Source organism: Balaenoptera borealis (assembly GCF_965194805.1).
Source record: "Balaenoptera borealis genome assembly, chromosome: 5".
In the NCBI taxonomy this organism is placed as follows: domain Eukaryota; kingdom Metazoa; phylum Chordata; class Mammalia; order Artiodactyla; family Balaenopteridae; genus Balaenoptera; species Balaenoptera borealis.
The window spans coordinates 76727696-76955791 of NC_138862.1; the positions used below are offsets into that span (position 1 = coordinate 76727696).

Sequence of the window (228096 nt, forward strand, 5' to 3'; positions counted from 1 at the left end):
TCCAACATAGTAATACGGTCTGCTGTGGATTCCATACTACATAACAACACGCCGAATGTCTCAATCCACCTTATGAACTCCTTTAAATCTTCCCAGAAAGATCCTCTTTTCTTGATGTGCTGTGTAACCTAGCAGGACCCTATGGGGCCTTCCTGGGAAAGACCCCATATCCTCTGGTTTAGCTCCTCTCTGTAGTACCCAGATAGTAGTATCTCATGCATATTTCCTGAGTTTTTCAGATGCTAAAACCACCACCAAATGGAAGAAATTAACTACTTGATGATCCCGAGCACACAGCTCCCGAACCATTGGTGCCTAAGGACTGATAATGTTAATCGCCCTGTTACCTCAGCATTAACCAATCAGAGAACTGTGCACGAGCTGATCACATACCCTAGGACACCCCTCCCTCATCTGGCCTTTAAAATGCTTTGCTGAAACCCTTCAGGGAGTTTGGGGTTTTGGAGGGGTGTGAGGCCTCCTTTATCCTTGCTTGGCCCTGCAATAAACCTTTCTCTGCTCCAAACTCTGACATTTCGGTATTGTTTGGCCTCACTGTGCTGTAACAGCTGGAGTTAATAAGAAAGAAAGAATGTAACTCTCTTGCATATTGCTGACCACTGTTATTTGAGATTTTATAGTGTTGCTTCAAAATTAGTTACAAATGAAACAGAAAGCCAAGCAGTCACTGCTTCAGAAATCAAGAAATAAAGAGAGAATACTACTACTAATAAAAACAAAAACAGTAACAGTTTTTACTTTATAGTGTCCTAACCATACATATAAATTCAAAATAAAAATTCATGAGATAAAAATAAAAAATATTATACTCATTATCCAAACGAAAAAAGTGAAACTAAGAGAACAGAGAGGCATTTAAATCATAAAAGTATAGTAACCTGGAGCTGGAAGTAGCATTACTGTTCCTCTAGTTGAGCCCCACTTTAAAGATGAAGAAAAAAAACTTGAAAGAAATAATAAATATTACCATATTATAGAAGTTATTAAAACTCTGTCTTTGCTAAAGAAACGCTAACAATGATTTCACTTGTAAGAGAGACAGGCTAAACTATCAATAGTTCCATGGGAGAGGTTAACCTGAGTTATACTCGTTTGGGGGATTTTTTTTAAACCCTTGTAGTTGCTGTGTCCTCTTCCTAGAAATATCCTTTTTTAGATACTTACATGACTCAACACCTTACCTCATTCATGTCCTTGCCCAACAAATGTGGGCCTTCCTTGACCACCCATTCTAAAATAGCAACCTCTGTCACTTTCTATCCCTTTATTTTATTTTGCTTTCTTTAAAATGCTTATCAAATCCTAACACCATAGTTTTGTCTGCCTGTGTATTTTCTATCTCCCCCCTAGAATGTAAGTTCATGACTTTGTCTTACTCACGACTGTATCCCTGGTGGCTTACGACATTGCCTGACACAGATTCAGCCCTCAGTAATTATATGCTGATTTACTAAATAGATGAGTTTTCTGAGCAGCTCATAAAGGCCACTAATAGTGCACTATACCACTATCTCCATATCCCCTTATGCTTCAAGCACACAGCACCCACACTAACAAGCACACTGGCACTCATATACAAGAATTTTGTCTTTATCAAATTCAGCGAACACTAAGTAGCAAGATTTCTACTAGCTTCTGTTCATTTGGGTACAGTATGTTGTGGAAGGGAAATGGGCTCAAGACAAGGTCTTCGCCTTCAGAGAATGCATTGCCTGGATATGTTGAAGGAGGAAAAAACTTCCTCTAATTGTTGACTATTTAACTCTATGGTGTTTGAAGACACAGAAATATAAACTATTATATAGATAATAACATATTGCCTTATGTTATCTTGAAAGGAGATCTGGAAAGGTTTCCACACAAAGTTCTGGAAGAGGTAAATGAACAACATTTCAATCAGTAGAGAAAGATGGAGAAAGACATTCCAGGTAAACTATACAACAAATGACATAAGGGATGGGGATATAAGGCACGTGCAGAAATCATGTCGAAGTTCCTAAAGGACTGAATATGTGGAGGCAAGTCCTCTGAACTAAACGTTGGCATCAACCTTTGGCAATATTTGAATGCTGTTTGTAGACGTTTGGAATTTATTTTCTTAGTAATAGGAAGCCATTGATGGTTTTGCCTAGTGGAGAAACATTACACAATTTTGTAGTGTTTTTTTAATATCAGGCATCATTCTCAGACATTAGATATACATAATCTTGTTTAATACTGTCAGTAAGTCTGAGAATAAGGCTGCGGAGTTGAGGAAACAGATTCTCAGAAAACATACATAACCTGAAAGGGTAGAACAGCTTGTAAATGCAAGGAGTAGTTTTAAAACAGGTCTCCTGACTTGAGGTTCACGGTTTGTTCCATTCTACATACCCTGATTAAATCTCCAGTTTAAAACATTACTTTGGAGACGTTATTTAAGATAGACTATGGTGAGAAAAAACAGTCTAGGTTTGGAGTTCATTTAGGAATCGTTTGCAAATAAAAGAAAAAAAAGAAATAATGAGAGCTTGAACTAGAATAGGGGAATGGAAATGAAAAGACAGATGGGATAGGTAGTGTGAGGTTATTACACAGACCACAGGACAACTGGGTATTTTCCCTCTGTGGGAGTTCAATTTTGAAGAAGGAAATAAAAGTAAATTGCACTTCATTATTATTTATTTATTTGGTCAACTACCTTAGGGGAAGAAAAGTGAAAATAGCAGTAGAATGTATAAGCAGGTGCCAAGAAAGACTTTTAAAAGAAATGGGCACTGTAATTTCTTTCCTTCTCTATCCTTCTTAAAAAAGACATAAAAGCTTTCAGTGTTTGTAGGTTTCCACATCCACCCACTTAACACCTGTTCAGAAACATCTGTTTTTTTGTATAATGGAAACTGCAACAAATAAAAAGGCAGCTAATAATAACATGGTGAAGAGGAAAACTTTTTGTTAGCTTATTTAGTTTTATTTGGTTTTTTCTAGGCTTAAAAGGGTAATTTTAAAAATAAAGTGTTTTTAGAACTAAACTGTGCATTATTGGTTAGACCTAGGCATGGATTTGGATTCCTAGTATTTCCTTATTTCTTAATGTAGTTAGTGCATTTATTATTTTCATATGGTTCAATAAACATGTATTTTGGGTATTTTATGTCATTGTTTAATTTATTAAGATTTGAATTATACATATATGTAGAAAGAGAGAGAACAAATTCCATTATGGCAGATTATAGTCAAAACTGCTAACATCTTTTATTTTAGAGCTGCAAAGATTCTAGCAGCTCTAAATAAATTGAAATCTAGCACAACAATGAATCTTAACAAGGAAATTTCTGGCTAAGAAAATGATCTGTTGTACCTAAGAAATAAGTGAAGGAGACAGCCATACAAAAAACAAGAGAGAGAACATTCCAGACAAAGTTAATAATGAGGGTAAAGATTCTGAAACCAGAATAAGCCTGAAATTTTCAATGGATAAAGTCCAGTGTGAATGAGGTGAAAGAAGCAGTGAGTGGGGACGTTGAAAAGGTCAAAAGGAACAAGATGATGCTTGCCTTGGGGGCCATGGAGGAAATTTTTTTTCTATTTACTGAAGAAATTCATTGAAATGTTTTATCCTAGTGAGTAACCAGTCCAATTTATGTTTTTTTCTTTTTTTTAACATCTTTATTGGAGTATAATTGCTTTACAATGGTGTGTTAGTTTCTGCTTTATAACAAAGTGAATCAGTTATACAGATACATATATCCCCATATCTCCTCCCCCAATTTATGTTTTTGAAAGTTTACTATGATGACTCTGGGGATAATGAATGTAAGAAGGTAGGAGCAGAAGCAAGGACACCAGTTAAAAGGCTTTTACAATAGTCCAGGTAGGAAATGACTGAAGTCTTGGACTGGAGCAATGGAGATGATGTCCAGTGCTCACATTTGGGATTTACAGTGGAGGAATGAGTATATCTGATAATAAATTAGCATGGAGTTTATGTCCCTAAATTCATATTCAATTGGTCTACGTTGCACAAAATTTCCTTTATTTTAAAGAAGCAAAAACTATTCTGTGATGGTTTAAATAATGATTAAATAATGATGTATTAAAATATAGTTTAAAAACTAGAATACCATACACAATTATTTATAGTACCGAAATTTCCCTTAGATATTAACAAAGTCATTTTACCCAAAAAGGAACATTGACAATATAACACTTATACCAAACACAACTGCTCATTTACTGTTTATGTGATTTATTCCTTATAAAATCTTCTCACTGTCTTATTATGTCATATATCTGCTTTTAACTCAGTGAACTGCTATGTTATTTTAGCAGAGTTTTTTTTTTTTAAGGAATGTGTCCTATGTATGAATTTCAACAAAATTGGGTCATTATAAACACAGAAGTGTTTAAGAGTTAATTTATTTCCCATGTACATGAAACTTTTGTTATGGGTTTCTCTGTGCATGAGTAAAACATAACTGAGCCATTTGATAGTAAACATGGCTAATGCTTTTAAATGAAAGCCTATTCTCAATCTGGAGAAATGCCTATTTAGTTGGAATTATGTTTATATTTTCTGCTAAAGTATGTTCAAATTCAAGTAGTGCTTGTGTAATGAGATAGTCTACATTAAGCTCTAATAATGGTTTGCTGCATGATCATCACAATGATAATGTGTGTAATTTATCACACCTGCCATTGAAGGAGCTCTAAGAATTTCACAGACAGCCCCTCATTAATCTATTCATTTAGCTTCTTTCTTCTTGAAAGTTTCTAAAGCTGTTTAAGAAGTTATGCAGCAACTATGGGAAAGGAAAAGGTTTTAAAGTAGTCAGTAAAAAAAAAAATTGAGTGAGGTACAGGGTCACAAAGACGACAAATTCTGAGTGAAACTCTCTGGAGAACTGTCACAATCACATGTGTGATAGATTCCTGTTTTGTTAAATTGGGAAATACCCTAAAATATTCAGATCAAAATATTCATTTTAGAAGCTGTGCACCCCTGTTGACTTACTTACTCATCTGCCCTCCCTGGAGGTCTGAAGCACACCGAAGACCCAGAGGGCTTTCACTCTCAAACAAATCCTTGTGTTTCTCCAGTGTTGTATAATTATATACTCAAAGATTGTTTCCCATGTAACTAAAATGGATGCTATGTTTATGCATAATATACTGGGTATTCTAAAATATTTTGAAATTATTTATATTGTTTAATAATAAAGAATAAAGTGTATTCTGAATATATTAGTTAAGGTATATGTTCTTGGTTGGCATAAAATGTTAGGCTAGCTAGAATATTAACAGACAACAAGCAATTGTTTTTAACTTTATGATCTATTCATATATATATTTATATCAGATTACTGATTTTTAAGCACTTACAGAACACTTTCATTTGACAGATGTTATATAATTTTACCAAAACTCTAACCCTAAATCAAAGATTTCTTCAAGGATAATAAATACCTTGCAAAAAATATTTCCAGGGATTGGATCAGGGAGGGATGAATAGGCAGAGCACAGAGGATTTACAGGGCAGTGAAAATACTCTGCATGATACCATAATGATGGATACATACATGTCATTATACATGTGTCCAATCCACAGAACGTATAACACCAAGAGTGAACCATATTATAAACTACATATTTGAAGTGATTACGATATGTCAATGTAAGTTCATCAATTGTTATATATGTACCACTCTGGTGTGGGATATTGATCATGGGGGAGATTATGCCTGTGTCGGGGCAGCGTGCATATGGGAAATCTCTGTACCTTCCTCTCAGTTTTGCTGTGAACTTTAAATTGCTCTAAAAAATAAAGTGTTAGGTGGCTGGGCCTTTGGAACCATTGGGCATGTGCCAGAGGTTCATCGCCAAGGAGAGTCCTCAGGGAAGTGGCCAGGTCATAGTCGAGGTGACGGAGCACCTGCAGCATCTAGCACTTATGGACTTGGGCAGCCAAGAAGCCTACGGCACAACTGGAGAAAGCCATTGCCTTTGTGGACCAGCTCCACCACGGATAACGGACAGAGTGGAGCCCATGGTGTCAGTACTGGACAGATGTCTACACTTGGGGTCCAACAATGTGGTGGAATGTACTGAAGAACTACTACAAATCTCCACATCGAGTTATGGAGGAGTATTCTGTGCCTCCCTCCCCATCCCAACCCTCCACCCCCGCAGGTAATATTTCTTTACCGAAGATGGATGAATAAGAGCCGATTTCATCCGGCTTAGTAGCTGTACTAGGAAGGGGTCTCCTGTTCACAAGTGGAACACGTGAACAGGTGAAACAGGTGGAAGCCCAAGGATAGTATTTTGATATTCTGAACACTAATGGTCCCAATTTCTTCAGTCACTTGAAAAAAAATGGATGGTTAAGTATTTTTTTAGTAATTAACTCTTCTGAAGACAGAATTGGGAAAGATATAGCCAAAATAAGGCAAAGAATTCCAGATGCTAATGGAATAAAGGATATTGCCAGTTTCCAAAGAAATAGATCGAGTATTTACTCTCAGGCTATTCAGTATGTAAGATGTTATCCCCATTATCTCATCCCCAAAAGACTGTCTACCAAACTGCACGTAAGTGAATTTTTCTATTTATGTAACTGTTAGACTTTGCATTTGATCCCTATGTGACAACCTGAGTTGTCCTTTTTAGTTGCTCTTTCTGTCCACCTAAGCAGCCATTTATCTTTAACAAACACACTTGAATTTGTTCCTGGGTACCCATTTTGTTCCCAGCAGAGGGAACCTTCTGCTAAGGTCTGAAGAGTGTTTAAAGTAGACTAAAGCTTGGAAACTCCCAACCTAGAACCATCCACCATCTCACAAAGTGATTATATGCAAAAAGGATACTAGCCACACATATAGTTTCTTTTTCTGAAAAGAATTTATCATCAAAATAGCCCCAGGATAGCTAACAATACTCTACTGTATATTAAAAATTTGCTAAGAGGGTAGCTCTTAGGTTAAGTGTTCTTACCAGATAAAAACAATAAAAAAGTAGGGGGGGGAAACTTTGGGAGGTGATAGATATGTTCATAGCCTTGATGGCAGTCATGGTTTCATGGGGGTATACTTAACCTCAAATTCATTCAGTTGTAAACATTAGATAAATACATATTTTTACATATCAATTATACTTTAATAGTGTTCTTTAAAATAAAGTTGAAAAACGAATTTTCAAATATATGAGGATAAAAATAAATTAAAATTCACCTTGATTTAAGAAAACAAATTTCAAAAACAGATATAGTTTATATTTGCAAAAATAATTCTCATAACGAAAAGATATTTTACTCTGCAAAAACATTCAATATAGAATTTGTATAGACATCACTTCAGATATCCCTGTTTAAACCGCATAGTTTGTGTAGAAATATTATTTAAAGCTCATATGATAGGAACTAGTTTATACTGGGAAAATATTCAGATTCTTCTCTACAAGTAATATGTTTGACTGGAGTTGAGAAGCTGCAAAGCTTTGTGAGAAAGGAGTAGCAAGCAGATGTAGCCAATTAATTATGTAAATGTCAAATCAAGCATCCATCTATAGGTGGAATAGCTCAGGCAGAATAAAATGTCCTCTTAATTAGATAGAAAAGGACAGTCCCATTTGGAAGTGGCATATGTAGATACAGCTGTCTTTCTGAATGAATGGAATCAGAGCACCTAGCTGAGTTTAAAAATGATGTTTTTTACACCTGTCTCAGGTTTAATACAAAGCATACCCTTCTCATTTTCTGTGGATATCAGAATCAACTGCAGAAGAAAGTGTACAAAATAACTCAAAACTTAAATAATTGTTGGGAGTGTCTACAAGCCTGAGGATATTTGATCCCAAAGAATATTAATTGTGAAGAAAATATTTAACATATATTTCTGCAGACATCACTTTGTATGTTAAAATTTAGCCACTTTATCATGAGCTTATCAAAAAATAATTTTTACTATGAAACATTACATTACAGGTAGGATTGAGTCCACCAGGTACTCCTTGCATCCCATTGCCCTCCTTTACAAAAGGTCTTAAATAGGCTTTATGTTGCATGTGTCAGTACCATTCACAGTCACATACATTTACCTCCTATATTTTGCTTTCACTGAGAATAAATTGTATTACTTTGTATGCTTTAAGCTTTATATAAATGCTATCATGCTATGCACATTTTTTGCAACTTGTTTCTTTGCCATGATCTTATGTTCTTTGAACTTCACCTTTGTTGATATATGTAAATAGAGTTCATTTATTTAAATTGCCCTGTAGTATATCACATTATGGATATATTATAATTTATTCATCCATTCACCTGTTGATGAACATTCAGATGATTTTCTAGCATGATACAACAACGTTCTCTTCTGTTTCTGTCTTTTTAATCACATGCATATTTCTCTGGAAATGTTTTCAGGTCTCTAACTTTACTAGAAATTGTTAAATTTATCTAAATGTATTTACCAGTATATGCTCCATCAAAGGAATTATCATTTGTTTAGTTTCACTCTTAACTGAATATATTACTGTTAGGTTTTATATGTATGCATGATATAGCTAAAATGTTATCTTGATAAGTATAAATTATTCTAGGAAGCATGAGCATCTTTCCATATTACTTGACCAATTAGTTATTCTCTGAAATGAACTTTAACCATACTTTCTTAGATTGTCTTCTTCTTTCTTTTAGATTTCTAATAAGTAAATGTACTCTTGGTAAAACGTAGAGTGGCAAAAAAAGCTAACAGATTTGCAGGAATAGTACACAGAAGTTTGCAAATCTTTAGTGATGAATGTGATAAAACCTTTTAAAAATACAACTAATAAAACCAAAATATATGGAAAGATATTTATACATACTATATGAAAGACTAAGCATCATAAAAGTGACAATTTTCCACAGAAAAATCTATCAATTTAATGTAATTCCAATCAAAATCAAAATAGTACTTTTTGATAATCTGATTCTGACATTCATATTAAATATAAAGAATCAAAAAGAGCAAGGAACATTTTGCAGAAGAAAAACAAGCTGGAAGGTATATCAGCCACACGTGAGCATCACTCTAGATCCCCTGTGCCTCCCGGGCTTTTGTCTCATCCAGCTCTGAGGCATCTGCATCTCACCACGTATGTGCTCCAACCTGACCATGCCTCAGCTCATGCATTTGCTACATCCTTTTTGCCTCCTGCCTCAGAGTTTCCCTGTTCACACCAAGTCACAGGACTCTGCTCAGCCTCAAAACACAGGCAACATGAACGGTCATGAGAATAAGTGACTCATGAATAAATCAAGTCTCTTTCCCCCGCTGCATGGACTGTCTGAGATTCAATGCATACGGCTTATTTGAAGACAGTCCAGCAATCAGTTACACTAAAGAGCTCACCCTCCTAGCCTTCCCTCACTCCACTTGTCCCTCATTTCTCCTCCCAGGAATGCACTCCCTAATAAAGTTATAGTACATAAGCTTTCTATCTTAGGCTCTGCTTCTTGGGAAATGCAGAATAAGACAGAGAAATTTACCTATAAGATAGCCAGGGTTACCATAAAGCTGTGGTTATTAAGACAATTTGACATTGGTACAGGGGATGACCAAAGGGACAGACTAGAGTGACTCATAACAAATTCACACATACAAAGAAACAATAAATGACATAGGGACATTATAAATTACTGGGGAAAAGATATACAACCCAACAAATTGTGATAAAGCAATTGTTTACTATTATTGACCTAAAATGAAAAGACTGCTAGTCATTTCTTCTTCAAAAATGAGCTTAGGACTTCCCTGGTGGTGCAGTGGTTAAGAATCCGCCTGCCAATGCAGGGGACATGGGTTCGAGCCCTGGTCCAGGAAGATCCACATGCCGCAGAGCAACTAAGCCCATGTGCCACAACTACTGAGCCTGTGCTCTAGAGCCCGTGAGCCACAACTACCGAGTCCACGTGCCACAACTATTGAAGCCCGCGCGCTTAGCTTAGAGCCCGTGCTCCGCAACAAAGAGAAGCCACCGCAACGAGAAGCTCGCACACTACAATGAAGACTCAGTGCAGCCAAAAGTTAATTAATTAACGAATTTTTTTTAAAAAAGGTTATTCGGAATCAGCAAAGAATTGCAATTCAGGCTCTGCAACCATGGTGAGCCATGTACAAAACAGAGAGGAGAATTATTTTACTGAGGGGAAAAAGAAGTTAGGAGGGCTATAGTAAACAAAGACTCCATGGCTTTTAATTGGCTGAGTTGGGCCTGTCTCTCATTGGTTAGGTCTTGCCAAGCAAGAAGAGGGAGTATTTTTCTCCTTGTTGGGCTCTGCTATCACGGTAGGGTATGAGAGCTTTCCTTTCTGCCTCTAGGCTCTATTGATATGCATCATCTCAACTAATCCTCAAAACAATCTTATTTAAGGGTAATGCAGATGAGCAAACCGTGATTCAGTAATTTTTCAATAGTTATGATGCTAATAAACTAGAATTCAAACATAAGTCTGTTGTATCCAAGGCCAAATATAATAGGAGACCACCCCTCGCTATCCATCATGTGGTAGTTTATTTGAAATATAAGAGAAAATATAGAGCATCACAAAACTGCCTGACTATACCTGTAAACCTATAAAGTGGTGGCAAATGTTTTTTCTTTTAAATTAATATGCTTATTAAGTATATTTACAGCATCATTCAAGTCTTACATATCTATTTTTATCAAAACTTTTTAGAAACATGGGTATTATTTTTGTGTACAAAATATGCATAGCCAGTATGGTAACAAGAACCAGACTGCTGGCCAGACATTTGCCTAATCTCTGTTCATTGACAAGAGTAACTTTTCCATTTCTACACTATGTGCTCTGGCCAGGACCTTGTGAGTTTACCCTATGAAGTAAGGGGGCTAGACTAGATAACTTATGTTATCACTCTTAACCTACAGGCAGACAGCAACGTATAAAGGAGAGAGATAGTATAACAAATCAGACAGAAGGAACTGGCAATCAAAACCTGATTCTCAGTCAACTGGCTCTACGTATGTAAAAACTATTTCCTATATTACACTGTACACAACATATGTTCCAGAGTAAAACCTTGAAAAGTAAGCCTTAATATTTTAGAAAAAGAATATTTTCTATTATCTCAGTATAGGAAGGAATTTTTGAAATCGGGAATTGGAAAGTATAAAACATAAAGAAAAAGGTAGCTTTGGCTAAATTAAAATTAAATATGTAAATATATGAATATATTAAATGCCACTTAGAAAACATTAAAGTATCAATATATTAAAATACATATGTATGAATATATAAATTTATTAATATTCATAACATGTTATGGATATCTATTTGTAGTAGATATTAATATTTTACACACACAAATTGGAAAAAATGTCAGAGATTGGGAGATTATACTAATATCAGTAAGTAAAAGGCACAAAAAGCCAATGTAGAAGGGGAGATATTTTTCATAGACTTTAAAAAACAACTAGAAATTTCCACATAAGATTTTCTTCTTAATAAAAGATAATAAACAATTACTCTGCTTAATAGGTATGAGGTTTCCTTTTGGAGGCAATAAAATGTTTTTGAAGTAGAGATAGTTTTTGCCCAACATTGTGAATGTGCTAAATGCCATTGAATTGTTCAATTTAATATGGTTAATTTTATGTTACATAAAGTTTTTTCGACCAGAAAATTCAAAGGTATTAGATGAAGAAAATCTTGTTAATTTGATCACTGAAACTATTATTCTCTTAAATTAAATTCTACCTTAAGAACAGAGAATAATTTGATTGTAAGTTTAAATATAGGATATAATCATTTTAATGTACTAAATATGGAAAGAAAATTGATGATTCTAAAATCCTGACAAGATCAAGGACAGAAAAAGTTAGAACAGGGTGTCTTTTGCCAGATGTCTGGCACACTAAGCCAGACTGTTGATTGAGAAAATATTCTGTACTCTGTAGGAAATGTTTGATTTCCACTGAGACAAGGTTAGATGACTACACAAATGGCTTATTCATTCCCTTGTGGCTGCATGTTCACTGTCTAAAAGTTGTTACCATTTTCTCCTCTTCTACTTCTTTTGCTTTCCTTTTATCACCAATTCACCCTACTCTCTAAACCACAGTTAAGCACACAGATAATCCCATTATCTCATTTCCCCCTCCTCTAGCCCACTAACTGATGCAGAAGGAAATCAGATCAGATCGTTCAGAAGGATTGGACTGGACATCCCATAACACGATGGTTAGTGCAGGTGCTTGGGTGCTCAACTCCTGGGCTTCCAGTGGTAGCTGGTGAGAGACTGATGTGGGCTCCCCACTTCGATTATATAACATTGGAGATGTAACTTAAACATCGTACAACTCAGTTGCCTGATTTGTATAATGAGAGTGATGATAGTAATAGTACCTACTTCCAAGGTTATTGATATAGTGTAAAAAAAAAAAAAGGTTACTATAAAGCACTTGGAACAGTTTTGTCACATGGTAAGGTGACAAAACAATAATTTTAGTTATTGTAATGTCATTATTAATACAGCCTCAAAGCAAAGCACCTTTGCCTATTAGGGCACCAAATTCTGCTCATATTAAGTCTAATACTTTCTGAATTATTGAATCAATACAGTTTCAAAAGAAGAAACTGCACCACCAGGAATCACACACATACACACACACACACACACACAAAATAACTGATTGTAACTTTCTGAGTGTTTCATAGTATGTAGTTGTGGGAGTTGGTTAAAGGTATAAGTAAGGCTGCTATCTTTGTGTCTGGTGCTGGAGACTGAAGTGGTAGAGGGAAGCGAAGCAAGTCATACATTTGTTACACTGGGAAGGGTGCTGCAGGGGCACCAGGCACTGTGCAGCTCACTCACACTGTTGCTCAGGGCTGGCTCACCTTGTTAGGGTGGGGCAACAGCTAGGCAACCGTTACTGCAGTTTCCACCAAATCCTCCTTCAGTTTCTCTGATATCTGTCTCAGGGGCTGTTTACCAACCTGACAAAGAACAACCACATAACTCAAGTTGTATGCTTGACGGTGGTTAGAGACCAGTGCAGGTCTCGGTCCATTGTGGATCCAGTTACTGCTCACGGACTTAACCTCACTCTCACTATTACACATCCATCTTCCATCTCTATCTTACGCAAAACATCTTTTGTGGCCTCCACTAACTTGGAACTCTTCAGTAAAGGGAATTCTTGAAAATGCAGTCCCAGTTTAGTTAAAATGAGAGAATACAAATCCACCACAGTCCACCCCTTGTCAAGCTGGCATCCATTTGCACCTCATTTAGCCATACTGAACTTAATTTCCAAATAAAGACAAGAGCAAAACCATGTTTGCACCTAACACAATGCAACTATCCTTCACAAAACCAAAAACATGAGAATCCTCTCCCCCAAAGAGTCTACGAATTCCTTAATCTATTTTGAGGTGATATTTATTCCTCTTCTAGCTGAGTCACTTTCCCCCTTTCATATTCTGAAATGTAAATGCTGAGATATAAAGGTAACTACTATAAATACATTTTATCACAGATAGTACGGAAATGGGAGAGGTGAAGAGAAAAAATTGTTAATATATACATAAATCTATTCATATCAAAGTAAAGTAGAAATACGCACGACTAATATAGTTCACATTTCTGCAACTGGCCACATAGTCATAACTGGTATTTATAGCTACCTTTTCCCACTATCTGTTCTATGTTCCTGTTATCCTCAGCAAGCACCTCATCTGGTCATGATTACTTTCTGGATAGGTTGTCCCACACCTTCATTCCTGAAGGGTCTGGACCATTGGCACACCTGCCTATATTGGGCCATTAAAGCTTTTCCATTGACTTTAATCACAGGATATGCAATTATGGAAAGGCATCCCAGGGGATATCCCTGGGTTATTACAGACATATTCCTCTTTATCTACCTCGTGTAGTAGCAACATATAAAATTTTAAACACACACATGGCCATATATATAATTTTGTATTATACATATTATATACATATATGTATATATGTATGTACATATACAATCAAACAAAGGATTTAGTGTAGGAATTTGATCTAATGCCATTGTGGGAGTTGGTTAAACAGTCAGTGTAAGATTGTTGTGATTCAGCCAGAATTCCACAGGGCAGGCAGTATGGAAGGGAAGATGGGTATGAAGTTGATGAGAACACGGACAAGTTGGAACCCACGGATACAAGCTGGAACCCATAAGGACAAAGGTCTTGATCTCATATCAGCCTCTCACCATCTCCAAACATCCAACTTCGGTGCTGTAGTTATTCCGCAGGACATGCTGATGCCCTTCAACCTGGAGATAAACATTCACCATGGCCTAGAAGTCAAAGAAGACAAAGGATGATCCAGGTGAACTACACTAACTAAGGATTAGGCATAGAAAGGAATTCTGAAAAACATAGTTACAGCCCACTTAAATTGGTACAATACAAATCCATCATGCATTCCAAGGCAGGCAAAAAAAAAAAATCATTCTGCATTAGAATGTAAGAGATTTCTAATCTTTTAGAATTCATTCCTAGTTTTTTTTTTTTTTTTCTTCCAAAATCAGAGATGTACTGCCTATTCTAAATGTGGAGAATGCTTTTCTAGAAGTCAAAGTTCTGCATTCCAGAATCAGTTTTGCAGCTTGGAAACTGTGATATATGTTAATTTATTTAACAACTGTAAGGCTCTGCTTGCCCCCTTGTAATTAGGACAAGTAGATCCAGCCTCTCCTCATTCACTGATTTGTTGATATAAGTAAATGAGATAATGGATGTCGCTATATTCTCTAAGAAAGAGTAATGTACACACCAGTAATAGAATTATTAAATCTGTTTTCATTTTTGTGAACCACAAAAACAGATGATGTCACAGAACTACAGAGATTATAATTGATATTACGTGGCCTCAGCCCAGGTCCTTATGACATTTTTCCAGCATTTCAACGAGCTGCCTGATTTACTTGTGAGGAATTTTCTTTCCATGTGGCCAGCAGCAGTAAATGAAATCCATTATAGCCCGACGTAGGTGGTTAATTTGTTTGAACTGTCATTTAGCTGGGCCTTCGATATCTTCCTAATGATCTCCCTGGTGCAATGCAGTGCAGCTCTTACATGTTACCTGTCACCAAAACATCTGTTTTCAAAGATGCTATTTGCTTTTATTTTATGAATTGGTATCTTTCCACACTTTAATGAAAAACACACAATATACATAAAAATTCTAGAAGAAAATGTAGGGGGTAAGCGCCTTCACATCAGTCTTGGCAATGACTTTTTGGATTTGACACCAAAAACAAAGGCACAAAAGCAAAAATAAACAAGTGGGACTACATCAAACTAAAAGGCTTCTGCAAACAAAGAAACTTCTCAGCAAAATGAAAAGGCAACCCATGGAATGAGAGAAAATATTGGCAAATAATATATCTGATAAGGAGTTAATATCCAAAATGTATAAAAGCTACACACAACTAAATAGCAAAAAAAAAAAAAAAAAATCTAATTAAAATGGACAGAGAGGGACTTCCCTGGCGGTCCAGTGGTTGGGACTTCACTTTCCAATGTGGGGAGGTTGGGGTGCAGGCTCCATCCCTGATTGGGGGGCTGGGGTCTCACGTGCCTTGCAGCCAAAAGACCAAAAAAAAAAAAAAAAAAAAAATGGAGCAGGGGCAATATTGTGGCAAATTGAATAAAGACTTTAAAAAAAAATGGTCCACATCAAAAAAAATCTTTAAAAAGATGGACAGAGGAACCAAATAGACATTTTTCCAAAGATGACATACAAATGGCCAACAGGTACATGAAAAGGTGACCAACATCACTAAAGATCAGGGAAATGCAAATCAAAACCACCATGAGTATCACCTCACACCTGCTATGATCAAAAAAACAGAGATAAACAAGTGCTGGCCATAATGTGGAAAAAGGGAACCCTTGTGCAGTATTGGTGGGTATGTAAATTGGTGCAGCTACCATGGAAAATAGTATGAAGGTTCCTCAAAAAATTAAAAATAGACTACCATATCATCCAGCAATTCCACTTCTAGATATATATCCAAAGGAAATTAAAATAGGCTATTAAAGAGATATCTGTATTCCCGTGTTCATTGCAGCATTATTTGCAATAGCCAAGATATGGAAACAACTTAATTGTCTGTCAACAGATGAGTGGATAAAGTTGTATATATATATATATATATATATATATATATATATATATATATATGACTATATATATGAAATATACACATATACACATATTTAATATATAATACATAGATTTTATATATACATAATGGAATATCATTCATACACGAGAAAGAAGGAAATACTACCATTCGAGACAACATGGATGCACCTTGACAGCATTATACTAAATGAAATAAGCCAGACAGAAAAAGACAAATACTGCATTGTGTCACTGATATGTGGACTCTAAAAAAAAAAAAAGGCAAACTCAGAAGCAGAGAATAGAAAAGTGGGTCCCCAGGGGCTGGAGAGTAGAGGAAATAGGGAGAGTTTGGTAAAAAGTACATCAGCTATAAGATGAATAAGGTCTGAGAATCTAATGTATAACATGGTGACTGTAATTGATAACACTGTATTGTGTAATTGAAATTTTCTAAGAGAATAGAACTTAAACATTCTCACCAAAAAAAAAAAAAAAACAGATAAATATGTGATGGAGGTGTTAACTGACTAGACGAGGGGAATTCTTTCACAAATTAAAAAAAAAGTGTGTACATGCACACACACACACACAAACACACACAACATATAGGGCACTAGGCTAAGCACTGTGGATGAAGTTTAGGGTGGGGGTGATGGTTGAAATGAGACGATACAAAGAGGGGAAAATAATTTTCTGCCTATAAAATCTCAGAGTCTAGTAAAAAAAAAAAGTACACAATACCACAAATGAGATAAGAGAAATAAATTGCTATTGGAATCAAAAGAATGGAGGTTTTGGTTCAAGGGCCATTAGGACAAATGACATCACGAAGAAAGATACATTTGAACTGGACCTAGAAGAATGCTCAGAATTTCGTTCTGTAGAGATGGGGTATGTGTGTGTTGGAGATATGACATAGGGCAAAGGGGAGAGAAAAGGCTACATGTGGAAGAAAAGCTTGTCCTAAGCATGGTGAGTATGGACAAGGATAACTTAAGTACATGGTTTGTGTATGTCGCAGATAGTGGAGGACTGCAAATGCCCATCTACTCAGCTAGAACTCTCCAATGAGCAAAAGTGAGTCATGTGAACAGGGCTAGTGATACAATCAGAGCAGCGCTTAGAGGATTGTGTTGTTAGCCATGGGGTGAGAAACCAAAGTAAGGGGAACTACTTGGCTTGTAATAGTGCCTGTACAGGGGAAAAGGCTCACCAAGGGTGAAGATCGTGGTTGAAAAAAAGAATGGGTGTGAGCTGCAGGCAACAGAGAATAAAATTAAAAACATTGTATTGCATCAGATCTCTGTCCTTTTTAAATCATTACCTGCTCCTGTCTGAAATGAGATATATTTCCTTGAGGAAAAATAGTACGGTGCCATAATTATTCCATGCAGCAGCATCTTTTTGAAATATTACTGCTGAAAAAAATATTTAAAGCAACCATGAAATAATTACGATTCTGTAAATCCCCATGATCCTTTTCCCCATCATTTTAAGCTCTGAAGGATTTGCATTTGGAGGATCACTTCATGATACAGAGGTAATAGGTGAATGCAGCTCTATTCTGGAAATGGCTTCAGGTTATTTTATCCACAGGTGATCTGGAACAACAGCTCACCTCTCTGGCTAAGAGTAAACATTATGTCATATTTGAAAGTTGAATGATTCACAATATCTTCTCCCAAAAACACAGTTAAGCCACCATCCAAAACTGTGTCCACTGTCATGCACCATCACCTATGTTTTTCTGTCTGACACCAACCTAATACAGCACAAGAACTGTCCAGAGGCCAGCTTTCCATCTTAACCACCATCACTTGTTTTCCCATTTCATCTTTATCCTTATAATTTCCCAGACGTCTCATGCTGTTTTAATTATGCATGCGTCCATAATTTTACACATTCCACGTACTTTTCTCCTTGCCTAGAGTACTGTATCCCCCCACTCAATCTGCCTGAACAATTATTATTCTTCCTCAGGAACTCAAGGTAAATACCGTTTATTCTAGGACATCTCTGACTCAATCAAAATCTCCTGAGACATATTTAGAGTGTTATTCACTCCCTTATCTGTTAAAACTGTATCACGTGCATACTTCCAGTGTTACACTTAGCGACACATTGACTTATTATCAATTCATAGATACCCCTCAGAAGTATATACTATTCCATAGTCTGCATTTTATGCAAAAACCTATCTCTAGCCATATTTTATTGCCCTACCCTTGTTTATCCTTCACCTTATCTTTTTTACCTGCTTATAACTCATAATGCTTTATAGTGTGTAAACTTTTGTAGGTTACATTAAATCATTTTTGGTGCAAGAAGAGCTATATATTAATGAATAAATGTGTGAATAAACAAAGAAATCATCTTTCTTACTGTTCTGTGCAATCCTTTCGGCAGCCACTGTCTTTTGGTGACCTTTGATGTCCCAGAAGTAGCAGAATAGATGGTATACGGCAAGTGCTCGATCAATTTGAGTCAAAAATCAAAGTGTAACTTTTCTTTCAGAGCTACTTTTGAACACTTTGAAATAAACTAGCATTTACATCTTAGTGTATGTGTTACAGAAGCAAGCACAGCATTTACATCTTAAATGATACATTTGTTGAAAGAAAATGTACATGCTTTTAAATGTGAATAAAATGTTCTGGTTATGTAGATAAGATTTTTCAAGTGTTCTTAGTGGCATCAAATATACCAACTTAGATATTCTGTATAATAAGTATATTATAGATCCTCATGTAGAAAAAAGGGTGAAAAATATGAGTGGTATTTTTTGCTAATGTAAACTGATCACCTCCTACCTTAAAATCACTTGCCTGTGTTCTGTTGATCTCGTGTCTCCATTCCTTTGCCATGAAAAGGAGGAAAAATACTTTAATTTTTTAAAAAGATACATATGTATGTATTTGAAATAAGCAGAACACTGAAGTCAGATAAAGGGTGTTATTTGTTTGGATTTTTGTTTTGTTTTTAATTGACTGCTTGGCTTAAATAAGTTGTATTGATTTTTTTAATAACTGGTTATTTGTGCAAATATATCTGATGAACTAAAGAGTGCATACCAATACAAATGTGTACTGGAACTTTAAGGTAGGTGGTAGATTGGATATTCATTATGATGGTATAATTACCTCATGCATAGTTTTAAATAAAATAATTATTCTTAAGGGACCCGTATTTTGTTAATTAATTCAACAAATAATTATTGAGAACCTGCTCTGTACCAGGCCCCTGTCTTAGGCTCTGAGGATAGAGCAGTGAACAAAACAGGTGAAATCCCTGCTCTCATTAAACTCATATTCTAGTGAAGTAGATAATCTACAAGTAAATGCAAAATGCACTGTGAGTAAAAATGATATGAAAAACAAAGCACTACAAGGAAACTGTCGTGCTCAAGTCAGCTGGCAAAAAAAAAAAAAAAAAAAAAAATTATCTGAAGATGTAACAAAAGATCAGAGCAAAGGAACGTCTGGGGGAAGAGCTTTCCTGACACAGGAAACAGCACTTGCAAAGATTTTCATATTGTTTTACTATAGGTTCTTTACAAACTCTCTCAACTCACTTATATGATAAAAATTATCGAAAGAGTTGGTGCACACAGACAACATCCTCAATTTTACTCAGAATCTTAATGTTCTGAAGAACATAGAAGAAGCCACTGCTTTTTACTAGTTTTTTGTTTGTTTGTTTTCTCTTGTTTTGCTGTGTTTTTGTTTGTTTTATTGTTGTTCTGAAAGTTCCCAATGAGATAACTATTAATACCAATAATATTGTATTGTTAACAAGAACTTTGAAAATAATAAATGCTTCCCTTTTGGCATCTTGCTCACTTATGGTTAGTTGCCATCATCTTGAACAATATAACAACCTAAAGTCAAAGTGTAGATAGAATGAAATAACAAAGTATAAAAGAATTGAATGTGATATGATGAAAGAGTTAGTGTTGTCTCAGAATCCTGGTTATTTGAAAGTCCTAAATGAGCAAGTATTTTCTTAAATGAAAGGTGAAATCAGTTAGCAGAAGTCAGACCATAAGCTGTATACCAAGATAAGCCTCCTGCCTCCAAACTCTAGTAAGCCTCATCTTTAATTATTGATTTTAAGGCCGAATAGGGTTTCATTATTTATAATGATGATTATCACAATGTTAAAACAATGGAGAAATTGAAAGTTGCTTCTTTGGTGGAAAAATATGCAGGATTGAAACAAGCAAACAAACAAACAAAAAAACCTGTCACAGTATTAGGACAAACTGGAAACAGAATCGTTTCCGAGATTGATGACATGTCATGACAGGCTTGAAATATCTGTCTTATTCCTTTAAATTTATATTTTGATGATCCACTTAAGCAAGTGACATATTAAACTCTATTAACCTCAATTATTTTGTCCTCTAAGTAACCTTGGATAGTTCAAGAACAACTTTAAAATTGAATGGATTTCTTTCTGTATTATGAGATATGATATTTGAACTTTTATGTCTTTTACAGAAATGCTTAATTATTCTAAAGTGGTTTGATATGCTATTATATCAGTCATAAAATATTTCTTCCTGTAACATCCCTTTTGTCCTTTCTTTCATCATTAGCGTATATTTTATACTTTTCATTCAATGCCTGAGATCATTTCCATGGAGAGACATTCCTAGATCATTTGTGAAACTGAAATACTATACCCAGGACAAACACATTGATAAGGAAAACATTTAAAGGCTTGAAACATCTTTTTATATATCTTCCCTAGGTTAGAGATACAGACATAAATGATGTGGGAGATAGAAAGGGAAAGGTATTAGGGGCAGAGAGAAAACCTTGCTGAAGACCTATTGACTCCAGAGGACAGTGAGAAGAGAGGCATGTTCGGGCAGGCACAGATCAGCTGCAGGACAGTGTAAGAAGCCAGGGGCCAAAGTGGGCAAGGGACAGCACAGGCAGATGTGAACCTTCTCTCTATGTCTCACCAACTTAATAATGGTTATGACTCCACCTTAGCTTGAAAAGTTATTTTAAATGTTTGCTTTACAAGGAAGTAAGAAACTATTCCTACCTCCTCTGTTGCTACACTAGCAGCTACTTCTGGAAGCAGGAGATCAAGTTATAATCCTTGAAAGCTAGCTATCATATGTTATAAGAGGCAAGAAAATCAGTTTCCTAATTAGTATTACAAGGAACAAATGCAGATGGTTTAAATTAAGGCAAAGGGGAAGAAAAAAGTAAGACTGAAAAATCCTGTGTATGTACAGACAAAAGCTGTAGAACAAGGATCAGAAACTCAAGGTTTAACTGGGAACAGTAAAGTCACATTATCATGAGATTGATTGGCCAGGTGAATGGAAGAGCACATACTGAAAGCTTCAGGTGATACTTCATTGCAGAGACGGAAGAAGTAAAACTGTCACTCTCTGCAGATGACATGATACTATATATAGAAAACCCTAAAGTCTACACCCTCTCCCCAAAAATTATTAGAGTTAATAAACAAATTCAATAAAGTTGTGGGAGACAAGACTAATATACAGAAATCTGTTGCTTTTTCTGTACACTAATAGTGAACTACCAGAAAGAGAAATTAAAGAAACAATTTCATTTACAATTACATCAAAAAATAAAATACCTAGGAATAAACTTAATCAAGGAGGTGATAGACCAATACTTGGAAAACTATAAAACTATAAAACATTAATGAAATCATACAAAGAAATGGAAAGATACATGGTGTTCTTGGATTGGGAGAATTAACATTGTTAAAATGTCCATACTACCCAAAGCAATCTATAGATTTAATGAAATCCCTATGACACTTTTTCACAGAACTAGAACAAATAATCCTAAAATTTATATGGGGCCACAAAGACCTTGAATTCTCAAAGCAATCTTGAGAAAAAAGAACAAGTCAGGAGATATCATGCTTCTTGACTTCAGACTATACTACAAAGTTAGAGTAATCAAAACAGCATGGTACTGCCACAAAAACAGACACATAGATCAATGGAACAGAATATAAAGCCCAGAAATAAACCCATGCACTTATGGTCAATTAATCTATGACCAAAGAGGCAAGAATATATAATGAAGAAAAGACAATCTCTTCAATAAATGGTGCCGGGGAAACTGGACAGCCTCATGCACAAGAATGAGATAAGAACATTTCCTCTCACCATATACAAAAATAAGCTCAAAATGGGTTAAAGACTTAAATTTAAGACAGGAAAACTAGAAGAGAACATAAGCAGAACACTCTTTGACATAAATTGTAGCAATATATTTTTGGATCTGTCTCCTATATATTTTTGGATATGTCTCCTAATGCAAAAGAAATAAAAGCAAAAATAAACAAATGGGACATAATTAAACTAAAAAGCTTTTGCACAGCAAAGGAAACCATCAACAAAATGAAGAGAACCTACTGAATGGGAGAAAAATTTGCAAATGATATGACTGATAAGGGATTAATATCCAAAGTATAAAAAGAGCTCATACAGCACAATATTAAAAAATTTTAAAATGGGCAGAAGACCTGAATAGACATTTTTTCCAAAGAAGATATATACATGGTCAACAGGTACATGAAAAGATGTTAAACATCACGAATTACCAGAGAAATGCAAATCAAAACCACAATGAGATATCATGTCACTCCTGTCAGAATGGCTATCATCAAAAAGTCTACAAATAACAAATTTTGGTGAAGATGTGGAGAAAATGGAACCCGAGTACACTGTTGGTGGAATTTTAAGCTGATGCAGTCACCACAGAAAACAGTATGGAGGTTTTTCAAAAAGCTAAAAATAGAGCTGTCATATGATCCAGCAGTTCCACTGCGGGGTATATATCCAAAGAAGATGAAAACATTAATCTGAAAAGATACATGCACCCCAATGTTCATAGCAGCATTATTTACAATAGCCAAGATATGGAAGCAATCTAACTGCCTATCAACAGATGAATGGATAAAGATGTGGTGTGTGTGTGTGTGTGTGTGTGTGTGTATACATATATATATAAATAATATGCAATGGAATATTAGCCATAAAAAAGAATGAAATTCTGCCATTTGCAACAATGTGGCTGGATGTATTATGCTTAGTAAAATCATATAATCACTATTATGCTTAGTAAAAAGACAAATATGCTATGTTATCACTTATATGTGGAATCTAAAAAAATAAGACAGACAAACGTATGTAACAAAACAAAAACAGACTCAGAGATACAGAGAACAAACTAGTTGTTACCTGTGAGGAGATGGAAGAGGGGAGGGGTGAGACTGAGGTATGGGATTAAAAGACACAAACTACTATGTATAAAATAAATAAGCAACAAGAATATATTGTACAGCACAGGGAAATATAGCCATTATTTTGTAATAATTTTAAATGGAGTATAATCTGTAAAAACATTGAATCACTATGTTGTACACCTGAAATTAATATAATATTGTAAATCAATTACACTTCAATTAAAAAATTATATCTTTTTAATGTATACTTTTTGTTGTTTTTGTTTTTTATTGACGTATAGTTGCCGTATAATATTATACAAATTACAGGTGTGCAATATAGTGATTCACAATATTTAAAGGTTATACTCCATTTACAGTTATTATAAAATATTGGCTATATTCCCCATGTTGTACAATATATCCTTGTAACTTATTTAATGTATACACTTTTGATGAGTTTGGACACATGCATATATCTGTGATACCATCACCACAATCAAGGTAATAAACATATCAGTCATCTCCAAAATATTTGTGTCCCCTTGCTGCTGTTACTTCTTCTTTTTTGGTAAGAACAGTTAACATAAGATCTACCCTCTTAACAAGTTTTTAAGTGCATAACACCATATTGTTAACCATAGGCAAAATGTACAGCAGATATCTTGAACTTATTTATTTTGTATAACTGTAGCTTTATACCCATTGAAAAACTCCCCATTTCTTTCTTCCCCTCATCCACTGGCAACCACCATTCTATTTTCTGCTTCTATGAATTTGACTGTTTTAGATACCTCATATAAGTGGAATCATGCAGTATTTGTCCTTCTGTAACAGACTTTTCCCTTAGCATAATTTCTTCTGTATCTATCCTTGTTGTTGCAAATGATAGGATTTCCTTCCTTTTTAAGGCTAAACAACATTCCATTGTATGTATATACCACATTTTCTTTATCTATTCATCTGTTGATAGACCTCTGTTTCCATATACTTAGCTATTGTGAAAAACACTACAATGAATATGAAATAGCAAGTGTTGGCAAGGATGTGGACAAATTGGAAACTTTGTCATTGTTGAGGGAATGTAAAATGGAGCAGCCACTATGGAAAAACACTATGGAGTTTCCTCAAAAAATTAAAAATGAACTACCTTATGATCTAGCAATCCCACTCTTGCATATATGTCCAAAAGACTTGAAATCAGGATCTTGAAGGAATATCTGCACACACATGTTCAAGAACTCCAATTTTTTTAACTACTGACATTTAATTCAAATCAGTTTAATGTGTTAGGTAACTAAAATAAAATGCATTTGATGGTCACATATGATGATGTTTATGACTTCTGAATTAGAGCCATGTGAAAGCAACCTAATTGCAATGCTCTATGTAAATGCAAACTGACTGCTGACCTAAGCTGTGCAAGATAAACATAAAGATAACTTAAGAAAGCACTTAGAAAATGTTCCAATATTTGGACTGACTGGCAGCTAAAATAGTTTCTGTTACACATGGGTGCACTAGATTTATTCAATTCAGAATGCTTGTTTTGAAAAGCAGCTATTTTTATATATGGGCAGATTTTGCATGCTGGATATATATATATATATATATATATAAATGAAATTCTACCATTTATATGTGAATATAGCCTTAATAATATATAGTACTAATATAATAATAATACTATATAATAATGGAATTAAGTCGTGTGTGTGTGTGTTTGAAGCATTGAATTTGAACTTAGGATGCCTGGGATAGAGTCAAAGTGAATGCTTCACAGCTATGAAACCTTAGGCAAGTTACTTCATATGTTTCATCCTGAATGTACTCCTTGATGAACAGAACAATAATACCTATTATTGCCTAGCAGGATTACTATAATGATCAAATTACATTAGAGGTAAGAGTGTTTTGTCAAATGCCATAATGTTTTAAATAGTCCTCAACATTTGGTAAATTCATTCTTGCATTTTTTTCAGACAATTTACTCTTAAAACAAAGAGGAAAGTATGACTGGTGATGGCATAACTTATCAGTCATAGCTACAAACCACAGCAAGTAGGGCAATGCACTATAACTTAACCCTACCAAATTATCAGTGTGAAAGTTAGCTGGCTGTGTTTGCCAACAAAATCTATTTGCTTACTGAAATGAATAAACTAGCAGGAGAATTCACTGGTGGGGCTTAGAATACCTTTGTCTAATGTGATTCAGAAATAACATCCTACAAATCAGCCATCCTTTATGTAGGATTCTTAAACATAAAATACAGCCTGCAGTGACACAATATTACACAATTATCTTAGTTGAGTAACCTCTTTCCAAAGGAAGAAACTCAGCATGAGGTTTATAAAATACTCATTATTCAAGGGCATCAACATGGTCAGCCAAATCCAGAACAGTCATAGCAACAGAGAAGAAGCTCTGCTAGCCTTGGGCATCATGGGCATTTGACTTTCTATCCCTCACAGCTCATTGAGTGTGACACCATAATAATACTTAGAACTTTATCCAAGGATGTATAAATAGTCTTTATTGATATGAGATCAGACCTCAATATGAAGTAAGTCAGTATTTGCAAATTTCATCTTTTCACATTAGCAAGGATTAAGATGGAATTACCAGTTGCGGAAAGGTCATGAAAACTGTATATTTAATCCCAGTTAAACTACGTTTAAACTGTTCTGTGACCTTAGACAATTTAACTGCCATTTCCTCACTTTAGTGTCCTTTTCTATAATATTAAAGGGTTGGACTAGGTAACCTCTAAAGTCTCATAAAGTTCCAATATTCTGTTTATATGAGCTCACCAGGTATTTCACTTTGGAGTTGGAGAACAAAAAGTTGATAGCAAGTATGCACCAGAGCCAGGAACATAGTCAGTAATGAATAAATATCTATTATTATTATTCCACTTTGTCTCATTGTTTTCTTTCTCTCAGACATTCTGAAATAATCACTGCTTAAAATGTTTCTATATCATTTCTCTTAGGTAAGATGTTGTTAAGCTTAAAATTAAGCTTAGTCACTTTTCTGAATTAGAAAGTGGAAAAACAGTGTATATAATTTATTTGTTTCATTTAGCCTTGGGTATATCTTGCATATAAATTTCAGGGAGAAAAATATGTTCAAAACCTTCAATGCACGTGTGAAAGTGTATCTCTGTAGAACTATTTAAAGAAATGTTCAGATGGCAAAGACCCTTACAAAGCATCAAGCCCATACCCTGGTCTTTGTAGAAATAACTCAACAATATCCAAGACTGCAGAGTCAGGTAGTAACTTATGACATAATCAGCAGGAGTGGTGTGATTTCTGATTTAAACTGGAATTTATCTTAAACAATGTTCTGCAGGAGGACATAGTTTGAAAATAACAAATGCCTTATTGATTTATGTATCTAGTTCCCTATGTGGGGGAATTGACAGCTTGTCAAAAATAGTACGCTGTTACTCTAAAGAACTAAAATGTACACGGCTACCTTGTCCTGCACCTTTCAAAAATACTTAAGAATTTAGGTTTAAAATTCTACCTAATGTATGGTTAAATTGCTTATCAATCATAATTATTTACTGAATATATTTTACTTTTTTAAAACGGTCTGGTAGTCGGAGGGGTCAAGTCCTGTCCATAATGGGTAAGGGGCATCAGCCAATAAATGATATGGAGTTGGGAGTACGGGAACAATCCATTAAAGATAACATATAGCAATGCCATAAAGGATAGACTAACTCTGCAAAAAAGCCAGAGGCTAGGAGACCAGTTAGGAGGCTCTTACAGAAATTTCAGTACAAAGTGAAGGTGGTCCAAAATGAGACTAGAAAAAATTGACAAAACATAGTATTTTTCAGAGAAACACTTTTGGCATTTAATTGTAGAACTGCTGCAAAGGGTAGAGAAGACCTTCAAAAGTTTATTCCAAGGGAAAAAAAATTAAGAGGAACCAAATTGGGATAGGTGTTGGGATAGTAGCGATGAAAGGGTTAGGGGTGTGGAGTTTGAATCTTAATGTGGCAGATATAAAAATAGAATATAGGAGAGAATTTGAATATGATGAATATATTTGGGAACTATCACCATGAAATCATACAAATAGACATATTCTACATGAAAATAAGTATGGTGTGGTTTGTAATATTTTCTTAAGGTTACAGATATTTGGAGAATGTAATTAACAGTATAGATCTTCTTCCCAGGTAAAAGAAATATTATAATACTAAAATATACATAATTTTGCACATAATTTCAGGACGTACTCAGACTCTGAATACAGCAAAGACAGTTGGGGAATTATAGACAATGAACAGAATGAGGGGGCCAGTGGATAAAAAAATTACTAAGAATAATTTGATTAGATATCAGAGGTAGAAGGATTCTTGATAAAGGCAGGCAAAAGTGATCAGATACCAAGGATAGGGGTATTCTCAATATACTGGCTTAGCAGATTCTTTGCTAAAACTGGGCCCAGGAAGCTAAGGGTAGGGCCCAAGGCCAAAAAGAGAGGGCTCAGAGGAACCTGACTAAAGTTTGGTCAAGGAGGGAGTCTCTGTCAGTCTCTTCACTTTGCATTCATCTCTTCATTTGAAAATATTTATTGAATTCTAAGTATATGATAGGCACTGTATTTAGATCAATGAGAGGTCTGTCCTTGCCCTTATAGAACTTGGATAATTGCTACTCCTCCTTTATGTCTCAGCTCAGAGATTTACTCCTCTATAAGATTTTCCTGACTCCACTTCACCTGGATCTACATCCTTCATCATAGATTTACCTCTCTGGATATAACCTCCTGCTTAATGGTCTATGAATCCTATTAGACTGTAAGCTCTAGAGGATATAGGTTATATTAACCTGGTTCACTCATCCCGAGTAACAAGCACTAAACCTGGCCAAGGAGTAACTCAGTAAATAGTTAACAAAGTTTGCAAAATATAGGCAATAAAAACCAGGAACAGACAAGTGATGCCAAACACTAACCAAGAAAGATGTGGAGGATATGTTGTTTCCCAGATACAAGGGCTATAGAAAAAGTCAAAAGAACGAGAAATTTAAAAGACACTATCAAAAGTAGAAGTCCCGGGCTTCCCTGGTGGCGCAGTAGTTAAGAATCCGCCTGCCAATGCAGGGGACGCGGGTTCGAGCGCTGGTCTGGGAGGATCCCACATGCCTCGGAGCAACTAAGCCCGCGAGCCACAGCTGCTGAGTCCGCGTGCAGCAACTACTGAAGCCCATGTGCCTAGAGCCTGTGCTCCGCAACAGGAGAAGCCACCGCAATGGGAAGCCCGTGCACCGCGGCGAGGAGTGGCCCCCGCTTGCTGCAACTGGAGAAAGCCGCGCAGCAACGAAGATCCAACGCAGCCAAAAATAAATAAATTAATTAATTAAAAAAAAAAAAAAAAGTAGAAGTCCCAAGACCTTTTATATTACTGAAGTCTGAAGTTCTCAGAGGACCAAACAGCAAAGGGGTTGGGATTTCAGATACAATTTATTAGAACACAGAATATGGACTTGATCCCGAAGCAAATGACTCTTGACCCTTGATCCTTGGAGCAGCTATAACACTTTTATCTAAAAGAAGCTCCCAGCACTCAGTTTAATTCGTGGTTTTGTAAATTTCTTTCTCTGGACCTCACTTTCCTCATTAATAAAATGTGAATCCGGGACAGAGGAAGGGCTGGCAGTGAAATACATGAATATATAGTGTAATACATATGAGCAATAATATTAAGAGTCTATGATTTCTTGGCCTACCTGTGTGATTTGAGGCAGTAGAGGGTTATCAAAGGAGTTAATATTTTTAAAAAAATGGTGACAAGGGGGTTGTTGTGGATAGTGAGGTCTAATTAATCACAAATCATATTTATCTTTGTACAGGCAATTTCCAGTACAATTACCATCTTTTGCTTTCTAACTGAAAATCAAATTATAAAAGAGCTTTGAATGAGGTAAGAACGATAGTTTCTTTAGTGAAAACATGTGGACTCAGAAGACCAACTCCCTGGGGTGGAGTCCTAGCTCTGTTATCTGTTAGCTATGTGACCATAAGCAAATACTTAAACTCTCCGTACTTTCATTTCCTCATGAGCTAAATGGGAATGATTATACCTTCCTCATGAGGTTTGTATAAATATCACACAAACCAATACCTGTGAAGGGCTGAAAACATTTCCTGGCACATAATAAGAGGTCCAAAAATGCTTCACTTATTACCATCATGGAAGAATGCCAAAATAACAAGTGTCAAGCACAATGCTAGATATTTTTACATAAATTATATCATTTGATTTCAGCTATAAAAAGTTGTAGATCAGAAATCTAACATTCAAGACTTTACTCATATCCCTATATCTGGGCATCTCAATGATTCCAGCCATCTACCGTATGTATGGGTCTGTACTGGGTGTCACTCCATTTCTGAGTATTATTGATACTTGAATCTTATAATTAGCAGTAAGGAAAACTATTGGATTAAAAAACAGAAAGAAATTAAGAAAACTCTCATGTTTTCTTTTGTTTTTCTGTAAATTCAATATCTTGACTAACTTTCCGGTATCTGACTAATCTAGTTGCAATGACAACTCTGTACATAATCATATTTTATGGATAATACAAGTACATACATTTAATCCCTTAGCTCTGAGAACCTAGGATGATATTTCAAGGTTAGATGCTTCTAATGTCTGTTAAATGAGTCCAGATGTATTTCATATGCAGTCTATGTCTAAGTTCGTAAACAACTTAGGATTTATGTTTTTACTTATCTATTCAGCACAAATAATACAAATTTGCTCTTGTTAATCCATGTCTGAATAATGATTTCAACTTTTTATTATTAATGACACAGTAAACATCCCTAAAAATAATACCATCTCGGGTTGTATAAAAAATAAAGTAAGGTTGGATCAGGACAGGAATATTTTTTTCAACTTTTCTCCTGTCTCTGATTTTCTCCCAAATGATTAAACCCTAAACAAATATTGAGAAATCTGAGTGCCAGTATCCAGCACCTGTATGCTTGTGAGCAATGATTACAGAAAATAAAGAATTGGACAACATGAATGTCATTTATCATCACTCCTGAGGTTCTGGATATAATTTGCCTTTAATGATTGACATTTACATTGTACATTTCAGTTTACTGCAAAATAGTCATGTGTATTACCTCCTTATAACAACCATATAAATAGGTGTCAGTTTTTTTTCCAGTTGACAAACCATGAAACTGAGAGGCCCATAAATGAGTCAGTAATAGAGCCAGGGCCAAACTCTCTGCGTCCCATGGCATACGTGACTGCACTGGTTCCTCCCTGCCCAGTCCTGTCCTGCTAATTCAAACACCACTTTCTTTTCTCTATTCTACAGTAATTTTACATGTATCATCTCAGTGAGACTATCTGTGGCCATGTGTTTACAATGCAGACCTGTAAGAGACCACTGAACCCTTAACAAAATAACGGACTCAACCCTTCGTTGGTCTATTTATTCCTCAACATTTTTTATGTTAGAAAAATTTCAGTTTTGTTTCTTCACCCCCAAACCAAAACCCCTAGACAACTGGTCTCTTCATTAATGAACTACACACAGGCTGTTCAATTTTGATAGATTTGACAATAGAATATCATATTCACCTTGTTCTATAAACAGCTGTAGAGGCCCAAGTATCTGGCCAGGGATAGAAGAGAGAGAAATTCCTAAATCCTTCCAGGTCAGTGCTTCTAACTTTGCTGAACATTAGAATAACCTGGGGAGATTTGAAAAATACTGATGCCCAGGCCCTTGCCCCAGAGAGTCACGTTTAATTGGTCTGGCATGCTGCCTAGGCACTGGGAGTTTTAAAACCTCCCTGAGTGATTCTAATATCAGCCAGGGTTGAGAAACACTAACTTAAGACATAATCCAGAGCAGTTCTCCTCAATATTGGCCACACATTAGAATTTCCTGCGGGACTTTTAAAAATACTGTTGCCAAGACTCCATCCAAGATCCAATTAAATCAGATGCTCTGTAAGTAAGGTCCAGGCATTGGTAGTTTTTCAAGCTCCACAGATGATATTGCTGTGTTATCAAGTTTCGGGCTAATTGCTCTAAAATCCTTATCATTCAATATGTGGTCTATAGCAAAAATGAAAGATCAAAAACAAAACAAAACCAAACAGACCCCAGCACCTGGAAGCTTGCCAGAACTGAAGAATTTCAGGCTTCACCGTCACACCAAATCAAAATCTGTATCTTAACAAGACCACATGTAAAATTACCATGCACGTTAAAGTATGAGCCGCTCTGTTCTGGATTGCTTTTCTAAACACCCGAGGGCAGTGTCGGCTTTGCCCACGTCTCCCATTTCTTCTCGTTTGACTCTCTTCTCAAGTTCCATGTGAAAATGTACTACTGACTAGGGTCACTGAGGTAAATTGCTTGCCATGTATGCCTTATTGCCATAGTACAAAAATGATCACTTATACCTTATTATCATCAAATTGTTTTCTACTAAACAACTCCTGAGCTTGAAATTCAGGAACCTTCATAATCTAAACTGATTTAATCACTTTCTTTCCAACCTTTCACCACCTATTCCCGCCCTCCCCTCTACCCAAATATAGACTGCTGTGTTCTACCAAGTACGAGCCACACCTTCTAGCTTCCTACCTGTGTATCCATCTCTACTTAATATGCTTTCCTTCCATGTTCAAATATATCCTTTAAAGGTCAGTTAATGCCATTGCTCCATGAAGATTTCTCTGATTCTGCCCCATTCCCAGGTAGTAATAATCTCTTAGCACAAAATAGTCATAACATACTACCTGTACCTCTCCTGTGGCTCATTTTATATTCCTCATGTCAGTTTTCCAGACTTTTTAATATTCTCTATTAGATGATAAGTTATGTTAGGAAAGGATCCATGCATAATTCACTTCTATAAAATTCACACTCCCTTTCTCAGAGCCATATATATAGTAGGTAATTTTTGTCTTTCTTCATACAACTTTTTAATGCTTAACTAGTTCAAGCCAAGCTTCTTAGTAGAGTGTCATTTGCCTTTCCTTTTGAACTTAAAAAGCGTTCAATTCTCTCTGCTCATCAACTCTGCCCTGAATAGATCAGCATTTTACAAACTGTGGTCTTTGCAGAATGTGAATTATAAATCTCTAAAAAAGATACTGTATGGGGCAGTTAGAAACTTTATTCAGCAAAACACCTTTTTTAAAGATTTATTTTTATGTTTTTATTTTTGGCCACACCATGCAGCCTGTGGGATCTTAGTTCCCTGACCAGGGATTGAACCCAGGCCCTCGGCAGTGAAAGCCCGGAGTCCTAACCACTGGACCGCCAGGGAATTCCCAAAGCACCTCTTTTTAAGGAACTTCTCACAGGAGTTATTTGCACTGCATGACACACTTTGGGATATTTTTAATAATCGTGAGTGATAAGTTATCCAAGATAAATGTAGGACTATTCGGGCTCTCAAAGCTTACCTAGATATTTTGTCAACATTTCTTCCTTTCCAATGAGAACATGAGAGTCCTGACCAAAAGAAACAGAATTCAACAGCACGATTCTCATGCTGAATGGGTGAAAATTCTGGACAAGACATCATCATAGGAAGAAAACAAGAAAATAACAAAAGCAGTATGTTATTGCTAAGGAAACTCCCGAGTTACATACAAGTGGATTGAATAAGGACCCTTAGCATATAGTCCGTTATGTCTGAGAAATAAGGATGTACGTATTGAGTTCAAACTATCTTAGGAGAAACTTGTACTAGTGATGGTCTTAGATGTAATGTGTTCTACTCTACTTCTTTGAAAATACGAAATAAAAGCAGGAAGAGGGAGCAAGTAGAAGAATACTTTTATCACCTCCAAAAATCTTAGAAGCTTCTAGGATTTTGGGAAGCAAAAACAAAGAAAGCCACAGAACCAGTTGTAACAGATGGTACTAATTAGTATCTTAGAATTCATTAGAAACTATGTCAAAGTTGACTTGCTATTTGCAAAAATATTTCTGATCAGTTCTTCTAAAGTACTTTCATAAATGTAATGCAATATTCCACAGCATTTTATCAATGTTGAAAAATTCAAAAGAAAAGGCACAGTGATGTAGACACTATTTAGTTATTATTTCCCAGTAATGACAGTTCCTTGGCAAAGCTAATAATAAAGCATCTTTCCAGTTCCCATTAGATGGCTTTAGAATGGAGGGATAAATGGATTGGAGGGGATAATAGCTTAGTCCCTACAGCTAAAGGCTAAGAAAAAGAGGTCAGATATATTTATTTTATGTCTGATATCTATATTTATCTCTGTTGACTCTGATTCTGGACAATCCTGATGACTACAACCTTTGTTCCTGCTTCTGCAAAAGGATAAAAAGATATTTCTTGAGTCTTTTTATTGGTGATTCCAGAAGCACATGGACTAAAATGATAAGAGTATTGGTAGAGAAATGTTTCATGCTGAATTACTTGGTGTCTTTTCAAATTGTTTTAAAATAAAGCCCCATTAGCTCTGTATCATTGGTTATAGTGACACTGAAAAATTTCACCACCACACAGCTTTCCCCAGCCATAAGCTTTTATGTTTAAATTGTTTTAGTCACTCATAAATATCTCTGCCAATAGAATTCCCAGAGGATTTAATGGCATTTTTGCTGTCATTTAGACTTGGTGGCTCCTAAACTTAGATACACACTGAAATTACCTGTGTGCTTATAAAAATATTGATGCCTGGGCCATACCTTCAGAATGTGTATATAATTATTCCTGTATGCATGGCCTGGGGAATCAGTATTTTTTAAATCTTCCTATGTCATTCAAAGATGCAGACAAGGTTGAAAAATAAGAGTTTAGACCAAACTTTTCAACAATGGATTTCAATATCCCTTTTAACCCTCAGTGTACTAATGGGCATGAATCCTAATCTCTACTTCACCATTTTATTTCAGACTTTTTATTGGATACTCTCAAAGTTCAGGAAATTTTTCTGAACATCTGACTCCAAATCTGAAGAGAGATGACCTACTTATCAGGGTATTGATAACTAATAGTAAGTGTCCTATAAGAATTCTTTCCAGGAAGGGAAGGAAAAAGAAATGAACAGTTACCACCATCTAAAGATGCTACCTCCATTGCCTCTTTAGCTTTTTGTTCCCAGCTACCGTGAATATACTCCTGATAGCCACTTTTTCTCTCCACTAATTTCAGAGCTACTACTTGTCCTATAACATACTAAGAATGAATTCACATTGCCTTCTTGTATTTCCATGGAAGACTTAATAATAAATGACTTCAAATAACTGAGTTATGACCAATGTCAGTATGAACTTCTGAATCAAAAAACCTGTTTAGAAGTCTTATAAATAAAAACAAATATATAAAAACATAAACTAATGCCAAAATTATTTGTTCACTGTGACATCCATGTAGCTTCTCCTTCTGGACTCCACGTTCTCTCCAGTGAAACACTGGCAATATTATATGCCAAATGGAAAATATCCAAGGTGGATGGCCTTATAAGAAATAGTTATATCTGTCAGGAAATAACTCTTCAACTGTTGAAAAACAGCCCAAAAAGTGAGAAAAGTCATTAATCATATATAGGCTCAATACCAAAATGGAAACATAATTATGAACTATAGTATTCACTGGTACCAACATGTATTCTCCACTCCCATGCTTAATTATCCTTGATATCAAACTTGCTTTTTATGATCTGTTACCTGCCAAGTCCAGGGTCCTTTGGCAGGTAGCAGTAGTTCAGAAGAATTTTGAGTTTGGTAAACCCTCCCCAACAAGCTTGCTACTAACTTATCAAGAGAGCAGTTCTCACAAAAATTTTGCGTAAATGGAAACATGAATTAATTAAACATCTATTATCAAGTTAGTGCAAGATAAATTATGCAATATCTTCTGGACCTTAAAAAAGTCCAGTCTTCTTGTTCTTTCAGATATCAAAATACCACCTTACAAGAAAAATTCACTGGAGATAGTCAAGATTCCAGAGGCAGGATTCTGTTTTCTTTAAAATTGCCACCCTTATAGTTTTTGCTGGGCAAGCAGAAGTCAAATTTATGGCTAGATATAAATTTTGGGGGATTTCACTGATGAAGGGCAGAGGCCTTGTGGACTTTTAGACACTGTTCATGCAAGTATATGAAGTGTCTCAGATATTTTTGACAATCTACCTCTTGGAAAGCTTTAATATCACCAGAAAAGAACCATTTCTAGGATTCATCCATTCATTGTACTAACAGGACACTAAGTTCACCACTAAATACCCATTTCTGGCACTCAGGATGAAAACTAGCAAAAGGTTTGATTACAGCTGCGGAAATACAGATGTTGTAGCTGCCTCTGTACGTTTACTGAGTAGAAGTTTTTGAGGTCCAAAGTGTGTGTCCCTGAGTAGAATTCCAACTGCCCCTGGGATTTGCTTAACAACAATTATAGTTATTGTTTACATATATAATACATATGTATATACATACATATATATATTGCTTATATATGTATAGATACATAATATGTATGTTGTTTATATATGTAATCGTATTGTCTACACTGAAGAATTTAAAATAGCCATATCAATGCTATTTCTGCTTCTGTCTTATAAGTTGTTTCCCTCTTGTTCCATAAGAATTTTTTACCTACACTGCCTCCATTACAGAATTAAAAGCTTCTTGAGGCCAGAAATACATTGTTTATTTCTGATCCCTCAACATTTAACATAATACTTCACAAACAAATATGCTTAATACATATTTTTAATAATAAACTATTTTCTAGAAATTCTAATTCTTATTATGTTTAACATTTTGGCTTTCAACTTCTTTGAAATTCATCTTTGAAATTGTCTCAATATTCTTATCTTAAAAAAAGGGAGAATCTAGGCAGAATTGGTCATTAAGTGCTCAATGGCCATTAGACTTCAGAAATTAAATTATCAGTCTTTGTCACTTTTTTAAGAAAAAAGACTGCAAGTGAACTTGCCTGGCTCAACAACCCAGTACAGAACACATTTTTCAAAACATGACCATCCACTTGCCACCACTAACAAACAGCCCCACGGTAATCTCAAATTCCAGCCACTTATTCTGTGAGAGAGAAGATAAATTGGAAAGATGCAATCATCATTACTCATTTACCTTGTCAGGATTTCCATCTTCTTTGCTCCAGTTTCCTCCTCATGGGCATGTTGGAAGATAGATGTGAGATGGTTTGCCAGATTAATTTTGAGAAATCACTGATTGGGAGATTAAAACTGACATTTATTTTTTTCTTCTGCAAAGACTGAATCCTGAAATACCTAATGATTAAAGTATTTTAAAAACAAATAACCCTTAAAAGTCCCTGAAAATTTATGAAGCTAAATATACCCCCTACAGGTTTATTCATCATCTGAACTGGGTAGATTTTTCTCTCATCAAACAGCCTATTCCTCAGGAACAATATAAACAGACACAGACCATAGATCATCCAATTCCTCTGCTTGGTTATCAGAGTTTCTCCTTGGGTGGGGTTATTAGGCAACAGATGAGGGCTTGGCTTTCTGATGCTGTGGTTTCTGCAGTCTCTAGATACACTCACTGTTTGAGCAATTTTTTCAGAGTTGGATTTCAAAGTCACCTTCTCAGGGAATGCTCATTGTTTAGTCTCACCTGAAGAGGAACGCGCCAAAAAGAGTAAGACATTATTTTCTGGCTCGGTTCTTGTATTGGTCTATGTCTCCAACACCTTGGGATTAAGGTTACCAGATCTGGCCTTGAAAGAAGAATGAGCAAGAGTGTCCATTGTGACTGAGTAAATAGGCAACTTAAGGGCTAGAGAAGTTAACAAAATGATGAAACCTTTCCAATTTGTGAAATTCTTAATTTTTCTGGAGTTTTGAAACATTCTTCTGCACTAAATAGAAAGACCTCATCTGAGTTATGTATAAGGAACAAAATATATGACTGGATATGAATCTCTGGTGAATTATCTCACTGATTGATTTACCTTCCAGGACAATCTTCCATAGATTGACTTTTGATTACTATAAAATAAAGGGTACTGTTTAAGAGATTATGTGAGAAAAAATGATAAACTAAATAGGTCCTTCTGATAGGCAGAATAAACATTAAATAGAGTGGACTGATTTAAGCAATTGCAATGACATGTGGAAAACACAAAAAATTTTAAATATGTATTTTTTTAAAGTTCAGAATTAACCCAAGTGTGTTAACTATACAGGAAAAATCCTCTAATATGATTATAAGAATTAGAAGGAAAAAGGATGTTATTGGATAATCAAAGTAATTATTAGAAAGCGCTAAAAGAATAATAGAGAAAAGTGAAGAACTGAAAATCACTTGCATTAAAAAAAAAAAAAAGCTGACCTCTGAAAAACAGTAACCATTAAAGCTGCTTTCAACTACTGAGTCATGGCACATGTTCCTGAGTTTTGATCAGTTGTGAAGTATATTACAGATAAAATAATAGCTAAAGTATGAGTCGTGTTTAATGGTGTGCCTTTTTTAATATAAATTGAAAAGATAGAAAGTTTTCCTTTTAATAACTTCAGTCATACTTCCTTGCCTTTCTGTGTGTTATCTTGTGTGGGAGACAAAGTTAGAGTTACTTCCTCCAAGTTCCACAGCCTCATCTATCAGATGTACCAGAGCAAAATGCAGGAAGCAAATAAGCCAGTGAACCAACAGAGAAGGTCAAGAACTCCTCCATGATCAATACTCACTGAAGACAGAGAGATTAGGAGTAGTAGAGGGTACTTAACAAGGGCTCTATATAATATGTGTTCATAGTTCTTTTAGTTCAGGAACGTTCTCCTACAGAAACCATGTTAGTATTCTCCTTATTTCTCTGATTTTATAATGCAGAAAAAGATTAACCTTAAAGAGTTAACTCTCAAGAAGCTGAAATTTAGTAAAAGAGATGAGGAAAGTATATGTTAGCTACAGTTTACTAAGCATTTACTCATTTTCAGATCTGTGCTAAACGCATTACATATATTGTCTCACGTAATCCTCAGGAAAACTCATGAGTCCAATATAATATCTCTGGATGAGAAATATTCAGATTTGAGAATTTAAGAAAGCTTACCTAATGTCACATGAAAACTGATCAGAGAATTGGGGTTTCATGTGAAATCTATCATCAAATTTGATGATGTTCTCTGTATTGCCTCATATAACAGTAATGGAAGTTAAAACATGATATGTGCCATAAGGAAATGGTAAATTAAAAACTTTTACATTGAGAGAAGAGAGAGACCTCTCTGAGAGGGAATCATAGAAAAGTCTTTCTAGAAAGTTAGTATATAAGGATATGAACCAAACTAGCATAAAGGTGTCATAGAGTCTCTGTGTCTTAGGGGGTTTTTCTCAATCCCGTTGGCCTCTCTCTTGTTACCAAATGAATTACGAGTTTGGCACTGCCCTCCAGACCTACACACATTTACTAAGATAAGAACTTAATGTGGGAATTACCATCTTCTCATTTTCTCCAAGAACTGTAAAAATTTGAAGATTCTATCTGAAACTAGGGAAATAATTTATAGTGTGTTATTTTCTTACTCTTGGGCTGGAGGGAACACTGTATTTACATTATTGATTGAAATGTAATTTAAATTGCCTTTGTGCTAAAGTGGCTTGTGAGGTGAGAATCATTTTTTAAGACTGACTTGAAAAAACAAAACAAAACTTCCAGGTCTCATTAGCATCATCAAATAACAAGACATTTCATGTGTTCTTTGCCCATCCTCAGGCCATACTCTAGTCTTCTGTGGGTTAGAGGGATAGAGGCAGATGGAAGTCCCCAATCCGTGTGCTTCGTCAGAGCACATCAGGGTAGCTTCAGACCCACACCATGAATCTCAGAGAATCTCCAAATCCGGAGCAATTCTAAAATTCTTACTTTTTAATAGTTTTCTTTTATACAGAGATTATCACTTATTTAATAATCAAAGTAAAATTTAATCCTTTTTTCCTTATAGTCTTAGTTGCCAGAAGGGCAAATCTAAAGTTTATTTATTATATAAACTAATAATTACATAAATTAAGAAAAACCTATCACAATTTTATTCCCTCAATTTAGAAATTCCTATTTTTTGCTTTTTTCTTGGTGTTCTATATCTTGTCCTAACAAAGATAATTTTAACTTAGTTATATTTAGAGTATAAATACTATTTTGTAATGTGCTTTTGTCAATCAGAGCAGAAGCATTTTCCAAGTTGCTCCACAGTCTTCATAATTAATGTTTTAATGACTAGGAAATCACTATTTATTAATATAATTTATTATACATGAAGACTGTTTTTAAATTTTAGTCAAAATAAATATAATATTTAATTTTAAAACCCTCATATCCCAGGTTTGGAGAGTATTTATTATTTACTTTATTACTCTGCATGACTTCTGAAACCTCTATCGATATCTACACCTATTTCTTATTGGTATGTGCTATTTTAAGTATTCTCAAATTATTCCTTGAAGTATGAGTGATGTATATAATTAAATGAGATAAACAAACAAATGAACATATCCTAAAGATCACATGCTTGGATTTTGTTTTCAGTGAGGAACAAGGGAGGTGACAGGCAGAGATAGAGAGGGGAATCATTGTTCTTTTCATTCTGTAGCCTTTATCTCATTGGTGGTGCATCTCATTGTTCTCTCTTACTCTTATTTGAATCTGGTGACATGCTTTGCTCTCAAAATGTAGTACAAAGTGTAATAGCTTTTTAAAGAGTTACTTTCTTAATGGTAAAATTTCCAATAGCATATTTTGTGGGGAAATATTTTTAAGAGGACTCTCTTCAACCACTGAAATTTGGCTGAAACTTTGTCCTTGTTACCTGGCAGGGATACTGGAGTGGGTCAGAAAGGTTTTTATAGTCACTAGGTCTTCTGGTCCTTTCTCAAAACATGAGTCTCTGGTCTACTCTGCTCTGGTTCCTACCATATTTGGGGGTCTATATCCACCATAAAAAGAAGTACATATTGATTTTATTTAGTTCTAGAATTTCCACTTTTTTTAAATAGATTTTATTTCTCCACTGAGATATCTTATCTTTTTATTTATTATAAGTGTTTCTCATTAAGCATAGTTTATTAATTGCCTGAAGTAATTATCTGCTTATTCTAACATTTGGGTCATCTCAGATTTGGTCTCCATTGGCATTTTTTGGCTTTGTTTTTGTTTTTAGAATGGACCACATTTATTCTTCCCAACAATGATGACATTTTTGTTTAGTAGGCAGTTATTTGGTTAAATGTAAGCTGCAACCTTTGTCTCCTAGGCAATAGGTCAAATCTCAGCCCAGTTTTTCTGGTTGTCGTTTTTGTTTTGTTATGTCCTGCCTCAGTGGGGTTGCTTAGAGTCTGCCCACACATGCATGGTTCAGGGGTCAGCCAGAGATCTGAGCAAAGTTTATATACAGATTTGGGGTCCTCCTCTCTGGTTCTATATGTCCTGGGGTTCTACACTTACTATTCAGAAGCAGTAATTACCCTAAACTCTGTCATCTGATTCTTCATGCCAGAAAACCTACATTTTATTGGTGTTTTATTCCTTATTCATGACATTAAAGGTCACCTGCCCTCAGGCTAAAACAGCAGGAAATGCACCATGTGCATGCCCTTTCTTCCATGTTTTGATTCTCCTCATTCATTCTCCAGATCCTTTAGGTAGTTACTTTTTTGTAATTTTCAGAGTCTATAATTGCTATCTATGGGAAAGTATGTTTGTTATGAGCTCAACTGATCATCACAGAAGCAGAGTCTAGACTAATAAACTTCTTTAAAACCAACAGCAGGAACAAATTAAAATACCTGGAAAGTGTCATAACTAAACCAATCACATGAAGTTTCCTGGATTTATGCCCAGTTTGGGCTTGAGGAAACTCATTGTAAAGAAAGAGCAAATTTATTGAGGGTAGCTCAAGATGTTTCAGGAGTCAGCCACCCATAGCCTGACCATACCAATGGTTCTTCTAGAACAGCTCTAATACAGATCTCACTGACACAAATCTGGACTTCAGCAATGGCTTTCCAGATCACTTCCATTACAGCTTCTCTCTTCTAATCTTGCCTGAACATTAGTTTTGAGCATCTGTGGCCTCAAAAAATTTAATGTCTCATTGTCAAATTAATTCCAAATTTCTAACTTTTGTTTTTCACTTTTCGTCTCATAAGCGGTAAATAGAAAACACTGAACATGGACTGTGAAAATCAGTGCTCACTTTATGTTTAGTAGTTGTGTAACTTTGAATAAGTTTTTTAACCTCCCTGTATCTCAGTTCCCTACTAGTAAAGTGGGGTTAATATAGTACTATCCTCATAGGGTTGTTTTACAGATTAAATGAGGGAACACCGGAAGGCATCTTAGAACTGTGGGCTCATGATGCCCCAGGAAGTATTAGCTACTATTATCATTATCTGCCCCTTGGTTCCATTCTCTGTGAAATGGGGGACATAATTCTATTTGAAAGATGACGTTTTCACATGCAACAAATGTTAAAAAACAACAACAACAACAACAACAAAAAACCCCCCAAAAACAGAAACCTCTGTTCAAATTTGAAGACAAAAGAACTCAGCTTCAGCTAAATAGAACTATTTGCCATTCCTTGCTCTATACATTATGCAATTTGTACCTTCCCATGTCAAAAATGACTTTTATATATGTGAAATGACCCTCTCTTTTCTTCCATTTCATGTGTTAAAATTCTTCCCATCCCTTAAGGATAAGCAAATAAAATATCAACCCACCCTGAAACCATGCCTGAGCTCACCCAACTAATCATCTCTTCTTCCTCTAATCTTCCAACAAGGCACTTCTTGCATTTCTTATGCAATTTTTCCATTCATGTCATAATATTTCCCATAGACTGTGGGCTGCTTACAATAGTAACTGCAATTTATCTATCATTTTATCCTTAGCAGTTTTTCAAGCAATACCTATACATACTAAGATGTCTATAAATATCTAGTGAATTGAATTAAAACATAGTACTCAATAATTACATTAGCAAATAAGAAAAATTTTACAAGTATCCATATTTATACCAGGAAAATTAAAATGTTATATAAATTGTCATTTTTCTTAAGTGATAACCCAAATTGATGCTACCATCATTAAAAGGAGAAAAATCTCTCCCTGGATCATATTTTAGGACTTTGGTTAACATTCAATTGAATTTCATGGTGTAAGTAATAATGTGATTTCACATTCCAAAGTCCAGCCACATGGCCCCTTTGGCTCAACACAATTCACAGCTAGCAAAACCTGCTTAGTTCTGGATTTCACACCTGGTCTCCTGGGATGGAGTGGAGAAGCAGTAAATAGTACTGAGAAAGATCATATAGATGGCTGAGAGCCATCTGGGCACAGTGTTATAAATGACAAACCAAAGCATTTCATCTGTCACCCCCAAAGTTAACCTCCTACCTAGGGGACTAAGACAAAAACAGAGGCAGAATTTTGTTCTGCTTGGCTGGCAGAAGCTTTGTCTCCCATCTGACCGAAAGCAAATGCAGAGAGTGCAGGCAAATAAAGCCTGTCCCATTATCAAGTGCTTGTTCCTGCGGCAGCAGCGTGATTCCGTAAGACTGCCCTTTCAAGCTGTTTCCCAGAGATCCATCTGGAATTGTTTACAGAGTGCAAATCTTATTTGTTTACTTCTGGACATCACTTCTTGTCCTCTAACTAGTCTAAAGGCTGCTTTTCTAGATAGTAAAAGGAGATTGCTTTGGTGGGCTAGAGGAAAGTCAAATACAGTTTGTTTGTACTCTTTAAAACTCCTCAAATGTTAAATTAGAGGTGCTCTAAGGGACTGTATATCTCTATCTCTTTGTTTTGCAATTGTGGAAATAAAGCTTCTGTGCTACAATAATGACAAAAGTTCAAAGCAATGTGGAATGCATAGCCTGGCTCTCCCATTCATCAGCTGGTGATTGGTGGCTTTACATCTCCAGGTCCTGGTTTTGTTAACTATTAAACAAGCAGATTGTTACAAGTTTTTAAAGCCCCTTCTAGCTCTAATTCCTGAAGTCCAATCATCTATGATGGTTTCAAGATTATACAGGTTGTTGGCAGAATTCATTTCTTTGGGGTTTTAGGGCTAGTTGCTGGCTAAGGACAGCTTGCAGCTCCTAGAAGCTGCCCCTCTCTATCCACAGAGAGTTCACAACGTGTGTCTTTGCATTCTTCCAGACCAGCCACAGTGAGATTCTCTAACTTTCTCCGTCAGCTGCTAGCTAGAGAAAACTTAATGGGGCTCATGGGATTAGGTCAGGCCCACTGAGATAAGAGCCACTGTGCCCTCTGAGCTAATCTAATCACGGGAGTAAAATCCATAATTTTCATGGTCTGGGTGGGCATGTATCCTGGAGTAGGAAAATATTGGGGAACCTATTACAATCCTGACTACCACATGCAGGGGTCAAGCGTTCCATTACTATTTGCTTGTAAATCCAGACCACAACATTTATCACGGTTCTTCTACTGATAACCACTTTGCATATCTCTCTGTCTCTGATCCACTGAGATAGTTATGTCGTTTTTATTACTCTGGCTATGTCTTATTTGCTTTCTTCTCTCTGTCTCTCTGTCCCTCCGTCTCTCTCTCTATTCTATTTTCTCATCTGTATCTATCTATCCATCTGGTATAAAGAATTTTATTGCTAAATGTTTGGAACCAAGGAGGTTTGAATTATAAATTACTATACCATTGACCCAAAGACTCGATTTCTTACAATCCAGAAATTACTAGAAGGTATTTTTATTATTTTTTTGTTTGTTAACTTTTGGTTACTTTGTTACCAAAGTTACTGGTAAGGATTTGTTTTTGTTTTACTCCATTTAGTTTTTATTTTGACAACTACATTTATCACTCCTAGGATTTCTATTGGGTTTGTCCACAGATTTATTTAAGTCTATTCTGTCTTTGAAATCTTGTATTTGGTTCATGAATTCTCTTCCTTCTTCTTTAATATTTCAACGTTTAAGCATATTTAATTAAAGTTCCTGTCAGATCAGTCCATATTCTCTGGTCCATTGGGTATCAATTTACCTATCTGTTAAATTCACTGACCGCTTCTTATTCCTGTGTATGGTCTCCTATGTAGTGAAATGCGTGCCTATAACATAATTTTTAGTGGGCATTCTCTTTTACCCTGAAGGGTAGTTTTGCAATTGTATTTACTTATCCTTACTGGGCTCACTGGTTCCACAACATTTTTTAAGTTTTCAATTTTCACTTTTCTGCTGTTCTCAGCATTGAATGGCTAGTGGAATTCCTGCCCTGTATCTTCATTCAGTACAAGCTTGAGGTTCCGAATGTCCCTCAAATAATTATTTTGATTTAAAAAGACAGGGCTGGGGCTTCCCTGGTGGCGCAGTGGTTGAGAATCTGCCTGCCAATGCAGGGGACACGGGTACGAGCCCTGGTCTGGGAGGATCCCACGTGCCGCGGAGCAACTGGGCCCGTGAGCCACAACTACTGAGCCTGCGCGTCTGGAGCCTGTGCTCCGCAACGGGAGAGGCCGCGACAGTGAGAGGCCCGCGCACCGCGATGAGGAGTGGCCCCCCACTTGCCGCAACTGGAGAGAGCCCTCGCACAGAAACGAAGACCCAACACAGCCAAAAATAAATAAATAAATAAAAAGACAGGGCAAGTAACTCTATCCTTAGCCTGTTTGTCTAAGTTTTTCTAGTACCGGTAGATGATGATGATGATGATGGTGATGATGACAATAATAATAATAGGCATATTTTGCAGATTCCTGATTTATGAAGGGAGCCCAGCTTGAAACTCCCTAGTCGGCATGATCCTGGTCTTACGTGGACTTTAAAATGCTCATAACCCTGACAGCTTTGATACTGTCTGCTATGTGAAACGAGGTTACTACTCCCACTCACTTTAGAGCTATATATTCAATCTTCATCTTGACATCTGAAAATTTCCCTTTCTTGCTTGGTTCACAGTATCATTTTGAACAGAAGCACAACATTTTATTTTTGTTGCTTCTAAGTATGTGAAGATGGGAAAGAGGTGAATAAGTAAAAGATAACTTTATACCATATAAAGTTGTCTCATAGTGAAACTGCTCTAGAAAAGTAGTGAGTTCCCCTATACTGTATGTGACAAATAATAGGAGAGATGGCTATCTACCAAAGGTGTCTGAAGCAATTTCTTTTTCTGTAAGAATTTAGGTGAGGTTACTTGAATTCTTAAGTTTAATGATCTAAAGGTGTAGATGTTACATTAAGGCATTTAAAAAAGCTAAAGTTGGTGTCCTCAGTGCCTTAGCTCTCCCACCTAAAATCTTAATGACTTTGGACAAGTCACTTTCCTTCTAAGGGTCATAGTTTCATTTATCTGTAATATGAGATATAGATAAAATGATCTTTAAGCTTTAAAATTCCCATGATTCTATAACTATCACTTTCCTTCAGATTGCTTTATGTAAGGAAAATTTTTAACAGAAGTTTGACTCTTAAACTGCTGACTGAAACAATTTTATGACTCTTCATGCCCATAAAGTACATTAAAATGCCGGGAGATATGGCTTCCTCTGACCATGGGATTATATGTTACATTTGGTGCTAATATAAATTCAGAATCTACACATAGCTCCTTAGTTTGAAAGTTTAGATTGCTGTTAAGCTGTTGGGCAGAAAAGCAGATATTTTCCCGATCCTAATGATCAGCTTACATTGGCAAGCATACATGCAGCTGGTAACTAAAAGATGCTCTTGTCAGAAAACCACTTAAGCGAAACCTTTATCACAATGCATTCTAATCATCTGTTTTCCTCTCAGTGCTCTCAACTAGACTGCAAGATGCTTGAGGACAGTAGTTGCTATATACACACCAATATACCCCTAGTATCTGATACAATTAAAAATAATAGTAATGTGGCATGATGCTGATCTGCTTAGATGAATTATCTTATTTAAGATACCATTTTCAATATTATCAGGATTATCTAACAACCACCTTTGGAGAGAGGTACAAGTGTTATCCCAATTTCACAGATGAGAAAATTAAGGAAAAAAGAGAATGGATAATTTATTCAAGTAATTTAAGTGGCAGAGGCAAGGGTTTTATTTTATTTTACCTGACTCCAAAGCCTGAGCTCCTAGTAACCATACAACGCTATCTTTAATGGTCAGTAGCATATATTTACTTATATTACTCAACCTGTTAAATGAACCATCATTTAATATGAAAATGGGAGTAGATTTAATTAGAATTTCATTCAGCCTAATAGAAAAAAAATATTTTGAGCACCTGCCAGGAGCCAGGAACTCTGCTAGACAATTAGGAAGATACAGAGAAAAGAAGACAGTTTCTGCAAATAGATTTCAAGGTCCAAAAGAATGGATAAAGCTGAACATAAGTGACTTTAATTCAAGTCAGAGAGATTAGAGGGTATACGGAAAGCACCAAGTGCTTTAGAGCCTCAGATGAAAGGAGATTGGATCCCAATCAGAAAATACTTTAAAAGGAGATGGCATTTAAGAAAAGACTTGAAGATAGATAAGATTTTGACAAGAAATTGATGATTTTCATAAGAATAAATATTGTAGGGGTGAAGAATAAAGATGGCATAAATCATAGCCAGGAAAAGTGGATAAGTAATAGCTTGGCTCAAGCACAGGGTGTCTGTACAAAAGTGGACAGTAAACCTTTAAAAAGGTAGCTTTTTATTTTTCTCCTCTTCACCCAACTCAGAGCTTTATTGGTGACATCACTGTTTAGGCAGGAATATCAAACAATGTCAGCTGAAGTTCTATTCTAGCTGTAGCGTCTCCAGGATTGGGATGTGGTCTTTGTTGACCAAGAAAGTATTTTATGTCACAACCATTGACAAAGAATGTTGTCAAGAGATTTATATTGTTTTTTTTGAAAGATCCTCTTTCCTGAAGATTTGGCAAGGGAAAAAATTCTGATTCTACCCACATTCTAGTATTCTATTAGCTCTTAGACTTACAGAATTATAGCAATGGAGGTGTCCTCAAGATATCATAGGCATTCAAGGTTGAAAGGTTTTTTGAATGTCCTCTAGCCAGTTTTATTTCCCCATCTTCCAGGGATTTTTCTGTTTCTAAACTAAATGGCTGCCTAGTCTTTTCTTACAGCTCCCTAGAGGAAAAATGTCTCTAAGGCATCTCTAGGTTATATGTTCCTTCATTTTCAAGTATGGCGATGGTCCTATTGCTCTGATTTAGAGTCACGCATTAATGCTTCTCTCTACCAAGAAGGGTCAAATAACACCAAGGGTGTCAAGAAGGATGGATTGGAACCTTGTGATTTTGTGACAAATAGATCATGTTATTTAGAATGGCAGAAGATGTGAAGAGTGAATGAGAACTTGAGACCTATATCTCAAGAACTTTTCTACTCTTCATTAATGATAGGGCCAAGTTATTCAATTTGTTAATGCCTGAATTTCCCAGTCCCCAAAATGGAAAGACTAATTCCATATTATAAAATTCTTTGAGATCCTTCCATAACTGAAGGCAAAAACAAAAATGAAAATTATATAGCAATAAAATATAAATTATACACATAGAATTCCACTATTTTATGTGGATCACAGTTTATGAGTTTAGTCCTTACTCTTATTTGCTTCTTTTCATTACCCAACTAGGACATAAGTTCTATGAGACGGAATCCATACTTCATGGAAGTCTATTTCTTCTCAGCTTCCAGCACAAGCTCTAGCCCCCTCCAAAAACATTTTAAACTAAATGGAATTTTTTTGCATTTTTATCTTGCCAGAATTGCCATTTAGAAATGCTTTATTAAATTTGTGGTTACTTTATTTGATTTTCCTTCTTTATTATGTAAGTCACAATGATTGTAACTCACTTGGCTGTAAGAATCATGATTTAATTAGAGAATAAATGTCAGAAATTTTGTCTACCTGCAAATAATTAAAAAACAAAAAGTTTTATCCCCAAGATTATTTAGAAATTCACTGGAAGCTAAAGTGAAAAGAATTGTACTAGGACTCTACACACATAGACACACACACACACACACAATTTATTTCTTAAAATTAAATATCTCCTTGAATACAGAGTGTATAATAAACCAGTAAAAGGCAATGTGTGAAATATCACAAGAGTAGCAAAGAAAATTGATTTGTAATGTTTAAGCCACATGCATTTTCTAGGATGCCAAAGGATTTTGGCATTTTGAAACCAGCACTTTCTTTACCCTTTGTACTTGCTTAAGAGATTTCACACATTTTCATTAAATGATTCTCTAAGGTACAAAAAGAAAATTAAAGAACACAATAAATTCTTCTCATCTGTATGTTCTAAAACTTCCTCCTTAGTGACACAATGCCACTGAATATAAACAATGAGCCCACGTTTAGCACTCAGACACTCAAGTCAGATCCCAGAAAATTGCCATTCACTGCACAGCTAAGAACTGATGCTATCCTGCGCTTCTTTGATTCTTAACAGCTCCCTTATTGATCTAAGTCAGAAGAGTGAACCCAAAGTGTTTAAAGCTACTCATCATGTTACTGGAAAAGGTGGTCTGTTTTTTAAATAGAAGTCTTCTTTTGGATTTACTCCCACTACTGCCATGTTACTGGCAGCAATGGAATCACTGCTTACATAATAGAAAGCCACACTCATCAGGAATTCTAGAGAACTTTATGATTTTAAGTATAAGACATTAATTTAGGCAGTGTCACCAGTTCTGATGTACTAACTCCCACCTGCCTCTATCCTAAGCAATGGTTGGAGGTAGGCCAGATACACAGGAAGCTTCCATCTGTCTAGTGGTAAGCACTTCTTTGAAGAATGCCCATTTCAATCTATATATTATCAGCAGGCCAAAGGAGCAAGACATACACTAGTGTTGTGCTAGGTAATAGGAAGTAAGCCTTCAAATAGCAGCCCTTTATTTTACAGGGCCCCAAATATTCTGAGGCAACCCCATCCCTGGACGTATGGTAACAGTCAATGAAAGGAACTTTAAACACTGAATTATAGAGCTGCTGAAATGCATAGCAGGATCTCTTCAAGCAATTTGATGTGCTATTGAACAACAGTGCAACTCAGTATTGTTAACAGTGATTATCTCTGGGTGATAGGACTGAGGATGAACTTTGTTTTTTGTATATTTTTTATTCTTTAAAAGTTCTCCAGCAAAAAATAAAAGATAAAATAGCTCTTTTGAGAGAGAGCACGGTATACCCTGGAGCCAGCAGTGGAGCCAGACCACGTGGTTCAAATCCTAGTTTAAGCTCTTACCAGATGTGTGACCTTAAGCAAGGAACTTATCCTCCGTGGCCAGAGTTTTCTCATTTGCAAAGTAGGAATGATGATAATAATAGCAATTACCATAAGATTATAGTGAGGATTCAAAAAATTGAAAGAGATATAGCAATTGAAATAATGCTGGCATAACGTAAGCACTTTATAACAGATTATGATTATTTTTAAAAGACATATCTTCCACAGTGATTCTACTTATCCACAGCATGGCTTGGTAATGTCTTTCCTATGATGACCTTTAGCCCTTGTATCCTAAACAAACCTCTCCAGTTTTGATGACTGATCAAATCATGTCTTTAATCCTCCTTACTGACTTATTTCTAAGGAAAGGGCAATGTAAGCACTAGACATAGCACACGAATAGAAGTTTGAGACTACTTCAGGGGAATACGGTCGCATAGATCAAAGAACATTAAAACAGGGATGAGGACACCTCATTTTTAGTGTCAGTTCTATTACTAATTGTGTGTGTGACCTCAGGCAAGTTACTTGATGTCCCTGGGCCTTCTCAGCTTCTTTATCAGCAGTACTGTCTATTCCATTTCCTTCCCAGTCACCATCTCTGCTCCTCTATCCATAAAATGGGGAGAAAAGTATTGGCTTGCTGAATAAACAATAGCAGTTAAGATATTTAAAACAACAGTATTTCCATGCAAAATATTTTAGAGTCTTGCACTATAAAAGCTGATCCTCAAAACATTTCTGGGATGGGAGTGATACCTCCTCCCTACCTTAGAAGTTAAATAAATGAGTCATTGGAAGTTGAAATTTAGACACCATGTAACTCTCATCAAAGTCAAGTACAAAGGAGAGCAACTGAGCATCTGTTAAGTGGATATGAAAGTGTGCTGCCTTCCCTCCATGAGGGAATTTAAATGACTCATTGTCTTTGCCCAGTAGTCTACCACTATATATGCCCACTCTTTATTACTCCTCTCTTTTCTAGGTAAGGGGGATATCTAATAAATCAACAAGAAGAGGTTCCTGCACCAAATTAGTTATCTTTCATTATTAAATACATACTAGGAAAAGAGGGACATTCAGAGATAATCCCGCCCTTGAGGAACTTGGAGTCCAGTAAGAAGGGTAGGTGAGTACACCAAAGACCAAATGACAAAAGTCAAACATGGCAAGTGCCATATGATATTCCAGGCTCTGGGAAGACTAAAAGACTTTAATAAGAGGAAATGACTTCTGCTTCAATTTACATGAACTTAAAATGACTTTGGTTCATTGTTATCATCTAGAAGAGTGCTTCTCAGTGGGTCTATAGTGAAGCCACCATTTTTTAGTTTCTCATGAATCAAAGACTGATACTTTTGTAAAATAAAATACAAATGAATTCCCATAAAATGAAAGGAAGAAAAACAAAGACAATTTAGAAACAGTCTGTGTTTCCAGACTCTATGGCCATGCTATAGAATGCCAGAGATTTAAGTAATCTTGAAATCTTCCTTTCCAACCAAGTCATTTCATGGCAGAATCAGAAATGTAAAGGGACTTTATTCAAGGTCACATAACACAACTTGAAGAGAACAGGAACAAAAACTCAGGTGTTCACACTTCTACATAAGTGATTTGGAGATTTCTGTTATATCCCTTACATAGCTGCTTTTGTTCTGTATGCAGTCACTCTTCCTTTCAGAGAGGTTCATGATAAAAAATTAGTCTTGACTGAGTTTCCTGTTATAAAAATTTTCTACTTCAGATAAAATCAATTTCCTAACTTAATGACAAAATACTTTTTTTTCCCCAAGTTGCCTATCTTAACTTTCATAGTAGTCACTTTGCTAGTGTTGGTTCATCTTCCTTTCTACTTTCAAATGACTTCTAAAGTGGAATGAAGGAGGGAAAAAAAGAAGAAAGATTATTTTAATGCTGTAAATTACAGCCATTTCTTATCTATTACTCCTTAAATTATTCACATAAGTCAATATCTACATCCACAGTAATTCTATATATAGGAAAATAAAATTGCAATGACATGACTGTACCCTCAGAAGAAAAGCCCAATCTCTGAACTATACTACTATTCTATCATGATTGTTTGTTTGGTTTTCCTTTTGATATTCAGATCTTAACTTTAATTTAGAAAATAGATGAGCAACAATCCTTTCATGCCATAAGACCAAGGGCATGTCATCTCATCACTGAAACTGGTATGGTCATTATAACCTGACAACTCCAGTTGATCTAAAATGCAGAATGCTTGTAATATTTATAACACTTAAGCTAGATTGGGGGATCTATTTTAATCTCAGAGATTCTATTAACTCTTGATGACTCTCTGGTCTATTCATCACTACAATATTCTTAAAATGATAAGAACTCCAAATGAAATTATATTCCTTTAATATAAAAATTACACTGCTTCTTAACTGTTACCCCAGCACACATTTTTAAAACTTACTAAACAATATGTTCAACTTGGAAGGACAATAGTAAATCTAATCCTTTGTATTCTTCAATTCTTTATATCAAGAATTCTCAAAATTTTTGAGGAAATAAATGTATTTCTATAAATTTATGGGCATGTCTATGAGGAAAGCAGGAAATACCCCCTGCTATCAGTATTTTCCCCTATTCCTCTGGGAATCCTGGAAGACCAGGAGCGAAGAAAGGAGAATCATAGTAGCGATAACACAGGGACTATACACTAGTTAAGTCTTATAGATCAAGCAATGGAGAACATTCCAAAATTGTTTATTTTTAAAAAATCCTTGTATGTGTTAGAGAAATCAATACTTGACTGTTTGGCACACACTGGGTCCCTAGCGTGGAATTAGAACCCTAATAAGTTTCCAACAGACCGCACTTATTTATGGTCACTAACTGCCATATCCAACACAAAACCTCTCACTTAAATTCCAAGCTTTAGAAATAAATGGAGTAAATGTGTTGATTGTTCTTTCCTTTTCTGAACATTAGCCATCATATTTTTTTTAGTTGTAGCATGTTTTTTAGCTACAGTTCAGTTCTCTATATTGCATCTTCAATTAACTTCAATTTAACCTACATTAACAATCTTTGAACTAACCAGGCAGAAATACACTGAACTATAGCCCCAGAAATAGGTGAAATGAAATCAGTTACTAAATTTGCATGTAGTAATTATAGATGGAAAAATTCCATCGTTGCCATGACAATGGCTTTGATTTTTTTTCACAGAATAACAAAATGTGCATTTACTAGGGATGTTTAATTGTCTTTCACTCTGGTTTTTGCTCACCAACATAGCAACATGCTTTTTGCTCAGCATCACAGTATTGAAGTTGCTCTGCCTCCAACTGCCATTAACATATTTTGTATTCATGCTTTGTATAAATGCTGGAAAATGTTTTCAGTTTAGCTTCCCAACTACGCAGTTAATTTATATTTAATGAGACAGGAGAATGTTAAGTAAGTGTGTATTGATTAACTTAAATATATGTATTGGTGTTTATTAACCTAACAGTGGGTAATTTCATTGACTATCTCCTGAAGTTGTTAAAACCTAATACCTAAACAAATTTTCAAGTTGAAGTTTAAAGGTAAATTTAAGCACAGACAGATTAAGATGATACGGGGACTGGCCCTTTCCTGTTATTAAAGTCTTGTGACTCACCCAATTTCTTCAAGCAACTCATGAAAAGGTCCTTAGAAGTCTATTAGTCCTTCTTCTACTAAATATAAAACTTTCTTTTACAGCCAAACCAGAAATGGTTATGCTTAGCCACTTTGACAAAATATGAGTCTTCATTCAGTCAAGCCATAATTTGTTAGATGTAAATCTTACTATTAGTCTTAAATTGTGGCACTCATGTGATAAAGCTCTAAGTATTATACAAAACTCTCAGGTCTCTCATAAAACTATTCTTTTATTAACAAATCAGCCCCAGGTTCTTGGATAATACTCATATAAACAAGCACCTATCTACCCAGCTGACTCCACACATCAGTTTCTTCCTTAAGTAACAAACCTGGTGTCCATAAATGGCAGGAGCAAACTATAATTCAGTGATAGCTTTGCACCACATTCCAGACCTTCCAACCCACATACTCTTCTCAAATTCTGACAGGGACTATGATGAAGTCTTTTGTCATTTTGGTAAATGTTCTACAAAACCATCAGCCTGATTAACTTTGATTTATTTTAGGTGCATGGATTAGGCAATGCTTTCTAACATGGCTGCCTTTTGGTGGAACTAATTATCAGCTATAAGGCTGCTCTAAGGAAAATAATCTTATGGCAAGATCATCTTGGCATTTCAAGAACATATCTTCTTGAGACAGAATTCAGAAAAAAAAACCAATCCACATGCATATGAGCCTGGCTAAGATAAAATATTCTACTGAAAGTGTATGGTACTTACAACTGAGGATTGCCAAATATGTTGTGAAGTAAATGGGAAAAGACTTCATATGTAGTGAACTCCTCTTAAAAGCTTTGGCTCATACACATATTTCCTTTAATTTTCTCATGGTCATACCATACCTGAGTAGCAGATCCAAGCTTCAAACTCAGGTTCATGTCTTTAAAGCCTATGGTCTTTTTACTATACCCAGTGTCAATTGAAAAAAAAAAAAAAAAAAAAGCACAACCTAAAAGTTGAGAATTGTGTTTCATTTGGTAGACTTTTTGAGGACTTAAGCCCAGGAGAGAGCCCCTCAGATGGCTCTGAGGGACTGTTCCAAAGAGGTGAGGGAGGAGCCGGGATGTATAGGAGTTTTTGATACAAACAAACAAACAAACAAAACCCGGGTAGTTGGACCATCAGAAGATTACTGTTAACCAGCCATCTCTAGGTAATGAATTTCGTGCTTTTCTATGGGAAGGTACAAAAGTCTGGGCTCATTGAAATCATTCTTTTGATAATTACCTTATCTGATAATAACTATCTAGGGTCAGTATCCTGTTTTTTCTCCGTACTGAATCCCCTCAGGGTACACAGTTGGGGGTGGCTGCAGTGGCTGATAGCCTGATGGTGTTGACATTCTTTGTTTACTTATGTGGCAGGCAACCTTTTTTGTCCATACCAGCTTTATTAATACTGAGGCCTGCCTAAAGGGTAGAGCAGACAATGACCTACACCACAAGCCAAGAAGTTTTCTCACTATATTTACCGTATGAGTTACAGTATGAACTAATTCTGCACCTTGGGGCATGAGAACATATCCTAAAAACCGGTCAAGGTCCATCTAAATTACTCACTCAGCAGAGAGCGCCTCAAGACAGGATGGGACACCAGCAAGTGACCAGGGGTCTTTTTGTTTTTTGTGGACCTACCATTTTACCCTCATATTAACACCTTCTCATGATTTCTCCATTTCTGCGGATGATAGCATCCCCTCCACTCTCTAAATACCATAAATTGAGCAACCTGGATATATGGTCTCCCAATGATGATGGGTCCACGTGACCCCCTCCCCTTCACATGCCTAATCCAGCGCTAAAGTACCATGCAAGTAAAACACCCCATATGGTTTCCCTGTCTTTGTTCTGGCTGCTCCATTTCTAGGGTAGCCTACACGGTTTACTAAATTTATTTAGAATTACCTCCAAACCTGTCAACTACTGACTCAAAAGCTCTTGGATTCCCCATTACCTATAAGATAGTAATTTCCTTGTCATTTTAAAGAATTCCACAATAATAAGTCTCATTTCTATCTTTCCAATCTCATTTCACATTACCCTGAACTGATTCCATACATTCCAGCCAAATTGCCCTATTTAATTTTCTGAACATGCACCAGTTTCTCATCTTTAGGCCATTACCTTAAAGCTAAAATGAGTTTCTTAACCCAGGGTTGTCCTATTTAACTTCAGTTGATCATTCAAGACCCAGCTCAAATGAATCTGCTCTCTTGAAGCTGATTTTTGTTTTGTAAACACCACCATATTGAGATCTTAACCTCCTTTAAATTCCTCATAGGAGGTTACTTCAAACACTGTTATTATTTTATGTAATACACACACACACACACACACACACACACACACACACACCCCTGCATCTCCCTTCTAGATTCAATTACTCATCTCTACATCCCTCATAGCTTGGGGTCTTAATAATAAGTACCAAAGTCCCAGTAAGTGTTGCCTGAAATAAATTAAAGTAACATAAAGCACTCTCTGTAAAATCTTGAAAAGATGCCCCAGTGTATTCATACCAAAATGCTTAGGAGTGAACACTACAGTGCTTTTCTACAGTAATAAAACTGCCTGAGTTCATTAATGCAAGGTCAGAAATACGGTCCAGCTTGGTACAATAACTACATTCACACTACCCTCACTCGCACCCCACCATACACCTAGGGACACTTTTTTTACCAAGTCACAGATGGCATAAGAGAGAAAATGGAAGAACAGCTGGTAGTTGCACAAAGGTACCTTGGGCTTTCTCAGAAGCTCAGTTCAAACTGCCCCCATAGCCAGAACAAAGCAGTGAAAGAAGCAAAACTGGCAATAAAGCACTTTAATTCACTTGAATTGCCTGAATAATAGCTTCTACCCTCTGTTTAGCTTTAACTTAGGTGACCTGGCAGGTACAATTGCAGTGTGTGGGCTTCTTCAGTAACACTAACAAAGGCATCTTCCCAGAAAGCTGCCAGCAGTGATAGCCTCTAGGTGTCGCTGGCCAGCCTGAGCGTAGGTAAGGAGGAAAAAAATAGAGAAATGAAAGGAAGAAGGGGAGTCAGGAAGATGGGAGAAGGCAAGTCAGGTAGAGCAGAGCATCCAGCCCTACTCCTCGGCAAAACAGTCTTACTTGTGAAATCAGCAGCAAACTCCTTGAAAGACTTAGTTGATGTCCTATTTGAATAGACAGTTTAGTTTATTACATCTCAAGCAGAAGAAAGAAAGGCAATGAGAAACCTAAATGGAAAATGTATTTTATATTTATGTAGCATATTTACCAGAAAAAGAGATCTCTGTCCCAGATTTGGGGATTGGATAAATAATTCCCTAAGTATATGTAATTCTAGATTCAAAATACAAACAGAGCTTTCTCTTCTTGGAAGCCTCCCAGGCTGCAGCTTCATTCTTCAAAATGTCACCTCCTAATTGAAACTTTCACCCAACACTCCTAGGAAAATGTATGTATTTATAGAGTAAATATCAAGTGCTTAATATGTGCCAGGCAATACTTTAAACCCTGGGGATACCATTGTCATACAAGATGCATTGTCTTCAGTTCTCATGGAGCTTGTATTTTAGTAGAGGAAGCAGGAACCGGTGGGTGTGGTGCAGGGAGGAGAGGGATGAAGAAAACAGATAACTTTAGAGTATGTCAAGAGGACTTACAAAAATAAAGTGGTGTGATAGCAGGTTTGGAGAGTATTGTAATTGAGGTCATTGGGGAAGAATTCTCTGAAAAGGGGATATTTGAGTTGTGACCTGAATAATAAAAATAAATAGATGAGAGAGCAAGTGAGAGAGTGAACACAATTGGGCAAAAAAAATATGAACCCAGAGCATTCCAAGTAAATGGTCCAGAATATTTCTGGCAGAGAGGCCCTAAGATGGAAATTAGTTGGAATAAGCTTGTTATACTTGACATGTGCAAAGAACGCCAATGTGGCTGGAACACAGTGAATAGAGTAGAAGATGCTAATATGGAAAGTTTCAGTAATAGAGGTCAGATATTATAGGGTATTGTGGGTCCTAGAAGGGGGGTTGAATTTGATTCTAAGTTCAGTATTGGGAAGCCTTTTGAGGATTTTAAATAGAGGACTGGCACAGTCTAATTTGCATTTTAAAGGATGGTTCCAACTTCTGTGAGGAAAATGGACAGTGAAGAGCCACAGTAAGAGGAGAAAGAAGAATGAAAGGATGATAGCTCAGGTGAAAGCTGTCATTGGCCTGCATCAGAACGGAAGCAGCGCTGCTTCCGTTAGTGCTGACCCCGCAGTTAAGGCAGTCCCACTAGACCGCCTCCACTTCAGATACCAGTCACAAATGGGGTCCCCAGGCTACTTGCACTTCAGCTCAGCTAACTATAAATTCAGAGGGGTTCCCACAATGCACCCATCAGTGTCAAAAATTTGCTAGAATGACTCACAAAACTCAGGAAAGTACTATACTTGCAGTTTTATTACAACTCAGGAAGCGCCAAATGTTAGAAATGCACAGGGCAAGATATTGGAGGAGTGGGAGTATGCAGAGTTTCCAAGCCCTTTCCAGGTACACCACCCTTCCAGCACATCAGTGTGTTCTCCTGGAAGTCCCCTTAGCCTTGTTTCAGAGTTTTTATCAAAGTTTCATTACACAGACATGATTGATTAAATCATTGGCCATTGATGATTAAACTCAATCTTCAGCCCCTCTCTCCTCCAGGAGGTTGGGAAGGGGGTGGGGCTAAAAGTTCTAACCCTCTAATCAGGGGGATTGTTTTCCTTCTGGCACCTAGTCCCATTCTAAAGCTACCTAGGAGCCCTGGAAGAGTCACCTCATTAGCAAAAACTCAGATGTAGTCAAAGTGGCTCCTTATGAAAAACAAGACACTCTGATTACTCAGGAAATTCCTGGGGTTTTAGGAGCTCTGTGCCAGAACCAGGGACAAAGTCCAAATATATATATATATATATATATATATACACACATATATATATATTTATTATATCATAAACAGTAATCAACTAGATTATTTCTAAGTCCTCTTCCAGTTCTAAACATTCTGTTTTTATTGTTTTATTTATACTCCAGTTTCTGAAGTCAAGTTCTGTACTAATAAACACAGAACCACTTGGGTATAGATGTATGAGGACTATATGAATCTTAGCACAAAAGTGGAATGAAAATGGTTAGTTCTACATTCTTTATACCATAACAAAAAGAAAAGATTCTCAATATTAATGAAATTTCCCAAGATTCAGTAGAAAGAAAGAGAAATGGAAACAAAAATAACAATTTAGGGAGTGGGAGAAGAAAGCATGTTAATGCAATAAATCCCATGAATTCTGACTTCTTTGTAGATTTCACTATATTTTAAATTGCAAATAATAGCAAATGTTTTTCCCATGGACAATTCAAAAAATAGAATACACATTTTCTGAGAGGACTACTTGAAATGTATGTCAGATAATTAAATTAAGCAATCAAATATATACACATTCATGAACAAAAAAATATAAATAACGGTATATTATTCCCAATTTAACTAGTCTTCAAAACACAAATTCCCAAAGCACCACGTTAATCTAGATTTTTATAAATCTAATGTAATATTAGCCTAATTCCTAATTATAAAAAGAAAAACAAAGAAAGAAGAAACGGACCTTAGTCTTGATGAATTAAACACAGTGAGAATTTTCTCTTCTCATGTTTTTGCCACACTATTGTGTTTTGGGGAATTCTAACTAGAGATTTGTCACTTTGGGATACACAGGCAACTAGAGTAAGGATTTCCTCCCTGCCTTGAGAGCAAAGTAGATGTTATATTTTTCTCCAGATCATTTCCTGTACATTCTTTCATTGCCAGTAACAAGTGATCATAAAGTCACTGACAAACACTTTACTGTTAACTGGCAAGTAATCATAAAACAGAGGGTTTGAGGGCAAAACATGCAGTTACTCCAGACTGTACCAAAGGCATCTTTTATCTCAGTCAGTAAAGGAAAGTCACATTTATAGCACCACCTTGTGAAAAAATAAGGAAGTGACTTGTCAAAATAGCAAGCAAAAAGCAAGCCTTGCCAAGCTCCTTAAACGAAATTGTTTTAAAAATTAGTTTATTTTTAGTTGTCTATTTGTTCTTTCACAATATATATGCATGTTTACAGGCAACTCAATTTGGAAAAATTTTCCACTCATTTTCAATATTTTTCTCTAAGCACAATTAAATCATTTTGATATCAATCATTGGAATCACATGGGCTAAAACTCTACGTGTTGTCCTGAAGCAAATATGAGTTTATATTTAGGCGAAACATTTGTCATCTTCCTTTTCTGTCTCTCAGTATTCCCTTCTTTTTTTTCCCCTCCCTCCCTCCAGTATTCCCTTCTTTTAACCTCATCCCTTGTTCCTCCATAAGTACAAGGACACTCAGTTTTAAAAGGAATGGAAAAAATAGAGATCAGGGAATTCATTTCTAATAGTTCCACATCACAGGGAATAAATCAGATCAGCATAAACTGTGTGTCTATTTTCCAGTATTCCAACTGATACTTGTTCTACAATTTAACAGTAGAAAATTTATGGATGTTATGTTGCTTGCTATGAAGTTGGTTTCCTGAATTTTAGGAATAAGACTCACCAATGCTTTACTCATTAAATTTTGTAAAATGTCACTTATTTTTCTAATTATTTGCAATGTGTACAATTACTTAGTCTAGTGTTTTTTCAGACATTAGTGTACATAAGAAACATTTAGAGTATTTGTTAATTAACAACAAGATATCTATCCCTATTCCCAGGGGCTGATTCCAGGGAACTGAAGCTGGAACCCTATGACCTGCATTTCAACCAGCCCACAGTAATTCTAAGGTAATTGATCTATGGGCCACTTTCTGAGGAACACTTCACTGACTCTATACCATCTCATTTTACCACTTGAATCTGTTGGATCTCCTTACCCCCATTTACTCAGTTTATTTTCCTCTTCTATCATATTTTTCCATGTAATATCTTGGGCCTGTATTTACTGTTCTTCTATCCTTATATTGCTCAATCTTTTGAATTCCTCAGAGTAAAATATTATCTAATGTCTGACTTTGGATAAGAAGACATTCTGTTAATGTCCAGAACAAAGGGAACACTTAAAGGCTCAACAATTAAGAATATCCAGACAAGATTTTGAGTTCCTGAGGAATTGTATGTCCTTTTCACTACAGTGTTCCCCTGACCTAGCATAACACCCACCACTAATAGATGGTCAATAAATAGTTACTAAATAAGGACTAAATGAATAAACACACATTGAAAAAAATTTAGCTTGAAATAACTACTACAGAATTAGTCAGTTACTGACATTGGCCCTTAAAATTATCTATACCAACTTCCTCATTTTACAGATAGGTACAAGAGGCCCTCCTGAGGCATGTGCCTTGAGCAAGCCAATTACAGAAACACAACCCGTCTTCTGACTCCCAGTGACATGCTACCCACCCCCATTACTATAGCAGATTATCCAGTTGTTTTCTCACGAAATAACCTTATGGCAATTTAGTTATTGTTTTAAAATAATGTTCAATTCTTTTTTTCCCTTAATTTCCTTGTTATAATGTTCACTTCTAACCAGACTGCTTTTCCTAAAACACTTAAAATTTCTGAGGACTGATATCTCTCCACTCCTGTTCTCTGACCTTCAACCTCCCAAATCTAATTATCTCCAACTTCAAAATCTGCCTGGGTAAAATCCTTAACCAGAAAGAACAGGCACAGCTGTACTGTAAGCACAGCTCTATTTACTACAATCACTTTAACTTTTCTATTGAAGTTCCTATAGTCAGGCATTTATAGAGTATGTGCAGTAACTGAGTTTTCATCACATTCAAGGTAGATCATTAATCCCCTCAGTTTGTAGAATAATTGGGCAAGGGAAAATAAGTGTGTGGACACATACACACATATGATGTATGCACACACTGTTAATACATTATAAATGTGTGTAAACACACATATAAATAATGAAAAGGAAGCCATTTGGGGTGCTAAAGAGAACTCTATAGTGGTTATTGGGCAACATGAATCTGAGCTTTGGTTCTGCCACTAGCTTTTACAATATTTCCTTCCTTCTCTGGGCTCTGTCCCCATCTTCCAAATCAGAGATTTGAATTTGGTGGTCTAGGGAGGTCTAAGATTCCTTCCAGATGCAGTGTCTTAGGAATCTTAAGGTCACAGAGTGGGCAAATTGCTCACATTCTAAATGATCCAATTGGCACAGTCTTAAAAGTTAGAACGTGAGTTGTACCTAAGGAAAGATTAGACCGTAATGCTACTGTCAGCCCCTTTCTAGTCCACATTGACAGTTTCCATTCTGGTAAAGGAAAATTAGAACTAAAGCAGTTGCCTCTGTCAAGGGCCCATTAGCTAAGTCTCTCCCTCCCATCCCCCATACACCTCATTCTCAGACTGAGTTAGGATATCACTGAGGGTTGTTTGTATGTTTGCAAAGCCCATCTGGTTCACAAACATTAGTCTCTTCTCTTGGTTTCATCGAAGTCACCACTCTCACTCTATTCCTAACAGAAAGATCCATTCTTTCCCTTTCAAGAACCTAACTAGGAACCTTTTACAGAAGCTTATTCTTTCATCCCGGAACTGAACTTTACAAGGTTCATGAGATGGATTAAAAAAAAAAAAAATACAGCTGGATGAAGACTCCTATCTCTGCTACTTACCATCTCTGAGAACTTGAACAAGCTCCATAACTGTGTCGAGCCTCTATAAATGAAGATTATAACTCTCACCTCACAAAATTGGTGTTGTCATCAAAGATGATGACGTGCAAAGAATCTATCTCCGAGCATGGCCCATCACAAGTGGCTAAAACTTGTTAAAATGCCCGAAAGGCCCTTTCCATTCCTCACATTTCAAAGAGATGTGTGAGAGATAAATCCCATTTTACATGAAGTCTGTAAAAGTATAATGTTATTATCATTCTTTGAGAAAGTTCAGTGCTGTGCAAAGAACACATAGGAAGCTGCCCACACACATCCTGCCACTGTCATTTAGGAAGCAGTTTTAATTTCACAAAATGATGCAAAAAGATGAAGCTATGCAGCTGGACCTGATTTCCACCTGATTTCTGACTTGATATGTGGCTAAATCGCTTGACCTCTCTGGGTGTCCGGGACCCCATAGGTGTAGGGCGCGGATGGAGCTGGACGACCTCTAACTGTCCTTCCTGTTCGGAGACTGCAGCGGTGCAACCAGCTGGAGGCTCTGCCACTTAAGCCCTGCGCCCCGCTGGCCGGCCGGGGCGCCAGAACTACTCCCTCCTCCCGCGGGAAGGGCTTCCCTTGTCGACCCAGGAGTCTGCAGGCAGGAGCGGGGGCGGCTCTCCCGCGCATCTCCGGAGAGGCGGCGAGGCGAGCGCTGTCTACCCGCCATTAATAATGCGGTCTTTTGTCAGCAATAAATTCCCTCCAAAATTAATGAAACAGTCCTTTTAAATTCTCCTGTCACTGCCTCATCCAGCAGGAGCTGGGTTAGGCCTCCTGCTCTCTAAATGAATATAAAAGCCACATAAATTGTCTGGAGGCGATATCTAGCTTGCGGGGCACAATCTAATCTCCTCGACCGCCTACAGAAACAACGAGAAAGATGGAAACCCAGGATCAATGTTTGCTCCCCATTGCAGAAGGCACGCACTCCATCACGCACCGGGAGCCCACACACGGGGCAGTGCTCTGCTGGCATCCATCGCCCAGGTCACTGCCACTCTGCAGCGGTCTGCAGTGTGACCTAGAGGATACCATTAAGGAATATTAAGGTGGAGGGATAACCTCTTCCTTTTACAGGTGAAGACACCAAAGGCCAGAGGAAGCAACAAAGGACCACAGTCTACCCTCTACTGTCTTAGTGTTCTAAATCTGAGCTTTTCAAATTTTAATGTGCATGCAGTAGTTTGGGGTGGGTGGAGGTAGGGTTGTGCATTTCTGGAAAGTTCCCACGTGCTGCTTCTGATGCTAGTGGTGGTACCGCATGCATTTCTGGCAGCACAGGTGGGGAAGACCATGAGCTCCAGTGGGGCAGAGCTAGAAGTATTTTTTTACTGTGTTTCCAGCACCTGACACAACATCAATGCAGTAGGCTTTTAATAAAGGTTTGTCGAGTAATTAATTGCTGCATAAAAAAGGCAGTATTGTATAGTGATTAGAAATTTGTACTCTGGAGCCATCCTACCTAGGCTCACATCCCCCCAACACCACTAACAAGCTGTGTGCCTTGGGCAAGTTATTTAACCTTTCTGTACCTCAGTTTCCTCAACTGTAAAATTGTATTACTAACAATATGTGCCATACAGACTTGTTGAGATGAAGGGAAATGAGCTAATATACACAAAGTCCTTAGAACAGTATCTGGAAAGTGGTATAATACAAAAAATGTGACTTGCTTCAGGTCACACAGCTACTTAGAACATCTGGGCCATCACTCATATCTCTGACATTTTAGTTCAGTGCTGGCAAGCAATATCTGGCAGAAGAAGAACATTCTATCTCTTTAGTTACAAAAGATGACATGTCCACCCAACAAACCCTTAGAGTTATGAAATGTGAATGCAAATCACATGAAAAGATGAAGATGGCTGAAGATGGCAAACAGTTGAACACGCACACACTACAAGCCCAAGCCTTGTAGCGACACAGATCTGAATTCAAATCCAGATCATCCACATCCAAACAGTGAAAAGGTTAGCCACTTATCCTCTCGAAAGGACAACTGGCACATGAATAAAATGGAAAAACATTTATCTAGCTTAGAGAGTTGATATGCAGAATATAGGAGGTAATGTGCTTCCGGCATATAATGCTGCTATACACAGAGCAAGAGCTCAAGAAATAATAGCTTGTAATAGTGGTAATAGTAAAGCCATAAAACATTTACAACAGGTACAAATTGAAAAAAGCAACTGACTTTCCAACTGGTGTCCCTAAAGGAGAGGACCCTTAAGTCTCCCAAAGGAATGTGGGCTGGAAGAATGTTCAGGTTTTCTCCAGCTCCGACAGAACATAATGCAGAGTTTGACTCCAACACATTAGAAAGTTGTAGCTTGGAGCAGGGGCTGGAGGTTGTTTCAGGCCATCTAGTGAGGGACCAGAACAGGGCCTAGGTAGACCTGAAAGTTCTGCACGCAACCAGACACTATAGAGAAATGGTGGATTGTCATATGGCCTTGAATTCTAAAAGGAGAATTTTGAACCTTAAGATTTAACATTTAAGTCATAGGGCCCTTCAAGATCATGTACTGAAACTCATTTTCACTTGGGGAAACTGAGATACAGTTTTCCCTCTGAGAAAAAATTAAGCATGAATGGATCAGTAACCTGAATCATCAGTATAACCCAAAGCCCATGCCCACTGCCAAACAGTCACTCTATTAGTCCATGCTCAAAAGTTCAAACAAATATATATATGACGGAGAACTTCTGGAATCAATTCTCACATATAAAGTGCTTAGAAGTTGTCAACAACAACAAAAAAACTGGACAAACTGAAATCAATGACTTTTCTTGAATTTACCAGATAACTGAGATCATAGGGAAAACTGCTACACCCAAAATCCGGAGAAATAGGCAAATCCAGAGAGATACAGCAACCAAGATCTACTTAATTGGAGCCAAAACCACCGGCCCCTAAGCTGGTAGGAACATTTAAATGATTATTTTGATGCATTACTGGAGGCTGACTATGGACTAGTATAAGAGTGAAGAAATCTTGGGGACTGCAGTCTCATGGGGGCTCCACATTTTTATGGGCTTTCCCTCCAGAAACCCTAGCAGGTTCTCACTGTGAGGATCCCAGAAAAATCTCATCATGGGCTCTGGCAGGGAGAGGCAAAGAAGCACCATTGTGAACTACACCCAGAGTTTTCTCCATAGCAAAGACCTATACTCCAGGGAAAAATTCATATTGCCTGAAAACAATTCTGACACCATATCCAAGCTGGGGAAATGGAATTCATCTTCACTCCAGTCCCCTCCAGAAATCTTGTCTAACCTAAGCGAAAAAAAATTCATAGTCAATAGGGACAGCGCTTCAAGGAAATAATCGGAAACTACAACCAGGAAAGGGAATGGGGTCAGGGGAGGAAAAAAACTATGTGACTGAAAAAAATCACTTTAGGTCTCAGCCAGGTACACAGGCTTACTGAAAAACTAAATTGGATTTTTATAGAACACTTCCCTTCCCCATCCCCATACCTTACCACTACACCAACAAGACTCTAGTATAATAACCACGGGTTAGAGCAGAAAGGCCTATGAATAGACTCCCTCTGAGGAGAAGTATATTACATGGGGAAACCACAAAGTGAGGAGGGGAGACAAATACAAAGACACAAGTGGCATTTGAAGCCATTGGTACCAAAAACAAACACTAAACACAGCTCAACTCCTATCCAGTTTAAAATAAATTCTCATACTAATCTGTGAGCTAATGCAATACCAGTCAAAGTCCCAGTAAATCATTTTAAGGATATTGACAAACTGATTCTAAAGGTTATATGAAGAGGTAAAGACCCAGAATAGTCAACACAATATTGAAGAAGAACAAAGCTGTAGAATCGACACTTTAAGACTTACTATAAAGCTGCAGTAATAAGAACAGTATTGGTAAAAGAATAGACAAATAGATCAATGGAATAGAATAGAAAGCTCAGAAACACACCCACATAAATATAGTCAACTGATCTTTGACAAAGGAACAACAAATGGTGTTGAAACAATTGGACATCCACAACCAAAAGTAAATCTAGACACAGACCTTACACCCTTCACAAAAATTAACTGAAAGTGGATCACAGACACAAATGTAAAACAAAAAACGATACAATTCCTAGAAAATAACATAGGAGAAAACTTAGATGACCTTGGGTTTGGCAATGACTTTTAAAATATAACACCAAAGGCACAATCCATGAAAGAAACAATCGATAAGCTGGACCTCATTAAAGTTAAAACTTCTGCTCTGTGAAAGACAATGTCAAGGAAATGAGAAGACACACCAAAGAGTGAGGAAAATATTTGTAAAAGACAGCTCTGATAAAGGGCTATTAACCAAAATGCACAAAGAACTCTTAAAACTCAACAATAAGATAACAAAAAAAATTTTTAATGGGCAAAAGTTTGAGCAGATGCCTCACCAAAGAAGATATACACATGGCAAATAAGCATATGAAGGGCTGCACAAATAACCGTCCTCAGGAAAATGCAAATTAAAACAACAGAGAAACCACTGCAATCCTATTAAAATTGCTAATACTTTAAAAAAAAAAAAAATGACAATTCCAATGGCCGGCACAGATGCAACGCAACAGAAACTCTTATTTATTGCTAATAGGAATGGAAAATGGTACAGCCACTTTGTAAGACAATTTGGCAGTTTCTTACAAAGCTAAATATAGTCTTGACATATTATTCAGCAATTTCACACTTAAGCATTAACCCAACTGATTTGAAAACTTATAACAACACAAGGATCTGCACGCAAATGTTTATAGTAGCTTTATTTATAATCACCAAGATATCTTTCAAAAGGTGAACCGGTAACCAAGCTGTGGTACATTCATACAATGGAATATTATTCAGTGATAAAAAGAAATGACCTATCAAAACCTACATTCTGTATGATTCTAATTATACGACATTCTGGAAGAAACAAAATTATGGAGATGGTAAAAAGATCAGTGCTCGACAGGGGTTTGGAGAGTGGTGAGATAAAGAAGATTGAAGAGGTGAAGCAGAAGGAATTCTTTTTTAAGGTGGTGATAAAAATATTCTGTATGATACTGTAATGGTGGTTACATAGCATTGTGCATTTGTCAAAACTCACAGAAATTTAATACAAAGAGTAGACCTTCAAAGAAAACTCATTAATGAGATTGGGGAATACCAGGATAGAGCGCAGACTGTGACTAAAATCCAACTGTACCACAATGTATGAATAACTTCACTGAAAGGGATGGGGGGAAACGTGCTTATCTAAGTAACTTTGTAAATGAGTAGAATCTTTAAGACTGAAGTCAAAAGGAAATGTATGTACATCGTACTGTACTCTACTTCAAAAGTCATTTCCCGCATGGATTGGTTTAGGAATTTTGAAACCACTATGCATATATACTGTAATTTAAACATAAAATAAATGGATGACAGATGGTGGGAGCCAAGTATCTCTCTGTCATAGTGGGAAATTATAGATAACTAAGATTAGGAGGCTAGAATGATCCATGTGATAATGGATTAGAGTTGGAGACAAGAGTGTGAGCTCATATTTAGCTTGATATTGACAGAGATGATTACATAGAGTAATATATATCAGTAAGTGAATACACACAGTTAGTATACACATATATATTTTTCCTTGCTCTGTCTGGTGATATGGGTAGTAACAGTGAACACAACTAGCACCCAAATCTTGGTTTTAAATACCAAGTTTTAGGGGTTTCCCTGGTGGCGCAGTGGTTGAGAATCTGCCTGCCAATGCAGGGGACACGGGTTCGATCCCTGGTCTGGGAAGATCCCACATGCCGCGGAGCAACTAGGCCCGTGAGCCACGATTACTGAGCCTGCGCGTCTGGAGCCTGTGCTCCGCAACAAGAGAGGCCGCGATAATAAGAGGCCCGCGCACCGTGATGAAGAGTGGCCCCCACTTGCCGCAACTAGAAAAAGCCCTCGCACAGAAACGAAGACCCAACACAGCCATAAATAAATTAAAAAAATTAAAAAAAAATACCAAGTTTTAAATAGATTAAATTGTTTTAAATATTATTTAAATGGTAAATTTAAATGATTTAAAACAGTATTTTAAAATACCAATTTCCAATAAAGGATACCAGGGCTCCTTCAAGAAATGGTTGATTCTAGGGCTGTGGACTGAATTATACAAGATGAGCTTGGAGCTGTATTGCCAGAAAATAACAAATTGCTCAAAATAATCTATCATAGACAAAACCAATAGAAAAAGAAAACTCATTTATAGCAACTTAATCTTAAATTTTTATTACACTTTCCTGATAGTACCAATATTTGATGTTTGTACATTGAGAGTCATTGTGATTAATGAGGGGAATGCTTTGCAACTTTGACTGTTACAGCCATAATAGATCTTGGAGATCGTCAATTAAACCATCATATTTTGCAGTTGAGAAGCCTGAAACATGAGAGACATAAAGTAACGAACCTAAAGTCACAGGGGAAATTTATGCCAGGGCCAAAACAAAATCTCACATCATGAGAGTCCTACTTCAGTGTTGCTTTACCCATAGAAAAATACACAGAACTAGGCAAGAATATTCAGGAATTTTGTGAGCCAGAGGTTAACAAGCGGCAACTTGAAATTGACAATGATGGGTGGATTTACACCATGTGGCTTTTTTTTTTCTTTCTTTCTTTTCAGGGAGTTGGTTAAACAACACACCCCTGGCCCTAGTCCTCAAGTTGCGATTAGATAGTAGTTAGTGGTTTCACAAAAAATAAGCTTGATACTAAAGACTAGAAATGTTGATTTTTTAAGGCCATACTTAGCATTTCTAAGTAATGGTGTATCCTACTCATGCAGGAAAAGCTTAGAAATAGAATTCTGTAGTTTTAAAGAGTTACAATTGGACATATGTGAAATTTTATAACCACATTTGATAGAGAATGTCAATCCATAGTACAGAGAACTGAGGATTTCAATTTTAGTTGTGCTTCTCTTGTATTAATTTCTTACCAGATTAGAAATAGATATATCTATTTTACAAAAGCAGGATTACTTTTATGGTGATCTTATCAAGATATGGTGATTAGTTAACTTAGCCAAAAAGACAGTGGGCATAACCTGGAGAAGAGCATGAGTGGCTCCTGGGAAGCACTGAGCAGCCAAGGAAAGAACAAAATACGGCATAGGGAATAGATTCCCAAGGGCAGAGGAATGTGATCAAGGAAGTAAAAGGCTCACAGGCCAGCTGCTTTGAATCCTTCCTCCCCAATTTGTTGCTGTGACTTGGTGAAAAAATGCTGATGCAATTCTCACTTCGAGGACCTAACTTCATTATAGAAACTGTAATAGTTAATAAATAAATATTACCAAGGCTTAACTAACTGAACTGTCAGACATTCTTTGAAGTTTGGGAAATGGAAAAGTGATGTATTCCATTTTTATTAAGTAGAATTTGAGGCATTTATGAGACCCTCAAATGAAGAAGGCCAATTGGCAGTTTGACATATGGTTCTATAGCGAGGTTTTTCAATCTCAGCACAATTGACTGCTTGGACTGGATCATTCTTTTTTTTTTTTTTTAATTTATTTATTTAATTTATTTATTTTTGGCTGCACTGGGTCTTCGTTGCTGTGCGCGGGCTTTCTCTAATTGCAGGCGAGCAGGGGCTGCTCTTTGTTGCGGTGGGTGGGCTTCTCATTGCGGTGGCTTTTCTTGCTGTGGAGCATGCATGGGCTCTAGGCGCGCGGGCTTCAGTAGTTGTGGCACGCGGGCTCAGTAGTTGTGGCTCACGGGCTCTAGAGCACAGGCTCAGTAGCTGTGGTGCACGGGCTTAGTTGCTCCGCGGCATGTGGGATCCTCCCGGACCAGGGCTCGAACCCGTGTGCCCTGCATTGGCAGGCGGATTCTTAACCACTGCGCCACCAGGGAAGCCCCTGGATCATTCTTTGTTGGGAGTTCAGGGGAAGGGGAGTAAGTAACCTGTGCCTTGAAGGATGCTTGGCAGCACCCCCTAGCCTAAACCCACTAGATGGCAATAGCAAACTCCTCCCCTGCCCATCAAAAATGTCTTTAGACATTGCCCATTGTCCCCTGGAGGACACATCTGCTCCCAGTTGAGAACCATAGGTCTATAGTGTAGAAATAAAGTATGCAGTCAAGAAGTAGATTTGGAAATCACCTTTTAGGTAATCGTTAAATCTTAAATAATGGTGGAAATTTTGCAGAAGCATGTTTAAAGTAAAAATAAATAAATAAATAAGAAGCCAAAGTCCATGGATAAGTTAGAGCACTTTCTGTTATGTTTCCTAACTCGAATTAAAGACATAAAGAAATCTGCTGGACTTCTAGCAATGAGATCCTGTTAAAACCAGCATTTAAGGAGCCAGAATAATGTGCTCATGAAGGAAATGAAAGAACAGGCAATGATGTAAAAAGAAACCCAGAAAAAAATGGTATTAAAAAACCCAGGAGATTCATTATCTTCCCTAGTCAGCTCTTACACTGAGTCTCCCTGTCCTTTGAGGCTGAGTTCAACTTTCATGTCTTCATTGAAGTTATTGCTAGTTCTTCACTCATTACTGTCATTCCTGTCTCTGAATCCTTTTCTTAGTGACTATGCCAAATAAGCTTGCAATTAAGTGGGTTCCTTTCAGCAGTATTTGTTGCTGCTTTCTAAATTCTATTCTTCTCCTTCCAACTAGATTTCTATTTCCTGAAGGATAAAAACCTGTCATGCTGTAGTAGCTCTCCAGAGCCTTTGACTGGGCTCAATGTAGTTAGGAAGTCAATAGATATTTCAGTATTAACTGTTTTTTGGGTTTTTTAAAAAGTTTTAATTATTATTTATTTATTTATTTTTGGCTGTGTTGGGTCTTCGTTTCTGTGCGAGGGCTTCCTCTAGCTGTGGCAAGCGGGGGCCACTCTTCATCGCGGTGCGCGGGCTTCTCACTATCGTGGCCTCTCTTGTTGCGGAGCACAGGCTCCAGATGCGCAGGCTCAGTAGTTGTGGCTCACGGGCCCAGTTGCTCCGCGGCATGTGGGATCTTCCCAGACCAGGGCTCGAACCCGTGTCCCCTGCATTGGCAGGCAGATTCTCAACCACTGCGCCACCGGGGAAACTCCCCAGGGAAACCCCCAGTATTAACTGTTGATTGGTTCCATCTATTGCTATTTTAGAGGAGCATCGTTTCAGTAAACATTCATGAGTAATCTTCATGTGCCATGCTTTGTTCTAGGCACAAAAAGAAAAAATAAAGATACCACACGTGGTCAGAGCAATATTAGCCTAACATCACTCTCCAGTTGTGCTCCCTCTTTATACCATCTAGTAACATGCTAACTACTACCCATCTCAAAGAGAGGTAAATCTGGTTTCATTTTTCTCCCCAAAATCAAACTTAGTTTCCCATTTAAACATTCTAGACACGCCTATAATTGTTTTCCTTGAACCCAATCTGTGTTTCTCACAAGAATGTGGTATGTTAAAAAAAAAAAAAAAGAATGTGGTATGTTGTTTAGAAATAGTACTAAATGAGGAATAGGAAGACTTATTTCCATTCTTACATTACCACTAACTTTTACTATGAAATTTCAAGAAAGTATTGCCCTTTCTGGTCCTCGGTTTCCCACTTTGTAAAGTAAGGTAGTTTGATAAATGATTCCTAAGTGCCCTTCTAATTTTGACATAGGATTTAGTGATTTAGTCAAGTAAGTCATTCTGCTTGATGTTTGACTGCAGCATCTGTGAAGTCTTATGCATTGTAGAAGACAGAAATACACAGATATATATTTTGATGATTGGAAAAAGTAATTTAGTAAAAGCATCAAATGAGTATGCAGCTTTATAATAAGTCATGCCAACTGGCAACATCTCCTTTTTTGTGGCAAACAGATCTAGTTCATCTTGGCAATAAGATAGACGTGGATAGACCTATAAGTACTATTGCAACTAATTCTGCTTCCAGCTACCTTGAGAGAATGCTAAGGTTAGCAAGACAGGGAGGTGGGCAATGAATTGCTTTTCATATAGATGGATATATTTTACTTTCTGTCACAAGACTGGCTAATGAGTGAGTCCCTTGAGCACAAGTTGGCTTCTATGAAATGTTATTTAATCCTTGCATTTCATCACTTTAATTTAAATAATACCCCATATTTTACTTTATCTACAGATAGCCAAGCTTTGTCATCACAGTGTTGTGCTGAAAAATCAGCCCTTCCTATCCGATGGGTACCTATTCGATGAGTCTTTTGCTGTGGGCAGGGACACCCTGCACATATACTTTATGCCTCCTGTCAAATGCTAATAATTATGAGAAATAAAAAGAGAATTTGTGACTCTCTTTGTTTTGCAGGGTTCCTAGAAGTTAAAGAGTATGCACAATGACCATCGAGTTTAATATGCAAGTTACTTGTATTTTAAGCTATGTATATGCATTGCAAACCCTCATATTTGCAAAACATAACCATCCACAAACTACTTCCATGCATTTCCAAATATTGCACACATAATAATAATCAAAAAAGGAAAAAGAATTAACTGGAATGCTTCCACCCTAATATCTCCTATTTATAAATTTTGTTGTGGTTGGTATTTCCTTCCAGCCTTTGCTCATGTGCAGACCTAATTTACATTTGGCTTTTTTACATTGCATAATAGGAAACATTTCTCATTCTGCCTCACAGTCATTATAATGTAAAATGGCTGCTTAACATTCAATTTCTTATGCTCAAACAAAGCCAAATGATACTTATTTCACCATTTCTTATACCCAGGCCATGATTTTTGGCCTCAGAACCTTTGCATGTGCTATTCCTGTGGCTTAAAATGTAGGCCCATCTTTGCATGTTCAAATTCTATACATTCTTAAAAGTTGAGTTCTAAGAGTATGATTTCAGTGAAAGTTTTCCTGATCACCTTTTCTCCTACCCTCCCCAGATAGGGTTTACTTCCCCCTTTCTCTGTATTTCCAGCTAGCTTTCATTTGCTATCTTGGAGTTTTCCCCCTTAAATCACAGGTATGCATAAGATGCACTCTTCTGCTTAACTACAAGATCCCTGGGGAGAAAACCCGTGTCTGACCCTTCATTGTGTCTTCTACAGTAACCAGTACATACTGGAGACAAATAAATGCTAATAAAATAAGTGATCTGTATGCTGTACTAATTTTCTATAGCTGTCTTATCAAATTACTGAAAATTTGGTAGCATAAAACAACAAAAAATTTTTATCTTACTAGTTGTATAGATTAGAAATATAACCCAGGTCTCACTGGGCTAAAATCAAGGTATCAGCAGAGTTATCTTCCTTTCTATAGGATTTTCTAGATGAGGATATATTTCCTTGCCTGTGCTTTTCTTCTGTAATTACAACTTCTTCTTCTTACCCTGACTCAGCTGGGAAAGGGGCTCTGATTTTAAGGACTCATGGGATTAGATTTGATCCATCTAGATAATCCCAAATATCCCTATCTCAAAATCTTTAATCATATCTGTAAAGTTACTTTTGCTATATAAGGTACAGATTCATAGACTACAGGGATTAAGACCTTAATATCTTTGGGACACGATTATTCTGCCTACCACAGATGCTCACATTAGGGTTAAAATAGAATGGAGCTGAGAAGTATTCAAAAATGATTGGGAGTATCCCTTCCTTAAACAGAGAAGAAAACATATTCAGAAAGGACAAATTTCTTGCCCCAAACCCCAAATATAACAAACAGAAATTTAATATCTTGACTCACTGGGTAGTAATCTTCCCATTTAATTATATCTGTTCCCCACATCACAGCTCCTTATTGGAAACAGAAAATAATTTACTTGAAAAGATGTATAAGGCTCAGAGAGATAAAGATATTTGCTCAAAATTACACAGATGGAAAGAGAAAGAACCAGGCTTGAGTTCCCCATCTTTATGAATTCTATTCCAGTGCTTTTCCTTGTACACCACTCTGGTCACCATCCCCACAGAAGTCCAATAAACAAATATTGAAAAAATCCAAATAAAGACTGTAACAAAAATGAGTATCTTTTTAATATTCTCAACAATAGCAAAAGGTTTGTTAACAAATCTAAGTTGTCTAGACTCCCTTGGGCGTTGAAACTGGGGGAGTTGAATTGTCACCGCAGGAGAAAATTCTGCCCATGACAGTCTGGACAATAAGGTAATATATTCCTTTCTAAGGACCGTAAAGTATATGCTCTTTGAGTGCCCTTGGGAGAAATCAAAATACTGAAGCTACTTTAGCCTCAAGGCAGGCCAAGACAGCTGAGTGAGGATTCTAATTACCATCACTGCTCCACTGAGCAAGGGATAAGAAGGCTTGCCTGAGCCCCAAGTGTTTGGGAAGCATTTAAAGGAAAGAATTTCTGAAATTATTCTACAGAGTGAAGTCTAACAGTCTTATAACCCATTAGAGTTTACATATGACTTTCACATCTCTCCAGTTAATTCTTACAATACCTGTGAGGAAGGAGTTTTACTTATCCCTAATTGACAGGTTGGAAAATTAGTTTCTGATTGTCTTAAAGGGACTTGCCCAAGATTGTCTCAAACATAGTTTCTCAGACCAAAATTTTCCCATGATGTCATGTTGCTATAGAGAAATGTCTTCATGTAACTACAAATTAAAATGTTCACAACATTTATCAAGGGGCTAAATAAAAAGCAACAAATGAATGTAACTGATTTTTTTTGATGAAGATAAATAATATTTATTCCAAATAATTTCCCAATTCTCCAATTACTTATGGACCACTTGATTTTAAACAGTGTGTGCTGAGCTGAGTAGAAAAGAAGTAAAAAGTTATTATGACTGGAAGTTATAGTTAGGATTTGTTAATAATTTCATCTGGATGAGAAGTAAATTATAAAATATATGGCACATTCCCTTCCAAAGTATTAATAACTTGTTTTACAGTAGCAGCAATCCATTATATACAAAGAACCAAAAGAAATAGTATACAAGTTGGAAAGAACATGGGCTTTGAATTCCGTCATGTCTATGTTCAAAACCCCAAATCCTGTTTCACTTCTTATTGGGAATGTGACCTTGGCCAAGTTACTTGAGAGCCTCTTCATCTTTGAATTAGTGATAATAGACACATCTAACAGCATTCTGAAGAGGAGCGCAAACGTTAGATTATCTCAGTTTGAAAGCAAGTTTTGGGCAAGGGAGAGATCCAAACAACAATCACGACATGTCCAAATTCACATTGTCATGGGTCACAGCATTACAGGGGTTTACACTTATTTTCTATTGGTTCAACAATTAGGCAAAAAGAGGTGAGATCTGAAAATCTCAGCAGTAAAAATTGAAACAATAAATTAAAATTAAGAGAAGGGGGTGAAGAGGCTCAAATTCTGGCTCTCCCACTTACCACTTGGGGAAATTATTTAACCAGACTGTGCCCTAGTGCCTTCATCTATAAAATGAAAAGAACAGTAGTAGCTGTCTTCTTGTGGTTTATAACATATAGTAGCAAACAGGCATAATTTACTAATTTTTTTTCTTGGCAAAATAGGAAAAATCATTGATTATACTGTGAGTTTACAGGACTTTAGTCTTTTTTTTTTTTTTAACATCTTTATTGGAGTATAATTGCTTTACAATGGTGTGTTAGTTTCTGTTATATAACAAAGTGATTCAGCTATATGTATACATATATCTCCATATACCCGTCCTCTTGCATCTCCCTCCCACCCTTCCTAATCCCACCCCTCTAGGTGGTCACAAAGCACCGAGCTGATCTCCTTGTGTTACATAGCTGCTTCCCACTAGCTATCTATTTTACACTGGGTACTGTATATATGTCAATGCCACTCTCTGACTTCATCCCAGCTTACCCTTCCCCTTCCCCATGTCCTGAAGCCCATTATCTATGCCTGAGCCTTTATTCCTGTCCTGCCCCTGGGTTCATCAGAACCATTTTTTTTTTTTTTAGAATCCATATCTATGTGTAGGCATACGGTATTTGTTTTTCCCTTTCTGACTTACTTCAATCTGTATGGCAGACTCTAAGTCCATCCACCTCACTACAAATAACTCAATTTCATTTCTTTTTATGGCTGAGTAGTATTCCATTGTGTATATGTACTACATCTACTTTATCCATTCATTTGTTGATGGACACTTAGGTTGCTTCCATGTCCTCACTATTGTAAATAGAGCTGCAATGAACATTGTGACATGACGGTTTTTGAATTATGGTTTTCTCAGGGTATATGCCCAGTAGTGGGATAGCTGGGTCGTATGGTAGTTCTATTTGTAGTTTTTTAAGGAACCTCCATACTGTTCTCCATAGTGGCTGTATCAATTTACATTCCCACCAACAGTGCAAGAGGGTTCCCTTTTCTCCACACGCTTTCCAGCATTTATTGTTTATAGATTTTTTGATGATAGCCATTCTGACTGGTGTGAGGAGATACCTCATTGTAGTTTTGACTTGTATTTCTCTAATGAGTAGTGATGTTGAGCATCCTTTCATGTGTTTGTTGGCAATCTGTATATCTTCTTTGGACAAATGTCTATTTAGATTTTCTGCCCATTTTTGGATTATGTTGTTTGTTTTTTTGATATTGAGCTGCATTGCATGGGCTGTTTGTATATATCGGAGATTAATCCTTTGTCAGTTGCTTCGTTTGCAAATATTTTCTCCCATTCCGAGGGTTGTCTTTTCATCTTGTTTATGGTTTCCTTTGCAGTGCAAAAACTTTTATGTTTCATTAGGTTCCATTTGTTTATTTTTATTTTTATTTTCATTTCTCTAGGGGAGGGTCAAAAAGGATCTTGCTGTGATTTATGTCAAAGAGGGTTCTTCCTATGTTTTCCTCTAAGAGTTTTATAGTGTCTGAACTTACATTTAGATCTTTAATCCATTCTGTGTTTATTTTTGTATATGGTGTTAGGGAGTGTTCTAATTTCATTCTTTTACCTGTAGATGTCCAGTTTTCCCATCACCACTTATTGAAGAAGCTGCCTTTTCTCCATTGTATATTCTTGTCTCCTTTATCAAAAATAAGGTAACCATATGCACGTGGGTTTATCTCGGGGCTTCCTATTCTGTTCCATTGATCTATATTTCTGTTTTTGTGCCAGTACCATACTGTCTTGATTACTGTAGCTTTGTAGTATAGTCTGAAGTCAGGGAGCCTGATTCCTCCAGCTCCATTTTTCGTTCTCAAGATTGCTTTGGCTATTTGGGGTCTTTTGTGTTTCCATACAAATTGTGAAATATTTTGTTCTAGTTCTGTGAAAAATGCCATTGGTAGTCGGATAGCAATTGCATTGAATCTGTAGATTGCTTTGGGTAGTATAGTTATTTTCACAATGTTGATTCTTCCAATCCAAGAACATGGTATATCTCTCCATCTGTTTGTATCTTCTTTAATTTCTTTCATCACTGTCTTATAGATTTCTGCATATAGGTCTTTTGTCTCCTTAGGTAGTTTTATTCCTAGGTATTTAATTCTTTTTGCTGCAATGGTAAATGGGAGTGTTTCCTTAATTTCTGTTTTGGATTTTTCATCTTTAGTGTATAGGAATGCAAGAGATTTCTGTGCATTACTTTTGTATCCTGCTAGTTTATCAAATTCATTGATTAGTTCTAGTAGTTTTCTGGTATCATCTTTAGGATTCTCTAGGTATAGTATCATGTCATCTGCAAACAGTGACAGTTTTACTTCTTCTTTTACAATTTGGATTCATTTTATTTCTTTTCTTTTCTGATTGCTGTGGCTAAAACTTCCAAAACTATGTTAAACAATAGTGGTGAGAGTGGGCATCCTTGTCTTGTTCCTGATTTTGGAGGAAATGGTTTCATTTTTTCACCATTGAGAATGATGTTGTCTGAGGGTTTGTCATATATGGTCTTTATTATGTTGAGGTAAGTTCCCTCTATGCCTACTTTCTGGAGAGTTTTTATCATAAATGGGTGTTGAATTTAGTTGAAAGCTTTTTCTGCATCTATCGAGATTATCATATGGTTTTTATACTTTAATTTGTTAATATGGTGTATCACATTGATTGATTTGTGTATATTGAAGAATCCTTGCATTACTAGGATAAACCCCACATGATCATGGTGTATGAAACCTTTTAATATGCTGTTGGATTCTGTTTGCTGAGTATTTCTGCATCTATGTTCATCAGTGATATTGGTCTGTAATTTTCTTTTTTAGGAACATCTTCATCTAGTTTTGGTGTCAGGGTGATGGTGGCCTCATAGAATGAGTTTGGGAGTGTTCCTCCCTCTGCTATATTTTGGAAGAGTTTGAGAAGGATAGGTGATAACTCTTCTCTAAGTGTTTGATAGAATTCACCTGTGAAGCCATCTGGTCCTGGGCTTTTGTTTGTTGGAAGATTTTTAATCACAGTTTCAATTTCAGTGCTTATGATTGGTCTGTTTATATTTTCTATTTCCTCCTGGTACAGTCTTGGAAAGTTGTGTTTTTCTAAGAATTTGTCCATTTTATTGGCTTAGAGTTGCTTGTAGTAGTCTCTTAGGATGCTTTGTATTTCTGCAGTGTCGGTTGTTACTTCTTTTTCATTTCTAATTCTGTTGATTTCAGTCTTCTCCCTGGCAGTGTCGGGCTGCACAGGCTCCCAGTGGGGGTGGGTGAGGGGCCATGTGGACAGTGACCTGGGCTTGCACACAGGATTCTTGGTGGCTGCAGCAGCAGCGTTAGTGTTTCATGCCCATCTCTGTGGTCTGAGCTGATAGGCTCAGCTTGCACCTGTCTCTGGAGCTCGTTTAGGCAAGGCTCTGCGTTCTGTGGGCAGATGGGGAAGGAATCCCCTCTCCTCGCACACCCCAATACAATGGTCTCTTGCCTCTTAAGCAGCTCCAGACTTTTTCCCAGACTCCCTCCAGGCTAGCTGTGGTGCACTAGCCCCTTCAGGCTGTTTTCACACAGCCAACCCCAGTCCTCTCCCTGGGATCCGACCAAAGCCTGAACCTCAGCTCCCAGCCCCCACCCACCCCCACGAGTGAGCCGACAAACCTCTCAGGCTGGTGAGTGCTGGTCGGCACTGATCCTCTGTGCGGGAATCTCTCCACTTTGCCCTCTGCACCCCTGTGGCTGTGCTCTCCTCCGTGGCTCTGAAGCTTCCCCCCTGCTGCCCCCCACCCCGTCTCTGCCAGTGAAGGGTCTTCCTAGTGTGTGGAAACTTTTCCTCCTTCACAGCTCCCTCCCCTAGGTGCAGGTACCGTCCCTATTCTTTTGTCTCTGTTTTTCCTTTTTTCTTTTGCCCAACCCAGGTACGTGGGGAGTTTCTTGCCTTTTGGGAAGTCTGAGGTCTTCTGTCAGCCTTCAGTGTTCTATAGGATTTGTTCCACATGTAGATGTATTTTTAATGTATCTGTGGCGAGGAAGGTGATCTCCATGTCTTACTCCTCCGCCATCTTGAAGGTCAGTATAACTGATTTTTCACTAGCCTTTTTTTGACTGATTTTTTTCCCCTTACCTCCTCATACCTAACTATGTCCTCAGGGAGCTCTCATGTACAAACTGTTCATCTTCCATATAAAATCCACCATTTTTTCCATCTTCTAAACTAATTTTCCTTTGCTGGGGACTATTGTATCTGTTGGGTACAAACATTTCCAGTGAGTGCTGCCATTTCTCCCAGACATGAATTGCTTTCTGTAGATGCTTACAAGCTCTTTCTGGGTACCACCACCTTTCCTGGGTCTACATCTGCTTCTTCTTGGTACCTCCATGTCCGTTGTATAAAGTACCTGTTTCCACTAGATTCTGCCATGTTTCAGTTACCCTTATGTATGCTGTTATGTCTACCAAACTCCACAATTTCCATTAGACCCTATTGCCAAAATCATTAAGTGTCATTAATTTCCTTGAGATTTCACTTTGGGGCAAAGTTCTATAAATAGTCTTTTTATTATTTTTGTATTTTATTCAGTTATCAGCATAACAAATTATCAAAGCAATGATTCCCTGGACCCTAACTGCCTTAGATTAAACTTATACACGTCCTCTCTAGGAGCCAGACACAAGTCTATGGAAGACCTCTTCACTCTGACAATTAAAACCTTGCTCAAACAGTCCTGACATATTCTCTCTTCTTCTAGATTCTCACCAAAAGGCTCCTTAGCCACCCAGGAAGATTTCTAAAAGGCTTATTTCCTTATGGTCCAGGCATGAATTGATCTATAATACAGCATTACTTTCACCAGTTAATGAATTGTAGAAAAAGAGAATTCATTTGGACTTGACTTGCAGAAAATTCTCTATAGAGAGACTCATTTAATGATTTAGGGTTACATTTCCTTTTCTCTACAGATCCAATTACACAGCTTGTTTCTGCAGTGAATGATGTTTACATCTTAATAATGTAAACACTGTTGGGCTTTGTTTCTCACAATTTTGTAAACAAAGTGTAGAATTCTCAAGTCTATGAACCATGGAAATGTTAAAATTATGCTAAAATTCTTAGAAACTGGGAGACAGAAGAAGGGAAAAAGAGAGAGAGGAGTTTATACCCGAGCAAACTGCATCTTTTGTTTTTGGAATAAACTGCTACTGCTAAAAATTGATGAATCAAGAAATGGAGTTGTTATGTTTATATCTTAAACTCATGGGTGGTAAAGTAGGGAGTACCAGATAACCACGAGAAAAATGTAAATCAAAGAAAAGTAAAAGAGACTGCCTCTTGTAGTAAACCTGCAGTAAGCAGGTGGGGTGTGAAACTTTTACTTTTTATTGTTTGCTCTGCCATAGTAAGAGAATATTTGGGGGATCAAGCTCTTATGTTTACTTGAATAAATTTCTTCTCAACGTGCACGTGGAATTCACCTATCCTAAGTAATATACATGAACCCCTGGTTGGAGAATACCAGCCTATTATATCACAGAGTAAGTATCCCCAGTTTTCTCTTACTCTCTTCCAGGCAAGAAAGGCCAGTTACTTGCCACCAGCAGAGGCCCTAAAGATCAGGGAAACAAATCCTTTTCTGACCCTGACTTCTCTGCTACTATAGTCTTCTGCAGCCTTAAGCCATGCTGTAGGCCAGAGCCCAAGACCAGATCCATGAAGAAGGCCTGTTGTAATTTCTCAATTATTTATAAACATGCTATCATGAAATGAAGGACAAATCCCATGCTATCCACAAAAGAAAAATCTGTAATTCAAGTAAGTATATACACAACATAAGCATGATGAGGAAACATGGAAACATCACATATGAAGAAAGAGTGCTGCCTTCACCCATCTCTGGTGACTGGCTTTCATTCTTGCATTGCCTGATCCCTGCTTATGAACTGCCTGTCACTTAAAAGAATGATGTGCACCAGACCAGCCTTTGGAAGAGTCGTGCACATGTTAATAAAAATTATTAAAAAAAAACTTGCTCTGTTCCAAAATCATAAGGCAAATGTTTGTTAACCAACAGTAGCTGTAAAATTTTTATATCATAACATCTAGGACACCCTAAAAAACATTTATTGAAAGTAGAAATTATAAATACACCATTAAAAATGGTAAATTGCTTCACCATAAAGATTTTTTCCCTAAGATCACACAAGATGAGAGTGGGAAAAGAAGCTGTGAATCCAATTGCCCATCAGACTCCTATCATCCACTTTGGATGGAATGTAGAAAATATTGTTTCTATATCCAAATTACAATCCACATGTGACACCTACTAGGAAATAGGACATTTTGTATATAATAAATAAATAGTCATAAATCTTTTTTTTCAGTATGTAATTGAATGTTATTTTTCCCTGCTGGAAGAATTTTCAAAATTATCTGGACCTTCTAAAGCTTATAAAGCAGTGAACTGTCTTTTTCCTTGTTTCTTTCATTCTGTGGAATAATTCTCTCAGCGGTTAGGAAGCATTTGGGTACACTGCTGATTTGTAGACTGCAATGATTTTTTTTATATATATATAGCCATAAACACGAATTTTGGATGTTAGTGTTGGATGGCCCATCCAAACACTAACATCCAAACTTTGGATGGCCCATCTTTGGATGGCCCATCTAGTGCATGATACTGATTCTAAAATAGCAAGGGATTAAGTGAATTTCAAAACTGCAACTCACCAGAAGAGGCCCAGAGATTATATCGACCCATATATATTTAAACTGCAGAGTCGTTCAAGAAAAAATTGCTACTAACGCTCCAAATCTGGAAGTGATCCCTGATCATCTTTGACATTTTCAAAAACAGAAAATTATTTGCCTTCATTTTAAACGTCACTCCTCTGCAGGTGAAGAATTTTCATTTCGGAGAGTGCAGTATGGAACAAACCATGCTGATGCATACTGGCTACAGAAAGTTTAACAGAATTGACTACATTCTTGTGAAATAGTATTTGAGTATTTGCTGAATCATGTGGATGCAATGATCAAAAGAAAAGCTCTTACTTCATCTTCAGAAGCAGTAGGGTTTGGAGGGAAGTTTCCTGGTCTAAGAGTCATAATGCAGGATTTGAGTCCCAGCTTCAGCAATTACTAGCTCTAAGTCTTTAGGCAAGTCAACCACCTCCCTAGGTCTCTGCTTCCACATCTGTAACAGCAAAGTTGGTACTACTAGCTCTTTGGTCTATTCAGAAGTCTTTGCTTTCTCATTTTATATCTCATCCTCAGTCTCCTCATATGAAAAACAGGGATAAAATTCCAGGCCCTGATAATTTCAGAAGTTATGAGAATTGAGAATTGAGATGTGAATTGAGAAATGAGAATTGAGAATATGGATGTGAATCCACTTTGAAACCATAAAAAAATAAGGTATTTGTTTTATTAATTTATATAGCTGCAAAATAATAATATATTGAAAAAAGCTATTGTCTTTATTTGTCTAAAATATATTTTTAATTCTAAGTATTAAAATTTATTAAAATTTACTAAGTATTAAAAGTATTTAATTCTAAGTATTAAAAGTATTAAAATTTGTGTTATGGCTATAACCTAATTTGTTTGAATTGATTGGCTATTTCTAATTTCTTAACTCATATGGACATGTTATCTCTTAAGAACAGATATGGAACTTTCTTTCTAGACAAGAATATGAATAGTTGAGCATTTGGACCAGCCATCCTCTAAGTTTGTATCAAAAGCCTGCAGCATAGTTACTGAAATAAAGGGAAAGTGGCGAGATGAAATTATAGTCACCGGGGTCAGCACCTTTTCTCTTTTTTTTGGAGCAGTGTCACACTAGTGTCATTTAAGAAATGCAGTGGTATTTTCTCTTGAGAGGAAAGAAAGCTCACAGCCATTCTGAAGCAGCTTCATGCTTTCTTATGTGGGACTCTTCACTGTTCTGCCCCTCTGCCATTCTTTGTAGTTATAAATTTGGCATCACCTGAAAGAATTTCTATGATGAACATTCTTTGTAAAAACATCTCTCCTGACATTTCTTTAGCCATTTAAAACCCTTCCCTACAGTCTCTACTGCTACCCCCAATCAAACTGAGTTTCTCACTCTCCACTGTATATTGCCCCTTACTTTCCAACTTCTGCTCATGCTGTTTCTTCACTTGGGATTCTTTCTCTCAATGGTTTCATGGTGAAATCTTCTCCATCTTTCAAAGTCCATTTGAAATTCCAACCACTGGATGAAGGCTTCTGTGATGATCCTGAAGGTTTGAAATGTCTCCATCCTCTGGAATTCCATAGCCTTTTAGCCACATCTTATCACTTTTGCTTTTGTTGCTTACTTACCTCTCTTTTCTGTCCTTTTTAAAAACCGTTTAAAGAGAACAACATCCTTTATTCGGCCCCAGTAATGCAATACGTGCATCCCTAGGGTCTCTTTAATTCATTCCAACGCTGACATGTTCACCTGCGCGCCCCCCTAGTGATGGTACTGTCTGAACTGGAGTCCACAATAGCCGCACGTCCCAGTCTTTGTTTCTTTGTTGAAGTTCATGTATACTTTCAGGCGGCCAAGGGCCCCTCCACCGCCGTCGCACTGTATCACTACTCTCGACTTCGCTCACAGGCTGCTTGGCTCTCCGATCAATGGCAAAGTTTTCGTTCACCTCTTTCTGATGACCTACAGATTGAAACTTCCTGTCATCTTTATCGTCATAAACCTGGCCGATGTGCATGACCTTCTACCCAGTAGGTGAGGTCCGCACCCTAAAGCATCTGGTGCCCAGGGGCTGTCTCCGCGCTGTGCGCCACCCCATCACAGCAGCCGAAGGAAGGTCACCACCGCCGCCGTCTTGCAGGCTCACCCTTGACCCGGCGCGCTGATGCACTGAGCGCTAACGCATGCGCACGGCTCCTTGTCGGCATATTTAAATCCAAGTGCCTTGGGGACAAGATGTGGTCATTATAGTATTTCCCAAAGGACTTGGCACATAACAGTTAATATGTGCTAAATGAATGGGTATAGATTATTAAATTTAAATGTTACCAATTATCTGAGTTTTCACCAGGCTACTAGTAAAACTAAGGTCTCAGTATATGAATAACTGAATCTTATTAGTTCTGAGTCTCCAATACCTACAGGAAATTCAGTCTCCTGCAGAAAGAGTCCTTTTCACCTCTATTTCTGAGAGTCACCCAAGAGGTCTGCTCATGTTTTGCTTAGGGACGTTTGAAATGTGCTGTAACCCTTATTCAGATGATGATACCTCATGATGCCTTCAGTGAAAGTACAATTGTTCCAGCTAAAGTACCTTTCCACTCACTTCCTAGGAGTTTACCAGAATGTCATTGTCACTGAAAACATCCTTGACTGTCATCCCTGTGTTTTCATGCACACTCTTCTCTCTATGGTTCTCATGCCTCCCTTCTCTGCATGTCAAAATCTTATGTATCCTTAAAAAGCTAGATCAACTGCCTCTTAGGATACCATCCCTGATTTCTTTACAGGATTTGATTCTAACTTTCTTTGAAATTTGATTAGCACTTTGTATCAACTTACTTCCCCTAGAAATAGAGTTAACCTTATCTCTACTACTACCATTAACTCTTCTTCCCTCTGCCACACTTCTACCTCCTTCGACCCTCCACACACACAATACTTAGTCTCTTTGAGGTCAAAGACCAAGTGTGTTTCATCTCTGTAGTTCTCACATTACCTGAGGCATTACCAAGTACATATCTGTGGGTCAGTAAACATTGATAAATCTAAAGTACATAAATTGCAGAGGACAAACTCAATGGAATTTCAGCACTTACCTTCCAATTGCTCTATCACAATTGTGCAAACAGTCCAGTAGCATTAGACAGAAGTAGAGTACAAAGGCTAAGAGCTCCAGAATCCTAACCCAGGACCTTACTAGAACTGTGGCTCTATGCATGCCTCAATATTCTAAACTGAAAATGTAAATAACAGGGCTGGCACATAATCTGGAAGGCTGGTGGAAAATGCAAATGCAGAGCCCCCAGGCGTGAAGGAGGGACTGGTCAGTGTCCTCTTCCCATGGGCTTGCCTCCTGACCTATAGTGAATGGATCACCTCCAAAGGAATTGAAATTTTCATACTGGAATGAGTTTAATACCTAGATTGGAGATAGGTGAGAAGTCTTTGCCAAATTGCCTGTCCAATGGTCTATGGCCAGAGAGCAATGGTGAAACACAGCGCCCCAAGCAACCTGGTCAACTCCTTGGGCAAAGAGCAGCAGTTTGTCACAGGGAAGAAGGAAGCCGGCAAGAACTTGTCCCAGGGAGGTGGAGAGGCGGTGGGAGACAGGACAGTGCATGTGCCCAGGTCCCAAACCCACTGCATATGCTCCATTGTCCCATCAGACTTAGCTTACAAAACATAAACATCAAATTATTAAGAATTTCAAGATGGTAACCAACCACAGAACATTAAACATTAAGTGCAGGGCCCCGTACAGCTGCACTAGTTACAGGCTCATGAAGCCACACTAAAATTAGTAATAAATCTCTAGACTTGATGTAAAGGCTACATTTTCATGCGCTGAATAGTGAAAAGACATTTAAAACTTCAAGATTTAATTTGCTGTTTATACTGAAGCATTGGACATCACACTATGAATATGGATCTAGCTTTAGTCTGAATATTCTTCCCTTTTCATCCTGAATCTCTATCAAGAAAGAGGAAGGAAGGGAGGAAGGGAGGAAAGGAGGGAGGGAGGAAAAAAAGGAAGGAAGGGAAAGAAAGGGAGGGAGGAAGGAAGCAAGCAAATTCCATTTTCATTTTAACTAGGATGCAGAAAAAAAATCCACAAATTCAAAAATATAGTCTAAAGCAGCAGAAACTTGCCCTTAACCCCTTGGGATGCAGTGACATAGGGAGCAGTGGTGCATTGCAGAGAAATCAAGTTTCCAGGGGGGCTGAAAAGCAGCAGAAAGAGCCAGAAAAAAAATGTGTTTCTTGGAGGTCAGGAGCCCATTGGAAAGAAATTTGGAGAAGTAAGTATTTTGAGCAGGGATAAGATGAACTAGACTAAGATCAGATTGAGCCAGCATATGGGGTAAAATGGAGTGATAAAATGGAACAAATGTCAAAGGATGAGAGTTAAGCCTTTATAAATTCAGAAAGATCCATAAAAACACAGCTTCTGATAGTAAGAGGCTCAGCCATGTCCCTTGGACAAGAACCATGTTCCTTGGTTGTATTAACCAACAAGGGAGGTGGGGAGCCCAGGACAGGAAGAAACCCTCCTATGCTCGGTTTGGTTGAGGGATGTGGAGTAGGTACATCCTCACAGCAAAACTCACAGTGCGGATCTATTTGAAGAAAACAGTTGGTATCATTTGCAGCAGAGGACAAATCCTGGGAGACCATAGTATCCCTTGTCCTCTTTTTCCCCTTCCCAAACCTTTGAAGAGCTACTCCAGGAAAATTCAATTCTTTCAACCATATACCATAAAGGAGGATCTAACACAGCCTTGATAAAAGATACTATAAAAAAAAAAGGTGAAAGAAACAAAACTTACTGTCAGAAAAAAGAAGACACACAGAATATATTGCCATATAATGTATGAAAATTATAACCATAAATCTATCATTAAATTCATAAGTTTAATAAAGCAATCATGGCCCAAAGGAAGATGGCAAAATGAAAATACAAGAATTGAGGAAAGAGGGGAGATAAGAGGAGGAAGTGAAATATAAGTGGCCAAATTGGAAGAAGCACAAGAAAGAGTGGACATTGTGGAAAACACAGTAAGGAAAACTGAGAATAGAAATAAACAAATTAAATTTAAAAATGGAATTGAAGTACATAATTAGTGGAAAATGATAGATATGAAATGGGGTGAAAATGGAATAAAACAATGGATGAAATAGAGTAAAAATAACAGATATAGAAGACTGGCAAAGCAGAGCAAATATGGACATAACATGGTCTCTGAAGAAAAAAACCAAGATAATAAGACGGAACAAATATTTAAAAATATAACTGAAGGAAATTTTTCTGGCATAAAAAAAAGGCTTAACTTTGCATATTAAAAGAGTAAATCATGTACCAGGGAAAAGTGACTCAGACCTGTCAACATTGAGCTATTTCCTACAGAAGTTATTTGACTTTAGACAAAGAATTATTTGGGCAGCTAAGCAAACACTTCATATCACTAGTAAAGTGAAAATATTGTATTGGTCTTAGATTATCCCATAGCAGCTTTCAAAGGCAGAAGACAATAAAGAAATATCTCTTATTCTAGGAAATAAAATGTAATCCAAGGAATTTCCATCAAACCAAGCTGAGTTTCAAGTAGAAAGGAAATAGTCTGACAGCTGTCTTTCTAGGGAAAAAAGAAAAACAAAAACAGAAGCAGAGTGTATTTCCTTTCTTTTTTTTTTGGCCTCTGCTCAGTTTGCAGTTCCCTGACCAAGGATCCAGCCTTAGCCCCTGGAGGGAAAACTTGAGCCAACCAAGAGATGACTAGAGAAATGCAAAAGGAGTGGCAGTGAAAATAGAAGATATTTGATTGCAAAAAAAAGACACTTTTAAAATGTTAGGAGTAAGTGGCAGGATAGAATTTAATTATAAGAGCTGATGATGTAGGGAAAATGTAATTAAAATAACTTGAGAGGCGGAAGGTGAGAAAGAGAGTAGAAGTTGAATAAAGCTAGGAGATGCCTCTCCAGTAGTAACTGGGACTCAAAAGATAACATCTAGAGTGACAAGAAAAGCAACACAATAATAGACATCTTTTACCATATAAAGGTAAAGAAAGTTAATAGTGTTGACTAAAATTGGGTGAGGGGAGAAAGATTATAAACTATAACAGATACTTTGTAGAGGCTTACAGAACTATGGGTATTACACAGTGGTACAGTTATAAATTAAATATGAGAAAAATAATAACAATCATCTTAAATATCAGAAGAACTGCAAATAAACACAGAAAAGAATTCAGAATATTTAAAAATATGTAACAGAAAACATAATATAAAATTATTGCAGACAAAAAACAAATATATCTGCAATACCAATAAATGTAAATAAGCTTATTCACTTATTCAAAGAAAAGATTTCACATTGAAGCACGAAGTAGTAATCTGAGCACATGCACATAAAAAGTGACACCTGGGGCTTCCCTGGTGGCGCAGTGGTTGAGAATCTGCCTGCCAATGCAGGGGACACGGGTTCGAGCCCTGGTCTGGGAAGATCCCACGTGCCGCGGAGCAGCTGGGCCCGTGAGCCACAACTACTGAGCCTGCGCGTCTGGAGCCTGTGCTCCGAAACAAGAGAGGCCACGACAGTGAGAGGCCCGCGCACCGCGATGAAGAGTGGCCCCCGCTTGCCACAGCTAGAGAAAGCCCTCGAACAGAAGCGAAGACCCAACACAGCCATAAATAAATAAATAAACAAATACTTAAAAAAAAAAGTGACACCTTAAAAAAAATGATTCAGAAACGTTTAAATTAAAGGGTGTGCAAAGGTATATTAAACAAATGTCAAAACAAGAAAAACATGGGTTATAATCTACATAATCAGACAGAGGTGACTTTAGGTCAAAGAGTAGGGGAGACTTTTATTAAAAATTCACAGAAGCAGGCTCCAAATGGCCACATTCCACAGCATTTTGTTCTTCAGACCACTTTATTGTTTTTCTCTTTTTGGCCATCTTAGAAATACTCTTTAGGCATCTGTCCACTTTGATGATAGCATGGGCACCTTATCGTCATTCATATCCTCGGTAATGCTGCAAAACAACCTGTCTAGGTAATAGGGAGAGTGTCTAAGTTATTGATTACTAAATTAGAGATAAAAGCTATAGAGAACAAGACTTCCTGAAGGCAAGTAAATTTTAGCACTTTCTACAGATATTTCTTAATACGTTAGCCCTGGCTGCTTCTCAAAATGTATGAAGTGGGCATAATTTTTCATTATATAGTCTCTCCCTGTGAATCTTTTCTCCCGCCCACTCTCAGTCCCTGAGGTTCAAAGATTGTTGACTGCACCAGCTACAGGATTAGGCATGTGATCCAGATGTGGCCCAACAGAGGACCCCATCCTCCTGACGACAGTGATTAGATCATGCATAGGCACATAACTCAGCCTGGACCAATGAGAACATACGGAACTTTGCTGGCCCTGTCCCAAAAGGCCTTCCCTTTCTCTTGGGGTTGCTAAACTGAAAGAACACAAGTCTAGAGATTCCAGTAAAGAGCCCAGAAGCAACTCAACATAGAGAAATCAGAATCTGAAAGACTCCTGATGACAGTACTTAAAGTACCTGAATCCAGCTATGCCTTAAAATTTTTCCTTGAACTTCCCAGTTCTATGAAAAGGGAAAAATTAGATTCCTTTTTTTGGTGGTTATTTAGGCTAGGTTTGACTATCTGTCTCTTGCAGCTCAAAAATCCTAACAGAAAAGTTTTCTTATTTAATTATAAGATATAGATACATTTTTAAGGTCTTAATCCTCTCCAGAGTATAAGTATATTATTTATTCTTTCCAATAAAATCCCCATGAAAATGGAAAGATTATATTTAAGAAAGCAGATATTCAACATATATTCCTTACTTTAATCTCAAATTCTTTGGAGCAGTTAGAAATTTTTCAATAGAAAAACAACATACTGGAGAGAAAAAAAAACAAAACAAAACACTAGGAATAATTTTTATAATCCTTATTACAAGTTATAAAGTACCATCATATGCTAACAATTTCATTCTCCTACCCCCATAACAAGTCTTTAAGGGGGACGGCGTGTTAACTGTTTTGAAAATGACCAAAAGCCAAGTTTCAAAAGTCCTAACTTATCCAAATCACAGAGCTAAGGAAGGGAACAGGAGTTGAACACAAGTATCCCAACTTGTTCTTCGTATGTCCATTCCACCACATTGACTCAGATCAGGACAAACAATATCTGACTGTTCAACTGAAGGATTTATTCTCAATTGCAACTGTTCATTTTCACTTGGGTTCTGGAAATCAAATGGATTTCCTCTTTTACGTTTGCAAATCAGTAAATCTTTCTGGTCAGTTTTTCCTCTACTGGTCCTGTTCAGAAAATCTGTGTTCACATTATACAGAGATATTGATTTTGCTCACCAAGGAATTATTTTTTAAGTATTATTTATGAAGAGTGTAGGGGAAAGCCTCTTTCGTTCATTACAGGAAAGTAAACAGTTCCTACAGAGCTGCCTGGGGCTGCCTTAAGATAATTTAATTTGACACAAAAACAATTTACAGAGTTGATGCATTTGTAAACCCTGTGAAATGGTGCTAGTTGTGATGGTGGATAAAGATGAGGAAAATGATCAAGAGGAATAAGACACGGCTCCTGTGCTGGGGAGACAATGAGTGCAGCATAGTGGGTAAGGGGACAGGGTGTGTTTCTCGGGCTTTAGAGTTGCAAACCACAAAATTCCTCCCATTTTCAGGGGAAAAAGAGTCTGCTTTGCATGTTAGGTGTCTTAAAATATACCTGAGGTGGAGACAGAGTCAGAGCTGGTTGTGTGCAAGCAAGAACAGAGTCCGGGGACTGCTTTTGCAGACCCCATTCTTAGTACCAATGGGGACACACACAGCACACAGCAGCTGTTCAGAGGCCAGACACCTTGGCCACCAGGCTTTCCTGCAAATGGCTCCCATGGGGCTAATGCTCCCTCAGGTAGCTCTCTTGTGAGGGTGTTTCTGTTTGAGAGGGTCTAGGTCACCTGCCTGTGTCCCTGCTGCAAGGAAGACAAGGAGGGCAAATATCTGGATTCTGAATTGAGAATAGGGTCACACATTTAATTGAGGGAAATTTCTCAAACATAGAAAGGATATTAAAGGGCTCCTTATATTTTCTAAGCATATACATGTGTACAAGATAGATTGGAGGAAATACAAAGGGCAGTTTCTAGCATCTTACATCTTATATCTTACATCTTCTGATGGAAGACATGGCAGAGAGACTTGGAGGTAATGATTTTGAGAAAGACTGTACTTGAAACAGAGCTTAGGCAGCAAAGGTGGACTCCTAGCGCCCTAATTATTCTAATCCTTTCACAAAATGCTTTGCTCTTCACTCCTTGGATATCTCAGATAAAGTCACTGTGCACTAAAGATTGTTTTGAAGCTTTCAAGGTGCCTTTATAGAGACAATAATACTAAAATGTAAACTGTCCCCCCCATGGTCTCAAACATCAAACTCACAGATGTCAAACTCTAAAACTGAATCCAAGTATACTGAAATAATTTGGCAAATGAATAAAACAAAACTCCAGAATGGAAGATTAACATCTCAAACTCTAATGATGAGGCAAGCAAAGCAGTTCACATTCAACTTTTTGAAGTGATCCCCAAAGAGCTGATTTATGATAGCCCTGAGCTAACATAAAGCTGGTTCTAAAGAAATCTTTCATCCTTGCTTTAAATGTATGACAAGCAGAGCATTAGAGAAACAGGCCAGACTCTACCAAAGGAGAGGCAGGTTTCATAATTATAGTGTCCTCCAGGGCATTGTATATGATACCAGGTCACAGGACAAAATCCCTGAGCAATCCTCACTAACACTCTAGCCTGTGCCTTCCCCCCAAAATGACTAACTTCCAGGTGGACTGTTCACCCAGCCAGCTCCTAGTGCATTTAAACATTTTTATATTGGGGGTTCAAAGAGACAGTAGGAAAACAGACCATACCCTTGCTTTCCGAATGTCTAACATACATCATTTACATGATAGTTTTATTATTTTTTGAAATTCACTCAGTCAAAAAGAATATTAGTTATTCTAAATGGAATACTATGTAATGATTACAATTATCTCTGTGGAAAAATGCAGGGTACTAAATATTTTCAATATATTAGTTATATTTTTGAACGCACAGAAAAAAACCAGCAAGGATATGCCAAATTTTGGCAATGATTGCATTTCAGTGTTTGAATTTTGTGGGGCATTTTTAATTTGAATTTTACTCTTTCTTTCTTTATACCTTCTTACCATCCTGGATGTTCCAAATCATCTATAAAACATACATATTACGTTAATAATCAGAAGAATAATAGCAAAGGCTTAGTTTAGGATGTCAAGGTCATGATTATTTGAGTACAATGTAAAATACATGACAATTTATTAATGTTTTGAATATATGTTATCCCCAGAAACTTGTTTTTGAAATAAAATAATTTTAATTAACTGTTTGGGAAGTTTAACTTTCTAAACTGGACTGCTTCCCTATTGAAAAAGAAACAGCAAGCATAAGAAACACTAGTTAACTTTTTTTCAAGGCCTCAAATCAACTGATACTATCATGGACATTGACTAATACTAAGAAGGGGCCTGATTTTTTTTTTTTTTTTTTGCTGCTCCACATGGCTTGTGAGATTTTAGTTCCCCCACGAGGGATTGAACCCAGGCCTTCGGCAGTGAAAGTGCCAAGTCCTAACCACTGGATCGCCAGGGAAATTCGGGCCTAATATTTTTTACTGCAACACTTAGCATCTCTAAACTACTCTATTTCTGAGCTCTTTTATTTATATATTGTCCTCTGGTCTGCATTTCTGTGGGGCTGTGTAGCTGTGGTCATTGCCCCCCTAAAGCCAGCATTGCTTTCTCTTGCCCTCACTCTCTCCTCCCTGGTAGAAGAGTGGGTGGAAAGAGCATGCATGTTGGCACCATGCAGGTTGCATTTGAATTCACATTTGAGCATTTACTAGTGTTCATGATCTAACCATTTAATCATCTGTAAAGTGGGCATGCAAACAAATAATAGTCCACAACAACCCAAATAGTAACCCAACAATAATAGTACCTAGCAAGCATTTAATGTGTTGGAAAATTGAATTAGTTGGGACACATGAAAGCAGCTTTCAAATTATAAAGCAATATGCCAATGATTTTATTCTTTTCAATTCTATATCTGTTGCTTTTAATAATAAGCTATGGCTTTAAAAACCAGATTAAACATACTAAGTATAATGAAGAGTAAAATGAAATCTAGTAAATGAGCTTTAAGTGTTGCCTGAATTAAACTAAACATACCAAGTTTCATCTGTTCTAAGACATACAGATTGTTCCACAGTTTCAATATTTCTAAAATTGGGATGTGTCCTGAACCGATGGTGTCTTGTAATTGCTGCTGCCAGATGGCATTGGGGATGTGGTCATTACCTGCCCAAGGACAAGCATCAAAAGCACCACCCTCAACCCTTGCAAAATGGTGTCTGCAGCTTGGAAAAAAGTCCAAAGTAAAGGGTGAAGCACTCTTTGAAGAAATTCTGCAACATCAGTTTTCCTAGTGGTACAGAGGATGATACTGGAAGAAATGACATGGATGTGGGTGGCAGTGAGGCCAAACAAGATCCAAAAGAGTCAGACTCTGAGTGTGGAGAAGAGTCAGGAAAATTTAATGAATTTTTTTTATGTTTTCATTTTTTAGGTATGTACAAAGAGATGTATAATTATGCAAACTTTCACAAATGACTTAAAAAGCTCTATCAATAAAAAATAAAATGCAAAGTGGTATGAAAGCATGTAGTATTATTTTTATTGACAGCATTTCTCTCTCTTAGTTGTTAAACAACAGTGGTACATCTTACAGTCAATGAATAGAATTAAATAGGGTAAATGTCCACTTGTTCATTTTTGTTTTTGTTTTTGTCCTGTTACCCTAATACTTCAGCATGCTCTCTTAGGAATAAGGACATTCTCTTATAAAATTGTGGTACTCTTATTACATCTCAGAAAATGGACAATAATTCCATAATGTCATCTAACATCCACTCTGTATTCAGCTTCTCCAAATGTCCAAAAATGTCTTTTATAGTTTTTTTTTAAACCAGCATTCAATCAAGTTTCATGCATTGCATTTGACTAAAATTTTTATTATTATTAGCACTGTGTACCAACTACTCAGTAGGGACAATTTATTTTGTTTTAAACCTGCCCCCCTTTATCTTTTAAGGCATTGGTGTTCATTTTGTTTCATCCTGTTTTTATCTTGTGGAACTTTTTTAAGGTAGGAAATAATTAGCAACCTTATCAAAAGATTTGCCCACCTGGAATCTATATTAATTTTTTTTACTCAGTTTCTTATCTTTCAGATGTAAGAATAAATAGAGGGTCATTTCTTTTTTTTTTTTTACATCCTTATTGGAGTATAATTGCTTTACAATGATGTGTTAGTTTCTGCTGTATCACAAAGTAAATCAGCTGTACGTATACATATATACCCATATCCCTGCCCTCTTGCCTCTCCCTCCCATCCTCCCTATCCCACCCCTAATAGAAGGTCATTTCTAAATTTAACTTTTGAATTGCAACAGAACTAAATTGCTCTCTGGAGAAATACATATGTACACCAGAAGTTCCAGATATCTGGAGAAGCACTGCCTTTTGAAAGTTCAATGTCATGTCCCCTGAGTGTTTTGGGTTTGGCTAATTGTGAATAACTTCCTTATTTTGATGAAATATTCTAATCTTCCTGCTGCTACTTTAAAAATAGTTCCTTTCATATTTTCTTTAGAGAGGAGTTGGTGCTTTGAATATGATGTTCACATCTTGGAAAGAATAGCATTTCTCAATGAATTAAAATATTCTTTTTCAACAAAGAACTTGCTGTACCGTTATTGTATAAAATGGTTTATTACTGGTATGGGAAAAGAAATGTACAGACTTGAGAGAAGTGTATAGACTAAAGAACAAAAAAAAAATTGAATGTTCAAAATAGTAAGACGGGAACACTGCATATTTCTTATTATGCTTTTCATTTATGTTGAAGCAACAAAATGAGATTTTGGGGAAAAATTGGATATTAAAAGCCACACGATACCCAATATAGAGTACAACGGAGATTATCAAATTTACCATGTTATTTATTTTTGACTAAACAGTTTTCTATCAAGTATCCCAGAATATTTAATTGAAATTGTCTGGCAACTCTAGTGCTGAAAGTATGTTGTATATTCCTATTTTAAGTTGTTCAGAATGAATATTTTGCCTACTTCTAGGTTTCAATAGGATTTTCCATAAGTAAGACATCTAGACAGTAGAATTCTGTATGGGTAGAGTTTTTCTGCTTATATAAACTATTCCTTGTTCAGTTGATAGTAAACAATAAGCTAACCCAGAAATGTGCAACATTGGTTTAGCATAACCTCTATTAAATTATTACATAGATTTACTATGCTAACCAGATTCAGAATGGATTAGTCTTAATTTCCAATCAGCTGATACATTAGTAAATAAGTGGACAGACTCTGTCAACAAACATTCCCTTTTCTTCTGTTTCTCCTATCCTCCCAAATTAATAATTTTTAAAAACCCAAATATATGATCTTGGGATGGAAGTTTCCTCAGTTATGCTTCTAAGACCCGTCATTACCATCTGAGCACCAGGGCATCTCAGTGGGCAAGTAAAGTCAAGGCCATTTCTATTTTTTGAGGTTCCCAGTTGCAGAATAAAGAAATGCCAAAATAAGGCTATGAAACTGATGTACGTTAAAGGTTTACATTTAACAAATTAATTATGCTTATGCTCTAGAAAATTCAGTTACTGTGTATGTGACATCTTAGAGATAACATCAAAAATATATTTTTAAGGCTCAACATTATGAGAGACCATGGACTCCACCGTCACTCTGCAACTTCTGGTCTCTCTTAAGTCCTGCCAATCACACATTCACTTTGTGAAATACGTAAACTTTTGATTCCCCTATCATCTTCAACTCCCATAAACTATTTTCAATGGGTCACTGTGGCTTTTTTGTCATATTTGTAATTAAAAATGTGCCACAATAAAGTACCAAACATTGACATCCACAGCAATAAAAAAAAATGATTGAAAAATATTTATCAATATCTTGTTCCACACAACATTTTTTAGGACAAATCATTTTATATTTTTTAGCATACCATTTCAATTTCATGGAGACCATCAGAATTCCTACGAAAACATCCACAGAAATATTGCCATTTTATTTTATTTTTTATCACAGAGGAGATTTCTCTTACTTCCCAAGATATAGGTCATCATTCAATTTCCTGCTTTACCTCATCCCTGTCCATCAATAAATAGCTGTATCTCCACTGGCTCTTATCATCTCTCTCCAGTTTCACAAGTAAGTTGATCTTATATCAAGTCAAACATAATCCTTCAAGCTGTGCCCTAAATCACATTTTCTTCCTTAGGGACCTCACAATATCTTCCTTCTTTTCTGTACTCTCAGCAACTCTCTCTACTGCTTCCTTTCTCTTCATACATAGGTACATATGAATCTCTCTCCCATTATTAAGAATTAAATGTTCAGTCTGATTTCCAGGGTCTTCTGGCCATCCTTTAATCTCCTTGATTTCCTCTGTAACCAACTACTTTAAAAGTAGTCTACATTTTCTCCTTTCCATTCTGCCCTCACCCTACTACTATGTGATTTCTATCCCTATCTCTCCAGGGAAATTTTTCTCACAAGGGTGATCAGTTATCCCATTTTTCCTAATAAAATAAACACATTTCAGCCTTGATCTTACTTAATTCCTCTGAAATATATAGAAGTCTGGACCAAACCTCTTGAAATATTCTCCTGGAAGACTTCCATGATGCAATTCTCACCTATTTTTCCATCTACATCTCTAGCCACTTAACCTCCTGCATGAATTCATTTTCTCTCAGCTGCCCCTTAAAAGACAGTGTTTCTCAGAGTTCCATCTTTGTCCTTCTTTTCCTCTTACTGTATTTGATCTCCCTGGGTGGCCCCATCTACTCTTTGGATTTCAATTAACACTGGGTTGCTAAAGCACAGATCTATTCTTCCAACCTAGGTGTTTCTCCAAAGAACCTGGCCCCAACAAATGCCTTTTGCACTTCTCTATCTACTTTTTTCAGGGGTCATCTTAGTCCCCACGGGATCACTCAGTACTTTTCATCATCTCTCCAAACCGCTTCCCTTTTCAGTCAGTGGGACCACCACCTTGCCTACTTGAGAATCCAGGAATTATGCTTGGTCCTTCCCTCTCCCCTACTCCTCACATATAATTGGTCCTCAAGCCTCTTGAGTCTACCCACAAAGGTCTCTTGGTTCTGTCAGATGCTTTTCCCTTGCACAGTTCCTGATGTTTAAAACCTTGCCATTTACATTACCTGCCTCCCTCTTCTCCCTGCCCTCAGTTTAATGACCTTCAGTATTTCTACCACAATCCTACCAGGATGATCTTTGTAAAATGAAGAACTGATCAAGCTACTTCTCATTTCCAACACTACTTAAAACCGCTCGTTGGATTCCTACAGCCTTCAAAATAAAATATCAACCCCTGAGCGTGGCCCTCCACGGTCTGGCACTGCCAATCTCTGCAGCCTCCTCACTTAACCACATTTGCTTTGCAGACTACATTTTAGTTATACTGAAATGTGTATACCAAATACTGACATTTCAATCATATTGAAATACATGCTTTGAACGAATCCCTGATAAAACATGCTCTTTCAAGCATCCACACCTCTGCACGTCATCCTTTCTTGACTCAGCTGGAGCATCACCCGGGAAACTTTGTTTGCTCTCTCCCAAGGGACTGGAGAAATTCTGCTGCTGTGTATTCTCATAGCTCATTGAACTAATCTCAGCTACAAGACTGTCTTGTTTTATGATAGTCAATGTATTTACGTGTATATTCTCTAGGCTGCAGATTCCATGTTCCTTGAGGGCGTGGATCCTATCTTCTTCATGTCTCCATTGTTCTTCTCAATGACTGGCACACACTATGTACTCCATCAATGTCAAATGAATGAATATAAGCGCTACTTACCAATACTCCTTTGTGGTTAGTCATATGATAAAATCATATGGTCTCAGTTAAACTTATAAGCATTTTACTGTATACAGATGTATAGATAGATGTATAAAACAAAAATAAATCAGGAATCTGTAAACTGATCTTTCCTACTGTAGACGTTAATATCCTCATCCATAATTTTACATGTGTGCTCACACACAAACATACATGCACAAAAGCTTCTCACTCTGCAGAAATACAAATTATTATTTTAGGGATCACTGGTAAAGAAAATGATTAACAATGCTTCTGTGAATGGGAAAGACTTATTGTAATTAGTTACATGTAACTAGAACAGGCAGATGAAAAAAGTCTAATGCAAGTAAAAAATATTCCATTGGCATTTTTGAGATTATAATTCTCTTTTTTTTTTTTTTTTAAAACATGATGATCCATTTATTTATTTATTTATTTATCGCTGTGTTGGGTCTTCATTTCTGTGCAAGGGCTTCCTCTAGTTGTGGCAAGCGGGGGCCACTCTTCATCGCGGTGCGCGGGCCTCTCACTATCGCGGCCTCTCTTGTTGCGGAGCACAGACTCCAGATGCACAGGCTCAGTAATTGTGGCTCACGGGCGCATTTGCTCTGCGGCATGTGGGATCTTCCCGGATCAGGGCTCGAACCCGTGTCCCCTGCATTGGCAGGCAGATTCTCAACCACTGCACCACCAGGGAAGCCCCCCTATGATTCTCTTTTATATAATATTCTTCTAAAGAGAAACATTACATATGGCTATCTTTAAAATATTATTTTAAATAATCAACTGCATCTCTGAGACTTCAAAGAATATTAAAAATAACAGTAAGACTCAGGGGAAAATATCTTGCATAAAAGCATATAGCTTGTAAATGAAAAAGTCATGAAATGTTGGCATTTTAAAAATTAAGTATATCTCATTCCTTTATTGGAAATGATTGGTTTAATTGAAAATATTGTAGCCTCTAGGGTCTCTTCTGTAATTTTAAAGTCTCATTTAGAGTCTTAAGACAAAAATGAAAAGAATAGTGATTCTATGTGGTACCCACTCATGATGGGACTCTTTTATGTAAGTGTGATGGTACTACAGGGACATCTGCTTCCACCATTAAACTTCTGACAAGCAGAATCTCAGGGAATACAATTTATGTGTCATTAAATCATCAGGGTCCCTGATCAGTGGAGAAATCTAAAGTTAGATAATGCCAGCCGTGGCTTAACCATTCTGAGGAGAAGGAAACTATCAGGTCACAAGAAAAAGTCCCCAGAAAAGCAAAGCTTCCCCTTTCATATCCAGCCCCACTACTAAAGGGGCTCTTTACCCTACCAGCCTGGTTATACCACATCTGCCACGCAGACGTGAGGGTAAGAGACGTTAAGAGGAGGACACAGATGTGTCTGAGGTAAGACCACTGCCATTCTCACTACGCTATAGTTCCTTTCACTGGTATTAATTCAGTGCATAGGATGCAAATGAGTTTTAGATCTCACATTTAGTTTTCTTAAAAATTAGCTATACAATGAGCAATACATGAGGCATTTTAGATAAAGTAGTATTCTTCTTTATTTCCCTGAAATGTTTCATATCCCAAGAGCAACTTGATGCTTATGTTTAAATGTGATTTTATTTAAGTATTCTTATTCATTCATGACAAGAAAAACAACTTCTACAACTTAGCTAATGTAATACACAGTTCACACATGTTTTCATTTGTGTTTCATCTGATCTCTACAGTCATGTAAGTATTTTTATTTTTTACTTTACAGAGTTGTAGTAGGCTTGGGGATATAACATTAATTTGGAAGTTCACATACATACTAACTGGTGGATCATAAAATTGATCCCACATCTTTAGACATGAAGTCCAATGTTCTTTTCACTACTTAATTCTATAATGTCCTTAAAGACATAATATTAGAGTGTAATATAGCTTTTCTTCAACAAAGTTTTTCAGAGTAAGTATATTGGGTTATAAGTATATAAGGTTTCAACTGTACTTGCTTTGTTGAGATATGCTTCCTCTCTAAGAAAAAAATTACCCAAACATTTGATTCTCTAAATAAAAAGTAGAAACCACTATTCTGTAAAGATGAAAGAAAGAAAGAAAGAAAGAAAGAAAGAAAGAAAGAAAGAAAGAAAGAAAGAAAGAAAGAAAGAAGGAAGGAAGGAGGGAAGGGAAAGAAAAGAAAAGAAAAAAAAAGGAAGGAAGGAAGGAAAGAAAGAAGAAGAGGGAGGGAGGGAGGAGGGAAGGAAGTGTAAAGGGAGGAAGGGAGGGAAAGGAAAGGGAAGGAAAAGAAACATCAGATACTTCATTTTAAAGAAAAAAAGGTACTTTAGGAGTCTAAAAGATTCCACCTTTTAAATCTTTAGCTCTTTTAACAAACTCTATATACAGCTCTTTGTATACAAATGTGTATGACTTTCTGGAGAAAAGAGTGTAAGTCTTTCATGCCTAGTAGTCTGTTGTAGTATTATCAGAGGAGTGTATCTCCTAAAATAAGGAACTGTTTGTGTAGGAGACAGAAAATAATACGGCAGAAAGTTCTAAGCGTAAGGAAGAGGCAACTGAATGAAGCAAAGGGAATCTTGGAGGGGCTTATTGACACTCATGGAATCTGAAAGATAGGTTGAATTTCCACAGGAAGGGCAAAAGAGGAGAGGACATTTCTTGCTAAGAGAAAAGTAGGAGCAAAGATATGGAAGAAAAATGTATGTTTGGGAAAATGCAGATGATTGTAACATAACAAGAACTTAGATCGTGTTTAGGGGTCTGGTGGGCTGGAGTGCTTCAGGAAGGGCAACAAGTTTATTTTCTTGTTTTGAAAGCAGTTTATGTTAGCTTCAGTAAGAATAATAACGCCAGAGTCTCTGACCTGAAAAAGATAGTTTGTTTTCCCTTCTTTAATTTACAGAGGAGAAACGTGAGCCCTAAACCTGGTTTCCAGCTCTGCACTTTCTCTTAGTTCTTATTTATAAAGGACAAGCCTCAGATCTACTCCATTATAGAAAGGCTCAGTTAGTGCTTGTTACACTATGTATGCTTCCTGCCTCACTCTCATAAACCACTTGGCAATTTTTCCCACCAAAGAAATCAAATATTTTCCCCTAGGTATATAGACAGAGCAGACCTCAAAGCATATTTGCCTTTTGGATAGTGTAGATCCTAATTATAACTCTTTGGAATGAGCTAACATCCCAATCTAGCCCATGCGCATTTCTTTTTGAGTTCCTTTTTCTCATCCATCCACTTAAAACATTTCCAGTTCATACAATTCAAGAAAACTGGGTTAATTGAAGTCACATGTGTTGAGAGTAAATTTATTTCAGCTTTTTCATTACTATCTCAGTCCAGCACTAAAATCTTTAAGAAAGAATTGACTATCGTGTGGAACTAATTTTAGAAACTTAAGGTTCATCAGTTAGATGAGCTCTAAAGTCCTTTTCTAAAAATGCTATTATTTTATGTTCTCAAATTCTTTTTCTTTAGAGGAAATAAACTTTCATATACTTCAGTTATTTTTAAATTGCTTTAACATGTTTGAAATTGTCCTAGGTTATTAGATACCGTGAAGTTGCACCATATATAGGGATTAATTAAGTTCTCAGATCAGCACAGAAGGTGAAAATCCCATATTCCAAATTACCCTATATGAGTATATATGTATGTATAAATATGTATGTGTAAAATATACTATGGTAATTTAAAATACTGCTTATCAACGATACAGAGAGACAGACAGAAATCCATGAATTACAGAATGACAAACATATAGAGTTGAAAATTAGAAATCTAAAATGCTATTTGATGAAAACTTCCTTATATATTTAAGTACAGGACCCTGAAGTGATGGTAGTATATTAATAAGGAAAAAGTATGCTAAGAAATTACTCTCTTTGTATTAAAAATTACTGTGACTATGTTGATTAGTTATCAGTTTGCTCACGCCTCCACATTCATTCTATACTCTGAGATGCTGGGGCTCAAAATACACCAACTCTGTTTCCCAGATTCCCATGCTGGTTGGCTGTCTGTGACCTCCCACCAACAGGCAGCACTCTGAGAGCAAACCTGGAAAGTAGGAGGAGGGGACAAAGAATTTCCTTTCAGCCTAGGCCCCTACCACTGTAGCTGCTGTAGCAATGACACTTGACCAAGCCTGCAGCTTCTTTCTGCTTCTCCAAACCAGCCACAATGTGTCCCTTATCTTCACTGTTTCCTCTTTATCCCAGGCTCTTCCTATAGCTATTACTGTAGGCCACAGTGTTTCCTTTTTGCTCTTTCAACTCTTTAACTACTGTGTAGTGATATCCCAAATCAAATCTATTTTATTTTCAATGACTAATGCAGTTTTCATTTTCCCATCAGGATTCCAACTGATGCTATAAAGGATTTCCAATTGAATGCCAGTCTGTCAACGCTTTACCATCTCCTACAATGACCATAGATGGGTATGATGAGAAGATTGGCCAAAAATGGAAAAAAGAAAAAAAACAGTCAATGACAGCATACTGCCCTTGGGAGCCGAACAGAAACAAACATGTGCTGAATCCAGTGAGCAAAAGATGTATTCTCCTCCGAAGTTACCCCAGTCAAAACAAAATTCCCTACATATCAATCACTGAGAAAAGAGGAAGTAAAAGGAGAACTGTTTTGTAAGAGAGCTTTCCACTAGAAACTGGGTCACAAAAGGGAGGGGAGGTGGTTTGAGGAACATTTTTATCTTCACTTCAAGAGTTTCAGCATTATTTTATGCTTTTCAGATTCAAAAATGGCCTCATTCATAAAAGTTTTATGAGTAATTTAGGTATTTTCTGCAAAGCAATACAGAATATACAATGAGTTTTTGAGTTCAGGGGTTTTCTCTGTTAGCAACTAATTTCTGATTCCTCTCAAAAGGCACCCCAGAAATTTTGTTGTCTTTCAGCTATCACACTCTCATTTAGTGAAGAATTAAATGAAACCTGAAACCATCATTTTAATGTAATCTTGGGGGTAAAGGTAATGTTATTTTAAATGTTAAATATTTTAGTTCAAGAAAACAGCACAGCACTTAAATGTCTTTTAGAATGAAGACAATAAATAGCGCTAGTAGGCCACCCATTAAGATATACTTGAGACATAATTTTATGGCTACAGCCAAATTATATGTGAATCATGGTAGAGCTGTTCTAAGGATTTCAGTAAGTTACATTGATACCCCACTGACTGCTGTCAGCAGAAATAACATATAACCTATTGAAAGTAACCAAGGACCTTCAAGACCTCTGAAATAGAGAGACATGTGTGGCCCACAGGTGTTAAGAGCCAGCTGGGCTTTCCTACTCATCTGTGACTATTCCGGCAGAACAGTTAGTTCATTATATTGATGTTTCTAGAGACAGACTATCCTAGCAAGATAGTTTTGTCCTTGGTCATTTCTGTCTTTTAAAATTAAAAGAGTGCCATTTCATATTTTTAGAATGTACAAATTCTTTCATATCTCTTAACTAATCTGATCCTCGCCGAAGTATCACTCTGACTTGACAAATGAAAAACATGAATGTTCCTGGAGGGGGGGGCCTTAGGCCTGATCACACAATGTGGAGTCGGGAGCCAAGACTAAGAGTCATAATCATCACAGAGCTGGGGAACGTGGTTCTCAGTACTCTCAAACAGAGAGGATATACTCGGGGTTTAACTTTCATTTTTTTCAAAGGAAAAAATAAATGTTTCATTTCAGACCTGTTTCAGAGGTATCGGAGGATGAATTATTTCACCCAGACCCAAGCAAGATTTTATCCTGTATTCACAAGGAAATAAAAACAAATTATGGAGTGACAAAGCATTCCGTTGGAGCTAAAGTCTTTCTTTCATAAAGGAAAGTCCAAAGAATAAAAACTTTGGTCTAACACAACCTAGAACTGTCCTTGAATGACTCTTGTGCATAACAATATAAAAGATGTTGATGGCACTCTACAAGCTAGAAAGCACCTATATGCGTCTAAGGAATAAACTATAGCAGATGAGAGTTTCCAAAACCTCAGCATAGTCTAGAGCAATGGTTCTCTGTGGTCCCTGGACCAGTAACATCAACATCACTGGGGAATTTGTGAGAAGAGCAAATTCTTGGGCCCCACTGAATCATAAACTCTGGTGATGGAACCCAGAAATCTGCCTTTTACAAATGCCTCCAGATAATTCTGATGCATGCTGAAGTTTCAGAACTTTAGGTCTAATGGAATAATTAAATTTAAGGTCAAATTTGAACTTGTAAGTGTCCACTGTGTCATCTAGGGTAAATAATCCAATTTTTCATGGCCTAAATTTATTCTCTGGCAAAATGAAAAAAAACACCTTCTTACTGTATTATTTTAGAATTTGAAATAATCATAATAGCCAGTGCTCTCATGCTGAAAACTCAGCCCAGAAATATCCTAATAAAGAAGAGAATCAAATAACCATTCCACAAGGAAGTTACTAGTAAAATAAAATTCCATGGACACCTGCTTCACCTTGAGCAATGCTTGGGCCATAAAAATTTAAAAACCACAGAGGTTGCCAAAAGACTCCACACGGCAAAGACCATTCTGCAAGAATGCTGAGCATGGTGTGTGCACTGAGGCAGAACTCATTTCTCATCCATATTGCATTACTCCTTTGAAAAGTGGATGTACAAGATTTCAGACCATAAATAATTTACCTAAATACCCACAGATCTTCTGAGTATTAGGGCTGTCCTTTTAAATAGGCCAAAAACTGTGAAAATTTGCCAGAGAAAGACAGCTTATCCCCAGCAGCAAAATCTGTTCTTTAGTGAGAGCCAGGGCCAGTAATGGAATGGCTGGCATACCAGGACTAATCTTATCCCTGGAGATGGGAGATTTTCTCATTCTCTTCCCACTGAATCTGGAGGGCCTCAGAACCTCACTGTGGGTCTTCCCAATTGCTTCCAGAACAGATTGAGTCTAGCTAGTGTCTAGCTTCAGAAATCTAACTTCCTAGAACCTCATGCACACAATTCCAATGGGTCTCCCTGATCACACAGGGTTGAGCTGGGCCCTGGGAACCTCCAGGAATCTTTTTCCTGATGCTCTCATGAGGCAATCCCCCCCACCCCCTCCCCAGGGAGAACATGGCCCTAAAGGCCACTGGGAGTATTGGAATCCAAGATGAAGATCTCGAAGATTCTCCCCCGTCTTCTGGAGCAAGCAGGGACTGTCACTTGACCTCTCAGCTCAGAGCAAATGCCAGCCGTCATTAGCCAGCATTCCTATCGAGGTTCTCGATGATGCTTATTGGAAATCTATCAGAGCTGACTGTGAAGGTCTCAAAGTCACACCAGGAGCCACAAGTCAACTCTGGTGGAGTTGATGCCATCAAGAACTTGGCTTAAACCTGCAATTAGAGATTGCGTTCTGACGACATCCAGAGAACCTCAGTTCTGAGACCTCTGGAAACTTATCCTAGGCTTGGACAGTTAATATTACTGGACTAGAGAAGCTTCTACGTGAACTTGACCAGATTCTTGGGGAATGTTGGCTTTATGTGAAGAGACACGATATGACTGAATATCTCAGCCTCAGGAGCCAGGTGTTAGAGGTTTTTACTACCAAAAACAAAACAAAATAACAAAAACAACAAAATAAACACAGGCTAATCCAAGTGTTTAGGGGCCCAGCTGCCAGGGAAGTCTGACAGTTACTAAAAAACCTCATTCTCCTTGCAGTGGGACACCCATGCAAGAAACATCTCTGCAAGTCACAGAAACTCCTTAATAGTAGGAATGGCCTTCACTTAGTAAGACCCAAATGTCCTCTAAGAATCAGGGACTCTGGTAAGCCATTCTGTAGTCCATTTCACAGGTTATTACATTGGGGTCAGATTTAGCATTAGCTGATAGTGTTATTTCCTTAACAAATGTCCCTGAAGCCAACTATTTCTTAAATAAAACTCATGAGTAATATATGTTTGCTATAGTAATTTAAAAGAAAATATAGTCATTTATAGAATAAAATTTTCTTCCTTTCTTCCATTCTTTCTGCAACAATCTGGTATATATTTATTCATACTCTTTCATATATATATATATATATATATATATATATATATATAATACATACATACATGGACATATGTATTTGACTGTTGGTTAAATCTTTCTTGTGACACTAACACTAGAACTATACCCATAGCCTATCCAAGATAAATGGTAAGCAGCCTGAGGTGTATGTACTTGGCCAAGCACCTGCACATTATCATCAAGACGCTTTTTCAAGTAAAAAATAAATGATATTGATGAGATACTGCAGTACCAGACAGTGGTACAATTAGCAAGGTATTCAAATCCAGGGCTGATGGCTTCCAAGAGCTCAGCTCTGTCTCTGTGATCACACATGTCCTGAGCGTGTAGTGATTTGGGGATACTGCAAGCTCTGCCTAATAGTCAGAAGACCCCACTCTGTTGGTGTCGTGCATGATTTGTTGTTGCTTTTCATTTATCCTGTCATAGAGTGAAATAAACTTGGTGCTGAGTAAAGCCTATTCCTGCTCTCATATCAGTTCAAACCTAAGATCAACACCACTGATCAGGCAGAGTGGGCACTGCAGTCTTAATTTGCATCTCTCTGATTACCATTAAGTTCCCGTCCGCATTTCTTCTCCAGACTATCTGTTGGTATTTTTAAAACTTTTTCTATGGGTTGTTGTGTTTTTCTAATTAAGTTGTTAGGAAACTTTTTTATATTAGGTGTGGTAACCCTTTCTCAATAAGTGTTAGATTGTTTCTCCCAGATGATTGTTTGTTTTGTGACTTTGTTTTAAACAGGGCCTTTGTTTTTGTTTTAAAGAGGGCCTTTGGCCGTGCATAAGTTTTTATTTGTATGTGATTAAATCTGTCCTCTTGTTGTTATTTGGGGCTTCTGGATTCCTAAGATTTACACAAATAGTATCCTTTATTTTCTTCTCACAGTTGCGTTTTATTTTCTTCTCACAGCCGTGTTTTAAATTTATTACATAATTTATTTGATCTTTTTAAATTTAGACTACAATGCACCATGTACCACCGTATACTGTATACCAATCTCGATTTCCTTCAAAGGAAAGTCAGTTGTCCCATTACCATTTATTAAATGATCTACCTTGTTTTTCCCCTTGAATTGAAATGCAGCCTACTCAGATACTAAGAAAATATATATTTACATTTATACTTAATTCTGTTTCTACTCTCTATGCTGATGTACTGATGTATTTGCCTATTCCTGTTTTTCTTCTTAAATCATACCAGCATTATAGTAAGTTTTAAATCTGATATGTAGGTCTTCATTATTATTTGTCAAAGCCTTCTTCAGTTTCTGCTGAGTATAAGATAGGCTACAGGAATGTATTGGGCAACATGGAAATATAGCCAATATTTTGTAATAACTGTAAATGGAGTGTAACGTTTAAAAATTGCATAATTTTTTTAATTGAAAAATAATGCAAAGTATCTTCTTTAGTGTCTATTAGCTAATGATAAAGCTCTTACACGGGGTTTGCAATAATGTAATTTTGAGCAAGTCATGGTCCTACACAAATGTAATTTTGAGTAGGTCACAGTCCTTCTCTGGAACACATTTAGGAAATTAGGTGAGTAGTTCTCAGTGTGTCCCATGGCAGTTCATGTACTTACTCTCCAGTTTTCTGTTCTTTTTCCTTGGTGTTCCTGAAGATTTCTTACTTCAAGCTCAGTTGTGTGCTTTCAGTAGGATATCAATTACTTCTCATCCGGCATCCCAGGTAGTTGTGTGTGTGTGTGTGTGTGTGTGTGTGTGTGTTGTGGAGGTGGGGCTCTGGTCGTATAGTCTGCCATACAGGTAAATAAAACAGAAGTCCTCACATCTCTATGTCTCAAGGAATTTGTCTCTGAAATAAGGGAGTTGAACCAGATTTTGCTCCTCAATGTGCTCCCTAGAGCAGAAGCCTGGACACTCCTGGGGACAATACTAGAAAGGCAGAACATAAGTCCTCACCTCAGACCTGCATTTTTAATTGGAGTCATAGGGCTGGTTTGCATATTTGAGTCTGAGAAGCACTGAACTAAGTGTTCTCTTATATCCCTGCAACTCTAGCCATACAGAAGTCAGTAATTAAACTATAATCCTGGTTTCCCTGATTTTTTCCTACATGTCAGACTGAATTAAGTCTGGGAACCTGCTCCAAATTTTAAGACCTTCTCTAAAGAGTTAGTAACAGGGAGGGAGAAAGCAGTAATCAGGTTTACTTGGAATTTTCCCAGTTCGTGGTGAATAGAGCTGTCATTGTCCTGGTAGCTTGAATGAGTACATGTCCTCTTTGATTTCTTCAGTGATCTCTTGGTTATTAAATAGTGTATTATTTAGCCTCCATGTATTTGTATTTTTTACAGTTTTTTTTCCTATAATTGATATCTAGTCTCATAGTGTTGCAGTCAGAAAAGATGCTTGATATGATTTCAATTTTCTTAAATTTACCAAGGTTTGGTTTGTGACCCAAGATATGATCTATCCTGGAGAATGTTCCATGAGCACTTGAGAAGAAAGTGTGATCTGCTGTTTTTGGATGGAATGTCCCATAAATGTCAATTAAGTCCATCTTGTTTAATGTATCATTTAAAGCTTGTGTTTCTTTATTTATTTTCATTTTGGATGATCTGTCCATTGGTGAAAGTGGGGTGTTAAAGTTCCCTAATATTATTGTGTTACTGTTGATTTCCCATTTTATGGCTGTCAGCATTTGCCTTATGTTTTGAGGTTCTCCTATGTTGGGTGTATAAATATTTACAATTGTTATATCTTCTTCTTGGATTGATCCCTTAATCATTATGTAGTGTACTTCTTTGTCTGTTGTAATAGTCTTTATTTTAAAGTCTATTTTGTCTGATATGAGAATTGCTATTCCAGCTTTCTTTTGATTTCCATTTGCATGGAATAACTTTTTCCATCCCCTCACTTTCAGTCTGTATGTGTCCCTAGGTCTGATGTGGTTCTCTTGTAGACAGCGTATATACGGGTCTTGTTTTTGTATCCATTCAGCCAGTCTATGTCTTTTGGTTGCAGCACTTAATCCATTTACATTTAAGGTAATTATCAATATGTGTGTTCCTCTTACCATTTTCTTAATTGTTTTGGATTTGTTTTTGTAGGTCTTGTCCTTCTCTTGTGTTTCCTGCCTAGAGAAGTTCCGTTAGCATTTGTTGTAAAGTTGGTTTGATAGTGCTGAATTCTCTTAATGTTTGCTTGTCTATAAAGGTTTTAATTTCTCCATTGAATCTGAATGAGATCCTTGCTGGGGAGAGTAATCTTGGTTATAGGGTTTTCCCTTTCATCACTTTAAATATATCCTGCCACTCCCTTCTGGCTTACAGAGTTTCTGCTGAAAGCTCAGTTGTTAACCTTATGGGGTTTCCCTTGTATGTTAATTGTTGCTTTTCCCTTGCTGCTTTTAATATTTTTTCTTTGTATTTAATTTTTGATAGTTTGATTAATATGTGTCTTGGTGTGTTTCTCCTTGGATTTATCCTGTATGGGACTCTCTGTGCTTCCGGGACTTGACTGACTATTTGCTTTCCCATGTTAGGGAAGTTTTCAACTATCATGTCTTCAAATATTTTCTCAGTCCCTTTCTTTTGCTCTTCTTCTTCTGGGACCCCTATAATTCGATGGTTGGTGCATTTAATGTTGTCCCAGAGGTCTCTGAGACTGTCCTCAATTCTTTTCATTCTTTTTACTTTATTCTGCTCTGTGGTAGCTGTTTCCACTATTTCATCTTCCAGGTCACTTATCCATTCTTCTGCCTCAGTTATTCTGCTATTGATTCCTTCTAGGGAATTTTTAATTTCATTTATTGTGGTGTTCATCATTGTTTGTTTGCTCTTTAGTTCTTCTAGGTCCTTGTGAAACATCTCTTGTTTTCTCCATTCTATTTCCAAGATTTTGGATCATCTTTACTATCATTGCTCTGAATTCTTTTTCAGGTAGACTGCCTATTTCCTCTTCATTTGTTTGGTATGGTGGGTTTTACCTTGCTCCTTCTTCTGCTATGTATTTCTCTGTCTCCTCATTTTGCTTAACTTACTGTGTTTGGGATCTCTGGTTCGCACTCTGCAGGTTTGTAGTTCCCAATGTTTTTGGTGTCTGCTCCCAGTGGGTAAGGTTGGTTCAGTGGTTTGTGTAGGCTTCCTGGTGGAGGGGACTGGTGCCTGTGTTCTGATGAATGAGGCTGGATCTTGTCTTTCTTGTGGGCAGGACTGCATTGGGTGGTGTGTTTTGGGGTGCCTGTGAACTTATTATGATTTTAGGCAGCCTCTCTGCTAATGGGTGGGTTTGTGTTCCTGTCTTGCTTGTTGTTTGACATAGGGTGTCCAGCACTGTAGCTTGCTGGTCATTGAGTGGAGCTGGGTCTTAGCGTTGAGATGGGGATCTCAGGGAGAGCTTTCGCCATTTGCTATTATGTGGGGCCGGGAGGTCTCTGTTGGACCAATGTCCTAAACATGGCTCTCACACCTCAGAGACTTAGGCCTGACACCTGTCCAGAGCACCAAGACCCTGTCAGCCACACAGCTCAGAAGAAAAGGGAGAAAAAAAAAGAAAGAAAGAAAGAAAGAAAGAAAGAAAGAAAGAAAGAAAGAAAATAATAATAAATAAAATAAAATAAAGTTATTAAAATATAAAAAAAATTATTAAAAATTAAAAATAGAAAAGTAATAAAACAATAGAGAAAGAAAGAAGAGAGCAACCAAACCAAAAAACAAATCCACCAATGATAACAAGTGCTAAAAACTATACTAAAAAAAAATAAAAACAGACAGTCCGAACCCTAGGAGAAACGGCAAAAGCAAAGCTATACAGACAAAATCACATAAAGAAGTATACACATACACACTCATAAGAAGAGAAAAAAGAAAAAAAAAATATATATATATAAAATAAAAAAAGGAAGAGAGCAACCAAATCAATAAACAAATCTACCAATGATAATAAGCTCTAAATACTAAACTAAGATAAACATAAAACCAGAAACAAATTAGATGCAGAAAGCAATCCCCAAGTCTACAGTTGCTCCCAAAGTCCACCACCTCAATTTTGGGGTGATTCGTTGTCTATTCAGGTATTCCACAGATGCAGGGTACATCAAGTTGATTGTGGAGATTTAATCCACTGTTTCTGAGGCTGCTGGGAGAAATTTCCCTTTCTCTTCTTTGTTCATATAGCTCCTGGGGTTCAGCTTTGGATTTGGCCCTGCCTCTGTGTGCAGGTCGCCTGAGGGTGTCTTTTGGGAAGTCTGAGGTCTTCTGCCAGCATTCAGTAGGTGTTCTGTAGGAGTTGTTCCACGTGTAGATGTAGTTTTGATGTATTTGTGGGGAGGAAGGTGATCTCCACGTCTTACTCTTCTGCCATCTTGAAGGTGTCTCCTCAATAATTTAATTAAATTTTAAATGTTTTTCTACTAACTGATTGACAGTTATTTTCTGGAAGAGATGAGAAATTACTGCTAAGCTTGCTGCTGAACAATATGGCAGAAGTTTTCTATGGCATTTGAAGGCTTTAGACGCCTTCTCTCTCAACTTCGAAAATGTAAAGTCAGCTGGAAGAAGACAAGGTGGCTCCGAGCCATAGAAGCAGAGGTGGGCAGGAGGAGAAATCTTGCTGCCCTGATTGTTCATTAAATAAAAATGTAACTAAACTTATCCCTTCAATAGAAACAGTATCTAGGGCCTTTGTTTCTTTAGATTTTCTCCTGTGCCTGCCTTGGCACTTTTTAGCGCCTTTGCCAAGTGGGTTCAAGACAAGTGTACATATACTTATCCAAATGACTCAGTTTGTCCTTGTTTAGTTTGTCCTTGTTTCCGTTAAAATTCAAGTGTTAAAATAGGTGAAAACTATTGGTTAAAGTATGAGAAAGAACAAGAGATGTTTTCGATTTTTTTCCATGTCAACAAGTAAGAAAAACCAAATACAATGGAAACCATTGTATTTCTGATTTCAGCAAGGTTAAAACAGGCACTAATGTTTTGCAAATTAAGATGCAAAATAAATTTGTTACTTGTAATCTTAATTCCTAAACAAGATGGAATAAAATCTAATGAAGAATTTGCAAGTATAATAATTCTATTGTTTTCTCATTTTAACAAATAAAACAGCCATTTGAATAAATTAAGAAAAAATAGACAAGCAAAAGGAAAAATATATTAAAATCACCCATAAATCTCACTGCTAAGGAATGACTATCCTTCACATTTATAAGCTTATTGTTTCAGTCTGTTTTCTATTCTAAAATATATGTGTACGCATAGCTTATATAACTTTGATCATAGTATGCCTATTGTTTTATAAGCCTTCATTTCATTAAAAAATAAATCATGAAAATATTTTACAGATTAAGCTTTTATAATGTAAATGTAATAGCAACAGGATGATCTACATGACCATCTGTCCAATTTTTTCTTTTTTTCATTTTGAAATTTTAGACTCACAGAATAGTTGCAATAATAGTACTGTACAAAGAAATCCTAAAATCCTTTCACCTAATTTCCCTAAATATTATTTTACTCCACTTGTTTATCTGTGTGTATGTCTCTCTCACTCTTTCTGTGTGTGTGTATGTGTGTGTATGTTTGTGAATTATACTCTTTTTTCTGAACCATTTAAGAGTAAGCTGCAGACAGGGTGATACCCCTTTACCTCTGAGCACTAGGGTGTAACTTTCTAAAATGAAGGACATTATCTTACATAAACAGAGTACCATGATTAAAAGCAGGAAATTAACACTGATATGATACTTCTGATATACAGACTTTATTCAAATTTCTCCAGTTGTCCCTTAAAATCTTTTATAGAATAGGAATTTTCTTTTTCTTATCTGGGACCAATCAAGGATCCCATATTGTGTTAGTGAATTGGGTAAGAACCAGATCAGGGTGAACATTAAGATGTAGGCCTATTCAGAGAAAGACAAATATCCTATGATATCACTTATATGTGGAATCTTAAAAAAAATGATACAAATGAACTTATTTACAAAATAGAAACAGACTTACAGACACAGAAAACAGACTTATGGTTACAAAAGGGGTAAGGGGTGGGGGAGGGATAAACTGAGAATTTAGGATTAACAGATACACACTGCTGTATATAAAACAGATAAACAACAAGGACCTACTGTATAGCACAGGGAACTATACTCAATATCTTGTAATAACATGTAATGGAAAAGAAACTGAAAAAGACACATACATATATACACATATATATACACATACATATGTGTGTGTGTATGACTGAATCACTTTTCTGTACACCTGAAACATTGTAAACCAACTCTATTTCAATTAAAAAAATAAATAAATAAATATTTTTCAAAAAGATGAAGATCTATTAAGAAGTTTTTACTTAATCTTATAAAAATTGGGGGTTTTAAGGAGGAGGGAAGATTCTGAGATTGTTTCGTTTTGTTTTTTAAAAGGCATTTCTGTTGGTGAAATATTACAGAAAATGGTTTTACAGAAAAAGGCACTTTAATAAATTCCTGGAATCATGAGAGGAAAGAGGACAAGGTGGAGACTGTATGGATGAAGAGGAGGAAAAATAAGAGATGGACCAAAATCCAGTGTGCAAAGGTAAGCGCCACTCCTACACTCCACAATAGGAATAAAACAGTTTAAGTTTGTGATGCCAGACCTTCTCTTATCACTGGTATGAAAATTCACACATAAGAAACAGGACAAGAAATGTTCCCTGCTTTTAACCTATGCTTGCAAAGGATGTTTTAAGATCGAGTCTGCAATGAACATTGTAGCACATGACTCTTTTTGAATTATGGTTTTCTCAGCTGCATCGCATGGGGAGATCAGCTCGGTGCTTTGTGACCACCTAGAGGGGTGGGATAGGGATGGTGGGAGGGAGATGCAAGAGGGAGGGGATATGGGGATATATGTATACATATAGGTGATTCACTTTGTTATACAGCAGAAATTAACACAACACTGTAAAGCAATTATACTTCAATAAAGATGTTAAAAAAAAAAAAAAAAGAACGAGTTTGTAATGGGTGGCTTATTTCTTAGTGGAAGGAGATAGCCCAGTTTCCCATTTTATTTCTAAAAGTTTTTTTATACTATCACAGTCTCTATTATTATACACCAAATTAAGACAGGCCCTAAATGCTTTACTTTATCCCATAGTCAGAGTAATATTAGAGATCATCCCTAGATTTGTACTTGATTTTAAGTAATCATCTCTTTAGTTATCTATAATGCTAAACTTTTTTTTATAATGCTAAACTTTTGTCATGTAACAAGCTAAATTAAAGAATAAGCAACAGCCTTATTAGTTGAAATGAAAACATATGCTCATATATTGTTTTCCAGTCCTGTAAAGCCTGAGAGGCTACCCTAACCAAATAGATCCATCAATTAAATGTGAAAGTCCAACCTGAGAGCTTAGCACATCACAGATTTCAATGTGCACATGACTCTTCCAAGAATTGAGTTAAAATGCAGATTCTGATTCCATGGGTTTGGGCTGGATTTTGCATTTGAACATTCTGCCAGTGGTGGGGGATCCATGGTGCTGGTTCCCAGATCACATTTTGAATAAGAACGTAGAAATCGATTGCTTACCGCTGGATAATAGATTTTTCTCCTTGAAAATGGATGTGGAACAGCAGGTGGGAAAGGACACAAGGGTGGGGTCAGGATAAGAAATCTAAGACTTGTCTGCCATCAACGAGCTAGGTAACATGGATAGATCCTTTAATCATTTGGGGCCTCGGTTTCCGCAATGTAGAAATCTGCATTAGAAGAGTGAATTGTTTTCTAGGACATAAGGTATGTTTTCAATAAAAATTTATCAAACTTCAAGGCTTCAGGATGAACAAGCTAAAGTTGATTTAATTGCAGTAAACATATTTATTTAAAAATGGTAAATGTTTTCCTGCTGAGAGTACGATCTCAAATAGTTACCATGTGATTATAAAGAAAATGAAAAACTAAATTACCTCCATGAGAAACTGACCCTTTCTTTTTACGAAGTCACAGGCTGAATGAAACAGTAAACAAAGAACGTGGCCAAAAAAACCATGATCCAGGAGATTAAAATATAGAAATGGATACACTACTTTTCTGCCTCAGGCATGGCTGTCAGCAATATATACACGTTGAATTTGGAATGAAGCAGATTTTCCTTTATTTCATTTCAACATCTGGCTCGGAACTGATGGGAGGTAAGGAAAAATCAGGTGTCAGGTCTCTTGCTTGAAGAAGTGTTCAGATGAGTATTGGCAGAGCTCCCCGAGGAATGAAACTGGAACACTGAAAGTCCAAAATTACAGACATTGTACAAAACATTATTTCCTAATAATCTGCAAGTGGTCAAATAACAAGGATGGAGTTTTTAAACTCAGAGACAGACAGAGAGATCGTTTAACTTGGTCGAGGCTTATCCGGGCACATTCATTCACTTGCTCACAATCCTCAGGATCATCAGTGCTCTTGAAGCAGACGATTATCTGGGGTCACCTTTTGCCAGTTGCCTGAGTCCTGTTGCTTTTGATCACTTTCTCCGGCAGATGTGATGTGATTCTTTCTGCCAGCTCATTCCCCTGCGTCTGCAAACTTGGGGCACCCTGCTCCCATCTCACTAGCAGTGCTGCCTCTGGGTGAAAAGCACTTAGTCCTGCCACAGGCCGCTGTCATCTCCCGACAGCCCAGACTCCCACGGCACCTCTCCGTCTCGTTCGGGGTCAGATTCAAAGCCCTGACCAGCTTCCGCTGGCAGAAGCTGCCTCTTAATTGCTATAGATCAAAAAGTACTGAACATGTCAATTAAAATAGAGTGGAAGAGGGCAGAAAAGATCTGGCATTTATGAGGACAACTCATTTCCTGCTGGGCTGATGGCTTTCCTTATGCCTCATGGTCCTGCTTGATTAATGGGCAGGTCATTTCCCACCAACACTACGAATACAGCAACTGATGGCAGCATCTGTCTCCTTTGCCCTGCTCTAGCAGACTTTTCCCTCTCCTATAATTTGTTCTGTTCTTTAGCAAAAGGGTTTGTCCCTAGAACTACCTACATATTTCCAGGAGAGGAGAGCTCCCCAAACTACACACACAGATATCAGAAAAGAAAAAGCCCTATTTCTTTTCATTCACCTATTTGTCCTTTGTTCTTTCCTATTAACGTTCTATTGACATGGCTAAAACCTTGATTTTTAGAGCTGCAAGGGGACTTCACTACATAGAGTCTAAAGGATGAGTGGACAGAGGCCCCGAGAGCTGAACTGACTTGCGCCAGGCTACACAGACACTCTCCTTCCTACCTGGCTTTCTAGGTGATGCACACTTTCATTGCACAGCTCCGTTCCCAGGCTCTCCGTGTCTCAAGAACCAGGTCTAAGACCTAGAGAGGCAATCACATGAGGGGCTGAAAGCCAAGCCTACTATGCCTCATTGGTCCTGCCACTTACTAGTTTCCTCCTCTGTAAGCTGGGAAGTTACAGCAGTAAGACAGTCAGTGTTGACAAAGCTCTCTGGTCTGAACACACAGTGAGTTCTACTTACAGACTCTTTCTTACGTGGAAATTAGTTTTCAGAGGAGGTTGATGGGTTCAGGACAAACCACAAAATATGGCACCTGGGCGTATTGAATATCTGAGGCTGAAGGAGTTCGAGAAAAGAGCAGAATTAGAAAATTCTCCCCACCTTCCCCCATTGCCCTTCTTCCCTGAAACAGGTCATAAAACTCTCATGTGAAGGTTCCCTCCCTGTATCAGGAGGAAAGGAGATATTCTTATCCCTAGAGATGGGGAGTTTGGAGCTGAGAAATCTGTATAAACAAACCTTGTTAAACTCGCCCTTATCTTCCCAGTTACTTCTTCACCATTTAGTACTTCAGGCCCAAACACCTTCTTCTTGTCAATTTTTCACGGATTTATTGTTTCTTTGTCTAAAAGGTATAAAAGCTTTTGGCTCTGGTCATTTCTTCAGATCTTCATTCTCTTGTGAACGCTCTCTTGGACATGTGAAAATTCAATGAAACGTGTATGCTTTTCTCCTGTTAAATCTATCTTTGTCAGATTAATCTTCAGACCCTGCTAGAGACCTTAAGAGGGTAGAGGAAAAGTTTTCCCTTCCTTACAAAGTAAATTTATTGTTCACTCAATGTATTTAATGTATCTAAATAAGTTAGAGACCAACGCTCTCAAATTTGGTAGATCAACAGATTGCCAAATTTTTTTCTCCCAGTAAGCAGATTAAAAAATACATCCACTTATTAGCACATCTATCTTGCAAACTAAAGAATGCTTAAATTCAAAGTAGTAGAAAGGGTACAATTTGAAACGTAAAAACAATCCTTCTCATAAAGGAACAATACTTTTGCTTCTGATGAGAAAAACATTGTCAGGGTCAGTGTTACAACAAACCCTGGAGCTCGCATGCCCCTCTTCTCCAGCTCATCTTCTCTAAGGAGGAAGCTCGTTGCTGTCTATAGCCCCCTTCCCTCCCACCTTCCCACTGCAAGCCTCAGGGGCTCTGACTGTGAAGTCAGCTTCCAGGCTTCTAAATGATGCAGCTGCCAATCACCTGAGCCTTAGCCAGTGTTCTTCAAATCTGCACATACGCTCAATTTGCCAGAATCAGGATCCCCAAAATCATCAAAGGTAAATGATAGGCAAATCTACAAAATGAAACATAACCTGGAAAAAGAGCAAACCCTGCCCTCTGTTGTAAAATCCATCTGCACTTCTGGGGAAGCCCATAAAAATGGTGCATGAGAAACAAACGGAAAGCTTAATAAAAGATCAATGCGGGTTTTAACTGCGTGAACTGCGTCCATACTTCAGATGGTTCATACTACTCAGTTTTGTGGAACTCAGACCATGCCTGGAGGTGAGGTGCCCATAGGAACAAAGACAGACTAAGACTGGCAAAGAGGTGATTGGAAGTGCCAAGGCCCTGGGCTGTGTCGTAAAAGGACACTGAAGACCCAGGGACGACTATGTAGGAGAAATGGACCATCAGGGAGATAGTCACTGTCTCCAAATGTCTGAAGAGCCGTCAAGAGAAGAGAAAGCAAAACTGCTAGAGGGCATAAGAAGGTCAAATGATTGTAAATAAGGAAACCAGATTTATGCTGCATAAAGAGAAAACTGTTAACCCTTAAACCTGTCAAGAGAAAAGGAAAAGAGAAGAGAAGAGAAGAAAGGAGGGGAGGGGAAGGGAAGGAAAGGGGAGGACGCTACAGGTTCTAGCAAGGAGTTAGAGATCCTGATAATCCTGCAGTTTGATCTGGAACATCTCCTGGCTTCTTTCTGTTTTTCTTTGCCCATAATTGAAGTTGTTATTGTTGATGAACTCAGAACATCCTTCCGGTCTGAATATGTTCTGCCTTTTATCAATAAACATGTCTGAGTTTGTTTTTTGTTTTCTCCCCTTAGTTTTGACTATGACAACTATCATTTATCGAATATTTTCTATGAAAAAGGTACTGTAAATTTTTGAAATAGATTATATTATTATGCCCATTTTACAGATAGGGAAACTAAGTTTCAGAGTTGATATGTAATTTGTTCAAGCCACACAGCTAGCAAGAGAGTCAAAAACTTATTTCTAACCCAAATCTATCTGATGCACTTAAATCCCAGGGTGCGAGGCCTGAAAACAGTTCATATTTATTACCTTGAAAGAATACTTTTTCTCATTTTGCTCTAGGAGACTTTGTTGCATTACCAAATTCTATGCCTAGAAATTGACACAAATTCCTGGTTACTCAAGGATTCCTTTGAGATTAGCATCATAAGATCTTTGCCCTTCCCAGATCTGTTTTCTTTGCTATTAATGTAAACCTCCACAACAACGCCTTCGGTCATGTTCTGGGACTCAAGGCCCACGTAAGTGACACTTTAGACCACCAAGTGTTCAATGTCCTTGACCCTAAAAAGAAAGTCATCTTTCTTTGCACTGCACTTCTCATCTGCTCCTTGGGCTTAAGTCCTTTTCCATATATAAAATATCCTCCTTCTGACCAAAAACTTTTATTCTTTACACTCACTCCCTCATTTCCTGATCACTATGATCTCTTGGAAAACTTTTCCCTCTTCTTCAGGAATGTTACTCCTTTACCCCTGGGCCTCATCCCAAGATGTCATGGTACCTCACTTATTCTCTTTCTTTCTTTCTGGCCCTTTGACTCTGCTACACATGCCCATCTAAACTCCAACAATGGATCACTTCCAACCACTCAGATCTTCTGCCTCTACATATGGGTTGCTGATGCAGCTGCTGAGAAGCAAGCATTCGTGAAGATTGATGCCACCTTAAATGTAGAGAATCCAATCCCAGCTGCTCTCTCGATCCACAGTACTCAGCAGTTCCTAGTCAGTCCCCTTCATCATTTCCCTTGGCCACTTTTCCAAACTGTCACCATTCTCCACTGGCTTCTAAATCCCACTTTTTTGTTGTAGAATAGAACTTTGCTTCTTATTTCACACTCCTCAGACTTCCAACCTTACCCCCTCATTCTCAGCACAGGAAATTCTCTCCTACTACACAGAAGGAAAAAAAAAAAGAAAGAAAGGAAGGAAGGAAGGAAGGAAGAAATGAAAGATAGAAATTCCATCCACTTCCTACCACCAAATCTATGTCATCTACACTCCGTTTTCTTTGGCCTTCATATTATATATAACCTATTATATAATGTGATCTCCAAGGCCAAATACAAACATATATATGTATATGTGTGTGTGTGTATATGTTATACACATAGAATGCATATGACTATGTCTCTGGCTCCTCACTTTATCAGAAATTTTATTCTATCAGTAGTGGAATTTCTTTATTAATAGTGCAAGTTCTTCAAACTTTTTTCACCCTGGTTGATCAATCTCACTAGCTTTGAAACATGCTCAAATCTCTCTGAACCCTACATTCTCCTTAATGTGACTACAATTACATGGAATTAAATCCTATGTACAGAAAAGGGCCTGGAACAGAATGTAGTAAAAAGTGTTTGTCATTGTGTTTTCGTAGGACTATGGGTGATGCATTAATTGATCTAAATTCTACTTATTACAATTCTAAAAAATTCTATAATTAGCATTTAATACTTTCATAAGGTATTGCTTTTGTAAAGAGTATGACTTTTCCTAACTAAAGCAGTGCATTGGTTTTTATATCCAGCCAATCCAGTTGATGAGTGCCAAGTCTCTAGTACTTCAAGGTTTAAGCCGTCTTGCCAGCTCCGAGCGCCCTCTGCTGGTGAAATGTGGGTACAACAGTCAAATAAGCTGAATTTACAGTTTGGTGAAGGTTAGAAAACACCAATTCGTATTGATCAATCATTTTGTTGTCACTTGCATTATTGTATAAGAGCTAGTTAACATGTTAAAATGGGACTCCCCCCTGTCTCCGTTTGAACTGAGGTATGTAATAGATCTGTGCTGTCTGTTAAGAGGAGCCACTAGCCACGTGTGACTCCTGAGCACTTGAAATATACCTAGTTTGAACTGACAGGCCTTGTGAGTGTAAAATACACACCTTCTTTCAGAAGTTATTGTGGGAAAAAATTAAGCTTAAAAAAATTAAGGTTTGGGAGGTTCTCAGCTACTTTTTCGTGAAATAAACTCTCTGCTCTCTTCTCCTTCTGTGATACCCATTACCCTAATGTTGCCCTTTCTAAAAGAGTCAAGATTGTTTTTAGAGAATTTCCTCATGTTTTTAGATCTTAATTATCTTTTCCCTTCTACCTGTCTCATTTCTAGATTTCTATTTCAAGCTCACTATTTCTCTCTTCCATATGCCCTGCTTTATTTCCAATGCTTTTTAATGCATTCTTCATCTCATTTATTGAGTTCTTTAGCTCCAGAATATCTGTTTGGTTCTTTTTTAGAATTTCAATTTCTTTGGTAAAGTATTACTCCTGTTCACTAATTTTATTCCTGAGCTCATGAAATTGCCTCTCTTAGTTTTCTTGTAGTTTGTCAAGTTTCTTCATGACAGCTATTTTGAATTCTTTAACAGATTCAAAAAGTCAGATATTCCATGACTTTAAGTTTGGATTCTGAAGAATTGTCATTTTCTTTTAGTGATACAGTGTTATTGCGGTGCTTCATGGTGTTTGACGAGTTGTTCCTTTGCTGGTGCCTTTAAAGTAGTGAACATGTTTCTACTTTAGATAAAGCTTTTTTTCTAACTTGAATCTCAAGATTCAACAGATTAGAAATTAGAGGCCTTTCTTTTATTTCTCAGTAAGTGGCACTATAGCATAACATTTTGGTTTCCCTTATCTGAGCTGTCTCTGGTTGTATTTGAAAGCCCGCACTTTCCAACCCTCCGCCACCTCTGTCAGAGGTTTCACCAAGTGCTCTTATTATCACTGCTTTTGTGCCCCTGGGGTTGTTGGTGCCTTGCTGCGGCTGGTGTTGCTGGCATTGCTGCCTGGGGCACTAGGATGGTGGGCATTTCTGCAGCATTCAAGATCTTCTGAGTTGCAGGCTCTGCTGCCACAGAGAGAGAGAAATGGGGAGAGGGGAAGCGAGGGTCATGGGTGCCTCTGCCTTGTCCGGTGTTATTGGGTTCCTGGATGCCACCACTGCAGGCAACCGTCATGGGGCTGGAGTTGTGTGCACCGCCTTTCCTGCTGATCACGGGTTCTCTGGGGCTTCAGGCTCAGCTGCCATGGCCAGGGGACCAGGATTGCAGGCACAGCCTCCACTGTTCCCCTGGTTTTATCTCCTCTATCTGTTCCACCCATCTTTAAATGTACAGATATGTGGAATTCTCTGGCATCCTGGTGTGTTGGACAGAGGCGCCTTTGTTGAGTTGTGGATGTTTTACTGGCTGTAGATTGAAAGGGAGGGACAAGGGAAACATCTCACTCTACCATGATGCTGACTTTGCTCTCCCTTGTTCTTTTATTCTTTATCCTATAAAAGCTTCCTGCCTTCCACCCCATTCTGCAGTTCTCTGAAAGAAGACTCCACTTCATAGTTTGTCCACCACTTCATAGTTTGTCCACTTAGTTTGTTAGTATCACCTAAATTGTCTTCTTTAATCATTTTTTAACACTCTGCATAGTAAATGGGGATCCCAAGAATGTCAAGGTTGGAGAGGGCTTTAGGAGCCCTCTTTTCTTTCCATCCATCAATTTATTCAACATAGAAACTTCTACATTGAGCTCCTACTATCTGTCAGGCACTATGCTAGGCAAGAATAAGATGTAGTCCTAACCAGGGTTATATGTGGTTAGAAATCACTATTTCCCAGTGTAGCCCACTTCACCTTGAAAAATATTTCATATTAGAAAGATTCTGTTTACATCTAAATAGAATTACAAAGGAACCTGTATGTTTGGAGAAAGTGAGTTTATAGTGGTTGGAGCATAGTTTAATGAATAACTTGCTACTTCCTGAGGCAGCTTAACAGCTTTAACTGTTAGAAAAATTCACTTGTCCACTTTGTCAAAATCATCCTGGTAAGATGAAGTTTGCAAGTTTATAAAATGTTCCTCTTTTTCGCTAGTAATATTTTTACTAAAGTTTGAGTTTTCTGGTATTTATCACAGCTTTATTTTGGTTAGTGTTTTCATGGAACACTTTTGTCTTTTGTGGGTTTTTTTTACTTTCAACATTTCTGTATCATGTATTTTAAATATTTCTTATAAGCATCATATAATTGGGTTTTCTCAGTCTGACAATCTATGTCTTTTAATTGGAACATTTAGTCCACAAACACTTAATATAACTACTGAAATGTTTAGGTTTGAATTTACCATCTAACTACTGGCTTTCTACTTGTTTCACTTTTTCTACGTTCCTTTTAGATTGATTATATTTTATTATTCCCTTTCTCTCACTATTATCTATTTAGTAGTTTTACATTATTTTACCACTCTTTTTGTTGTTATAATAAAAATTACAGCAAGCATATTTGACATACCAAAGTCTAATAAAAGTTAGTATTTTTACCTCTTCCTTTACCTTGCTACTCAGTGTGTTGTTAGACCAGCCGCATAAAAATCACCTGGGAGCTTGTTAAAATTTAAAATCTCCAGCCCCACTCCAGACCTTTTGGTCAAAATCTACAATTTAACAAGATCCCTAGATGACTCATATATTAAAAATTTGAGAACTACTGCTTTATGGCACTTTAACTCCATTTACTTTTTCATAATTCATATACCATTTTGGTGTATTTTATTTATGTTTTAAACCCACAAGATACCTAATCATTGTTTTAGACAGTCAATATTCATTTATATTTACCAACAAATATATTCTTTTCATTTATGTTTATTCCTTTCTGTATTTCAGACCTTTCATCCAAGATCTTTTAGCTTTTGCCTGAAGTACACATACATCTTTAGTGTGGCTTTTCATAGTTTTTGTTTGAAAATTTATTTCCCTGTCATTTTAAAAACTTTATGATGGACATTTTCAAACATATAAAAGTAGAGAGAATAGCATAATAAATCTGATTTACCCATCCCCAGTTATTGATATATGGCCTATCTTTTCTTTTTTATACTCATTTATGTCCTACTCCCTGACACTGTATCATTTCATCTATAAATATTTCAGTGTGTACCTCTGAAATATAAGAAATTTTTGTTTACAACACAACCCCAATTTCATTATCAGACCTAAAAAATTAACACTAAATTCTTAATATCAACAAATACCCAATCAGTGTTCACATTTCACCTAATCACCTTATAGATTTCAGTCTGTTTTCAACTAGTTAAAAGTATTGCTTGTATCTTATACTGTTCCCTTTCTCCATTTTCTTTACAAATATATTTTATTTTGAAGACTTTTTGTTGTTTGTTTTATAAAGTTTCTCAGAGTCTGGATTTTGCAGATTGCAATCTTATGTTGCTATTTAAAATTGTCCTTAATGCCCTATACTTCCTATATATTAGTCGATAAATCTAGAAACTTGGTAATTTTGTTGATAATATTGTTACTTTCATTTGGAGGGACAGAATATCTAATTCTCTCTCTTTTTATGATACCAACTGTTGGTGATCATTGGGTAGATCTATTAATTCTCTGAGGGTTGCAAAATGATTCTATCATTCTATCATTTTTTAAATTTGACTATTAACTAAAATATTCTATAAAGGGAAATTTATCATAATCAACTATTCATTTATTCATCAGTAAGGTAGAGATCTTATTAAAAAAACAAAACAAAACAACAGGCAGGATAAATGCTTGATTATTCCCCATTCTCACCAGTTTTCAAAATAATGAGCTGGTCCATGGCATCTGACACAGGTGATCAGTGAGGGTTATTTTAAGGGGATAAAGATCATTTTAAATACATGCGTTTAAACATATTTGATGTCTTTCTATCCATTTCAGTTATTATCCCTATTGATGCACAAATTATCCTGTCTTTGGCTGACTGGGGATATTCTGACAAAACCTTTTTTTCTTTGATAGCTTCTTTGCTATCTGGTAGTACAAGATATTGCAGTTTCATCTTGCAAATTTAAATCTATATCTAAAATTAGCCATTTCTCTATGAAAATCTGATTTTTTTTTTTTTTTTGGTAGAAAAAAAGACCACAATCTGTGCATGAAGGATGTTAATCGCTACCAGGGTGCTCTTTGTTTCTAGGTTTATTTGCTTTATTTTACTTTCACTTTTATAGTTTTCCTTTTACTTGTAAAATTTTATTTCATAGTGATTTAAAATAAGTATCTGGTTATAACATCAAATCTACAAGATAAGGTATATACCATTATGTCTAGCTTCTACATATCCCCTACACATGTATTTCTTCCCTCCCTATAGCTAACTTTTAAAATTTTTATAAACATTCCATTTTTTCTTATTATAAGGAAATATGCATACATAGGAGCATCACTTCCCCACCCACCCCCTTTTCCAGATACACGATGCAAAACCTTCATGCTTTCACCACCTTGCTTTTCTCATTTAAAAATATATCCTGGAAATGACCCCATGGCTGAGATTTCCCTCGTTCCTTTTGACAGCTAAATTGTACTCCATTGTTTATTACTCCTCTTGTTACTCATGAAAAGCATAGTAAGATAAATTTTCCAACATTAACCTATAAAATGACTCAAATTTGCTTTTTAAGAAAGTGCCCAGAGTGATGGCAGCAAAGTGACTATGTAGGCACCTCCAAGCTCCGAATTCTGCCACAGAAATATCAAGAAATAAGCAGAAACTTTGTCAGAACTCTGGAAGATAGTCATAGGTTTACATTAACCAAGTGAACATAGAATCCAGAAAAAATTAACTTAAAAACAGTAGAAAAGTTTCTAGGCATTTTACTCGCCATCGCCCCGCCCCCCTCTCTGGCTCAGCCACAGTTGGAGACAGCAGCCTCCATTCCCACTTGGGGGACCCTAGTCCCTGGTTCCAAAGGAAGCAGAGCAGAATTTATTTGCAAATTATTGTGTAAATCTTTATAACTTGACTGGGGGGCTACCTGAAGGAGTGATGCAAAATGCTCATCTCTGTTTTGCCTAAATTGGAAGTCACTGAGGCTAGAAAAGCAGTGGGCATCATTTGAAAACACTGCAAAGTAGATAAACAATTCACAGGCAACTGGGGCAAGAGATTACAGTTGAGACAACAGATAGCCTTTCTTAGGAGAAAAAACCGGGGAGAGAGTTTCTTTGTGAAACTGGAGCAATCAAAAGCACCCATATTTATGGAGAAATTTAGAAAACCATACACATGCCCAGGGCAAGATGCATGCTCAGAAAAGACCTCAGAAGAACTTAAGCTTTGACCTTGGGTAGATCTTAGACTCAGTGAAAGTCTGGCTAAGTGTTAAAGGAGGGCTTCAGAACAGAGTCAATCTGCAAAGACTAGGAGAGATTTTTTCCTTTTCTTTTTTTTTCACCTCTGATGTTCAAGAAAATCTCCATCAAACACAAGAAATATACATAACATAAAATATGCCATTTTAACAATAAAAGAAAACACCAACAAAATAAATAAATCAATGAAATGATGAAAAAAAAAAGAAAAAGAAAATTGCCAAAGTGATCTTAAGTTTCCCCTGGAGTAATAAATATGAAAGAATAGCCATAGACATATTTTGAAAGAGTAATCAAGGGGAAATGCCTCACTAGATGTTAATTTCATGATTTAAAATGTAGTACTAGACTAGGAACTAAGACAAAATTTTTTTTAAATGAGGAAATACAGAATTTGAATCATTACAATAGTGGCATCTCAAATCCACAGGACATGAGTGTGTTGTTTAATAAATGACATAGAAAGAAAGGACCAACAAAGTGAGAAAATAAAATAAAGCTAAATTATATCAAAACAAACTCCAGGTGAACTAAACATCAAAACCTAAACAAAGTATAAAAATGCTAGATTAATATATAAGTAAATAGTGGAGTTTTCCACTTGTAGGAAGATGAAATAAACATACCTCTCCCTATTCTTCCCATTAAATGCAAGAAAAAACAAACAAACAAAAAAACCTTTAACGTTATATAGAAAACAAACACAAGAAGACTTAAAATGGCAGAGAAAAAAGAAGATGAGGGATTTGGGGACCCCAGGAACAACACAGTTTTGAGTTCCTTGGGTTTTCTTTTTGCCTTGTATATATCAGACTTGGATCTGAAGAAGCCAGGAACCTGGAAACACCAAGAGGCCCAGAAAACAAAAGGCACCAACCAAGGGCCTGCTATCTCTAGCCAGAGAACTGGGAAAGGGACAATCTGGCAAGACAGGTATGTTTAGACAACAGTTCTACTCCAGCCAAACACCGCAGAGAAGAGGCATGTCTCCATGACTACCCTTGCCAGCAAAGGCCTGGTGGGAAGCTTAGACCTTCAGCCTTGTTAGGCTGTAGGGAGGACCCTCGACCCCCTATCATACTAGGGTGGCGTCAGAGAAGGCAGACTAGGGAGAGGGGACTTACATCCCCAAGGTGATGAGCCATCCACCACGCCCTCTCCCTGACCACACACATACACAGTGTCAGTGGGGACCACGTGAGGAGTCTGGACCTCCTCCACACCAGGCAGCAACAAGGCATCCCTCCCCTTTCTTGTTAGAATGACATAAAAGGAGGCCTAATCTCCGTTAGTCACGACTTTCAATAAACCTTGACCTAAACATCACACTTTATGTAAAAATTAACTCAAAAGGGATCAAAGATTTAAATATAAAACTTAAAACTACAAACTTGTAGAAAGAAATACAAAAGAAAATCTTCAGTATGTAGGACTAGGCAGAGTTCTTAAGACTTGACACCAAAAGCATGATCCATAAGAGGAAAAATTGAGATATATCACTTGGTACCCACCTCTCCAGGCCAGAAAAGTCCACTGTCATTTACACACACATCTGCCAATGGCAGATATACCTGCAGACACACACACTCACACACACACCCTGCCCCCAGCTCTGTGTCTGAGAGCCCCCAAGGCCTGGTCAGGGATTTGAGGGCAGGTGCTTGGTGGGTCAGCTGGAAAATCTTCCTCAAAGTCAGGCAGACACTGAGAGCACTGTTCGTGAGGGCACAGATCAGGAAAGGAATGACACAAAATCATCAAGTGTGGCAGATGCACATCACAATTCACATGACCAAAGCCTCAGGAATTGGTCAGAAATATATGTTTCGGGAGTATGAAAAGTAAGGTATACTAGCAGGAGGTTCAAGAGTTCACAAGAATATCTAAAGACCTTTCAATGAAAGAGGCTCATATTTGAAGCTTGGGGATAGAAAGAGACAGATTTGGTTACAGGAACACATGTTAAGTTGAGGGCAATGTGCTGGGTGCGGAGCTAGGAGCAGCAGAACAATGCAGTCAGGAACACAAGATCAGCAAAGGGAACAAACACTCCGTTATAAATTCTGGAGACTAATGTACAACATGGTGACTGCAGTTAATAGTAATGCGGTATATACTTGAGATTTGCTAAGCGAGTAGGTCCCAAGTGTTCTCACCACACACACCTGCGCACACAGGTAACTATGAGAGGCGATGGGTATGCGGCTTTGATTGTGGTAATCATTTCAGGGTATACATACATCAAGACATCATATTGTACACCTTAAATATATACAATTTTTTTCAAAAATAAACAAAAAAAAAATTTTAAAGGACACAAGGTCAGGAATGAGGCCTTTCAAACGAATGCCTAGAAAGAGTTTGTGATTTTCCAGGCTCCCAGTATTGCATGAGGCTCTTCTCTTTTTGGGGTATCTTAAAGGAACCCAGCACATCTTGACAGCCAGGATCCTAGAATATTAGACCTGAAGGAGTACTTACAGATTGCCAACTCTCACTGCAATGAGCTTATTAGTAGAAAGGATAACAGGTGCCCCAAGGTCCTGAACCAAGTTCACAGCAAAGCCAGGACTAGGACTCAGACCTCCTTATTCCTGTCGATTTCCTTAGTCATTGGCTCTACTGCAGTGTTTAGTTCATGTTTGTTTAAGCACGTAACTCAGATATAATGGGGAGGAAACACGTGATCTTTCTGCCCCTTGATATGTGGGTGAAGTTTCTTCAAATCCCTACCCTGTGACATGTAGTAGTCCAAAGCCCTCTGAGATTTCTCCCAATTTCCAAGGAGTAGAAGGCAGCTAACGCTCTCCCGGCTGTCTTTGAGGAGCTTTCTAGTGTGCTACCTCTCCACACCACATGGCCACAGCCTGACACTCTGACCCAGCCATACCCACAAAACCCACCCAAGCATATTGGGTACCTCCTGCCACAGATTAAGAGGAGCTGCCTTAATTACACATTTAATTTTTTAATTGACTTCTAGGTATGCAAACTTTTATCCCTGGCAACTTTCACCCATTCTTTAGAAACTGAAGGCTGAAATCGACACATCAAATTTCTTCAACTAAAAAATACTGTAACGTCTGCATATCACCGGTGCTCCTTAGGTGTCTGGTAGTGATACACAGTGTAAACCTTAAACAGAGCAAAGAGCAATTTTCCTTAAGCAAAAATTAGTTTATATGGGAAAAGCAAAGGACTTGCAATTTGGGACAAGCAAACTATGTTGAACCATAAGCAAGTCTGGAGAACAAACGGGAGGGGTTGTTTTGAACAAAAGTTCATTGGAGGAGAATGGTATTTTGAAGTGGTGGCGGCTTCTCATTGGCTGAAGACTAGGGCAGCTTACTGTTGCCAGGTGAGAGAGGAAATCTTCCTTCTTCCTGCTGAACTATACAAGCTGCAATGCGTGGCACGTGCGAGAGCCCTCCCTTCATGGCTTCCCAACTCCAATTTTGGATTAGGTTTCCTTAACACGTTTTCACAACAGTATAGTTATATAACAGAGATCACTTAGATTCCCTGTAATATTTGCCAGAGAAGGAAGTGAGGTCTTGAGTCTGGCCGAGAGAAACTAAATATTGGGTTGGCAAAAAAGTTCATTCAGGTTTTTCCGTAACGTCATGAAAAACCCGAACGAACTTTGTGGCCAATCCAAATAGTTACGTCTTTAAAAAACAGTTTAACAGTCATTGAAAATAGTATCTTATTTTTAAGTAACCTGCTAAATTTCTGCAGAATCAGTTTCCACATCATGGCTAGTCTAGTAAAGAAAATTAGATAAAGAAACACCTCATAAAGGTAAAATGTTAAATGGTAGTTGTTATTAATGTCTATTTTTAACATCCATGGAGTCCATGTGTGGTGCAGACTTGGTTTTTGGCCTCATGGAGCCTTTAATCATTCGGATTATTGTGTGAACAACCACTTACCTGTTTTTCTTTCAAATACATCAACCAAGCCACCAATCACCACACACAAAACAAAGCCACTTCTCTAACGGATTTTTTTTTTTTTTTTTTTCCTAACGGATTTAGACTTGGTAGTACTTGTTGAGAATTTTAATGTACTAGGCAGTATAGCGTTATACATGGTTACAGTAACCAGAATAGGATAAAAAGCTACTGTTATTAAACAAAGATACATTAGGGTTAACTCTGTAAAGAAGAAAAAACAAATGAATATTCCCAGATCTTCCCAAGTCCTTGAATGTGGTAAAGAAAACATGAGACAGAGACCATTAACGTAACAAATGGATGACTGTATTAAGAGAAAAGGACAAGATTGGTGTTTGCCTCCATCCATTCAGGAAAACAAGCACACGGACTTATACAATACTTTGGTTTAAAAATGATTCATAATATCAATGTTAAACCTGATATTGAAAGAATCCAATGGGTCACAAGGTGTAAAAACCGAACCACTGAAACACAAGCTTGCATAGATGAATGAATGAAGACGTGTAACCGGCACTGAAGGGGGGCTTGAGCACTGGAGTCCGAATGACGTTAGCACCTCGGCCGCCCAAGACACAAGAACGTCTCCAGCACCACGGTTCTCACTTTCCCCAATGAGGTCATGAGCAGAAACCTGTGCTGTATGAAGGTGGATTGAAACAGACTGTTTCCATCAGCCTCTTCCAGAAGCGTGCACACATACCCACGGGTACCCAACATCAGTCACCTTAAGGCATCCAGTGTCCCTCACAGTTTCACTTAATCTCTAGATAGGCATGTGATTTGAAGTGGCCTCCTTGTTTCCTGTCCGCAGACTGGCAACTCTATTCCATTAAGGTTCTGTTCAGTTCCATGAAGTGACTATTTCAAAGCTGCCTTTCCTTCTGGGGCTTGGCTACAAACTGATGAGCACTTGGGATAACATGTCACTTGTTTTTTAAACATCTACTTTCCAAATGTCAAAGGGCTTCTTACCAAAGCATCCAAAACCTCTGGGCACTGTGCAGTTACCTCTCTCAAGAGGATACTTTTCCAAATCTTGAGACAAATGACAGCACCACCTCAAATTTCCTGAGCAACTTGATTTATATGAACAAACTCCTGTACTTTATAATTCGGCACCTTTCAAAATACAATAGTGTGTTGGGATGGATTCTTCTTAAGGAAAACCGCATTACAGAGAATTCTCATTTTGGAACATCATTTTTATATGCTATCACAATACTTCATGAACTAAATATTGGGTTGCCTTTAAGAGGCAGGTGAAAAATATAGCTATATCCGAGAAAGGGCATTTGGCTTTCAGTTTATGGCAAACCTGAAGGTATAGCCTACGGGGATTTCAGAGGCTAATTCAGTAAGAAATTTTAGAAATTCTGATATCAAAAACCCTCTCACTAAATTTAACAGTTAGAAACTCTTTTAGCAATTATGGTCTGAAACTCAGTGAAACAAAAACTTATCCTAAGTATATGATGTGTAATAGTATATTCTCTCAACTGTCTTCTCTTTGCTGTCCTTGATCCTTGCTCTTTTGTGAAGGAAATGTCACTTGACCCCTGTCTTTCAATTCTTCCATTCTTTCTATATGAAACTCAGCAATGAATCATGGGGCACTAAGTTACACAATTAATTCTGTTCTTATCTGAAATGGCTTATGCTATGAAAAAGTTACTCAAGATGAGAGAAAAATTTTCTAGTTTGCTGAGAATACACAAAAACATTTAAGTCTATTAGGAACATATATCTAGGCAGTGTTCACACATATTTAAGGGCAAAGAGAATGATTTTTAGGACCAGACATTTCCACAAATCAACATGATTACTGAGATGACTGTGTTAGTCTGTAGCATCAAATACAACCCTAAAAAACACTCTGGTGTCTCCCCTACCATAGCAAAAGTTTCTGATTGATTTTCTCTTAAAAGTAATAAAATAGAAACACTCTTCATATCAACAAATCTCCCATTTGAGTAAATGTCTCTGTTTTGTTTGGTTTTCTTTTTTTTTAATGTATGCATTTTAATACATAAGAGTGTTGGTGAAATTCTTACAAAACAATAATGACTGACTTCACCCTGCATAAGAGAACCTTTGGAAATATCTTCTACAGAGTCGCCATAGAAAAGGAGGACAGTCAACTCTCAATTATTTAGGAAGTGATCACCTGAAGAATCCGGTCAGGAAATTCTCTCTCTCCTACTACCAGCCTTCTTGGTCATGCCACTGCTCATTCATAGATTGAGAGGCGATTTGAAATGGAATGACATACCTATCAGTGTGGACGTCACTCACATCTTGGTGTGAGGACGTCCAAAGCTTCTGATGATGAGGATGTCTGGGGCTCACCTGTGAATTTTATATCTCAATGGAGAGTTGACAGTCGTTCACATATAGGAAATACAGCACACTGACCTTGGTCAGAATCAAACTAATTTAAGGCAATCCTGTTCCTCACAGACGTTGCTGGCATAAAGTGCAGGTCTCATAAGAAAAGTGACTCTGTAGAAGTGAGGATTTCCTACTTTACCCTTTCCTTCTTGATTTCTCTAGAAATAAATTCAGCATCTCTAATGAGAGTTAAATGGCAGGAGTGACAACAGCCTCAACTCTTCCCTTTAACAGTCTTATGTATCCTCAGGGATAAAAGAGACTCTTCCCGGAGAACTCTGGGTGACACTGTGCCCCGTGCAGCATTATCAGGCCAGTCTCCAGGTTGCTTCTCCCTGCCCAGATGACCTACTATGGACTAGGGAGAAAAAAGGATCCTATCACCAGTAAGATAAGGAGTTATGGCTTTAAGACTCACAGGCACCACAAGATAGGAGGAAAAATGGGATCATTTTATCTAACTTTTCTCTGACTCTGAGCAGTAAGCAATGGACAAAGTACTCTAAAAATCTGTTTTTGTCTTTGTTTCTTTTTCTTTTCGCTCAAAGAGCAGGTTTTGATTTTTGTATGCTTGTTTCTAAAAAGCCAGTATTATCAGAATATGGCACACTATGTAACAGTGAAATCGACCTGAAGGGTTCCCTTTCCTGTATTAACGTCCCCAACACAAATAGTGCTTTCCCAAAAGGGAAAAAAGCCTTTGAGTTCAAGTTCTATTTTGTTCTCAGTCCTTCAGAAAGCTGCTTACACAGGGGTCTTACGCCTTTATTTGGCTGAGGATATTACAGCCAATCACCACAGTTATCTTTCAAGAAAATCATCACTGAATAAATGAATAATCTTGGTACTCCCCAACGTAATTTTTATATAAAGACGACACTCATTAAAAATCAAGGCCCTAGAGTGTTAACCACTTACGTGGTAAACTGAACGCACCATATTATACCAGGTGTTTCCAAAGAGCAATTTGGCACAAGACAAAATTCAGAGAACATTTGACAGTATTAAAGAAAAATAATAATCAGTTAAAAGTTAATTAGTTTTATACTGAAAAGTCCCAAGTTTGTGCGAAAGGTACGGACAAAGTCAGCAACGGATTAATTCACGGTCCAGTCCCGCTGTGGGCCACAGTAGAGAAGAAAAGGGGAAAACAGGTCTGGTTCCTAATTTCCTCGTGAGTTGAGTGGAACACAAGGCCCAAGTTCACACATTTTGGAATACGTTGATCTAGATCCAAGTGGCCACTGCCATTCTAAAAAGGTTTTCCTCCTGGGAGCATCTATCCGTATCTTTTCTAATTTAGATGTTTCTCTATGATCAAAAACCATATAGTCTTTTCTGCAGTTCATTAGTCTGTTGCTGGTTGTTGTAAAGTCACTTGGGAAATAGTAAGTCCAAGACTTTGTATGCAAAGTCACCTTCTAAAAATCGCAGTGTTACTTTAAAGCATGTGTAGCAACCGTCCGGTCTCCCAATAAAATTATGTCTAACAATGGTTAGACAGTTAGAGTCACATTATTTTCAACTCAGAACACTTAATCTTACCCTTATCTAACCTTGCTTCCAGGCGATGACTTACAAAAAGTTAGGCTGGGGCAATGGGGTGTGCATGTCCAGTAGCCTTATGATAAGGCTTCACAACACACTGTGCTTATTCAGTGACACTGATGTTAATGAGGCCTGGTATCCACAGAACAGAGGTATGTTTGGCAACAGAGAGATTTTCCAAGGCCAGAAGTATTAGTTTACATCACAACATTAAAGCATAATACATTGTGGGCCTAAAAATTAAATTGTGTGTGTTCCAGCAGTAGGAACAGAAACAAAATAAATGCTTCCATATTTATATAAAAATGACAAAGTGAAAAGCAGAGAACACAGTGAAGAATGTCTGGCAGTTCCTTAAAATACAATTGTTAGTTGCTTCTATAGTCTCAGAGATAACAATTACACTATTTGAATGAGAGTAAGAGGAATTCAACTGGTTGAATTTGATCTGTCTCCTTACTCACAGGGAAAGAATTATTCTGATACTCCTTAAAGTGTTTGCTTTACAAAAAAAATAAAATTAAATTAAAATATTTTAAAATTCTAGTCTTTTAAAAACCTTAAAAAAAACAACACATTTTCAATACAGATGCTGAATTTGCGTGTCACGAGGGAAATACCACCTTTGGTCACTCACTAAGACAGCTGAAACGCTAACATCCTGGTCACGTGTTAACTGACCTGACATTTTTTGAGTAAAATATATCCAGTTAGCATTTTACAATAATAAATATGACTGGATGAAGTAATACATGAGAGGCAAGAGAAATGGAGAATTTGAAAAGAAGAACTGATCATTGTATGAGATAGAAAAATAAACATTTATAAAATAAAAATATGGCAAATGTTGTTGCCCATTTGCCTGATTTTCAAATAAAAATATACTGTATTTTTTTCTTTAAAGCTACCATAAAAAACTTTAAAACATGAAGCAAAATCACAGGGCAGACAAAGAAAAATATAGCATTACTGTAAATCAATAATACCTAAACTTTGGATATTGAAACCACCCTCTGGAATTTGATTTAAGGCTAAGATCTCCATTTGGTCTGCCCTTGTCTATTTAAATAAAGACTTTTTCTCATTCATTTCATTCTGGACATTCAAAGTCCTGTTATTCTTCCTTTCCCCAATTTTCCGAAATGACTACATTCGTAAGGGTTTTGTTTCTTTCTAGATTATCATTTTCCCAAAACTTAATTCTTAGATATCTTTTACTTAAGTTCATACAGTCCAAAAACTTTATGAAACTAAAGATCTTTCTCAAAATGAAAAACCCAAATCTGCTCTGAGAAACTAGTCTAAAAAGCTTCCTGAATATTGCCCAACTTTAAAGACTATCTCAAAAGATAAGGCAAACAGAAGCCAGAAAAGAATGGATTAACAATTTTTCTCAAGTCACCCACAGATTTCTTTCCTAAACAAACATCACACTAAAATGCCAAAAACGTCAGATTCATACAATGAAAAATAACAGGAAGTCAGGCTGAAAAGATATTATTTATATATATATAGCATGACTGATATTTATGTTAACTAACTAGTATGGGAAAAGAGGCATTTCCATGAGGTTAGAAGATGGAAAAAAATTCCATATTTCTTGAAGAGGGGTTTAAAGGTCTGGCACAAAAGGAATCCAATGCCCATGTGTCATTAACAAATGTGTAGAACCAAATAGTTGGATGAAGAACCCCTTTATCAACTTCATGCCAATTAATCTACTTATTGACAGATATACAAAATAATTTTGAGAGGTTGCCAACAAATGCTGCTATGATCAATCTTACAGCTAGAGAAAATGATGGCAGCATCACGTATATAAACATCTTTCCATTTCCATTCCCCTCGGCTTTATAAGTAAATGTAAATAAGAGAAGGGATACAAAATTTTTCATTTTCAGTTTTCCGATTTTCAGTTGATTTTGCACAGACTTTAGTTAAAACTTCACAGAATTAAATTTTTGCCAGTAAATACTAACAAATGGTCCAATGCCCAGAGGCTTCAGAAAGCCTTGCTATTGAGGAGGCAATGGCAGCGACGGTGTTAGTGAACGACATCTAGGCCAATCTTCCCACAAGGGCGTGTAAGGATACGTAAAACCTCTACAGTGCTGGTAGTCTGTTACATATTTCAACTGTTCGAGGTTTTTTTTTTTTTTTATATTTTATGGTTGTGATTTTTTTTTCTTTCCTTGAGTAGTAAAAAAAAAAAAAGCAAACGTCTCTGTCTTTTAATATATCATACACTAATGAACCAAAAAAAAGCTATTTCTTATATTCTTTTATTCTGCATTGCATCCAAACATTGTGTTACTTTGATCATTATCTCCACGAAATTCTAATTGCTAAATAAAGCCTATTCCCTAGATATCAATACTCCATACCTAACGAAAATGGCATTTTATAGAGCTCTTAGATACTATATCCCAGAAAGCATATGCAGCATAAAGGTGGCCAATATTCAGAAGCTAGATTTTCTTGTACTGCCCAAGTGATCAGGAATAACCAAAACATTTTAAATGAATGAAAATTATTTATGGTCTAAAAAACACTTGAGGATAAATCTGAGGAATACAAAATACAGGAGAAAAAAATAAGCATGGAATGCATTCTGTATCATCCAGTAATTTTGCTACAGTGAGTCCGTTTTCAAGGCAGATTCCTAGGTTTTTATGGCTTATAATGGAAACCTGAAGAGAGAAGGAAAAAAGAAGAAAAACGATGAAGGAAAAATCTCTGAGACACTGTTTTTCTCCCTGCTCAGGTAAAATAATTTACCTATATATATATATTTTTTAACATCTTTATTGGAGTATAATTGTTTTACAATGGTGTGTTAGTTTCTGCTTTATAACAAAGTGAATCAGTTATACATATACATATGTTCCCATATCTCTTCCCTCTTGCGTCTCCCTCCCTATCCCACCCCTCTAGGTGGTCACAAAGCACCGAGCTGATTTCCCTGTGCTATGCGACTGCTTCCCATTAGCTATCTATTTTATATTTAGTAGTGTATATATGTCCATGGCACTCTCTCACCCTGTCAGATCTTACCCTTCCCCCTCCCCATATCCCCAAGTCCATTCCCTAGTAGGTCTGTGTCTTTATTCCCGTCTTGCCACTAGGTTCTTCATGACTTTTTTTTTTTTTCCTTAGATTCCATATATATGTGTTAGCATACTGTATTTGTTTTTCTCTTTCTGACTTACTTCACTCTGTATGACAGACTCTAACTCCATCCACCTCACTACAAACACCTCCATTTCGTTTCTTTTTATGGCTGAGTAATATTCCATTGTATATATGTGCCACATCTTCTTTATCCATTCATCTGTTGATGGACACTTAAGTTGCTTCCATGTCCTGGCTATTGTAAATAGAGCTGCAGTGAACATTTTGGTACACGACTCTTTTTGAATTATGGTTTTCTCAGGGTATATGCCCAGTAGTGGGATTGCTGGGTCGTATGGTAGTTCTATTTTTAGTTTTTTAAGGAACCTCCATACTGTTCTCCATAGTGGCTGTATCAATTTACATTCCCACCAACAGTGCAAGAGTGTTCCCTTTTCTCCACACCCTCTCCAGCATTTATTGTTTCTAGATTTTTTGATGATGGCCATTCTGACTGGTGTGAGGTGATACCTCATTGTAGTTTTGATTTGCATTTCTCTAATGATTAGTGATGTTGAGCATTCTTTCATGTGTCTGTAGGCCATCTGTATATCTTCTTTGGAGAAATGTCTGTTTAGGTCTTCTGCCCATTTTTGGATTGGGTTGTTCGTTTTTTTGTTATTGAGCTGCATGAGCTGCTTGTAAATCTTGGAGATTAATCCTTTGTCAGTTGCTTCATTTGCAAATATTTTTTTTGCAAATATTTTAAATATTTTAATATTTTGCAAATATTTTAAATACCTATATTTATATGCATTTCAAGTGGTTCATATTTTGTTTGTTTTTGCTTGTAAGAATACAATTGGCTCTCCATATCTGCAGGTTCCCCATCCACCATGGACTGAAAATATTCAGAAAAAAAATTTCCAGAAAGTTCCAAAAAGCAGAACTTGAATTTGCCATATGTTTGCAAGTATTTACAGAGCATTTATACTGTATTACATATTGTAAGTAATCTAGAGATGATTTACAGTTTAGGGGAGGACGCATGGCAAATGCTATGCCATTTTATACAAGGGTCTTGAGTATCCGAGGATTCTGAGATCCTCAGGGGTCCTGGAGCCAATCTCCTGCAGATACCCAGGTTGTATTTACATTCAGAATCAATGTGTTATTTTAATATTATGTATCAAATGTATGTCAAGGACAGGAAGGCACCTCCTAAAAGTGATGCATGTATATAATTTGAGAAAGAACATTATGAACTTCCTCCAGTTAAACAAGGGATGGTAAAAAGGCCACCAATTGATGAAAATTGTAGTGTATGGGTTGTTTTGATAATATTCAACTAATCTCATCTTTTAAATAATGTTTTTTGTCTTAATGTCAACATTGGATGAATGACAGAATGATAGGGAAGCAGGAGAAGGAGAGCTTTTTAAAAAATACAGATGCCTGGCAAAACCCGCCCCCAGAAATTCTAATTTAATTAGTCTAGAGTGGCACCTGTGCAATGGTATCTTGTAATCACCGCAGAAAAGAAAATTTAAGTAAGTCTGGGAAGGCAATCATTAGATTTGGGAAAGGATAATGAAAACATCACCTAATAAATCTTCAAAAACTGTAAAAAAACCCAAACATCAATTGATAAGGCCTAATCTTTGCAAAGTCTGTTGCAATCTGCTTTCATATATTTTACTCATGTAATCCTGACAATGCTGATACCATTAAAATCACCTCCATTTTTAGATGAGCAAATTAATATGAGAAACTACATTTTCATCACTCATTTTATGACTGTCATAAAAATACATATAAGTGAATGAATATGGTTAGTAGAGGAACTAGACCCGATTATTCCTTTCATTTTAAAGATCTGGTCCAACTTACATCTCATATTTTTTCTTCATTTTCTTTGTCCCATTTTTCTTCCATGTGATGTGTTTTGTGTGATGTGTGTATGTATGTGCGTATTTTAATCTAATTAAGAGAATCATAGGCAGATGAGAAACAAGAGCCAAGACAGGAAAAGCCCAGTAGATCTAAGTGGGGGACAGAGTCACCCTTTAAGAATCTGATAAAAGCTATGAACGAACTCTCTCTGGACCCTTGAACAATGTGGGGTTTAGGGGTGCTGATTCTCTGCAGTTGAAAATCCATGTATAATTTATAGTTGGCCCTCTGTATACACATCTGCAGACTCAGCCAATATGGATGGTGTAGTACTGAAAGATTTATTACCGAAAAAAATCCATGTATAAATGAACCCCTGTGCAGTTCAAACCTGTGTTGTTCAAGGGTCAACTAACTGTACATAGAAAGTCCTATATTCAGCTTAAGGTGTTTGCTTTCTGTTTTTTAATCATTTTTGTTTGTTTTCCAATAAACGAAGACTACTATAATGATCTGCCAAGAGGAAGAATAACATATTTTTCCACTCTATTGATCTATAAGACAGCATCTGGCTTTTCCACCACAGCATGAGGATTATTAAAACGGACCTTAAACCTGACCATATATACTTTTCTTACCTTTATGAGAAGACTCTGACTTTGAGAAATGACGTGTGGAATTATGCTGGTTTGTAAAATGAGTGTAATCCAAATCTTCAGCCTCTGTCATGGTAGGTGGTAGTGGCCTGAAAAAAAGTTAGAATTTAAAGAGATACTCTAAGGCGTAATGACAACAATTCCACCTCTCACCGGATCACTTGGCAAAAACATTTTCAGTAGAAATACAAAGCCAGAATATTTTAGAATCCTCATGTTAGTTCCTGGCCAGTTACATGAACTTGGATAAATTATTTAATCTTACTGTTCCTTTGTTCTGATGCACATAATTCAATAAAAACAAATATTTTCTGAATGCCTAATATGTGTGAGGCATTGTGCTAAGGGCTAGAGAAACAAAGATTAATGTTATCACTGCCATTAATGAGAAGTATACTTTGTTTTGGTAGGTATTACGAAGAAAAAGAGAAAGAAAGGAAAGGATAGAAGGGAAGAAAGTAATTAAGGGAGAGAGGGTGGCAGGTAAGAAGGGAGGAAAGAGAGGGGACGCTTGCCAACATAGAAAATTTAGAGCAAAGTTCCTTAAACCACTAGGTGGCAGAGTAGAACTTAGAGAAGGAAAGGGCAGTAATATCAATACGTGTGCAACTTTTCATGTCAAAACAAGACAAACAGTAAAAAAAAATTGGGAAATTTTTAATACTTCAAACTTTGTATTATTTTACTTATATAACAGATTTTTGCAAACATTTGGCACTGATTAAGATAGAACAAAATCTCTCCCCTTTTTTGGTTGTTGTTTCCTAAAGGTGTGCTCAACGTTTGCGTTAAAGCATGGAACCAGATGACATTAAGACCTGCCAAATATACAGCCATGTTGTAGGATGCTTCGTGTAATTATATATGCAATATGGAAAACATAAATATTTTGAAGTTTGGAAAGTTATGGTCGGTTTGGGTATAATGGGTTCTGTCATATAAGAATAAGGACAAGTAAGTGTTCAAATTTCTCACCCTGACCCAAGCGGTAGGTATCTCCCTGGGTAGTCAGTGTCTGGAAGAGGTCAGCATCGGATGTAAATTTGTGTATACATTGAGGACTATGCTATGGGCTCTACAGAGACGATCTCAACTTTCAGGATGAGTTTGCATGGTAGCTCTCATCTACATATTTTAGAGTTAGATTAGGTTAGATCAGGTAAGTGATCTAAGTTCACACAGTTGTTTAGTGGTAGAGCCAGGGCTCAAACTCAACTGGACTTTGAAACCAGTGCTCTTAACTACTATACTATGCTCTGCTACATAGGTGTGTATTTTTATCATCAGCATTATCTACATTCAAGATTATACAAACACACACACACATACACACAAGCACACATACTCCTTATACTTTCAAATGGTATGTGGCATATGTTTTTATACTTTCATACATTTTTATACACATATGATAAATATGAGCATAACAAATAACGTGGCATTTTTCTTGTTTTTCTTTTTGAACCATTTGTTTACAAATATTAGAAATTAAATAAGTGCTTTCCTTTCATTATTCATGGATATTTATAACATTCGTCTTTAAAAAGTAACATAAGACTTGGCACGAACAGTTGAGACAAAGCAATCTGACTCCAGAATTAAGAAAGTTAACTAAAGAAGTAACTTAGGCTCAAGGAAACAGGATTGGTAATCAGGGTGGCAGGGTCTATTTTTTACTCTTTTTAACACCCTCATTAGGTGACTGGAAACTGGAGAAATACAAGCCAACTGGTACTGTCAAAAAAACTCTATGTTTATTGCCTCACCATCAACTCATCATCAAGGAAAGGGATGCTAAAGAGTGAAACAAAGTATAGGACACCAACGAATTCTCTAGGATCCCCCCTATAAGGATACACAAATCAATCTAGAATGCCCTCAGTTCTCTTGGTGTGCTGTTTTGTTCAATTTTTGATTACACGGAGAACAAATCTTGGCTTACTGCTTCCAGGGGTCCTACCAAATTATTTGTTGCACTGGAGACAGTTATTTCAGTTAAGGGTATTCATATCCAAAGTTGGAAAAATCCTGTTAATGAATAGTTTGTTTTACAGTTTTTGATGTATTAGGATTACTTGTTTCCAACTGCTCTTATGAAATGATGTGTATCTTTAAGCTAGTGATAAAGCCAAATATGCTTCAGAATTCACTCAAAATTCATTTCTTCAAGAAGCCCTCCTAGACACCTAGACTAGTTTAAGTGTCTCCTTATGCTCTGCTAACAACCTGTATTTTTCATCCTTAGCATTTAACACAATCATAACAGTTATTTGTATAATTATCTGTTTAGATTATAAATTTCGTAAGAGCAGGAAACAACTTTTTTTGACTGCTGCTTACTTTAGTTCTGGACAATTTATTAGGGTGCTCAATAAATACCTGATAAATGAGTAAAGGGAGACAAATATATTTCATTTTCATAAGAATACTGTAGGAACTAAATGAGATTTATAAAATCCTTAAGTTTTTCTAAGCGAAAAAGGCAAAAATAAAATACCATGTAGTATTATTAATATACAATCCTATAGTTAAAACAATTTGGAACTTGGGTTGAAACTTTTTCCAATTACAAAGAATTGGAATCAACTCAGATTGCCAACTGGTTCTCTATTTTTTTAGACTAGAAATCTTATAATAGAAAATGAAAATGACTTTTAACCATGACTGTTACACTGAAGTAAACGTCTTGAACGAGTAAGCTCCATGTTTCTCAATCCTTGAAACCATGTCTTTCTGTACAAATGGTTAACTCAACTTCCACCATGATTAAATGTGAAAGAGGAAACCACAGACTCTAACCAGAAAGCATACATTCTGATATTAATTGTGTAAGATACCTATAATAAGATAATAGGCTTTAAGTTTTAACTATGAAAATATAGGTTTCATAAAATTCTTACTCATTTTTGTTTTGCCATATATATAATCTTTCTGCAAAAGCTATTTAAAGACAAATATTCCTCTTAATTCAAAAAAGACTTCAGTTCTACTAGTCATAGGCCACTTTTCACTCATTTACAATAGCCATTTTTAACACAGGATCATTTGATTATTCATAATCAAATATATCAAATATTTTAAAGAGTACCTATAACATTCCAGAAACTTGTTTTCAACTTTAATAAATCCTTTAAATAGACATTCCAGACTGTTCTATCATATGCTGTCAAAGTTACTGGTGTTCTAAAAAGCCCACGGACTTCGAAGACTGCAAAATAACTAACTCTAAAGGTGATTTTAATTCCCTTTATTAAAAAAAGCATAATATGCCACACCTATTTACCTACTGAGAACAGTTTAGTTACTTCTTATTTTACTTGGCTGTTGCAGGGATGTAAATAAAGCTGAAGTATGTAGTTCTAAAATTTGCTTTAAAAGGCATTTGGCATGTGCATAACTAAAAGCTGGAAGAGGAACCAATTTTATACAATTAGACAAACTACACTACTGTTGCCCTAAAAGCTTTACAACCTGATATAATTTTCTGAAAGGTATTTATCTTCTGAAAGCCCACGGATTTAAAAGTAGAGTATGGCATTTTAAGGACACTATATTCTCTTTAAGGAAACAAGTCTGGTAGTTTAAGTGTGAGCAATGAGTGGCAACAACAGTGTATATTTTTCAGTGTGATAAAACTTATGTTTTAATAATTAATAAATATATTATTAATAATCAGGACCAAAATACACAGTTTCAATAATTTAGAGTTTTCAAAATATTAGATTTAGTGTTACTTTTGTCTTTTTCTATTTAATGTTCTCTCTTCCTCTTCCAATCAATTTCCCTTTGAAAAGCAGCAGAAAGAAATAAAGAAAAAATAAAGGTTGCTTCCCCAGAGACTTAAATGTTGAGAATCTGCAGTGGAAAAACAGCAGACCCTCCATAACCATGACCCAAGACTGCTTGAGAGAAGTCAGAAAGTATACATAGCATAGCCACAGCTATTTGATCTAGTGGGATTTAGAACAATCTGCAATGACTCAAATGAGTGTTTGCCTAGGACATTGAGACTCACACAGAAATGAATTTAGGTGTATGTAAATGTCATGCATACACTAATGTGACCATGAAACTCAGTAAAAATTTAAAACCTGAGATTTTACTTAGGAAAATGGTTAATCTCTTCCCTTCCTAGCTGAGGGCAGTCAATTCAGTGACTCCAGAGACAAGAACTTGGTCCTAACCAAAAGTACATCTTTCCTTCTATACCTCAGCTTCTGTAAAATTCTCCGTCTTCCTGATCTGACTTGTTCAACCCAATTAAAAACTGAAAACAAAGCTTGAAAATAACCCTGCAAGACTTGATACCACCTTACAACTGCAGATTTCTGGATCTCCTCTCCAAGGAACAAATGCTCTTTTCAGGCAGCCAACATCTCCTTACTCACCCCAAGGTCAAGTTCCTCACTCCCCTTTTCAGGTGTCATCTTACCGTGCTGGCCTGTCATTCTTAGAATGGTGAGGTTCATCACTCTCTTTTGACTTTGAGTATGCTGATTTCGCTGTCTTGGGCTATGGGGGAAAAACAAGAAAAGAAAAACACACACACATATGGAAAACAGCAAACAAACAGAGAAAGATTAGATTTATTAATTATCTAAATGATGTGAAACTCTCCTTTAGTAATTTCAGGTTACTTTCATCCAGTTGAGCAACTTAAAATATTTTTAAATACAGCCACTCGGAGACAAAAAAAAAATATCATCATGAAAGTGTGTTGCAGGTTTTCAGTACAGCCAGATGAGTGGGCTAAACACACACAAACACGATCCCCCATAGAGATGCGCTTGGCCACCCATTATTAACAAAACAGCTGCACAGCAGCTGACGAGAACTGTAACTGATCAGGACCCTATCGGGCCTTCCAGGGACAGACGCCCTCCCCCATATTCTCTGCCTTAGCTCCTCTCTGAAGTACCTAGGTAATAGTATCTGGTGCATATTTCCTGAGTGGTCTTACAGATGTGAAAACCCCCGCCAAATGGAAGATGTTAACTTCTTGATGACCATGAGCACACAGCCCCCAGGCCTTCTAAAAATGCTTTCCTGAAACCCACCGGGGAGTTAGGGCTTCTTGAGTACTAGCAGTCCCAGACTACTAGTATGAAGCCTTACAGTAAACGCTGCACTTTCCTTCCCCACAACCCGATGTCAGTAGAGTGGCTTTACTGCACATGGGTGAGCGGACCCAAGTTTGGTTCAGTAACAGAACTGGCGGACTCCCAGAGTCTGTGGAATCTAGCTTCATGCTCTTAAGCTTATTTCTGAACATCTGACTTAGGGATGCTAATTTTCAAGCTCAGAAACTAAGGCATATTCATGCCAACTTTTCCAGGAGAGAAACAATTCCAGCACCAGTTACAGAATCTAGAAATGACAGAAGTCCTGATACTGCTAGAAATGTGGTCTACCCCTTCTTCCTTTCCTGATTTGCAATCTTTAAAAATACCTACTCCCTCATAGTTAACAAAGAACCTGAGTAACTCCTGGTCAACTACTTATGGCTTAATTTACGTAACAGAAGCATTTGGGAACCCTTCCACCAAAATGAAATACGTCTGTTAGGAAAAATCCTGAATTACTAAGAGTGTACAGGAGGGAGATAAATTAAATAATTAACATGCAAATAATATTTTCATCTGCTTTCAGACTCACAACTAGGTAGCTGAGCAACAGGCAATAGTAGAGCGATACTGTTATCATGCTTTCTCTGTCTTTGTTTTCCTCAAAACATGCTGAGACTGTGGCAGGATCAGAGACCCAAGGGAGGATTTTGTTTGAGAGAGGGAGGGAAGGGGGGAGGGGAAGAACAGTGCTAAACATCAACCATATCATGGACACACACCCTGGCTGCATCCTTCCAGCCTAGTACAAACTCCCTCCCTAAAAGCCTTTACTATATGAATTCTCACCCCCGCTCCTCTTTTGCATTTTTCGGCCAGCTTGACCGTGTATTTGTTAGCTGTCTATAGTTTGTCTTCCTCTCTACATTACACATTATTCTGGGGAAAATCTATCTTTGTCTTTCCCTGTAAGTCCAGAGTGGTCCTTTGCACACAGTAGCTAATGAGTAAGATCTGTTCAACTAAACTTGCAATCACCATATACAACAATTAGATTACAGGAGAATGAACAGCAGTCGCTGACTATTTTGTCTACTATTTCTGATTAACGAGGAGATGCTTACAGTTCAAGCTCATGCTAGAGGGTTTCATAAGCAATGATTGCTGGTGATAAGAATGGCCGTCAGTCTGCCATGGGTCAAGCGATGTCAGAGGAAACAAGAGACAGCTGGCACATGATCAAGGAGGAAGGACAATATACGCAAACAGGGAAAGTTGAGAGAAGAAGAGAAGGGTACTGTGGAAATTTAAGAGCAAGTGAAAACACTACATTCTCCTGTAAGGCAAGCATAGTAAAACTAAGATTGCTCATGGCCAGAGGCACCTACCTGCATCTCAGTTGGTCTTAAAATGAAGGAAATGAGTTTTTCAACCTTAGCAGTAACTTTTTACATAGTTACTTTCAAGAATTCAATATGATTTTTCATGGTGAATCAACTTTTACAAGTCAGATTCACATATGCGATACAGATAATTTGTATACCCTAAATATATTTGTGAGCTTACCCTAAAAGAGGACTCCCCATTTCAGTTCTAATTGTATTTCTAATTAAAAACAAACAGACAGACCCTACCTTCCACTCGGGGTCATGCTTTCTTTTGTCCACAGAGGATTTCTCCCGTTCCCTGGCTTTCTTGTAAGCTTTCTTTTCTTCAGCCATTAGAAGTCTAGCGATTTCCTAAACAAAATCCAGTCAATATCATTGATTGCAAAGTTGCAGGTAGAAAATTGGGATAAATTGCAATAAAAACTGGGATATTTCCAAAGAATATCGGCTAAACAAATTAACTAACACGAACTCACCTCATCCTGAGCTACCTGAGCTGCTCTCATGTCCACCTGGGTAGCCTATGGTATAGAAAATACAAAAAAGTATAATTTAATTGGAATCTATGTTGTCCATTTAAAAAAAAAATCTTACATAAAAATAAATTGGTATTTGAAACTAGTGGTGATTAACACCCCTGAAGATGATAATCAGTTGGTATACTTTTGTTAGCCAGAGCAGGGTCTATTTTTATCAAATTCTACAGTGGATTCTTAGAGAATTATCAGAACTCAATAAAGGAGAGACAGGGATATGGAATTCTGTTGCTAATGCTTACGCAGTGAGTACAACTGGACACGTTATTCCTATTGTCTTGATTTTCCCACCCATAAAAAAGGTATCAGTTTCTTGACAGAGAGAGGACTATAATGTCCGTTATATAATATCAAGATTGATTCAATTCACAAAAACCCACTAATTCATCTAAAATTCTGTATTAAAGTTTGCTCACCAAAATTTCTTCTTCTTGCAGTTTTCTGGCAATTTCAGCATCATACCATTCCTGATTCCTGTTGGTCACTCGTGATGGAGTAGAGACCGCTTCTTTCATCACTCTGGGCTTCGTTCCTAGAAAAAACTCAGTGCAGTAAGGCTACTGAGTGTGTTTTCTGAAAAGTTGCAAAATTTATGATAAAGAAATTCTTCTTCAGTATCTAACAGTGACAATACTGCCTCCACTCTAAAATTCAACGTAGGGTGTGCTGGAAATAATTGTTTCCCCTAGGCATGCAAGAGGTGATACAGGTAATCCACACATTTAAAACAAAGTTACCCACCCAAACCTGCTTGGTAAAAACTGCCCTCTCACATAGCTTCTCCAGCAGTAGAAAATCATACAAGGAACTATAAGTGAGACTTTTGCAAAACAGGAAGTGAAAAAAGATTAAGTCCCTGAAATAAAAAGAATTTAGAGAAAAGCAAGTTATTAGGAGTTTTAAAGAGACTAAACTGTCAAGGCTGGAGGAGGTGAGAGGCTTTCCATCTTTCTACCTTGGCCCTGCACACCTTACTTCAGAGGGAACAGAAACAGCGTCACCTGGGAGTTATGTGACAGTCCCTATTAACCAATCTGTGGCCCTGCCGTGGCTTCTGCTCTTATGGCCTCCAAACCCACTTGCTTTAGAGCTTTCCCATAGCTCTGATCAGCTTAATGTTGCTAAATTTTAGGGAAGATGTAACATAAGTGAAATGTCAGAGGGCACAATGACCTTAGAGTTCTATTGTTCTGAGGAGAAAGGAACACGGGGACTGGTAGAGAATTTTGGCTTTTTACTTTGAAATTTTATAAGCAGCATATATTCCTTTTATAACTTTCAATTAAGTGGTAAATGCTAATGGTTATTCTAAAATTGTGGGTACTTCCTTCTTTGTATCCTTTATAAATTACAATTATTCAAAAATGTGACTGTATTACATTCAAAAATAATAAAAAATTTTAATGCAGTGAATAAGATTAACCATCTGGAATAGTGACTCTCAGTAAATGGATTACTAAAGGGAGAAAGAAACTTTACTCCTAGTTGCCTATTTCTTTACATTAGAGGTTCTCAATCATGTCTATATATTAGAATCACTTGGAGTACTTTACATACACATGAAAATTTTTGATCCAAACCCCTGAGATTCTAATATAAGTAGCCTGGGTGAGATCTGGCCTTTGTTAGTTTATTTTAAATCTTACCAGTTGATTCTTAATTGCAATTACCATTAGAACTACTAGTTTGGTGTATTATGTCCATCAAATTAACTGTACATGAAAATAATTTTTATCAAAATGCCTCAGCACATGATTCACTTCCTTTAAACAAAAGAGGAAAAAGGAAAGAAAAAAATACAACTAAATTCTGGGCAAATGAAGAGTTTAAATTATCTGGTGAAGCCTCTTTTTGAACTTTAAACCTAGCTTTGTGGTAAATCCAAAAGCCACAAACTCATCTGCCTTTCCACAAATAAAGACTATTAAACCTGGCTTTCTTACCTTCAGGTCTATTAGCACCTGATTACCCAGAATACAGAATCTACTTCAACTTCACATTATCTCTAGAGCTACTGAATCTTATGCTAAGCTGGGCTGGTTTTAACGCAGGTTTCTGAGTGGTCTGGGACAGTCAGGAAACAGTGGTATACTCACTCCCAAGAGTAGATAAACTCCTTGAGTTATGATTAGCTTAGTCATAACTAGAAGGGAAGATTTCAGGGAAAAATAAGTAAAATTAGATAGGGAGGTTGGCATTGGGAAAAGTCAGTGGACAAGATAGGTTGCTATACCATATGCCCTTCTACAGAAACGGCACTTCCACGAGCAACCCAAAGCCTAGCTGAGGACGACAGGGGAGATCACACTTATGCCCTGCTCTTTCAATTTTGCCATCTGGGAAAAGAAGTACAATGGAAATGTGCTCAGATTTGGAGAACTAAACTTTCTCCACTACTATGCCTCCTACTCTACACCACAAAATTAACTGAGAAAATATTTTGTTTTAATACCAATCAAAGATGCGTGGAAGACATTCAAATGAAATAGTCAAACAAAGAGTCTTATTTGGTTTGAAAGGTGTTAAGATTGTGACTTCTTGGCAGTTAAAAAGAGAATTACACATGGGAATTCCCTGGCGGTGCACTGGTTAGGACTCCGCACTTTCACTGCCAAGGGCTCGGGTTCAATCCCTGGTCAGGGAACTAAGATCCCGCAAGCCACGCGGCATGGCCAAGATAAAAAAAAAAAAAGAGAGAGAGAGAATGACATATAGATCGATGGAACAAAACAGAGAGCCCAGAAATAAGCCCATGCGTATATGTTCAATTAATTTATGGCAAAGAAGACAAGAATACACAATGGAGAAAGGACAGTCTCTTCAGTAAATAGTGCTGGGAAAACTGGACAGCCACATGCAAAACAGTGAAATTTGACCACCAACCTATACCATACACAAAAATTAATTCAAAATGGTTTAAAGACTTGAACATAAGACCCAAAACAACAAAGCTCCTAGAAGAAAACATTGGCAGTAAGCTTCCTGACGCTGGTTTTGGAGATGATTTTTTGGATTTGACACCAAAAGCAAACTCAACAAAAACAAAAATAAGCAAGTGGGACTACAACAAACTAAAAAACTTCTTCACAGCAAAGGAAACCATCAACAAAATAAAAAGGCAACCTACAGAATGGGAGAAAATATTCACTAATCACATATCTGATAAGGAGCTAACATCCAAAATATATAAAGAACTCATACAATTCAACAGCAAAAACACAATCTGATTAAAAAAATGGGCAGAGGATCTGAATAGACATTTTTCCAAAGAAGACATACAGATGGCCAACACATACAAAAAGGTGCTGAACATCACAAATCATTAGGGAAATGCAAATCAAAACCACAGTGAGGTATCACACCTCACTCTGGCTAGAATAACTATTATCAAAAAGACAAGAAATAACAAGTGTTGGCAAGGATGTGAAGAAAAGGAAACCCCTGTGCACTGCTGGTGGGAATGTAAATTGGTACAGCCACTATGAAAAACAGTACAAAAGTCCCTCAAAAAATTTTAAAAAGTTAGAACTACCATACAATCCAGTAATTTCACTTCTGGGAATTTATCTGAAGGAAATGAAAACACAAACTTGAAAAGACATATGCACCCTGTGCTTACTGAATTATTATTATTTACAATAGCCAAGACATGGAAACAATCTAAGTGTCCATTGATGGATGAATGGATAAAGAAAATGTTAGATACACACACACACACACACACACACACACACACACACACACACACACAGAGGAATATTATTCAGCCATAAAAAAGAATTAAATCTTGCCATTTATGACAACACGGGTGGACCCTGAGGGCATCACGGTAGGTGAAATAAGTCGGAAAGAGAAAGGCAAATACTGTACGATTTCACTTGTATGTGGAATCTAAAACAAAACAAAAAATCCTGAGCTCAGAGATACAAAGAATAGAATTGTGGTTGCCAGAGGGGGGGTGGGCAAAATGGGTGATGAGAGTCATAAGACACAAACTTCCAGTTATAAAATAAATAAGTCAAGGGGATGCAATGTACAGCATGGAGACTATAAGTACTGCATTGCATATCTGAAAGATGCTAAGAGGATAGATCCTAAAAGTTCTCATCACAAGAAAAAAAATTTGTAATTATGTATGGTGACGGATGTTAACTAGACTTATTGTGGTGATCATTTTGCAATATATACAAATATACACTTGAAAGTAATATAATGTTATATGTCAACTATACCCCAATAAAAGCAAACAGCTATATTTTGATGCAATATCTCTCTAGGTCAAATATTTAGAGGGAAAAAGAAGAGTTTATTTGAACTCTTGATATATCTTTGGAACTTGCATGCCTCATAAGTAGACAATTTCTACAGCCTGGAATACTAGATTTCTGGACTGACAGGACTGCCCATTAAATGCAGTATACTCCGTACCAAAGGTGAAAAGAGCTTTTGTAAGTATGTAATGAGGAACTTCAGATAGTACAGTGTAAGGCTGTCATTACAGAAAACAAAGATGCTCTAAAATCTTATTAAACATAGTTAATTCAAAGAAATTACCAAAATGGCTGCCTTCATTGTGGAAACCTAAACATAATTTGGAAACTAGCTTTCAAAACACCAGGTGAACCATACTTTCAAGAGTTCCACGTTCATTTCTTAATCAAATTCTTGCTTATCTTTTTCTGTTCATCATTCTCCAGTCTGAGGACACAAGAACCTCCCTCAATGAACACAAACAAAGCTTACCTTTCAAGACATTCTGATAAAATAAAACTGTTAAAAGTACTGGTACTCAAGATAAACTTATCCCAAACTATGGAATATGGTAATATGATGACACATGGATCCTGATACCATTCAAGAGTATTTTGTAATAAGCCATTCTGACACTTGGGGAATATCATAGCAGAATGGTGTTTAATGGCTCTGAGAGGTTTGAAGTTGACCGGCAGAAAATTAATAAGCTGTTGTAATTTAATAGCTCAATAGAGATGTTTACCCTCAAAGGTGGTATGGATTTACTGCCCTTTAGAAAATTAACCAATCTTATATTTAATTTAGCAATTTTATTCTGTGTTCCATTTTCAACTGATTATAAAACCATGTCCTGCAGATCAATGCTCTTAGAACTGGCTCTCTGTTGTCCTGCCAGTTTCTTTATTATTAAGTTAAATAAAACTTTGGTCTACGCTAACAACTTTAAGAACTGTGCTTTCACAACAGCAAGAATAGATACCAGTATCTAATAATTATACTTTAATGTATCTTCTGACCTATTCTGGGTAGGTGGGGGGGAGGGGCATCGCAAATTCAGCCGCCTACAGGGCCCACGTAGGTAAAGTTTGCAAAGTAAGTTGAATATAAAATGACAGATGCTAGCAGCTATGTTGTAGCCATTTTAGTAGCTGCCTAGTCACACTGTTTTTAAACCCTTATGCTATTAAAATAAAAGAAACAAAACATTTGCCTACAACTCCAGTACTAGGGCCTGTGAGTCAGTGTTTGTTTAATATTAGTTCCACCCTTTCTAAGCCTGTTTAAGATGCCCTCAAGTATACTAAAAGCCATAAAGATTTAACCAGCCCTCAGAGCACACTTAGAAGGTTGGAGTCACAGAATCAGAAATGTGGAGGTCGATGTAATCACCATTCCTCCCCGGTATCTTTTGGACTCCAACATGTCTTTCTAAATCTGGATCCAGTGTAACTTACTCATAAAGCCTCCTCCAGGTAGATTTTATCACTTCCTCCTCTACTGCCCCACAGCTCTTTGTTAAGAGTATATCAAATTTGCAATTGTTTGTCTATATATCCATCTTTTTGGCTTGACTCATGAAACTTCTGTGGCTCAGATCCAAGCATCCATCCCCAAACATAAAGCCTGAGGCAAGAATATTTGTGGCAGACACTCATCTGGCTTGCTGAACTGAATTTTCATTTTCTTTATCACCAAGTCCTTTAAAAACTTAAAGGACTAACGTGATAGGAAGAGATAACATGAAAGGAAGAACCAAAAGAATCAACCTGAACCTGCAATCTAGAAACCACTTTCCAGACCAGGAGTAGAGGTTGGCTGGGCAACAGTAATGGTTACAAGTAAGAACAGTCATCTCCTTGGTACTTTTTTCCCAATAATCCTCGCATCTCTGTAAAACTTCCATAAGAGCAAAACAGAACTAGGGAGATGAGTGTGGTCTAATTAAAACACCAGACAGGGCAGTACTATGACTTGCAGTGGTACAGCCATAGGGAAAACATCACAGCGGCAGTTTCCAGACAAGAATAGAGAGAACCGTTACTACGTCACTGACGGACTTCAGAGTTAGGCCTCATGGATGCCAGAAATTTGAGGCTTAAGACTAATGTTCACCTCGTTCTTATGTAAGTACCAAGAGCTTACCTCATATTGGCACTTCAGAACACCAACTGTAGAGTTAGAGTTGAAGATGGTTAAAGCACAGGAAGGAACTCAAGGCAATTGTTTTCAAACTTTAAGTACATAAGAATCACCTCCTGGTCTAAAACAAACCCGAATTGCCATGCTGCGCTCCAGAGATGATAACATATGTAAGACCCAGAAATCTGAATTTTTAGGAAATAGCCCAGCTGATTCTGATGAAAACAAACTTGAGGCTCACTATTTGAAAAACGCTATCTTAAGAGATTGCCTATCCCATCTCTCACTTTACAGCTGGGAAAGATGAGGTCAAGAAAATCCAGTACTTCCAGCCCCGCAGGTCTTCTAGTTAGGCAAATACTATGAAGGTGGTGTTACTAAACCTTCTGGGTTCACTGAATCAAAACCAGAAACTCAAGAGCATTGATTTGGTATCAGAATCTCTGATATATGGTCTTGGCAAATTAAAAATTGTATCTGGGATGGGTACCTCCACTGCAATCCGGAGCTGGAAGAATGTTGTAAGGAATGAGTGTATTCTCTTAGAAGGCAGAGATCTGAGATTAAGTAAATACCTTTTTGTAATATTTGGCCCAGGATTTATTTCCAAGCCAGGAGCACGAACCAGAGAGAAAGGACAGGTTGTTTACGATGCTTATTAAATACATTTGTTTGTATGTATATACATGATACCAGAACTTCCAACGAGGCTGCCCTTTATTACCTGCGTCACGGAGTTGGTGCCGTTCCTCGCTCTCTGAGAAGGGAGGAGCCCTGGGCCTGTGCTTCCTCTCTCTGTGCTCACCTTGCCCATGGTCGCTTCTATATACAGCTTCCTTGCAGTGAAGCCCCGCTTTCTGTGAGGCCTCGGGAGAAAGCTGGTCTTGGTGCCTGGACTGTTTTTCCCAATTCCGAGTTCGATGGCTGTGCTTAGCCTCCCAGTCTTCCGATTCAGTGCTCAGAAACACCTCACCACTGATCTTGGGGAGAGGAGGTCTTCGGGGCCTCTCGTGACCAGATCGTTTCCTTTCAGGCTGCTCAGTGCTAATTTGGGGATCGTCCCTCACTTTACCCAAGCTAGAGGATGAAAGAGGTTTCTCTGATGAACAATGCTCTTCCAGTTCTTCCAAGTTCTCCTGTGGATGTTTCGATTCCTCCTTTCTCTGCTTCACAGTCTTTTCCTCACTTTGGAGTCTATAAGACTTTGAGAATCCAGAACCCAACTCCCTTGCCCTCCTTGACCGTGGCTGGTCTGAGCGGAGGTGGAGGAATGTGAAAAATAGAAATGCAAGTTAACTTAATGAGAGTATGAACTCACTACAGGACAGAGGCAGGGCCCAAGTTTAACATATTTTAAAATGAAGAAGATGACTTTTTCAATTTAACAAACTGAAATGAAGGGATGAGCATTTGCTGGAATGGTCCATGCCTACATGAAGGATTCTGGGTACATAGCCAGAAAGGTAAAAAACTAAAATGAAAGTAAGTGAAAAAAAGTAAATCTGAAAGAAGAGCTTGATCATGATTAGCGAAGAGTTAACACATACTTTAATATTTGCCAATAACAAAAATTCTAGTCATTAAATGTTTAATTCTATTTATAAAACCAATTTGGAACTAGTATATGGGGGAAAAGTGAGAGTTGAGGGAGTCTTATAAAACAGAAAAAGAACTAACTTTGTGATTCCAGTCAGAGACTTTCAAATATTCTTATTGGAAATAACAATAAATCTATGTCAGAATATTGCTAACTTCTACTTAGGCCACTAGAGTGATGATCCACAGATTTTCGTGTTCCTCTGTCCTCTCCCCATAGGTGGCCAAAGCCAACACTCCCAGCCATGTTACAGTTCAGTGTGGAAGAAGAGGGAGTAAAGGAAAATTTTAAGTGAGTAAATGCCCGTATTATCTTCGGAAAACTCTGTTCCTAATCTTACTTGAAATTCTTCAGAGGGAAAAAAGTTAAAAAGAGATGTCATAACAGAATACATAAAAAGGAGTCACTTCCTAAATACATTTCAAAAAACTTTATGATATTGTTTTCTGGCTATAAAAATACAATATGTGCTAAATATACAAGTGCCTAAGTTTAACACAAACTGCAGAAACAGCACACAGATGGGTGCTTTTTTGTCAGGTCTCATTTAAGAACAAGCAAACTGTGAAAACAAAGGAAGTAAATTAACAATGCACATTGCAAGAGCATATTTATTTTAACATTTTCTAAGACTTTTACTTTAATTGGGAAGTAACAAAAAGAAATCCTAATTCCGTGGAAGATTGCTAAAATAGCCAAGATTCCCTGTTGGAATTAGTCACTTGCTGAACTGCTTTTGAAACAGCTACCGTAATTGGGTGGGATGCAGAAAAAATAAACGACCATAAATTTCCTTAGTTATTAGGGGTTTTGTTTGCTTGTTTTGGGTTTTTTGTTTTGGTTAAAGTGTGTTATTGTTATCTAATGAAGGAACAGAGGTAGGGGAGATGTGTTAAATGTATCTCTTATGCCATAAGCTTCCACTAAAAACTCCAAATTGTTTCCTCTTGAGCTTTCCAGAAGAAAAGAACATTTGCCTCAGAGATGACATCTAAATTAAAATCTGTCTTCTAAAAAGTCTGTAGGGGTATTTATCTTCATAATTTGTGGTAAAATTTATTTTTTACAAAAGCAGAAGTGAAACAGAACAATTACTCTCTGTAATAAAGTATCTACTCTTTTAACCAAACTGTTATTTTAGGAGTATCTTGACAGCTGAGAAAGAATCAATTCACTACTGCCGTGAATTAACATAATACTGACCAGCTACATAAATGGTGACCACAACTAGGAGACAATGGTTTAGTGTTAATACCTATGTTCCCACAGAAAATTGCAGGAGTGAAGCCTGCCTTTAAGCCCAAAAAGAGACAAGAAAGGTTTTGTTTTCAACATGGATGTGTCAAGTCATGACTGTTTTGTTTTTTATTTTTACTTCTTTCTAAAAAGTTAACAAATATTAGTAGTTTTACTTTAGGGAAGTGTGTTGCAAGAATTAGAACAGAGCTGTCACTACGTTTTCACAGAGTTGACAGGAAAAAATATTTATTGTGATCACTTGTGATATCTTTAAACCTGGGAAAGAAAAAAAAAAAAAAGACAGGTGTGGAGGAATCTGTCTGAATCTTTTAAAACCCAGTCCAGTTAAGGACTGAGACTTTTATGTTTCTTGAGACCAAGTTATTTGGCAAATATAATTAATTTCCTTATAGCCAATACATACATGCATATATATGTATATACGTATACATATATATACACCCACACATATGTTTGCATATATATATATGTTTGCATATATATGTATGCAAACATTTAATTTGTGTGCTTCCATGTTTGTCTTTCAAAATAAAATGATTTTTGTTTAAATAGACAAAATACTATGTAGTACACACATTACATTAATATATATATAAATAATAGTACTTTAGAGTTTATAAGTCTTCAGAAAAATTACATTGTTTAATCTTCTCAACATCCATGTGAAGGATTTATTTTTAGAATCTCCATTTTAGAGATGAGAAAAAGGCTTACAGTGATTACAGTAGACAACTTCCTTAACATTACAATTTTTCTAAGGAATGGATGAAACGTGAATCAAGGTCTAATGACTCCAAAGACCATGACTTAAAGTCTCTAATATGCTTGCAATACAGGTAAGTGGCTTTGAAAAAAAAACATGGATTCATAAATGAATAAGATATACCATTTCAGTCGATATAAATCTGACAGATGTTTTGGATAATTTAAGATTTGTAGAAAATCTATAAATGATTATTCTTAAAAGGTTAATTTATTAAAGTTTAAGTAAAATGAAAGCTAAAACGACCACTTCTGTAATGATTTGCTGTGATTATTATAAGACAGACAAAAATCATATTGCACGCAAAGAAGTACAATGAAAGAATATCCCTTATGTGTTGGGAAAGGACCACTGCAAAGAACACAAGGCTGCTTTGTAAATATGAGCTGGACTGCAATATGGTTTCTGTGGAACTCAACTTAGTCTAACTCAAAGGCATATAAATGAAGATCACGTGTTCAGCGATACATCGTCTCCCGACAACAACACAACTGAAGAGAAATTCCAACAGTACTTTACAGGCACATTCTCAGAAGGTCACTGTTTTCTCTAACCAATCCCCCCCAGCTCCAAAAAAGTAGCATATATGCCATTCTCCATAACTTTACAAAAGCAGTTAAATAGAGGTTTGTAAAAATTTTAGGTGTCCCTGAAAATCCACTGAATTCTTAACACAGTCTAGAGAGATGAATCAGTATGTCAGCACTCTGGTCAAAACCACCAGGTTTGAGTCCCAATTCAAGTTAGTATAAGGTTTTAATAGAGGAATGCTAAAATTAGTACTTTAGTGTACTTAATTTACTTACCACCCTAATGTTTTATGCCAGACCACATTTCTAAGATTTTAATTAAAGCTGACGAGTAACTCTTTACCTTCTGACCTCTAGTACAGAAAAATACGGCAATAATTTTTCTTTTTAAATGATGTATCACATTTGATTAGAAAAACCAGCATAAGAAAAATGGCTATCAAAAAAGAGCTGAGCATTTTACATATGGAAGAACAGCACACCAAGCAATAAGTAGAGAATCAACCTGCTTACTGATTGTGTTATAGAGCTGAGCTCTACTGATTAGGATAGATTTAGAACAATGTGACTGCAAGACTCAAACTATAATAATCCTATCACCTACATATATGTATCTTTCATTCTACTCATCAAAGACAAATACCTACTTACCTTTTATAATGAAATTATAGAAAAGCAATTGACAATTAATTTTCAAGGAACTTGGGGATTACTGACCTTAAAATCTTTACTCTCTAGAAGCTGCTTTTAGATTTTATTTAGCTGGTATCCTAAGTATGGTCTCCAAGCTGAACTACAATAAATACTGACACTAAAAACTATAGGAAATGTCTTTCCTTTGACAGATCTTTAAAAAGGACTGAACAATATTTGCCAATACTCATTTCCCAACACACTTTTAAGATAAAGAATCACCACCACCACAAGTGCCACCACCACACCATCACCACCACCACCACATTGCAAAAGCAAGCACTAGAGAAGGGATCTCTCTATCTCAGAAATTTTTCTATATGGTAATCAAATAGCAAAGAAAGCATCAAGAGCAAAAAATGAACAGAGAATCTTAAATTCAATTTTGTCATCAGCAGGCTAACCCATTGGCCTAGGTTTAAAAGATAAGAAGCATGGAAAAAAAGCTTTGGTATCCAGTAACTGATAAATCGTGTACCTCCTTTATTATTTGTGCCACTTTGCTGCTTCAAACAGTACTGCCCAGATTTCCTTGAGAAAGATCAAGCCCAGAGACTCATATACCACTTTTCCACACCCCAGTTTATGTGTTTAGAATGTAATACAACATTCCAAGTAGCAACAGTGCAAAAGAATGCATGCCAAATTTTCCTAAACTATATTCAAGTGTTAACAGCCATAAAAATGGCTCTGGTCATCCAACTAAAGAACAGATGAATTTATTAGATAAGATAAAATTCCACCACAAATCTAAAGGGGCCCTAGGGTCACTTTACAGACAAATTTAAAGGGGTGTCTTGCAACTGAGTCTAAGGATAGAGTAGGTCATGATGTAAGAACTTACCTCCATCTTCATAATAGTAACTATCACCATAAGCATTGGCTCCAGGGGACTCTGGAAAGTGTTTTTTTCGCTTTTTCTCTTCCTGTAACTCTTTTTCTTGCAAGAGTCGAGCTATGTCCTGCAAATACAAAGAAAAGGGAAATAAATATTACCAGAGAATGAACAAACTCCATACAGTGACCCTACAGGTCAATGGTCTGACATTCCACTGCCAGGCTTTTGTGGCTCTGCCTCCAGCTAGGCTCTCTAGACGTTCTGCTGTTAAGCTCATTCTGTCCAAATGCCACAGATGATTGCTCAATAGGAAGGGCACAAGATCCAGATGAGAGGGAAAGGTTTTTTTAATTGAGTTTAAATCTAACTCAACTTGAAGACATTCAAATGTAATGTTCTTAAAGCTGGTTATAGAACAGAATTTTTTAAATACATATTTATGGGCCCTTTTTCCAAGATGATGATTCACTAAGTCTGAATGAGGAAGAGTACCATAATCTCTAAACTTTTATAAACTGTATTTACAATGTAATTTAAAAACGTTTTTAAAAGAATTTTTCAGTTGATTCTGATTTAGCTTTGCATTAGAGGACCACTGTCTTAACTATCAATAAAAAAGAGAAAACAGTCTTCCTCCTGTCTCCCCTCTGCTCTATCTCCAGGCAAGTTTTTAGCAGTTACTGAGTGATGAATAATAACATTCTGACTGCGTCCCCTAAACGATTACCGCCCCCCATGAAAACAAAGGTATATACAAATAACTGCAATACAACTAAATTATAAATGCCTCAAAAAAGAGGGTAAAATGTCTATGGGAGCACAAAAGAGGGAATATTATTTCTACTCAAACGGATTAGTTCAAGGCTTTGCATTAATGTTAGGTTTTGAACAAAGAACTGGATTCCAACAGGCAAGGGAAGAACAGAGAACAACATCAGCAAAGTTATAAATATTTTAATGGGCGTCAATCTAGGGAACAACCAATAGTCCAATTAGAACTATGGATGTGGGGTGTTACAGAGAAAAGTGAGGCTAAAAAACCTCACCTGGATCATAGGCGCCCTTTACAGACAATCTTAAGAAGTCTGGCGTCTGTAATGTAAGGGATGAGGGGTTCCTAAAGGTTTTGAGCTAGAAAGTGACAATGTTCTGAATTTAAAGATTATTTCTATGAAAGGCCCAATAAAATAGCACATAGACTTTGTTCACGTACACTTTTTTGGAAAGAAGATCCCTAGCCATCATCAGATTCTTAAAGATCTTACAAATACGGCAACAATACTCACCGATGCAAACGGTAATAACAGCCATAGGTAGTTTGAGGGGCTAACTTCCTTATATGTACAATGAGGAATATAAGATGTGCTCAGATGTAAATGGTGCAAATTTTGAGGCAAGAATTAATCACTATTCTTCTTTTTGCAATTTTCTGAATAAGTCAAAGTGAAGAATATACTAAGACTGCAAGGCAAATAAAATTCATCTGAATGACTCAATTTCTCTTATATCAGTGTAGAAATAAGTTGGATACTAAGGCTAGGTAAATTAGCAAATGTTATCCATATACTAGGCTTTTAATGTTCACAAAAAAAAAGCCTTACAAATCTGACTTTATGTTAAGTACATGCCTAAATTCAAACTTATAAATATACTATTAACATATATCCTTTAACTGATTTCTATGCTGGAAATTTCTCATAAGTCTGTAAAATATATACATATATATTGATAAGTAAACCATGTAAAAGCACTCACAAAATACTGCAGCTCAGAATGAAAGGTAAAGAACACAATCCCACTTAAAACACAAGTATAATTTTCATGCAAAGAAATCTGAATATCTAATACTTTGATGGAAAAAATTCCCCTAAACCTAAAGAATATGATGATTTTCTTTTTCCCTTCCAGTTCAAGTCAGAGATGCTTTAGAGACACTGGGAGAGAAACATTAACTACTAAAATGGATTTCTTTGGGCCTGAATTCTTTATCTGTAAAATAAAAGGTCTGAACTACTCAACCTTAAAGTCAAATGTCTTGACACCCTAATGCACCATTTTAATAAATCTGGGAGTGTTACCAGGTGCCATTCCCTGTGCCAGGTTCATTGTATTTGATGTCTTGCAAAGCAATATACCAGTCAGTTAGGAAAAGAGAGAGGCGTGACAAGATAATTTATTCTCCCCAAAGTAACATCTGTTACAGAGTTTCCCAAATCCCTATTTATTTTACTGTAAAAGTAGGAAGAAAAATGTAAACACTTCCCTGAGTTGTCATGTTTACTAAGCACCCAACACTCATTTTCCTAAGTGGTTTGTTTTACTGAAAACAAAAAGTTTCCCTTGATATAACTGAATAAAAATATAAAGGAAAATTACCAGGTCCAACTGCCAGTAGAAATTATTCAACTGTACTCCAGGGACTTCATAATTGCTTTGCTGCTATTGAATTTAGTCCTAATGAATACATAGTAATAAGCCTTCTCAATGTGAAGAGCCAAAGATGAACCATAGAGAAACAAAGGTGATGCCCCTTTTGTACAATGCGTTAGCTAGTCAAAAGGAGGGCTCTTAACCAAGTAGAATAATAATAATCATAATGTGTCATGCACCTTAGCACCCAAACCTTTTGCTCTTCTAACCTCTCAGCTCTTTTCTGAGTAAGCTTCTTCTGTCTGAGAAGAACAAGAACAGCTAGCTAGACTTGAGGAGGGAAAGGATAAAGGAGGGAAAGGAAAATTGCTGCTGTATTATAAACCGTGGTTTAGCCCAAGTCAGTTTTCTTCCCTGCTTTCCAACATTACTGCACAATGGGTTTAGTTAGGTGATTTCAATATAAAAAAATTCCCCTGAAACAAGCTGAAGATGGCAATTATTAGTCACAATGCTTGGATGCAGCTTAGTCACCCCTGACATAAACAACCTCCTTAGTCTTCAGCTTCCTTCCTGTTAAAGGTTAGTCTAGAACAGCATTTCCCAAGCTCTGTTTCTGAGAACACTGGTATCAAAAGTTTCTCCAAAAAAACCAGAAAGCATTCAATAGAAAACATGTATTATATCTAACTCTTTAAACACATTAGCTCATTTTGACACTTGGATAAAAGAAAAGTAACCTGTTATCTTCCTGTAACCCAGGAATTTCCAAATTTATTTTGTGACGGATGCCTTTTTGTTACATAAAAAAATATAAACCTTATGAAACTAGTGTTCAATAAAACATAACTTGGGGGATAAAAATCTAAAAGAACTCATAAGCCCTTTTGAAGTCACACTCAATTATTTTTTAATTAATCAGGTAGACTTACTTTGGGTTAATATGTAGAAACAACTCTGTTGCATAGAAGACTTTCTAGTAAATACATTTATTGAAATAACACTCAACTCTGGAAAACTGGAAGCTGTGAGCATAAGTAAGGGCACAGGTAAGGATCCCTGGAATGCTAGAGGAAAGTTATTTTAAGAGAAACATAGATTTACTGATTCCCTTCAATGGGTCACACATTCTGCTAGAGACCTCCTATAGGGAAACAAGATACGTGGTCAATATCGTTAATGTTCCTATCTATTAAGTGCTAGAAGAAAAATGATTAACCTAATGTAAGACACGCAAAGATGAGTGCTCTAAGAGAAGCATTCATACAAACAAGGTGCAATGGAACCCAGAGGAACCCCGGGCATCTTTCTCAAGTAGAAGACAAATTACTGAACTGTGGTGCTGGATCCCTTAGGGTATTTTTATGGTTTATTTGATTTTATATCAGGGTTACTTCCCCCTTAAAGTTTTCACCTCTATCATACAATAGTACTGGGATTCAAAATGAGAAAATCTTGGGTATAAAGACAATCTAAAGGAGATCTGAAAATGTGATTGTCAAATGACTGTCAGAAGAACAAAAAAAAGGAAGCCATTCCATTAGATTGCTAAATTTCTTTTATTAACTAGCAATTAATATATTAACATCTAACTCAGTAGGGAACTCAAAGCAGGAATAAACCCAAAGGGTTACTCTATAAGACCAGAATAAGAGGGTAACACCAATTCCATTGTTATAAAAACATCAATATAACTAGGATAAAAAGAGAGAAGAATTTTCTCAACCAGAAGCCACCCACTCACTCCCCCTGTCTGGCTATATATGTATAAACCTATTTCTAAAGTGCCAAAACATAGGAAAAAATTTCAATTGCTAAAATTATTATTATCTGAGCTATTCTCTAGATATTACCACTTATATAAATATTTTTTTAGAACACAAATTTCTAATGACCTTAAGAATGCTTTGAAAAAGTACCATGGCTCACACTAGATTAATTTTTAATGTAAATTGGTTACTAAGTTTATCCCTGAACAGTTCACATTATAAATGGCTCCAAATTGTTGGACTAGTGCCACAGACTTTTCATAACATGGTTGGCCATGCTACTGTTTATTTACGCAAAAAACAAAAAAAAAAGGTTTTCGCTAAAATAGTTTCACATTCACATATATTTGGACCTAGGTTCAAAGACACACATATGTATACATTCACGCACAATTAGTTAAGAGTTTTATTTAAGAATAACTGAGTTAAATCAACCAAACACACATTTCTTGGCTTCATTAAACAACACTGACAAATGCTAAAGCTGTGACCAAAGAGAAAGATCCCAATAAAATTAATCCCCCCATATTAATCACAAACTCATACAGTCCAGTATTACCAAAGGCTACAAGCCCCTTCAACAAGGCACCAAGAGGAAGGAAGGAAGGAAGGAAGAGGGAAAGAGAGAAAAGAGGGAGGGAAAGGAAGGAGGGAGAGGCCACAATGCTGGTAAGAATACAAAAGACCTTTTTTAAACTTTTCTACATCTGTCTCCCCAGTGGAAATGCTACCTTCCTTACATCTGTGCTCTGTTAAAAAACACAATAAAATTATACCATAACAAAGCTAGACATGCTAATTCACCCACACAAAGTCATATAACTCTACTCATGAACAATGTTGTTCAGAAAAAAATCTGTCCCAAGAGGAAAGGGGCCTTGGATTCTACATCTGGTTGTTTTGGGGGACTATGAACTACCCAAGAGAGTTGACCCCAAAAATCTCTAAAAGAGATTTGGGTGAAAATCCAGAGAGGAATTTTCCACAGCCTTGCCGTTCAGTAAGAACTCATTAGCTAAGCAGACTCTACAAGGAAGCAGAAGAGCACGGGGCGGGGTGAGGAGGGGGAGAATTCAGATAGTTGATGAGTAACAGGCAATGCAAAGTTGGCCAGAAAAATTAGCACAGTTGTCTTAGTCTCCCCTATTAGGCACCCTGGACTAAAATAAATAAGCATTATCATACATCCTTCAACATCAAACTTTACTAATGCAGATTTTGTTTATTTAATATAACAACATACTAGTCAGCTGGAAGTCACATTTTTCTACAACAGAAGAACATCTTGGCAGGACAGCCATCTAATCTAAGGCATCAGTGAAAAGTCAAAAAAGTCTGAAAGCAGTTTTTTAAAGGCTAGTCTCACTAAACATCCACAACTGGATTTCTCATCTCTCATTCCACCTCACTGGGGAAGGGGGAACATTTCAGTAGGTCAAACAGTAGTGGAAGGCAATGTAGTAGGAGGGCAGTAAAGGCATAAACTCCTGAAGATCCCTCAGATCAGACCATACTAGAACACACCTAAGCCTGTGTATTGTTTCCCCTTTCTAATTTCACGCTTATCTCCCTATAAGAGAAATCAGAGTTATTGTAAGGGGCAGAATGGTGGGGAAAACACCTGGCAAGAAAGCAAAAAGGAAAGAGCAGCTATTAATTTAATATGTGGCAGAGACTTTATATACATAATTTTATTTAAACTTCACAACAGCCCTTTGGGGTAAGTATGGAGTTATCATGGACTTCTTCAATTTGGAACCTGAGGTTCTACATGGTTAAGTGAGATGCTGAAAGTCTCAGCTAAAAGTTAAATGGGTAAGATTCAAACCCAGGATAGTCTAACTCCAAAGTCTCTGTGTTCTATGTTGTGTCACAGTATATCCAGGTCAGAGGCAGTCAGTCAGGAGACTGAACTGTACAGACATTTCTCTGGCATCTTATTGTAGCTTGGGACCAGTAATTTACTTCTTCAAGACTTAATTTCTTCATCTGAGAAATGCAGTTATTCACTACACTACACACTTTATATAGTATAACAATGAGATTATTGTGATTGCTATTTAGATTCCACATGCGTAAAATAAAGTATTTTGGTTTCCCGAATACTGTTTTTCCCCCGAATGGGGTGGGGGGAGGGGGGGGGGAATTACAGGACACCAGTAGCATTTATAAGAAGCCAACTTCATTACTCTGTGATTTTTAAAATAGAAGCTTTCCTGTCTACAAAACATAATCCCTTCTTTCAGTTGCCAGTTTCATCTCCAAGGCAGTCTTGACTATAGAGATGCAACACATCCTGTAGTAAGAAAGAGCTCCTGTGTTGCCAACAGGAAGGATGAAAAGGAATCCTTAATTCCTACTTACAACTCTGATCATCACATAATCATGGTTTGTTTCTTAAAGAAATAGCTAAATACACTCACACCAGGCGTCTCACGCTCACCTGGCATTGAACAAGGAGTTCCAGAGGAACAAGGATGGCTCAGTGTAGGAACAGGAGATGCAGGCTGGTTCACTGATAACTCTGATTGTATCTATTTAATAGGGTGATCGTATGTGCCAGTTTGCCCAGGAGAGTCCCAGTTTATGTACTCATTAATAGCAACCCCTTTAACCCTGAAAAGTATTTCTGAATATGCAAAATACCATATGGTCGTTCTACTATCAAAAATAATAAATCATTTTTTCCTTATTAATCAAGACAATGGCCAAGAACAGCACAATAGGTGTAAAAAAAGCAGACAAAGAATCAATGCAAATTGAAAAGGAACCATCTGAAATGCTGAAAACATAACACAGAAGCAAGTGATCATTAAGTGCAAATTCAAGTCTTCTCACAAACCATATACTACTGCTAATTTTAGCCATTTTCAGCTTTAAAAACAACACAGTTTAAAAATATATACAGAATCAAACAGATCATTGTTTTGAGGCAGCGTATCACAGGAGAGTGAAACCATTAACAAAAAAGAATGAGAGCAATGAACAGTCCCTGACTCCTGTTCAGGCTACACTCAAGGTCTGCTCTCCCTAAAGTTGTGGGAATAACCCACAGACAGACACCCAGTATTGAGCTGAAGCGTCCCTTAAAAATTCATTTATACCAAGAACTTCAGACCATGATCTTATTCGGAAATAGGATCTTTGCAGATATAATTAAGAGGAGATCATACTGGATTAGGGTGGGTCCTCAATCCAATGACTGGTGTCCTTATAAGAAAACAAAAGGACAAAAAATATACAGGGAAGAAGGCCAAGTGACAATAAAGGTAGAGACTGAAACGATGCAACTACAAGCCAAGGAATGCCAGACAGCCAAGAGCCACCAGAAGCTAGGAGGAGGCAAAGAAGGGTCTTTCCTAATAGGTTGCATGGCCCTGCAAACATCTTAATTTCGATTTGCAGCCTTCAGAACTGTGAGAGAATAAAGTTCTATTGCCTTAAGCCACGTTTGTGGTAATTTGTTACAGCAGCCCTACGGAAACGAATTCACAATTTATGTCAAATTATCCATTATCATCTTTTAAGATTGCACCACTTAAATAACTGGTCAAAGGGCAATAAACAGTCGTTCATGGAGGGCGACACTTGGACTATGCACCCCAAAAGGGGAGAGTTTTGCTGCCCACCCAGCAACCCTACAGTGAGCCCGTGAATACAGAAAGTCACAGCTCTGGAGCTCAGCAGTCCTCCCCTGTGGGGTGGAGGGGCATTCACTAAGTTGTACCTCATCCTTCTTCTCCTGAATGCGTCGTCTCTCGGCCTCAATAGCCAGCTTCTCCTGAATCTCCTGAGCAATTTCACAGTCTTGTTGTTCACTAAAACACAAAGGTGAAAACAACATGAATAAAGAACATAAGGAGTGACTTTTTCCTGAACACAATTTCCTGAATACTCACTATGAGCCAGTGCATATTTTTATCTCACTTAATCTTCACAATAATGATGCAAAGAGGTTGATATTGTCATATCCTACAGATGAAAAAACTTGAGGCCCAGAGTAGTGGAATCATTTCCCTAAGATTGCAGAGAAAATAAGTGGTAGAATCAAAATGCAATACCCAGACACTACAATGGAAAGCTCCAGGCTTTTTCTATACTACCATGTCACCTCACCCTACTGGGGTCGCTTTACAGAGACAGGCATGTTCCCTCAAAGGAGATGTATACTATGAGAATAAGGTCCACAAATAACCTAATACGTACAGAGTATGCAGAAAAAAATTGGGAGTGAGTTCACTAAAATGTCAATAATACTGTGGCCACCTAAAGGTGGTGGTATGACTTTAAAATTATTTTTATAAAATTTTTAATTAGAGGCATTTTTTTTCAGTTTCAATAAAACTTTTAAAAAGGGGGGAAAAAAACCCAATGTATATTCCCTAGCTTTAGGTCCCAGGAGAAACCTCAGTGGCTGATGCCAGTTTTCTTAATACTCTGGCCACTAAAAAACCCAAATGTTGTAATACTGCTGCTACCACAGTTTTGTTTTGTTTTGGCATTTGTGCATTCAAAAAGATTCAAACAACACCTGCTATCATCCAGGCACCACGCTCAACACTGAGGATACGAAAATAAATAAATCTCCATCCTGCACTCGGAAGCCCACAGTACATTTTGGTGGGAGAAACAAGACAAATCATTTTGGTGGGAGAAATAGATCCTTTAAAACAGCACCTATGAAACAGTGGTTCCAACAGAAAATGGGGTTTGGATCTCTCAGAGATGGCTACAGGTACACAAGTCTTCTGGTTGCAGATTTTAAGAAAAGTCACTGGGCAGCTTATAACTCTAGAGTGTGACAGTGCTGGGAAGCCAGCCTTTACACAGCCTTTACAACCTTTAAGTGCAACTAGGAGAGAGATACAGGCATGTTTAGAGTTCACTATCTAAAAAGATGCTGGAGCAAAATTACAATCGTGGTTTATGTATGCAGTTCGTTTGCTACACAAATATTTCCTCTTATTCTCCCCCTGCCAGTTGAACTTAAAGTACTCAGTTAATCTAGTCTTGGTTGTATATTCCATGTTTAATGGCAGTCTTTTGTAACTGAAAAGTGTTGGGTGTGGGGGGCAATAGCCTAACTTCTCTGGAGGAATCGAAATCCATACATTCTATTCTAACAAAACTGAGGGGATGAAGACTATTCTCCTTTGTATAAAGAACTGGTCACTTTCAACATGTTTGGAAATAGGTGTAGATGAAAGTAGATGTGTGAGCACATGGGGGTATGTATGTATGTGTATAACGCACATACAGGACAGAAAGGGAGGAAGGGAATACAAGACAGAGAGCACAGGCCAGAAGCAGAAATGGCAAGCTTTTTTAGAATCAGTAGAAAAATCACTGGACAAGATGCCTGGAGACCTGATTTCCAGTCCTGCCACTGTTAACCAGTGAATCATGCCCTCTTATGTCGTCTTATCAGCTATAAAAGTTTTTGGACTTAATGACTTCATATTACAGGTCTAACATTCAAGGATTCTGAACCATTCAAACCACAGAATTGAAAATAAAAATCTACTCATTTTTTATTTCCATACCTTCTTTTCATTCACTTACTTTTTTTTTTTAAACTTACCAAAAAGTGTTTATTAATCTAGTTTTAAAAATATGGAATGCTTCACAAATTTGTGTGTCGCTTTGGCAAACGCTCAGAGTTATTTTTCCCTGAGTCCCTTAAAGGCAATGGCTATGTTTTATTCATATCTGTGCTCTCTGGTGCCTTTCATGGTGGCAGAGTTATTAGCAAGAGCCAGTAAGAATGTTTATGTACAAAATAAGGAAGCTGAATAAAATCATGAATGAAGTCCTCTCTGAAAATAATAAAATAGCAAAACCCTTCCTCAAAGGCAGCAAAAATAATAGGCTATCCTGTTTATTTAAACATGACAACTAAAGTAAATAGAAGGGTCCCTTCACTTCCTCCTTTACCCCTTCCTCCTCAAAACAATTTTGTGGTTAAATCCACCATTAGAGATTTAGGTATAGGAGCCTCTCTCATAGAAGAAATGTACTCTGTGAGCCTTTAAGACATTAAAAAGAATAAAAAGTCATTTTGCTGGAAGAGACTTTAGACATGATCTCTCCATTTAGGAGGAGACAGAGAAATAACTTTGGTCAGACACTAAAGTTATGAAGAGAACTACGGGTACCATTCAGAGCTTTCCAAAAGATTCTGCCTCTACTTAAAAAGCAAGGGGTTAAAAAACAAACAAACAAACAAACAAACAAAAAAAAGCAAGGGGTTTAGGACTTCCCTGTGGTCCAGTGGTTAGGACGTGGTGCTTTTACTGCTGGGGCACAGGTTTGATCCCTGGTCGGGGAACTAAGACCCCGCAAGCTGTGCGGCGCAGCCACAAAAAAAGAAAAGCCAGGGGTTCGAGGAAAATAGGAGTAGCAAACACTGCTAGGAAACAATAAAGGAACCCAACAGACCTCATAAAGTTCTTTGACATCCAGTATTTCACTGGATTCCCCACAAAAGCCCAGGAGGCAGAGGGGACAGGGATCATCTCCCCCCTGTACAGGTAAGGAAAACTGAGTCAGAGAGGTGGACCAAATGACTCAAAGTCATCAGTGAAGAGTGCTGAGTCCACACCAGAAACCACATGTCCCAAAACCTAGTAAAGTATTCCAACAACAAAGACAATTTTTTTAATTCAAAGGAAACTATGGGATAGTCACTGTAGGATTTGTAATCTAATAGTGAAAGGAATCAGAGGAACAGATGGAGGGAGAGTCCTCTTCCCTGCCCTGGTTGCTGACACCACAGAGAAAACCAGTCCGGGCATGATGCCCTCCCAATCTCCAAGTCCTCACAGGTCTTTGTAGCGCTTCTGCAGCTGAGCCTGAGCTTTCAGATCTTCCTCTTGAAGCTGCTTAGCCACCTGGAGATCATGCTGGACCAAACGGTTCCGCTGAACATTCGATGCCAAATGATGCTCAACTGGATAGTAAAATTGGAGAGAGGAATTATAAGGCTTTGGCTTATTAATGGTAAACCTGAGAATAAACTTAAGAAGAGCCTTTCCATTAAAAAGGGCTTCACATCCATCATTTCCTCTTATGCTCTAAATAACACTATATAATACGCAGCACAGGAGTTATTATTTTCATCTTTTCATTGCAGAAAAAGAGAATCAGAAAGGTTAAGTAATTTGTATTGGGCACAAGATAAAATAGTGGCAGTGCCAGGACTTCTACTCAAATAATCGAAAACCAGGGCCAGTGTTCTTTCTGCTCCACAAGTTGCCACCTTATTTATAAAATACTATTTCAATACTGAATTTTTATATTGACACACGAATTAATGATTCACAAATTACAAAGTCATACTTACGTACTTCTGTATAACACATATAACTTAGATTTACTTTTCATGAGTACATACATAAAAATTCAGAAAAATCTACAATCTAGACACTGCCCTCGCCTGGGAAAAGATGTTCAGGACTCCTAGGGGAAGGAACCCATCCCTCTGCCAGCCTTCTACACGCCCCCGATGCATGTATAACCACTATCTCCCTCCTACAGCACTAAGGCAAAGGAAATGGTTCAAGTCCCTCTTTTCCTCCGATACACCCAACAGTCTTCTCATCCCTAGCAGCTATCTGACTTCAAAACACCCAGAATTTCATTCTTCACTGAGGTGTCATTTGCCTAGACAGATCCCTCAGGATGGATGGGTGATATAGCCCGATGACTCTCTTTTCTCCCTGCCTCACCCTGAGAAATCTGCCTCAAGCTACCACTAAAAAAGAAAACTGAAGGAGCACGCAGAGGGCTATTACTCACTCTCTTGTTCCTGCAGGCTGTGGGCCAGGGTGTGGTCCTCCAGGACAGCAAAATCTCGGCACACTGCAGAGGATGAGGGAGAAGGGCAGACAGGAAGGCTCATTAGTAGAACTTTAACATAAAAAGAAAAAGATCCTGTTCAGGACTTCAAAGACTCCATCCTAATATTTTAGGATGATCAACTTTATAACTCGCAATGCACAAAACAGTGACTAGTTAGTATAAAGTTTTCATTCACAAAAACCCACATAGTACCTGCTCAGGGCCAAGAACAAGCTGTCACAAAATAATGGTTAGGTCCCTAGCCTAAGGAAATTAATCACAGAATCAGAACCCAGAGGCCCAGAAATTCTAATCCACTTCTATAAAAAGAGGGCAAGGACTGCTGTAATAATAAGAGACAAGAATGTTTCACATACTGCAGCTGAGAAAAATCTGAATTTTTGCATGGTCAGAGGAGTTAAGCCATCTGGGATTCAGAGGATCCTTTCCCAGAGACTTATGTGTATCCTGGTGCTCTTAAGGAAAAACACACCTTTATTAGTCCCTTAGGCAGGAGCAGATCTCTACTTTAAGTGTAGTCACATTCTTCAATGGGTCCACACCCTCAGACACGAGTTAGAACTGGTTCTCTAGGTCTCTCTAAATATAGAGCTGCCTAAAGAGAGCCTGCAAACCAAAAGACAGTGGGAACCTTGCAGGGTACCAGGCATATGCCCCTAACTTTGCCTCCATCTGGAGAGCCAGGCAAGAGCGTTTCCTGGACTACTTTCTTAGACACAAATAAGAAGAGATAGTCTTAAAGGTCCATTCCACCCCAAACTGTAATTTAAACTTCTGCTTCTTAAAACAAACATACATATGAAGGACTCTTATCATGAAAAATGCTGTTTTGTTTGTCTTAAGGACGTGTAGTTTAGGTGATATATCCTTACTCTATTCCAAACATGTACCTCACGTTAAAGAGGAAAGTTCCCAAAGCCTCAGACTATTGCAATGTGTAAGACTCATGAAACTGTCCTCTAGGGCTTACCAGAGTTTACAGATTTCTTTCTGCAGCTCTGACTTTGTCTGTGAAGACATTTAATTAAAACAGAATGAAAAGACATTCCTTTGCCATTCTTAGCGCTTATGTATGTTCACATACACATTCACACAGCCCTGTCCCTCGCTGAGAGATAATGCAACTAAAAAGCAGGCAGAGCTTGGAGACATCAAGATTACTCTGAAAAGGTTTTAAGATGGAAAAATCATTTCTGCCCCAAAATCATATTAAACCGAATATGACCTACTTAGCCCTGGCTCAAATGCAACTACAAAACCAGCAATTTCAATAGAAAGTCCTGTTCTTTTACATCCAATATATTCTCAGCAAATTCTAACAACTTGAGGCCGAGGTCAAAGTTCCCCAATATTTCACAGAATGAAAGTGCTTTCAAGAAGAGCTAGTTAAACCTCTTATTTAATAGGTGAGGAAAATAAGGGCCAGAAGGAAGAAAGGGCTTATTAAGGCTATATACATAGTTTGCCGGTGGCAAGGCTGGGAGTCAGTTTCTCAGCAAGCAAGAGCTGTTTCTGCTCCTGACAACCAGCCCTCCTGGACTCTGGTAAACCACAGTCGGAACAGACTGAAAGAAGATATTCTATACTGACCAACATGCATTCTCTAAAACACTTAGCTGGTTAACATTAATTAATTAAATGTCTAAGACACGTATGGATTTAGTTCATAGAAAACAAATATTCAGAATGAATATTTTAAAAAGTTTAAAAGCCACTTCAATTTATGTTATTAGAGCAGAAAGGTATGCCAAAACAATATATTCTATATGCTTTTAATATTATGCTGAATAAAATAAAAATTATAAAATTACTACAGTTTTCCATGTGGATAACCATGTGAATAACTGCAATAATTTCATGTTTTTTATTTCAGTCAGCATGACATTAAAAATATAATGTTTATGGATACATATACCTGTAGTAAAAATATATGTTTTTAATATCTGGCACTGACATAGTGACCCCTAGAGACACAAGCAAAGGGGCAGGTGTGCCTTTACCATATATATGCTGTTCCACTGCTTTACAAACTAGAGAAGACTGAAGGAAGTGAGGCAAAATATTAGCATCTATTAAATTTAGGTGATAGGTTCCTGGGTTTCTATATTTTCTGTGCTTTTTGTAATGTTTTACATATACTGCACTTAAATTCTACAGCTAAATAGAAAACCTTTTAAAATTCACATCTTTATTTCATCAGCAGCACATATAAACCATAAACATGATGATGCATTTGACATATCATGATACACCAAGGAATTTATGAATTTATGATTACCTTAATAATGACTCTTCTTAATCATTTCTTAATATGTAAAAAGCAAGGCTGAAGTATATTTAATTATTGTGATTTGACCCTGAATCTTATTACAGTAGAGGCTGAATTGGTACCCACAAAATATGGGTAAGGCCTGCGCTAGAAAAGAACCTAGAAGATCTTCCATGACTACAAAGATGTACACACACTCATACATGCACAGGGTTGTATTGTCAATCCACAGATTTAGCCCTTCAAAGTTTACTAAAAACTTCCAAATGTATCGTCTCATTTATGCAGAGATATTACTTACTTAATCCATAATTTCCTATGCATCCACTCTAGTTGCTTTCAAAGTCAGCCTCTGTATTCTTTGCAATGCTAATCTAATGCAAGCTGGGAAAATCACACCTCCAGCCACCTTGCAAATCAGTAACCAGTTTGGGAATTACAGAAAACAATTCTCAGCCAGGACAAGTTCAAAGCCAGGAGCTTTGCTCCTCCTCTAATCCACTCTACTTTGAAGCAAACGGCTATAAACAGTACTGAGACTAAACAGCATAAACTCATCTCACTACGTTTCCAGGCAGGCACATTTAAGAGGAACTACTGGACCCTGGGCTTTTATCCTGCCACTTCTCAAACTTTTTCCCTCCTATGTTCACTTTCATTCACCCTAATCTCAGGTTATCTTCTTGCCATTAAGCCAACCCCATCATTCTCCATTCCCATCCAGCCCTGCAATCTCTACACCTTCCACACAGTTAGTGCTGGATGTAGCATAAAGTAGGACTTCAGGAGATGCTCATTAATAGAAAAAATGAAGAAATACTGGTCAATAAAGTCAAAGAACAGAGTTCCACAGACAGGAGGAAAACAATGTTATGAATAGAATTAAGCTCTGTTGTTAATGACAGCATCACAGAGAGATGTAAAATTTTTCAGACATTCAAATAAAAACTAGAAACCTCTCCCTTTCTCATGAAAAGAACGGAGCTTTAGTGATTTTTAAAATCCAGATATGTACATATATACAGTGGATTAGTTTATATTAAGGCAAGCAAGTCTCAGGAATGGGAAGTAGGATTTATATATCTCCCACCTATTTTCCTTGAAGAGAAAGATGATTCTCATTCATCTGTGGACCCCCCTAAATAAACAAATGGCATAGTATGCACCTAGTAAACACAGTTATTCAACAAACATTTGCTGAATTCTATTATTAGGAGGAATAAGTCATTTACAAGCCATCAAGGAGGTGGAGTTGACAGAAAGGTAAATAAGCATAATTTAAAATTTAATAAAGGTTATAAAGACCTATAGAAAATTCCTTGAAGGCATAAAAGTGGAGCAGTTGTGCTTGTTATGAACTGGGGGTAGGTGTAAGGAGTGGGGGTGACTTGGCAGAGCTGTATCAGGAAACCTTAAAGAAGTTAACATACAAAACCAACCTCAAAGAAAGGTTAAAACTCCTAGGGCAGAAGTGGTAAGCGTTCTTAGCAGAGGGACCAATTAACTCTATACAAACTAGAAGATGAGTGAAGAAGTCATTCCTGTTTTGTCATTTTTTTACCCACATCCCCAAACTTTCTGAAAATAAATTGCTATGAAAACTTAGCAAGCGTCCTCCCACATAAAAATGCCTGGATTACTAATGCATTCACTAGAAACTATTTCTTTCAACTGTGTCTGTACTGCCCTTTACGTTCTGGTATAATTTTGTGAATTATTCTGTTTTAGTGTAAATGCTATTAGTAGCAGATGGAACACACACTCACTGCTTCGAGAGCTGGGTTTATGCTTACTTTCCTTTGTTCTGTACACATGGAAACGCCCTCTATGAATGAGGAAGATGTTCCAGACACACATTTTGTCTTGAAAAGTTTGGTAAGGACAGGCAACTGCAATTGACATTGATATAATACTTTGTAGATTACAATGCACTTTCACACTTATTCCTCCTAACTGTCTGAGGGTCTAAAGGTTTTATCAATATCCTCATTTTATTTATGAGGAAACTAGGCTCAGAGAAATAAACTGGCTTGACCAAGATAACCCAACAAATGAGCAAATGAACTGCAAACCAACCTGAACTCTTCTGGCCTCCAATATTTCTGCTCAAAGAACTCCTAGAAGAAATGGGTCTATGTTTAAGTATGTCAGAAAAGAGTGATATTATTAAATACTAATTAAAATAAGACAAATATGCATTAGGTTCTTTGAAATTGAGGATGAAATAAAATTTAGGTAAGGGTGGTACATGTGTTCAGAAGGTGGGTTCCAGGTCCTAAAACAGAGCAATAAAAATGGACATAGTTTACTTTGTCTCACTATCTCCCAAGAAGAAGTCTCTAGCTATCACGGTTGGCCTGTGTTCACTTCTGAAAAGCAAGGACAAAAAAATTTTGCACAGTATTTCATAGATGACCTATAAGAAAAACCCTAGGTAGTAACTGCAGTGGGAAAGTCCAAGGAAAATCTCCCTTTGGGATCTAACCACTTTCCCCCATCTCCATCCAAAATCAATGGCTTTTCTTCCCTTTGGTAAGAGAGTATTAATGAATTCAGACTAATGTGTCTCAGAGTTGTTAAAGACAATTTTAACTAAGAAATGATAACATAGGTAAAACCCCTAAGCCTTTGTCTGCCACCCTACAAGAGAAATGTCTCTCTAATCGATTAAAGAAGTCTCTTCCCTTTATTAAAAGCTTTAATAAAACTGCATCAGTAGAAGAGAAATGGGATGCAGGTAAACTGTGAATAGACCTCATTCTAATGCCAAATCTTCCACATTCTCAGCCCCAGCAAAGTTTATATACAGGGACTAAGATGACATCAACATCACCACCACTAATACCAACACCAAAACCAGTCTCCAACCCCATCACCACCATCATCAGTGGGAGCTTCTTAGAGATGCTCAGCTATGGAATGGAGACACTCTCCTAACCACCTGCCCCAATTATGAGCCCCAAAACAACAAACACAGCTTGGAGCCCCTGGTCCCTCTGACAACTGAAATTTCCCACTTTCAGGCAGAAAGATGAAAACAATGAGAATAATACCCAAGTAATGTTTGAGCAATTAATTTATTAGGGATAAAGGGTAACTGAAAGGTAACCTTTGATCCTTCTCTGACTTTTAGTGTCTATAATTTCCATCTTGTTGAAATGAACAAAACTGAAGTACAGTATGACAGAGGAAATAGAGTGGCACCTCATTTTGGCTGATGCTAAAGAGGTAAACAACACAGGTGTTCTATACTCATTTACTTTGTTCCTAGTTAAAGTAGCCAATGGGAGGGCTACTTTTCTGATCAAGTCTCCAAATGTCCTGTTCTTTCCAATATACTATGTTTACTCCATCCGTCTGGGAGATAGAAGAGGCTTCTGAGCAGAGATCTATAAAATAATTAAATCAGATCCACCTTCCTGTATTTATCGTCCTTAGTATAATTATCCCCCCTTACTAAACTACCCACAAAGTACACACAGACTTCTGCAATTCCTTTGTGAAAGACAAAGGCTTTCATTCCACATATTGCACAAATGATTGGGGCATCAAGTATCATTAACCACTGTTACAATTGTTTGGGGATTTTTATGATTATTGGTTTTGGTTTATGTTTTTCTTGGGTGGTTGGTGTGGGCGTGAAACACAGAGAATGGGGGAGTCTTGCAAGTCTGAGGGAAGTTTAGTCACCATTACACAGATGATGGGCATAAGAACCCTTTTCTACCTGCCAGCGGTTCCTCTGTACTCTCTAAAAAATTCATAATCAACCTTCAGAAACCTCATTCAAATGTTACTTCTCTATTAATCCAATCCTATAGGACACAGAACCAAAACCATCACAACTGATACTCTCACACACCCAGCAGATTTACTTATGCTTTTTTTCCCCCCAGTGATTTCACAACATGTAGTAAATATAACACTGGAGAACTAATCATATAAATACATGTACTCATTTGTTTCCCCATTATACATTCAAGATCCTGAAAGGTAGGAAAAATCTTATGGATCGTTTTCTCTCCAATATTTATCTCAATGCCTGGGATGATGACTTTCAAATAAATCCTTGTGGAAAGGAGGGCTCCTGAGAAAAATGATGACTAGTATAAATGATGCACCATGAAATCTTGCATTTCCACATTCTCCAGCTTACCTAAACAAAGCTAAGAAGCTGCACATCTACCCACAATGCCTTAAATGACAGTAAAGGGTTTCTGTTCCCAACACCCCAAATTTCAGATGTATTATAATGGAAAGGATAATTACCTGATAGACTCCTAGAACACCTAGAAAAGTTGTACACTCAGGCAGGTGGTCAATTCTTGGTTCCTTTAGATGACAATTAAGTACATCACTCAAAATGGCTCTGAAAGTTAGAATAACATGCCAAGGATCACATAGTTAAATATATGGCATTTCTAAGATTAGACCCCAGGGCTATGAAAAATGTCTGTATACATGACGACATGCTTATTAAGCTAAACAGCCTGACAGGGTACATAGGATGTATGTGGCATTTTAAAGCAGAATGCACTGTGTGCTAAGGTGCTGGCATGAATTTTCAGAATCTGGAGCTAGTCCCCTGAGCTATTTGTTTGATAAAACTGTCTCATGTCCTCAGAAGTCCTCTATAGTTGCAGGCTGCCAAATAGTCCTGAAAATTAGAAAATGTTAATAAATTAAGTGTAAGGAGAATGAAAAACAAGTCAAGGATGACAGAACCAAAAAAATAAATTAAATAAAAGTGGGAGGAGAGAAAAGTCCTGAGAAATCTAGTAACAGAAAGACATTTTCAGGGTTAATTATCCTTCCATCAACATTACAAAACGATAGAAAGCTACCCTTTTCATAAAAAGCTCCACAAAGACCAGAACAGTATAACCCAGGATTTTCTGCAAAGTTCTACCAAATATCTGATCTGCTAAAGTCACCACCTTGGTTAGAAGTCCAAAATGTCTTAGAGCATGAAGAGGCTTTAATCCAAAATACCTCTGAAAATAATAAAGGCCCTGGATGACAGGTTGGGTTCCCAAGTTTCCTCAAATATTTCTAAATTTCAGTCACTCTTCATAAAAAGGTGCTGATTCATCACTTTCTTAAAATTATAGAAATTGATTATCAGAAAGGGTCTGAGTAGTTGTTAAGTCCAGCTTTATCCTGTCCAAATAATCATCTGGACTCCTCATAAATATTTAACCACAGGAAGCCCACTTCCTTTCAACACAGTTCCCTTTCGGGTAACTATAAAATGGTCTGTGGAAGGACGAAACCTGCCAATCTATAGATATCATCCCTGGTCCTAGTTCCAGCCTCAGAGTGCACTCACATTCCCTACAGTGTATGTGGGTGTTTTGTACAAACCACTGGCACTCTTCGGTCTGTTGTTTCATACACACGATAGGTGACCATCCACATGGCATATTATATGGGCTATGCACAGGTGAAGTCCTGAAGGTACTCGCCATGATATGGGCAGAGCCCAGGGCTGATTTCTGAGCCTTTCTATAGTGTACACTGACTATAGCTGAAATACTTGATTTTTCAAGTTAAATTTTATTTAGAAAATACTAGAAAAGATAAACATCAAAATCCTAACATTGATCATGTACTGTAGGACTATAATGTAGCTTATTTTCCTTCTAAAACATTTCTATATTTTCCTATTTATCTACCATGAAATGGAATCTTATTATTTATAATCCCTTGTATAATATTTTATAATAAAAAAATACATGTTCTTAATCTAATTTAAGCATCTAAACAGTGAAGCAGCAAATATTTACCACAGGAAAAAATAAGTTGCAGTAGCAATGTTTATGGATTCAATTTAATTATACTGTTTCCTTAAGGTTAGAGAATAAGTTTTTTTGTTTGTTTGTTTTTAAGGAAAAATGTATGCTAACAAAAACAAAGTCTACGTAAGACCCCAAATTTGCATCTGATCTTCCTGAGAACCAAAGCAATCAGGGAAATATGAAAAGCTGTTCAGTTCTCATTATTGTAAAGGAGAAATAACACCAGTTCCTGACTGGAGAGAAATGTCTTACTAGTACCAAACACGAAAGCAAGTTCAGCCACCATGTTGGAACTTAAGTTGGAAACACTGAGTTATATAATGTACTCCTCAATAGTTCAAGCATGAGTTTTAAACATGTGTCTACATACACACAAACATATGCACACACCTTCAACAAAAGAACAAGACTGAGCTCACTAAGGAGACATTTTAAAAAGCAAAACAACTGATTTAATCCCAACATTTAACTCTGATGCAATTTATCAAAATAGGTTCCTGAGCTTTTTTTTTCCCCTAATGCCCCCAATTCAAAGTTAAATGAAAGCCCCAGTAACCCAAACCACTTGTTTGGCAAGGAGATATAGCTAACCACAGACACACTAGATTGCAGGCAAGTGGGTTTTGAAAACGCTGAGATAAGTCCTCAAATCAGAAGTACTACTTTAATATCACAGACCATCTGCATCATTATCAGAGACCACAGAGTAACTGGGTAACTTATTGGAAAAGTGAAAATGGCTAGGTCAGAAATTTCCATCTGACAGGGTAAAAGACTGAGGGTGAGAGGAATACTGAAAAAGGGAAGGAAGGTAGCAGGGTGGAAACAGCAGTTTTACTCATCCTGGTAGAACTGCTGGATAGAGATAAGACTTTCCATTAGGAAATAACTGACTCAAGTTTTCATAAATGATTAAAAATACCCACAGACACAAACAACCTCACAAGCTTCCTGGGCTACAGGCATAAACTTTATGGACTGGTGCTTTGAAGCCAAACCTTTTTGTGTTGGCAGTAACAGAAGAAAAAAGTTACCCAAGAAAAATTACAACTCTCCAAAACCCCAAGTGAGGTGCATTCACATGGTCCAATGTTGGATGGAACAGGCATTAGAAAAGACTGCCCTAAACTGAACCAAATCTGTATGTTCTATCCATCCATCATTATTCTATCCACTAGGGTCACAAAAATTTTTTTCACACTATATATGGTAGCCACTAGTCACACATAGCTATTTCTTTAAATTAACCAAAATTAAATTATAAAAATTCAGTTCCTCAGTCTCACTAAAAACATTTTCAGTGCTAAATAGCCTTATGGGGCTAGTGCTTACCATTTTGGACAGTGAGGGATACAGAGTATGTCCACCTTCACAAAAGTTCTGTTGGACCACACTGCCCTAAACAATAATCACAGTATGACAGAAAGGACAGTGTCAATTTAGACAACCGGACCACTCAGCAGCATTTAAAACCATTTTAATCGTGTGTGTGTGTGTGTGTGTGTGTGTGTGAGAGAGAGAGAGAATGCATATTTATATTTTAACCAACAGATATAACTCGCTTTGCCAGTATGGACAACCAAGGGTCCTGAATATATTTTTAGTCTTGTAGTAGCTACTGATTTAACTTCAGAGTGCATTATTTCTCCTATGCTTCTTTTTCCTCAGCCTTAAGGTGGTGGTAGTTTTGCTAACCTCAGCCAGTTGAAAAGAATTAAGAGTTGTTGTACATCTATCAAGTAACCACTGTGCAGATACAGTCACAGAAACAAAGTGAACAAATATCCTCTTGGAAGGGAAAGTGAGCTGTTAATTCAATATAGTTAAGGGAATTCGATTCTGTGAAATACAACTACTACTGAATAACCTACCAGATCTCTAATACCTTACAGATCATTTACCAAAGAACTGTGGATTCTCATTAGCAAATTATGCATTTGTGAATTTCAATTGGCTTGTAAAATTAAACTGATCATAATCAGAGGAGCCTTCTCCTAAATGTACTGTCTTTGGTGCCTTCCTTAAAGAACAATTACATTTTACATGGGTGTTCCACTTCAGAACAATTCAGGAATATATGAATTTACACAGCAGCTAAATACATAATTACTCTTACTATCATAAAAATGATTAAAAAGGAAGCACTCCTGCTTTAAAATGATTCAGTTGATTTCTAAATAGATTTATAAAATTTCATAATTAAACATAGAAAGATGACTATCAAAATTACACTTAGGAAAAAATGAAACTCTTAAACAGTGTTAGAATTGTGTAGTACACTGCACAGAGCATTGGTAATGAGATATTCAGTGAATACTTACTGCATACAGAGAGTGTTAGAGCTAGGATTAGAATCTAGGTAAGCGTACCAAGAGTACGCTTACCTAGATTCTAATCCTAGCTCTAACACTCACTAGATGAATAATCTTGAACAAATTAATATCACTTATATTTGCTCCCCTGTAATATGAGAGTAATAATAACAACTGTAAGTACTTAAGCATTGCAGGAAATTTTCTTTTTTAAAAAAAGTACTCACAAAATATTCTGACGGAGATAAACCTTCTATGTAGAAAACAATAGACCACTGATAACCACAGGAGTCCTCAAAAGGGTAAATACTCTTAGACAAGCAGTAGCAGACAATTTTTTCAAAGTAATTTTCCACTATGAATATCCTGGTAGTAAAAATTTATTTCTTTTATTTTCACCCCATGTATCCCTAAAGAACTCCAACCTTCTGTTCCTCTATTTGAATGGCACTTTTCCTGGCACTTAAGCCCTCAAATGGTTTGGCAGCCCTCAAATGGTTTGGTTTCTCTGTTTGCCTTAGCCTAGAAAGAAAAGCCACCCATCTCCTTAAACCTCTGTAGGGTAAACCCAGTCATGCCCATTAAAACCCAAAAGATCACATCAAGCCAACTTAAGTACAAGTTTACACCAAGGGAAGAAAAACCATTTTGGTTTATTGGCTTCATATGACAAGTTTCCTTAAGTACTAGCTACTGCAAGTTCTATTTATCTTTGAACTTTCAACTTCTCTTCTGCAAGTAGATACTTTAGCTAGCACTTTCTTTCTTATTAGGATTAGTAAACTCATTTCAATTTCAAAAGATTGAGAGTACAGTAATACTCAAAATTTTAAAAAAAACAAACTTAAAAAATTGCTCATGGGATAAGTTGGCATGGGAAAAATATTCTCTTACAATCTTGTTCCCATAAAGCAAATTGCAACACTCACAGTTCCACTGTGGTAACCATTTGTCAGAACTCTACACTCATTTCCAGTAATCTTGGATAATGTAAATCTGAAAGTATGGACATAAAATAAATGGACAAGTCTTGAGATTTCTGGAATTCTACTCTGATATGCTGCCGTATGCTCAATAATTGGTCACGTTTACTGACTAGATTGTGTTTTTCTAAAAGGTATCTTGAGATCATGGGTACATTCCTAGGATCAACTCAGTTTTTACACTTACTAGGGGAATGCCTCCCCAGAAGACCAGGAGAATTCTCTTACAAGCAGGCTTACATTAAAAGCAGATTTCGTCTCCTAGAAATACTCTATACAGAAGAAGGTAATGACCCAACAGAAAACTGGAAAAAACAAGCCTGTGTTCCAAAGCATAGCCAGAAACTTCCTAAGCAGATAACAGGGAGTTGTGCATCGATTTTAAGAAGGAATTCTGTCAACCACTTTGGTTCTCCATATAGTTCATCAGAGGGGATGAACTTTACTTTACTTTATTTCTTTTCTTTTTGAGAAGGAAACCTGTATTCACCTTAGTGGTATTTAAGTTAGATGTGAACATTTGATGGTTCTCTATTACCAAAGAAGGCTGGACACTCAGTTAGTGCTATGGGAAGAGAGAAGCAAAAACTGAAGTTTAGTAATAAACTCCAATAAGAACGAAGCTGAGATCTCTTCAATGATACAAAAGTGAACAGAGTACATAAAATGGCATCATGGTTCTGATTTGGATTTTGCCTAATGTTTAAAGAGTATTTCAGAGAAGAAAAAACAACTTTGGAGCTATACAGATCAGGATTCAAATATTGCTTTCTTATTGGCTAAAAGATCTTAGGCAAGTTATTTGATCTCTTTGAGCCTCAGGTTCCTCATCTGCAAAATGAGGATAAATGTTGTGAGGACTAAATTAGGTAAGTGAAGGGCCAAAGAAAACATCTGTCACTCAGTAAAAGGAAGTTCAATAAACGGAACTTCCAATTACTACTGGTATCATCAGAGTTAATGAATTCTTATAATTAGTTATTTTCTATTAAGTACTTCTTTTAGTCAGGTCTCACTAAGTCCCTGATTAACACAGACCTATCACTTCTGTAGTATAGAATCTATAATGGAATAAGCAATCACTACTTCCTCTTATGAATGTATGGAAATGTTTCCTGGCAAGGAATTACAATATAATCAACAGTTGACTACATTTCAATAGCTCTTTCTAACTTCATGTTTTCTCATGAGGGAGAACATGTTTCCTATACGTACGCATTGTGGGCCTGAGTTAAAAGGAAATCAATGTGTCTAGAATGTTTAATAAGCTCCACCACTCCAAACTTTTTTCAGTTGAACGTCCAGGATTAGAAAGCAAAGTAGAATTCTATGTGAAAGTCATGTAATTATAGTTTACTAAAATAGAAGAATCATCAAAGTATCACCATCAACAATGGTAGGAGAGTAGACTGTTGAGAAGAAGTTAAGCCATCAAAACCTAAACAAAATATTAACATGTAAATTTAAAATACAGGGCTTCCCTGGTGGCGCAGTGGTTGAGAATCTGCCTGCTAATGCAGGGGACACGGGTTCGAGCCCTGGTCTGGGAAGATCCCACATGCCACGGAGCAGCTGGGCCCGTGAGCCACAACTACTGAGCCTGCGCATCTGGAGCCTGTGCCCCGCAACGGGAGGGGCCGCGATAGTGAAAGGCCCGCGCACCGCGATGAAGAGCGGTCCCCGCACCGCGATGAAGAGTGGCCCCCGCTTGCCGCAACTAGAGAAAGCCCTCGCACGAACTGAAGACCCAACACAGCCAAAAATAAATAAATAAATAAAGTAGCTATAAAATTAAAAAAAATAAAAAATAAAAAAAATAAAATAAAATACAGCATGCCTAAAATCAGATGAATTTTCCTAATTTCTGTTCCTTGAATACGCTAGTAAAAGCTTTCTGCCAAATCCACATGGCACTTTGGTATCTTACTATGAGAAATGTAGATATCTCTTTCCCAATTTATAGAAATATAATGGCCTTATTGTAGCATATAAGGAACAAACAGGTTGAAGTACAAACAGCCCAGTTCTTCATTCCAGATACCAGTCAGAATTTTAGTTCTGGCTCTGTCAGCAGCTCACCAAGTGACCTTTGACAAGTCACTTTCCAAATCAGAACCTCAGTGTCCTGACCTATAAGGAAACAGTCCAAATTATTTTTAAGAGCTCCTCCAACTTAGATATAGGGTAGTATGAAATTTAGTTGATTCAGTATAAGTAATATATATTTGTCTCCTGGATACAAGCACATCATCTAAAACGTCATAACCACAGCTATGTAAAAGACCATCCATACAGGACGACTGTTATGCTAACTTTCTCCTGTACCAAATATTGCTTTCTTCATTGCTGTTGTTGGTTTTACTAGTTCTACCGTACAAAATGGCAAACATCTGCTTTTATCCGTCACATTTTATGTATAGTAGCCTTCACCACCAATAAATCTTAAAATAACCTTTTGCTCAATCTAGTGACTTATAAAAAGGTAGACTTATCCTGTCTCAACTAGCAGTTCTCACAGAGCCTTCAGTATCATGGTAAAATGAGACCATGTTATCATTCATTTACTGTCCGATGAACGCAACTGTGGACTGCACTATTTACTAAAAGGTTAACCTGGGGCCAGATGAACAGAGTACAGCCTGGGAAAGCGAACACCCTCAATATTCAGAAGTCTTCTTGAAGATCACCAAATTTAAGTTCAACTAGAATGTGGTCTAAATGCCTTGGATTTCTCCATGTATTGTTACTGAAACTGGCTTCAGTATAGTATATTTGGTTATCCTATAGTATATTTGGTTATCATGTAATTCCCCTGAAGAGGAAGTGAAAGAAAATCAGGGGCAGCCTGCATCTGTGAACAGGAAGACAAGCTGTCCAAATACCTTTCTGCTCTAGAGGATTGATTCACTTGTCTCACTTGTTTTTTAAGAATTCAAAGTCATTTTGATGATTTTAAAAAACTGCTATAATATCTACCTAGAAGTATAAATTGGTTTTTGTAGCACTGCATGTTTTTAAAACAGTGTTAACTTCTGATACACCATATGAAGCTGAAAGAGACTAAACAGTATGCCCTAATTTAGAAAACCATCCTAAATAAGTATGAAGTAAACATATCCACCCCCAAAGCAAAAATTCTTGAGCTCTTTTGCTCACGCTTTCCCACCCTCTCTTGATCATAAACCATACCAGGTTTATAATCTGTACATTCATGTTTTTCGTTTCCAATTCAAAGTATTCAGATTCTTCACAATCAGGAACTCTATAATCAAGAACTTAAAAAATACATGTTACATGTGACCTGTTTAGTTAAAACTTTTTAAGAACTTTGACCCCTTTACCTAAAAATAACTCTAAAGGAGAAAACAGTAAACGTAAAAATTCTGAATAGAATCCAACACCATCTAAGAAACTAATTGGATCTTTTAGTAACAGCAACAAAATGATACCATATCACAATCCTGGAAAATGTACACACTTGAACAGGGTCTTACTTAACTAAAATCAATCCATAAACAGGTAAGATCATTGCTTCCAAAGGAGCCTACTATGTCTTTTGGCCTTGAGTTAACCTTAACACCAATCAGTCCCCTACAGACATTTGATAGATGGGGAAATTTCATGCAACAAAAAGTAAAAGTGATTGCTTCTAATCCTCTATTCCTATCCCAGTGAATTCATGCAAACCATCATAGCTCTTATTCTAGTGTCATTAGTTCAGTTAGATCAGGTCCGTCTGCCCACTGAACATAAGCTGTCAGATACTCTGACAAGTTTTCTGGAGTATCTCCTATGTGTAAGGATCCCCAAGAAGTACTGAGATCAGTCAGCTACCAGTCTTGTCTTGATAGAGAGCTTGCAGACCAATACAGAGGATGAGACATGTTGCTTAAGGAAGTAAGTTAAAGAGATACACAGGAAAGAAACAGGGTAGACTTAGCAGAGAATCAGCATTTGAGTTGGGCCTGGGGAGGTGGTGAGAGGATGAGAGGATAGAAATACACTATATTTGGATAGTATAGAAGGAAATACCATGGAGAGGATTAGGGCTCAAATAACAATGGTCTGGAAAAAGGAAAAGTTGGAGTATTATAGGGTAACTTGAACAGTAATATCACTGAGGCTGAATGTGTAACACCGCATTTTTCAAAATACTTTCATATCCATTTCTTCAATTAACTCTCATGGAAAGTCCACATATTAGACATAGTAAATATTATCTCCAATAAACAGATAAGGAAACTGAAGCTTAGAGATACTGAGTGTTTTCTCTGAGTCCTTACATCAAATGAGTAGGAAAGATGAGATGTGAAACCAAGGCTTAACAAGTCCAGGTTCAAAGTACTTCCCCTTCCCAAAGAAGTCAGTCTGCTTAAGTTAAATTTTATACAAGCTTGCTTTCAATCTGGACAAATTATTTAATGTATCAGTAAACAAGAGCAAATACTGCAAAATAATTCTAGGAGGAGCTCAATTACTGAAAAGATACACAGCAGAAATGTACAGAGTAAAATGGTAGCCTCCTACTCTATTTAAGATGAAGAAAATGATAGTTATATTACATACTGACAAGTAAGTAGGAATCAGAAATGTGTGCATTTCTTACCTCCCTTCAACTGCACAAATCTTTTCAACACCCATTCTCCACATTCAGGGGGAATAAATGGGGAGAACCAATAAACAGGAAACAAAAAGAAAACTAACTAATTAAAAGTAGAATTTTCGGGGCTTCCCTGGTGGCTCAGTGGTTGAGAATCTGCCTGCCAATGCAGGGGACATGGGTTCGAGCCCTGGTCTGGGAAGATCCCACATGCCGCGGAGCAAATGGGCCCGTGAGCCACAACTACTGAGCCTGCGCGTCTGGAGCCTGTGCTCCGCAACAAGAGAGGCCACGATAGAGGCCCGTGCACCGCGATGAAGAGTGGCCCCCGCTTGCCACAACTAGAGAAAGCCCTCGCACAGAAACGAAGACCCAACACAGCCATAAAATAAAAATAAATAAATAAAAATAAATTTTGAAAAAAAAAAAAAAAAGTAGAATTTTCGGAAACCCACATATGAAGAGCTAAATGAAATCTTAATTATTCCTACTACCTCCAATTGAGCAGACTTCACTTAGTAATCAATTATGAAATAGAGAACACATTAAGAATCTCAAGACAGTCTACGGGAAACAGGTACCCTTCAGGTTTTAAGTGTCAACAAAAACTTTACATTTCATATCTAGAAAGGGTTTTTTAACAGGGCGCTCACTTAGTCATCATATCCAACTGCCTGTGGTATTTCAGCAATGTCTCTTGCAGTTGTGTGGTCACCAGCATACACCTATTCTGGTAAAATTATTAGAATCACCCTTTTTACTCACAAAGTGTCTGGGTTTGGCCTATAAATTATTTGGCAGCGCTGCCTTTAAGCCTCAGTAATTATCTTAATTTGGGGAGCTTGAGCGCCACTGCAACCAAGTTCCTGGAATTCGGGGATGTTAAAAGCACAGTAAACTGGAGTCTATCAATAATAGCCCCCTAACCATTTTCTAAACCTCCAGCTTGTCCCCTCCAATATACACACATAGCCAAAATGATCTTTCAAACATTAGCTCTGTGGAGTTTTAATGGGGTAACTACAAGGGGAAAAGAAAAGAAGAAATGCTTCATGGGTACACTAAAGCTCAATTTCAAATAATGAGGTCTGACCATGGAAAACTGGGAAAACAACAGAAGCAGACATGGCAAGTTAGAATCCAGCAATCACTGACAGGATAAGGAACCGTTTGTAAGCAAAGCCAGAAAGTGATCTGTAAATGCAGACACTGAGAGTGCACAGTCCTTTCCAAAATAGCTGCTGGCAGATGTCAGGCCAAACTCAACGTGCAGATGAGAGGATATGAATCTTAATCAAGTCTCTTGTTTCTCTTCCTCTACTTCTGGTTTCCCATCTAGACAATAAAAACGTTTTGAAAGTATTTGCCAACCCTAACATTCCGTATTTTGCCAAATTTCATAATATGAAAGACAAAGCTAATATTTTAAAGTATTTGGTGGGAAGTGCTACTCAAAAATTAGTGAATATAATACCTAAAGTGAATCATGGACTCCTCTCTATAGTCAACAGGCAAAAAAAATTGTTGATGGGGAGGCAATGAAGAGGGAAAGATATCCTTGTAAGTCATTCGTGCTTTTACTATATGCAGTTAAAAGTCCTGGAGTAATGTTAATGGAAAGTGACTCAGTCTTTATGACTCATTAGAAAAATAAAAGCCAAAAAAGTCCAGTGGGGACTCCCCTGGTGTTTGGTCACTGAGAAGCTGTATCAGGACTAGAAATGCTCATCACACACTAAGCCTTCAAAGTTTAGTGGTAAATCAACCTAGGTACTTCTGATACAAGTTTCCAAGAAGACAAAGTGACACTTCGTTCATGCAAATGTTCGTAACATGTTTTGAAGAGAGCCAGTAACAAGTAACGAGCTAAGAATCATAAGCAAACTTTTTAGAAGTTGAACTTGTTTACTCATGCACTTCACTCATGAAAGCCCCACAGATCCTTACTCAGAACTGGCATATGGATTATTCTTACTTTACGTAAGATTTCTACCTTGATAATCAATTGTGAAGTCCCTAGAAATTTATATGGAGAGCACATTTTCTTCTTAAAAAAAAGTAAAATAAAAATCAGGATGTAAGCCTGTATTTTTAAAAGTCACTACAAAAATAAAACATGCTACATGAGTTCAGCCAATAATAGTCCCCAACAGCGCACCACTATAATAAGAAAAGTTTTGATAAATGTTCATACTGATAACTGAAATATCAAAAAAGATTAAATAGGGAAGTTTTTTAAACGGTTTCACTGAAATGGTCCCAAAGAAATTATTGTTTTTCCACAATGTAGCAGATAGTAAAGAAGTTAATCTTTGCTAATCATAGTCTCTGTTATAATGACTCACTCATCTCAGCCTTCACAGCATGAATGCAGCCACAGACAATATGTAAACAAATGAGCAAAGTTATGTGCCAATAAAACTTTAGGCATTGAAATTTGAATTTCATACCATTTTTACCTGTCACAAAACATTCTTCTTCCTCTTTTTTTTTAATCATTAAAAAATGTAAAGACTATCTTTAGCTCACTGGTATAAAAACAAGCGGTGGCCCATAGGCCATAGTTTGCAAACCCCTATCTTAGAGGAACTAATTTCAATTACTAAAAGGAAAAAAAAAAATGCTGCCCATTCTTTAACCCTGATAAAGAAATGAGTTGCCATTGCAAAAGCTTAAAAAATCAGAGTAGGATAGGATCCATTCCTGCATTAGGGTGGCCACAGTATTCTTAGTCATATGTTCCAAATGTCCATTGTAAGTCCAAGAGTATAATCTAGGTATAAAAAACTACAGATTCCTGGGACCATCTCCAAGAGATTCAGCTGATATCAAGTAGGGCAGGAATATGTTTATAGCAAAGCTCCCCACATCATCCTAATGTTGCACCAAGGTTTAAAGACCACCGACATCTTCAAAATATTTATCTGACAAAAGACTTGAATTCAGAATATGTAAAGAACCCTCAAAACTCAATAAAAAGAAAACAGTCTGATTTTTTTTTTAAAGGCAAAGCTTAGAACACACACTCCTTCGACAAACGATATGAGAATAGGAAATAAGCACAAGAAAAGAGGCTCCAATCATTAGTCATTAGAGAAATGCAAGTTAAAGCCACATAAGATAATATTACACTGTTAAAATGCAGATCACACAGCTACGAAACAACAAAACCAGAATTTAAACCCTTAAAAAAAATAGTTAAAAATTAAAAAAAATATATCTTGACAATGTAAAGTGCAGACAAGGATGCAGAGCCATTGGAGCTCACATACATTGCTTGTGGGGATGCAAAATGGTACAGGCCACTTTGAAAAAGTTTGGCAGTTTCTTATAAAGCTAAACATACATTCACCATATGACCCAGTAATCCTACCCTAGGTGCTTACCCAAGAGAAATGAAAACATGTTCACCTCAGAAAGAACCTGTATACAAATGTTTACAGAGACTATTTATAACCACCAAAAGTGAAGACACCCCAATGTTCGTCAACCAGTGAATGGATAAGCAAAAGGTGGTACAGCCACACACCGGAACTCAGCAATAAAAAAAGAACAAAATTACTGATACACACATGATATCAGATGTATTATGCTAAGCGAAAGAAGCCACACTCAAAAAGCAACTTATTGGATGATCCCATGTATATGACATTTTTGTAAAGGCCAAACTATAGGGACAGAAAACACATCAGCGGTTGGTGGAGGTGGGGAAAAGGGTGGAACAGTCTGGGGGTTATGTTAACTGTTCTGTATCTTGATTGCTGTGGTGGGTACAAGACTATACATTTGTCAAAACTCAGAACTACATACTAAGAAGGATGAGTTTTTACTGTACGTGAATTATACATCAATGAATTTGACTAAAAAGAAAAAAACACTGATATAGAACAAGCAAGACTGGTTTTACATTGGTTCTGGTTTATCAGAAAGTTTTCAATGCTTTTATGTCAGTGTATGGTTACCAACTATCATGTGAAGACCTACATATCTTAATGTGTGTGTGTTTATGTGTTTTAATGATAATAATGACCAAAAAAATAGTTCTTTTGAGTATGCGTGTTTGTCGTGTCCTTTTAAAAGTAGTATCTAGGAACTCTTTTTTACTGGTTTCTAAATTCAAACTTCTGGGAATAAATAGTCTAAATAATCCCCAAGGTATATAAGACCAATGATCCTTTGTAGATCTTATTTAGGATCTAGGGTATCCTAATTTTACAGGTTTGAAGCACAGGACACTTTTAAATAGGTCATCAATTAAAAACATTAATCCAACAGCCCTTCCAGTGGCTACATCTGAAACTGCAAATGTAGCTGTGATAAGGTTTATTTTTTCCCCTTATAGGTCAGGGTAGTTAACTTTAAAATACACTCCTGTACTTAGAGAACTGGAATTTCAAGCAGAGTTTACTTAAGTTTTGTGGTATCACACTGCTTTTTGTTACTGAGGCAAAAATTCATTTATCTCAATCAAAACTCCTATGTTCCTGAAAAGAACTAGAGAAAAGACAATAGCCTATGGCTTTCTTTATTTCCCTAATATGTTTAAACTTCTTAAAATGTCCAAGCCTCTAAACATTAGCCCCTTCAGCTGAGTGTACCAGAGAAGAAATGCATTTTCTAGGTAGAAAAAAACACTGAGGCAGGAGTATGACCTCCTGTAGTTCACCCAGTAATTCATTTGCTGAATCGAAATAAAAACCTAAAAAAAAAAAAAGCTTTTAATTAAAAAATAAAATGAAACCTATGTTAACTCATTAACATTCATATCAAACATTATCCCTAAAATAAGTTGAGAAAAATCTCTGGAATTGTTTTGTCATTCATTATTTTTATCCACTGTTTTAAATGACAGTATTAATGAAATACATGAGGAATGATTCTTAGGCATCTACAGAATAATTTAAAAGAAAGAGAAGAAGAGGGAGAGGGAACAAAGGAAGAGAGAGGAAGGGAGGAGACAGGAAAGGAAGGGGAAGGTGGGAAAGGAGAGAGCAGGGAAGACTGAGCTGTGTGAATACTCGGTTTTGAACTTTTCTAATTCTAGGCCCCATGTGACAATTTTTAGATACTTAGCCTCAGCGGTTTGATACAACTCACTTTCCCATCCTGGCTCTAATCTGGCTGGCCTAGATCAGTGGTTTTTAATACTTTCTACTCTGAGATCCTTTTTTTAAAATAGCAATTAACTTTACAGTTTCCCACAAGGGAGAAGTTGTCCTTTATGTAGTTGTTAGTTTAAAAAAAAAAAAAAAAAAGCATTTCTCAAATCATTAAGATAATCTTTATTTTACAATTAACAGCTAATTTCATTTTTTAAAAATCACTGATTCATTTAAGAAGGTACTGCATACCTGCACATAGCAATAAACTGAAAGATGTTTTTTTCCCTTATGTGAGAGGCATTCTGGGTGCACGTATGGAATCTCAAGGGTTCTTTACGACAACTCGTTGAACTCTACAGGACTGCCTCTCCACCACAGCAAAGATCAGAGAAGAAAAAAAATTAGAAAAATAGATTAAAAATTTTTATAAATTTAATAGTGGCACTAAGATACATGATGCCCATGGTTAAAAGGCATTATCTCTGCCCTTGAAGAGCTTATGCTCTGAGGACCTTCCTGGTAGCACAGTGGTTAAGAATCCGCCTGCTAATGCAGGGGACACGGGTCGAGTCCTGGTCCGGGAAGGTCCCACACGCCGTGGAGCAACTAAGCCCGTGCACCACAACCACTGAGCCCGCCTGCCACAACTACTGAAGCCCGTGCGCCTAGAACCCGTGCTCCACAACAAGAGAAGCCGCTGCAATGAGAAGCCCGCGCACAGCAACAAAGAGTAGCCCCCGCTCGCTGCAACCACAGAGAGCCTGCACGCAGCAACAAAGACCCAACACGGCCAAAAATAAATTTAAACAAATAAATTTATAAAATAAATAAATAAAATAAAATACAAAAAAAAGAGCTTATGCTCTGAGAAGGAATATGAAATTATGCCAGAGATAGGATTCCTAAACTAAAAGGGAGCGTCTAGTATTCATGATTTACTCATTCATTCATTCACACATTCAAATATTTGCTGAATCTTTCTTTGCTGGCTATGTGAAAGACCTGAAGCCAGATGAGGGTAAAGAAAAGAAGACACAAACCTCCTAACTCAAGATCTAGCCGTGGTCTCATTAAAAGACAATAACAACAACAAAAAACTGCTGTGGAATTTTCAAGAAAACCGAAAGTGAGTTTGCCCTGGAGCCAGATAATGCACCTCTCAGAGACCAACATCACATAAGATACCTAGTGTGCATGTGATATGCTTTAGATCTCTGGGACTACTTGGTTAACTTACTGCACCAGACATAATTTTTTATCTTTCCCCTTAAAGTTCTGGATTTATGCCATTAATTTAATTTACCCCATTATGCCACTGGGGTGTCCTGGACCGAAAATGAATCAGTGCTTTCTAGGCATATTTCTGAAACTGTATTAACTTTTGTCTTTCACTAAAGAAAAAGGATTTGCTCTCAGAATAGCTAGCTACCTTTATTTCAAGAAATGTCTCTACCAAGTGCACCAATTTCAGATGCTAATCATGACTGCACTCAGGTGCACACGTGCCTGCACACACACAGAGTTAACTAACTTTGGAGACGGTGGAAACTTCCAGTTGAAGGACAGTAAGGATATATAACACGTAATAAAATTTCTTACTGCTGAAAGGAAAGAAAAAAGGTTAGCCCTGGTAGAAGATGGGAGGGTTGATACACAAGTGCTCAATGGCTAGAAGTGGGAAAACACTAATGACTAAAAAACTGCAAAGGACTTAATAAACTTTAAAGGGTCTAGAAATGGCTTTGATGGACAGGCTACAGCACTCAGACCAAAACTTGAAGATAATGTGAAACCTCTGTTAGATGGGGGAAAGGGCAAGATTAGTGATTGGTGAGCAATTAAAACTAAGTAGAGAGATGGGAATCAGACTGGAGAGAGCAAAAACAAAGTGGGGAGTCTGGATTGCAGTTTCAGAAAGAAGATTCAGAGTAGAAGCTAAAATTTACCAAAACTCTAAGCTTGTTAACTAATGAAAAGGGCTCTTTTTTTGGCGGTGGGGAAGCTCTGATCTAAACTAAAAAACTTTCGGAATATTGTTGGAACCTTTGTCTATTTGAGAATACCTTTGTCTAGCGTTCACAAATTGCATGATGCATTTGAGTTACACATCTACTGATAAAAAAGTGGCTGAGAATTTTTTCAAATCTTGTTGCAGAGAACCTCAAACGTTTCAGAAGAAATAAAGCATTACTACTAAACAATGGTAACAGTATTTCCATTACAAAAAGTATTCAGATGTTCCAAATATGTTTTTAAACCAGAAATAATAATGTGTGTTGACATTTAGTTAGACTTAATTCTTTTCACTGCAAAAGAACTCACACATGTCCCTTTGTCTCCTATTTTAAGAGAGATTTCCCAACGTAAAAATACTGCTGTAGTTATTTTTTTCAAAGGTCTGTCCAAATGATGAATATCTTTGGCCATCTTAAAACTAAATAAGCAAGCATTCGATTTTAACCTAGAAAAAACAAGTTTTCAAATAGTCTCTTTCCCTGATGTCAGCTGCTACCCATGACCTCCGTTGAGAAGTTCACAACAAAAGTCCCAGGGCTCCCCATTCCCTCCTAAGAAAAGGGCAGTGGGAAGGGACAGACATCCACGGCATTATTCTTCTCAATCTCTATTGGAATCTACCCCATGATCCCAAATTGTAATTGTATATAAAGGTTTAGATTGATAGGAGAAGTAGAGGAGACAGATTTTTAAAACTGGAGTTTAAAAATCTGTGCCAGAATATTAAGCAAATTGTTACTAAACTTTCTTTTCAAACTGAGTTGGAGTTTCAGTATTAAGAAGTCTCAATGTCTGTGTATGTTTTACCCAATCATGGACACCAACTTTATTTTCTTTAATTAGGGTCCAGAAACATCATTACGGAGCAACTGGCCATAATTAAGAGTTATATTAGGGAAAGATACACTTTATTCGATGTGAATACTTCCCAGATCAAAAACCACACCACCATTAGCACATTCCTAGTATAGTGTATCACTTCCTTTGATGATCTTTGAACTAGAAAAATCAGATGCTTACAAAGACAATAATCTCAACAATTTCGGACCACCTTCAAAGTAAATCAATACTTAATTCTAACTTAATGAAACAGCCACATAAATTTCCTTACCACTTTTCCACATCATGTAAACCCGACTGCCAAACACCATGTTGTGCAAAATAAAAGCAATCCAAATGTGTTAAACTCCGGAGTTTAGCAATGGAAAAATTTTGCATTTACAGATGGGAAGTGTTTGTTGAAACCCTTAAGAAAGAATATACTAGAATAAACCATTCATGTCTTGGTTAGAAACCAGAAGACCTAAGAGTAATATAAATGCATACACAGAAAGTGAGTTTCAAGTTTGTTTCAGGTCACTGACATACAGGGAGCTGGGTAAAATCTTAGCACTATATGACTAATACTTTACATATTAAGGTTGTGTTTGAACTCCAATTCTCATCCAACTCCTCACCCACCCCCAAGGAAGCACTACACACTACACAAGGATCACTTTTTCTCTAGAGACATCCAATACACACACACACACACACACACACACACACACACACACACACACACACACACACACACACTCTCCCTCTCTCTCTCTCTCTCTCTTACCAGAAAGGTTAAGGACAATCTCAAAGACCTGGACTTTCAAAGTGTAAATTTGCCTTTCCTATCACTCAGGCTCCAGACTTGACAGTGTTAAGAAAAGTTCATTTACATATGAATGCCAGAATCTTCACCAAAGCCAGGTTAGGAACTGAAAGGTTGAAAAATACTATTTGATATAAATCTCAGGCCTAAGCTCTAACATCCTTCAGGAACAACACGACAGGCCCAGCCCGATTAAAAATTCTACATAAAATCAGCAACACTGTCTCCTAGTGTTCGGAACTCTGGGACATAAAGCAGTCAAGCTTTCTTCGAATTCTGGGGTCAGCCTGAGCACCCACAAGCGCCTTTGAATCAAATCAGGTTGACAATGAAACACGCAGTTCCAAGAAAGCAAAGATTCTTATTTTCAATTCCATATTCCCAAGACAACTAAGACCACAAGAGTCAGCTGAAACAAATAACATCCACTACAAAGACAATCTCTGCAAGCCCGGAGAGCACTCTGGGACTTCCATGCTTCCCAGGGTCAAAATAACAGCCAAAGATCACTAAAGATTAAGGCAATCCAGCACCCAAGATCTCAGCTGAAAAAAAACAAAAAAAATACTAGGTCTGGATGAAGACGAGGAACAAGAAGTCAGTGGGATCCTTGCTAGAAGCCAAGCCAGACCAATACTAATCAATCTTGATTTTTCTGGACCTCAGTATACGGAGCCAGTAAAAATCAAGGTCACAGTGAGTCCCCTGCTCCCCCTCGCTTAGTGCTTTTTATGAGAAAATGCGTATTTATAGCAGCTTCCCATCCGCTGCTCGCGCTGGGCAGTGCCCAGACTAAACTTTTAAACCTGGAGGAAGGTGGGAAAGTCAGCCAGCCAGACGCAGGGCTAGGAAAAGTAGACAGAAGGAGGGAAAGAGTCAAGTTTCAAAACAAAGGCTCCACAAGGAACTGAACGTCAACCCCTCCCCACTTCCTAGCCTTCAAGTTAGCCAGGCTGGGCCTGAATTTTTAGGAACAGAAATAAGTCAGATGTACCCAGCTCTGGAGCATTCACTAAGGGCATTTCTCTTCCCGAGAACCTTTGCACAACCACTTTTGATGAGGGTGGTGCTGACCTCTCTCCCACAATCTCCTTTCGTAGGAGAAAACTGAGGCTCAGAACGAAAGTGACTTGCCCAAGGTCCCACAGCAGAGCCTGAATTCAATTCCCTCCCGGCCAGGGCGGGCCGGCACCAGCTGAGCGCCGAGCGAGCGCCGCTGGGGCCGCCGAGACGCCGCCGCCGCCGGGAGGGACGCTGGGCTGGGAGCCGGAGGGGCCCCGGCGCGCGCTCCACGGCCCGGCCCCTACCTTCCTTGACTCCCGGCAGCTTGGATTGGTCGATGCTGACTTCAGCCATGTTGGCCCGGGCTCCGGACGGCCCTTCGCCTCCCGCTTCCCGGCGGCCGTCGGCACCGAGCTCGGCCCGGCGCGCAGCAGGAGCAGCAGCAGCGCCCGACCCGGCGCCAAGTCCGGCCGGCAGCGCGCGCGGGCCCGGAGGACAGAGCGGGCCGCCGGGCAAGGACTGGCGACAAAGGCGGCGGGAGACGGGCCCCGGCGCAGCAGGCTGGCGGCCCAGCTGCCCCGCCGCAGCCACCTGCTCCCGCGCCCCCGGCCCTGATCGATACCAAATACCCAGAGCCCGGAAATGGACCCGGGCCGGCCAGTACGGAGGGAGAGAGGAGACAGAAAGGCCGGCGGGCGGGCCCGGGTGGGGAGGGGGAGGGGGAGGGGGAGGGGGAGGGGAACTGCAGGTCTGTAACCGCAATTGCGAGTGGCTGGCGAGTGCAGATCGGCTCCCGCGGCCGCCTCCCTGCTGTCTCCTTTGTGCCGAGTGACGCGCGCCCGAGGCTGGGGCCCGGCGGTGCCCCCGCCCCCGCGCCCTGCCTCCCTCCCGACGGAGGGTCGCGTCTGTCGGTGGGGGGCTTTGTGTCCTGAAGGCTTCCTCAAAAAGGCCGCACGGGTCCCCCAGAACACAGTCGTTACTGTCGCCGGTGTAGTCCCCATGCTGTGAGCTGTTTCCACAGGATGCTTTGCTGTGAGACTGGCTCTCTCTCGGGCACTCTTTGCCTCCTGGGATTAGAGGAAAGATAATACATGGGCGTTAAAAAAAACCTCTACTACAACTTACAGAACTAAAGAGCAGCTGATCAAAATCTGGGCTAGTTAGGAGACGAGAGTGCTCACAACCAGCCGGGGGAACTGAGTCATTCATTCATCAGAAATGCATGAATGTCTACCAAGTGTGATTTTAGGTTCTGAGGGTGGTAACAACGTGTGTCAGACATCTCTCTCTTCTGGCATGTCACACATTGGTCTATAATTGTGACATTTTTATCTCCCCGAAATAGACAGCATCTCCTGTCTGCATCTCCTGGCAACAGAATTCTCCCTCCCTATGGGAAGCCCTCCTCAGGAGGGCCCTCCTCTCACAAGCTTGTACAACCGAAGAACCTCTCCACCATCAGCAAGCTTCCTCCCTCATCCAATACATTCATCTAAGGATGGGTGTGTGACCAAGACAGGTCAAGCAGAATACTTCTCTGGGGTTATTATATAAAGAAGGACAGATAAGCATTCTGTTTCTTGTGGGGAGGGTTTGCTCTTCCTAGTAGACGGTGAAGCCAAACTGAAGACACGAGCAAAGATAAGAAGACATAGAGATGAAGGGGGTGTGTTCTGATGTTACCACAATAGCAAACCAGCTGGTTCCTGGAGCAGCTGGGATTCCTGCTGCTCTGGATTCTGGGATTTACCCCCAGCATCCTCTCAATTTAAGCTAGTAATTTTACTATCTTAAACTAGTAAAAGTTGATTTTCTGTCACTCACAGCTCAGAGTCACAGTATGAGAGGCCACATGTAGGAGGTTTCATTTGGACTTGACATTGCCTAAGGCCACAGAAAAATTAAGAAAGATTTTCTAGGCCAGAGGGTGGCAAACCGTGGCCCATAGGCCAAATCCAGCCCACTGGATTTGAATGACTGCTTTTTATGTGTTTAAATGATTACATTTAAGTGGTTATAGAAATACAACATAATATTTTCAATTTTGCCTCTTAGGACTCAAATTATAAAATATTTACTCTTGGACCATTTTCAGAAAAGGTTAGACAACCCTATTACTAGGCAGAAAGAACACCCAGTAAATTAAATGTGTAAATAGAAAGGAAGTACTATTAGAAAGGTAGTTTTGTGAGGATTTTTAACTTGCCTGCCTCCTGTGACTTTTTTTTTTAACTTCCTGTGGTCATAGAGAATATTTGTAATAGCAGTATTGTCTGTTTCCCTCCCCAAAACTCATTGTCTTCACTGCTCTGTCATGCTCTGCCCTCGGAGGCTGACATTTATGAATATATCACCAGGGCTTCCTTGCCCTGTGGCTTCTTCCTTTTGAGTTAGACCAACGCACAGCACTGGCAGAAGATCAAAAAAGGGAGGAGAGAAATATCAGGGTGTGTATTACACTCCTTTCCTTTATGCTAGGCCAAAATTTTGGTCATACTGTGTCCCTCTGACTACAATGCCTGTCTAGAGCCCTCCTTCCTATTGTTCCAGCTCTCATGGGTCTCTAATAATACCATTTCTTTCCAGTGCCCCTTCAGGCCTAGGATAGTAATGGCTTCACTACTGTTCCCCTAACCATACCCACGCCTTTGTAAGTAGTCCCTGCATTTTATTCTTTCCAGTTAAACCGTTTTGTGTGTGATTTCTGTTTCTTGCCTAGACTCTGACTAATATGGTTAAGATATGCCAAAGGGTCATTGCTTTGTTTTCCTTAAAAATATCTACATTTCTTATGATCTTCATAAGATCATAAGCCATATTCATCTATTCATATGATCTCCACTTCCTAGTCTCTCATTCTTTCTTGAACCTATTCCAATCATACTTTTTAGCCTCACCGCTCCAAAAACAGCTGTTTTTATTAGAATTAACGATGACCTCCATATTGCCAAATCCAGTGGTCAATTCTCAGCCCTCCTCTTATTGGCTAACTATTACCATGTAATAAATATGATTCTATTCATCTTCTTGAAACATTTTTTTTTTTGGTTTTTGTATTTTTGCTTATCTCATTTAGCTCCCAAGACAGTTCTACACCACTAGCCACTTTGTTCAAAAATGATCCAAGCCAATGAAAGCTTATTTTGAGGGTTCTTCTGGATAGTGGTACCTGCCAGTTATTGGAGATAGTTATAGGCTAGCAGCTCCACCCAAACTGTTTCTACTAGGTTATAAAAAAAGTATGTCCAAATTCATATATATACACGTTTATTAGCAAATAGGTACAGAGTCATAAAACCTGCTCTGAAAACTGAATACAGTCCCAATTCCTTATCCTTTTATAGGCTCTAACTACACAGTCCATAAAAGATTTGTGCAAACACAGACATTATTTTGGAATCATGCGTTGGGTATCGTTGCACAGACTAAAGGCTGAAAGGCTCTCTTGGTTCTTATACCCTCTTCAAACAAGAGTGGAGAATTTCTTTAAAATATTTCAGTCAATCCACCTATCTACATATTTCAAATGCCCCCGATTTTAAGTGCATTTCTAATATTCATTAAATTATGCTATAAAAGTTCTCTTATTAATCTAAGATTTTTAAAAATAGCTTAAGTTCTCATAATTTTCTTTAGAGTGTAGCCTTCTGGTAAAATCCTAGGTTACAACACCTGCAGTTTGTATTCCTAGTTAGGCAACTGACCACCCCTAGAATGTACACCAAAACTACACACACACACACACACACACACACACACACACACACACACACACTCCTATATCACATTCTTTGGAGGTTCCTCCCAATTTCCTAGACCTTTACTTTATTTATTTATTTTTTTGGTGGCCACGCCATAAGGCATGCAGGATCTTAGTTCCTGGACCAGGAATCAAACCCAAGCCCCCTGCAGTGGAAGCATGGTGTCCTAACCACTGAACCGCCAGGGAAGTCCCTTCCTAGACCTGTAAATGCTGGAGTGTTTCAGACAGCACTTCAGTTCTCAAACTATTCCTTCCTAACTATTCTTACTACTTTGGGTAATTCATTCAGTCTCTTTGCTTTAATTATTAACTCTTGGGTAAATGAAATATGGAACCATTTTGACTGACAATTAATATGGTTCAACCTAATATTCTGACAACTCCAAAATTTATATTTTCATCACAAACTCTCCCATGAGTTCCATATTCATGTATCCTACTGCATATGTTTCATATTCATTCAAAGGTTTAATTGGCTGTGGTGTCAAATACTGTTGAAAAAATTAGGGCAACAAGGACTGGAAAAGAGGACTTTTGATTTGACATTTAGGTTATTCACAAGGAAAGAGCAATTGTAGAGTTGAGAGCCAGTAACCAGATTACAAAGTTTAAAAAATGAATGAGGGTGTATCAGTAAAGATGGTGGATTGAACCTATGTATCTAATTCATTCTCTCCTGAAAACCCACTAAAGCCACACTCCCATTGAAATATCAGTCAATTTTTAATTTTTTTATTGAGTTATAGTTTATGTACAATATTATATAAGTTACAGGTGTACAATGTAGTGATTCACAATTCTTATAGGTTATACTCTGTTTATAGTTATTATAAATATTGGCTATATCCCCCCTGTTGTACAATGTATCCTTGTAGCTTATTGTATACCTAATAGTTTGTAGCTCTTAATTCCCCACCCCTATGTGGCCCCTCCCCCCCACTGGTAACCTCTAGATTGTTCTCTATATCTGCAGAATCACCTACATTTTATAATACGTGTCAGAGAATGTCACTCCTTTGCACTTAAATCTCTAGTGGCATCTCATCTTTAGAATACAATCCAAAGTGCTTACCATAATCTACTAGAATCACCCCTACCACTCTGATTTCATTTCCTTCCTCTTGTACCCTAACTCACTGGCCTTCTCTCACCCTGACATCTTGCCCTTCCTCCTTGATTTTCCTCCTAGGCCGTGCATATTCTTGCGACAGGACCTTTCACTTAACTGGTCCCTCTTCCTGGAAAGCCTTCACCCCACCCGACCCCTTGCCAAACAACCTCATGATGTGCTCCCCCAATTTCATTCAAGTATCTATTCAAATGCCACCTTCTCAGAGAGACATTTCCTGACCTTATCTAAAATAGTAATCCAATCCCTGTCATTCCATATCTCGTCTTTTTTTCCTCTCCAAGTCAGTTATTCCTGCAGATATTATTTGTTTATATGTTTATTTATTATGTCTGTCCAGTCTAGTAAGAGGATTGGAACTTTGCCTATGTGAATTTTTACTGTATCCTAAGTACATAGAATAGTGTTGGCACATAATAGCTGTTCACAAATATGTACTGAATACATTGTTGAATAAAGCATTTGGTAAAGAAGTATTAAAGCAGATCATGACCGTGCTGATCAAACAATATTTTTTAAAGTAAATTTTTTTAATGTTTTTTTCAAAAATGAGTTTTAAGAAAAAAATCTAGACCTTACTAGATAGTAGACATCATTAAAAAAAATTTAGAGAAACAACTGGGTTAAAAAGACAGAAATCTCATTTTGCCAAGAGGAAACGTTAGCTTATATACCACCATGTCCTGAAGTCTAACTTTTGTTTACAGGGCATTTATTCGTTACATTTAAATACATTTCCAGTGTGAAAAAATAAGGAAAATAAAAAATAAGTATGGATACCACTGTCATTTGGGAGATTTTTCATGACTACCACGAGAGTGCAGGCAAGAGACAGTAATGAAGAAAGTGAGTCTTTATGGAGCCAGAGCAAGGGATTCTCATCCAAGAGACTTGGCAGGGACTAAGGTAGGATGTCAACAGGCTTCATATCCAGGGATATTAAGCACACTGGCATAGGTTCTGACTTGTGCAAGGAGGATCATGATCTAATACAGAGCTAAAGCAAGATTCAGCAGTGTGAGCTATGGTAAAAGGTTTCTAACCTCTGGGGGACAAATACCTTGTATTCTGGAGTTACTTTCATAAGTTCCACTAATTTATATATATATATATTAGGAATTATCTGCAAATTGCATAAATTATAAATCTCTCATAAAGCATATTTCTATTTTTTAAATGAACTCAAGTGCATTTGTGATTCATATACAAAAATTTATTTACAAATGTTACTAAGATCAGCATAAATTTCTGTGAGTATGTATTTTTTTCAACCAAAGGTGACTAAAAAAAATTATATATGGAGGAAGGTCTTAATTAAAAGGAGATCTTCAACCTGGAAAAGATTGGAATCCACTCTTAAAGATGAACCACACAGTCAGTTTTTCTCCAGGAGACCCATAATTTAGGAATCTTCTTTCCACATGTTATTTTCCCCATGATACCTATAACTAAAAGGGCTGGACTATAAATTCAAATTGAGAGAAGGAAACAGGATGAACCTGTGTAACTCAAGCTGTCAGCAGTGTAATGGTCTTAGTAGATTCTTGGGTAAACACATCTAGGGAATTCCTGTCCTATAACACATTTATGAGATTTTTCAATATTTTGCTTGGCTCTATGTGGAGAATGCTTGAAGTATGAAAGCTGTTCAGTTCTAGAGAGAGCTGTATTAAAGATATAAAAATATGAATGAGAAGTTTACACATTGATTACAGTGGCTACCTCTGAGTGGTGGGAGAAGGGGAAAGAATAAGGGATGCAGAAAACTGTGAGTAGTAGATTACATTTGCAAAATTGACCACAATATTGATTCCTATCACACATGCCCTCTTGCACTATGATGTTGTAGAGCTCCATCAAAACATAGAGTCTAATTTTCCTCGCATTGAATCTGGGCTGGATCTGTTACTACATTGACCAGTAAAACGCAGCAGAAGTAATATTCTGAAACTTGAAAGCTCTGGCATTAAGAAGACTAGGCAATTTCTGTTTTGATGCTCTGAAAGAAGTAAGGTGCCTTGTAAGAAATCTGACTATCCTAATATCTTCTTGCTGTGAGAAGCTCAACTAGCCATGTGGAGAGGCTATCTGTAAGGGAATAAAGATCCCCAGCCTGAACCCCTAGTGGAGCTCCCAATTGACAGCCAACACCAAGAGGATTGCCAAGCATTTTGGATATGGATCTTCAAAACCCAGCTGAGACATTCCAGATGAAGCCAGGTGGGACAGAGGTAAGCTGTCCTCACTGACCTGAGCCAATTTGTTGAATATTGAACAAAGAAATGAATGTTACTATTTAAAGCTAAGAAGCTGTAGAGTGGTATATTATATAGCAATAAATAACAAAAAAAAGTATGTTTCAGTTATATCTGTAAAGTTTCAGTTCTTTGAAAAGCCACATATTTGAGACAAATATGGAAAATGTTGACCTTGGTCTGTGTGTGGTGATACTTTCCATTTTTTTCTTTACGTGCAAAATATTACATATTTCATAATTCAAAATTTAAAAGCATATTTATACTTGCACTTCTTGCTAGGATAGAGTAAATAGTTCCAAACATGTCCTCCATCCATAAACAAGTATAAAGCTGGAGAAAATGTATGTGGCAATGTTGACAAGTCCTGGGCATTAGGGAGTATGATCCCTGAGAGAAGAGAAATACATGAAGTGAGCTCCCATGCTCTTATTAACTTTGTAGCTTGGACAATTTTCCAACTTTTATAAAGGGAGTGGAGTCCAAGCAGAGTCTCTCTGGGGAGGCATAAAATAGAGTACAGGGCTGCTGATACAATTAGAACTTTTGGGGTAGGGGACTGAAGAAGCAGGAGCTGCACACAGGAGTTCCCAAGTCCTTTGTCAAAGCCTGCACTGCATATCTGCCAGCTGAAACCCTATGAGGCCTAACAGAAAGCAGTTTCCACAGAATGGAGGATGGAATGGCCACTCTAGAGGGCACTAGATGCTGGGAAATGTTAAAGACCCACTCAGAGTGGAGAGACCTCATTAACATGTCTGGTATTCAGGTAAACTACCAAAGAGGCCATAAGTTTTGTGGATAGCCTACTTTCAAAGGATATTCTGTAGCTAACCTAACACAGCCTAAAACCAAGCTTTGACAGAAGAGCTTCTAGCAAATAACTGCCTGCCAAGACAAAACTCAACAATCATTAAAAAAAAAAAAGGCAATTTAATCCAGACTCCTTACAAAGTATCATTCAAAATATTTAGGAAAAAAAAAGTTTCCCCCCCAAAAATTACTAGGCATGTAAAGGAGTAGGAAAATGTGATGAATAATCAAGAAAAAAGCAATCAGAGGGGACAAACACCAAGATGACCCAGATGTTAAATTTAGCAGGCAAGGACATTAGGAGGCTATTTTTAGCTGTTATTAGAAATATTTTTAGGGACTTAAAGCAAGATATATGGTCATAATGAATAAACGACTAGAAACTCTCAGCGAAATAGAAATTACACAAAAAACAGTGAACAGATATAGAATTTTAGCAGATGAAAACCAAAAACATAAATGGAAATCCTGGAAACAAAAAGTACAATATGAAGTGAAAAAAAAGCACTGATGGACTTAATAATATTTTGGAGATGGCACATACAGACTCAGTGAACTTGAGAGCAGATGAATAGAAATTATTTCATATGAAAAAACAGAAAGCAGATTTTTTTTAAAAAGAGCCTCAGGTACCAGTAGAATAATACCATACTGTTTATAACACAGGTACATGAGGACCCAGGAGAGGAGAGAAAGATAATGAGGCAGGAAAAAAAAACAACCCTTGAGAAAATAATGGTTGAAAGTTTCCCAGATTTTATTTCAAAACCTCAGTCTACAGGTCCAAGAAGCTCAGGAAACCCCAAGAAGGAGAAATACACAGAAAAAGCACTTAGACCACTCTAGTCAAAATGGACGAAAACCACAAAGGAACAGAAAATCTTCAAAGCATCTAAAGAAAAATGGCATATTTTCTACAAGGGAAAAGTTATATAAATATTGCCTGACTTCTAACCAGAGAAAATACAGGCCAGAAAATAATAAAATTACGACTGTAAAGTGATAACAACAACAAATATCTGTCAAATGAGTATTCAATACCTTACAAAATTGTCCTTCAAAAATAAAAATAAAATAAAGATATTTTCTGAAAAATGAAAGCTCAGAAAATTTGTAACCACCATATCTACACTGCAAGAAATACTAAAAGAAGTTCAAGAGGCTGAAGGAAAGGATAACAAATGGAATTTCAGATTTAAAGGAAAGAAAGAAGGTCTAAATGTGAGGATAGATTTTCTGAAGACTAACTTCTTTTCTTTTTTTTCTTTGTTTCCCTAAAAGACAATTTATTGTTTAAAGCAAAAAAAAAAAAAAAAAAAAAAATCATTATAAGGTAGTGTTTATAAAGTGTGTAAAAGTAAGATTCATGACAACAGAAGCACAAACTAATGGATGCAAAAATGCAATTAAAGTGCTATGAGGTTTAGGTGTGGAAAGACTTGAATAAGCCAGGAGGAGAAAACATGACCCAATTTATTTTATGTGTCTTGCATAGCACTGAATACAAAACCTGATAGAGATATTATATGAAAAGAGCAATATAGACCAATATCCCTGATGAAGTTAGATGCAAAATTTCTCAACAAAATATTAGTAAATCAATAGAAATATACAAAAGGAATAACACATAAACACCAATTGAGGCTACTCCCAGGAATGTAAAATTAATTTTATATTTAAAAATCAGTCACTGTAATTCAACAGCTTGATCATCTCAATAGAAATGATCAAAAACAATTTTGACAAAATGGAACAGCAATTAATAATTTTAAGAAAATCAACTCTTACCAGACCAGGAATAGAAGGAAGCTTCCTCAATGTTATAAAAGGTATCTATGAAAAATAAAGAAGAAAAAAATAAAGAGCTTGGTGAAATATTGCACTGTTTTCTCCTAAGTTGGGAACAGTGAAAGGATATCAATTCTCCCTATTTTTATTCAACGTTTTACTGTGCAACACTCCACAGTGAAATAAGAAGGACAGAAAATAAAGTTCACTCAGATTGGAAAAAAAGTCAGCTTTATTTATATTTGATTTGATTGTTTACAAAGAAACTATTTAGAAGCAAAGCAACTATTGGAAGTAATACATTTAACAAAGGCATAGAGTACAACGTCAATATACAAAAATCAATTGTATTTTTATATACTAGCAACAATTAAAGAATAAAAAATTTTAAATCAGTTTCCTATAGCATCACCCCAAAAACAATAAGTAAGAAACAGTATCACATTCCAAAGGAATTGAAGAGATTTGAGCCACCATCAAATATCTAAAAGATGTAGCAATATTAGCCACCAGCATTTTTCTGATCCATTCATTTGTCTGACCTCTGTAAAAACCATGGATCATGGCAGATGATGGGAGACTGCTGTAACCTTAACCAGATTATAACTCCAATTATTGCTATCCTACGAGACATCAAGAACTGGTAAGTGTGAGATTTTACTCCACTTGCAAGCTAATAAGTTAGCCTGTCACAGTTTCTTGGACACTGGCAGAAAATAGGAGATTCCTGGGTTAGAGACAAAAATAGTGTATTATTTACAGAAATAGCAGTAGACAGAGTATCAATATTTGCACCAGTTCCCCAAACCCCAGTTCACACAGGATGATACAAAGACAACCAGGTGATTCCTTCACACTCAATGGGGTGTATTATAGGAAAGGAACCTCAAGCTTAAGGATCCTGAATCTTTTATAATGGGAAGTAAGCCTGGTTGACCTTTGCCTTGATGGGAGATACTGTCTTTCTTATACTGGACTGTAAATACACCTACTGTTGTCTCTGAAAGGGGATGCTTTCTCTATCTTCCAAGGCTGTTTACTATACAATCATCCTTTGAAAGATAGTTTAGAATAAAGAAAGTCGTGCTTTGTGACCACCTGGAGGGATGGGATAGGGACGGTGGGAGGGGGATGAGGGAGGGAGGAGATATGGGGATATATGTATATGTATGGCTGATTCACTTTATTGTGGGGCAGAAGCTAGCACACCATTGTGAAGCAATTTTACTCAATAAAGATGTTAAATAAAAAAAAGAAAGTCAGTGTCTCTGCTTACAAGTTACGCAGATATGTGGGATACCCATTGAGAATCGACTCCCAACAGCTGATTATTATCTTTATTAACCCAGTCTCTGACATTTGGTGTGCTCTTATCAAATTAACGATCCATTTAGCATAGAAGATCAAGCACAGTTTGCCTTTCCATGGTTATGTTAACTGTAATACTCTTTTGGAATCTAGTCCTCAAGTGTCTTGACCATGATGGTTGTTCTCACATTCTACAGAATACCCCAATGGTCTACTCTATAGATGACATCATTCTAATCATTCTAATTGGCCTGGTAAGCAAGAGTGAACAAGTATTCTCAATACTTTAGTAAGACACGTATATGCCAGAAAGTGGAAAGAAACCCTACAAAGATTCAGGAGTCATGTGTTTTGGGTCTGGTGATCTGGGGCACACTGAGTCCTTCCTTCTAAAGCAATGGTTATCAACCGGGGAAAATTTTTGCCCCCGAGAGACATTTGGCAATGTCTGGAGACATTTTTGGTTTTCAAAAATCAAGGTGAGTGGGTAGCATCTAGTGGGCATCAGGGGTAGAAGTCAGGGAAATAACTAAAGTGGGTAGAAGCCATGGAAACAACTAAACATGCTGCAATGCACAAGAAAGCCTCCTCCAACAAAGAAGTATTCAACCCTAATTCTCAGTAATGGCGAGATTGAGATTGCTTTAAATGAAAGTAATAAATATGATTTTGCCTCTTGCAACTCCTACATGACAAAAAGAGATATAGCACGTGTGAGCCCCTTTAAATTTTGGGGGTAACATTTATAGCAAATGGTAATACTACTGTGACCTTTAACTGTGACTTAGAGGCTGCACGTTTTGCATGTGGCCCTGTACAAGAGAGTGTTCTGTAGTGGGTCCATGTTGCAATTCAAGCTGCCCTGTTACTTGGAACATCTTTCTTTTTTTTTTTTTAATTTTTATTTATTTATTTATTTTTATTTTTGGCTGTGTTGGGTCTTCGTTTCTGTGCGAGGGCTTTCTCCAGTTGCGGCAAGCGGGGGCCACTCTTCATCGTGGTGCGTGGGCGTCTCACTATCGCGGCCTCTCTTGTTGCGGAGCACAGGCTCCAGATGCGCAGGCTCAGTAGTTGTGGCTCACGGGCCCAGTTGCCCCGCGGCATGTGGGATCTTCCCAGACCAGGGCTCGAACCCGTGTTCCCTGCATTGGCAGGCAGATTGTCAACCACTGCGCCACCAGGGAAGCCCTGGAACATCTTCATGTGGCTCCTCTTTACCTCTATCCCTGGCCCTAGCTTCCAAGCCACAGAGATTTTAGTAGTAGCTCTTGTCATACCCATGATGATAAAGGTCCAACTCTTTCTACTTCTCCCACAAACACAAATGAATGACCCCCTGCATAAGGTACTTGAGGCCGAAATCTCAGCCTCTGTACACCATTGCAGAATCTAATCTGGGAGACAGAGGTTTGGGTGAAGCAGAAGGGAATAGCTTTATTTCTTTGCCAGGCAAAGGGGGACACAGTGGGTTCCTGCCCTCAAAAACTACATGTCCTCACCTGGGTGGATTTGGTGAAGGGTTTTATAGCAATAGTTTGAGGGTGGGGTTGCTGACAAGATTAAGGTGTGAGCAGGGCCTGTACTCCCTAAATGTCATCTCAGGTGGGCAGTCTCCTAATCTTGATGAGCTTCTCTGGTCCTTTTAATCTTGCCTCAGGTGGTTTCTTGGCTGTTCCTACCTTGAAAGCAACTGTTCGAATCTGCACTTTGGAACTCAGGGAAGGTCATGGAGGCTGAAGTCTTGCCTACAAGAAATGGGGGACAAAAGGGCCTCTGTGCCCAGGAGCCTCACAAGGCCCCGCTCGGTTTCATACTGATTAACAGGGAGAAACAACTGCCATGGCTTACTGGTGAAATGAAGTTGAGGAGGCTCTAGCTTCCCTACTGGAAACCTTGGGGAATAACACAGCCTGAATGTTCAGGAGAGGGAGCGCTCCATGGAGTAGACCAATAAGATACAAGAGATAAGATGGAGGTAACAGAGAACCCTTTGCCCTACCAATCCACCAAGGACTCCTTTGAGGTGCAGTGATCCCTTGAAGAGAGTCCAGATATATCCTGCAGGACTCAGGTGAGTAATCGGAGACTGTGGCCAGCACAGCAGCACATTACTCTGTATTTGGTTTCCCTCTTTCCATGCCTTACTTTCCCTTTTCATATCGTGCTCCTTTGTACCATTCAGGAGGCAAATGGTACCTCTAAACTTCTTAGGGTTTTCGGCTGCGGCTCAGAATTAAATTGACATAAACAGATTAACAGGAGAAAAGCATAAAAGTGAATTTAATATGAGTTTTACATGACAGAGAGCCCTCATAAGTAACTGAAGACCCAATGAAGCAGCTAGATTTGAAAGCATATATATACTGAATTGGGCAAAGAGTAGTAAATCGTGAAAATGTGGCAAGGTAGTGGGGCTAGAACTAGGATAGTTCATTGGGTAGAAAAGTGACCAGAAAGATAAGTGTAGTTTAACAAGGTTTATTTTTATAGATTTCTCTCAGTGCTGAGAATGCTACTTTCCTCTTGGTATTAGGAGGGCATGTTCCATAAGTGGGTTTATCTCCTGCTTTCAGGAAGAAAAAGAGGAGGTCACAGTGCCCTTTCACCCGATTTATTTTCAGGTGTCTTTAGCTCAAAATAATCCTTATGTCAAAATGTTATATTTTAAGGTGGCATATTCTGTTACCCTTCAGTACCCTCCAATAAAACATCTGCATGTAATTTTGCCTCAGGTTTTCTTTTCTAAAGTACTCAGGCTAAAACACAGTATACTAGAATATGGAGTAAATGTAGTCAGCAAGGAGACTATAGGGATAGGTTGAGGCTAGACTATAGGGATAGGTTGAGGCTAGATATGGAGAGCCTTCAATGTCAAGCTTAGCATTCAAAGCAAGCTCAGGTTCCAAGAATCTATGATTCTGTATTCACACAGAGTGGTCGGAACAGAATTCTGCCTCAATAAATGACTCAGTGCCTGTCCAGGCATTCATTAGCTAATTAAACTGGGAAGTGAAGATTGCTGATTCTTTCTCTTCACGTAATTCCTATGAGTCTCTCGTTCATTTAATTTCATGGGTTGCACTCTCGTTCCTGTCAGTAGCCCATCTCTCATGTGCTGGAGAGGAAAGTTCTGCCAGAGGTGAAGCAAAGCTTCTTTAGGGAATTAGTTAATGAGAAATCTGCAGCAACTACAAGCATGAAATTTCCCCATGTTTACTGGAGGGGACTATTTGGTGCTCAAGCAGCTAAAGAACCCCAAAGCAGGTCTTTTGAACTATGATCAATATCTCCATGGTGCTTTAGGCAATTTCTGAAACTGCAATGGAGTCTAGTGGCTATTGTATGTTTCTGAATTGCATACAAGATAAAACAAGAATAGATATAAACTAACAAAATACGTGACAAGTAGATCCTTGCAGGACATTTGGTCCTGTCCAAAATGTCCATAAGACATTTGATCCATTAGATATTTGGTCTATGCCAAAATGTCCTTATATTTGCAGAACTATTTGATCCTGTCCAAAGCCATTTGGCACGGACCAAATATGCTGATGGATATTTTAGATAGCACCAAATGTCTACTAGCCCAGATAGATTATTTGCAAATTGTAAATGTGCTAGAGTTAAATCATCATTTTACCTAATCTATAGATGATGAAATCAGTGAGCAGGTTGAATATGTCTCTGAAGTTAATTTGTGCTCTTTATGTTTTTACAGCAATGTAGTTTTTTCTTTGTCTTATATGGTAAGTGAGGGAAAAGGTAAGCAATATACACATATCTTGTGTTTGTTGAGTTTCTGTACAATGGAGTTTTGAGGTTAAAAACAATATGTGAATATTATATTTTATTAGAGGTGTCTTAATTTGCTGTCTGCAGAAGCATACGTTGAGACAAGGATTCAAGTACAGGTAGTTTATTGGGGAGGAAATGCCAGAAGAGACAGATGGGGAGAGAAGAAGTGAGCCTAGGAAGGGAAGAAAGCCGATAGAGTATGTTATCAAGCAAGATACCATTGTGGACAACTGGACTATAATCTACTAGGGAATTTGGGATGATGGCGAAGAACATGCTTCAGAGTTTTCCCAATCAAGGCCAAGAAAGCCAACATAATTATTTTTCAAATCTCTTTCACTGGATGAAGGCTGTTTCAGGAGCTCTACTAGATTTCATTTTAAAGTCATCAGCTAAGTCTCTCTTCTGAAATATATCCTTCACCAAGTTGGACCTAAATGAGTATGTCCCATACTATTCTATGTCTGGCTACACAGAAAACTACAACTCCAGAGGGCTTGGGTGTGGGTCAATCCCATGTATATAATACTCCACAGACAATGAAGAGTTATTGATTGTACCATCAGCTTGAAATACTGGGAAGAATAGCGGATGAGGAAGAAGATAAAGAAATCAGGACTCACCAATTATCATGACATTTACAAGTGGTGCATCACAGATTGAACTTAGGCATTCTGAATCTTAGTAATAGGTTCTTACCATTATGGAACACAGCTTCTTGAATGATTTTATCCCTCATGTCTCTTGGCTCACTGATGGTTACATGGTTGGGGATAAATAGGTACTTGTGAAAAAACTGTGAGATTTTTTTAAAAAAGAGAATATGTTCCTAGATACTACTGTCCCAGTTCTTGTCTTAAATTTTCCCTCCCCAGAGACATTAATCTGTTCATGGGATGTAAGGGGTGCTTGATGAAGATGTCTCATAACAAAGCTAAGTATGAAGTTGAATCTCAGCAGTCAACAAAATTGATTGTTTCTCCATCCCCCAATTTCCAGGGACTCTTTTCCTCTCGACTCACATTTCCTAGCAAAGCTTCCAGTAGCGGCAATAATTCTGAGTTCATCCTGTTATAGTACTTAGTGGACTTAAGAACAGCTGAGCTAAAAAGTCATACACAGGCAGGAGTTACAAATTATACAAGTCAGGATAAAAGCTTCATAAATATTGATTCCACCTAATGGTTTGTGTCAAAGGAAGAAATCTCATTAAGATAATGGCATTTTCTCCCTAAATCACTGCTCTTTTCACTGAGGTTCTCTAGGTGTATTAAGTTCATCAAGAATTTAGTTAATAAAACTGAATTGTTCAATATCTAACTTCATCCATTACTTACTGTATTGACAACATAGAAGATTTCTCACAGTGAAATCTTGAAAAATATCGTGGTGCGAAATGAAAGGAAATTTATTGTTGACAAGGTAGCATTGTGAAACAGCCAAGACTGAGCAAAATGGGTTGTCCAAGCAAGCATATTTAAATGACTTTGTTTTCCATTCAACTCTTCAGGTCACCAGTTAGAATGAGACAAATTCTTTTGCTGGTTTGATGAAGGCTTATATAAATTCTTAAATTTGTTTAGCCACCCAAAAAGACTTCCTGGAATCCACCAAAAGGAGAGGAGATTGCTCAGTCAAGAAGAGGGAAGTGACATATTGTGGGTAAGCAGAAAGTCACTACTATATAAATGGAAGAAAAGGAATAATAAACTAGGACACACACACACACAAAATAGATTTACTGAGAAAAAAGAGTAACCATTCTAAGTTAAACAAAGCAGTGATGATTTCATAATTTAAATCAATGATTTTTTTGTGAGGCTACTGTGGATCCATTATTGTGTTCAGTATTACATTGGGTCTGAAAACGTATGACAAGAACCTTGAATTATCTTTTCTTTATGATGATTTTTGCATGCTACAAATAACTTATAAGAAAGTGTTCATTAGAGAAAGAAGAACAAAAAAACCCCCAAAGTTAGCAGAAGGAAAGAAATCATAAAGATCATATCAGAAATAAATGAAAAAGAAACGAAGGAAACAATAGCAAAGATTAATAAAACTAAAAGCTGGTTCTTTGAGAGGATAAACAAAATTGATAAACCATTAGCCAGACTCATCAAGAAAAGAAGGGGGAAGACTCAAATCAATAATGTTAGAAATGAAAAAGGAGAAGTAACAACTGACACTGCAGAAATACAAAGGATCATGAGAGATTACTACAAGCAACTATATGCCAATAAAATGGACAGCCTTGAAGAAATGGACAAATTCCAGAAAAGCACAAACTTCCGAGACTGAACCAGGAAGAAATAGAAAATATAAACAGACCAATCACAAGCACTGAAATTGAGACTATCATTTAAAAATTTCCAACAAACAAAAGCCCAGGACCAGATGGCTTCACAGGTGAATTCTATCAAACATTTAGAGAAGAGCTAATACATTTTCTTCTCAGATTCTTCCAAAATATAGCAGAGGGAGGAACACTCCCAAACTCATTCTACGAGGCCACCATCACCCTGATACCAAAACCAGAAAAAGATGTCACAAGAAAGAAAACAACAGGCCAATATTACTGATGAACATAGATGCAAAAATTCTCAACAAAATACTAGCAAACAGAATCGAACAGCACATTAAAAGGATCATACACCATGATCAAGTGGGATTTATCCCAGGAATGCAAGCATTCTTCAATACACACAAATCAATGTGAGACACCGTATTAACAAACTGAAGAATAAAAACAATATGATCATCTCAAGAGATGCAGAAAAAGCTTTCAACAAAATTCAACACCGATTTATGTTACAAACCCTCCAGAAAGTAGGCATAGAGGGAACTTACCTCAACATAATAAAGGCCATATATGACAAACCCACAGTCAACATCATTCTCAATGGTGAAAAACTGAAACCATTTCCACTAAGATCAGGAAAAAGACAAGGTTGCCCACTCCCACCACTGTTATTCAACATAGTTTTGGAAGTTTTAGCCACAGCAATCAGAGAAGACAAACAAATAAAAGGAATCCAAATCGGAAAAGAAAAAGTAAAGTTGTCACTGTTTGCAGATGACATGATACTATATCTAGAGAATCCTAAAGACGCTACCAGAAAAACACTAGAGCTAATCAATGATTTTGGTAAAGTAGCAGGATACAAAATTAATGCACAGAAATTACTTGCATTCCTATACACTAATAATGAAAAATCTGAAAGAGAAATTAAGGAAACACTCCCATTTACCATTGCAACAAAAAGAATAAAATACTTAGGAATAAACCTACCTAAGGAGACAAAAGACTTGTATGCAGAAAACTGTAGGACACTGATGAAAGAAATTAAAGATGATACAAACAGATGGAGAGATATACCATGTTCTTGGATTGGAACAATCAACATTGTGAAAATGACTATACTACCCAAAGCAATCTACAGATTCAATGTAATACTTATTAAACTACCAATGGCATTTTTCACAGAACTAGAACAAAAAAATTCACTATTTGTATGGAATCACAAAAGACCCCGAATAGCCAAAGCAATCTTGAGAAAGAAAAACGGAGCTGGAGGAATCAGGGTCCTGGACTTCAGACTATACTACAAAGCTACAGTAATCAAGACAGTATGGTACTGGCACAAAAACAGAAGTATAGATCAATGGAACAGGATAGAAAGCCCAGAGATAAACCCACGCACATATGGTCACCTCATCTTTGATAAAGAAGGCAAGACTATGCAATGGAGAAAAGACAGCCTCTTCAATAAGTGGTGCTGGGAAAACTGGACAGCTACATGTAGAAGAATGAAATTAGAACACTGCCTAACACCATACACAAAAATAAACTCAAAATATATTAAAGACCTAAATGTAAGGCCAGACACCATAAAACTCTTAGAGGAAAACATAGGCAGAACCCTCTATGACATAAATCACAGCAAGATCCTTTTTGACCCACCTCCTAGAGTAATGAAAATAAAAACAAAAATAAACAAATGGGACCTAATGAAACTTAAAAGCTTTTGCACAGCAAAGGAAACCATAAACAAGACGAAAAGACAACCCTCAGAATGGGAGAAAATATTTGCAAATGAAGCAACTGACAAAGGATTAATCTCCAAAATTTACAAGCAGCACATGCAGCTCAATATCTAAAAAACAAATAACCCAATCCAAAATTGGGCAGAAGACCTAAATAGACATTTGTCCAAAGAAGATGTACAGATTGCCAACAAACACATGAAAGGATGCTCAGCATCACTAATCATTAGAGAAATGCAAATCAAAACTACAATGAGGAATCACCTCACACCAGTCAGAATGGCCATCATCAAAAAATCTACAAACAATAAATGCTGGAGAGGGTGTGGAGAAAAGGGAACCCTCTTGCACTGTTGGTGGGAATGTAAATTGATACAGCCACTATGGAGAACAGTATGGAGGTTCCTTAAAGAACTAAAAATAGAACTACCATATGACCCAGCAATCCCCCTACTGGGCATATACCCTGAGAAAACCATAATTCAAAAAGAGTCATGTACCACAATGTTCATCGCAGCTCTGTTTACAATAGCCAGGACATGGAAGCAACCTAAGTGTCCATCGACAGATGAATGGATAAAGAAGGTGTGACACATATATAATGGAATATTACTCAGCCATAATAAGAAACAAAATTGAGTTATTTGTAGTGAGTTGGATGGACCTAGATTCTGTAATGCAGAGTGAAGTAAGTCAGAAAGCGAAAAACAAATACCGTATGCTAACACATATATGGAATCTAAAAAAAAAAAAAAAAGGTTCTGAAGAACCTAGGGGCAGGACGGGAATAAAGATGCAGACGTTGAGAATGGACGTGAGGACATGGGGAGGGGGAAGAGTAAGCTGGGACGAAGTGAGAGAGTGGCATGGACATATATATACTACCAAATGTAAAATAGATAGCTAGTGGGAAGCAGCCGCGTAGCACAGGGAGATCAGCTTGGTTCTTTGTGACCACTTAGAGGGGTGGGATAGTGAGGGTGGGAGGGAGACACAAGAGGGAGGAGATATGGGGATATATGTATATGTATAGCTGATTCAATTTGTTATAAAGCAGAAACTAACATACCATTGTAAAGCAATTATACTCCAATAAAGATGTTAAAAAAAAAAAGAGTGTTCAGCAGAATATTGCAACAGAATGTTTAAGGGGAAAGGATCTCAGACATAACTAATCTCAGCATCTTACATGGGGGAGACTGGAGCCCAGAGCTTGGAAGTCCCAATATTATATGGTAGAGCAAAATGTATTACTTTTTTTTTTCTAAGGTAGGTGACCAAAGCACATTTAACCTGGTTGGATAACACTGCAAATATTTCTTTAAATACATTTTATGATGAATAATGTTTTCTTAAAATTAATTTCTTAGTAAATAGAGATGGTTTAAATAAAGATAATGAATGGTGGTATAATTATTCATTTTAACCAGCATTTATAACCATTATGGAACACAGCTTCTTAATGCTTTTATCCCTCATATCTCTTGGCTCACTGATGGTTACCTGGTTGGGGATAAATAGGTACTTGTGAATTAACTGTGAGATTTTTTTTAAAAGAGAATATGTTCCTAGATACTTCTGTCCAAATTCTTGTCTTAAATTCTCCCTCCCCAGAGAAAATATGTGGAATGCATCATGCTAAATTTTTTATATCTCATATTTTGTCTCTTAATTCTTACCACAGGCTGGAAGATATATATTACAATGAAAAATAAGAATTACTATCCTTGTCCTCAAGCAAATCAGATTTAGAGGGCAATCCAGACAGTGACTTAAGGAGTAACCAGTATGATGCCACAAGTACAGTAACACATAGAATTATATTATACTATAAGTATATGGAAGAAGAAGCAATTTATTCTGCCTTAAGGAGTTCTTGGAATTCTTAATTGGAAAATACAATCTTGAACTTCTGATTTTTTTAAAGTAAGTTTCCCAGGTAGGTTAAATGAAGGATAAGGATCTGCTAGACAATGGGAACTGTGTGAACAAAAGAATGATCTCTTAAAAGTATTCTCCTATCTCCATGGCATAGTGAGGCAAGTTCTAAACCAGCTCTCAGAGTAAGAGAAAGGAAAAAGCTGAAATCAGGTTCAGAGAAGAGCAAATAGGACTCCTGAGATTAGTTCCTAATAAGAGTAAAGTCAGGAAAATGGCCAAACATAGATGAATTACTCTGAGTCAGACACTTATAACAGACAAAAACCTTTAGATTAATCTGCAGTCCAAATCCCAAAGTCACACACAAGGAGAAAAGGCAAAGAACTTATAGGGAAGCTCTTCATTTGAAGAGGTTCTCATAGAAAAATGCTTTTTGTTCCTGAACTCCGCTGGATGAATCCTTGATTCAGATTCTAAGTGAACTGCAGCATGCCTGCCAGTTTCCTTTTCTAACATCACTTGGTTTCCAACACTGTTCTTCCTCACAGATAATGACATTCTTTCTCAAGCATAGCAAACGCCATTATAGTTTATTGCCTGGTCTATATACACATTAAGGTGTTCATATATTATTAGTTAGTTTGCCTATTAATTCAAAGTCATGTTCGGTTTCCCTTCACCTCATGTGCTCAGTGCCAGCTATTTCCTCATTTAGGAGAAAAACAAAGAATACTATATGCCAGCCTTTGTCTTCTCTTGTCCTCTTTTCCTCTGGTCACGGAGAGTCTCAATTTGGAAATCTCAGCCCTGCCTAGTTTTAGAGATACTCATCCTTCCACCTTTCTTGAGATAGCCCTATTCTATGTCTAGAATAGTAAGGAGTCTTCTTCCCTCTAGCAGGTGGAGTTTGAATTAGTCAAACTAATGGAAAGCACCCAAGCACAAATAGGACTACAAATGGACTCATTCTTCTTATCTATTCATTTGTTTAATCATTAGATATTTTTTGGGAGACAATTGTGGGCCAGGATTTCTTCTGGTTGCTGGGGATATAGTTATGAATAAGGCAAACATAAATCTTACCAGCATATTGAATCTTATAGTGCAATGGAGACAGACAATGCACAAAAACATACATGAGTAATCGATTTAGAGTTAAGATAGGCACTATTCAGAAAAGTACGGCACACTGAGAGGCTGTGATGGGAGGACACACCTAGTCTGGAAAATCGGAGATTTTGCTGAGGAAGTGACGATTTTAACTGAGGCTTAAAAGGGAATGTGTGTGTGTGTATGTGTGTGTGTGTGTAAGTGGAGAGAGGAGAGTGTGCCTCCCTGCAGGTCCAAAGTCCTCGTGGCAGAAAGCAGTGACATTTTTGAAGAACTGAAAGAAGGTCATTGTGGCTGAACTGATTTAAGAGAAAGATGGGTCTGGACAAGATGGAAGATGTTGGTAGAGGCAGATAGTGCAGGACCTCATAGACTGTATTATGACTTTTGATCTTTGTCCTAAGTGTAATGAAAAAGACTGAAGGGTTTTAAGTAGGAGTATTACAGACGGGTATATGCAGTTCCAAAAGATTACTCTAAAAGCTTTCTGGAAAATGGATTGAAGGGGACAAAAGTGGATGTGAGGAGACTTGGTAATAAGGGTACTTCAGTAACGTAGGTGTGAGATAATAGCTTCTTAGTCTAGGGAGGTGGTATGAAAGATAGAAATGGAAAGATTTGAAAAAATACCTATGATGTTTAGACAGAACTTTGCAGTTGGTTGGAAAAATGGAAAGGAAGAGAAAGGAAGTGGTTTCTTGAATGAATAACTTGGTAAATGGCCCTGCTATTTACTCAGGTAGTAAACATTGGAAGAGAAGTGAAACATTAGAGTGAAAAATGAATGATTCACTTCTAGATGTGGTTGAGAAAATTGTAAGAAGTCCAGGTATGGTAGTCAAAAGCAAGGTGAGGTGAGAGGTATACATTTTTGAGTCACTGGTATGTAGATAATAATTAAAGTCATACAGTTCCTAGAAGAGATTGAAGCATGATGAGAAAAGAGATTCTAGAATCAAACCCTGAGCAAGTTCATCTTTAAAGGTCAGAGGAGGAGGAAATGGTAAAAGAAACTGAAGAAGAATGACAAGAAAAGTAGGAGAACACAAGGGAATTCTTCAATAAGAAGGGTGTGGTAACCAAGGAGATTCTGAAAAGATACCCAGGAAAAGGAAAACCTAAAGTGTTCACTGCATTTAGCAGCAATAAGATTATTGGGAAGGACTATTTCAGTGGAGTTGGGAAGAGGGAAGTGAAAGCAAGATTGAAATAGGCTAAAGTAAATATATGAGAAGAACTGGAGGCAGGAAATTACTTCAGGAAGTTTGGCCATGGTGGGGTAGAGAAGCTAGGAACTGTAGGTGGAAGATTATGTGAGTAGTCTCATAAAGTTTATTTGCTGTTTGTTTTAAGATGGGAGAGAAAAAAGGTTTGATTAAATGTTAGTGGCACATAGAGGTCCTGATACATGACAGAAGGATAGACTGTCTTTACAACTACCATCTCCATGGTAACTGAAAAAGGAAGGTGAGTTTAGAGACATTTGTTATAACCAAGGGCCCCTGTTGGCCAAGGAGTCTACTCTTTAAAATGAGGCCCAAACCTCTTTTTTTTTTTTTTTTTTAACAGTTTCTTCCTCTGATCTCAATTCTAAGAGTCTGGCTTCCTGCTGCTTATAACATCTTTAAGCTTAGAGAATCCTTTTTGTTACAGAGACACTGCTAATTTAATTTTGCATCCTCTAGTAGAGCCTGGATTTTGAACCCAGTTTCTCATCTCTTTCTGTTCCCATAGGCTATATTTCATATGATTTCTTGCTCAGTGATTTCACCTCAGTTGCAGTTCTGAATGCTGTTCTGTCTTGCATTAAGTGCTACAAGTGAAGAAGCATATATTCTAAGTTCCCAGTCTGGACCAGAATCTAAGCCCCTACTTAACTTCTACTCAGACACTTACTATGCTCTCAATCATTATCAAAAATGCTACTTGAAAACAGACTAAACTCCCACATTATATTGTGTTGGTGCCTAGAAATTCCTGCTGCCATGCTCATCCACTGGAGTAAAGTCTCTTCTGGATGTCAATTCTTGTTGGTGTTCAGTATTAGTTGTATATGTTATTATTACTATTACTCTCCCCTGGATTCTGCCAGAGAGGTCTTTGTATCTCATGACTCTTCTTGATAAATAAGTGACAAATATCTCAGTGTTTTGTTTCTAGATTTAAAACTTATATAATCAAATTCCAAACTACTGATAATCTTACAGAAATAAAAAAGGCATATAAAGGAATACTATGAAGACTTTTATGCCAACATTTAGATAACTTAGATGAAACGGGCAAATTCCTTGAAAAACACAGACTGCCAAAACCAAATCAAGAAGTAGAATAGACCTATAAGAAATAAGAAGATGGAAGTAGTATTTCGGAAAAAATCCCCACAAAAAAAGTCCAGGACCAGATGACTTCACTGTCAAATTCTATCAAATATTTAAGGAAGAATAAACACCAATCCTTCAGAAACTATTTTTTTTAATTAATTTTTATTGGAGTATAGTTGCTTTACAATGTTGTGTTAGATTCTGCTGTACAGCAAAGTGAATCAGCTATACGTATACATATATCCCCTCTATTTTGGATTTCCTTCCCATTTAGGTCACCACAGAGCATTGAATAGAGTTCCCTGTGCTGTATAGTAGGTTCTCATTAGTTATCTATTTTATATATAGTAGTGTAGATATCTTAATCCCAATCTCCTAATTCATTCCACCCCCTTCCCCCACTGGTATCCATAGTCCATTCTCTACATCTGTGTCTCTATTTCTGCTTTGCAAATAAGTTCATCTGTATCATTTTTCTGGGGTTCACATATAAGCAATATTATATGATATTTGTTTTTCTCTTTCTGACTTACTTCACTCTGTATGACAGTCTCTAATCCATTCACGCTTCTGCAAATTGCACAATTTCATTCCTTTTTATGGCCGAGTAATATTCCATTGTATATATGTACCACATCTTCTTTATCCATTCCTCTGTTGATGGACATTTAGGTTGCTTCCATGTCCTGGCTATTGTAAATAGTGCTACTATGAACATTGGGGTGCATGTATATTTTTGAATTATGGTTTTCTCAGGGTATATGCCCAGGAGTGGGATGGCTGGGTCATATGGCAGTTCTATTTTTAGGTTTTTAAGGAACCTCCATACTGTTCTCCATAGTGGCTGTATCAATTTGTATTCCCCACAACTGTGTAAGAGGGTTCCCTTTTCTCCACACCCTCTCCAGCATTTACTGTTTGTAGATCTTTTGATGATGGCCATTCTGACTGGTGTGAGGTGATACCTCATTTTAGTTTTGATTTGCATTTCTCTAATGATTAGTGATGTTGAGCATCTTTTCATGTGTTTGTTGACCATCTGTATGTCTTCTTTGGAGAAATGTCTATTTAGGTCTTCTGCCATTTTTTGAATAGGTTGTTGATTTTTTTGATATTGAGCTGCATGTGCTGTTTGTATATTTTGGAGATTAATCCTTTCTCAGTTGCTTTGTTTGCAAATATTTTCTCTAATTCTGAGGGCTGTCTTTTTGTCTTGTTTATAGTTTCCTTTGCTGTGCAATAGCTTTTAAGTTTCATTAGGTCCCATTTGTTTATTTTTGTTTTTATTTTCATTACTCTAGGAGGTGGGTCAAAACAGATTTCGCTGCAATTTATGTCAAAGAGTGTTCTGCCTATGTTTTCCTCTAAGAGTTTTATAGTATCTGGCCTTACATTTAGGTCTTTAATCCATTTTGAGCTTATTTTTGTATATGGTGTTAGGGAATGTTCTAATTTCATTCTTTTACATGTTGCTGTCCAGTTTTCCCAGCATCACTTATTAAAGAGACTGTCTTTTCTCCATTTTATATTCTTTCCTCGTTTGTCATAGATTAGGTGACCATAGGTGCATGTGTTTATCTCTGGGCTTTCTAACCTGTTCCATTGATCTATATTTCTGTTTTTGTGTCAGTGCCATACTGTCTTGATTACTGTAGCTTTATAGTATAATCTGAAGTCAGGGAGCCTGAATCCTCCATCTCCGTTTTTCTTTCTCAAGATTGCTTTGGCTATTTGGGGTCTCTTGTGCTTCCATATAAATTGTGAAAGTTTTTGTTCAGTTCTGTGAAGAATGCCATTGGTAATTTGATAGGGATTGCATTGAATCTGTAGATTGCTTTGGGTAGTATAGTCATTTTCACAATGCTGATTCTTCCCATCCAAGAACATGGTAGATCTCTCCATCTGTTTTTGTCATCATTGATTTCCTTCATCAGTGTCTTATAGATTTCTGAGTACAGGTCTTTTGCCTCCTTAGGTAGGTTTATCCCTAGGTAATTTATTCTATTTGTTGCAATGGCAAATGGGATTATTTCCTTAATTTCTCTTTTTGATCTTTCATTGTTAGTGTATAAGAATACAAGCAATTTCTGTGTATTAATTTTGTATCCTGCAACTTTACCAAATTCAATTATCTCTAGTAGTTTTCTGGTGGCATCTTTAGGATTTTCTATGTATAGTATCATGTCATCTGCAAATGGTGACAGTTTTACTTCTTCTTTTCCAATTTGGATCCCTTTTATTTCCTTTTCTTCTCTGATTGCCATGGCTAGGACTTCCAAAATTATGTTGAATAAAAGTGGTGAGAGTGGACATCCTTGTCTTGTTCCTGATCTTAGAGGAAACTGTTTCAGGTTTTCACCATTGAGAATAATGTTTGCTATGGGTTTGTCATATATGGCCTTTATTATGTTGAGGGTAGGTTGACTCTATGCCCACTTTCTGGAGAGTTTTTATCATAAATGGGTGTTGAATTTTGTTGAAAGCTTTTTCTGCATCTATTGAGATGATCATATGGTTTTTATTCTTCAGTTTGTTAATATGGTGTATCATATTGATTGATTTGCATACATTGAGGAATCCTTGCATCCCTGGGATAAATCCCACTTGATCATAGTGTATGATACTTTTAATGTGTTGTTAGATTCTGTTTGCTAGTATTTTGTTGAGGATTTTTGCATCTATGTTCACCAGTGATATCGGCCTGTAATTTTCATTTTTTTGCGTGATACCTTTGTCTGGTTTTGGTATCAGGGTGGTGGCCTTTTAGAATGAGCTTGGGAGTGTTCCTCCCTCTGCAATTTTTTGGAAGAGTTTGAGAAGGATAGGTGTTAGCTCTTCTCTAAATTTTTGACAGAATTCCCCTGTGAAGCCCTCTGGTCCTGGACTTTGTTTGCTGGAAGATTTTTAATCACAGGTTCAATTTCATTACTTGTTATTGGTTTGTTCATATTTTCTATTTCTTCCTGGTTCAGTTTTGGAAGGTTGTACCTTTCTAAGAATTTGTCTATTTCTTCCAGGTTGTCCATTTTATTAGCATAGAGTTGCTTGTAGTAGTCTCTTATGATGCCTTGTATTTCTGTGGTGTCAGTTGTAACTTCTCCTTTTTCATTTCTAATTTTATTGATTTGAGACCTCTCCCTTTTTTTCTTGATGAGTCTGGATAAAAGTTTATCAATTTTGTTTATCTTCTCAAAGAACCAGCTTGTAGTTTCATTGGTCTTTGCTATTGTTTTCTTCAATTATATTTCATTCATTTCTGCTCTGATCTTTATGATTTCTTTCCTTCTGCTAACGTTGGGTTTTGTTTGCTCTTCTTTCTCTACATGTTTTAGGTGTAAGGTTAGGTTTTTTATTTGTAATTTTTTGTTTGTTTGTTTCTTCAGGTGGGATTGTATTGCTATAAACTTTCCTCTTAGAACTGTTTTTGCTGCATCCCTTAGGTTTTGGGTTGCTGTGTTTTCTTTGTCATTTGTTTCTAGGTATTTTTTGATTTCCTCTTTGATTTCTTCAGTGATCTATTGGTTATTTGGTAGCATATTGTTTAGCCGCCCTGTGCTTGTATGTTTTACAGTTTTTTTCCTGTAATTGATTTCTAACCTCATAGCATTGTAGTTGGAAAATATGCTTGATACGATTTCAATTTTCTTAAATTTACCAAGGCTAGATTTGTGACACAAGATGTGATCTATCCTGGAGAATGTTCTGTGTGCACTTGAGAAGAAAGTGTATTCTGCTGCTTTCAGATGGTATGTCTTATAAATTTCAATTAAGACTACCTGGTCTAATATGTCATTTAAGGCTTGTGTTTCCTTATTAATTTTCTGTCTGGATAACCTGTCCTTTAGTGTAAGTGGGGTGTTAATGTCCCCTGCTATTATTGTGTTATTGTTGATTTCTCCCTTATGGCTGCTAGCATTTCCCTTATGTATTGAGGTGATCCTATGTTGGGTGCATAAATATTTACTATTGTTATATCTTCTTCTTGGATTGATCCCTTGATCATTATGTCATGTCCTTTCTTGTCTCTTGTAATGGTCTTTATTTTAAAGTCTATTTTGTCCGATATGAGTATTGCTACCCCAGCTTTCTTTTGTTTTCCATTTGCATGGAATAGCTTTTTCCACCCCCTCACTTTCAGTCTCTTTGTGTCCTTAGGTCTGAAGTGTGTCTCTTGTAGACAGCATATATACAGGTCTTGTTTTTGTATCCATTCAGCCAGTCTATTTTGGTTGGAGCATTTAATACACTTACATTTAATTAATTATCAATATGTATGTTCCTATTACCATTTTCTTAATTGTTTGGGGTTTGTTTTTGTAGGTCTTTTTCTTCTCTTGTGTTTCCCACCTAGAAAAGTTCCTTTAGCATTTGCTGTAAAGCTGGTTTGTTGGTGCTTAATTCTCTTAGCTTTTCCTTGTCTGTAAAACTTTTGATTTTTCCGTCCAATCTGAATGAAATCCTTGCCGGGTAGAGTCATCTTGGTTGTATGTTTTTCCCTTTTAACACTTAAATATATCTTGCCACTCCCTTCTGGCCTACAGAGTTTCTTCTGAAAAATTAGCTGATAACCTTATAGGGATTCCCTTGTTGCTTTTCCCTTGCTGCTCTTAATATTTTTTCTTTGTATTTAATTTTTGTTAGTTTGATTAATATGTGTCTTGGTGTGTTTCTCCTTGGTTTATCCTGTATGGGACTCTCTGTGCTTCCTGGACTTGGGTGACTATCTCCTTTCCCATGTTAGAGAAGATTTCAACTATAATCTCTTCAAATATTTTCTCAGATGCCTTCTCCTTCTCTTATTCTTCTTCTGGGACCCCTATAATTCGAATGTTGGTGTGTTTAGTTGTCCCAGAGGTCTCTGAGACTGTCCTCATTTCTTTTCATTCTTTTTTCTTTATTCTGCTCTATGGCAGTTATTTCCACCATTCTATGTTTCAGGTCACTAATCCATTCTTCCGCCTCAATTATTCTGCTATTGATTCCTTCTAGTGTATTTTTCTTTTCAGTTATTGGGTTATTCATCACTGTTTTTCTTTAGTTCTTCTAGGTCCTTGTTAAACATTTCTTGTGTCTTCTCAATCCATGCCTCCTTTCTATTTCAGAGATCTTGGATCATCTTTACTGTCATTACTCTGAATTCTTTTCCAGGTAGATGGCTTATTTCCTCTTCATTTATTTGGTCTTGTGGATTTTTACCTTGCTCCTTTGTCTGCAACATATTTCTCTGTCATCTTATTTTGCCTAATTTACTGTTTTTGTGGTCTCCTTTCTGCAGGCTGCAGGGTTGCAGTTCTTCTTGCTTCTGGTGTCTGCCTCCTTGTGGGTGGGGTTGGTCCAGGGGCTGGTGTAGGCTTGCTGGTGGGAGGGACTGGTGCCTGTGCTCTGGGGGGGGAGCTGAGTCTTGTCCCTCTGAAGGGCAGGGTCGCATCAGGTGGTGTGTTTTGGGGTGTCTGTGAGCTTAGTATGACTTTAGGCAGCCTGTCTGCTGATGGGTGGGGCTGTGTTCCTGTCTTGCTGGTTGTTTGGCATGAGGTGTCCAGCACTGGAACCTGTAGGCAGTTGGGTGGAGCCGGGTCTTGGTGTTGAGAAGGAGACCTCTGGTAGAGCGCACACCAATTAATATTCCCTGGGGCTGAGAATTCTCTGGAGGTCCAGCATCTTGGACTCAGTACTCTTACCCTGGAGGCTCAGGCCCAACCTCTGGCCAGGGAACCAAGACCCGGAAAGCTGCGTGGTGTGGCCAAAAAGAAAAGAAAAAAAAAAAAAGAAAGAAAACAAACAGGTAAACAAAACCCAAGACCTATGGTAACAGCAAAATCAAACAACAGCAGAAACAACAAAAAACGCAAAGAAAACAAAAAACAAGAGAACAGCCAAACAAACAGAGGAACTCCAAAACCAAAACAAGCAATAAAAACAAAATTAACAAAACCAAAAACAAAACAAAAACAAGAAGCAAACTAAAATAAACATAAAACAAACACAGAAAATGATCAAAAAAAGCAAAAAACAAAACAAAGACCAAAAACAAAAACAAGAACAAAACACAAAACAACAAAAAAGTAAAGTAAAAATAGAAAAATAAAAATCTAATAAAAATTTTTTAAAATAAAAAATAAATAAATAAAAATTTAAAACTAAAAAAAACCCCAAACCAACAACAGAACAAAATGAAACAAAACAAAACAAAATAATAATAGTAATAATAATATTTTCCTGAGGCCTCTGCTGTCAATATCCTTGCACCCACAATGAGCCACAGCTAACCCTCACATCCACTGGTGGCCCTTCAGTACCTCTAGGTCTCTGGAACTGTTATGAGCACTGTGGGGGCAGCGCAGACTCTAACCTCACCCAACTCCCATGTGTACTTGTCCCCCAAATCCACAGCTGCTAAAGCTAGACCAGTGTCAGTTGTGGGAGCACTTGTCGTCTATTCAAGTATTCCACAGACACAGGGTTTACCAAGCAGATCATGGGGATTTAATCCATGGCTTGTGCAGCTGCAGAGAGAGATTTCAGTTCCTCTTCCTTAGTTGCACAGCCCCTGGGGCTCAGCTTTGGCTTTGGCCCCACCTCTGCATGTGCACCACCCTCAGGCCTCTGTTCCCCACCCAGGCAAGAGGTGTCGAAAGCAGCAGCTGATTGGGGCACGTACTCACTCAGGCTGGGGAGGGATAAGGTGGGCACAACTGGGGTGTGTATGAAATGCCTGCGACAGACTGGCTGGAAGTTGCAACATACTGGGGAGCACTCACTCCATTGGGAGTGCCTCTCAGTGCCCGCGAAGGCAGGGGCTGGTAGGTCAGGAAGGGGGTCACAGTGACGGCCCTGCCCCTTGCACACCACTCAACAATGGCACCTCACTTCCAAGGCAGAACACGTTTCCTCTAGGAGCATTCCCAGCTGTGGAGCCCCTCACTCCCATCCCCTCAGGTTGTCTCTGCACAGCCAACAGTGGTCCTCTCCTTGGATCTGCTCTCGTAACCCCACACTTTAGCACTCAGCCCCTGACAGCACTGGTGGCTTCCCGTCTCAGACTGGGGTGCCCAGGTCTGATTCTGGAGGAGGCTTTGGCATGGGCCGCGCGTGCAAGCCTGCCAGAGCCTGTGCAGTCAGAGGAGGCCTTGGCTTGAGGGGTGGGTGAGGCTGCTCAGATGGGTGCCCCTCCCCATGCCCGTGGGGCTAGTGGGTGGAGGAGGGGGTTGCAATAGCGGCCCCACCCCTTACATGCCACTCAACAATGGCACCTTGCTTCGATAGTGGCCCCGGCTTCTTCCAAAAACTTTCTTGGTTGTGGAGCTCCTTACTCCTGTCCCTTCAGGCTGTCTCTCCACAGCCAACAGCTGTCCTCTGCCTGGGTCCACTCTCCAAATACTACTTTCCAGCACCCAGCACCCCTCCGCACCAGGAGACACATGACTTAGGCTGGGGGGTGTGCAGGGCTGTGGCATGGACCATATGCGCAGTTCTTACTTTGTCCTGCCTTCCACAGACCGGTTGCTGTGTTCCCCTCCGATCCCCTGAAGGTCCTTTGCTGTCCCAGCTGAATTCCCTGCTGTGAATGGGC

At 37.4% G+C, this 228096-nt stretch overlaps 1 protein-coding gene across 13 annotated transcripts; it reads right to left on the reverse strand.

The window, feature by feature from the left end:
* Positions 1 to 50861: 50861 nt before the first annotated feature.
* Positions 50862 to 197343, reverse strand: CCDC50 (coiled-coil domain containing 50). 13 transcript variants are annotated; one of them, XM_082393270.1, is made up of 15 exons: positions 196622 to 196750; positions 177128 to 177190; positions 174935 to 174975; positions 174625 to 174747; positions 170527 to 170589; positions 169552 to 169678; positions 166457 to 166547; positions 158597 to 158714; positions 153634 to 154161; positions 146933 to 147048; positions 146457 to 146501; positions 146227 to 146331; positions 143962 to 144041; positions 139512 to 139618; positions 120888 to 122012 (listed from the first exon to the last, which is right to left on the reverse strand). In XM_082393270.1, the coding sequence occupies exons 4-15, from the start codon at positions 174713 to 174715 to the stop codon at positions 121741 to 121743; spliced, it is 1743 nt and encodes a 580-aa protein (XP_082249396.1). In that variant the 5' UTR covers positions 174716 to 174747; positions 174935 to 174975; positions 177128 to 177190; positions 196622 to 196750; the 3' UTR covers positions 120888 to 121740. The 13 variants fall into 13 exon arrangements, with proteins under 13 accessions (XP_082249392.1, XP_082249399.1, XP_082249400.1 ...); XM_082393271.1 differs by having other exon boundaries at positions 174652 to 174747; positions 177128 to 177227; positions 196622 to 196741; XM_082393269.1 differs by having other exon boundaries at positions 177128 to 177227; positions 196622 to 196741.
* Positions 197344 to 228096: the final 30753 nt, after the last annotated feature.

Bases quoted from the DNA above. Each gene is read 5' to 3' on its own strand.
- CCDC50 (XM_082393270.1), bottom strand. From the start codon at position 174,715: ATGTGTGTCTGGAACATCTTCCTCATTCATAGAGGGCGTTTCCATGTG. The intron at 170,590-174,624 runs GTGAGTGTGTGT...CATCCTCTGCAG, and splicing joins TAAACCCAGCTCTCGAAGCA to TGTGCCGAGATTTTGCTGTC. The intron at 122,013-139,511 runs GTAAGAAAAGTA...TTCAATCTACAG, and splicing joins GTCAGAGTCTTCTCATAAAG to CCAGTAAAACATCCACAACT.